The sequence below is a fragment of the Passer montanus genome, unplaced genomic scaffold (genome assembly GCF_014805655.1).
Source record: "Passer montanus isolate IOZ18808 unplaced genomic scaffold, ASM1480565v1 scaffold56, whole genome shotgun sequence".
Taxonomy (NCBI): domain Eukaryota; kingdom Metazoa; phylum Chordata; class Aves; order Passeriformes; family Passeridae; genus Passer; species Passer montanus.
In genome coordinates, this window is record NW_024370595.1 from 2,282,938 (window position 1) to 2,559,470 (window position 276,533).

Below are 276,533 nucleotides of genomic sequence, written 5' to 3' on the forward strand. Positions count from 1 at the left end.
AATACATCTTGAAAGCTCTGAGTATTTATAATCCCTTTCTTAGTACTCATACAGGCATAAGGAAACAAAATTATACACAGGTGCATGTAGAAAAAGGATTGCTTTTTTTTATTTTGACTCTGAAGGAGGCATGACACAGTAAGCAAGGATGTGGGTGTGCCTGAGAGGTCACCTACCTCCAGGGTTTAGACACAGAGCTCTAGGCTACCCAGAAGCATTTCCATCTAATTAAAATGTACATGTGGAATGTCTTCTGGAGGACACCAGTTTAATACATGTGTACATATATATATATATATATACACACAGAGGTAATATATATATGTATATGTAATATATATATATATACAGTGACGCATTAATCCATTAACTTTGTGTTGTTTTAGGATGCAGAAGTTCTAAACTTGAATCTACTTGTGAAGTATTGTTTTTGAATTCTGCATTAAGCTGGTACTGGATGAAATATATAACCAGATCTTGAAGCAGAGCTGGCAATGCAGTGCTCCAGCACAGCTTCCACAGGAAAGTTAAAGAATGCCCGATGCATTTCAAGGCCTCCAGTCCGCTCTCCTCTGGAAAGCAGGCACAAGTGACCCCGTAGCCTCTCAGCCACAGGATATTTAACACAGGTCACTCACATCCTGCATGTTAACATTTGTTACAACAACCAGCATCACTTTAAAGAAGCAGCAAATTTCATTGCATCCCAGGCTGAACCACAGCAGCAGGTTTGCTGTGAGGTGATAACTGACTTGAGTCCTTGTGGACCACTGGATGGAATATTATCAGCCTTCATCACAGCAATGCTCAGTGCTGTGAAAACTGACATGCTGATCTTCATATTCAGAAGTGGGAGATGAAATATGTTTTTAAGATAAGGTACCAAGGAGCTTACAATCATAGAATCACAGAGTAGTTCTGGTTGGAAGCTATCTAGTCCAACCTCCCTGCAATGAACAGGGATGTTCTCAGATAGATCAGATTGCTCAGAGCCCAGCCCAACCCGACCTTGAATGTTACCAGGGATAACTTAAAAATCTTTAGTAGCTTTTGGTAGCAATTAGAGAGGTCTTGTAGATGCTAATTAGAAGTCTAAACTCTGCCTAAGGTGTGTGTTTCTAACAGCTAAATCCCAGTTTTGCAACTTTAACAAAATGAAGATAACAAAAGGCTTTTATGACAAAAGACTTAGAAAACAAGAATGATACAAGGTGAAAATTCTCACATAATTGAAACTACTACAAATTAGGAGGTAAAGACCTGCCTATGCAAGCTGATTGGTACCTTTCAAACATGCATTTTCTCATTAATTGTTTCACTCCAGCGGTGCCATAGTTCATACTCCAGTCTTGTTCATTTCTGCACTTGGGAATGCCAACTGATGATTCAAGAACTCCGGATTGAATACTTCATTTATTTAACCTTTACAGAGCCTAGGTAATTTCAAAAACATAGAGTAATATCTTTGCTTTACTTTTGTGCTCAGGAAGTTAGAGTTACTTCAGCAGATTTTTTCACTTATATGTCAGATAAATTTTCATGTACAAATGTATTCCCTAAGTTGAGTGATTGTAAGACTTTAAATGTCAACTCAGTATTCATGAGGAATCTTTTGTCTGCATTAAGACCCAGCTGCTGTCAGCGATATTGGGTTACAGAGCACAAGAACAGCCAGCCAAAAAAAAAAAAAAATAAGAAGAAATCCAAAGTCATTGCTTGATTTGATTGTTATTCACTTTTAAGTATTTTCATTCAGCTCTGATTGCTGTAGAATTTGTCTGCTTTATGAGTGTCTTTAAAAGGAGACATTGATGTTTTATGCTGTCTTAAGTGCTAACAATCATCACTGCTAATGAACACAGACTCATTAATGTCTAAATCATTCACAGCACAAGGGTGTTTCTTTCCCTCTTGAGTTTGCTTTTCCTGGGACAATTAATTTTTATATTAGCTACTACATCTATTTCCAATGCCATCCATTAATTTTAGTTTATCCTTTGGATTACAACACTAAGTTTTTTGCTGTAAAGGTAGAATTTTTTATTCCGGAAAAGAATTTTTAGACCCACCCCATCACCCATCCACAGAAATACAGATTTTTATTTAAAATTTTTGTTTAATTCTTAAATCTCTAACTTACAGCTCTTTTGACTATTCCCTAAATGAAAGCTGATATTATTTTAGTGTAAATAACTTTCACTGGGAATCATGAAGGAAACAGATATACCTCTTGAGCACAGAACTATTAAAACTGACAATATTACACAATGACATTATCAGATCACATGGGAAAAGTTCTAGAAGAAATTGTATTATCATACCTGTTTTTTATATTTGGATCTTATATTTTAGATCCTGAGGAACAAAGCTTTCTTTAAAAATACTTTTTGGTGACATACTATTGTGACCATTTTAGGAAAAGCGCAGCACTGCCAAAGACTTGGACTGAATCATAGGTCTAAAATTTGTAAATAAGAAACTTCAGTTCCTGAGAAAAATGAATACTCTGAAGCTGCATTACCAACAATTAATTACAAAATTATTAGTTTTCCTGTAGTGTTGGACAGTGCAGCAACCCTTCATCCACATGCCCTCCAGTAACTCTGGTGAAGCACTGGGATACCACCTAAATCAAACCATAAGCGAATCACATGATTTTGTTGAGCTTGTCTATTGGTTATAAAATCACTATCCCTATGCTGTGACCTTGGCAATTATGCAGTTTATAGAACTAAAAGGAACAATCTGTGGAACATTTTGTTTATCAATCTTTTTTCCTCATATTTGGCTCTTTCTGTTCAGGTAGAAATTGCCGCCTTCTATTGAGTACTGTCCTTTTATTTCCATTTGATTTAGATTCATTGAATATTCATAAAAAGGATGTGCTAGCACTGCATTTTTAGTATCTTTCTAACTAAATAAATATTACAATCAGCACCATATTCCAGTAGACAGTAACATAGCAGGAATGTGCTAGGTTCTGAGAGTCTGAATAAACAACGCAAATAAAAATCATGGCATTTGCAAAAGTGGTATCAGGGTATGGATCACACACTGCAGCAATGCTGAACACACAGAGTTCTCTGAGCAACAGAACAAGATGAGAGTGGTTTCAGAGTTTTGCAGATTAGTGATTGGATACTTTGATGCCTAATGAAGTATGAGATTTTCATGTAATTGGGCATTCACTGTTCCCTCTTCATGTGAGCACTAAGCAGCAGCCTGGAGCAGGAGAGGCAGTGTCACAAGAAAGAAGCTTGTGTTCCTGTTTCTGTGCCTTGGGTGGATTGACTTCATAAGAAAATGAGAAAACTGGGAGAAGTTATTTTGGCACCTGAAATATTTTCTTTCCCGGATAGGTACACAGACTCTTTCCCTCACACAGGCCATTACCACCCTCTCAGGCATCTCACATACTGGAGCTTTGGCAAAGGAGTGGGCAGAGAGAGGAATATCTCTATTTCTTTGTGAAATTTGGATAGAACTGGCCCATTGGTTCAGAAGTTGCTATATATGAACAGACACAGGCATTCACACTTTGATTGCTCAATGTTCATTCTTTTCAGGCACCTCGATTGAAAATGTGAAGGGGGGAAGAGAGAACAAAAAAATAATCTGCTTTCTATGTAAAGAGGTCTGACTTGTAACAAGCTGCAATTCCCTTCATTTTGTCTCTGATTTCTCACTTTATGGTTAACAAAATTCTCATTGGGAGGAAAGAAAAGAAAAAAGCAAGTCTATGGAAAGACAATTTTATTACACACAGCACTGAATACATGCAGCTTCTCTCTGAATTCAAAATAAGTGCCTTGCAAGTTCCATTACATATATATGCATATAGATAGATAGATAGATAGATAGATAGATAGATAGATAGATAGATAGATAGATGTTTTATGAATGTATCTCCTTCATACAGCTTTTCCTCCCTCACACACAGGATTTCAGCTGACTGTGTTTCAAGAATCCAAGGCTTACCTCTGGTAGAGAAACCTGGCTCAGACTTCTGAGGATATTTCTAAGTTGGAAGAAAAAGCTATGATAACATGTACAGAGTGGAACCGTGTGAGATAAGAAAGGTAAATTTGACAGTAGAAGTAGAATTTTTGAAACAGGGTCTATGAGTCGTTCAAAGATTCTGAAGGAAAAAATACCCAGGTGGAAAAGAAAGAACCCTGGAGGAAGAAGAAGGAGGTAAAAGAGAACTCGCGAGGAGATGAAATCCTGAGAGCATCAAGGGCCAACATTGGTGCCTTTACCTGACTCAGGATTTTCCTGACCTGACCTCATTATTGATCCCTGGCTATCTCTCCCTGGAGTCTCTGATTGTCAAATAGGAAGGGGTGAAGACTAAGCACACTAACATTTAGCCTAGCTCTTTATTAGATAGCTAACATCTGTACATGCCAAGCAATGAATAATTGTTATGTACTTTATAGCTGTTTGTATTATGCTGTCATAGTCTCTTTGCAAATAGCTAAAGGTGTCCAAAGTGTTACAGTTACATCAACTGGGTACATCAAACCCAGCCATGATGAGTTTCTCTGGATGCCACCAAAATCCAAACAGACTAAAAGCAATTGGTGGCAGTGATCAGACAGGGAGAGAATTTTGAGCTACAACTTCTAAGAGGAAAGGAGTTAAATGATCTGCGCTCTTCACTGCATGGTCCGGTCTATGAAAACTGGCTGTTGAAGGGGAAGGTCTAATTGTAACTGCTCCATATGGTAATTTGTGGCTAATTAATGATCTGGAATGGGGGGCTAGAAGGTGTAAGTGCAAGAAAGGGTTAACAAGAAAGGGTTAACCCATCTGGAAGCAGGAATGCCAGAGACAGATGGACTTCTTGCAAGGGAATAAAGGTTCTCTCAGTGACGAGTTGAGAAACAACCTCAGCATTACCTTATAAACCACCCTGGAATGGGAATATTCAGGGGCGCAAGCTTAGGGTCGACCTTTGGACAGCAGAGCCGGGCTGAGGTGCTACATGGAACCACAATCAGGACTAGTGCTGATGCAAGAGTTCATATGGAATCTGCTTATGACACATCTATGGAGACTCCGTGTAGAACTGCATATACTGGTAGAACTCTGGCCAATGCATTATTCATTAACCGTTTCTCTTTTTTATTTAAGCACACCTGTGTGTTTAATTGAACTCTAGAGGTACCATCAAAGTTCCTCAACATTGTATATGTCCCATTTTCAGACTGCATCCCTGTACCTTTTAACATTTCCTAATCATTCAGGAGCAATATGGTAGCTGATCAGTAAGCTATTTCCCCAAAATGGAGACTGTGACCTGACACTTTGGAAATTTATATGTATTTTCAATAAACAGAAGAACCGTGGTGTATGAAGTCTCTCTCTTTTAATTGGAGACTTTACAGGAAATACAGTATTCACATCAGCCCAAGATTTCTTATTGTATCCTGTGGGCCAGTGGCTGGGGGCATTTATATGGATTGCTGTATCAGTACCTATAATGATTTCTCTATGATGTCAAACAAATAAACAGCTTTGAGAGCAGGGACTGAAACTTCCCATGGCAAATACTTCATTTGTGAATCCACGTTAAAAAGCCATTCAAAAATCTGGATGTTTACCAGTCCTTTTCAAAGAATAGTTTATGTTCACCCAGCTTTAGGAAGAATTCAGGCTCTGTGCCATCCTGGCTTTAGATATCTAAATTTGGAGGAAAAAAAGAATTAAGTAAATTTCTTTCAGTTAATGAGATTTTTCTTTGCCCTTAACAGTGTGTTAAGATCTAATTATTAAAATTATTAGAGAGATGCCACTGCCTGAAGTAAGGTGCAAATGAGACCATATGCTGAAGTCAATAATAGAGATTTTTGCTTAACAGTAATTGTGAGGTAGAGAGATAGATAGTCATATAGATAGAAAGGAATAGGAAAAAGAAAGAGAAAGAATAAGAGTGAGTGGGAATAAAGGTCTATAGTCACACCCTGCTGTATCCTTCCACAAGACTTGATTGTTGCAACTTCAAAGTCTGTTGGTCAAAGCAATGGTCACTGTCTTATAATAGAGATTTTTATTAAACAGTAATTGTGATATAGAGTGATAGATAGACATATAAAGAAATAGGAAAAACAAAGAGAAAGAATAAGAGTAGAAAGGTCTATATTCACACCCTGTTGGATCCTGCCACAAGACTTGATTGTTGCAACTTTAAAGTCTGTTGGTCAAAGCAATGGTCACTGTCTTGATCTATCAGGGGTGGGAGAAATCCACAAAATAGCATCCGCTGGGTTTAAATGGGCTCTGGTTCAGGTGGGAATGCCCAGGTACCTTCCCTGGTGCATGAAGGCAGGATTACTGCAGTTTCACACCGAAGGGTATAATGCCACACCTCATGGGCACACTTCAGTTGTGAATTCCCAGATAACTCCCCAGAGAGGAGTTTTCACACCACAGCTCTTATGTAAGGGAGGACACTGGCATGATAAAAAGCACTATCCTGCCTCATGGGATTTGCCTCCTACCAGCCTTCTCTTTATCTTGTTCAACACCCAGCTGCAGCCTCCTGTGATGAGTGCGCACTGCCCTCTGCACCTGGGTAGTGAAGAGGTTGATTGCTTGAGTCATTAACCAGTCCAGTCTCTCACACAGTGTTTCACACAATTTGTGGGGTTTCTAGAGGCCCTTTTTGCATCATAGTCCATTAGTCAGAGAATCAGGATGTTTCTGTACAATACAGCAGTAGCATGGTCCTCCCATTCCTGGGAAACACTCAAATCACAGACTGTAAATAAAGTAGGTGGAATATATAGAAGGGTGAAAACTCTTTTAACTGTTCTCCCAAAACATGGATCATGTGTGATTAATAACGTCAAGGGGAGAAAGAGGTATGAAGAGTCAAAGGGAATCAGATTTCACTTTTGCAGATGTGGGACAGACTAAGACAGCGTTTCTACCTTTGAATTTCTGGGGTATATGCTGACCATCTTACAAAGAAGAACTCCTGGGAAGAGGATCCACTTTATCTTATAAAGTTTTCACAGGGCACTAAGCTTATAGCTGCAGTGAACAGCCTGGACACCCAAATAATTGATCTACATGATACCATGAAAGTGATGGAAGTTTTTGTACAATTAAGTGGAGACAGGCAGACCTGATTTCTCTCTGCAGATCTCTAGAGGCTGTTTAGCAAATTCAAGCAGTTCTGCTTTGAAGCTACATGCACATAATCTTGATGGGTCAACATTTAAGTTAGAAGGCTATATTGGCAAAACTTTTTTCTTCTTTGCCATCTTGAACCTGATCACAGTATATTCATGTATGTAAAACAGCCAGTCCAGCCTATTTGTCTTGTACATAGAAATTATTTCACACCATTTTCAGCATAGCACATACTGCTTAATGCTGGTGCATAAACTTCTTTATTTGCATTTAACTAAGTTCCAAGTCATCCTGATAAGCATATTAATTGAAACATCCTTTCTCCCTCTTTCAACAGCACTTAAAATACAACCTAGCACAGGATTCTGCAGGGTGCAACCCCACCTAAAAGGAGTAAGTGAAGGATAGAAGAGAGGCTGGGGTTGGAGGTGGTTGTGGTGTGGAGGGGGAAATTAGGCTGACTAATAATGCAAAGGCTGTTCCTGCTTGAATACTGATGAGCCAAGTTATCTATGCTGGCCACCTGCCTAACTATTTCCTGCCAATGTTTGATTGCCTGTGCTGATCTTTGGGGAGCTGTTATTGTGTGAATGCTGCTAAATGATTTTAATCTATATTTTAATTCCTGTAAGCTTTTAATATAACTGTAAAAGATAATATGTGATTTCTGTGTTGTCTGATTGCTAAAACCTTTGTGCAGTAATAAATGAATATTGAAATTCCCTGTGGAAATTCTGGAATTTAGCCAAAGGGCAGATAACTGTGGGTGAAGGCTTAAGTAAACAGCAGCAAAGTCTTGCCACTGCCCTTGCAGGAGATGCACAGAGAACACTTTGGTTACATCAACATAGCCCTGTTTATCTCTCCTCAGCCTGTGTGAGAGGCAGCTGTGGTCTGTGCTCTCAGCCTTCGTGCACTCATTCTGTTTTGATGTAACCTATAACTGCATGGCCAGTCGTGCACACTTGTCTTCCCATGAGCTCAAATTCCCACAGCAGAGCTGTGCTCATGCTCAGGGACCACAAAACCCAGCCACCTCCCCGTGTTTCTTGTGTGCTCCTGAACATAATCCAGGGCATAGCATGTATTTTCCATGGTCTCAAGGCTCTCCTTCACGTTCAACTCAGGTTCAATTCCTTATCCTAGGCAGATCACCAGCACAGGCCTGCCACTGTCCATAATGTTGTCCAGCTTGGTCTGGACCAAATAATATTCTCCAAAACAGTGGTGAAGTACCAGATAGGATGGTCTGACCAGTGCTAAGGGCACAGCTTTTTATGACCAGACTATTTGGTGTATGAATGAGCAATAGCTGGTGGTGGTTGACAATATAGTTTGAAGAACTGGAACTGGAACCATTTCTGTTTCATGCAGGCAGCAAAATGGAAGAAATGGTCTGTGCTGAATCCTGGGAATTTCTTGTTTCTACTGACCAAGTAAAACTTTCACAGTTCATTTTCTGGATGGGGAGGAAGAGGTCTGTGTGTAAGGAACAGTCATGCCAGCAACTGTGGGTAGGTGTATTAGCCTGGGGCAGTCTGTAGATACGAATTCTGCAACACCATCACCAATTCTTGTTGTCTAGCCTTCCCATCCACTTCTGGAATCTCTAAAAATATTCCTCAGCATTGCTAAAGATGAAGGAATAATAAAAATTGAGGGCATATAGAGTGCATATATATATGTGTGCACACTTACACATGTTCTAGCAGGTTTTGGCTACCCTGATTTAGAAATCCTCCTTCCGTCCATGCAATTCCTGGAGCTCACTCACATGCTGGACAGACAATCATGCAGTTGCAGAAGTCCAGAGCAGGGTCATGACTGAGCCACAGGCCATACCTGGGCAGCAGCCAAAACATGGGCCAAGGGTTCAGCACCCCAAATAAACCACAAAATTGTGTAAGTCAGACCAGAATTCATAAACAAAGACAACCCAGTACAAAGCATGTAATTCTAAAAACATTTTGTACTGAGAGCAAATGTAAACATGATTTTGGAAAGGTTGAATCAGCCATGTCTTCCAAAAACACAGGTCAGGAGAGCAGGTTATCCAAAACAAATACAGCAGAATACTTCTCCTGTACCACTACATATTAAGACCCAGGTCTCTTCCTAGTGGTGAAATGTTTCCTTATATCTCTCAGTCACTAAAAAAAGTTAAATATTACAGTCTTAAAAATTTAAATATTATCTGTGCTCCACCTTAGATGCCTTTGCTGGTGTCTACCAGGAATCTGTACGAGATCTGTATGCAGCAGTTGTTCTATTCATACAGCTCTTCCTCACCAAGCATAAGAATTTAGATAATTGATACAGAAAAACTTTTTTCTCAAGTTACTACATAATTCAGAGGGCGGAAAAGAGTAAAATTGTGGTGCTTTTACTGTCTTTTATTTATTAACTTTGTTAATGTTGTTAATGCATGCGACCTCACTGCTCTGCCCTGGTTGCTGCTACAGCAGTGTGTCAGGCAGTCTATTCCCAGCACCTGCTGTGTTTCAGTTACAGAGAGATGTAATCAGCAAAACTGCCTATCCTGTTTATTTCTTTTTTCTTCATACAACCATGTTCAGAGCTCTGAACAACGTGACACCTATCATCTTCATATTTACTTTTGCCTTGAATAATCTTTATTTTTGTTCTAACAGCACTCAGAGATTTTAAGTAAAATTAAATTTTTTAAAACCCCAAAACAAACAAAAAACACTAAAAGACAAACAAACAAACAAAGAGAAATAACAAGAAAACAAAACAAAAAAAACCCAACCAAACAAAAAACAACCCAACAAAAAGCCCAAATCCAAGAAGTATGTAACTATGTTTGGTATAATTATATGTGAACATGTTTACAGGGCGGACTGAAGCATAACAAAGAGGTATGAGAACTAACTTTGAACTGTATGTATAAATTCATTCCACTTTGGCAGCATACAGATCTAACATATAAAATCTATAATACACTAGTCAAAAGAGGCAAACTCAAGAGAGAAGCTGTGGGAGACCGAGAAGGAAAAAAGCAACCACGAAAGCTTAGCTGAGACTAGCTGTGTCACACATCTATTTGCTGTCTTTTACTCAAATACACGTATTTATGCACCGACAGGAACTCCTATCCAGCTGCCTTTGACCAGACAGTTATTGAATTAACTGCAGGTGTAAGATGTGCAGGCTAAACATAGATTTCAGAGGACGTTGCCTCTGCTCTTGCTGCTGTTGCTGCTGTAGCAAAGGTTGGCTGAGGCTGTAGCACATTATCTGCAGGAGGAAGCTTCCATCTGCAAGAATGTGGAGAAATCCTATCTCCTCCTTGGTTCTCTAGTGTTTATGTTTGCAAAGTCTACCACCACAAGAAAGAAGCTGTTACTTTAGTACCCCCAAATCAAGACTGGGCAATCAGATGAAAGTGGTTAAATTACTGGAGCCTGTTTCACTTTCACAGTTGGTACAGTTATATATCACCTCAAATTGAAAACCAGCTTTTCCATTATTTAAGATATGGCTAGTATATAAAAAATTATACACAGCACTTAAAGAGTTCTTTCCACTGCTCAGGGGACTAAACAACCTTGATGTTCATGTTCATTGTAACTCAGTTTGGTTTGTGATTTGGGTTTTCATGATTTGCTTTGTTTTTTCCTCCAATTTAATGTGTAGCTTTGAAAGTCATGCTGATAGAGTTAGCTATACTAATATATGTTGTCCTGCAAATTAAAATCCATCAAATTTGCAATGTATATGTCACCACTTGACACACTGACCATTCACAAGACACCTAAAATCAGAATAGGAAATTTAGCTCAGACCTGATTCACAGGACAATGGAGGCCGGATGGCGCCTCTTGAGATCATCTAGTCAAACACTGCGCATTTGAAGGGTCAGGTAGAGCAAGTTGTAGCTGATTGCATATTGAGGATAGAGATTCCACAACCCCTCTGAGTAACCTGTTCTTGTGTTTCACTAACCTCACAGTAAGAATTTTGCTAGTTTTAAGCAAAAGTTCCTGTTCCATTTTGTGCCCATTGACTCTTGTCTTGTACTTTGGCTGATGATGACAACTCTTCAAACATTTCAACCAGCTTTCAGTCCACTTCCCTATCCATCCATCTAGCCCATACTTCATTAGCTGTCTATGAAAATATTACAGGAAGGTGTCAGAAGGCTTCCAAAGGATGAGAAAGACATCTAGAGCTCTACTTTTCTCCATCAAGCTGGTCTTGTACTGTAATAAAACACAAAATGCTCGAGAAATTATAAAAAATTAATTCTATAAAAAAAATGAAACAAAACAACCTTCTACCTGAATCTATTTCAAAAAGTTAATTTGAACTTCATTAAAAGCTATAGAAATACCCTGGTTAACTTATTCTAACTAGTACAACTCCATATAGAACCAGACTGCGTGAATTCGTTCTATTCTGGGAAAGACTGAGGATAAAAGAATGGAATATGCAACCCCTCATATCATGCCCACTCATTTTGTGTGTAACAATCCTTTTTTCTCCCCTGGCATCTTATTTCTGGCAACTTTAGTCTTGAAAAATATATTTTACTTTATGTATGACAGAGAGAAAAATAAACTCTGGCTTCATATTCCTCTACCCATAATACTAACAGAAGAATAGATTTAAGTATATTTTGTCACTAATCTAGGAACAGTTATACATGTTGGAACATAGTTATTACATCAGTTTTCAAATACAATCACATATGCTGTGAACATTAATGCTTGCAGTTTGAACTTAAATTCAACTCCCTTATATGTTCTATCAAGATAATCTTCCCCAAAATTATAAAGAAAGAAAAGCTGCATCTGTTAAAAAATCCAAAAATGATGCTAAATATATTTTTCCTAAAAGAAAATAATTTTGAGGTTGATGCCTTCTGATTTCCTTGCTTCTAGAAAGGAACATGGAGAAACACTACACCTACAAGCTCCTTCACTGTTAAGTTTGTGTAAGTCAAAGATACAGAGTTCTCTCATTACTATCCCCTGACAGCAAGAAATAGTTCCATGAAATTTTACAGGCCCATCTACTGTTCTGCGGTGCAACAGCTGTTACCAGCTGGAGATGCTTTATGCTCAGTTGAACTATGTTAAAAGGCATTTTCCTAGTCACCTTCAAATGAACCTTTTTTAATCTTTTCATGACATTTTATAACTTCAAGTCCCTCTTTTGAAAGAATTCAAGCTGCAATAACATATAGATTGAAAAGATTCAATGGCCTTTAATTGTATTTTAACAGAAAGAGTGACATAAAGTATTGCAAAAACTCCACAAGTAAGCTACAGAGCTTTTTAAAATCTCTCACCAGATCACTGAGATGCCAAACAGAATAGTACATCTTACCTGTAATTTACTACAGCTGACAGATTTTGGCTCATTTCACCTGAATAAGGGGATCTTCTGCTTTCAAGGATATTAATACAGACTCTTAAGACATACAGATGTACTCTTTCAGAAAGGAGTAACTGGAAAATGAGAAACAGGAACCACACAGCTTTTAAGTGTTTCACCAAACAGATGTACTACAGTAAAAAGGTGACAAGCTTTCCACAGTTTTTTAATTTGCTTCTGGAAAGGAGTTCAGTCCAAAACTGCATCCAAACTTAAAAAGGTGACAAGCTTTCCAGTTTTTTAATTTGCTTTCCAGTTTTTTAATTTGCTTCTGGAAAGGAGTTCAGTCCAAAACTGCATCCAAACTACAGACCCAGATGAATACAGGGGAACAAAAGAAAGGTGAGAATTTCTGTCACAGAGAGAGGCAAGGCTTTCCTTCGTTCATTCAAATCCCTGTTAGGTCAAGGGATGCAACTGGGCTGCTCCAACAGGGAAAGCATGCTGAGGGAACAAGAAGGCAGGCACAAGGCAAGGTTCTCACCAACAAAAAGCATGTCCCACCACACCAACCCCACTCAAGAAAAAGAGCAAAGCAGGCCTGCTGATAGGAAATTTGTGGACAGTGACTAATACATTTTACCTATTGAGTGTATTTCAGATAATAAGGGAGCTGCTAAGACACTAAGAGAAATCAATATAATTCCAATTAACCAATCTTTCAATGCTTCCATTAAACCTTTTATACAACAATTCCCAATTCTTCTTATAGGAACTTTTGCATGAACATGACCACAGAAAACACTGAAGAAAGAGGTCAGCTAAAAAATGACTCTGTGTGGTCTGCCCAATTTAATTTCTATTTGATACTAATGCTGACATAAGAAAAAACTAGGCCTCAATCTTTCTCCCCTCAAAGCTAATGCATGAATTATCTAAAAGTAAAATAAGAAATTAAGTCTTGTGCTATTCAAAAGTGGCTGCTTTCTAAAAATAAATACCAGACAGACTTTAAAAATAGATTTTATTTAGTAATTGGAAAAATATACATTGCACTGGATATTTGGAAACTATTCCTACAATAACTTAAAAAGCATTTTTAAAAGACAAACTGATGGTTAATTGTAAAAGCCTAGTCCTGTCACAATTCACAGTTAAACTGTAATGAGCACAGGAAGTTATTACAGTTCTTAAGTAATTGATTTGCATTTCACATACATAAAGGTCATTATTAATTCATTATCACCTTAATGAAAGGTTTCAGTTCTTTTGTACAAAGGCTATTTACACAAACATTGAATCTACACAATATCCTAATATCAAAGTGCTTCTGTGGCTGTGTGGTGCTTAATGCTAAAACCAATGTAAAAAAAATAAAAATAGTCCAGATGAAATTTATAAATTACTGAATTCTCTAGCATATGGAATACATACAAAACAAGTCCAGAAAAACATAAATGTGATTGCAAATCAATAGCTAAAAAATAGATAAACAGCAGAATGTCCATAAAAGAATAATTATAAATGATTATAAATTATTGTCTCCACTTTGAACAATGGAGGCGAGCATTATTAAAGCTACAACAAATTAGCCATTTTCAAACATATTTTATTTATATAAAATTGTAGATCTCTCCTGAGACCTGTTTGTGGATTAAAAGACTTAAATTATTTGTCTTGTGGTGGTTTTTTTTCCCTCCAACATAGCTTAGCATCCTCCTGTTTCCACAACAGTAAAATTAAAAGCATGCTTAATGCTAAAACCAATGTAAGCAAATCAAAATAGTCCAGATGAAATTTATAAATTACTGAATTCTCTAGCATATGGAATACATACAAAACAAGTCCAGAAAAACATAAATGTGATTGCAAATCAATAGCTAAAAAATAGATAAACAGCAGAATGTCCATAAAAGAATAATTATAAATGATTATAAATTATTGTCTCCACTTTGAACAATGGAGGCGAGCATTATTAAAGCTACAACAAATTAGCCATTTTCAAACATATTTTATTTATATAAAATTGTAGATCTCTCCTGAGACCTGTTTGTGGATTAAAAGGCTTAAATTATTTGTCTTGTGGTGTTTTTTTTTCCCTCCAACATAGCTTAGCATCCTCCTGTTTCCACAACAGTAAAATTAAAAGCCTTCCTCTGATTTCCGCAATTCTGTGTTATTCTTTAGCAAAAGCCAGCTTTCAATAGACATGAAAACACACAAAAAATTTAGGACAATCTCACAAAATCTGAGTCCAATCGTGCCTTTGCTCCAATCTTCAAAACTGCTCTAAACTAAGTACTGATTTTCATTCTTTGCGACTCCTTCCTCCACTGAGTGTGTCACCCACAGCTCAAATACAATTTTAAATTTTTTCCCAAATGTTCTCCTGAGTGCTTTCATCTCTTCTACCCGTGAACAATCTTCTCCTACAACAACATGGGAGACACCCTCTTCAAGGTGAGAAACGACATTTGCACCATAAAAACGGAGCTCCAAAGCTCTAATTGATAGTGTAGTTCCAGGGATTTTGCTTTGGGGCTCATTAACAACAGCGTAACAGTCCACATAAATAGTGCTTCCTCTGAATATACCAAGCTGACAACTGTTACACCAGTAACATTCTTCTAGCTCTGCAATCACGTCCAGAGGCATTGCCTTATTGTCTTTCATTCTTGAGAACACTTCCTTGAGCTGCACAACGTCTGTGTTTGCTGTGTAACTGTCTCCATAACAATCATACTCACGAGCAAAATGTTCTTTTGTGTCAGGAGACATGTGAATCATAAAGGCTGGTTGCCAAGGCACCAGCATTTTGGTTTGAAAACACTGAAGGAGCCATTCTGCCCTCACCACATCATACTTGTTGGAAGCAATGATGTTTTTCACTCTGACATTCTCAGCTCCTACAATGACACAGTAAGTCTCTGGCCCCGGGTTCTGTACCACACTGCCACCACACTGGGCTATTCTGCTTTCCAGCTCAGACTTTGAGTATTTTCCCATTCCTGTCATAACACAAAACTCAACATCTTCAAATACATTTGAAACCTTGCTTACACTAGAAAGATCAGGAGCTTTAAATTGCTCAGCTATTCCAATTACCTTCCTCACCTTTGAAACAGTTTTCCTTTTTTTCTCATGTGGTTCATCGTACTCATCTATATGAAGGTGCTTAGATGCCAGCTTTCCTTGTGCTTTGTTTCTGAGGTCTTCTAACATGTCTGAAGTCATGCACTCATACCATTCTTTGTCTTCCCTTATCTTCTCAATTCGGGGGAATCTCAAAGTACAGTCAGTTTTATACATATCACTGTCAACAATCTCAGCTGCCTTGATCTGAACTATGACAGAGTTGCAAGGTTCAATGTACATTTCAGGTTTTTCAGCTCCACACAAAATGTTACCAGGAGGGTCCTTCCTATGGTAGGGCTTCCAGTGTTTAGCCAGTTTCAAGCCTAGATCATACAACTCTTTCATAGTATAGCCAGAGCCAACACGACAAATAGAGTGGAAAATGGTCGGTTTTTCATTCGGAGGGGGTGTCTCTGCAACAGCACATAGAAAATGAGACATCATTCCACCACGAGACCCCTTCCCCCAGTAACCACCAACAATTAAAAGGTCCAGCTCATCCATCAGTCCACTGACATATTCTGGCTTGATTTTTAACCAGCCTTCCCCACGTTTGTCAGGCTTGTAGGTGGACATGGGATCTTTCACCATAATCCCTTCCTCTCTGTTATCTATGGCTTCATTTAAAGCATCAATGACTTCTTTTCTTGTTCTGGCACTTCTCTTATGGACAACATGTATCCTGCCCTTTACCGGGGTAAATACACTACTTAAGATTTCATATCTTTTGCTTAGTACTTCATGCCCCAACTTCTGATCATTAACCATCAATACATCAAATACACAGAAGCAGGTCTGCAGATCAGAGTCCTCCACCATTCTCTTTATGTCAAATTTGTTTCCTTTTTGCATAAAAGTTTGTGCCTCGGGATTGTAAGCCATCATTTCACCATCAAGAATGCAATTTTGTATATTGCTCTTAAATACATTATGAATAAATGGCGTTAATGAACCCTCAAGGGGTGAAGCACCAAACTGCTGAGTATAGTCAAACCCATTTCGGGAAAAATACTTGTACACATCCCCATCTTTGTGCATCTGCATACGTTCACCATCCAGCTTAGTTTCTATATAGAATGTCTGGTTACTCATTTGTTTCTCAATTTGCTGGACATCAGCAATAGCAGCAAGCATTGGTTTAAAGGCAGAAAATAACATGATAGAAACATCACTAAGCGAGACAGAGGGATCATGCAGTTGCCTGCAAACTTTTTCCAAATCAGTTGTAACATTGTGCAATTCAGCAGCATCAGGATGAAAAATTGAAAATATAGTTTGTTGACTAACACCAAGCTTTAGATCCTTTATAATCATTCGGATAAGCCATTTTTGTTCCAGTGCTGTGCTCTGGGTAATTAACTGAAGAAGACTTTTCTTTAACTGACCCTTGTTTTTAGCAGCATTGTTATTAGCAATCGCATCTAAATGTTCATTGACTTGTTCTATTGTCAGTCTGCCTTGTTTCGGGCTCCTAGGTTTTAGCACAAAGTATGCGATCATTGCAAAATCTCCAGCATCTCCACGTGAGCCCGTAGGCGTCCTGTAATTTAAAAGCTTTGCAGCATCTTTTCCATCTTTTGGTAAACTAAGCAGTTCAATATAGAGCTTTGCAAGCATAGTTTCTTTAATTCCATATGCCATCCTTTCTCTTTCCAGCTGTGGGAGAATAAGCCGCATAGCTGGGTAAAAGGAATCTGTGACATCTTTCTCTTTCTGATGAAGTGCATCGTGGAATTTCCTCCAGGAATCCAGAAAATCCTTGAAATACTTGGTTTTCTCTGGACGGGATTTGGACTTCTGTATTCGCTCCAGAGTAGAACAGAGATCAGCAAAAGGCACATGAGAGGCCACCGTTTTCTTAGGAGGAGACTGTGAAACAGGTGCAGAAGCCATCAGTCTGTTTTTCTGGGAACAAAACAAAATTATATATTCATAACAAAACCCCAACAGGTTATTCTGTCTAAAAAAAAGAAAAAAAAATCTCTAATTAGGATTTACGTTTTTTTCTCATTTTTTCCACCTAAGATCTAACCACTATTTTAAAGGTCTCCAGCTAATTCCTCATTTAAGGGTCAAACTCAGCAGCGAGGCTGCGACACTGAAACACCGGCATCACCTAGACAGAGAGATCTGCACGGCAGGAGAAGGCACCGCGCTCCCCTGCCGCTGCTGCCCAGCCGGGAGCCTTCAGTGCTCGGAGACTCATTTCCCCCTCCACCTTCCCCGAGAAGGCAGCCGGCCCCGACACCACCCGCCTCGGCCTCTGTGCCGCGGCTGCTCCGTGCCGGCGGAGGGAGCGGTGTCAGCGGGGCCGGAGAGGGGCACGGCCCGGCACGGCGCTGCCACGGCCACAGCGCGGGGCGAGCACGGCACCACAGAGCCGGGGGAGGGAAGAACGGCCACCCAGGCTCAGGGGAACCGCGGCTACCTGCGGAGCCGGCCTGACAACCGGCTTCCCACCGCCCCGGAAGAGGAGGGCCAGCCCGGTGAGGCCGCGCTCCTCCCCCGAGCCGGGGCGGGGAACGGTGGCGGAGCCCGGGGCGGGGAAAGGCGGGGAGAGGAGGGGAGAGGAGGGAGAACGGCGGAGCTGTGCCCTGGAAGCGGAACCGCGGCAGCGGTGACTTCCTGCCTCGGGAGGAAGGAGCGGTGGTTGAAGTTGCGCGTCGGGGTCTGCGCTGGCCCGAGGCACCGGCGGCGGCCGCCCGGGAGGATGCGGCGGGTGGGTCTGGCGGGCCTGGCGTCCGCCGCGGCCGCGGCACGGGAGGGCACGGCCCGGCCCCTGAGGCCGCGCCGGGCCGGGGGAGCCGGGGCGGCCGGCGGGGTTGGGGTCCGGTCTGGGGTCTGGCCGGGGCTGAAGGCGGCTCTTCCCTGGGGCGGCGGCAGGCGGGACATTGCCCCGGGCGGTGTGCGGCTCCTGTGCCCGCACAGCGGAATGTGGCTGCCGAGGAGCTGCTCCTGAGACAGCGCCGGTAAAAGTTCCTGCAGGTGCCTCCCGGCGAAGCCCCTTAAGCTGCTTGGCAGCAAGGTCTCGCTCCAGTGTTTGGTTTGTTTCCACTGTCCGATAGAACAATTCCTGCAAATGGGTGCTTGTCGAATGTGGGGCTGATGGCAACTGTAGCGTTCTAAATGGGACAAGTGATTGTTTTGAAAAGACCGAACAGGGTGTTTCTCGTCAGTCAAAAAGGAAGCAATTTAACGAGCTTCGAAATTGCTGTGTTTGAGCAGCCCATGGTGGCTAGAAAGTTAAGGTTCCAAGTTAAGGTATAGCCAATCTTGGTTTGTTGTTGTTTGGGTTTTTTTTTTTAATCTTTGCACAGTATCATCGTAATTCCAGAAATTGAATCACGATGATACTTTGTGCCGTTTGTCAGCTGGGAGGAGAAGCATTACAGGGAAAACATTTTTAGTTATCAATATGTACAATTTGATTAAGAGCTGTGGATGTTGGCTGTTTGAAATAAGGACAAGTGACTCGTTGATTTTAAAGCCAGAGCCATGAAATGTGTGACGCTTAAGTTATTCTTACTGTACTTTTTCATTTGTTAGGAGTCTCTGCTTTGCTGTTGTTTTCCTCTTTTTTCTTTTCTTTCATTTTTAATTAGTGTTTCTGTAGGATTTTAGTACTAAGAAAGTGTATTTTTCTAGTTCTTACTAAGCTTGTAGGTTTTCTTCCAGATCAGTTCCCACTCTGAAACTAACTTCTTATAGTTGAGTATCTAATATTTCTACTTCCAGAGGTCTTCTGAATAAATATAGAATAAATGTAAAGCCTTTGCAAATCTTGTCTGTGTCTGGAGGAGGTAGAGTCTGGGAAAAGGAAGTGGAGACAAATAGATGTCATTAGGTATTTCTTAAGAACGCAGAGAAATACTTGGTTTTGTTTGTTTTGAAATCCAAAGGATTGCAGTGAGTGTTAAGACTTAACTTTTTAAAGCTTTTCAATGAGGAAGAAGCCATTAAACACCTGATTGTACTTTTTAGCACTAACTTTAAAGCTACTTATGCACCAAAGTTAGCTTTACGGAGAGAATGTAATGTTTGTTTTTAAGCAGTATGTATAGATGCTCTGTTATTGTTATATATGTATATTATTGTATTATTGCAGTATTGTCATATACTGTGTGTTGTGTATATAGTCCAGGACATTTCATTGTCATTCTTGAACTTCATTATAAGATGTTTTCAAGTTCATCAAATGTTTCAAACAAGCATTCACCTTGATAGGAGGAGCATGAGATGCACAGTTTCATTAGTGAAGCAATTGTAATTTTAGGGGGTTTGGCTCTTCTCACTTCTTAATCTTCAAGTAACAAGTTAAACAGTAAATTACATGTGTAATTCAAAACAATTTTACTCAAAATTCATAAATGGAATTGTCTTTCAGGCAGAGATGAAGCCTGGGAAATCATCACATCTAAAGGTAAATGTTTTATGATATGATTAGTGTGTGAAAATAATACTGTTTAAGATTAAAAGTATAGACAAAGGCAAAACAAAAGGACCTGTGGCAGATACAAGAGTAACTTCAGCTGCCATTCAAAAAGAATGAAAAATTGTTTCCTAGTACTTTAAATATACACTTGAATTTTTGTGATTTTTTTTTCTGTTGATAATGGTGTTAACCATTTAAAAATAGCATTAGGGCAAAGTAGAATATTGTTAAAATGCCTTGATCATAAAGAGGTTTTTTTCCCCTCAAAATTTTTTATTGTGAGTGATTTGTATTTTCAGTAGCTACCTAATTTTGAGACTTGTAGCTCATCTGATAGAACACAGAGGTCTGCAGTAGTTCCTAGGCTCTGGATTCAGTGGTGGAGATGTACAGATACAGGGGGTGTGTGTGTGTGTGTATATCAACATGTGTGTATATCCCAACTCAAAGCTGAATCTCAGCACTTCCAAGTTTCCTTTCTGTTTTGAGAGACAATACTCCATGGCAGTTTAAGCCAAAGGTACAGCAGCAGTCTGGCCAAGTCTTACTTGCATTAGGTCTTAACCTTGAGTTGGGCTGCATTGCTGTTCCTGTGTGGCCATGGTTTCCTTAGTAAAGCTTTGTATTTCAGTACTGTCTTCTGCTTGCCTTTTAAGCCTACAAGTATCACCAAATAAACAGTTGTAGGAAGTATCATGATTCCCAAATGTTAGCCTTTCTAATGCATGTTATCAGAGGGAAAAAAGGAAAAATTTATTTTAAATGACCTTATACTTATTTACCTAGCCTTTTACTTAGTTTAAAAAATCAGTGATTAAGAAATTCTGTGAATGCTGTAAAAATGGAATGTGACTCCTTGTTACAGGAAAATCATGTTTTCAAAGTTACAGCAATTACATGAAATACAGTGTTGTAATACAATATTTTTTTCCAAAAAACCCCTTTTTTTTTTTAGTGAAACAAGAGTGCCCTCCATGAACTTCAAGGGTTGAATCTTCTTGATATAACTGGGACATCAGACAGTTATGGGGCAAGTCCATGACTGAATATTGTAGTCTAGGAACAGAAGCAGTCTCGTCTAGAGAGAGGATCAGGTTTGTCCAGGCTGAGTGGGTTGATGGCTCTGCTCTGTTTCTCAAGTTGATCCCATCAGACATCAATACACTGTTACATCAGTCTAATACACTGTTCTCCCACTCTCACACCTTTTCCAGATTTTTCTGGCCCCCTATTACTCACAAAATTAGAGATGCAAGAGAAATGCAGCACATGCTCTTCATAATTCATGACAGAGTATTTGCATCATAAGATGTTACATTGTAAACTGCTTGGAAGGTTTAGAACTGCCCATCCAGCACGCCAGGAGTGGGAAATAAAGATCAAGAAGATAATTTTCTCTGTGTGTGTTGTCTTGCAGTATGTTGAACAGTCTCAAATCTCAGCACTTCAAAAGGTGCTGACCTTACTGCTCACTGAATATTACTATATTAGCTTGCCCTTTTTATTTCTGTCCTCAAGTGGAAATTTTGTTCATTTGTTCATCTTCTGCTTTCCATGATAGTGTTTGGAAGGTCTGTTGCTTTGAGCTCGTAGAAAGTATGGGTTGTAGCTTTATTTAAAATGAGATTATACTGATTTGGCTTAGAGTCTCTTCTAGGCTTGTTTGAGAAACCATCCTTTTCTGTTCTAGTGATCTTGTAATTGGTATTGAAAGGTAGGGAGGAACCTAGAAAAAAATTTTATCTTAGTTTCCTAACTAGCAAATCTTGCAACGATGTGAAGGGCCTGGAAATGAATGGAACCAGTGAAGTTTCACACAGCTGAGAAAGAAAACTTTAGTAGTAATGTGATTGTTCAATAACGCAGAGTGGTCACCTTTGTTTAAATATGTAGTGACCATGAAACATTTGTGGCTGTGTAGTTTGCTCTTTCTGTTAACTACTTACTGCATGCTAAGCATTAGTTGTAAGATGTACTAGCTTTGCAATTCCAGTAGTTAAGTATTTGTGTATACCTACATATATATCTATATCTATATATATATCTCAGAATTAATCACACAGCGGCACTATCTCAGTAGTGTAATATTTTGATAATATAATCCTGCTGAAATAAAAATAGAAGTGGTGCACTTCTCATGAAACCAACATAGCTTATAAAATCAGCTGTATGTGTCTCCGAATCTGTAGTATACATGGGGTAGCCATTGCAAAAGTTCATCACTTGAAGTGAAATTTTTATTAATTCTTTGTCTCTCAGTAGTTTTGTTTAACAGTGGGTCTCTTGTGAATATCTTGTTGAGAAAACATTTTTGGAGTTTCTTTCATTTTGTAAGAAAGTCAGCAAAATGTTCAATAATGTAGGTAAGGAGAGTTGTTTTACTGTCTCATTATCTATGTTCTTATAGTCTTGAAATGTAATGCAGGAAATGTTTGTCAACTTTTTTAGGAAGTTATCTTAGAAATTTAAGTAGCTACTTTATATGTCTTCTAATAGTTGTGAGTTTTTTTCAAGGAAAATGGATCACAAGAATTAAATTTTCCTATAGACAGTATTTGTGCATACTTGGATATGGATAATAACATGAACTTATAAATAAGAGAATAGACTACTTTATATTTCACCAGTTTTATGTATTTGGAGTAGATACACTATATAAAAGCTTAATATCACATTGGGTTTGGTTGATATGTGAATTTTAAGATGTGACATATTTATTTTTATTTCTGATTTATTTCTAAAATAGAGCATAAAATAGAGATGGCAGGTTTTCCTGATCAGGGTGCTTATGTCTGTGGAATACAAAGGCTGTAGCTGCAGAGGTCACCTTTTATCACTCAAGCCTAACAAGATCGCTGGTATAAAATGCTTGGATGCATCTCTGCATGTAAACTCCTTTGGAGTTTGAATTCAGATTATTGGTGTGCTATATTTTTTTAGGAGATTATAACTTTGTGTCAAAAGTGTACCTATTATATGCTCTATAGCTTGGTGTTCTCAAACGATTGAGTTTATGTTGTCTCTTCCAGGGGACTCTGTCCTTCCAGGGACAGTGATTATTCAGTTCAGTGTGACTAAATGGTTACCATAGTTTTTGTGTGGGTTTGGCATATGTTTCCATATGAACCAGGAGTGAATACTGCGAGATCTTCTATGGATTCTGGGAGACATTTTGGTTGGAAAAAAGGTTTAGTCCATTGTCATTAACATAATTTTCCTAATTTTATGCTCTACGTGTGTTTTTGTCATGAGTCTGTTCTCATGTTTGGTATTTTCAGCAGTGCTTTTCATTGATCAGAGAATGATGTGGTTAATGGAATGTTTTCAGTGGTCTTGCATGATGGTAAAATTTTCCATTCAGCCGAAGACTTAATGCGGATTACTGATCTGATAGTGGAAAACTACTGTTATAAATCAGAAGCAATCAAAATATAGCAAAAAAAAAAAAAAAAAGCTGTCATAAATGTAACTACAATGTGGTATATTAATATAGAGGAGTCTCCTCTTCTGAGCTGTTCAGGTGCTGCTCTGTGACCAGAATTGATTGAGATGCTGAAAGAGAGCCGCTAACCCATAGCAGTGCTGGGATGTGTGGTGAACCTCCACTGGCTGGAGAGTGACGTGCACACACTTACTGCATGCTACTTAGCAACTTAGAAATAAAGGCTATTTTTGTTTGTGTTCTCTGAATTCTAGAGTTACTTATATGAGCAGCTTTGACAAACTGGTGATACAGTCTGTATGGTTGTTCTCTTGCTTAGTGGAAAGTCTGAGGGAAAGCAGAAGTTACTGTGGTCTCAGTCAACCAGTTAATGGACTACCTGCAGAAATACTGTAAATGGGATTTTGAGGAGTTCTAAAGCCTTTCCTTATGATTGCATTTCTGCTTGTTTTACAGAGTCAGATGGTTTCCAAAAGTTCAAAGGGAGTTTGCCACCAAATTTTATGTTAATGCTCCAATACATTGACTTGCTGTTAATCTTCAGCAAGTACAAATGCTTAAATTGCTGCCTTCTTCTTTTTCTTATATTTATATGTATACATCTGGGTTCTTTTGCAGGATTTACCTGGAGTAAAAGATCACTGACTTCTACAATGGAAAAATCATGGATGCTTTGGACCTTTGTTAAAAGATGGCTACTAGCTTTGGCTTCCTGGTCTTGGAGTCTCTGCCGTATTTGTCTTTTACCCTTGATAGTGACTTTTCACTTGTACGGAGGCATTATACTCCTTATATTAATATTTGTGTCAATAGCAGGTATATTATATAAGTTCCAGGATGTTCTGCTTTACTTTCCTGAGCAGCCCTCTTCATCACGCCTTTATGTTCCTATGCCTACTGGTATACCACATGAAAACATCTTCATCAAAACCAAAGATGGAGTTCTTCTCAATCTTATTCTGCTGAGATACACAGGGGACAATGCAGCGTATTCTCCAACCATCATTTACTTTCATGGGAACGCAGGCAACATTGGCCACAGGTTGCCAAATGCTTTGTTAATGCTGGTAAACCTGAAAGTAAACTTAATTTTGGTCGATTATAGAGGGTATGGCAAAAGCGAAGGAGAAGCAAGCGAAGAAGGCCTGTACTTAGATTCTGAGGCTGTCTTAGACTATGTGATGACTCGTTCTGATCTTGATAAAACAAAAATTTTTCTTTTTGGCCGTTCCTTGGGGGGAGCAGTAGCTATTCACTTAGCTTCTGAAAATTCCCATAGGATTTCTGCCATCGTGGTGGAGAACACCTTTCTTAGCATCCCATACATGGCCAGCACTTTGTTCTCTTTCTTTCCGATGAGGTATCTTCCGCTGTGGTGCTACAAAAATAAATTTCTATCCTACAGAAAAATCTCTCAGTGCAGAATGCCTTCTCTCTTCATCTCTGGGTTGTCTGACCAGTTAATTCCACCAGTTATGATGAAGCAACTTTACGAATTATCCCCAGCTCGGACTAAGAGATTGGCAATATTTCCTGATGGAACTCACAATGACACTTGGCAGTGCCAGGGTTATTTCACTGCACTTGAACAGTTCATCAAAGAAGTAATAAAGAGTCACTCCCCTGAAGAAATGGCGAAAACATCATCTAACGTAACAATAATATAATTGATATTCTTCTTTGAGGTGGAGTGGGGCAAGTACCTGCACTGTACCTTGATTTGTGATAAGTGGTAAAAGAATGTTTGTTTTCAAATGTATGTCATGTCTGTACTTGCCTAAAGAGTGAAATTAAACTTGGAAAGGTCTGATATTTTATTAAGGTATTCCAGATAACTTTTACATTTGCAGCATTGTAAATGAACCATTTTATGTCTTTCTCATACTTTTTTGGTATCTCTGTCCATATATTCCACTTGTTTGATATGTACAACAGATGCTATTAAAGAAACTTGCTACAAAAGTAGTACAGAATGTATTTAGAACAACAGGAGGCTCTTTGGTATTCACTGCTGTATGTGTGAGCTTTTTGGACAGCCATGGTTAGCACAATGATTAGTTGCTTCTCTTAGAGTTTATTTAAAGTGTGCCATGCATGAGATTAGTGTTTTATTTTTTGAAATTTTATATTATGCAAAGTGGGAAGACTTTAATGCGCTAAATAATATAAAATAACATAAATGGTAGGGTATACTTGCAGGTATACTGTCCTGGGTTATTACTGGTTTCTATGGTTATGCAAACTTATATATGTCAAACTGCAGTTGAAGATGAAAAGATACTTTCCTTATTTTCATTTGCTGTTTGTATTATAATAGTGCACAGAAGGTTGTATGTGCCTAACATCATGACTTCAGGATTTTACCCAGGCAATTTCTGTATAGAAAATAGAAGTAACTTTTTCTGAAAGAGATCAGTGCAATCTAAGCTCCTTTCTGCCTTAAGCTCTCCTCACTAATGCACAGGGAAACTTTTTGTTAGTACTAGTCTGCTTGTGCATTTGAGGTGATAATTCTTAAGGCAAAATGGGTTATCATACAAGGTAAAAATATGTTTTTGTGTTCAGACTTTTATGCTGGTGTAGTTAAATGTTTGTACCCTTTATTTATACCTCCTAAAGAAACAAATTCAAATAATTACCAGTAATCACGATTAGAGATAAATATGTACAGTTGCTACAGTAAGGATAATGAAAATGAGCAAACAGTCCTAGATGGTCCTGTCATTGAGGGTAGGAAGGTGCTGCAGACACTAACTGGAGCAACAAGCCAAGGGCACAAGGTTCAGCAAGATCAAAGGCTGGGTCCTGCACTTGAGTCACAACCCCATGCAGCACTACAGGCTGGGGAGAAGAGTGGCTTCAGAGCTGCTCAGCAGAAAAGAGACTTGGAGATGCTGGTCAAAAGCTGCCTGGATGTAAGCCCGCAGTGTGTCCAAGTGGTCAAGAAGGCCAATGGCATCTTGGCCTGTATCAAAAACAGTGTGGCCAGAAGGATCAGGGCAGTGATCCCTGTACTTGGCACTGGTGAGGCCACACCTCAAGTCCTGTGCTCAGTTCTGGGCCCTTCATTACAAGAAAGACATTGAGGGGCTGGAGCAAGTCCAGAGATGGGTAACAGAGCTGGGAAGGGTCTGGAGCACAAGTTCTGTGCGGAGCAGCTGAGGGATATGGTGGTGTGTAGTTGAGAGAAAAGGTGGCTCAGGGGAGACATCATTGCTCTACAACCTTGAAAGGAGGCTGTAGGAGAGTGAGGGTCAGCCTCTTCTGCCATGTTTCAAGTACAAGGATGAGAGGAAATGACCTTGCTTCATAGAAGGTTCAAATTAGATATTTTAAAACAAATTTCGCTGACAAGAGTGGTTAGCCATTGGACTAAGTTGCCTAGGCAGGTAGTGGAATCATTCAAGTCATCTGGATGTGGCACTTGGGGATATGGTTTATGGTTGTGTGAGGTTGATGATTGTACTAGATGACCTTGAAGGTCATCTCGATGATTCTGTGATCAAAGACATGCTGTTAGCTTAGTCTCTAATGGAGTGTGGGAACTGTTTAGATCTCTTCTGCAGGTTTAATTACTCATCTGCTGCAGCTGAGTTTGCCTCTTCAAAATATTTTTTTTTAATAGAACAAATTGGAAAATCTTCCACACAATCTTTAAAGTTGCCCTTTGGATTCAAATTTTTAAGTAAACTTTTCTGCCGTGTTGTCCTGATTCAGAAAAGCATCTCAGCACACACTTAAAATCTGTTTCCTGAGGGACAGTCATATTTTAAGCTTGTGCTTAAGTTCTCTGGTTGAATAAAACTGCTTTCCTGAACTGGTGCCTTAATGGTTATGCCTCCTAATGGAAATATAGTTCTTACATACACGTGAATAAGAGTTGTCAGCAGTTTGTAGACAAGATGATACATCTTTTTGTAAACATGATTTTTTTTTTTTAATAAACATTCACATACCAGAAGTTACTGCTTTCTCTGGTAAGTATCTTTTTTGATACTATTATTAAGGTTTTCGTAGAGTTCATTAAAAAAAACCTATACATCTTTGTGGATCTATAGACTTAAAAACATAGAGCATACTTTTCAATCTGAGTGAAACCAAAACTATCTTTTCAGCCTTACAGTGGTGATTTTTTTTTTTTTTGGTGGGGGGGAGAGAGGTACTTGGTCATGGCATATTGAAGAAGTTTGTCTGGGGGCTGGGAGATGGGTCTGTGTTTGCATAGCAGAAAGGAGTTGATAGACGTCACATTGCCTTTCCCTGGTGTATTCTACAGTGAGACGTAAGCTGCTTGCGTGGATTGTTTCATCTACTTCACGTGGCTTTAGAGTAGAGGTGGAGGGAGAGAAGGAAAATTAGCAAATACTGTTTTTCTGAAATTCAGTTGATGAAGCCAAAAGAGTAGATTAATAGTTGGAGACAGAATGAAGAGAAGGTAATTGTTTAATGTCACATTAAATACCATTGGAGGCTGGGGGGGAGGTGTTCACAAAACATCAATTTCTAAAGTAACATGACATTTAACCACACTTTCCACCAATCAAAACTCTCAACCCCAGAACACCCCTAGTATTATGTGGTACTTCTATGCAAGTGAAGTATTCCTATTAGAGCACACAGTTGCTAAGACAAAGTTAAATGTGTAGTGTTAGATTATGGCAATCTGAAACTTCAAAGTGGGCTGTATCTAAACATTACTTTTTATTATCAAGCCATATATGTATTCACTCTCTTGTCTGCAGGACATAAGTATGAAACTTTAATTTTACAGGTACTTTTGTGTGAGTTGACACAATTGTCATATATGAATCCTTTACACTTTTGTGATTTCTTCCACCTTCCACATATGCATGGTTTTGTTTCTCACTTAAGGGGTTGGCCACATGCACTTGTGAATGAATGTTATTATGCTATTTTTCATTGCATTGGTTATGAAGTCCACTGAAGGAGAATAGGAGGGAAGTAATGTTTTTATGCAAGTATTTCACTGCTCTGCATACAATTCTTTAAGGGAGGGAGGGAGAAAGAAGGGGGAGGAAACTTGTTCTGACAAGTGAAGACTTGTTTTTATTTCATGGACTGTGTGATGGAAATCACAGTTATCTGCTGCTAAAAACTGAACTGCACACAACATAGTAATAATAACTTTAAATTGCCAAATGGTGTGTTATGATACTGTTGCATTTATTTTATTTAATACCATTTTATGTTTTCCCATAACAGTTATCCATTTGTGTATAGATGTTCTCCAAATATTTGTCCTGTAGATATAATTTTTTAGTTTGGGAAGAAGTTGAGTTCTTTTCACAGGTTTATAGGAGAGTCCTAGTTTACATATGTTCATTAAAGGAATCTTCTGTTTTATAAGAAGAAATTTAAGTTTGAAAAAAAAGTAAAAACAAAGTTCCCAGGGAGGGGTCAGGAGTTGAACAGCTGTAGCAGTAGAGTTCCTTGTAAGAAAGCATAAAACCTTGTGTGTGCACACATTGTGATTTTAATTAGTGGAAATACTTGAGGCTTCCTACTAACCCAAGTTTACATTCCCAGAATTTGTTTCTGAACTGTGAAATGCAGAGAGATAAGCTGTGCTTTCTTCTGGAGAAACATTAACTGGATTAGCTGCCCTCATGTCCATTTCTCAGGTAAAATTAGAAATAGAGCACAAATGCATTTGGTAGGCTATGGACAATCTGTCAGCTGAAGGGCAGAAGGATTAACTATTTATACAGAATATGCATATCAGCATCTCTAAGCTAATAATTTGGTCATGTTGGATGTTCACAGTGAAGAATGCAAGGCAGAATTGAGAGTCCAAGGTATGATCTCTTCTGTTAGCAAAAAAGATGCAGACGTACCTCCATTTGTATTTCATCAATTCTTGAAAAATACATTTTTAATTTTTTTTAATGACAGGCAATTTTGCTAAGGGCACTTCTGCCAAATATAAAATCAGTGCCTCTTGCATGTAGTGAGATCAGCCTGATGTATCCCATTAGGTATAATTTGCAATGTCATCCTGCTTGTATAATTTAGAGTAGAACCCCACAGAAGTGTAAATAGAGATAACATATTGAAGTTCTAAATAACACTTATGTTTTGAATTCAGAAACAGTCACTGATTATGAGATGCAAGCTTTTTATTTGATTTTTCTTTAATATATAGTTAAGCCAAAACTGTCCTATGAAATATTCATAAGTTTTGTAGACAAAGCATAAATGTTACTGTATATGTGCTAATTGTGGCAAAGTTTTACATTATCATTCTAGTTGGTTTTTACAATAAAGTTAATTTTACAAAAAACACTTTTCTATTTTTATGTACTGACATATGCAATAAATTGATACATTAAAAGTGCTGGTAATGTCTTATTCTAGTTTGTGCCCTGTCTTCAGTGTGTTTGCATGGTAAAAGATCAACCCCGAGGTATCATTTTCAGTCACTTACTAAAGCCAGAGCACATGGACTAGACATCTGCATTGTTAGATGTGGTGGCCTTTGTGGAAAGCTATTACATCAGGGGAAAAAGCATATTACAAATATGTTTCTAAGCTTTGTCATGTATCTTCACTTTCAGGAAGTGTTAGGAAATAAAACTGGTATGGCTCTCCATCACTTTCTAACACATTTTGCATTTCAAAGTTTCTCTGGGGATCTGAGAGATGGTCTGAATATTATGTCCATTAGAAAGCATTTTGAAGTATTTTTGAAGTGTTTCTGACTAGTTTTACCACCTATGCTGGCAATATTTTCAATGTCAATTTTAAATCCTATAATGCCACTGAGATTTGTAGTTAATTCATACAGTTGGAGCAGGATACTCAGTCTGAAGCAATTTCTACTTTCTTACAGAGAAAGCTTATATCACGTCTGCTCCTATTCGACATGGTTAATATGAAACACCCAGAAAATAAGGGCTTACTGCTGTCTTTTATGAAGCTGCAAAATTTATGTCCTCTTCTGAATTACTGCAAGGCTTGTAGTTCATTTTTAACCCAGTACCTAGGAAACAGGGCTGTGGGTGGGGGGGTGTAGGTGTGGGTACATTTGGACACTCTGTTCAAGATACCTATTAATTTGGAATGAAAAAAAAAATCTAAGTTTTGTAAAGGAAGTAATGACAGTACAGAAACAACTCCAGATTTGGGTACTTCATGCGAATATTGTCCTGAATGAGAAGCAGGTTGCTGTCTTGTGAACTATGTCACTAAAACTTGCTTGCACAGTAGCGTTCTGGAGAACACAAGTCTTGCATTTGCTTTCTCTTACTTGAAAATTGATTAGCAGCTGGGCTACCAAGTGCAACACAAACTGTGTCTTGGAATGTCTTATGATGTTATATTCATTTACTTAGTAGGTGGGTATAGGCCTTCATATCAGGCAAAACACTGTATTTTACTTTTTCTCAGAATTTGTGAGTACTGTTTAAATCATAGTAAACATTCATGAGGGCATGTGAACATCTAAAGTAAAACTGGAGCAGCCCTGCCGAGGAGGACTTGGGGGTGCTGGTGGTTGAGAGTCTGGACATGACCCAGCTATGGGCACTCACAGCCCAGAAAGCCAAACCTGTCCTGGGCTGCATCCAAAGCAGCGTGGGCAGCAGGGGAGGGAGGGGATTCTGCCCCTCTGCTCTGCTCTGCTCTGCTCAGACCCCACCTGCAGTGCTGCATCCAGCTCTTGATTCTTCAGCACAGGAAGGACATAGAGCTGTTGGAGGGAGTCTAGAGGATGGCCACCAATCCGATTAGGGGGATGGAGCACCTCTTCTGTGAGAAAAAGTTTAGAGAATTTGGCTTGTCCAGCCCAGAAAAGAAAAACATGAAAAGGTTTTGGGGTGACCTAATTGCAACTTTGCACTACCTTAGGGAGGCTACAAGATAGATGGGGAGGCTTTTTACAATAAGGTCATGTAGTGACAGGACAAGAGGGAAAGGCTTAAAATTGAAAGAGAGTAGGTATAGATTAAATATTTGGAGGGAGTTCTTTGCTGTGAAGGTGATGAGGCACTGTAACAGGTTGCCCAGTGAAGTTGTAGATGCCCCATCCCTGGAAGTATTCCAGGCCAGGCTGGATGAAGGTCTCAGCAATTTGATCTAGTGGAGGATGTCCCTGGCCATGACAGAGTTGTTGGAACAAGACAATCTTTAAGGTCCCTTCCAACCCAGGCCATTCTACGACTCTACAAAATGAAACCTAGACCAAAGGCTTGCTGTCTGTTAAAAAGATCGAATATGCACTGATAAGATTTTGAGAAAATGCTGAACCATTGGCTTAGCAAAAATTATTTGCTCCAAAGATATTGAACATGCCTGAGCTTTAAATCTCTTGTTGGATGCCATTCAAGGTCTTTATTTTAGATTTTGTACCGAGTTCTGTCTCTGTAAGTAGATAGGAAGATACACTGATTATTTTCTGGATTTGTTTTGAAAACATTGATGTGATTAATTTGTTATGCTTCAACTTGGATGGGGGCAGAATAACTCTTGTATGTCTGGGAAAAACAGCAATTTTTCTTTCTCTGAAAGGCAGTGCAGCTTAAGAACAGACTTGGTTTTACTGTATTAAAGAACATGGTCTCACTCCCAGCTGGAGATGCATATTTAATAATGTGAAGCAATGAGCTGAATAATGCAAATCTGCAAGGTGGCTGACAGAAATGTATATTCACATACCAAGTTCAGAGAGATGTTGCTGCTATTTGACGAGTAACTAAGGAACTGATTGTGCTGCTTGAAGACAGAAAGAAAGGAAGTTCTACAGCTGGTTTGAATTACACTTAACGTCTAGTGTGGGCTAATTATTTACAAAAATTCAAAGGGAAAGGTCAGGCAGAGAACTCTTTCCTGTCTGTCCTCTAGGACTCAGGGACAGCGCAGTAAATACGGCTACGAGAAAATTTTGAAAATACTTGAATCCTTGTCCTGTGCACTCTATTGAAGGTCTCCAGACTTCAGCAGCAGCAGAGTGGCCACTCCCACATGAAGGGCCATAGCTCCATGTTTATCTTGTTACCATACAAAAGCATTTTCAGCCCATCTGTGCAAAATCTGTTAAGTTGCATAGTTTCAAAGAGGTGGAGAAATGCAGTTCTCCATGTTGCTGGATAGCAAAGCCGGTGAGACTGTAAGAGAAGTGGGCTTCAGCTGTGTGAGAGAGCTCCTTTTCCCCTGGGCAGTAAGAAGCAATTGCTGTAACATCATCATGGGGCGGGGGGGAAGGGGAAGGGGAGGAGGCTGGCATTAAGCTGCTGTAGTATATAAATCCTGGGTTGTCTTTTTATATTTTACATGTTTTTAAAATTCTTTGCCAGCTGGTTCTGCTGCAGACTTTGTAAGACACCTATAATAATTGTTTTTTCTTTCTGCGTCAGTTTCTCTTCTCTTTGAAAGCACTGTAAAAACCATGTAAATGTGACAGTGGCTGCAAGTCAGATGTAGGTTTACTTTGTGTAGTATGCATTTGAACCCAGATTGTCTCACTATCTAGAGAAGTAAAATGTTGCAAGGAATGAAATAAGGATGGCATACCTAAAATATGCAGACACATTTGTGTTATCATCGGCAATTTTGAAATGTTGAGGAAAAGAGAAAGTATTACCTTTTTTGCCTCAGAAAAATGTCATAGAATTTTCTGTTTTCCTTTTAACAAGATAATTTATCAAATAAGGCTTAAACTGTTTGTATAACACATCCTTTACTTGCAAGGTATTCAACAGCTTCCTAGAAGTTAAAATAATAAGATGTAAGATATACAGCCACAGGAGTGGAGTATCCAGAAATAGAGTACTTTTGGGATCCATTTGTGAGGCAGAACTTGCCTGGATTTGCTACTCTATAAGTTGTAGTTAATGGCTGAAATAACTAATTAAGTGTTCTTGAAGGCAATATGTACTGTTTCAGAGGGATATCTGTGAATACTCTTAATACAGATCTCTTTGTTAGCAGAAAACTATAATACAGGATTTATTCTGATCTCCCCCAAAATAGTTTTGTCCATCTTCAGAAAGGACTTGAAGTTAAATGGAAAATTTCAGAATGGAACCTTAGCCTTTTTGTGCTCTGCTCTGTTGTGTGTGGCAAGGTGAGATATCGTGGTCTCCTTCTTGTAATAACCGCAGGGACCATTTTGCGGCAGTTTCAGAAGTATGTGAAGCTGGACCCTTGCCACTGGAGGCGTACTTTTAGTGTGGCCTTTGACACACTTGCCTGGACCTCTGGGTTGCAGCATCTGCACAACCTCCTTTTTAAAAACTGAACATTTATTTTGAAGTAAACTTTCATGTTTCTTCAGTAAATTGGGTTTTTATGCAAGCCTTCACAGTCATATCAACTGCTTCTCTTTTGTACATTGAACTTCGTTATGGGTTTTTCCTCTCCCACAAAGAAGATGCTTTTGTGGTTAAAGTACATATCTGGATTTCAGAAAATCAAGAATTCAGTTTCTGGTTAAACCACAAATTTCCTGTATTGCCATCTCTGCCTTGGTTCCCCACCAGATATAATGTTGATCTTTTATAAGTTTTCAGATTAGCAGAACCCATCTTTATCATTTAATCTGATCCTCTGCATAATGGAAAAAAAAAAAAAAAGTTAATTACCTGCATGAAATAACAGAGCTTTTTTCTGGTGTAACATCTTGGAAGTTTTAAACAGCCTTCATTTTGGGTTCAGGAACACTTAATAATGGGTTCAGGAACACATTTTCCTGTCTTGTAGTGAAACATTCTCACCTTTAAGCATCTTCAGTGGTAATGTACTGGGGTTTCATTTTCATTTATTTATTATTTTGAATTTTACCTAAATTTTTGCTCTTTTTCCTGGAAGTAAAGGACTTGGTTAACTAGAATTCTTAGACTAGCCAAGGCATTTCTTAATAGTTTTCCTTGGCTAAATTAAAGAGGTTTTTTAGTCAGTTAATCTGAGTGTTCAACATAGCTCATACTTTGGGTTAAGGAGACACTGGTGTATGCAAAGGTCATGTACTGTGTATGCAAATCAAGACCATATTTTCAGAATACCTTTATTATAAGGGTTTATTCTTATTTATTTGCAGAGTTAGATGGCCAGGACTAGGTTTCTGCAGTTTAATCCAATGATATTTCCTTTTGTAGCAGTAGTTTGGAAAATGCTGCTTTGAACTGGTCTTGAGACAGCCCCTAATGTTTGCTGACTGCGTGTGTTTCTTGAGACCAAAACTGTTGATGTGGTGCAAAAGTTTGCAAAAGGGTTTTCAGGAAAGCTGTCCAGTAGAAGCAAGCTGCAAGCCAAAACCTGAATCATTTCTGAGATTAGTTCTTTAGGTCTATTATATTCATTCTGGATTTTTGACCTTTTTTACAGTTCAGTTTTGTCAGTCATAGCTGTATGCAAATAGGTTTTGTCAATATAAAAGCACAATGCTCTTTCCCTGCAGCATATATATCCAAATAGTATACCTCTATTTCAACAAGAATATTCCACTGAGAGCTTGTGCTCAGCTGAAATTATCACCTTCCCGTGTCTGCTGATGGGAGGCTGATCTGAGCACTCCTTAGTCCTCTTTAGTCACACCTTAGCTTAAAACACAGCAGAAGCAGCATCTGCTAATCTTACCGACTTTGCTTTGCAGCTCTGCCAACAAGAGGAATCATAAGGAGAATATGTTATGACAAGATAGAGTGGCAAGCACTGAGACACTGACTCCAGGTTCTAAGCTCTGCAGCCAGCATGGGGCTGTTGTTTGGTTTGGGGGCTTTTTTGGGCTTGGTGATTTTTAGGGGGGGTTTTGAAGCAATTTTTGTGATTCACTTTGATGCAATTAGCAATCTGCAGTTAACTAAAGCTCCATTTGATTACATGAGAAGTTGTTCAACTAAGTATATTCTTAGGTAATTCATACTGGTTTTCATGATTGACCTCTAATTGTCATTAGCTATTGTTCCACCATTTTTGTCATCACCAAAGTTGTCTGAACTTACACTTTCTTTCAAACCACATAACTGCTTATAAATCTACAGAACAACACAAGGTTGCCAACAGAGAAATCCCTTTGATGCTTAGCTAAAAATGCCTATTGAATTTAACAATTTCCCGTGTGTGGGCTGTTGAGATTTTCCTCATCTCCCCTTTGAAATTGTCATTGATCAGAATTATAAGCAAGATGGAGCCAGATGTCTTACAGAAGTCCTCTATGTCACCACAATTACTTTGTCAGCCCAAATAATGACCCCATTTAAAGAGGCTGTGGAGGCTGGGAACAGCCTATTTTCTCTCGAAGTGGCTGGAGCACTGCTATTTATATATCGGTCTCTTATTTTCTGATACATTAATGACTGCAGAGACCTCACTGGCCAATAGTTCCTTGGTATTCCTGGATAGCTGGTTATAACTTCTGTGTTCTCACTCGGTTTCATTTTCTAAAATAGCACTTCTTTTCCAACTGTCACATTATTTCTTATTTTTGGAACAGTCCTTACTAGGCTGGTCATGTTCTGATATCTAGGGATACTTGAAGGCATGTCTGCTTAGTACCAATAATTGCTTATTCTGTTAAAAAACCTCTGCATTAGTTCATATTAAATTTACTTCAAAATGCAGCCCCATTTACAGCTTAATTTCGTCTTTAAAACGGGAACAGAAATGGTATGGTATTCTATTTTTTCCATCCCACACTGATTTCTATGTAATTTCTCACAGTATATATGTGGCTTCTAGGCACAAGATACAGGATATATATTTTTTCCTTTGCATTTAGGGACAGATTTATATGTGCAGGATGTGTGTGGTTTCTAGAGGTGGCAAAATAAAGAAAAGAACTCCTTGCATCACAACGGAAGATGATAAAGCTTATAATCACACTAAATTTCTTGTAGCCTTAAGAAACAGAAGAGGGAGAGGCTACGGAAGTTGCTACTCTATTGTTGTTCCTTCTTCCTTCTCCTTCCCAACAGATTAACTTGATCTGAGCTTCTCTGGTAGGTGTTGTCATCAGGATTTATTACACAGCATTTGGACTGATCTGTAAAAGTTTTCTCTTTTGCAAAGATAAAGTTTACTTACATGGTAAGAGGAGTTGACCCTTTGAGTTTAGCCATAATTGTGATACTGTTTATAATTTCTTCTGCCCCAGACTATGGGAACTTTTAACAAAGGGGTAAAAGTTGAATTTTTGTGTGAGAAGATTGTAAAAAAATCACATGAACTTATGTGGGGTGTCTAGGTATCCTTGCTGTTGCAGAGAAGAAAGAAATTCCTAATACAGAGTTTTAAGATTAAATGACTTATAAAATCTTAAAAGATTAACTTAAACCAGACACTCAGGATTCATCTGAGTGATGCCAGCATGCATGTTTAAAGTTTTGGGTTGTCTTTAATTTTAAATTCTCTATATAAATATTTGCCCTTTCACCCTGTTCTTATTTTCCCCTCTCTCATTCCTTTCCATCTCCTAGTTTTCACCTCTTATAGTTCCACCCTGCAAAATTTCCTCTCCGTGCTTCTTTGTGTTCCCTTTTGCATTAATTCAGGTTCTGTATTAGAACAGAGAGAGTGTATTTATTAGAAAAGTTTAATAAAAGGTCATCCCTTTTCATGAACTGAACTGCAGAATTAGCATCTTCATACAACTGAGAAACCTGTAATTTGTGACTCATACCTGGGAATGTTTTTCACTACTGTTTTTAGAAAAGGATAAAAAATTTATTTTGAATCATTTGTCTCCTCTGTAGGCATATTGGTACTTTAGATATGAATATAAACATTTTAATATAAATAATATAACATACATACAGAGTACATCTATATGCCTTCACACACACAGAGGTTCATGCCTGTCATACGTGAAGTGTTTTAAGCACCACTGGATGAAATTCTGCCAGGCAACTTTACATGGTTTCTGCCAGGAAACTTTACACAGTTTCTGCACTTCTAGATAAGTCTCAAAATCACCGGTGGTACTGCCTGTGCCTGAATTTAAAAATTATGGGAAATGGCTATAGCAAGCTGCCACATAAATAACTAGTGGAAAGTGAAAGGAGGAAGGTAGCTTGTGAGAAAGTATTCGTTTCCAAAATGCAGCACAGAGAGGTGGAAACAAAGGGAAGACAGAATCTTAGATGTTCATTCTGTACATTAAGTCTAATGGTGCTATCAACAGCTTCATATGACAGGAAATGATCTGGGCGTTTTGTTCACTTATTCTGGATGCCCTTAGTTTCAGAGAGCAACTGGTAACATGGATTGCACTTCGGAAGGGGACAGCTGAACTCTCCCTCTGGCTTTAGTAAGGAAAGAGCAGCGATGAAATCCGTGGACTGTGTGCACGTCATCCAACAGAAGGATACCGCCTCCTCTCCCTCTGCCCCCCCTGGTGCTGTTTCAGGCGCCACGGGACTTTTTCCTGTCACATTCCTGTGGCTTGCAATGCTCCTGTCCTCTTGTCTTGCAGCAGTGTCTCTTTACCATGTTATCATCCTGAAAACAGAACTAGAAGCTCTGCGCAGCGAGCTGATCTACAGCATCCAGGCAAGGTCTCCGCTAGACCAACCACTCGTGTCCCCCAGTGAAAACAAAGCAGGTAGCCCTGTTTCTTCCTTCCTGCAAGTGTCTGCAGCTGGCTCCAGGCAGGTAAGCTGCAGGGGTGGGTTTTGACTTGCAGGGCATGGACCAATGTGGGGCTGCTCTCACTGACTGTTGCTTCTCCTTGTTAGGAGAGCAGGCTTGCTGGTACTGGCACAGCTGAGAGCTTCCAAAAGGAAATCTGGAACGGGAGTAGAAACAGGGGCAGGCGGTCTGTTGTCAACACAGAAGAAAAAGGTAAATACCAGCTGATGAAGTGGGCTGGGATGCTGCTGTTGGATACTGTCTGCAGAAAAGCAGGAGTGTTTGATTTGTATTTTCTTTCTCCTATCAGTTGATCCATGCTGCAGGAGCCCATTCTGGTTTTCAAAATTATTGGTGGATGAATGGTGTTAACCATAGGCATATTCTCTTAAAGGACAGAATATTAAATTACAGAATGTTTTGGTTTTGAAGAGATCTTTAAAGGTCATGTAGTCCAACCACCCTGCCATGAGTAGGGACATGTTTTTAAGGTACCAGATATTTATGCTATCTGCAGGTTAAACTTTGAATGTTGGATCCCAAATCTGCATGATGTTTTACAGTTGAAAAAGGCAACTTCAAATCATTCAGATTTTTAACTGTTCAATTCTCTCTGATCAAAGTAGGGAGGAAAATCTATTAATAAAAATGCCAATTCACTTTTCTGGGAAACATGCTCACCCAAAAAGAGAGAAGTAATGAGAACTTTAGGGAAATAGGAGCTTTTAAGTAGAAAGGCTAGCTTGTACCTGACAAGAGAGGCAGACTACAAGGAATTCAGAAGTTTAGCATAATTTCTACATTAAAACAACCTATCAATAAATCATAAAATTAATACAGGAATGCCTATCCAGTAAGATTATTTTGGTCATCGTTCTCCTTTTTAAAATGTTCTGCAAAGAACACTGAAGACTGTGCTCCATAAAAGACCTCTGATGTGTATTATAGAGTAATGGGATACTTTTTTTTTCCTTTGGGGATAAAATGCCTATATTTCATTATTTTTTCCAAACACAATGAGGTCTTATGAGATAAAATGCAGAATTTTATTATACCAGTTTGCACACATACTCTAATTGCACTGAGTAACTAAAACATTCCTGAGTTGCTAAATCAGTTCACTTTTCTTATGTATACTTTTATATTATTTTAAATGATATCTTAAACTATTTAGAGAAGTTGAAATGGAGCAAATTATAGGTAAAAATTAAATTAAGCTTTGCATAAAATCTGTTTCTCAGTAAGCAACTAACATGAAATGTATTTCACTTGAGCTTCAGTAAGCTAAATGAAATTAAAGTTCTAGAATATAATCACTTGCTTCCAATATCCAAAAAAACCTCATTAATTTAGGACATCACTTAAAATCCAGACGTTTATATGAGATTTATTCTATTTCGTTAGTTGTCTTTGATTCAAGATCTTGGCTAAGAAAGATTTCGCAAACAGGACTGAGGTCATGATTGCTTAAATTCTATTTCTTGTAGCCTGTTTCCTTCCACAAGAACCACAGAGCACCCCTGCTCTCCCCACCCTAGGAACTCCCAAATAAAAATAAGTGATCTGAAATACAAATATCATAAAAAATAAGGATATGTCTTGTTTAAATGAATGTTAGAGCATCAGTACTCTGCAAGTGATCCAGTTTCTTTCACAATAGCTTTCATTTTTAGTGTTATTGCTATTTGAGGTGAGCAGGATTTGGGGCTCCTCAGCTATGCTTCTGAATAGACTTTTGATTCTTCTCACCATGTAGCCACCTCTGATTATACCTGTTTACCGGTAACACATAAAATTTCAATTAAGCTACTTATTTCTGTAAACTTTTTTTTAAGGTACAGCTGGCTTTAAAGTTGTTTAGGATGGATGAAACAAAACACAGAATATGAACTTTCATTTTAAAGGGAAAAGCTACATCAATTGACCTATCACAAAAATGTTTTCTAACATGAACCTCATATTTTTGTATAAAAAAAAGAAAAAAGTCAATTGCAAATCTTGTATTTATATCAAAGGTTATCTGTTAGAATTAGCTTTCTACCTGCTCTAATTTCAAAAAATTTAGTTTTTCAGAGTTCAGTTATATATTATATTCATATTATATTTTCTCAGATCAGATTTCACTGATGACCATGAACCTACTAGTCAATGTTAAATTTAGGTTTAGCAGAGTCAGTTAAATAGAAGACCATGGTGTTGTTCATGGTGCTGAATCCAATCTACTACTTTATAATGTACACAGAATTACAGACCCTTCATTTTGATCTTTTGATATTTATATCTGGGTTCCAGAATCCCATCAGTCTCCAAATTGTCCTGCAGAGGTGTGGTACTCATTCTGTTATAATGACAAATAAATCAGGGTATTGAGTGAGGTGCCTGTTCTTGCTCTACTTCTGTTTGCTTCAGCAAGGTCTCAAAGTAGAGTTTGATCATAGTTAATTGCTGACCCATCATTTTGCTTTTATATGGATGAATTCCTTAGAAAGTTAATATTTGGAAATGTCACTGGTATCTAATTGCTTCTCTTGTGCTTCAACAGAGTGCAGAAATAAAATATAGAACTAATAGCTTGTTTATAAATAAAGTTATTGTTCAGTTCTGGGGTTTCTAGACTTTAACCATCAAATTCCAGGAATGCATGTCCCATCATTCTTTTTTTAGACCCAGTACAGCCTTTCTTAAGCATACTGAATTTTCATTTTAATGCATACAAGTGGCTACAAATCAGCATTTTATTTAACAGGACAATTGAATGGAAGTGGATTTAACACAATGTTGTTTCTTTTTTTATGGAGTCTGTGCAAATGCATAAAACTATTAGTCATCAGTAGTCAAACACTTTGTGTCTTGCAAAAATTTCCAGCTTGGGTAGGATGAAGAGAAGTGTTTCAAGCATCAATTCCAAATAAAGCAGCACAGTCAGCAGTCAGAACCAGAGTTCTTGATGCAGTGAGTAGGAGGTAATGGGTGATTTTGAAACGTATGCTTCTGGCAAATGTCATTTCGGGACATGTTACAACAGATGTACTTTTTCTTTTTATCTTTCTCTTTACAAATTTCAACTGTGGAGGAAAATAGGTGCACAACAAAAGACCTCTCCTGAATTTTATATTCTATTCACAGTTAGTGATTGCGTTGCCTGTGTGTTTCTTCCTAAGCTGCATGTGCACTTGAGCCTAGGAGCAAGTTTTAGGTCCCATTGCCTAAGCCAAAGTATGAACATCAGGTATCATTTTCACAATGTCTCAGTGCCTCATTCTAATAGTTATTGTGGGATTCTGATTCCCATGACCTAGGGAGGTGAGAATCAGACCTTCTCTAAACACAAATGCTGGGATCAGACTGGAGCCCCCATGGACTATATTTACTTTGGTGTACTGCATGTATGAAGGAGCTGAGGAGCTATTTTATGTAATTCCACAAATCAATGAGGCAGGGTAATCTGATATGTGATTTGGCAATTCGTTTTTTTACTAATAATTTTCAGGTTCTACTCCAACAGCAGTCGTGTCCATGAGAAGTAACTATTACCTTCCAAGCCTGGTGTCACAACTCTGCCGTTGCTCTCGATAAAATTGCTGTACTGGAAAATTGGTACATTTGTTGGTTGGAAGTGTTTTGACTGTTTATGTTGATACTTTAGATATCTGTGACAGAGGGATAGCAAGAGGTTTTACAAGTGGTACTTGACTTCAGTGATCTTTGCATTGAGACATAACCTTTTTTTACTATCTTAAACAAATGCCATATATAAAATCCCCTTACCAAATATTCACAATACTTCATATTTTAATGTTTGAAGAGGTCAAATATGAAATGAAAATTAAAATCAAATTTAAAAGGAAAAAGAAGAGCATACTTCTTGAAAATATATATTATCCTTATTTTTTTTCTGCTGACAACTGTCTAACTCAAAAGGAAATAGACCCTTCTATGCAAAAGGACAGAAAATTCCTTGATGCAATTCCTGCAATTTTACGTGAAGAATTTAACTGAATGAAGGAGTGATTAAATCAGTGCTGTGTATTATGCAGAACTCTGTACAGTCGAAAAGACGCCCAATAGGCTCTAAGTTTTAAAACCAGCACTCTGCTATATACTGTACAATAGAAGTCTTAATTCCTAGTAAACAATTCCCTTGTTTTTCTAGATGTAACATATTATTGGCAATTCTGTGAAGGTAGAAATAATGCTACTAATTCTTTAAAGATGTTTGTTAGATCTTAGTCATACATGTAACTATGATCAAGGCATTTTAATGTAGGAACAGACTGAATCCATAATTGATGCCATATAAAGACATCTCTATTAAAACACACCAGATTAACCAATTGTCCTGGTTTCTGCTGTGATAGAGTTCATGAAAACAGTTTATAAAAATGCACAAGCAAAAACTAGAAGAAGATCTGTTGGGATAGAAATCAAGAAGTAGAGGGAAGAAAAACTGCAAATGCTTCAAGAAAATGCTTGTCATTTATAAATTAAATTGTCTGGTGTTTAAATGTGCTTTGGGAAACGTATAGAGAACAGATCTAGACAAAAAAGGAACCTATATAAGGAGGTCTGGGTTTGGTTTTGTTTTTTTTTCAAGGTTAGGGTTTTTCCTAGGTTTTATTTCAGCAAAAATGAGCACAGATGTCTCAGACCTCAGATATCAAAACTTTAAATTTTATATAAGAGCTCACAAATATTAAACTTGAAATTTTGTTTGGATAGATCACTAAGTGATATTGCAAAATATTATTTTGCAATTTAAAAAATAACAAAGTTTGCAATTTAAAAAATAACAAATTATGCAATTTAAAAAATAACAAAGTTTGCATGGGAGGGAAAATTTTATTTTACCAATATAAGTTCTTAAATCATGGAGATTTGCAGAAATCTAGATTGGTGTCCTTCAGCAAATGATAGTAGGTTTTTGGTTTTTTAATTGTGATTACATTGCTCAACTAGTAGAGAACACATCATTGCATGTGCTGGCTGTTGTTTATAAAGGGATCTGGACTGACTAACATCTTCAGAATTGGGTCTTCTGTCCATGGAATAAGACAAACTCCAAAATGAACTTCTGCCAACCCACAACCTGCAGAGCAATTAAAATCAGCTGAGAAAAAGAATGTTCATCAAAGCTATTATATAAAAGTCACAAGAGGATGGGGCATGCTTTGTCATTCTAGAGACACTTTTATACAGATAGATCTCATGGTGACACTCAGTCTAGATATTTTTACACATTTTCACAATGTATAGTATTAATCCTTTATTTTGCTTTCATTACTAATCAAAAATCCTTTAGACTACAAAGATGTTGTTCAGGTTTGACTTACACTGGGCTAAGACATTAAATAGCAACTATTCAATGTGTATTTTGTAATACATGTATTCCACATATTGCACTTAAGATTCGCGTACTTCTTGGAATAGAATTGCTGGTGTTTTTTAACAACATTTACTTTTTACTAAAAATTCCTGTTAATTTACCCAGAAAATGTACTTTGTATATCCATATCTTCTCCTTCTTAGTAGTAGTGTTTACTTGGAATTTTTTTCAATTAATTACTTAATTTTAGGCACGTAACTAGTTCCGCTGAAGTCAAAGTACTTGTATATACTGGAAATAGTTATGTGTCAGCTTTGGCTTCTGAACATATTTTTGAAGCATGTTGTTGTTCAATCCTCAAAGCACTTTTTTAGATATTGTCATTTGTAGATTTAGGCAAAATGGCCACTGTGCTAGCCTCTATTGTCCTACAAAGGACACTATTTTATGTATTTTCTCCAAAAACCAGCTTAATATATTCTGTGGAGTTTTGTTCCTATCTTATATTAAAAGAAGAGACAGACAATTTTTTAGAGATTAAGTGCAGATCTGATGTCTGTAGAATGAAGTAGAGTTGGTATATTTTTTTGAAAAGATGGAGATGATGTCAAACTGTACTGATCTTTCAGATTTTAAGTACTGTGAGCAGTTCTCAGCAATGTTGACTAGAATTTCAGTGCTGCAACCAGCTGAAACAGAAATCCACACTTGCAAACTGAGAATTAAGATAGTTTGAAGAATGCCCACCAAGTTTGCAGAGTGACTTTAACAAGAGTTGCTAAAGTAGGCATAGCTTTTGCTGCTTGTAGATACTGCTCAGTGGCAAGCAGCTGGACAGCAGCTGGTTAGTGGGAGTCATCACAAATCTTCTCGTTTGGTTAGTGAAGAATCTGGTGCCCACATTAGTGAGCTCTTTTAAAAGCAAGAATTAAAATTTTGGTTTAGCTTACTGAAATACTAGGTGACCACCAAATTTAATTCACTAGGAAAGCATTTTGTTCCAAAATGAATTAATAACTTGTGAAATTATTTGCCTGATGTGCTGTGTTGTCTCCCTAAAGTCACATTTTAGTTCTATTTAGAAGTTTATTTTCCAGAAAATAATTTTGCTCCCAAGTGTGATAGAAAATTGTATGAAGTGTAATACCTTTATTAATTTTGTGTTGGCTTGAGGTGTTTTATTTCTTGCCAGAAGGTAGATAACTCAGATGCCTTTAAATTCTTGATTTGAAAAATCTATAAATTGTAGCACATTATTGATGTGTGATGTGATAAGACCCAAGGACACATTTCAGTGTAGGAGACAGGAGTTTGGATGATAGAATTCCTATTACCATGATGGCTTGCAGGTTGTGTGATCATTCTGGAATTGGTGCATTCCCAGATGTGCACTTGAATCCTTGAGTGCTGCCAGTTGGCACTGCTGAGTGCTGGTGAGCATCCAGCCCTCTTCTTCTGTTTTCAAGAAAGACCCCTTAAAAAGGAGACTTAGAAACATAAAAAGACTTCTTTCCACCCAAATCCTCTGGGTACCTGCTGTGCAGAAAGAGGTTTGTACCACTGGACCCTTGGTTGCACTTGGGTACCACTGACAAATGCAGAAACAGGATCCCACGTATCCATGGCATTCCCCATTACAGCCAAATCTGTGTGGCCAAATCTGATCCACAGCCTTCTTGTCTGAAAAGTGGTAAACAAAATGGAGCAATGTATGACAGAATTTTATTCTCTTGACTCTTAATAAATTAATTTGGTCTCTGTCATGTGCAGTAAGTGTTACTACTTGGTTTTCCATCCTTCAAAGTGGCATGAGAACGAGATGTTTTGATTAAAATCTGCTCCAAGCAAATACAGTCTTTTTTTTCCTTTTTTCTTGTTGTCTGACACATACTTATCAGGTTTTTTTACAAGATCTTTGTTTCACTTGGAAATCTATATTTTAACATTCTGAAGTATTTTTTTCTGAACAAATATCTAATTTCTGATTAGTGTCATGAATCTCTACAATTTTGAGCAACACATTTTGACAGATACCAAGCTATTTGTTATGGGTGCATTAATTTGCTAAGGATGCATTAATTTGCTAACTCTCTCTATTTTCCCTCTTAGTATAGGTTGGTCTAGAGTAGGTATCTGAAAAATATTGAAAGAATGTGTATATGGACATTGAGAATTTATTATGAAAGTATATATGACTAATATTTTACAGCAACTATAAATGGAAAGTAATTTCTCTAAACAATACATCAAACATAGTTAGAAAATCTGCTCTCTGTCATAGCAGGTGGGGTTGGGGCTTTTTTCAAGCTTTTGTATAGAAAATGAAAAAGCTTAATTGACCTAATGATTTCTTGCTCATTTGACTTACTGCTACATAGTTAAATAAGGGCCAGATATGAAAACAAGCAAGTGTTTTTTGTGCTGCTACCTGAGGCCTCCCACTTAGCTCCATGATCTCTCAAAGTCATCTAGTGTGTGTTGTGACAGGAATGTTCTTTTTGTACATTTGAGTAAAACCTGTGTTAAAACTAATATGTTCTGGTTTAAAATAAGTGGTGAGACTGAGAGATTTCTTCCATGTCCTTTTTTTTTTTTCCTTAATGTAGGTTCATGATTTTATTCTATTACTGATTTATGTTTCTTTAATTTCAAAATACTTTCACTTTGTAGTGCTGCAGGCCTGCTTGCAACTGATTGCTGACAGCAAAAGTGATATCCAACAGAAAGGTAAGAATATGTGCCATGATTTATAGTTTACTACTCCATGGGATAACTGTTTCAACAAATTTTACCTAACTTCAAAGCAGTAACTGAGTTTTAGCAGCAAATTTAAAAATAAAATAAATACATAATTTTTTTTAAAACCCAACAACTACAAACAAAAACATCAAAAAACAACAAGGAGGTCCCTACATCTGGAAGGTCCCTGTATCTGGATGGCTCTTGCAAATATCATCTTTCCAGTAGGGAAATGCACCTAGGGAGACTGGAAGTACTATCTAGAAGTTAGACTTTGTTATTTTTCAGCAGGTGAAAATGAAGAGCATAACCCTTCTGATTGCCCAAAATTATTTTGTCTTTTAGATGATTCAAGCATTGTCCCTTGGCTCCTGAGCTTTAAACGTGGAACAGCTCTGGAAGAACAAGGAAATAAAATAGTGATCAAAGAAACAGGTTATTTTTTCATATATGGCCAGGTGAGAAAGCTCTATTCACTTCAGCATCTGACTTGTGTAAGGATTTTTAATGCCTCCATACAATAAGTTTAGAGTTTTCACCTCTTCTTTCTATAGGTTTTATATACAGATACAACATTTGCTATGGGACACCTAATCCAGAGGAAGAAGGCTCATGTGTTTGGTGATGATCTCAGCTTGGTGACATTGTTTCGCTGCATCCAAAATATGCCACAGTCTTATCCAAATAATTCTTGCTACACTGCTGGTAAATATCTGCATTTTCTTTTTCTTTGTTTGCAAACAAGCTGTATCAAATACAATCTGTAGTGCTGGGCAATTGTATTGTACCAGTCATAAAGAACAGGGTGGGCATGCATGGATCTGGCTAACTGAAAAATTACAGAATACTTTCAGAAAATACAGTTTTATATGAAGTATCAGCAACTGGAGATTATGCATCTAGCTTGGTGATCGGAACAATTTTTCTCTCTCCATTGACTCTGTAACATGGTTAGACATTTTGGTGCTTTCAGTTAGATGTCTGAGGCAGGCAAGACAAATCTCTACTGCCCTCATTGAAGAACTCAGTTTAAATTAGGAGTTGAATTCCCCATTTAGTCATCCCAAGAAAATATTAAAATGCTATATTCTCCTTTAAAATGTCATATGTGGATTTTAGCCATTTTAGCAAGTATTGACTTGCATACCTTACTGTGATGTTTCTACTTCTTATAAAGGCTACTGGATTTTTAGTCCTTGGTTTGATGAAAAACAGTTAATTCCTATAAGGTGGTCTTTATGACTGCACAAATTAGAAACACCACAAGAAAAAACAATTAAAATACTTAATGCAAGTCCAGCAAGCTCAATGGTCAGTATATGTGTATATTACTGCAGTAACATTTAAGTAATTATTGTCAAGGCCTATAAAACCCCATATATCATCTCTTAACTGTCTGTCTTTCCACCTTAATGGTGGATTTGAGGGTTTTCTCTTTGATTATTATCCAGAAAGATTTCTTTTTTCAGTGCCTTATTAAAAAAATGGGTGACACTGAGGGATGGAGTTGACTGTCAGCAAGTAATGACATTAAACAAATGGGATGTGGCAGGCAGCTGTTTTTTTCACCAATTAAAAAAAATCCAACTAACTAACTAACTAATTAGATATTTTGACCTGGCAATTGAAGCTGTCCAAACATTTCTTTTGAATTTTTGCCCCTTCAGTCTCACATTCTGGCAACATAACCACCTTCCATATCATCTATATTCTGATTTTACCTTTGTATTACAGCTCCCCTTTTCTAACTAAGATCTCTGTCTTGCCACTTCACGATTCCTACTTCCCAAATTCCCACTGTTCTGTTTTAACCTGGAAAAAAAAAAAAGTTCTGACTCTTCTCTCTCACACTGTTGGGCTGTGTCACAGCAGATATTAGATGTGTTCTCAGCTCAGCAGCTGCAGCTTGAAGGCGACATGCTCTTGGTTATCATATCAGCTGATGTGTGTCTGGCAGCAGGCAAACTTTTGTGCTCTGCAGTTGCAGTGGATCAGCTGATGTGTGGTAACTTCATTAGGTTGGTAAAGCTCATGAGACCTCCTCCAGAAGTGTGGGAACAGGGTAGTCTGGGGCCAGTAATACTCAGTGCTGATTTTGACTGTCTCATCACCATAACATGAGGAACCTGGGTACACCGCTGTTAGAAATTTTTGCTGTGTTTGCTGAAGTGAACTGTGCTATGCCGAGTGCAGTGTGGAAATTAAGTCCATCTTCACAGAGGATGTTAAGTGTCAGCTTTGGATAGGCTGTAAACTCTAAGATGATACCTAAAGATAAAAACATTCATCACAAATAACAAGCCGTGCTTACATTTGGAAGATGACACATAATGACTTTTGAGTACCATTTATAAAGTACTTCACTTGAGATATTAACTTAAAAATATTCCAAATCTTTTGCCAGGCATTGCAAAATTAGAAGAAGGGGATGAACTTCAACTTACAATACCACGGAGAAGGGCTAAAATATCCTTGGATGGAGATGGTACTTTTTTTGGTGCAGTAAGACTCCTCTGAAGCCCTTCATTTCTGTTTTTATGCTTAATGCCATTTTCTTCTCTACCTATGCCTTTGTCAGAAAAAATATCAAATTGTAGCTTTTACAATTTATCAGCCTCTCCCGATTCACCACAGGCTTCTAAGAATTTTCTTCACTTTAATATGCAAACCCAAAACAGGAAACATACCAGACATGCTTGTGATATAACCACCATGTGATTACCAGAAAGCCAATTTATTTTAGCAATGGGACACTCTAGATAACAATTATAAAGCAATGAGGTTTTGGCTTTGAAACAGTTTGTTATCCATATGGTAAACCAAAGGACGAGTTGACCAAAAATAACAGCATGACCAGGACCACAGACTATCAAATTGTTATCCATTGAAAAGGAAATCTAAAATTAAAGTGTATCCTAGATTTGCATTATTTAATCAGTAAAGTATTTAATATATAAAGTGTAGAGAAAAGACAGCGAACAGTATATTCCTTACCACAAAATGAAATTGTTAGTTATAGAGTTTTGGCTTTTTTTTCTTTCCCCAGAGATACTGGGGAAGGAAAAATTCTAGAAGTCTGGGATAATGAAAACAAATATACAGTATTGTAGCCACTGTCTTGCTTCTTCCCTGTGAACAAAAAGTGAATAAATTACTACAATCTATTAGCATTTACTAATTAGAATTAATTTTACCGGAAAAAGGACATGTAAAACACTTCAACAGCTCAATCTTCAAAGCATTGCTACTTGTCAAGGAATATGTGTGCACTTCTATGTAAACAAGGCTGGCACAGGAAGAAACACGGTGAGATTAGACACAATACCATGGTTGGAAGCGGATTTCTGGCTCCATTATTTCTGCAGTCATATATAGATATGTGTATATATATACAGTATGTAGACATATCTGTATATATTTGAGAGTATGTATACACACATAGATCTTGGGCATTTAGGAATAGAATTTTATCTTCTTTGGAGCAGTTTATCCAATGGAAATACTACTTCATACATATTTTTTTTATATTTCCCTTGCTTCTTGCCATGATCCATTCTATGGAATACAGTAAAAAGAAAAATCCAATAGACCTGGAACCAGCCTTTCAACTAAGAAAATACACTTGTATCTCCGAGGCTTTTTCTGTGGTTTTGAATATAACGCTTAACCCTGTTTTACAAAAATATTCAGATCTGTAGAAAGAATAAAAAGATGTCCTTTTTCCTTTTCATTTGTCTGGATGCTTTGTTCAGTAGGCAGTATTTATGCCTTTTTTATCCCAAATATTTTATGGTCAAAGGAGCTATTCTACTTTTTCCCTACTCTTAAAGAAGCATTGAAGTGCTATAGGAATAGATAAAAAGTAAAACCCCAAGTAATTAACTGTACTTTATTTGAAAAACATTTTTAGGACCTGAAAATTGTGTTATATAGACTTTCTTAGTAAAGAAAAGATGCTCTGCATATTGCAGTTTCCTTGTCTGTGATCTGATTGATTTCTCATGGTGATAGATAATAAATAAAAGAGATTTGGAGCTCAGAATTATAAAGCATGGTAAACTAATGAAACAATTATTTTTTCTTCTCTGGGCTTTGGGAAGACATTTCAGCAATAAGCATATGTGTATTGGATTTTTACACTGGGATTTTTATGAGGCTTAACTACAGTTGCAAAATATCTGCAAGTCATCCTTTTATAAAAAACTATTTATTTATTTATTTATGTGTTGTGAAATTGAAGTTACAACTGTTTGGGGGTTTTTTTGGGGTTTTTTTGGGGTTTTTTTTGTGTTTGTTTTTTTTTTGTTGTTGTTTTTTTGTTTTGTTTTTTTTTTGTGTGTGTGTCATTATTATTATTAAACTTTGATGTACTGAATTTGCCAAAAAGGTATTTTAAAACCTATACAGGATCCCTCAATTTAACCAAGGTTGTATAATATACATATAGGTAAAAAAACTGTTAGCATGCAGTGAGTTGTTTGTTATTACTGAAGTACATTAATTATGCCCAGAATCTCTCATCAAAAGTTTGCCGATTTTATTATTTTCTGATTATAGGAAAAATGATGTTGTTACTGTTGCTTTCCCAGGGTCTCAGTAGCTAAACGTGCAAATCTAACTTTTATTTTGTAAGCTTCCCCAGTGGTTTTGGTGGGCTTGTGTGTGCCTAACTTAAGCCATTTCCCAGACTGTATTTCTTCCTTCTGCTGCTGACAAATGTGCAAAGTGCAGACGTTTGGAAAGGGTCTGGCGCATGATTTGGCTTGGAGGAAAACTTCTGTTTTCTGAAAGAAAACTTTTCAGAGGTGTTCCCTTCCTTAGAAGGTTGGAACTGAACTTCCATTTCTTCACAAAAAGCATGAAGCACGTTCACGTGGTTCTGTGGACCACGAGAACTCCCACATGTGTGCAGAGTGCAAGTTGACAGACTGTTCAGATATTTCTACTGACAAGTCTGGCAATTTTGTTGCTGTTAGATTAGATTTGTACTGGCTTCATGAGAAATCTTGTCTTTTCAAAATTAACCTGCTTCTGCACAAAGTTGAGTTTTAACAGATCAGCATTTTCTGATCAAAGCATAAAGAAAGAAAAGGAGAATAGTTCATCCCTAATCATTCTGCTAACAAGGTGGTGATGCAGAAGGTAGCAAAGTGCATCCAGACCACCATCGCACATATGCTTCAGTGAGTGGGAGTTAGTGAAGCATTCTGCATTTGGGAGGTATTTAAATAAGTGTGATAGGCAATAATTAGCATCTAGTTGCTTCATAGTATCTAGTTGGTACAATATTCTACATTTTTATCAAGGATATCTAACATTTAGGAGAGGTTTCTGTAAATGCAACAAACTTTGTGCATGTTCTGGTTCTTTTTCACATGGTGTTAAGTAGCACTACAAGGGACTTTTTCTTTCCAGTACATTTTAACAGAAAGTGTGAAGTTGCATCATTCTTTCCTTTTTAATAATGTGCAGTTGACAGATATATAGCTGCTTTGAATGTAATGTATTTGATGTAATGTGCATCTCATCTCTCTTATATGATGTGCAGTCACACACCCTGCCAACATACAGAGTATACTCATTATGTGACTCTCCTATATCTGACTGTGTCTCAAATTGCTCAGCATTTGCCAATTTAAGACTCATTTCAGAGGTCCCATAGTTTTGCCAAGCTTATACTGCTGGAGCTGACAGTTTCTGTATCTCTGGTTTGTCTTAAGTTGAATTATCTTAGGTTGTTTTTAGCCCTCAAAGTTCTACTGTTCTAAAGATGAGGTTAGGAAAAATGCATTCTTTGGAATTTATTTTAAAACTTTTGCTACCTTTTCTTTGGAAAGGCCTAGAGATTTTGCTTTGAAAGAAGAAGTCTGTGTAATGTGGAAGAAATGTGTGTAATGTGAGTTTTGCTTTGTTTTAAAAAGAGTTTTCTTTCTTCCTTCCTCTCTTTCTTCTTTTATATGCTTTTGAACAATATTTTATGCTTTGTTATGTTAAGCATTTTCTATCTCTATGGAACTTTCAAAAAGAAGAGGAAAATGTTCCCAGCAGTTTTGTGTCTGGATTACATCAGTAAGGTCTAAGCTTGTTTTTCAAGGTCAATCCAAACAGCAGTGAGAAGGAAAACAATGCAAATACAGGGAAGAGAGAAGCTAAATATTTGATGTAGAAAGACTCTCATGGAGTTTGCATATTACATAGATCCCAGCAGTGATGGGGAAAACAAATTAGACTTGGAGCTGGATGGCAGGAACAGGAGAGACCCTAGCTGGGATTTAATTGATTAATTTCTGATTCACAAGCTCTCTTCTTCATAGCTCACAACACGTAACTCATGCACCAATGAGCAAAACATAGCTGCTGGGGAGAGCTCTGGTTCCTCCTCCTCTGCTATGGCACAGGTGTCACAACTGTGAGGCACAAAAGCCTCAGCAATCCAGCTGCTGCTGCAGCCACTTCAAAAAATGTTTGGGTAAGCTGACACCTTCCAGCTTGGACATTTGGTCTACATCATCTCCAGGAGTCAGCAGGTTTTGCCAGACAAACAGCAAGCATATTTGATGGCTGCAAGGGACAGCATGCTGCAGGTGACAATGGCTGCAGGTGACAATGGCTGCATAAGGACTTTTAGTCCTTTCTGGCCACTGTGTCAAGCATACGTGTTGCCTTTGCTTTGGCTGAACAGCAGTGACCCCAGCATACATCAGGGAATAACATAGAGCATGAGCCATGTGTTAGCCAAAATTTGAGCAGGAAGTGAGTGAAAAGTCACACCACAGGGAGTGCAGTCAGCCACTGACGCAGGTTGTTCACAGATTTCCAGCACTTTTTTGGATAAATCCCTGAGCAACGTAGTCTGAATTCAGTGTTGATCCTTCTCTGAGCAGGATGAAGTACAGGCCTTCTAAATGATCCCTTTCCCCTGCCTGATTCTCTGATAAGAAAGCAGGAGATGTGAGAGGCAGAGAATGGACTGAAACTGGTGGGTCAGAAAAGGTCCTGCTGGGGAAGGAAGGGTGTTCATTTCCTGAGTGCTAATGAAACACAGGGTCCTCAGTGTGTGCTTCAACAGGATCAGCAAACATTTATGTGCTGAGCAAGGCAGGTTCCAGTTAAGCACAGCAAGCTGCTAGTAGTCATCAGGTACTGCATGACCTCAAACCTAAGAGTGTAAATTGAATCAAACCATGTAGCCAAGTAATAATCTTCATTCACTATCTTGCAAGTCTCCTTTGGCTTTTTTTCCTGCCCCCCTCCCCAGTTCACTCAGTGGATAGAAGGAAGACACTTCATCCTGTGAAAAATAAGATATCGATGTTTTAAGTGTTTTAAACCGAAGGCCAGAAATATATCTCAGAAATGTTGAAAGGAAGTAGCAAATGAGGCAGAACATGCAAGAAGATAAATTAGTGTCCTGTTTAAATCAGAATTGTATTCTCCTTCTGTCAGTGAGAGCTGGCTGAAAAGTCATGTTTACTTTCCACAGATGTAGCTTTTTTTTTTTCTTATTTTAAGGGTAGATTTGTTTCAGTTTTAACTTAAAGCCACTTCTACTAAAACTGGTTTTGGCCAATCTACAGGTCCTATATTTAGTCCTGATAAATGTCAGTTATTTCAATGGCTGTGGGAAGTCCTGTATCACAACATGTACGTGAATTCTCCCAACTGTGCTTAGGGTACTTTGCTTCCCAAAGCCTCTGTGCCTAGGGAGGAGTCTTGAATGAGCTCCTTTGAATCTAGAGACTTCCACTTTCAATTTCCCTGGGTCAGAAGCCAACAGCCCTTTTGGAAGTCTAAGTTCAGTTCCCCCCAGACATAATTTTCAGTTTCATAACAGTTTGTCCAGCCTGAAATATTTTAAGAAGAACATGCTGGGCTCTACAAACTGTGGTTTTGACAAAGTTCTGTTTTGTCAGAAAATTTCCAGCCTTTGCTGTAGAGTTCCTTAAACAAGATTTTTCACAGGTGGTCACTGAATGAATGTTCCCTATTCTCTGTCTGACTGCCTGATGCCCTTGTGGTCTCATTTGCAGAAGTGTTGAAACACACAGCTGCAACTGAAATTAGCAGGAGTGTGCTTTGAATACATGGAGGGCTGTATATTTTTGCTAGAATCCTCCTGTGGAAATACTACAGCAACAAATATTCTGAAAAAGCCCAGGGGAAATAAATTCTGATCTGGAGACAAACACAGTTAGAAGTGTGCAGTCAGCCAAGAGGCATGTTTTGGAAAAAGTGTGAGGAAAAGTTCTTAAATCATTGCTTGGGTACTGGACATGGTGTGCATTGAACGTGATGGGGATCTTAATGGGAAGGGCAATGTGAGAGTATATAAAGTAACTTCTGGTACAGGTAATAGAACTGAAACTACAAAGAAAGCTTTGTCCCATCTTCACTATGAGCATTTGACTTTGGATTGGAAGATTTGGTGGAGGTTGGAGACAGAATATCCAGGGGTCTGTTTCTATTTACTCCTCTAAAAACGGAAGCTCAACTCCCCACCAACCTCATAGAAACTACTTCATGTAGCTGTGGAAGGGCTGGTGACAGCGCTACCTGTGCTTAGAAAGTGTTTGTCTGGACATTAAGGGAACTTGAAAACAGCCACTTCATAATTCCTGGCACCACTGGAGAGCAGACTTAGCATTTTTAAAGAGAGAAGAGTAAGGGGGAAAGTTTTGCCAGAGGTGGCAAACTGCTGTCTCAGGATTTCTTACCTAGCTTGTTTTCAGAACAGGAAAGGCACAAGGATGGCAGGGATTTGAAAAGCTAAATAGGCACTGTTAGTTTTTTTTCTTTCCTTCAAAGACTAGATTTTCCATCTCCCCATCAGCCCAAGAAGGGGATAATAAGAGCAAAAAAAGCGGATGCGGTGAAGTGCACATCTGATGTGATGGTAAGTGGGAGAGGTAACAGAGATGTAGTTGTGTGGAAGGGGTGAGTGAAGATGAGAAAACAGCAAGAAAACTGTCATGCTGCTGCTGCTGCCTACACCTACATTCCCCCCGTGACTCCATTGCTCCATGCAACCCTTCCATCCTGTCAGAGTCTGGCATTTAATTGCAACTGATCATTTTTTTGAGAGTAAGTTCATGATGGTTTGTACTTACATCTCTATCCAAATATCAGTTGCAAATACCAGCCAAATTTACCAGTGCTCAACCTGCAAAATAATACTGATGATGTTCTGTTGGGCTGCTCCACTGGAAGTGAGTCAGGGCTGATGCAAACAAGCAGAGCAGGCTGATGAGAAATGAGGTTGAGTCTGACATTCTTTGTCTGTAAAAGGATGACAGTACACTTCCCTACCTCTTAGGCTGCCAGAAATACATCTTCCACCATCAGCGTATGCAATGAGCAGTGGAAACAGGAGAAGCATGTAGTCTGCTATTTTTTCCATCACTTATTTTATTTCCTTCTTTACTTGTTCTTTCCACAATCCCTTTGTCCAGCTTTATTTATCTCTGCACTCTCTTGCATTTGTCACTACTATACTTCGATCATGCCTAAAACAAAGTGGGGTGGGGCGGGGGGGGGAAGCAGATAACTTTAATGTCTCCATCGTTAGTTTTTGTTGGATAACCTCGCACAGTCGTCATCACCATCATCACCATCACCACTGGGAGAGAGCAGGAGTCCGGCGCAGCCGTGGGTGCGGCCGCTCTGTCCCGCCGGAGGGCAGCAGCGCACGCCCCGAGCCGCAGCTGCCGTCGCTGCCCATCCCTGCTCCTCTCCCTTTTAAACCCGGTGTAGTGTCACTTCTGACACTGCAAATGGGAAATGAGAAAAACAAACAAACAAACAAACAAACAAAAAAAACCCAAAAAACAAAAAACAAAACCGAGAAAAGCAGAAAGGACAAGAGAAAAAGGAACAAAAATCTTCTGGAGCACCAGTGCCAGTGAAGTAAGCTTTTCTGCCAGATTCTATGATTAATTGTGAGTTAGTTCTATGAATAGTCATAGAATATCTTGAGTTCAAAGGGACTTAGAAGGATCATCAAAATCCAGCTCCTGATCCTGCTCAGGACAGCCCTAAGGATCACACCAACACACACAAACATTTTAAGAATTTTGGTCACTATTCTAATTGGATTAGGCCCACCTTAATTCTCTCTTCCATCTATTCACATACCTGAGTCTACACACTCTCAATGTATATGTATGATCAGTCTGGTATGAGACATTATAATTTATTCATCCACAATTTCCCACCATGAATGGATCCTTCTCCAACCTCTGAACAGCCAAACATTTTGTTTTGTTTTTTCTTGCTAACCAGGTTGAAAAACAAGGGTGGAAAGAAGAATATTTTTTCAGTAATTTAGAAGCAAATGCTTTGAGAAATTTCTATAAATCCATGTCCTCACTTTGATTTAATTTCATAGAGGCAAGAAGAAAAAGAAGTCCTTGTATTGCCATAAGTATCTTACCTCTTTGAAGGCATTACTTGAGTGCCTGTAGCTATCTTCGCATTTTCATTAGTTTCTAATACACCTTTCATTTTAGCTGAAAACTTCTTTTCTGTTAAACCGGGAATAATGCAAACCTCATCCCTTTGATCCTGCTCTCTAATTCACAACTTTAGAGCTTATATATTGTTTTAGTCTGCTCAAATACCTGCTTCTTTGGATATGGTAATTGCTTATATACATTCATTTAGTTCTCTTTACAAAGGAGTTGTACTAAAACTGATCCCTTGGGGTGCACAAACTTCTGGTCTGTGCAGAAGAGCCAGGCAGAATGGCAACATTACACACCATTGTGGCTGAACAGTACCTTATTGCTCAATTTTGTTACCCTAATGGTTATGAATATAGGAGATCAGATTGACTTTCTTTAGACACTCAGGAAAAGGTACTTCTGACTTAATGAAGACATCAGCATCTGCCATGAGGAGGCCTCCATGTTTTGAGGTAACTATCTGGTATCTGACCTTAGCCCATGGGGAGAAACAGGCACTTTTGTGTCACTTTGACTTTTACTTATGTAAATGATTCATGGCTGAGGTGAATCATACTGAAAATTGCCTTTTTTTTTCCTCTGTAAGTAAAAGACACCCAAGTTAACACCTTACACAATGTAGCTATCCAAATTTAGAATAAGCAGATAATGGCATATAAAAACAAAGGAAAGAGGATAGTCTTCAGGGCATGATTTGTAACTTGGCATTTAAGGGGATAAACAGATCAAGAGCACCCTGGCTGAAAAGGACTTGGAAGTGGTGGTGGGTGAGAGGCTGGACTTGACCCATCACTAGGGGATAGAACCAATTCACATATGGGGCCCTCATTTCCCCTCAGAAGGGAGTCAGTGCTTATCTCAAGCTGAAACCTCTTTGATATTCACACACTAGTCACCCCTACTGATGAAAGCCCAGAGCATGACACAGTTTCATTCCAAAACCTGGCCCACAAGAGAAGGAAGTGGTGTCCTGACCTGATTTCAGATAATAGCCTGGTGGTTAGTGCACTTGTTGAAGAAGTAGGGCACTGTCCTGAGCCTGGGAGGGGAAAAATGTGTGCCTCAGGTCTCCTCTCTCATCACTTCTGCTCTGCAGAGCAAGCCTAAGACAGTCCCTCTCAGCTGAAGGAAAGATTTAGCTGTGCATGTGAGGGCAGAGGTTGCAGTGGTGAAACTTGGCCTTATCTGAATTCCAAAAGCAGTGATACAGATAAGTGGCAAAATCCTGTCTGACAGTTCCCAAATTCAGGATAATAGTGATGAGAAAGCTGAATGCTTACTGCTGACTGCTGTGAACCTCAGTCTACTGTGCCTACCTGTGTCTGTCCTAGCTCTTTGCTGTGGTGATTCTGAACCTCTCTCAGTTGCAGATAGTGAGAGGTTAGATACTTTTGGTATGAATTGCTTTATCTTTAAACGCTATAATAAAAACCTTTCCTACAATTTATTCATTCAACCAAAGTTTAAAAAAAAAAAATGTTTATTTCAAGGAAATTCACAGATCTCTCAGTCTCTAAATGCTTGTACTGGTACAGCTACCAGTGGCTAAACAGAGGAAATTAAGAGAGTTTACACTATGTAGATGAGAAACAACTCATATCTGATAGCAGAGAAATATTTTTTTCTCATTGGGAGTCATGATTTCTTAAGTAGGCTGCATTTGTGATGGGCTTTGTTTCTTCCAAAACTGATCTCCTTGTCTTTGGACAGTAAAACATCAGAGGAAGAATGTTTCCCAGTAAAATCTCTCTCACATAAATTCCAGAAATCCTTTTCACTGTAACTATTTTCATTATTTTGTTTATATTGGAACATATACATTCTCACTCAGACAGAGAATCACATGATTGTTTAGGCTGGAAAAGACCTCTAAGATCATCTGAGTCTATTAACCCAGCCTGCCAAGTCCACCACTAAACCATGTCCCCAAGTGCCACATCTAAATGTCTTTTAAATACCGCCGGGGTGGTTACCCAACCATTTCCCTGGGCAGCCTGCTCCAATGCTTGACAACTCTTGCAAAGAAGAAATTTTCCCCAATATTTAATTTAAACCTCCCCTGGCACAACTTGAAGCATTTTCAACATCTTCTCTTTATTATTTCTCTTGATACCTGGGAAAAGACCAAATCCTCTTGCCTTGCTACAGCCTCCTGTCAGGTAGTTGTAAAGAGCAATGAGGTCTTCCCTGAGCCTCCTTTTCTTCAGACTAAACACCACGAGCTCCTTAGCTGCTCCTCATCAGACTTTGCTCCAGACCCACCACCAGCATTGTTGCCCTCCTCTGGTCATGGTCCAACAGCTCAATCTCTTTCTTGTCATGAGGGGCCCCAAACTGAACACAGGACTCGAGGTGAAGCCTCATCAGTGCTGCAAAAAAAACCAGTGAGGTTTCTCAAAGTACTCACATGGGACTTTCTGGGACTCCCTTCATCTCATGTATACTAACATGTATGTGTCACTGCCTTTTCATGCCTTGAAGCTGGATGCCTTGAGAAATACACACCAAGAGTGCAATACAGAGTCTGTTTTCCTCCAAATGTTAACTTTCTAGTCTTCTGGCATTTTAGGTTATGCTTTTTTTTTTCATTACCCACGAGCTCCTTAGCTGCTCCTCATCAGACTTTGCTCCAGACCCACCACCAGCATTGTTGCCCTCCTCTGGTCATGGTCCAACAGCTCAATCTCTTTCTTGTCATGAGGGGCCCCAAACTGAACACAGGACTCGAGGTGAAGCCTCATCAGTGCTGCAAAAAAAACCAGTGAGGTTTCTCAAAGTACTCACATGGGACTTTCTGGGACTCCCTTCATCTCATGTATACTAACATGTATGTGTCACTGCCTTTTCATGCCTTGAAGCTGGGTGCCTTGAGAAATACACATCAAGAATGCAATACAGAGTATGTCTTCATCCAACTGTTAACTTTCTAGTCTTCTGGCATTTTAGGTTATGCTTTTTTTTTTCATTACAGTTGAAAATATAACTAAACACTTCACTTTTAACAGCTTCAATCCCAAGAGAATAAGAAGTATCCAGGTTCTAGAAATTGAAGTCATCTCCATTGTTCAAATAGTAGGATTGTTTAATTCATATCAGATGGTTTTCCTTAAATTTCAAAAATAAAAACTCACCTTTCATGTTGTAATAAATGTTGTAATAAAAATGTTGTGATAAAAATAGCTTTCATAATTTTTGTATGGCATTCATTGTTTGATTTCATTGTATTTGTATTCATTTGTTTGATCTCTTACTAGAATGACTAACAGTATGGTTTGGTATCACTTTAACCAATTCCAATCTAGCTTGAATATAGAGCCATACAAATTCTCTCCGTACAGGCATTAATGATAGCCTGGAACCTTCAAAGGATGTTTCATCTAATCCTAGAATAGCATTATAGGACAGTTGGGCTGCCCTCAATGTGACTGTCTTTCACCATTGATCACAGAGTCTGGAGGGCAGGCTTAGATGTGAACAGTTAGTTTTTTGTGGTGAAACCCAGGTGATATGAGCCCATTCTGTGGTGTAGGAGGAAACAGCACTGGATTATGTCTCCTACTGGAAACCATGTGGACAATTAACTGCAGTACAGCCTTCTAAGTATATTAGTTGCATTCCTCATCAGCTATGAGATAAGTCGAGTCTTGGGCAGGAGTTGGTGTATCAGAATTACTGCTTTACCCCAGACCAGGAGAGCACTTTTGAAGCACCTCTCCCACTCACCCCCACCTCCTGCAGTTTGGCTCACGTGTCAGAGCAGTCCCGGAATACACGAACCAGGCTCTTCCCAGCGTTGGAAACCCATATTTCGTGCCCCAGGATGACAGGTAAAGCTCTGCAATTGCTCCTGAGAATCCAGGCCTTGAAGACCTAGTGTAAATGAGAGTTTCAAGAAATAGCATCACATCATCATTGTGCAATGACTTTTAGAAAGGTGAGTACGGATCCACTGTGCTCTGAAACAAATAGAAGGTAGTAGTCACTAGAGGGAGCCCCTAAATCATCATATCCTACACAAAAGCCCACCTCAGCTGTGAGATGTTGAAGCACTTTAATAGTGTCACAGCGTTACTGCCTCAGTAAAGAAAACGAGGAAAAAATAGGACTATGCAAGGCTTCTGCAAAATTCAACATTAATTCTACCTTCTGAAAAAATACGGGCTTTTTAAAGATTTCCCCACAGAAAAACAGCTATTGCAAATTCAGTGCATTGGTTGGGAACAGAATTAGCTTTGCCTAGACCTTTTAAAAATTTCATCTTCAAGTAGCACCTGTGAGAGGGCATTCACCTTTCCCTCCTTCAAAGATCAAACGCCAAAATGGGCACAAAGTTGTCACTCTGAAAATCTTTAGACCACAAGCACAGCCCTCCTTCCTTTAACTTCATAACACCATGGGTGTGGCCAGTGCCAATTCCCAGCAGACAGACTTGAACAAGTGCTACTTAGAGCAGCAACCCGGTCTGGCTCTCTCTGTGCTTGAAGAGGGCTGTGTAAAAGGCAGCAAAGGCATGCTCCTGTTGTGTAACTGCAGGCATGCATTCAATTTTCTGCTGTATTCTAAATTTAGTAAATAACATAGCAGTTACAGTTTGTGGTTCTCTGTTACAAACTCTATAGAATTTGCAAGAAGTCCTGGAAAAAAAACAATAACAAGGATATGAGAGCTGTGGAGATGGCCCCAGCTGCAAAAGAAGCTCTTTCAGTGAGTAGGGCCCTGCAGAGATTGATTGCAACCTGGGCAGAAAAAACCCAGAAGCAGCTCAGAAGGTGTTTCCTTTTAGAAAACATGCAGCAGTAGAGGGCATCAGACAACAAGAAATCCTGTAGACCTTAATGTATCCTTGAAGTGCCAAAGGCCCAGTGAGAGGAATGGGAACTAGAGAGGTACAAATTGGGACTCTATAATGCAGGTGGGGACCAGAAAGCAGACACTGAGAGAAGTCAAACCAGACACATCACTCCTTCTGTGTATCTTGGCTGTAACCACTCCAGCATGGTAATGCTGTGGTGGGAGGGAACAGGGAAGGGATCACCTATGGTGTTCTAACTGGCCTCATAGGTGCTCCACTAGCAATCCAACCTGAGCACTGCAATTTATACCACCAACTTACCACAACCTCTCCTTTCTCTCATAAGATGCAAAAATGCAGGAAACTGTTAGTAAAGCAAGATTGCTTTTGGGCAGTGCCTCCTGCTGTCCCAAAACACTCAGTACAAGAGGACTCACATAAGAAAAAATCAAGAGAGTATGCATTAGCCATCGTGTAACCTTAATTTGTCCCTTTAAGTGATGGCTAGGAAACAGGCAGCACTCAGAAGTGAAGCTGAATGACTCATTTGCTGAAAAAGAAAATTCAAGCCTCTTACCAGCATTTCCTCCCCACCCTAGAACTATTTGTCCTAGCATGTGCAGAGACAACCACCTCACTGCAGCGTGCACTCAGGGTGGCCATAAAGTGAAGAAATTAGCTCAATTTCTACTTCTACAACAAAGAACTGCTGCTCTGTAAGTACAGCGATTTTCTCTTTTCCTTGGTGGAAGTGAGGAAATGTTTATTGGGAACTGTTATTTACAGTACCTTTCACAGGAGTGTCTCAGCCTTGAAGGAGGTCATTCCCATCCCTTGAGAGACTGGTGGTTAGGCAGAAAGCGTTTTAGCTGCGTCTGTGGCGCTCCCCAGCCAGACCCTCACGGCCTGTGTGAATGTCACAGTTGTGCAAACAGCAGGGGGAAGTGCAGCTTGAGACTCCATGAGAAGCCAGAACGTGCAGCTGCTTGGAAGCTCTGGCACAACATGCTTTTCCTGTGGTGAGCTGTGGGACGTGCAGCTAGGGCACATTTCGGGACTGCCTTCAGAAACGCTGCGCATTAGCAGCAGTCCTCGTGCTGGAAAATTTGGAATAATTTTAAGTCACCAGTCTATCAGCTGCCTGCTTTGAACACAACTTGACCAGGTACTGTATTCCTCCCTTACTATGTTGGGAAATACACAGGGAAAATGTTAATGGCTATTTGGAATTTTATTTTTTTTTTTGGTTCTCTAGATAAAAATATCTCAAGGAAGTTTTTAAAATACTTTTCTGTTTAGAACAACATTTTTCTCCTACAAGGCTATGTACAAAGAAAGAGCCACAGGCTATGTGTTTACAAGCTTGTGTTTGCTTTTATTTGTATCAAGTCTACAAAATAGGAATTTTTAAAATAAATTTTCACAGACTGAACAGTACTGAATTGAGTGGTATTAATGGTCTGACTTTTCACTGAGTGTTGCCAAGCTGATGTCACAAATACATACTGTTTTCAAGGAAAGTGCATATGAGTACGTAAAAAACAATATTTCCTCTTATGAGATTTTAGTGTCTTGTAAGTATTTTGTTAGAAAGCTAAAGACTGATTATAAACTTTGAAACAATACAGGAAAACAATTGATAAAAAAAGTGTATATGAGTAGGTAAAAAACAATTAATATTTCCTCTTATGAGATTTTAGTGTCTTGTAAGTATTTTGTTAGAAAGCTAAAGACTGATTATAAACTTTGAATCAATACAGGAAAACAATTGATAAAATACAAAAGATATGCAAGCTATACCTCCCAGGATTATTAAAATAGATGAAGAAAGAGACAAAAACTAAGTTACTTTGGGGGAGGGATTAACAATGGGAAAGGGAGGAGGGAGTTTGCTATAAGCCAAATTCAGTTCAGATAGCAGAGGGGAATATTTGCTTGTGATTTCTCTGTCTGGGCTCACCTTTCACTGAGGAAATGGCTTGACAGGGATAATACCAGTCAGTATAATAAATAATAAATCAATAGCTGTTTTCTGTATATTGCCTGCTATTTTACAGGCAGCTTCTGGGGAGGTTCAACCTCAAGCTCCAGCTGTGCTTTAAATCAGCATCTCTCTACTGTATGACAACCAACTGCACAACTAAATCTGATTATCTCCAACTCCTTTATTACTTCGATTGTTTTGGAGGTTTATAGGATATAAATGCTAAAGATGTCTGAAGTGTTCTCCTGTACTTTTCCTATAACTATTTAGGATGCAGCAAAGGCACAAACTCACATGCAGGAAACTGAGTGTCTCTAGATAGCAATGGTGCCTCAGCTCTCATGCTTGTAAGCAAGTGTTTGGATGCCAGTTTTCTAAGCATAGAAATTTAATTTTTCCCACTGAAACTTGTAGTGTTGATGGATAAAATGCAAGAACTATGAATATTAACTAAACTGCTTAATACATCATTTCTGGAAAACAAAAATAAATATAAAAGAAACATAATTCATAAAGTTGAGGTGCTTGGGACAGTTGAGCCAGGAATGGGATATACTTCAAAGTTTATTTTAAAACTTTAGAACGAAGCTCACTCAGCCCCGACTTCAAAGTCTTCAAATAGTTTATCTCACTGTCCTGACAGTGAAAGAAAAGCCCCAGAGAAACCTCTTCACTCTATGAGAGTGTAGTTAAGTAACAAGAGATCTTGAATTCTTCCAAGAAATTATAATTGTTGGAAAAAGATGAGTAGAATTTCTACAACTAAAAATTCATCTTGCAAGCCTGAAAAGAAATTTACCACATTATGTGAAAAAGCACAATGCTGCTACTGTCTATGGTTATAGAAATGTAAATTATATTGAAGACTGGATTTTAAATCATTATTTTTTCTTTTCTGAACATTAAATATTTTTATATAGATGATTCATGTAAGAAAATGGAATTATTTCACTATTTTGAGATAAACTTCGTTACTCAAAAAGAAAAATCTCTCTAATAAGGGAAGGGCTAGCAGTAAAAATAACATTAATGTCTTTACTCTTCTCCAGTGTACCTTCATTCTGAGGTACACTGGAGCAAATAAAACAGAATGTTAACAGGCTTTGAGAAAATTTTTAATCTATTTTTATTGCAGTTGCCACTAGGAAGATGTAACTATGACAGAGTACTCTTGGTTTTGCAGGATCCGAACACTCCAAATGCAGAAATGATTTGGCAAGTAACGTCTCATTGGTAAGAAAAAAACATGAGTTACTGTTGTATCATACTTAGATCTAAAGTGAGTGAAGCTTAATAATGACGTAATCCTGTGTTATAAAAGAGTAGCATTGTTTATCTCACAGTGTGATTTTTGTTTGTTTTTCTTGTTATTAACTTTTTCACAACCCAAAGATCCCAGTCCAGCCAAAAACCATGTCAGAGGAAGTTGATCCCATTCTCAGCTTCCCAGAACAACCCTTTATAAACATCCAAAGCCATAATCACTTGTATGCCATCTGCTGCATGTAAATTCCCATGTGAGACTGCTCACAGGAAACTTGGAAACAATCAGGAAAGGAGATTTTTTTAAAGTTATGGTACTGACATTTTCCCCTTCATTACATCAGTTTGGGGAAATGATAAACACTTAGCACACTCTCTGTGTCTGCACAGAGTGGTCTGGTCTGCAGCTCACAAAGGAGGGTCTCTGGCCACGTGCAGGGGGAGTGATGAATGGCCAGGTCACTGGCTTCTTTTACTCTTCTGTGTTTCAGGTCACCCCTGGTTACACCCCTGATTTTTGGTCTGCTTCTGCAAGCACCATTCACACAGCCTTCCACCATCACACAGCCAAACTTTGTCCTGTTGCTGGCTGATGATCTTGGCATAGGGGATGTAGGTTGCTATGGGAATGATACTATCAGGTAAGGAAACTGACCCTAAGGGTGAACAGAGCTGGTGTGATATTTCATGTAAACCTGAAACCCTCTGCCCAGCATTATTTCATAGCCTGGAGGGCATTCCAGCTCTGCCTTGTGGCACTGTTTTACTGTGAGAATATGATAATCATTCTTGTGTATCCTTTAATTGTCTAACACTGACAATACACAGGCCTCATTATCTCATCTTAATTCTGTGTTACCATTCTTTCCCAGTCTCACCTCAAAATACAGTTAAATGACTGCAATGAGCAAAGTTACTAGGAAATATTTCTCTTTTCAGCCTCAAAGACATATAATTTGCCTTCTCTTTGAAAGTTGTGCCGTAGTATTGCCTGCTGGCTTGTAACATGTTTGAACAAAATGAAATTTGCTACAATCCTTCCCCTCATCCAGCAAAGTTCTTGGAATCTTACCCTGGAAGGCTTCAGTCAGCGAGTTGCTGACAGGCAGCTGGTGATCACAGGGAGCTGATAGGGCTCTGCAAAGCCAGGCCTCCACAGCATCATCCCCAAGGCATGGATTTTCTTTTTTTACATTCAGACTGTACTAACAGGGAGGCAAGTATCTGTGCTCTCTTAGCCACTGATTCTCTGCAGTGCAAAGATTTTGAAACAGTTTGGGAAGCAGTTTGGGAGCACCTAATGCTCGTTTGAGGAGGAATGTTTATCAGCTGACTGAGATGGCAATTGTGTGGAGGGTGGAACTACTTTTTTTTGTTTGCCAAGTTACCCCGGACTGCACCTCAGGCAAAAAGCTGTAGAGAATAAGAAATGTTGCAGATGTTGTTTCCTGGCCGCTTGTCTTTGAGGGAAGAATCCATAACAGTATGAGTACAAAGCAACAAAACATCCAGGATCTTCCAAAATCCTACTTAAGGTTTTGCCTTCTTGTCATTGAACTGATAATTGCAAAACCAAAATTGTAAAACTGAAGCTCAATCTAATTTAAAATAGAGGCACACCTTGAATTGGAAGAGGGGGATATTGTACTCTGAAATGTAAGATATTGCCTTGTCTGTAACTAGTGTGCTAGGCAAGCTTGTTTCTGTTGGTTGCCAGTTGTTTGCAAAATACCCTCTTCTCACCCACTTACTCACACGTGGCTTCATTCATGTTACTGTGAGAGGTTGCCACTACAGTGTGAAAACATGCAGGATTTCTTTCCTTTTTCTCCTCTTCCCTTCACTTCAAATGTCATGAGAAGTACCTTGTTAGCTTCCTTATCGGTACTGTAAGTCATGTAGCTTCTTGTCTAGTCAAGCACTGTCACCCTGTGGCAACCAAATTACCATTACACTGATGCACTGAGGCTGACACACAGCTCTTGAAGAAGCCAGTGTAGGAAAGGCAGCTCCGGAGGAATCAAAGGTCTTTGCTGTGAGGGAGGTGAGGCAACTGGAACATGGAGAAACTGTGGATACCCCATCCTCAGAAGTGTTCAAAGCCAGGTAAGATGGGGCTCTAAGCAACCTCATCTATGGAAAGTGTTCTTGCCCACAGCAGGGGGGTTTGGAATTTCGTGATTTTTAAGATCCCTTTCTGCCCAAACCATTCTCCAATTCTATGATTTCTGCAAGACTCTTCATAGGACAAGGGGGGGGAAAAAAATTAATCTGTCTCAAAATTAATCCAGATACTAATTTTTAACGAAGAAAGAAAAAGAGAAATATTTCCCTATCACTTGAGAAAATTTAAATAAATTACAAAACTATTTCCTGGCCATCTTCAAACAGAACAAACTTCTGAAAATAAAGATAAGTATATAATTTCTTATTCCCTTGAAAGACTCTCTAGGTGATATCTGGTGGCACTGGTTGCTTTTTCAGGACGCCCAACATTGATCGCCTGGCAGAGGAAGGAGTGAAGCTGACCCAGCACATCGCTGCAGCCCCGCTCTGCACGCCCAGCAGAGCAGCTTTCCTCACTGGCAGATATCCCCTCCGATCAGGTTTGCCTTGTAAAGCCACACACCTTCAAACATTGCTCTGTTGCTGGAGAGAGCAGCATCATACAATGGGCACAGAAAAAATGAGGGTGTGCAAGTAGGGGTGTCACAGACACTCCATCCTCACTGAGACACACGAGGTGTCAGGCAGGCTTTGAGGTGGCTTCTGCATTTGGAGGGTATTTGTGAACTGGTCTGGGGGGAAGCAGAGCAGAGAAGAACCAGCTCTGCAGAGCATCTTGGTCTCCCCCAAAGCACAATTTTGGTTACCTTTTGATGCTCTGTTGTACAGATTGCAGCCAGAATGGAGTTAGAGCAAACTGTCACTTTCAAAAAAGTCATTACACAAAACAGGAAGAATAGTAACAACACACTTACAAAGCACTAGTTAAATTAATTTCCATCATAGGTGACTCCTCCTCAGATGTCAGCAGCAGCTCAGCCCTGCAGGGAGCAGGGCAGACCTGTGCAGATGTGTGTCCATTCCCTCCAGTCAAGGTGCAGAACGAGTCATTCATGGGAAAGCTTCTTTACGTATCTGTCAAAATTAATCTGTCCTAGGAAATAACAGTTTGACAGCAATATTATTTTTTCCCAATTGTGTTTTTGAAGAAAAAACACAATCCTGTCAAACTGCATCCCTGAGATGAAGAGATATGAAAAACAAATAGCTCTACATGTTTCTAACAGCAACCCTCAAATGTTTGTTCTATTGCAAATTATCTTCGGAGCCTTCATTCCTGAGGCATTTTGAAGCTGATATGTCATCCTACTTTTATCATGACAGCTCCCACTGAGACTGGTAGTTTGAAAACACTAGTAGTTTGAAAGGGTTGTACAGACCCTTTCCCACTGTAACAACAGGGCCAGAGATATTCAGTGCTACAATGACAGACTGAACTTTACATAGCGCTGTATGATGGGGTTATGCCAGGATAAAATACTAAATGGTAGGGTGTAAACCTGCAGGTGAAGAGAAGATAACTACTCTGTGGGGCTCAGAGATCAGATGCTGGCCATGCCACTGTGCAAGGAAACCTTGAACTCCCTGGCAGCCCTCAGTGAGCTGGAGTCTGAGACTGACAGGGGGCTGAAGTCTCCTTGTGCTCCTCCTTGCCCTCACATTCACACTAAGAAAGGGCATTTCATACAGCCTGGGTGCCACTGTGACATATAAAATCTCCTGTACAACAGTGTCATTCCAAATGAAATGAAATTAAATAAAAAAGTCTCAACATGAGACACAAAGATGAAAGGATAGGTACTATGGTTGGTCTTATCTCTTTCTTCATCTTGTCTAGGATCTTAGATTAATTTTCTCAAACAAACAACATTACAACAAATGTTAAACAGCACCATTTCAATGCAACCAGGAAACAAAAAAGTATGTTGGATAAAAGTACTCAACCCTTTACACTGACTCAGATTGTTTCTTATTGCATTTTTAGGGATGGATGCTATAAACGATTACCGTGTTATTTTTTGGAATGCTGGCTCAGGAGGGCTTCCTCCGAACGAAACCACTTTTGCCAAAATACTGCAGCACCAAGGCTACAGCACAGGACTGATAGGTATGGGGGCACTCCTCTCCTAAAGATGTTCTTGCATGTGTTTCACCTGCACATCTCACCCATTTGCTTTAGTTAGTAAGTGCTCGTACTTCAGTTGTAATAATTTTCTGATTAGGAATAATATGTAAATAGGAACTCTGACCAAAAAGTACCTCTCTAAAAGAACAAGCATAGGATAAAGTGGGCAATTTTTACCATTGACCCACTTTCAAGCACAGCTCTGGTTGTTAAAATACATAACAGAAAATGTTATTAATTCATTAATATTATTATGCCAGGTATAAAATACTTATTCCAATACTTTTTTAAAAAGTAAAAATATGGGTGTCATTTAAATATGCATGAAGATGTTTTACACAGTTCAGAGCAGATTCAGACTAAAGGGAACAGCTGCTACTTAAAACATTAGAGATGGTTAATAGTGTCACAAGATTGGGCCTTTCAGAAAGAGAAACAAAGCAAATTTTTTCTTCAGTCATTGTACATGCCATTGTAGTTCGCCAAGATCTCAGTACAGCCCAAAACCACTGCCTCCTTTAGCATCAATGTGAATTTCATTTTACTTTATATTTTATAGCACTATGTTTTTAGTACAGTTGTAGCTTTTGGTCATGATCTTGTTCCAAATAATTATTTATCTTAGATGTATCACATAGTTTCACAGGCTGATAAAGCACAAACATTCCTGGCTGTTTTTTTAGCTATTTGCCCTACCTCATCTGAGCATGTAAAATGTCAAAATCCAAAATCTACATCTGGCACATAAAAATATTATCAGCACAAACCAACTGAATTTATTAATAAAACTTCCTCCAGAAATAGATCTGTATTCATTCAACAGAATAAATCTAAATCATACAAAACTAAAAGAAGCATTCCAAGCAATTCAAATTCTACATTACTGAAGTTCCATCTCCTGTTAGTTTTATAGCGATATTATTTTAGTTGTTTAAATCAGCTTGTAAAAGAGACTGTGCATGCTTCCTCTTGGTTTCAGCATGTTATCACTGGCAAAATAATCAGATTTGTCTCCACTCTCCCCAGGGAATTGCCCTGCAGCAGCGGAGTCATGCTGCTTGCCTCCCAGAAGCAAAAGGGGAGTCATTTTCCCTGTGGGCATCTCAGCTAAAATCACACCACAGGTGCCAAAAGCATCACATAGATTAACCAGATTGACAGATCCTGATTAATTACACCATGGGGGATGATGCAAAGAACCAGTGATAGGTGACACACAGAATACCACAAGAATTTTACCTTCAAGTCATGAAGCAAAAAATCTTAAAATCTACCCATGTCACCACAGCTGAATGAACACTAAGTAGTCTCACCTGAATTGTTTGTGATTGTTTTGCCCTGAGCGCAACCAGTTTAATTGCAAAGTTAAATCCTATTAATAACCTGCAGCCTGAGGTGATAATGAGATTTTTTTTGTTGAGAAATGTTTTGATGGCTCTTTCTAGTCAGAAAACCAATGCTGTATAAGTAATGCCTTCAGAGATTAATTTATCTTAATTATACACTTAGTTTAGCTTCTGGTGATTTGATTCTTTTCTAGCATGTCAGAAACCTTTATCGACCTCAGCTGGAGATTTAGGTGTTGGAGTGCATCTGAATTCCAAGAATACTTTAGCTGCCCCTATATTTATGACCAATGCATTTATGTATTGATTACAAACCTGTTTCATTCTACAGCTGGCTCTAAATATGTCAGGAGGTAAACTGAGTAGAGATTTTAGCTGAAAGCAATTCATCCACCCACACTAGAACTTCCATTCTTTATATTTACAGCTGAGAAACAGCAATTTTTCCCCGCTGGAGCAGTTTTTCTGCTCCTATTGTAATGCACTGCAATTCTATTGAAACCCACTCAGTTGGCTGCTATTATAGGTACTGATAACATACTGAACCATTTCTTGAGGATAACATCATACTGGAAGTGCACACTTCCTCTCTCTACAATAAGAATTAGTTTCAAATTAGTTCTTGAGTAAAGTTCTTAATGTCCATCATGCTCTAACATCCAAGATCTGCAAAAAATGCCATTAAACCTCTGATGAGTGGTAGATTTTGTTCACTCAATTCAGATATTCTCAAACCTCAGTGTTTGAACCAAACAAGCCAACTTATTATGTCACCACATAAGTTCCTAACCAGGCTGTTTGAATAAGCTGGAGGGGAAGCAAAAGCATGGTTTGAATGAGCATTTCATGAAAGCAGTTGGTATGTTCACAATGAAGAACAAATTGTGTTGCAAAAGGTCAAGAGATGTTCCTTCTGATAAATGAAGACTTCAGTATTTAAAAGAAGGCTTTAACTTTTAAAAATTTTATTAAATCCAAATAAATGGCAAAAATATTTATAAAACAAAGTCTTTTATTCTCAGTCAGTATATGGAGATATAATGATCATCAATGTTACTTACAAATGTACAGCTTAATGAGAAATCCTGATCTCCTGAGCTCAAGTTTTTCTGGACCAAGTGGTTTGTCTGGCAAACAGTTAAATGAGCTGCTAGTTTAACTACTCTGTCCATATCTCCCCCTATCAATGTGGCACCAACACGGAGTGTTACCATAGTCCTGACATCAAGCACTTCAAAACCTCCCAGGAACAAGTCTACATAGCACTTTGAAGGTAAAGGGACAACAAAAGAAGGTTATTTCCCCCTATGCTTAACAAAGGACAGCTCCCTTCTATTTGATACTTGACAGGTCTCCAGGAAGGCCATACATTTTTGCTCAATTCAGAATTTTTCTCAATTTCTAGTTGCCTTTATATGCTTTTTTTAATGTTTGACCAAAGCTACTGTATATATATATACAGAGCACAAAAAAAAAGGTTTGAAAATTTATAAATTGTAGAGCTTTACTTTAATCAATCCTATTATATAACAACATACTTGGTATATTTCTGTGTAGGATGAAGCAGTTATCATGAGCAGAAAACAACCAACCACTTTTTGAGAAATCTTTTGTTAAGGGAAATTCCATTTTTTAAAAACATTATATTTTTTTATTTTAATAACTTCTGTTTTCAGGGAAGTGGCATCAAGGTGTTAACTGTGAATCCCGCAATGACCACTGCCATCACCCTTTAAAACATGGATTTGACTATTTCTATGGGATGCCTTTCACACTAATAAGTGACTGTCAGCCAACAGAAACGCCAGAGATGGACAGAGCCTTCAGGAGGAAACTCTGTCTTTCCACTCAAATGATTGGCCTCATTACACTCACTGCTGTCCTTGGGAGACTGACTGGCTTGATTCCAGTCCACTGGAGAACACTGACCTGCCTTGCTGGGTTCAGTCTCCTGTTCTTCATATCCTGGTTCTCGAGTTATGGATTTGTACGGTACTGGAACTGCATCATGATGAGAAACCATGGAATTACTGAGCAGCCAATGGTGACAGACAGAACTACGTCCCTTATCTTGAGAGAGTCCATTTCATTTATTGAGAGGTGAAGTGGACTTCTTTTGACCACAAGATTTCTGGTTCTTGTACATTTTGCGACTTGGAAACAGCACTTTCCTCTTTCATGTCTTCATAAGTTTTTATAATTTTTACAGTATTATGTAGGATTATTAGTACTGTTATTTGTATTAATTTTAAATAATATGAATAGGTATATAATGTAATTAAAAAGAAAAAAAAAAAAGCTGCTGCTTAAGGATGCCCCTTATTCCTAGCTTCACTAAAGCTGATAATACTTCCCAACTTCCATGGGTTGTATTGAATATTTCTAGGCTATATTTAAGAAATATGTATACCTATCAATGAGAGCAGTATAGCAGCATTAAGGAATAGCAGGTGATGTGTGGGCCAGGGAAGGAGAAGCAGAGCTGTGATGTAGCCTTATCATATGGACTGATAAGTGGGCATCAGCTGGCAGGGGATGAACCTGCTGCCTTCATTTCAGTAGCACAGTGGTGCTTTGCAATAGCAGAAAGTGGATCTTTAATCTGGATATTTTTTATCTATGATTCAGGGTAGAAAATTATATTTTATATAGACCCAAAATTATTCTATGGGATCCTAATCACTGGGTTATAGTATCTTACAACGTAAGGTGTTTCTGAAGGGACTGTTGAAATATCTATACAAACATAATACCATTTTTCACTACAACTGATCTGCATTGAGAACCCTCCTCCCTAATAACACAGTGTTGATTTTTGTTTTGTAGAAATAAGCACAAGCCATTCCTCCTCTTTCTTTCCTTTTTGCATTCCCACACCCCTCTCCTCACCACAGAAAAGTTTCTTGGGAGGAGCAGACACGGTTTATATGGAGACAATGTAGAGGAGATGGACTGGATGGTGGGTAAGTCAACATAGCATCTAACAATATCTCCAACTATCAAATATCTAGGTCTAAATAAACAGATTTTATTAAAAGAACAAGGAAGATGATTAAAAGCATGTACAAAAAAATCATAAGCATTAATGAACATCTGTCAGTCTTGTGTGAGCACTGATGATTTACAGTGTTACAGTGTTGGTTTTTTAGTTTCTCCTGTCTTGAGAAGATGATTAAAAGCATGTACAAAAAAAATCATAAGCATTAAGGAACATCTGTCAGTCTTGTGTGAGAACTGATGATTTACAGTGTTACAGTGTTGGTTTTTTAGTTTCTCCTGTCTTGGGCCAAATGTTCGCTCTTTTTTTTTGGTCAAGTGTTTACCACTTTTAACCATGTTCCCTTAGCTCCTGTCAAGGAGCTCTCCTGTTTCTCTTACTAAATATGTGATAACTATTTCATTTTCTATGATTAGTAAAGACCAGGTCATTTCAGCCTCTTGTGGCCATTTCTGAGCAGGACACATCAGAAGGTGATAAAGTCAATAAGGAAATTAATTTCAGATGAAAAACAGCAGGTTATTTATTTGTGACAGCTGCACTAAGCAGAGTACTGGATATTTTTCAGCCATGATCATAAATCCAGAAATGTCCATCAGTGTTATCCGGTATGCCCCCCACTATAAGATTCATGTTATTTTTCAGGCTGTTTTTCTGGAGGGGAAGGAGAATTATTTGTCATTCAGTCATGATGGACAAAAAGTATTCACATTTGCAAAAGAGAGAAAAGTGAGATACACATAGAGGAAGAATTTGGTTTCAAACGTCATACACTTACATACTGCAAATACAATTAAGGATGTCAAAAACAGCTCAAGAATTACTTTTAAATTTAAAGGCACTTTGTTATTAATGCATATTATATCCATGCAGTAATGTAATGCAAATCCTAACTGGTCTAGACAATACAAGGGCAATTTTATGTTTTTTCCATATTTTTCGTGATGGCCACCACTGATGCAGGCACTAACTTTTAGATCATAATTTCTTTCCATATTTTTACAGTACTGGTAGTTTTTGCCCTTGACAATACAGGCTTCTTGTCTGTGACTGTGGTTCTTGCATTCCCCGTTAAAATACCAATAATAAAGTGGTTACAACACATCACAAATTTTCTGTGCTTTTACAGACAATGAAATCATAACTACAAATATCAGTCTTAAAATATATTAAACAATGAGCAGCCTTACCTAGGTAAGAAATTACACTGGTAAACATTTACAAGTCAGAGGTTAAAATTTATGTAGTATGAGGAAAAATTTTGCTTTTTAATATACACATATTCTTGCGTTTACAGGCCAGGTTCTAGATGCTATTGACAAGGAAGGCTTGAAAGAAACTACACTAGTTTACTTTGCCTCTGATCATGGTGGATGGCTGGAAAGACAAGAAGGTGAAAGGCAGTTGGGTGGCTGGAATGGAATATACAAAGGTAAGAGCTGTCAGGGACAGTGAAAACCCAGCAACAACTGGTAAAGAACTTAGGACACCCCTAAGGCTTTAAGTGAGATTATGCACTCAAGGAGTAACACTGGTTTTTTATTACCAAGAAACAAATATGTCTCATTTTAATTAGGCATGTAACAATGTATTAAATTCTAACTTGGGCAGGTGTCCTTTGTAAGCATGAATTCTCGGATTGTCAGGGTCTGGTCTACTGAACACACTTTCACTAATGCTCAGTAGGAGCTTAGCAGCAAAAACAAAGGAGTAAAGAAGGCTCACCAAAGTAACATGATAGTGCAATAAAATTTGTGCAAAAATTCTCTTTATTTTAAATCAAACTTATTTTTTTTGATTTTTCTTTTTATTTAATGAAAGGTGGAAAAGCTATGGGAGGCTGGGAAGGAGGAATCCGTGTCCCAGGGATATTTAGATGGCCAGGAGTGTTACCTGCAGGCACAGTTATTGATGAACCTACAAGCCTTATGGATATTTATCCTACAGTAGTTCATTTGGCTGGAGGGGAAGTGCCTCGGGACAGGTACAAATAAAAGCATTTATTCTTCCTTCTTTCCCAAAACAATGAAAAATCTAGCTTGGAAACACATTCTAAGAGTTTGATGTTTTCTTTTTCAGTCCTGTTGCTTTTTTAGACACATCAATGTCTATGAGTCCAGTCACCTCTTCTCTGCCTTTGAGATCCAGCCCCTACATGCCATCTCCTGCAATCCTCTTTCTTGTCCAGAGCTGCCAGTTCCAGGGAGAGGTGTGCAGAGGAAGCACAGTCCTGTCCAGCTCACCCCAGCCCTGTGGTGTGTTTGTCTTGCTAGGGTGATGGACGGCCGGGATCTGCTGCCCTTGCTGCGAGGGGCGGTGGCGCACTCGGAGCACGAGTTCCTGTTCCATTACTGCGGCGCTCACTTACACGCCGTGCGCTGGCACCAGAAGGACAGTGAGTACACAGCTCCTTCCCAGAGAATTATGTACAGGAGGGCACACCGTTCTAACACATTGTTTTTCTGGGATTCCGTCTTCCCAAGTTCTTTGGGTGTAATGTGGCAAAGAACTTATATTGGCATTGCCTGTGTTGTACAGCACCAGGAGAAATTACTGCATTAACTAATAAGTGTAGAGCTGAAGTGCACCCAGAAATGAACTCTAGAAAAACATTCACTCTTCCTTGTGATAACTGGCATTGTTATAACCAGCCTTGTGTTATTCTTTCTTTCCTGCCAGCTGGAGCTGTTTGGAAGGCTCATTTCATGACTCCCATTTTCAGACCTCCTGGAGCCGGGGCTTGTTATGACAGAGGATTTTGCCCATGCTTTGGGGAAGGAGTGGCCCACCATGAGCCTCCATTGCTGTTTGAGCTCTCACAAGACCCTTCTGAAGCCAAACCTCTCTCAGCTGACACAGAGCCCCTCTTTGACACTGTCATAAGGAAGATTGGCAGAGCCATAGAGGAACATCGCAGGACACTGACTCCAGTGCCAGAGCAGCTCTCTGTGTCCAACGTGGTGTGGAAACCGTGGCTGCAGCCGTGCTGTGGGACGTTCCCATTCTGTTGGTGTGATAAGGAAAGTGAAAATAAACTTGTTGACCTATAAAGGATAGAACCTGATACTTTCTCAAAAATGTATTTAGGTTAAGAGTGTTTCCTTTGGGGGTGTTGACCCATGGGTCATTTGTTTCTCTAAATTGAGCCTTTACAAAATAATTATTCCAGTGAATAGTGCAGTATTTAGTAAAGGTAGCTTTAAGCTGAACATTCTCAGGGAGGGATCAAGACATATGATCCGAAGGCCATGTTTTAACTAGCACCTGCTGACAAGTGAATGAATAGTTCAAATGCACAGAAGCAGGCCAAGATTAGAGCTGTACAAGAAATGATTCTGAATGTATATTCAGAAGCTTTCCTTTGGGTTTTTGCACTGAATTTCTAAGTGATTCATGGACTGAGGTCTCCCTTAATTCTGTTATCCTAATCTCCCTTTTGTTATCCTAGCAATGCATTTTGTTATTCTTATCTCTCCTTTTGTTATTCTGGCAATGCATAAGGTGGCCCTATAATAAATTTTTGCAGACTACTGCTTCCAAAAGCATTAGAAAATAGTCTTGCCTGCAGTTCCTCAAAAAAATCTTTCTTAGGAGAGGCATTCTTCTTCCCTTGTAGCTAGTGACTCCAGCAGCAGTGATGATGACAGCTGATTGTCCCAGGCAAGGCATAGAGCTTGGAAACATGACAAGCTGGGTAGTGGCTGTCTGTGCTCTCTGAGAAGGGTAGTACTCCTCTGGTTGGAGTCAGCTTCTTCTCATGGAGAGGAAATAAAGGAAAGACTGTCCTTTTCCAAAGCTCCCTTTGCCTCCAGCTCACTAAACAGCACTGGCAAGGGCCTTTTGACACTGATAGCCACAGCAGTGCCACACTGATAACCAGTTCAGTGAGTTGGGCACAGGACTGCACAAGTTACCCTGCTGCCCAGATCTCAGTCATAAGTGTTTCCTGATGACAAGTAGCATGTTCAGAAAAGATCCTACGAAAGATGGCAAACAGTAATTATGAAAACAAGCAATAATTTGCTATGAAAAAAAGATACTGATAATTAAGGTATTTTTTGCTTCACAAATTACATTTTCATTCCAAAGAGCTAGAAGTACCTTGCTTTTGTTCTTTTTCTTTTTCTTTTTTTTTTTCCTGCAGTTTTTTCTTTCTTTATGTTAAAATAGTTGTTCCTAATTACATGGCCTTGCAGGTAGTGTTTTTCTATGTAGGACTGTAAATACATCTGTTCACATAGACACATTTACACTGGTACATCAGAATAGCTACACATCTGAGAAGATAATTTGCCCATTTGTTTTACTTCACTGTTTTTAATTATTCTTTAACTACTGTGCTAGGACAAATTTATCTTATTCATTTTACTTGGTAAACATTTGGGTTTTTTTTTTTTTTCCTCTCTTGTTTTCCACACAGTCACCAGGAAATCTGCAGGTAAACAAAGCCCTGAAGCTTAAAAGCAAAAATTTATTTTATGCTGTGACTTTATGCATTTCATATGTTATAATTCAACCAGATACTCCATCAGTGCTATTGATGAGAAAGGTGAAAAATTCAAGACCTTCATTAAATCCATATTAAATCACTTTCACATGTTCTGATTGCTGCTACTTCCTCTGTTGTGAGAAACGCCTGGGTTTTTTCCTCATTTGAGTATATTCTGTTTAACTGGTTCTTTCTTGGTGAGATTTAAAGATATTTTCATATTCAAAATTAATTGTTTAGCTGAAATTACTGTAATCAGACTGGAATTTTTCAATTTGCTCAGGCATTTTCCAGGATATCACGTCCATTCTCAAACCATTCAGTCACCAGGAAATCTGCAGGTAAACAAAGCCCTGAAGCTTAAAAGCAAAAATTTATTTTATGCTGTGACTTTATGCATTTCATATGTTATAATTCAACCAGATACTCCATCAGTGCTATTGATGAGAAAGGTGAAAAATTCAAGACCTTCATTAAATCCATACTAAATCGCTTTCACATGTTCTGATTGCTGCTACTTCCTCTGTTGTGAGAAACGCTCTGGGTTTTTTCCTCGTTTGATATATTCTGTTTAACTGGTTCTTTCTTCGTGAGATTTAAAGATATTTCCATATTCAAAATGAATTGTTTAGCTGAAATTACTGTAATCAGACTGGAATTTTTCAATTTGCTCAGGCATTTTCCAGGATATCATGTCCATTCTCAAACAAGTTTAGTAGGTGGGATTTTATGTCCTCTCAATTTTTCAACACCTTTAGGAATGTACAGGTGTAATATCTGTGAATTTTAGCAAACCAGTTTTTCTTTTGCTGAAATACTTCATAGCACTATAGGATATGTATATCCATTAGGACCAGGGGGTACTGGAAAAGACCTGAGCTAGGATTTGTCCTGGACACTGGTGCCAGCACATGAAAGCACAGTGATCATCCCTTGCTGATCTCCAGAGTGCCATGGGATGAACAACCATTCATGGTGGAAAGGACATTGCACTTGGAGTGAAGTCAGGCAATGATAATATTATCACTGCCTTGACAATAACATACTTGGAAACATATTAACTAGCAAATACTAATTGGCTTGCTCACATTTCTTTTTTCCTTTTTTCCTACAAGATTCATTGGCTACTATTTCAGTGCAAATAATTTGGTAAGACCGACTGTTTCTATTGAAAACAACATGGTTTTCATTTCAGTGATTTATGCTGGTCATATCCTAAGATGACGTAGATAGTGTTCAAGACAGGATTTCAAGAGCATCTTACAAAACTTCTAAGATCTAAATTTGGATAGTGAAAATGTTTTCAAACAGTGTAGAAAGCAATATTTGAGCATGAAAATCAAGCTGTTAAAAGCATAATTATCTCCTTTCATTTGAAAATTGGACATAAAATATTTGTCTGTTTTACTGAAAAGAGATCTGTGAAGAACGGGGAAAAAATTATTCTATAAGTACTATTGTAGTATTTGATATATTATGGTTTGCTTGCTTGTTTGTTTTTACATTAGAATAAAAGCAATATTTTTAAGCTGCTTTTGAACTCTCCCAGACACACACTGGTCAAGTGCTTCAGCTTGACTTCAGCACTTAATCATCAAAAAGATCACAGTTTTCAGTATTTCAAGCTAAGCTTCCGTGGACACCATGATAGAATATTCTGATGATTTGTCAGGCTTAATTAATGGTTTTGTCCCTGGACATGCAAGTTGGTATCAGTGATGTCTACACTTGAACACTATCTGAAACAAGACTGCCTGTGTTGTTAAACAGCATTGCAGGGGCAACCCAAAATATCAGTAACCAATGGTAGTACCTGGAAATGTCAAAATCAGGATTATAAATTTAAAAACTCACAGCGTCTGTCAGTACCATGAAACTGAAGGGATGCAATGTTGCCTCATAATTTCCACTATGTGTCATAACATCACATGTGGTTTACAAATATGCATTTTTATCCTATCTAAAGGAAGCAATTAAAGTTATTATTGGAAATTACTAGTAATATATAAAGAATAAGCTCTTGCTTGTCCTGCTTTTCAGAATTTCACTTCAGTTTGCATTGTTTTGTCACTGGGGCTTCACTGTTTTTGCACACTTTAGCATCCTTCATACTTTTTTGATAGTTTTTGTTATAAAGGAATTTACTAACTGTTTTGTCACTGGGGCTTCACTGTTTTGTTTTTGCACACTTTAGCATCCTTCATACTTTTTTGATAGTTTTTGTTATAAAGGAATTTACTAATCTCAGCAGAAGACTGGGATACTTGCAAAATTCCAACATGAGGCAGTTACAGAGTTGACTTTCTACTATCAGGCAGTTCATTTATTTCTTACTAGTCACCGCTACAATTAATGAATTATTTTTAACACAAATTTGCAAGTATTTTTTAAAATAGATGTTCAATCTATATGAAAGAATTGAGAAAGCAAGAAAAAAACTGTTAAAACCAGGAGATGATACATAAGTTGATTTATTTCACCCTTTTTCATTCTTTCTCTGGAGGCCAAACTAAAGATGCTGGTAACAAAGAGTGCTTTAAAAGCATCACATCACCTTACTATGCTGTTGATTATGGCAGACGGCCAGAGACACAAGATGGAGGAGCCTTTATAGCAGGACAGAGCGAATTCACACAGATGTGAGAGTTGGAAATGGCGTGATCAGATCCCAAATCCCTACTTTCTTCATTGAGTCTTTGCAGAATGGATCCTTCCCTTGAGTCTTGGTTTGTAATCCAGGAATTTTCTGCTGCCTCCTGAACTGTAACATTTCTACATAGTTTTTCCAAGTCCCTCAAAAGAAAAAAATTATCTTCATATTTCTGAAGCTTTCCTTTAATATGTTCTCCCTAATGCAGGCAAGCACCCTACTCTCAACAGTGGAGCTTGAACCTCATTCCTCATTTCTTTGCCCCTTTTCACAGCTACCAACTACTTTTTTGGGCAGAAGTTTTTAGTGAAAATATTGCAGTAACTACTGCTATATGCTGATACTATTTAAGACCCTAATGCTCCCCTTGATTTCTGTACACCACACCCACCAACGATGCTGTGAATACCACTGTAATTATCAAGGGCTAGATAGTAAATTCTCTTTTCTCCTTATTGCCATAGCATTTTATATCAATATTTATTTTGGCCTTTGAGCAAGAATATGTCTATACTAAGAATCTCTCTCCTGTTTTCTGCCTTTCTCTGAATAAAACCCTTATTTAATGTATTACAGTATAACACCTTTATACCCTCTTCTTAAACCAGTATAAGCACACACAGCCAGTTAAAAGAGGGGCCCAGTACTCCCATGGGACTGGGAAGATGCATGGCAAGCCCGACTGTGCAACCACATGTGTATGGCACAGGAGGGAGCTCACAAAGAGAGGAGCGATAATAACATCAGAGGGAATTAGCCAGGCTGCCAGGATTGGCGTGAGCACACCAACGTGACAACACAACAATAACTGTGCAACCACATGTGTATTAGTGCTGGCACAGGAGGGAGCTCACAAAGAGAAGAGCGATAATAACATCAGAGGGAATTAGCCAGGCTGCCAGGATTGGCGTGAGCACACCAACGTGACAACACAACAATGGATTTTCTCGGACCCCAAGGGAGCTGCTCGGCTCATTCTGCATTAGGCAGGGCTCTTCCACTTCCATCCACAGGGTGGTTCTCCATACAGTGTATGTAGCCGACTGTCTCACTGCCTGAAATTTAGGAGCTTTCCCTCAGCTGCTGCTCAGGCTCTTCTGTTTGCCTTGGCAGTCACAGCAGCTGGATGTCCACATCTGCTTCAGAACAATTCTTCCTTACCCGACACGTTTGACCAGGGAAAGGCAAGGAAGCCCTCCCCTGCAGCAGGCAGGATGAAGTAAATACCTTTGCCTACTTTTTTAAACAAGGCTGACACTGCCAGTTACTCTGATATGATGATATGAGGCGTGATTTTGGTAACCCCTCCTTGGAAGCAAAGATCAGAAAGCTTGAGGTGAAGAGGGAAGTGACAACAAAGCTCCTGCAGTGAATGAGCATGGAGTAAGTAAAAAATTGGGGGGGTTGTTTGGGTTTCTTCCCCGCCCCCCCCCCTTTCTATTTTTGGTTGGATTGTTTTGTTCTGTTAAAAAAAAAAAACAAACACACAAACAAAAACCTTCCCCCAAAACCCCCACACTTGCCTATCTTTTCGGAGACAGCTTGTTTTTTCCCTTCTTTCAACAGAGCTGAGCCATCTTTGGCAAAAGGGGAATCTGCCATAAATTGCCGCCGAGCCCTGGGACTCGGGTGGGAGTGGCTGGCAAAGCTTGCCGAGGCAGATTCCATTCCACTTCCCATGGGACAGGGCTGGGAAGTTGAGCTGGAACAGAGAACTCTGCCCTGCAGAGCTGTGCTCTCCTTGGGGGGCGGTGTCTCTTAGTGCCATCCTCCTCTGCCAAGCTCTCAGCCTCCACTGACGGTGAAGCTGGTCCAGCAGGTCATAAATAGTAAAAAAAAATGTGTGATCATGGTTGCAGCAGTGTGTGATAGGGAGAATCAGCAGAGTACAATAAATAACAAGCTGTGCTTTCCTTCCTTTCTAGTGTTTCAAACCAAACTCCAGTTTTTGGAGGTGGTTATTATTATTATTATTGCTATTATTACTTCATAGGGACAGACACAAAGCACTTTCTAGTGTTTCAAACCAAACTCCAGTTTTTGGAGGTGGTTATTATTATTATTATTGCTATTATTACTTCATAGGGACAGACACAAAGCATGATTTACCTCCAGTTTTCTTCCCTGTGTTCTTCACTCTTCCTCTAGCAGCCATGTCCCTAGTTGCTGCTCTTTTAATCTCATTCCTCTGCCCTCTTTCTTTCTCTGATTTTCCTTTTGGGCCCTGCTCTTGTCCTGGCTGGAAGGAAAGGTCTCTCTTCCTGGGTGAGTAGTTTGAAGCCAAAAGGCACAATTAGATAATTTAGACCAGGAACTGCTAATCATAATGTGAAAATGCTTGAGGTAATTTACAGCCTAGGGCCAGACCATCCCTTACTGCTGTTGCTCTGAAGGCAGGGTGCTGCCATAATAAATTAAAACATTTGGGTAACTTGCCACGACAGTATTACTTACTGAAAATGCACAAAGCTAAGTGGTAATATAATCATGATACAAGAGAGCAAGGATTGATATTTTCCAGGCCACTAAAAACTGTATCCCCTCTAGTCAGAGCTATTGAGGCTGGTTCCCTGGGAGTGCAGAATGGAAAGGAAAAAAAAAAAAAAAGAGAGCGAGAGAGGCTACTGATGATCTCCTGCTTTTGGCATTCTTGCAAGGGCATCCCTTGTATTTTGGTTGGTAAGCAGCACCTGTTTCTGGCTCACCAGCTGCAAGCACTGAGAAACTGGCTGTGCTCACACCAGCTAGGAGTTTTTGATTTCTTCTCTCTGTCTTTCCCCACTTGATACCTCTCCTCTTCTGAACATCTGTATACCTGGAAGCTATGGAAGAAAAGGGGTCAACAGGGTGGAACAGTAGGTGGCATATGGTATGCTGAATGGGCTTCCTTCAGAGCCATAATGTAATATGAAATTAATACATGTAATTACATTTTGATATACTGTTCACTGAGGTGAAGCTGTTCTGTAGCATGCTTTTGTACAAGGTGGAAAGCAAGCATCTATTTTCAGCCAACAGCTAAGCAGAGAGAGATTTTGTGCATTACCAGTAAATATTTCTATATATGTAGTAATTGTAATTCACTTTTTTAATATTTAAATAAGTGTTAAAGAATTTGGAGTTTTGCTCTGGTTTTGCAGCAGTGTGCAAATTATTTCTTCCACCATCTGAAGTTAGACAAAGAAAACTAGAAGGCAAATTCTTTTGCTCTGTGTAAATACAGTCTTTTAGCTTAATTAACAAGGATTTATTCCTAATTTTTCTGCTGGAGTTGGATCTCTCTTAGCATTTTTAAGAATGAGAAGTTCCTTTCTGTGGTGGATTCCCAGTGAGCAGAGGCGTTGCCAGGCTTTTCGGGATGATGGTGAAAAATGAGATATGTCTGGCTTCAATAAATATTTTGCTAATGAGGAGATGTTTTTAAAGTGGAGGTTTGTATTTTTTATTCTCTGTAAGTTTATCTCTTTTTTTTCTTTCAATTCAGCACATCAAGAATGATTTTTTTTCTAGCAGTTTCAGGCTTGAAGCTTGCTTTCTGTAAAGCAAAGATGAAAAAAAAAAAAAAAAAAGCCCAATCCAGAGTCTAGACAAGGCTGCTGGCTGGAGAAAGTTGTTACCAATCCATGTTGAGTTAGGTCCCCTGCTTCAGCCCCATGATAAACTAAGCAAAACTTTTTTGGAAAACTTTTTTGGCTAAATCTCTTAAAGTTACTGTTGAGGCAGCTGCAGACTTTATGGCATTACAGGCAAGTGGAATAAATTTTATTGGAAGTTGATTCATTTATGGTTGACAAGTTTGGAGAAAGAAATGGTAGAGCAGTCATATGTAGTAACAGCTGCTGAAAAGAATGAGTTTTGGATAAGGTTTGCAGATAATCAAAATTGTTTAAAGCCAGTGTGTCCACACAAAATTTGCTGGCCAGTTTGGGCCTCTGTGGCATTTGGTCTCATTTTGCAGAAATGTTTAGACTGGATTATTAGAGTCCTCTGATCTCTTATGGGGAGGTACCAGATTTAATAACTGATGCTCTGCACTTCTGGTTGTACCTTTAAAATACTTTCCTGGACAGCTTGTTTCAATGCTTTAGAACCCTTTCTCTGAAGAAATTTTTCCTAATATCCTGTCTAAACCTCCACTGGAACAACTTGAAGTCATTTCCCCTTGTGCTGTCACTTGTTATTTGGGAAAAGAGGCTGACTACCTCTTCAATTCAAACTCCTTTCAGGTAGCTGTAGAAAGCAATAAGGTCTGCCTTGTAAAAAGTTAGAAGGATTGATTGAATTTCTCTTTTACCTCTGACATCATGCTGGTCACTGTGCTCAATCTGTTGCTTTCTATAAGTTTAATTTATTTTCAGGACTGCATTGCTACATTGCAAAGCCATTGCTGCCATTCTCTTCACATTGGCAGGTTTATGGTTCCTTCCTGAATGCATTTGTTTGAACTTGGACAAATTAAAACTGTGTTACTTGAATTGACCAACCTGCATTTTTTTTCCCAAGAACCCTGGACTCAAATGAATCAGTTTTCCTGATGCTTCATTTTCTTTAAGTTTTTGTTGTTCTTTCTTTACCATCATTTAGGAAATTAAACTGTATAAAAAATTATGTAATTATTTCCCCCCACCCTTTTTTTTGATAACACCCTGACTGTGGGCACCACAGAACTAAAATTGTCTTTTCCTTTGTACAGGCCCTCACAGAAGCAGTCTAAGGTGTAAGGCTCTTGCACAGGTACAGCTTCTCTGTGACATCTTGAAGGAGCAGATTTCTTGAATCAAAGGATGCTATAATTTATAATGCTGTCATTCTCTAGATGTGCACTGAGCACAGCAGTGTCAACTTAGAACATAATTATAAGGAAAGCATAAGCACCAATTTTTATAATTTGGTAGGATTTCTTCAACATCTGATTGGCTGTGCCAGTGGCTTCTGATCTGTGCTCAAGATCATTGTTAATAAGGCTCTCATTTATTGTGTAAGTCCATGCTGAGTCTTGTAAACAGAAGTTACATAATAGTTGTCTGTGTTTTTCTGATGTTTTGCACTTACCTGATTCATTAAGCAGATGTTGTACAATCCGTCAGTAATACTAGCTGCCAATTATTTTTTTTCTTTACATGTTTTCAAGCAATGAGATCTGTTTCTCGAATGGAAGTCTGACTATGTCTCTATCATAATTTCCAGAAATAGTATTCTAGGGAATTTTGAAAAGGTTTACACATGTATGTATCATATGTATGTTTTATAGTCTTTCTTTCCATATTGCTTTCAAAGTTTACTAGTGTTTAATAACTGAACATACTTGCAGTCTTTCTCCATGAATTGCTGAAAAATAATGAGTTGGAGCTCTAAGCATGGATACTGTATAGTGCACAATACTGCTAAATAACAACTTAGAATATGGACTTGGAACAGTAAGCAGTATGTCACCTGAGGTGGAATTGTCCTTGACCCTATCTTAATCCACAAGCAGGATCACCACAGTGATCAGCAAATACACAGCATTTAATACCATGAGAAAATAAAGTGCTGGGATGGGGCTGAAGACATAGGTAAAAGCAGATTTCATAATTTGCTCCTTTTTTAAATTTAAATATGAGACAGGCAGAGGTGGAGAGCATTCCTCTTGTGCCCATCTTGGAAAGAATGCCTGAGTGACTCAAAGGGGCTGTCAGGGACTGCTTATGTTCAAGATCCTTTTAGAGCCCTTCCCTCTGTAGCTCTGCCTAAATGTATTAGTGCTCAGAAAGGATTCATTGTGCCACTATAATTCCCTGCTACTCTTAAGAGATATAAGACTGGCAACCAGATTTTATGAAATTTTGTGTGTCATATCAGTATTTATGTTCACTACTCTATGTTCACTCACAAAGCTTTTCAAAGGGAGAAGGAGCTAAATGAATGCCAGTGTTTGATTTTAGTACTCAGACATGTGTAAAAAACCAGAAAGAAAACAGCAGTATAAAATACAGAGTGACTAAAAAAAAAGTTTTTGCTGGCAGAGAATTTGCGTGTTTACAGCAGGGAGTAAACAGCAGCGTTCTGTGCTCAGGTGCAGTGAAAAATTGGTTAGGTGAAGAGGAGGAAATGCTGTTTGGCTCAAGCTGCAGAGATAAAAATCATCTCGCTTCTCCATTGGTGTTATTCATTACTTTACTTTTTTTGATAGAAAAAGTGTTTGTTTAAAATTTACTTCTGTGGACAATAAGTAATCATGGCTGTTAACTCTGTGTTAGGTCAGCAACATAGTGTTGAGAATGTGAGGTCTTTGCTTCCAGACAGAGTTTTGCTAGCAGGGAAAAATGTGAAGGTGTGGGATTTTTTGGTTTTTTGGGGTTTTTTTTCGGGGGGTTGGGGGGTAGGGGCAGTGCAGTTTGTTTCAGTTTGCATTTTTAAGTCATGCCAGCAGCAGTATGGGCCCATCTTCAGTAGTGGCCCATCTCCAGAACACATGGTGAGAAAGATGTAAATAAGATATAAAGAAAAGTTTAGTCATAATTTGCATGAAAGCCAGTGAAAGTTAATACTTGTATTATTAATCAATCATTATTAATTAATAAACTATTAATATAATTTAATAACCATATAATTTATTATCATACTTAATTATAATACAATATATTAATATATAATATTTACTATAATATTTAATGTAATATTAATGTGACACAATCAATTAATTATTATTATTAATAAATAATAATTATTGATACTTGTATTATTAATACAAGTAATTGTTAATTTTATTAATATAATTTAATTGCAATATAATTTATTATAATATTTAATTATAATACAATATAGCAATATATAATATTTAATATAATATTTAATAAAATATTAATGTGATGCAATTAATTAATTATTATTAATTAATAATAATTATTGATACTTGTATTATTAATACAAGTAATTGTTAATTACTTGTATTATTGGCAGTTTTCAAAGATCTGCCATTCCCAAAGCATGATGTAATTTTTGATAAACAAAATTTTTTCAAGTCTTTGCACCAGAAGCATCACAAGCTGTTAAGCAGTTGTACAAAATAAGTATTACAGTCAAGTAGATGTGAATAACAGTAGCCCAATGTCACAACATAAAAACAACTGTGCATAATCATAAGTGCAAGGGGGTAAAAAAAATAAAAAACTCTCTCCATCCCTGGTTATCCCTGCCACTAGATTATATGAATCTGATAGTTTTAGCTGCTGTTCATCTTTCTATCTCACCAACTCCTACTGACTTCTCTAGAACACAGGCTTAAATTCAGCAATTGCTGTATTCAAGTAGCACAGAGAACCAAAATGTCAGCAAATAAATAAGGCTACTCCAAGTAATTGCTCAAGACCTTCTGAATTATAAAATGTATTACACCAGAGTTAAGATCTGAAAGAAGGGATGGATAGGAAACACTAGAAATAAACACATTTTCAGCACAGGTATGCCTACCTTTCTAGAAAATGCAATGAAAACAGAAAAACAATGTGACAGAAGAAAAGGAGAACAAGCTAGTCCTTTTATCTCATCTGGAAGGCTGGAAAAGCTGTGTGGGAGAAACAAAACCCTTTGTAGCATATTTTGTTATTATATCATGTCTTCTGAAGCACTGAAATAGAGCAGTGCCAAACTTTATACAAATTTTCTCAGAATTAACCAGATAGGAAATCGAGGAGAGGCAGTAGCCATGCTGTGCTACTATTTAAACAATAAGGACTTTGTACTTTGCCTGGAATTCGTGTAAAACCTGCATAGCTGTTCCCATTTGATGGCTGTTCCAGTTCACTGGCTGTTGCTGGCAGGGATCCCAGTGTGTCCATGCTGGAGAGAGGGGGAAGGGAGAGCAAGAAGAACAGGAGCCAGTTCCTGCCTGCTTTCACCCACACACCTTTTAGAGAATCAGGACTGCTCAGCACATCCAGGAGCAAGAGGGATTTCGGAACCAGAATAACTGAGAAGAGGGTTTGTTTTCCATATTGTTAAAAGGGGCTGGCCTTTTTTGTTAGTCCTGATAATCATTTTATTGTGGCTTACTGGCTTACAGAGGGAATTACTGTCTAATGTATTATTGGATTTCTGTAAAAGATTGCTGATTTTTAGAGGCGGCTGTTAGATTCATAAATCACGTTGGGTTTTCTCATTTAATAGCTAAGGAAACTGGACAAGCCCTAGGGCCCAGTAGTGGGTTCATAACATCCTAGTGCTGTCAGAGAGAGTTCTGCTTTCAGAAGGAATCAAGCCCTAACAGAGAAATGTGAATATGCATATTTAAATTGTGGTGGTTTTCTTAGTAAGTGTGGTCATTCTTGTAGTCCTTCAGTAAGAGAAGTGCTCCTAAAATGGCTTGCAGTAAATCAGATGGTGCCACATCCAATGGTATTTAGATCTTTTTAATACCACCAGTGCTCAGTTCAAGTTTATGGTTTTTCTGATGACCTCTACACAAGTTTCTGTCTAAACACTGATGTGCCTGCTGTGACCAGCTGGCTGTGATGTAAGAACCTGTGGGGAGAAAGCAGAGCTGTTGTAAGAGCTTGGAAAGCTGAACAACGCCCTGGGAAATCAAGGGGTTTCTTAGATATTCAGATCTGTCTGGTTCTTTTGCTCCACTTCAGCAAAGAGGGGCTGATCCTCAGCTACTTGGTGGACTGAAGATTTACCCTGTAATACTTTTGGCTTAATCCTGTACCACAAGCTTCTTAAATGTAATGCTGTCTAACAGTGGCTGGGAAGGCAGAGCTCTGCCTGTTGTTAATGCACCATGAAGATATTGCCATTGTAGGTGATGACCAGAGCCATCAGTCATCCTTTGTTGTCACAGATTAATGGCTTCAGACACTTGCCTCATCATTGCCCCAGCTCACTGGGCCTCGGGGGAGCTGCATTTAGGCTGTGACAGCACCACTGCACTGCCATCTCAGAAATATTTGAGATCTTAGTAGTAAGTCCTTTGCTTTATATTAATACAGCTTGCTTTTCTGATAGTGGGATGCTGGCATCTGCATTCACAGTAATGTCTTGCTTCAACTAGCCACTGCATTGAGTCAGGGAGCCTTTGCTGCCTTCCCATTAATCTCCGACCCATGCACTGGGCAGGGAGGATGAGCCTTCAGTGCTGCCTTTTGGGATCCTGCCAACAGCAAAGGGAAATATCAACACTGTAGAAAAATCCATACCTAACAGTGATCAAGTTTGTTGGGTTTTTTGTTGCTAGTAGTATGTCCTTTCCTTTGTATATTACAGTCTGCTTTTTTGTTAGTGGGGTCCTGGCATCTGCATTCAAAGTAAGGTCTTGCTGAAGCAATGAGTCAGAGAGGCTTTCCTGTCTTCCCATTAATCTCTGACCCATGCACTGGGCAGGGAGGATGAGCTTTCAGTGCTGCCTTTTGGGATCCTGCCAACATCAACACTGTAGAAAAATCCATACCTAACAGTGATCAAGTTTGTTGGGTTTTTTGTTGCTTTGTTGTTTGTTCTTGGAAGTTTTGTTGTTTGTTTGAGGGGTTTATATTTGTTTTGCTGGGGGATTTTTTTTTTTGGTGGTGGGGGGGTATGGGGTTTTTTTGTTTGTTTGAGGGGAGATTTGTTTTTCTGGGGGATTTGTTTATTTTCTTTGGTGGTGGGGAGGTATGGGGTTTTTTTGTGTTTTTTATTTCCTTTATTGTCTCAGCCACCACCAAACAAGAATCTATATGTTGCTTGGAAAAATCATCGATGGATCCCAAGTTCTGACTCTTAATACTGTTTTCCTGACCAGAATAACAATATCTGCATTTTTTTTCCTGTCATATGGCTCATTCTCTGAAATGCATAAGGCAGGATTTACTCTGCTCTGGACAGCTTAGTGTTTCTCAGACACTCCAGGTGAATTCTTGTGTACTAAAAAACAGAAAAAAAGCTCTCAGAAAATGCTGTATTTTTATTTTTGGAGGAAAAAACCCAAGTCTTTCATTAGTCAAGATAGAACTTTTCAGTTCTCTGTGTTTAGAAGTGACTCTGTGTTTACAGACATGTCTTGAGTTGTTATAGAAAGTAAATGTTCCTATTACTTTCAAGCTGTTCCTTGGTACAGCCAACAACATCTTTGTTCTTGTGCTGTTTTGAAATAGCAAAAAATGTGGAAAAGTAGGGATATTGCATGGGTGGGATAGTTCCAATTTTTTTCTCTCTTCTCAGTGATGGAATGAATGACATCTCTAATTTACCTCAGTGTACTCCCCAAAGCTGAGCACGTGCCAGTCCCCACTGGAGCCAGTTTACCATGTACTTCTGCAGGACTATTTGCACAATTCCAGTGCAACATTATCTGCAGGTCACTTAGGTCATTCACAAGGAAAAGAAGTACTTTCCCAAGCCGTTCTTTTTTTCAAAGTGACTCTGTTTAAACAAGCAGAAAAAATCACTTCCACTCATAAAAATTTACTTCACCAGACAAAAATAAATATTTAACAAACAAAAATATTATTTCTAGATTTTTAAAGTCCAGGTTGGCTTCATGGAGTTGGCAAGTAAAAAAACTGGCTTGTTAAATTTACAAATTAAGGTTTGGAGTCCTTTAAGGAAATAATCATAAAGGTATTTATGTTTCTAGTAACTTCTAGTTTCTAGAAGTTTTTAGTAACAATTCAGATAGAAACCCCTTCTTGAATGTACTAGATGGCATCTAAACCAAAGAACAATACAGCCCCTTTCCTAAGAATGATGGTGACAACCCAGAATGGCTTTTATTTGATATATTTTTTGTAGTTTTCCTTAAAGTTCATCTGAGGTTAAGTAAAAAAAGTAAGATAATAGTTTTACCTCATTTGTAAAATGGTGAGAACATTCTTTTCAGTAACACCAACAGTTCTGTGCATGTATGGAGTAATAGGCACCTCTAGCTCTTTTTTAAAGCCATCATCATTTTGCCTTATTTCCAAATTCTCACAAGTCCCCCTGGAGTTAGCAGCAGCTGTAAACAGATCAGACTTTGCAAAACTGCATGCAAAATCAGCAGAACTTTTGGATTCAGATTTATTTCTTTTCCTTTTTCATCAGAATTTGTATGAGTGACAGACTATGTACCTGTTTCATAAAATGGAAAACTATGAAGTTTACCATGGGAAACAAGGGTAAGAAAGACATTCATTGACGCTCTTTACTAGATTTTAGGTGTTATGCTTCAGAAATCAAGCAGATAATCTTACATTTTCCCTGCTACCACCACCCCAATAGTACCTAATACAGGTTTGGCTCTATTGGTATTCCAAAATCTATTAGCCTACTTTTTGTATGACATGGAGTTTTAGGAGTGTATAGTGTATAGTATAGTACACTCACTATACATTGATCATATTGTAGCATTTTCCAATGTACTAATGTAGTATCTACTAATGAACTAGCAGGCAGAAGATGTGATCTAGCACATGTATTTTACTTCGGGTGAGCATCTCTAAGCTTCCTATTCACTGAGGCTCTTTCCTAGATTTTAGGTGTTGTGCTTCAGAAATCAAGCAGCTAATCTTACATTTTCCCTGCTACCACCACCCCAATAGTACCTAATACAGGTTTGGCTCTATTGGTATTCCAAAATCTATTAGCCTACTTTTTGTATGACATGGTATAGTGTATAGTATAGTACACTCACTATACATTGATCATATTGTAGTATCTGCCAATGAACTAATGTAGTATCTACTAATGAACTAGCAGGCAGAAGATGTGTTCTAGCACATGTATTTTACTTCAGGTGAGCATCTCTAAGCTTCCAATTGCAAACACTTTGAGCAGCTAAAATGTGCAAAGATATTCTTAGGGTCTCCTAGAAAGATAATCAAGTTTAAGCCTGTTGCTGCACCTTGATTTTGCAGATGGCCCCATGGTTTAAGGAGCACTTTGCAGACACTGTGTGTAGCAGTGGGTGCAGTAAATGTCACAATCAAGCCATTGCCATAATGACAATCACCTTCATTCCAGGAGCCTTAACAGGAGCATCCTACAGCTCCATACAGGGATGCCTTGGGACACTTGTAATTATCCAACCACTCATTCTACTGGGAACATCTGCAGAGATCAATGCAAATGTCAATAAAGAAATTCAGACACAAAATTCCTGTGTGGAATAATAATAATAATAATAATAATAATAATAATAATAATAATCCCAATAATAATCCCAGAAAATGATACAAATATTATAAAACTCAAGTAAGGACTTCTGTGCATATTTAGGAGCTCCATCTGCTGGCACTCTTTGGTTGCTGTTTGCACCTATACTCAGTCCCCATGAAACTTTAAGAATAGTAGTTTAAAGACTATTGTAAAACTTACAACTGCTTTTTTGTAATGTTACCTCTTAATTTTTGCTTTTAGGAGATACTTAAACATTTGGCTAATCTTGTGCCTGTTTCCAAGAACCTGTGTATCAAATCCTTCCAAACCTAACTTTTTACTGATACTGGCTGATGACCTTGGTATTGGAGATGTGGGTTGCTATGGCAATGATACAATAAGGTATGAAATAAATTATCCCTTCCTAGTGAACTTCATACTGATGATACTTAGCATTAAAATTCATTATTAATTTATTCATTTATCTAGATACACTTCTTTTCAAGCTATGAACAAAATCCAGTAATTCCTACTGGAGTCATAATTATACAGGCATGCTTGAGAAACTTTCTGGGACTCAGAACTTTGCAAATGTGTCTGTGCACTGTAGTTGTCAGGCATGAGTATAATACATAAATTTCCATAATTCCAGGGTTGAAACATGAAGGCATGAGATTAGAATTTAATATCAATTAACAACTCTAGTTGATTTATTATGAAATGACAGGTCAGTCTTTGAGATGTATTTATCACTAGTGCAGTTATCAATCTGTATATAGATTGATTGAGAGAATGATGTGTCCTTGTCCTAGCCTATTATGTTGTTTGTGAACAGACTCTTGTTCCCTTTGCTGCATGGGATTTGGTGTGGAACATACCTGAAATATCTTGTTTCTCCCCCCTCCCCCCCCGCCGCACCGCCCCCATTTTTTTAGTTAATAATAAAAGCACATATACCCATGGAAACCTCATTTCTAAGGAGTCAAGGTATCTCAAAAATACATATAAAACACAGAACCTTTCTAGCTGAGTTCTAGGTAAACAGATTTTTCTAAATTTGATTGTGATACAACAAAATTAGGACGAGCAGTATGCTATGAATTTCTGTGTAATACATTTTCATCAGAGATGGGACTTTTCTCTTTAGGACCCCTAACATTGATGGCCTGGCAAAGGATGGAGTGAGACTTACTCAGCACATTGCTGCAGCAGCTGTCTGTACTCCAAGCAGAGCTGCTTTCCTGACTGGCAGATACCCCATCAGATCAGGTTGGGCCTCTCTCCAATGGTTTGCTGCAGTTAGTCTAGTCAGTGTTGATATTAAAAATCCCCTTAAAAAAAACATGTTAATGAACCGTTAATCTTGGGATTTGGAGTCTCAGTAAAAAGGGCAAAAGTTAGAGAGGGCTAATGATTGATTTCTATGGGAAAATCCCCATATAAAACACATTATGTGTGGCTAAATGACCACACAGAAATGGACAAAAATCCAAACACTACATAGCACCCAGAGGTGGAAAAAGAAAGAAGAAAATTGCGTGATATTGTGTTTCAGTGGCACTATGTTTATATGAAATGTAATATTTTTAGTATCCTGGGAAACGTTTTCCCAGTGAAATGTGTCAGGCTGTAGAATAGTTCTCAGCAATTGTGTCCTAAAACAGATTTACTTCAGCCATGTAAATTTATGACAGAAGAATTCAGCCACTGCAATTATCAGTAATAATCAGTGTAGCTTCTGATGTCATTCTGATTCACTGAAGGAGAAATGTAATAGTGAACTGTACATTTCAGAAGTGTGCTCCCCTGACCCTGTAAGCCTTTTGTTCTAGATCAAACTTATTTGCCTTTTTTTTTTTTTTTTTTTTTTTTGGTTAACATCATATTTTGATAGAACTTTCTTTTGATTTTAAGAAATTGCTTAATATCCAAATGTAGGTGTCTTCCTGCCATTTGTAGACACCCCAGCATAGGTGAGGCATCTGCATTGGACTAACATATGATGACATGGAACTTGGATAATACATCATTTTAGCAGTCAAGCAGAATATCCTAGGGCATAGGAAATGGCTTAGAAAAAGGCACTGGGCTTAGGCAACTGGGTCCCATGCAGTAGAAAGCACAGTCGGAGAAGACTGGAATTCTGAAGTCTGGCTTGCTTTATTCTAAAGACTATTATTCCCCTCTAGGCATGGCATCCAGTACTCAAAGGCAGGTTCTCTTCTGGAATGGTGGTTCGGGGGGACTCCCACCAAATGAAACTACTTTTGCCAGAATACTCTACCAGCAAGGTTATTCTACAGCACTTGTAGGTATGAACCAAAGTTGTTGCCTTTTCATTTTTTGTTATTCTAATTAGGTTACTTCTGTAAATACATTTTTTGGTCAAAATTTCCAGGATAAGTTAAACTAGATTTTCTTGTATGCATAACTTTCAAAATCAGCAGGGTTTTTAGAACACTGTCCACAAGTCCCATGTGAGTACAGCATATCTGGTAAATCCAAAATGAGGTGTATGTATTACATAAATACACACTGCAAATGGAAGTGAGTTCAAAGGAAAGAATCTTGTTTGCCCAGTATGGATTGCTTTAGGATGAATCAGCAGAGATATTTACTGATGTATTAGAGCAGAAAAATGTCATCTGCCAGTTGGCACTGAGACTCCACAATGGTCTTAATTATATTGATTTCAGCACAGTGATCTTAATGATATTGACTTCAGCAAGGTTTTTAAAACTGTCTCTCACAACATCCTCATAGGCAAACTCTGGAATTGTGAACTGGATGAGTGGACAGGGAAGTGGGTTGAGAGCTGGCTGAACAGCTGATCCCAGAGTGTTGTAATCAGTGGCACAGGGAAAAGTTGTCACCAGTGGTGTCCCTAAGCACTGAGCCCAGTATTGTTTAACTTATTAATCAATAATAAAGATAATTATGGGACTGAAGTATCTCTCTTATGAGGAAAGGCTGAGGGAGATGGGCTGTTCAGCCTTGAGAAGACATGGCTGAGAGGGGATCATCAATGTCTGTCACTGTACTTCTGCTCCCTGAGTCTGTCACCAGTTCCTCCCTTGGCTGCATCTTAACAGAGAAATACAGGCAGACACACCCTAATACAGGATTTAAGATATTTGCTTTTTATTTCCAGGGAAGTGGCATATGGGTGTGAACTGCAAAACCCGCCATGACCACTGCCACCATCCTTTAAATCATGGTTTTGATTATTTTTATGGTATGCCTTTTACCCTTGTCAATGAGTGTCAAGGCACAGATGACCCTGAATTGGCCAAGTCTTTGCAAGATACGTATTGGTTTTACACTCAGATGATCATCCTTGCAGTATTTACTCTTGTGATTGGAAAACTTGCCAATTTATTCCCAGTAAAATGGAAAATAATCATCTGTCTGGCTATCTGTGGTCTCCTTCATTTCATCTCCTGGTTCTCCAGCTATGGTTTCACCAAGTACTGGAACTGCATCCTGATGAGAAACCATGATATCACTGAACAACCAATGAACCTACAAAAAACTACTTCTAATGTGCTGAAGGAGGCAATTACATTCATTGAAAGGTAATCAGCAGAGGTGAGGAGCAGGCTGGGGGGGAACAAGCAATACAAAGGGGTCCTGACCAGGCACTGTGCCTTCTGCCAGTAGGAACAGAAAAATTATCTTAGGGTGATGAATGGACTGTCATACAAAGTGTCATATGAAGTTAATGTTTTGCAAACAGGAGCATGATAGTGAGTTTTAGTTTTGTGGGTTTTGTTTATTTTTTTTCTCAAATGTATTCTTCATTTATTATCAATAACCTCAATTGGAATTGAAAAAAATGCTAAGCCTTTAAAAGTATTTGTGTGTTAAATCTGAGCATATCCATATTTCTGTCAGGATTTAGGGGTTGTGTGTTTGTTTTCTAAAGGAAATGTGAGGTGGAATAAATTCCTTCTCTAAAACTTTGAGCATAGCTAATCTCAGGTTCCTAGGATATTACCTGGCTTGATGTTGAAGCAATACAGTTCCACTGTGGGTGATATCTGCCCCTTCCATGAGGACATCTCAGGTCCTCATGACACACATCCATGTTTAAGTTTAGGCAAGTGAGTCCTCCTCTCCTTGCTTTCAGGAATGTGTCAGTCATTTGGCTATGACCTCTTCTTGTTGTTTATTTAATGTTTTGCATGTATAATTTGGAACTGGAAAAAGAAAGGACCCATTACTTTTTTGGTCTTAAAACATCTTTGAGGGGTATGTTTTAATCCACTCTGCTTCCCAAAACCTCAAAGCCAAAATGATATCAAAGTAAAAATTGTTTGGATCTCAACAATATAAATATAAATTGAGAGAGTAACTGCAATACCACTGTTATATTTTGGGTTGAGTGACAGCTTGAAGAGAAATGACTGTTGTTTTCTTTTATTTCAGAAACAAGCATAGACCATTTCTTCTCTTTGTTTCCCTTTTACATGTTCACACCCCTCTCATTACCACAGAGAAGTTTCAGGGAAGAAGCAGGCATGGCCTGTATGGAGATAATGTAGAGGAGATGGACTGGATGGTGGGTAAGTGCTGGTCTTGAAGAAAATTCTTCATTCACTTCGATGTGGAAAAATTAAAAAGGTCATCACTAAACTCCCTTTTGACATATGTAAAACACAGTGCACTCACCTTGGTTACCTAGTTGATTTCAGAGATTACCATACCACAACCGTACAATGCATCTTTTTTATTTTCTTAATATGAAAGCTTAAACTTTCCTTGTAAGGATTTGTTCATTATCTTTTTTTAAATTACATGCTTCTACACTGAAGTGTTAAATGCAGTCAAATAATCAAATGTGTCTGTGATCATGTTGTTAATCAAAATGTGTGCTATTTCTCCAGCTCTGGTCTTAGAAGATGTAAATAGTCACTGCTGAATAATACATTATATGATGATTGTTTTCTGTGCTTATACATTTTGATTTTTAAAAAAGTCAGAACCTCTCCTAGCCAAAAGTTAGAAAGATATGGAGTTTCACTTAATAAATTGTGTGAAGTCAGTGATGACTCACTTAGCCCGTAGTCTAGGCTCTTGATTACCAATCAGGTTAAACTTCTGATTGGTTAATTTAAAGTTAAACCTAACTTTTATTTAGTTTTTTTTTTCTTTTCAATGAGAGAGAGAGAGAGATAGCTACTGTTTCTATGTTGTCAAAAATAAAGGCTCTATTAGCAAATTGCCTCCTGTCGAGGCCACGATGCAATTCCTTTTTCATTTAATTTCCTTTTTTCATTCAATTCCTTTTCATTTCAATTCATTTTTCTCCAGTAATCATGTCTACAAAATCGTAATTTGAGAGGAACCTGATTGCTTTCAATGGACAGGCTGAAAACTCCTGCAAGATCCAGTTGAACCAGAGGACTCAGCCATGCTCCTCTTTCCTCTTTTGGCATCAGCCACCTTCAAACATAGGCTCTGTAAGCAGAGATGGATGGCGGAAGTCAAGATATAAAGAACATGTTGTTGAAACAGGGTAGCAGCTAGTGAGGACAAAACTTTCCAGAGTTGGATAGCTCTCGATTTGGGGTCTAATTCAGAACATACCTAGACTCAATCTAAACATTTTTTGTGTTTGATGAAGTCAATAACTAGTTTCAGCAAGGAGAGACAGGAAAGGAAAAGAGACTGAGCAGAAGTGGTGATCACTGGCTTGTGCTTTTTTCTTGTGCAGTTCAGCTTTTGCGGCTGCTTTTGTAGGTATGGAAGCTGTTCTTGGCAAAGGTATTTGATAAGGAAGATGATGACAACAATTAATTGAAGATAAATCACATTCTATGTAAACATTTGATGAGGTCAGTACAGAAAACATGCCTTATGAAGTTAGGTTTGAATTACAGTCTATGAAGTTTTTATTGCTGACATCAGGAGATTATTTTGGTTGATAGTATGCAGCCTGGTCTCAGATTCCTTGTTCAGTTCCTGGTGATACACAGCAGTTGTCTGTGGTTAGTAATCAGAGCAGCCCTATTATTTAAGCTTTTCAAGATATTTGAGGCTACATAGTGAAGATAATTCTTGAAGCACAATCTACAGAACAAAGGTGACGGAGTATTTTGAGTAGCTTGAATAAAAGTATCACTCATTTATTTTCCAATTTTAAAAATATTTTTATAGACCAGAAACAAATGTTTAAACACTCATTGGCTTTCTCTAGGGCTCTTATAATTTCAAAGAATCATAGAATATGCTGGGTTGGAAGGGGCCATACAGGATCATCAAAGTCCAACCCCTGCCCTTGTGCAGGATACCCCAGGAATGACAGCATGTGCCTGAGAATATTGTCCAAAAGTTCCTTGAACTTTGTCAGGCTGGTGCTGTGGCCATTTTGCTGCAGAGCTTGTTCCAGTGCCCAACCACTCTCTGACTGGAAAAGTTTTTCCTGATATCTTACCTAAACCTCCACAAACACAGCTTTGTGTTGTTTGCTCAGGTCCTCTTACTAGTCCTGAGAGTGAAGAGATCAGTGTCTGTCCCTACGTTACCCCTTCATAAGGATGTTGAGAACTGCAAAGAGGTCTCTCTTCCCTTCAGTCTTCTCCTGGCTGAACAGACCAAGTGACCTCAGCCATTCCTTATAAGGCTTCCCCTCAAGGCCCTTCATCATCCTCAGGGCCCTCCTTTGGATGCTCTCTAAAGGCTTTATATGATTCTTACACTGTGGCACCCAAAACTGTCCCCTGCACTCGAGGTGAGGCTTCCCCTTCTCAGAGCAGAGCAGGACAATCCCCTCCCTGGCTATGCTGTGCCTGATGTTCCCCAGGACACCCTAGGATGGCCCTCCTGGCTGTCAGGACACTGCGGACTCATGTTCAACTTGCCATAGACCAGGGCCCCCAGGTTCCTTTCTACAGTGTTTCTTTCCAGCATCTCTTTCCCCAGTGTACACACATATCAAGGATTGCCTTCTCTCAGCTGCAGAATCCTGCACTTTCCTTGTTAAACTTCACATGGCTGGTGATTGCCCTTCTCTCTCATTTGTCAAAGTCTCTTTGTGTTGAATCTGGTAGTTCATAACAAAACTCATTCAGACAAATGGAAAGACTCAGTCTTCACTGAATGTGGAGTCAAGACCTAGAAAATCTGACTGCATCTGCTGATGTTTTTCTTTGTTTATAGGCAAGCTTGTGGATGTTATTGACAAAGAGGACTTGAAGAATACCACATTCATTTATTTTGCATCGGATCATGGAGGATTCTTAGAGGCTCACAGAGGAAATTCTCAATTGGGTGGATGGAATGGGATATATAAAGGTAAAATTTTAGTAGTTTGTACATGCAGACTTCCTTTTTTAATAAAAAAAAGGGTGATAGAAAAAATATACCCAAACATACTACATTTAATAAACTATATGATGGGATTATAATCTTGGATTGTAGGGCTGAAACAAAGTCAGGGCACCTGCTATTTATAGGGCTGGGGCTGAATAGAGGGGCAGGACCACTTCACTCAATTTGCTGGCAATGCTTTTCCTAATGCACACCAGGATACCCACGCTCTTCTTGGCCCCAAGGGCACACTGCTGGCTCAGGGAGCACTTGCTGTTCACCAGGACACCCAGATCCTTCTATGCAGAGCTGCTTTCCAGCAGGTCAGCCCCAGCCTGTAATGGGGCATGGGGTTATTCTTCCCAAGGTACAGGACCTTGCATTTATCTGTGTTGAATTTCAAAAGGCTCCTCTCTACTGATTATCTATGTCAACACTGGCAGATATCCTGGTGCCTATTTTTCTTACTATAGTTCTCCAGTTTCTCACCCATCCTATATAAGTTTCTTCTAGAGTCCCTATGACTGGCTTGCAACACAGGACAAAAGCTCTATGGAAATGAAGACCTATGGTATCTCTTGTATGTGCTTCCTCCAGATTACTAAGCCTTGAAAAGCCACTGTGACATCTTGGGCAGCTTGGCACTTACTGTATAATGAAGACTGAAAGCTGCCACAAGTCACAAGTTTCCCTGTAGAAGAAGAGTCACGTGCACGTTGACCTCGCTCAGCATCACAATGCACATTGTCTAGTACTAAGTTACTTGATGAGCCACACAAGCAATGTTTGATACAGCTGGGATCCACCCACACACAGTCCTAAATGTAAAATTAGTCTTTCGTTCTTGATATAGAGATTCCATGCTAGTAACAGATGCAAAAAGGCCAAGAGGCTCACTTGAATAACTTACAAACTAATCTAAGGAATTCACTTCCACTAGCTGAACACAAGTGTATTAGTAACAAGAGAGTCCAGAGGGGAAATTGAAATGTGTCTGGGGAGTTCAGGATGAGAGGACAATGATGAAATCATGCCTGCTTAGAGAGAGGATACAATATCAATTTAGATATCAATAATAGAAAGACTTTACTATTTATGTCCACATACAGCAGAACAGGGGATATCCCAGTGAGACAAACTGACAAAATTAAAAAATATAGTTTAATTAATAAATAGCTGTGAAACTCACTCTTGCTATTAAGAACTTTATATTAAAAACAAGCAGATAAATAAGACACACATACAAATAATGAGAAGAGCCACTGCTTAATGACAGTCTACTGTTTTCCAGGATTTAGTATGTTTTCATTAAAGATGCATGAAATACCCTAAAAGTCTTAAAACATTTTTCTGTACATGCACAATAAACATCTGGTATCTTCTATGATTTTATCTTTTTGATACTTCTCCCCCTTCTATAACAGGTGGAAAAGGAATGGGAGGCTGGGAAGGAGGAATCCGTGTCCCAGGTATAGTTAGATGGCCAGGAGTGTTGCCTGCGGGGACAGTTATCGATGAACCTACAAGCCTCATGGACATTTATCCTACAGTAGTTCAACTGGCTGGAGGAGCAGTGCCTCAGGACAGGTATAGAGGTGGCTTCACAAATCATATTGCTTCTCTTTCTTTTTTCAGACAGAAACTGACTGTGTCGTGCATCCTAACAGCCACACATTAAATTCTCTTTGTTTCTAAACCAGGTAATTCTCTAGGTTTTTTTTTCTGCACAGCTTTCCTCATCTTGTCTGCATATGTGAAAAACACAAAGAAACAAACCTGTATGTTTTATCAAGGATCATTTAGATGACTCAGTTCTCCTATCACTGAAAAGCAACTTGGTCGATTTGGGACATTAGGATGACTGAAAAAGACAGACTTCTCTAAAGGACATGTGAAAGTGTGGGTGGCTAAGCCATTTCAGCAGAAATCGTAGAAGTACTGGTAGATTGTAACTAAACACAGTGACAACCCAGATTGTAGCTGAATTGCTAGGCAGTTCAGTAAGTGGCTTCTTTTTTTTTTTTTAATTATTTTTACAAAGCCTGGAGCTCAACAGAGCTGTCAGCTCTTTACATTTCAGGTGGCAAAATTAAAACCTGTGAACCATGCCTTCACTATTGTTATCACTTCTAGGAAAATTACAGTAATGGTGTCTGATGTCCCCAGCAGGATGTGTGAACTAGCTGTACATGCAAAACTAGTAACTGCTAATTACTGGTCTCCACACACTCATCCAATTAAAAATCTCAGGGCTCATTAGCTGAACAGTACCTTGGTTTAGTGATGACACCTGAAACCTTAACGCTGCACAAATGGACTGAGTACTGCTCATGCTTCAGCTGCAGACATAAAATTCTGAAGCTGTCTGGTGACTCTGGTCCTCTCCATCAGGGTCATGGATGGGCACACCTTGCTGCCCCTGCTGCAGGGGACAGAGCAGCACTCCAGGCACGAGTTCCTGTTCCACTACTGCGGTGTGTTCCTGCACGCAGTGCGCTGGCACCAGAAGGACAGTGAGTATAAACAGCCCCCTCCTGCAGGCCAGAAATGATGTAATGTCCTCTAGCTTCCAATAGAAAATAATGTAAAAATGTACATATACACGTTTATACACATATATATGTATGGAATACGTTCATGGTCTCAAACTCTCAGTTCTTCTGCAAGGCCTCGTTGTTTGTTGTCCTGCCTCACGTGAGATGAAGGGGTTTGCTTCCTGGGAAGTAGAGCTTCAAGAATGTCTCGCTATTCTTAGAGCTCTCTCTTTGTTTCTCTGTAATACCATTTTTTGTGAACACAGAATGTTTCTGGGCAGAGAAATCTGTGTCTGACTGCCCCAATTCCTGGATAATATTCCTGTTGGAAGAGTCACTTCCTTAGTGAGAGGCTAAATTCATACTCCAATCAAATGGGACATTTGAAGAATTGCTTTTCAGGTTCTCCTGATGTTTTCCTTGCCTAAATTACATTGCTTGTTCTTCTAAACTATATAAGTTCTACTTAAATAGCTATATCTGCATACAGGATGCAGATGCAAGGTGGATTTTGTAGCATTTCATGTTCCTATGAAGCCATGTGCAGATCTTATGCATGCATTTCTACAATTCTTCCCATTGAACTGTTTATGGCAAGGGGCTTGAAAACAATGCCATGTTCTGCATATAAAACACCAGTTAATCAAATATATGGCTCAGCTTTCAGCCAGGCCAAAAATTTTTATTTTTTTGCTGCAACTGCAGTTTCTTCTGATTGGGCTGACAGACCAGGCTGTTTTAGTTCATTTACAAGTATGTCATACTCACATTACTTATTTATTATTAGTTAACATCTGTCTCTTGATCAGCCTAGATACAAATCCATTGTGTCTCGATGTCACCCAGGCACAATCTATCCTTTAAAGCCTTCACTGAAGCCAGAAGAATGCTTTGTTTCTATGTTAAAGAGTCCTTTCCTTTACCTCTGCAGCATAAGTCTTATTAGTGACAGTCCATTTCTTTCTGATCATTAAACTGATTGTTACAAGATGGGTTTGAGGCATGTTTGGATTGAAGCAGCAGGTTTCCTTTCCCTTGGATATATTAAATTTACACGCTGTCCTAACATGCACATGCACCCTTCAGATTCTCTCAGAGCTACTTCAGTAGCAAATTGTATATCCCTCTTTGCCTCTTGGAGATGAGTGAAACCCCCACTGCTTTTATCAGCACTGATTTTTACTATCTTTTTTTTTCTTTTATCCTTCTGTAACCCAGCTGTCTACTCAGCTCACCACTGCAGGTTAATTAGAATCAGCCTCTCTCTATCCTTCTAAGTGAACTAACAAGGACTTGTCTGTCTCCCACTCTGCAACTCAATTAATTATTTGCAGCTATGAAAAGTGACTGTTAAAATTTAGAAGAATCAGAACAGTTCTCCCCAGACACTCTACACTCACTACCATACAGTGTATATATTATAAAGAATTCAGCTCAATTATTTATGGAAAAGAATGACTACTTAGTTCAGTTTTTCTGATCACTAATTTCTATGTACATCTAGGTAAGTCCATATGTCCATCTCATATAATAAATGGCTATTTTACTGATATCATAACAGCACTCCAACTAGAGCTAGATACTCAGAAAAAATGCATGTCCCAGGGAGTGCTTGTTTAACTCTTTGTAAGAAATATCTATGCTGCCTGACCAACAGACATAAGAAGCAAATTCCATGTTCTGGGCACCTTGATATCACAGAGAATACTTGCACTTCTGTCAAAAAACAAACATTCTTTTGGTAACAAGACAGGGACAAGCTTGAGGGTGCAGTGGACACCCAGCCAGCACCAAAGCAAATACTCAAACAGACGTAAGGAGAATCTCCCCTCATAAGCTCTCAGAAAGTTGAAATATTTCATCTTTATTTCCAAATCCATGATATTCTGAGCTGGAAAGGACCCATGAGGATGATCAAGTCCCACTCTTAAGGAAATTACTCATCCAGGGACTGAACCCACAACCTTGGCAGTATCACCACCATGTTCTAACCCTTTTTCTTTCAGAAGACATTTTTTATCCTTTCTTTCACAATTTCAGAAATGGAGATATCTAAAATTTATCTTCGTTTTCTTACACCTAAACATTTCAGAGCCATTGAGACAGTATCCCTCCATAAAAGTGCAGAAGCAGGATGTGGAAACTGTGTGGTGAAAATAAAGAAACACAGTGCCAGCCAGCAACTGGATATTTTAATTTAAGATGTTACCTTAGATATTACCTTATTTGCTCCTCTTCACCTTTTAAGAAGTTTTAAAATTCTATTTATTCACAAAATATTGTTCTAGGGTAGTGACAAAAAGAGAGACTGATGAATAAATCTGCAGGCTGCAGACATAAAGAAGGCTCTAGACACAAGAAAAGAAAGGAAGAAAAGTTCAGCTGACTCCGTTGAACCAAAAAGAAAATTCCATGTAGGGACAATGCAGTTGTCAGCTCTTTAATGCTTTGAGCACAGAAGTGACTGCAACTGTTGAATGTCCCCTTTCTTCTTGTCTCTTTTTTCAGACATAGTGTCTAATTGCTGTCTTCTTGCTGGGCACATCCTTGCCTCTGAGTTCAGTGTAGTGCTTTCTAAATGTGAGGTAAAGAATAGGAGAAAAAGGAGAATGGAGGAAGAAGTAAAATATCCTGATGTAATGTAATGTAAGTGCTAGTAATGTACTAGGACTACATTCATCTGTATTCCTAGTAATTTACCACTTTTTCACCACAAGTTACAAACCTGTGCTTATCCCAGGTGGTCAGAACAAGGGCTTTATGAAATACAAGCTCTAAAGTTGTGATCTATTTGCCTTCTTCATGTTAACTTAAAAACTAGACTCCAGATTTTAAAAGCCTGCACTTCCCACCCTTTTGGAAGTGTGCTGGAACATGAGCAGAGAAATATGCTGTGGTCAATTTCTGCCTAAATGTACTTCCTCACTCAGATGCACAGTGCCAGAAGAAGAACCACCTATCAATATGTACACCTAGAAACTGGGGACTACATTCTCCATTTTCCCACCTCCAAGAGGCACAAAAATTTTTAAAGGGAACCAAGAAAGTGGCAGACTCCATCTGTATTGAAACCATTGGGCTAACCATCCATATAGTGCAGACAGTACCCAGAGCCAAGGGGTACCCATGAGTCACAAAAACCATTTGAATCCCTGGCAGCTTCCACAGCACCTTTTCCCTGTATGAACCTTTTTCCTGTATGCAACATGATATAAGTTTTCCCTTGGAACAACAAAGCAGATCACTTAAACATGAACCAACCTTTCAGGGACCACCCCCAGCTCCTAATGACATTAAGCTGTTCAAATGTGCTTCTCCTGTGACAGGTGGCACCGTATGGAAAGCTCATTATGCTACTCCAGTATTTCAGCCAGAAGCCTCTGGGGCCTGTTTCAGAAGAGGAATTTGTCCATGTTTCGGGGATGGTGTAACCCATCATGACCCTCCACTGCTGTTCAACCTCTCACAAGATCCATCTGAGGCAAATCCTCTCTCAGCTGACACTGAGCCCTTGTTTGACACTGTGGTGAGGAGAATGAGAAGAGCAGTGGAAGAGCACAGCAAGACTCTGACCCCAGTCCCACAACAGCTGTCTCCTTACAATAATATATGGAAGCCATGGCTGCAGCCATGCTGTGGCACATTCCCGTTCTGTTGGTGTCATGAAGAAAATAGCAAAGCATAGTCTAATACCAAAGTACAGTTAGCTTTAAAGAAATTGATAATTTTTCACATTCACATGACTACAGTCATAAAGAGATTAAAGATTAAATTATACTGGGATAACAAAAAGGGACATTAGTGACTGGTTTTTTTCTACCTTTTCTCTTATCAATGGTAATTAATTAAGGCTGTGGTAAAAAAAATAAATAAAAATTAGGGGTCATCTGTATAATCTATCCCTCAAGTGAATAATTCAGGATTAAATACCAAATAAATGAATCAAAGTTTATTTTCTTACTGACTTACAATTCAAGCAAATTATGACAGATAAAAAAGCAAATTTTCAATAGCAATTGTCTGTATACAAAATATGCTTGTTGAGAGAACAGGACTGAGCCCAAGAGAGTATCCCTATTCAGGCCATATGTTTTTAATGAAAAGTAACCATTTGCACAAAAATGAAAGGATTATGAAAATGAAAAAAATAATGAAATGTAAAATTGCACATTTAATTTTGAAAGATACCAAAATGCATTGGCCTCTCAGAAATAAACACCTATTAAATTAGAGCAATTTTTTGCTTCATTATCTGTACATTGATTTGTCTGTCATGAAAGATTTCGTGGGGAAAACTGAACTGACAAGGATGTTTTAAAAATTAGATAGGTAAAGTTAGCATCTCAAGAGCAGTAGCAAAGTACCTAGCTATTCTGAAATGTTAAACCACAACAATTCTTACTGATATGTGTTTTACATGTAGTTAGGTCATCTCACTTGTAAGAACTCCTGGCTGCCTTAAGAAGATTGCAAAATTTGGGATCTATCTGTGAGACCACTTCATAAGCCTGAATGTCCTACTTGAGTGACAATGCCTCTGATTTCATAGGAATGCCATTATGCCTCCTGAAAAATATTCTTTGTTCAGTGAAAAAACACTATGTTTTCAGTAGGAGGTGTTAAAAAAAATCACCTCACAGTATCATCACAGGTCATCTTCCCCAAGCCAAACAAGTCTCAGTACTCTGTACAGTCATTAGGGAAAAGGAGGGTATTAAAATACCTAATCCTCTCTTGCTGCCCTTAGGTTAAATAAATTCATCTCTCAAGATATAATCCTAACCATGCTCTTGCAGGGATTTTGCATCAAAACAGATTTTCAAATGGACATTCATGTATTTTTTCCTCCCCTAAAAAAGTAGATTGTGGGCCCAGATTCAAACTTCAAAGTCTTCCTGAACACTGTATATTCAAGCCCTATTATACAGGTAACGTCACCCACACTTTAAAAAGTATCACAGGATGGTAAGAGCAGCAGAGCAGGTACTGTAGGTGATGTGTTTCCTTGAAGCTTGATGTCTTGAGGAGCCACACCTCTGCAGCTCTATTCAGGACCAAGGTTGCCTGTGTGTATTTTTTTGCCTTTTAGAAGCAGGAAGAGACAAGAAAGCCCATAGCTGCCACAGCAGATCCCTTTCACCAGCTTTGGGACACAAGAGAGTGCATGCCTGGATTATATGCACCCTGTGCAGTGTTTCAGGAAACCTCCTGACTTACACCTTAGTGTGCTAGGTCAGGGGTGTGGTGAGTCACTGCTGTTTAAACAGCACAGGTTGTGACCATGATGCAGCACCAAATGCAAGTCTAAATAGCTGACCAGGCAGTTCTCCAGGTTATTTTCCATTTCACCTTTTCTCTAAAAGGTCACCAAGAAAGTCATGTGGAAAACATTCCACATAAATCATAGGCCATGTATGAACATGAACTGATTGGATGCCTCAATGACACACTTAATAGAAGTATCCAAAAATACGTTTGTTCTCACTTTTTGATGGTGTTTAAATCTGCACCAACATTGCTACACACTTGTCAGATTTGACACTTCTCTGTGGCTGACAGGAACTGAAACCAGAGCAGCTGCATTTCACTGGATTCATGCAGGGAGAAAAGAGCACAAAAAGACTACACATTTTAAAGTCAGTTTGGCTGATTCAGAGATGGAGGACGAATCCTACTGCTCAGTGGGGAACAAAGCCAAAGCCAGTCAGTTCAGTAACATCTACATTATCAGTTAAGTACAAGGATAAGTTTTTTTCTCAGTTCACTTCACTGGCTTCCCCACTTACCCACTCGAATCATTAGGTTAAGTATCAGGAGAAAGTTTTTCACACAGAAGGTGGTTGAGCACTGGAACAGGTTCCCCATGCAAGTGGTCACAGCACGAAGCCTGTCTGAGTTCAAACAGCACTGGGACAATGCTCTCAGGTCCATGATGTGACTCTTGGCATGTCCTGCATAGGGCCAAGGGGTGGAACCTGTGATCCTGCTGGGTCCTTTCCAACTCAGCATGTTCTGTGACTTACACACAAGAACATGCCCAGTCCCACACTAGGCTATTATGAGAGCACTTACCAAGGGGTGGGATGGTGTTCAAGCACCCACTCAGCATGCAAGCATAAATCCAAACTTTAGGAAGCCAGACTGGGAAGGCCAGCACATCAGCAAGACCCAGAACTCCATCTCTAAACACAGTGTGAAAAAAATCACCCTGTATAAATGTAAACATTAAGCATTGGTCTAACACTCCATTCCTCTGAAAATTAAATTTGCTGAACTGTATGTCCAAGTACATAATCTTGCTATCATGTAGATATCCATGTTGCCTTTCTGACATCTAAACAGATAACTTTATCTTGGCTGGCATCTGTGGAAAACCAGAGGCACTTTCAGGCAGGAGGAGGAGAAATTAGGGCTGGCAGCATAGAGAACCTGCTTTTGTCAACTGTTAGGAGACCTCAGCTTGGCACAGGGAAAAGTGCTTTTCCCACACAGAGAGGAAGAGGGCAGACAATGCCCACAGAGGCTCTGCAGGCAAGAAGGTGAGCAAAGTCATAGGAAATTGCTGAATTGGATGTACATCACTTCAAAAAACAGAGAGGACAGGAGAGAAAACTATTTTCACGCCTAAGTTCCTTTCATTGTCTAAAGCTAAATGTATCTTAAAATGTACAAATTTTGAGGAGACAGTGGTAAACAGGAAAAGGAGGTTAATTATTTTACATGTTTCATGCAGATCCTAGCAATGGATTGGTTGCAAATCTTTTTGTCTGTATACACTTTTAACAAGGACATGTAAGCTCTGCAGAAGCTGTTCTTCTGATCTTCTGGCAGATGTATATTCTCTGTAAAGCAGATGAACCCAACATCACACTCAAGTTGTCCTCATTAATCCTTTCACATAAAATGAACTTATAGGCAAAAACTCTGTCACAAAACCTTCTTGAATAACACTGTAAGAAAGAAACTCTTAATTCTGTTCTGTAGGTTTCCATGAAAAATAATCTATAATGATATTTTTCAAATATATTAATATAAGAATAAAGCCTAAATTGTATGCTCTCTCTTTTCTTTTCTCATGGTTTCTCCCTTTGTAGCAAGGACTACATAAAATGGCCTCTTAGGAAAACCTGAGACAACTGGCCAATCTCCAAGCCATTGTTAGCCATACAAGAATTTTAGACCTACACATGGTTTAATATAGACACCATAGAGAGGGAAGTATTACTCTGTAACAAATGAAGTTTGTTTTACTGAAAGAGCTGTGGTTGTACTGTGTAAATATTTGATATTCATGTTGTATGAAGCTGACTTCCACTCTACTCGTTTGATCATTATTAAATGGCATTTGGAATTGTTGCATTAGGCTGACTCAACAGAGTAATTGTCAAGTCTCACAGGAGTGAGACAACAAGCTTCTAAGAAGCCTCACTTCACCATGTTTAAATATTAGACACATTGCTTTGCTCCCTAATGGGACTCAAGGGAGTGCCAGCACACAGATCACAAGATCTCATCTTCTAAGGATGCAAAATAGTTGTGTAACAAATAAACTGAGAAAAGCAATTTGAGCTCAAAATTTATCCAGCTTGAAATTCCCTCTGAGTACATTTGAGAGGCATTTACAAAAATTACCAAGGAGTAACAAAAAACCTTTTGCTCATTACAGATTTTAGGTTAATATACACATATACAGGCATAGATATAGTGTTGAACTCAATATGACACTGAAAGATTTTTGTAGGATGTTTTGATTGTAGTGTTACATCTAATCAACTCCATTAGAAATACTCAGATTTATTCAAAACATTTTTTCTTATTGAATACTACTACATTACTAAGATTTTTTGAATGCCAGAAAAGAAATGGCAACTCCCCATGTTGAGATAAATGGGGTTTCTAGAGGATCCAAACAATCCTGGCTTGCTCTGCCGTTTCTCTAAAAGCTGTAAGTAAAAGGTTTGGAAACAGAAAGAATTTATGGAGGTTTGAAAAGAAAAGAAAAAGCCTCTAAACTAAACAAAAAAAAGCAGGTACTCATCTATGACATGCAATTAGTTCTGTTCCAAGTACACAATCCTATGAGAAGGCTCTGAAAATCTTATTGCTCTAAAATAAATTATCTGTTTTATATTTATCATTATTCAGAATGATGCACAGTGCCATAAAATTGAACAAACACTTTTCCAAGGCAGTTAAATGTTATGCCATCATGTAAAGTATTAAAATAATCACAAGTAAGAGACTGGCTGTCTTGGAATTTTAGAGTTTTTATACCTCCAGTTTGTTGAAGTTGAAAGGGTTCTGGAAACAGACAGTAAAATTAAAAAGAAAAGTTCTTGCAACTGTATTTTTTCCCCTTATTAATATAACTCTCAGCTTTCTAGCAATTATTATTTAGAAGTTTAAGTCAATTATATATTACTGTATTTTTTTTAGCTACCTTTGCTATAATTATGGTATGCTGTTATTACAAACCAAAAGTTTATACGAGGATGCATAATATAACTTGAGTGTCACAGCTTTTAATTTTTAGCACAAAAGAAACTATTTATGAGCCACCCAGCTTAGGGTGAACAGAATTTTAGCTGAAACATATTGCAACCAATATGCTGACAATGCAGACTACTTCAGTGAGCAGTCTTAACTGACGTGTATTTTTGGGGGCTCTTTAAAAATTTACTACCACAGATTTAATCTCATATATTGGGTTGATAAAAACCAACCAACCAACCAACAAAACCCCAAGCCAACCAAAATTCATACCACAGAAATAAAATCCCAAAATAATAAAATGAAAACTGGGGGAAAACTGGAATGTGAAATTTGAATTAATGAGATATGAATTAAGAAAACAGATCCATTTTATGTTATGTTCAAAGTCATAGGAGTCAAAACAGTTTAGATTAGGAAAACAACAGAATCAGATCCATTAAGGAATAAATAGACATACTGCAGACTTACTGGTGAAAACCGAGCTGTTTATAGGAGCACACAAAAGTATCAAGCACCTGCTACTAACCCAGCCTCCCATTCATGGATAGAAAAATCAAGGTAAAGAAAACCAAACAAAACAAGCATTTTTTCAGGTACCAGCTTTAGAAAAAAACATTGCTGTGAGCTGACTGATATGGAGAGACAAAGAAAACTTTTTTCCCAAGAACAACCCAGATGGAAATGTCCTCACAAAACTCTAGACAGTAAATAAAATTATATTCCAAGAACACAAATCTCCTTTTCCTGTAAGCTAGGAAAGTTCATTAACCTACATGTCTAAAATTTTCAAGAATTTTCCTTGTGGCACACCCACTATCTCCTTCTTATTCATGAAGAGCACTCAATAAAATTGTTGTATGGCAAATAAAAGCTTGAATAACTCCAAGCACATGACAGAAGAATTAGCATGCTTTGTTTTAAACACAAGTTGTCCTCTCTAAATATAAAATTAACCCCACAACAGTAACTCATATTCTGGGCATGTTTAAAGATTAATAGTGCCACCAAAAAGCTTACATTTCTTAACTTTCTTTACCCTAAAAATACTTGAGGCTATATCACTCCAGTTTAACGCGGGAAAAAAATTCCAGGTGAAGCTTGGTAGGTTTTTTTTTTCTCAAGACACATTTCGACTTAGCAAAGCTCAGCACTGTGGTTGATGGCCACATGCAGCCCATAACAGCCCTCAGACCTTTCTGGGACCCAGGATTTCAGAACTGATGGCCATAAAAGCTCAGAATGCTGCCTGAAGCACAGCACTGGATTCACATACAAAATTCTCCCTTTTCACCCCCTGATGGCAGCAGTTGTGTGCTAGAAGCCACTGCAACACTACATTACCAGTAACTAGTTCAATTTTTTGTATGTGAAGACAGGACACAAAAATTAGGGCAGAGCTTTCATCAGCTATACTTTTCCATGAAATACAATAAACCAACTAATGTTTGCTAGTACAAGAGATCCTGAACATTATAATTATGTATGTCTGTAGAAATAATTATTACTCTCAAGTTTTAATTCTGCTTAGCAGGTAATGCTAATGTCTCTAAAGTAATTCAATAAAATTAAAAAAGAAATTAAAGTAATTAGTTATTCACAAGTAATACTCCCTGGCATAATGTAAACAATCTATAGCTCTTCATTGTATGTTAAGCACATTACTTCATATGTCTTTTACATTTCTTTTATTTCCATTACATTATTGTACTACAATTCTTTGCAAAACATTGTATAAGCCATACAGAGTACCATTATACATATTTACAGTTTGAAATGTACTCAATGACACATTTGACTAAATTCATATGCCTCTTTTTAAAACCTTTCAGTTACTGATTTCACATCAGTAATTTTGCTTCCACAATCTAATCAATGTACCAAATAAGACCTAGTAGTTAATATAAAAAGTAAAGCTGCATGAAGCATGAGTTCACATTGCTGGCTACAGATTTACATAGTCTTCAAAAGCTGTTAGGAGTATATTAGCAATAATATTTATAAAACAGAGGACTTTCTCAGAAGTGCATAAGGATGACTAAGAAACAGGGATAACCAAATGCCACGTGAGTAAGGGCACACTGCAGCTGCTGCACTGGGCCACAGCACCAAGAGGCAGAACACGCCTACCTGTGTGAAAGTGTGAGGGTCACCTACCCAGGAACACAGGCTAGCAAGGGTGCCAGGGTTAGGCAGAGGGAAAACTGTTCTCAATTTCTCTGCTGTCCCTAAACACCTAACTGGACCTAGAAGCTTGTATTCAACAGACACACCAGTGGGATTACCCATTTAAGAGTTTAAGGATAAATGAGAACTAGATAAAATCAGAAATATCCTACAAAAGTGAAAGCAAATTCACTAATGTGAATATTAGGAAGTAAATCTAAGACACTTAAAGATTTTTTTTCTTCTTTTAAGGGATCTTTTGACTCTTTCATTCCTTTCCTGATTTGTACATTTATTCCCTGTCCTACCCTCTCATCCTTTTTGATGGGAGGAAAAAGAAATAAAATTTTCTTCTCCCCGCCTATCCTGCTATCCATTTTTCCTGCTGGCATCTACGCATAATGATACATCACTGCTTTTAGACAGAATTCCCAAGATATTTCATTAGGTATCTCTCTGCCAAAATTTGTGATGTATTTAGACCAAAATGTTTCAAGTCCTGCAACATCACTGCAGAATTCTTATTCCAGTATTGAGCGAGGTCACAAACAACTGTCAAATCTATTATTATATTAGCATAAATGTTAAGAATCTTTCTTTAAAAGATTTTTGCTTCGAAGGAAAGTATTTTGCTTGTTTGTTAATCTCAAGAGATAAGTCAAATTTATGTACCCAAATCCACAAAACATTACCCCAGAAGTGTCCTTAATATAATGCAGTCTCATCAGTAGATTTTTTTCTGAAATTTGGAATTCAGAGATTTATTGATTCCCACACACAGCTACTGTTAAAAGATCTTTGAAGGGCCTGTTTACTAAAATGAGTGCCAACTTTGTTTTCAGTTGCACTCAAATTGCCTGAAGTATGGGGCCAAAGAAGGCCTTTATCAGCTGCAGTTTGAAGTACTGTAAACAAATTTATAAAAAGCACCAGAAGATTTACATTATCCTGTCAGTGTTTCTTCTTCTGACCACATAACTCAGAATATGCAACTAAAGCTTACAATATTTTAAAAAGCATCAGTATCCTACGGCAACAATATAAAAAGTTAACATACATTATCAATCTTTCCTAAAGAGTTTTAAACCATGTCTTCTCACACTAGTTATGAGGAGCTGAGCAGCTGCCTGTAACTGGTTAGAGCATCCACTAGTGATCTCAGATGAAGTCTGAAATTCCTCTAATCATAAACATGTTTAAATTAAAAAGTTTTGTTGCAGACTCCTATGAGGTCAGGATTTCGTCACTTCTTCCCCGTATTGAAGTCTACATCATGGTCACCCTTGAAGGTGTTAATTTGGTTTCAAGAATAAGTTCTTTTTATTTAAATACTTTATAGCAACTTCTAAATGTACTTTGGGAATAATCACAGTTTGGAAGAAGTTCAATTTCCAATACAATCTCAACTTCCAACCTGTTTCCTACACATGACTGTTTCCGCAGAGTGCAGATGGGGTGTATCAGGGAAGAGCGATAAATACATGAGAGTTCATACTCAGAAAGGTAGCATTCAGTATTCTTTAGAAGGCACTGTGTAAGAACAATGAAGATGAGACACATGTAACAATAAAGTCGAGGCACATTTAAAAAATCAGTTAAAAACCAAGATTCTGTATCTGTTAAGGTCCCCCAAGAATGTATGAGGATCCATAATCACCTCTAACTGGTGTCACCTAAACTGGTTAAGAGGGCCAAGTATTCAAGAATTGCATTTATTAAAAAAATCTATCATGATGGGCATAACAGTACACCCTGTCTTAGTGTAAAAATGCATCCAATTTCTTTTTGATATGTTCAAAGGCATCTTTCCCCATATAGTCCATGCGCCCTTCCTCCCATTTTCTCCGTTCATCTTCTGGCGTTGGTTTTGCGGGTTTGAAGTGAATAGACAGCTCTGAAACAAAATGTGCAACCTCATTCTGTGGGAAGAAGAAGAAGAGTGGGAAAACAGTAATTTGGTTTTTCTTAGTTCAATACTGTGACATTAAACCATAAATGGTAAACTTCTGCACTGTATGCTCCCAGTTAAAACAATGAAATAAACAATATTCAAATGTTCATTCCTGTTTTGATAATTTGACCTCATTTTCCCATGGTTTTACATGGCATCTTTGAACAAACCAAACATTTATTTTACTGATCTTAACTCAGATGTTGGCATACTCAGAAACAATACAATGAAAATATTACAAATACAGCCTAGTTAGAAGAGAATCTTGTCTCCAACAAGCTTTCATGTGAAAATACATTTCTAGAATTTTTCGCACTGCTTAGTTAGAAGAGAATATCTGCTACAATTAAGAATTTATAATTTATCTGTTCAAATCTTGTCTCCAACAAGCTTTCATGTGAACATACATTTCTAGAATTTTTCATAACTAGTTTTATTTGAACTCCAGTGAGATCAATATAATTTAGCAAATGTGAGACACATTGTTTAATAGATTAAGTCAAAATATAGACACTATTCATTACACGAACAGCTAGTTTGTTCTGAATGACACTCCAAAATTGTAAATGCTGGTTCAAAGTTATGTCATCATAGGTGCACAAATACAAGACACATTATTAGTGATAATTTCTACCACATAAAAGGAAAACTGTGTCCCCAATTGATCAATGCCAGCAAAAAAAAGGAATATCCCAACAATTATAATCTGTAATAAAGATGAAATATAACAAGGACTAATCAAGGCAGCCACTAAAAACCTTCTTTCAGTAATGCTCATAGAGGCTCATAGGAAAACAACCCATCTCACATTGTAAACAAAACTGAAATCAACAAGAATGGCTTTCTAGTGAAGTCTTAAAAAATTCAAGGTAAATATGATTCAGAATAGAATTTAACGGGCAGGAATCAATGTCTTAAACTGCCTAAATGCCCTGGTATATCCATTACCTCTGCCAGTTTGGGGCAGAAAAGGCACAGGACTTGTGGAAGGCAAGGTAAGGTATTTCACAGAACCAACATGCAGTAAGGCGTCAAGATTTCTTTCTTTGTCATTGGCAAGTTTTATCAACAGCTTTGGAAGCCATAAACAAGACAACAGAATCATAATGTTTTTAGAAATTAAGAATTTTAGCTAGGGCCCAAACACCCCTGGCTGCACAATAGCTACAGTTTTGTTTCTCAGTCTTTAAGTATTTCACCACAGTGCTTCACAATCATACCAAAACCCTCATTAGGAGAACGGCTGTGTGGTGTACCTTACAAATCCCTGACACCCTGTCAACCTCATCAACACCAAGTCTGCCACTGTTGTCACACTGCCCACATGTACAAGTGTCCACAAATGCAATGCAAGAACACAAAGGAAAGCCTAGTCACTCAGGCTCCTGCATGATTCCTGTCCATTTGCTTGGAAACATCACTTCAGCAGGTAAAAAAAACCCCACAATGAAACAAAACATAACAGAACTAACAAACATAAAATACCCAGACAGCTTTGCTTGTGTTAGTATAGGAGAACTAAAATTAACACCATGCATTGATTACTCGGGGGTTAGCACAGGAAAATACACATTTAGAAACTCAAAGTTTTGAAAAGAAAACTAGAAAGGGATCAAAACACAGTGTTGAAAACAGTTAAGGAATTACATGACTAAAAAATTAAGGAATTTATTTACACATTGCATTATAATTAGTTGAGCTTTCCCAAAATTATGTTGGCAGCAAAGACGCACATGCAGTTATCAACAGATGTTGAATGCTCAAAGCTACATGTACCATTTCTGAGGTTTCCTGAAATGCAGGTTGAAATACAGCTTGCTCTGAAGGTCTGTCAGGCTCAGAGGGACGGACGTTAGAATCTCTTGGTTCGACTTCATGTACAGGTTGCTAAAATACAGCCACTGAGGTTTTATTATATTTTCTCATCATTTCTTTTTCATGAGAATTCGTACAATACAATACAATCACTTTCAGTCTTGGGGGAGGGTAAAGCAATGGATGGGAGGAAAGCAAGGAAGCACATAATCACCAAGGAGAAAATTCATGTCACCCAGCTTTAGCTATCAAAAATGGCATTGAATCAAAGCTCCTACTACAATCAATCTAGAATTGATTGTACCTCCAGAGGGCAACTCATCTCATCCTAAAATAGGTTCAAAGTGGCTGTCATTTTTCAGTGACTACACATACAGCCTGGCAAGCAAGCTTACCATTCATGATTCCTACCATTCATGAGGCCAAACTTCAAGAAAAATCTCATTTCAGGATTATAGGTTGCTCTCACATTAGCTTTTTATATGTATGAAATAAGAACAGAACAAAGTATTTCAAAACAGAGGTAAAATAGATTGCCCAAAAAATATCGTCCCAAATATTTGCTTTTGACAAATAGCAAAACATAAATGAGCAGAAGACAGATCCCATTCTAAAGTCTTTTCCCTCAAAACAATTCCACAAGTATATTGAAGCTGGGCAACAAAAAGTGGAACAATGGTATTCTTAAGTAAGAAGGTAATCAAGCTATTACTTTCCAATTAATATGGTCTTCTGATAAGCCAATCCTAGTAATCAAAATACTAATAGAAAATAAAATTTTAATGAAACTACTTTAGGTAAACATGATTTTTTTACCCCAAACAGACATCTTGATAATGTGTCCCTATTTAGTTTGAGCCCTTCCAATGAAGTCAGATGCATAAGGCCCACAAGAAAATAGTTCCTTTGCAAATAAATTATTCTTAAGTTATGGAATTGGAAGGTTTGCAATTTTCCTTCAGCTCCTTCACACTCAGAGGGGAAAGGGAAGAAGGGAAGGAAGAGGGTGAATGGGAAAGGAAGATTACAGTTTTACTTTATAGACTAACAGTAGACTAAAGAAATTAAGGAAAGGACATCATGAAAATTGTCTTCATCATTCTAGAATGTAGTTCACAAATTACAATGCAGATGACATTAGAACACTAATTTTATTTTCTCCCAATTGTATCATGGGGTAATACAGTTTATCACACAATACGTAATGACTTACACCTGCAGAGGTATTGTGCTATTATGTCCAACTTAATTCCTGCATAAAATAAGGAGACTCAGTGCAACAGAAACACACAAATACAAGAAAAGGTACAAAAGAAACAGGAAGACTCTAATCTTCATTAGCAGATTTTTTTTCAAGGCTCTCTTTGTTGCTCAAGTCACAGAAAATTGAGAAACAGTTTTCTGGGTCAGCACTTGTGGGAAAAAACTTTCTACAGAGGAATGACAGAGAGGATTCTAATTTTAAATATATGAATTCACAAAAGTATTAATATTCAAAATATTACTTTGGTAGCAGATTTTTTTTTATATTACATTTGATTAAGTACATAACAATTTTGAATAAATAATCTCTTCCTAAAATGGAAAGCAAACTCTTTCAACTTCCAGACATATCATACATGCATAACTAAAGATTAAAGAAAATAAATAGGCTTTAGATTATTTTTAATGCTAGTGAGAAAATTCAATAGCTACAGCTAAATTGAAGATATGATCTTCCAAATCAGAAGCATAATGAAAGAATCTCCTTTTAGTATATAATTTGACTTTGTTTCTGCATATAATGATAAACAAAACACTCACAGCTTTGAAAGCGAGTTCCTCAGATGAGCACACTGTGGGATTTACTTCACTCGTCTGCTCTGGGATCTCAGGCTTTTGTATGGAACTGGCCACATAAGGACTGACCTTCTTCAGGGTAACTTCAACTCCATTGAATGCATGCTAATGAAAATAAGACCATCTCACCACTAAAATACAAATTTTCAGAACGGCAATAACTTATTTACAACAGTTGTGCTTCCTTAGAGGGTTCTCATCATTAAAGGAATAACTTAATAAATGCAAAAAAAGTATATGATCCTAATCATATTAATCTAAATTAAGATTTAGAGCATGCTGCAGTTTAGTTTTTTGCTTTTTTGCACTCATGAGCATACTAGCATCCCAGCCTCATGAGGTAAATCTAACAGGTCTTTCCACCTTCATTTATCATAGCTGAAATATTTCTTTAATATGCAGTGCCTTAAAAATTAAAGCATGTTAAAGTATAAGATCAAAAACTACCCACTCCTTCCTCTGCTTTCCAATTTGTCATGAGGTTAAAAGCCAAATTATTCTCTGGGGCTTTGATGGTAAATATTCAAATGATCTTAAGGGGATTATGCAATTAGTTCAATTAAGTTAATAATTTAATATTACAAAACATTAAGAAAATATTTATATATGCATAAATGAGATCTAATTTGTCATGTCTGGATACAAAATTAAAACGTTCTTCTACACATTTCTTTATACTACTGGTTTCTAAGAAATCACCTATTTATAACAGATTTTTTTATTCTATTCATGGAAAGCACATTTCATTTCAAGAAAAGCATAAAGAGATCAGTAAATGTTTGATGACATAGGAATACTGCACATAACAGCTTAAATACAATTAAAACAGCTTTTGCAAACCTGATTTGTTGTCACCTCATAAAATAAGTTATAATGTAGTTCTGAAAAGGCAAATTTTAGTACAGTTCAAGAGCTAGTTATATGGTCTATATCAATTTAATTAAAAGAAAAACAAGAGTCTGTTTCGTGGGCCAGATTATCCCTTCTCTGGCTAATTTGTATCATATTTTGTATGCACATACATTACCATAAAAACTTTATCAATTAAGAAGATGGCTGCAGGATATCTTGGGAAAGCAGATAGTACTAGAAATCCTTCCTAAACAGCTACTTTGGACACTACACTACCAATCAACAGATACTAAGTTTTCCCACACATATTGGAATTGCATGGCCAGGTTTTGGTTAAAGGGTGATTCCAGGACTAGCTTCTGTGAGAAGCTGCTGGAAGCTTCCCCCAAACCCAATGGAGCCAATGCCAGCTGGCTCCAAAATGGACCTGTCACTGGCCAAGGCCAAGCCCATCAGTGATGGTGGTGGCACATCTGGGATGAGAGATTTAAGAAGGAGCAAAATCCTTCTTCTTAAAAGGAGGAGGAAGGAGTTTCCTTGCAACTGGACAGCTGCAGACAGAGGAGTGAGAATATGTGTGAGCAACAACCCTGCATGCACCAGGGTCACTGAAGAATGAAGGGGAGGAAGTGCTCCTGGTGCCAGAGCAGAGATAACCCTGCATCCCATGGTGCATCAGGATGTCCTTCTGTAGCCCATGGAGGTCCATGGTGGAGCACAGATCCACCTGCACCCCATGATAGACCCCACACCACAGCAGGTGGATGTGTGAAGGAGGCTGTGACCCCATGGAAATCCCATGATGGAGCAGGGTCCTGACAGGACCACTGGATCTATGAAGACAGGTGCCTGCAGTGGAGCAAGTTTGCTGGCAGGACTTGTGACTCCATGGGGGACCCACACTGGGACAGGCAGTGGCTAAGGGACTGCAACCCACAGCTCATGGGAAGGACTCATGTTGGGAAAGTCCATGGAGGACTGTCTCCTGTGGGAGGGACTCCACACCTGGAGCAGGGAAAGAGTGTGAGGAATTCAATCCCTGAAGAGGAAGTAGCAGCAGAGACAATACGTAATGAACTGACCACAGCCCTCATTCCCCATTCCTATGGGCCACTGGTGGGGGGAGTCAGAGGGAACAGGGGGTAAAGTTGAAGCCAGGAAGATGTGAGGGATGTGGGTAGGTGTTCAAATTTGGGGTTGTTTCTCATTATTCTGATTTGATTTGATTAATTTCCTGAAGTTCAACCTGTTTCACCTTTGATGGTACCTGGTGAGTGATCCCTCCCCTGTCCTTAACCAGACCCATGAGCCTTTCCTTACATTTCCTCTCCCTTGTCCATCTTAGGAGAAGAGCAATAGAGTGGCTCTGGTGAGCATTTCTCATTACTCTATTCTGATTTGATTTGTAATAAATTTGATTAATTTCCTGAAGTTCAACCTGTTTCACCTTTGATGGTACCTGGTGAGTGATCCCTCCCCTGTCCTTAACCAGACCCATGAGCCTTTCCTTACATTTCCTCTCCCTTGTCCATCTTAGGAGAAGAGCAATAGAGTGGCTCTGGTGAGCACTTGAAATCCAGCCAGAGTCAGCCCACCACATCATATAATTTCTTCCTCTACCAATTTTCAGAAATTTTGGTTTTGATTCCAACGTATTCCCACTAACTCCTTATCAGTTACCTTGCATTCCTCAGATTCTGATTCTTCCATCTTTTGAAGATTTTCCAACAAAGGCAATATACTGGCACTGTATATATTCCACCAGAGGGCAAGAAATGACAGTTGATGAGAAGATCCAGAGTTGATGCCATCCTGCATAACTCTCTTTGTTTGAAGGTTGTATTTGTAGTTCCAGGGCTTTGTTGTTCCCAAGAAGTGAACAACTTTGGCATCTCTACCAAAACTGTAGAGAGCAAACACACAGGTTTATACACAATTTTTTTTTTCTTTTTTACCTTATATAAACTTCTAGAAGAAACATGCTTACTCATAAGTGAGGTAACTTAACATTTTGCAACAGCAACACATTTGAGATTATATATATTAATATTTTGTTTCTATCTTCTGGTTTAATTCAACTTGTTCAACATAGAGAAAACAAAAAGTTACATTGTCATTTGCTTCCAGCTGCTAATTCTAGTAGAAAAGTTCATGAAGGAAAACTGGCAGTCTCATGCAGTACTATTTCCAGTCCTCCTTCATGCTGTATTCACAAGAAAATACATATTGCTTCAAACATTTAATCACCAAAATTGGGTATTACTGATCTCGTATTAAAAATTACTAATAAATACAATGGCCTAAGTTCATCTTCTAGTAGGAGTGCATTGTGCAACTGGAACAGAAATTCATGACACCCTAAATCTAACTTGCCTTTTATCAGATAAGATTCTCAACTGCATTGTCTGGAATCATATAATTAGTAGCACAAATTTCATTTCATAGAAGGACCTAAGGAATGGCTCAAAAAGTTTAAGCAATGCCAATTGTTTCTCTAAGAAATTACTAGAGAACAATGGAACAAGCTTAAAAGTAAACTTGTCAGAACCTAATGCCAAAGTAATTACATTTTGTCAAAAATCAAAGAAGCTTCTTTGAAAGAACATAAAAGAGAGTGTAGCCAACTCTGGGACTCTCTCTGTGTCCAGACATTCACATTAAATTTAAGTTTCTATTGCATGGTTTCAACATAAGATCATTTGTGATACTGTAATTTATAATTAACAGAATATGCCATTATTAGTCTCTCTTACAAAGGATGTTCTTTAACAAACTACAGAGGTTTACAGAAGTGTTATTACTTACTGATTGAAAGCAGGAACATAGGTGTATACAGAGCTGCTGCTCAAGTTATAGAGGAAAGGCAAGTGTTTGCCAATGTCTCCTGTTGCCCAGTTGCTGAAGAAGCTGTTCAACAGGCCTTGATCACCTCCTAAAGAATGCATAAAACAGTATTACCATAACATGTGTACACTTAAATTTGTATCAAAATTTGGATGGGAGTGAGACTGGGGACTGAGATCGGTGTGTCCATGGGACTCCAACTTGGACTTAAAAACATGGCCATGTGAGCCTGTACAAGTGAATAATATCTGATTCACTCCAATGCAAGCTCAGTCCTAATGTAACATAGGAAGAAAGGATTAGTGTTTGGTCTCCCTCAGAGCAGAAGACTGAAGATCAGATCTATTTCTCTCTCCTAAGACAGACAGCAAAATTAAAACTAACTGAGCAAGGCTCAGACACAATGTCCCTTCACTGCCCTTTTCTGGGAAACACAGTCCAGAGTAAGTCAGCAGGTCTTAAATATAGTCTAAGAGGCAAAGTTCTGCATCTTGAATTCCTACATAAAGCCCAGAGAACTCCTGCCCTCCTCTATTCTGTCTGATAGCATGGAAACTGTCTCGCACTTCATTCCTTCCACCTTGCCCCTCACCATCAAAGCTGCCATGCTCAGCAGCAAACTGGAGCAGCAGGTTGTAAGTCTTCAGGGAAGGCTGGAACACAAACACACCACTATTGAAGCAGTCAGGCCAGCCAGAATCAGGAGCTGCAGAAAACTCTTCTCGATCAAACAACTCATCAACATTGCAAAGTACCTTATGGAGAGTAGGAAAAGAGAAAAAAATGTTAGACTAAATGTGTGTCTAGAGCAAGAATTGTCAAATTAGTACCAATGGAGTAAGTTGATAGTTTGGCCTAGTACATAGCTTGCAGAGTGTAAAAGCAGTGCCATTGTAAAAGGCAGAGGTCAGAACCTCTATTTTTGATCTAATAAGGCAACAATAATTGTGATTCTCCATTATTTCTCTGATAAAATGCAAAGCCTATGAAGTTATTTCATGAATAAAAAAGGTTCCTTTAAATATTATACCATGAAAACACACAATTTCCTTCTTTCTTAACTCATAGCCAATTATTTTTGATAACTACAACAGAACTGAATGAAAATTGGGAAAATACATCATTTTAGTAAGCAACAGGCTGACTAAAGGGTAGTAGCAAAACTGTCGCTTGCTGCCAGTTTGTTGATGTAACTTAAGATCAGAGATTCACTTTTCTATTTTCTTTTAAGCTTCACAAGGAAGTGGGAAAATCGATCAGGTTAAGGCAAAGATAAAGTTTGTGGAAAGACAGCTGTGCAGTCAGTGAAAGTCAGGACCTCCACCTTTCACAGCCACTGTGAAAAACAGAATAAAATTTTTTACAAGTAAAATTACTCAATTGAATTTTTAAAAAGGACAAAAATTTGCCTTCCTCCTTTAACATTAATGTAAAGCAAGAAACCGTAAGCCTTCCTCCTCAAGAAGAATAACTTCATTTGGCTTTTAATTCAAATACAATCCTATTAAATTAAAATGCATCCCAGTCTTACAGGGTGAGCCATGAAAGCACAAGGGAAGGCTGACATGATTGTCCTCACCAAAATTATCTCTATACTTCTAAAAACTTAAAAAAAAATAAATTAATGTCTGGAATTTCTTTTTTCCCTATTTTAAAAACATCTTGCCTTCCTGACAGAATAATTCCAAAGAAAAGTACATAAAAGAGATCTATTTTAAACTTCTGTCAGAAGACTCAGTGCATAGAGTGTGTGATCTCTTTTGAGGACATTCCTGAAGCAACTCTCCAAACTTAATTTATTTTTATACAGCCAGCACAACTGTGAGAATTGCTAAAACGTGCCAGGATGGAGCTCCTGTGACCCTGTGACCGCCAGCAAATCTGGTCACTTCACAGGCCTGAAGGCTGCCTGGCAAGGAAGCATCCCACAATCAGAGACGGACACAAATGTTTCCATGGCTCCCTCTCCACTCACCAAAGTGTCTGCATCCATGAAGACACATTTGCTGTAATGAGTAAGTGTCCAACAATGAAGCTTAGTGAAGGTTACACCCAGTTCTGGCCTCTGCATCAGAGCCAAGTGGACTGAGTCAGCGCTGTCAAGCACATCCACCTCGATCACTTCATCAAATACGCTGCTGAGGACTGACCTACCAGAGAGAGCAGTGGAGAGAAAGAGGGGGATTTAGACAAGTTCGTCAGAGTTCACTTCAGGCATGAGAACTGACACACAGCATGACATTAATTATGACAATAACCAAAGCTAAATTGATTGCTTGGAGTAAGAAGTCAGAAGCGAAGAGTCTTTGGAAACAGTCTACTGAAGAGGCAGCTATCAGGCCATAAAACATTGTCTTCTTCACTATGGGGACCAGCACATCTCAAAAGTGAGAGCTGCTGTTTGAAGGCAAAAACAATCCTTGGTCTAGTCACTTCTCTCAGAAACAAACAACAGAAATTAAAGCAGCTTTTATCCTACACAACTGATTCCAAAGAACAGCACCATACTGTGTTCCCTCTGCATTTTACAGGCTGAGAAATGCACTGCCAGCACACTCATTTGTACCTACTGTGCCCAAGTAAACATTGCTTCAAAACTGCACCTTTTATAAGGTACATATATAGTTCCTCACTACTATGTAGCATCTGAAATGAGACTTTTAGCTAAACACTTTTTTCCTATGCATTCCTGTTTTCTATACAGGAATTCTAAAGATAATGCCAAAGTAGGTAATTTTCCTTCAAGAAGCAAGAAGAAAAAGTCTTTAAAACACAGCTTATTCACTTACACGACACTATTATAATCAAAGTCCTCAATGCCCACAAACACAGGAAAAGAAAATCTGTGCTGTTTGAAGGCTAGATTTCAGGGTCATTAGCTTTTGCCTGACTGATCTTCAAGGAACAGGAACTAACTGGCAAAGAACTAAATGAAGTACAGATTATTAGACGTTTAATTCAGTAAGCAGCATTTTCTTTTTAATGTCATCCTTGATTTAAAATACATATTAGAAATGTTTTTCTTCCCACTGAACGGGCATGAAAAGAATTACATATTTAACATTGACCCATGCATCAAATGGATACATTATTCCCTCAGGAAGGTTACAGTATTTTGACAATGTCCATACTTCAAAAGTCTAAAACAGATTTTTGTGCATCCAGTCATAGCTAAAATGTGAAAATGTATTTCTTGAGACAGATGCATTGCAAATACATTCACACAGCATACAGAAAACAGGAGCTTGCACACTTCCTAAGACACAGCAGAACTAAGAGTTTAAGCTGCTCTGGCATGGCATGCCTTGCAACAAGTCCTTCAAATAACAGGGCTTGAGTTCAGACTTAAGATTTCTGTAAATGCTCTTCTGCAGTGCCTGTAGAATCACAACACAAATTGCAAAGTGATTTTACAGAAAAATCAAAACGAAACTAACTTCTTATCAAAAGAGCTGCACACCAATATTTTAAGAAAATTAATCATGTGAATCTGAGCCCTTAGGTTTATAGAGAGTTCTGATGCCACAGGTAGTTATGTATCTCACTCTAAACCAGAAAAAATCGGAGGAAAAACAACAGTAGTGTAAGACACTAAAACCTTAGTTCCAAATTTTCAGCTTCTCAATTATAAGACAAATTCCAGCCACAAACTCTACTTCTGCAAGTGAATTCTTAGTATGCTTAGGAACCTATAATGGATGTTATTTGAGACTTCTCTTAGAAATCACTAGCCAAGAGGGAAGTTCTAGGCATAATGCTGTGAAATCCACAGAAATCTACTAAAATCTTTCATGCTGTTGCTTATTCTTCCACTATTTAAATCTCCAAATGCACATTAATACTTACCTCATCCCACTGGAAACCTCTGGAGTAATTAGAACTGCCAATTTTCTGGATGTCTTATGATTCCTCAATGACTGTCCAAGAACAAGAGCACCTTGACAGTACACATCATCAGTAGCAAGGGTCACAAAGGCTTGATCTGTTACTGAAAAAGATATTCAGAAGAGTCACTTTACAACTTTAATGTAAGCCCTTTTAGCTTGCTCCCTCCTCTTCCAGATAAACAACAATCTGTGGATTATAACAACCACATTGTGATTATAACAACCATTCCTGTAATGAGACTGCCCCCAAAAGTCACAATTGAATATAAAACCCAGTAAATATGAGTGCAGAATGTATGTTTCTGATTTTTATTATTTTTGTTTGCCTGATTTACACAATAGCAGGTATAAAATTTTTGCACTAGCCTTAAACAAATAATTCCCTAGGTCTTAGTGCCAAAACACAATGCCAATAAAAAAAAGCTGATGTGTACATATTTAGATTTTATATTTAACAAACATAGTATAATACAACCAATAAGCAAAGTGCTCTTGTTTATAGTGCTAAAAGCTAAGGAAAAGAGCAAGATGTTGAGTACTAGCCAGAAATGTTCTTTCCATAACGCCACTGAATCAACCCAACATTATTTTTGCTCTGCCTTCTTTGTACTGGAGTACCTGGTGCTGGCTGAACAAGTGCAGAGAAATTCTATCAAGATCAGTGCACCACCCAGAAGCTGAGAATCCCTACCTCAAGTAACTCCAGGGAATTTAGGAGTGTTCCTCATTGTCAGGAAACACATGAGGAATCAAGTTACAATAAAAAAGAAAGCAACCTACACTCCAGCATAACAGGAGAAACTGTATTTTTAAGAGACACCACTCCTGTGGCAGGATCATAAGGGGTTGCTTCTTCAGCTCTGCCCTGTGACATAACCACCAGTGTCAGAGCTCTTCTGGTGAGAGCCTGTAACCTAGCAAGGCGAACAGCCTCCTTGGAGCAGAAGGATGATACACTCTAGGCTGCAAAATTAACCAGAACAAGATGAGCAGGTCACACAGGTGAAGGGAATTCCTCCGAGCTCCGAAGCACCGAAACTTCAATAAACATTTGTGTTGAAATACTTGTTTAGAACCACCATCATCTTAAGGGACAGGCAATTGCATTAAATAAATTAAAACAACCAAACAATACCAACATAAACAACCTGTCATACAGTTTCCAGGGTCTGTGAGAAACACTAGGAAAGAATCTCATAGAACTAGTTGCAGAGAACTCAACAAATGATCTCATGGCTGCCTCAGCCAGAGGCTGCCAAAATGAGTGAGTTCTAGCCCCTAACCGTCATAGAGGTATGCAGTAAAGTATGGTTGATGCCTTCAATAAGCTAACAGATACTAAGCATTTTTATTTTTCACATCCTCCCAATCCAGAGCAAAACACAGGCCCACTGGTGTGCTGCCTTTTCCCCCACTGTTTGCCCTCTTTCACTCATCTCCAGCCAGCCAGCTTCATCTCAAGCACACATACTTTACATTTGCTGACATTGACACACATCCCTGCACCTCAGGAGAATCCCAGTAAGTGCCAGACTTGGTCAAAAAAACTCAAATCATCCATCCAAACTTTAAATAGTTTGCATAGCCCACAGCTGAGCAAACTCCAGTAACATTTCTAATTACAATTTCCAGACAAAGATTATGAAGAATTGAACTTTCAAATGTCCCATTATAATAACAGCTTGAGCAAGTTACATGTGTTCCAGAAATCAGTGAATAACGAGTTGCTTTAAAACAACAGATATGAAGTAAACTGCTCCTACTGCAATTTCCCAGAGGGTTAAAGGAGGAAATATAAGCATCCCTAAAAACCAATGTAAACCAGAAAACCGCTGAACTCTACATCAGCAAGAAAATTACTCTGAAAAGATGCAAAAGTTCAGGAAAGCAAAGCAGTTTTGTGTTAGGCAACAAGCATCTTCAGCCAAAGAAAGGTAATAAAACAACTACTGAGAGGAATGTGGGAGTTAGGATAATACAAAAAAAAAATAAATTATGAAATGAGTGGGAATTCCAATCTTAAATAATAACCACAAAACTGAACACAGTCTTCACATGGCTTTTGCAAATTCTTTTGGTAAAAAAAACCTAAAAAACCAAATTCTGAAATGAGTGGGAATTAGAATCTTAAAATACTGTTTTAAATAACAACCACAAAACTGAACACAGTCTTCACATGGCTTTTGCAAATTCTTTTGGCTACAGAAGCCGAATCTTTACTTAAGTAATACATAGAAAAATACACAAACTACTTATTAAATGGTTCAGCAAACTGGTATGGAAAATTACCACATCCTCCAAATGCTTTTTTGCCCTGTACCCCTGTGGTCATAACCACAAGGAAGCAAACTGCCAAACAACTGCTGCTTCTAAGAAACTCTTGCTGATCCCTCACAAAGAACAGAAACTAAGTGTCTGTTTTGAGAATCAGATGTTCAGGGATACATGTTATGGCCTTTTTAATACAGTAAACCAACACAGAGATAATTTAATAGATAATCAAACTATTGAATGAAAATATTTAACATTAAATTTTTTCTGATGCTAAGAGAGATGCAAATCCTAATGATTTTAAAATCATACAGTGGCATCACTAATTCATTAAGGATCCATTGGACATTTAAAATAAAAATATTTTATCATTACCTTTCCTTTCATCTCATCCTTGCTTTCAAAAAAGAAGTATTATTTGACTTGCCTTGATTAGAAAATTCTTTGGAATAAAGCCTATTAAGTAAACATTTTATTTTTATAACTGAAAGTAAGGATCACGTTTTCATATACATTTTTGGAAGTAAATGGTTTACCTAAAAGTTTCCATTTACCTGAAATCAAAGAAAACACATAAATCTACTGAACACAAGAGTTTTACTCACTGACTTTAAAAGAACAAATCTTGTTTAATTTTGAAAGCTAGAGGTGTAGACATTAAAATTCATTGCAAGTATTGTTTGATTTTTGTTTTGGTTTTTTGGGGTTTTTTTTGGTTTGGTTTTTGTTGGTTTATTGTTTGTTTGTTTTGAGGTTTTTTGTTTTGTTTTTTTGAAGTGTCAAGGAGACCGTTAAGCATAACTTTAATTCTTTGTCTGAATAACAGTAAGATTTTTTTCATGGACAACATGTACTGTTAAGGGTATTAAGCCTACTGTTAAGGTGTTTTCAAGTTGTGTATCCTTATGGCTAATACAATACCACTGGTTATAAGTAAACTACGAGAAAAGAATGTGTATTTTTAGAATCCCATTAAAACCCTATCATATTAATTTATAAATCTGCTAATTTCTCTTGTCTGAATTACCACAAAGCACATGATGATGCAATTAAGAAATCATTATCATCAGTAGTGGCTCCTCAGTTTTATTACCTAATAATACTTTCTTAGAACAAAACAAGGATCTTTAAGGAATTAACTTGCTGAGTTATTCTAGAACCTGCTCTGCAGCTACTCAGAAGAGACAGCAAAAGTAATGTGAACCACTACACTCAGGGTGATCTTATGTGGAACTTGTAACAGCTTTTTGAGCCAAGATCACCAACTTTTTATGCTACTTACTCATAGAAGTAGTACCTCTGACACTGCCAGAGGCAAAATTCTTTGACAGGTGTGGAAACTAATTCTAGGGCACGTAAAAGCTTTATTTAGAATATGATCAGAGCAAGCAGACAGGGTGGTGCTCACTTTCATGTTCAAAGAGAAAAAGAGGATTAAAAAACACCAGGTACCCAGTTTGAGACTCAGGAGTGACTGATAATAGCAAACTCTGAGTTACCCAAGTGCAGTTTCCAACTTCAAGACAAGTTTAAGTAGGGTAGGGAGGGTTTTTTTCCCCCATAATCCATTAGTACAACTGCTTTCCTAAATTCCTCCCTGGTACCATCTGTTGCTCTCTTGTCACCTCCCCCCTTCTACTCCAGAGACAATCTGCAGGATGAGCAGGCTGCAGCCACGACCTGTCCCCACTGAGCCACAGCACCTCTCTGAAATCCCAGGTGACAACAACACAGCTCCAAATCACAGCACGCTTCCTGACACCAATTCTGTTACTCCCTCTCCCGCACAAGGATTCTGTGGATATTCCCCCAGAAGCACCCTGTGAGGGCGTGTTAGACTGCTAAAAAGAGAACACAAGCTGTAGGCTTCTCACTTCTCTGGTCTAGCACAACCATATCCTGAAACACAAAGCTCTGCTCCTCCTGAAACCCACAACCTTATCAGCAATCAAGAAATATTTTGTTATAAGTAGATAAAATTAACAGTAGTGTCAGACAATAGAGTCAGAGTCCTATAAAAATTATTATGCAAGTTTCCAAAAAAGAGGCACTTCTTGCCCTAGTAAGCAAATGAGAGCTGGCAGTTTCAATTATCATGCTTTCTTAGATCCAACAGTAGAAACATGGATGTTACTAATGAAGATAAACAAGAAACATTTACAAGAAACAAGAAACCTTTTTATAACTGAATTTAAATTGACATTCAATGGCATAGAATATTTCTCTTAGCCTAATGAAGTTCTGCCTCATCCAAAACCAGATTCTCTCTTTTATTGAAACAGTACTGAATTTTAGTAGGCAGGATGACTGCTCTTATGTTGGAAAACCACTTGATTCCAGTTCTTTGAAGCTTTTATTATGTGTCTTTCAGTTAAAAACTGTGGCATTCTGCTTCAAGACTGCACTGCTGTTATTCAATGGATGGTAAATGATCCTCATGAAAACTCAAATGCAACAATATCATAAAATGCAAACCAGCATAACACATAACACCCAAAACTAGTCCCAAAACAGTAATACACCAGTTTGAAAATTAGCAATAATTGGTAACAGTTATTAGAAATAATTGCTTAAGCAATCCAGAGGCAGGAAACTTTATGGTACATATGAAGTTCGGTGTTTCCAGTCTTTCAAACAAACGAAAAAAAATCAAATTAAAAAAAAAAAAAACCAAAAAACTGGAACAGAAAAAAAAAAAAAAGAAAAAAAATCAAATTAAAAAAAAAAAACACCCAAAAAACTGGAACAGAAAAAAAAAAAACTCAACCAAATGAAACCACAAAGCTCTAATCCTTTCATTCACAGATTCACTTTCATGCATCTTTCCAGTGCTGGAGTGCCACATACATGAATTCAAACTTGGCATCATGCAAGTCCAGATGAGTGACACCCTTCAAATGGCTCAATAAACCAAGATTTGTGGGAGCTGCTGCTCTCAAAAACGAGAAAAAAGGAAAAAAGTTGAGTATGTTCAAGAACCAGAAGAGCACCTGCACCTATCCCGTGTGATTACCCTGAAACCACTACCTCCTGGCTTTAAGGATAACTAAGACCAATACCACTGCTGTGTAGAAGGGGCATGAGAAAGCTTTCTCTGAATCTGCCTCTGACTGAGACAACCAGCCCAGCCTGTCACCCTGGGGATCCACCAGGAAAGCAGGCACAGACCTAAGCAGGCCAAGCTGTACATACCAGCGCAATACATAAATGAGTTCGCCTATTTCACCCCGTCACCCAGACAGTTAAAACCCTCCTCTGGAGCTGCTCATTACAGCACGGCACTCCGCTGATAAGAAAGCAGCAGAGACCCTCTCCCGCACCGGGATGTGAGAAGGGCAAAAGCCCCGGGGGCTCCGGGCAGCGCTGCCGATCGTTCCCGAGAGGCGCTCACGGCAAGCCGGGCGGGTGCTGCGGGACGGGGGTACTCACCCGACATGCTGGGCTGGGCTGGGCTGGGCAGGGCTCGGTCCGCGGCGCCCACCGCTCCTGCCGCCTCACCTGCGGCCGGGGGGGCCGCTAAACCGCACAATGGGATTAGCCTCCTTCCTGCTGGAGGCAGCGGCAGGTGAATCACATTCGCAGGGACTCCTGCGCAGCAGCAGAGGAAAGGCATTAGCGGCGGGGACCATGGCGGGGGGGCTGGCACGGCCCACCCCGCCCCCGCTGCGGGCGCTGCTTTGCTGCGTGAGGGGCGCGCTCCGCTCCCGGGGAGGCACTGGAGACCGACACCGGCACAGCCCAGAGCTCGGCCCGGCCCCGCAGGCTGACACCAGCACAGCCCAGAGCCCGGCCCGGCACCACAGTCCGGAGCCCGGCCCGACACGGGCACGGCCCGGAGCCCCTCAGCTGCCCCGCTCCGGGCACGGCTCCTCCAGCGGGCGCGGCGCTCCCGCTCCATGGCCGCCTCGGGCTGAGCCCATTTCTCGGGATGGGAGAGACCCTCGTTCCCTTCCTCCGGTTCCCTCCCGTCCCGCACCCTGCCCGATGCTCTGGGTGCCCTCCGGGTCTCAGGAACCGCCGCAAAGCCTCCCCATCACCCCCACGCCTGTGTAGAAACCGAGAGGAAGGGACCCAGGTTGGGGAGAGTCCGCCGCGCAGCGCCCAGAGGAAAACACCAACCTCTGTGATGGTGAAGGTGGCAGAGCATGGAAAAGGGTCTCAGAGCATGAGTAGGGTGATTCCAGCGTGGCCTGTGGTCACACAGATACACGGGATTCACTGTGAATGAAGGGGGTTTACCCCTAGCTCGCTGAGGCCACCCTATCCCCTACAGATACTCACGGTCCGATAACTTGTCTCCCAGAGAAGCAAGGGGATGTTTTCAGTGTCAGGAAGCTCATGCTGTTCAGAGGGCTGTAATTCAGCCATACAATGTCTCTGCAAGGTAATTTTAGGCTGATGTGGTTCAGCCAAGGCATTTTTGTTTCAAAATGTGCTGTGAACATCAATATCTATGTAGCAGAGGTAAACAACTTTCGGGTAGTGTGCCACTGAAAAAACTGCCTAGTGGTACCACTCAACTATTTAAAACTTTATTTCCAACAATTTGCAAGAGATCTCTGTTGCCACTCCAAGCTGCAGCATTTGTTCTCTCACACCCTGGAAGAATCCTTAAGGTCCACCACAGAAGAGGGTGTCATTGTTCTGTAGTAATTGTGAAGTGTTTGAAGGAAGGAAGGATGGACATAAACACATAGGAAATTGAGTTTTATTTATCCCACAGAAACAAAATTCTCAGGGATCTGTGTTCACCATTGACTTATGTAGACAAATCAACTAGACAACATCAGTACCATGACTACTGTTGTAGATAATTTTACTGGCAGATTTCTTTCACTTGGGGGACTTGAAGACTAAGGAACGTTTCTCCTTGGTAATAAAAGTGATGTCTATATTTAAATGACAATCTCTTTTACTTGTATGCCAGCAACTTTTTTTACAGTATAGAATAAATTTTAAGTATCAGAGCCAGTAACACCAGCTAGAGTTCAATGTTCTAACAGCCAGTTAATCTTCCTTCCTTCCTTCCTTCCTTCCTTCCTTCCTTCCTTCCTTCCTTCCTTTTAAATACACTAGAGCTTCCCTATAGAACCCCTCAATTACCTGAAACGATAATACTAGATATTGTTAATACAATAATTATAAATTTGTTTTTACCATCATCGTTCTAGTTAAAAGGGAAATTGACACCTAAAAGTGCATCTGCACACTGGTATATTGATGTATTGGTATATGTTGACAAATTAGACCAAAGAGCTTCAGAGGGTCAAACACTTGGGTAGTCAGGGTTTATCCATTCAGATTCATAGGTTTTGCTCAAATTCTCCATAATAAATCTGATTTTGGGCTATAAATACCAACACAAGTAATAAATTATTTTGAAAATATTACGAATAATTTAAAATAAATTGTCATAGTATAGCTAAATCAAAAATATTGCACATAGATCCTTCTCTAGACACTTACTAAAAAAAAGAGAGAGAAAAAGAATAGCTAGTTAAGCTGTTTTGATTATTTTGTTGGGGTTTTTTTTCCTGTATTTGTTCTTTGGTTTGAAGCATTTCCTTCTTTTCCCTAGTGGGCCATATTTGAACTTTTATACAGAAGGTATCAACCCTCATATGTCCCAGAAAGCAGCAAACAAAACAAACAAAACCTGGGTCATCTTAGATAAAACACAGTAGGTGTTTATTGAAAATTTAAAATTTTGAAGAGAAAGAAGCAAAATATATATTTTCATGGTTGAACAAACAACTGAAGTTGTAACACCAAAACACTTGTCATTTCATTAATCAAATCTTTATGTCTGTCTGACAAAATATACATCAATCTGTTTTAACTGTTAACATGGAAAATTAATATTTTAAAAGAAATATTAAATGTCCTTGAAAACCATATTAAAAATTTCTCATTTACAAGTTGAAAGTGATAGCCACAAAGGTGTTCATTTGTTTGTGTGTTGTTGAGATGTTTCTATGTTTAAACTGATGTACATTATCATTTCTTTCAGGATCAAAAAAAAGAAATGCTAGTCTAAGCAAGCAACTCATATATATAAATTTAAAATATTATTCAGATAAATAATATTTTATTATATGAAAAATTACTTTTTAAATATATGTCTTCCTCTCAATGATGTAATAAACACAAAATCATATTCATCTCCATGTAAGTGGAATTGCAGTAACAAAAACCATGCTTTGTGTATAAAATGAAGATAAAACCATACCAATTTCCTTATGCTTTAAAAAGTTAGTTAAAATGCCTCTATTGCAGAATTATGTCAGTAAATTGCTAGTTTTGCCAACTTTCATCTGTATTTCGTTCACTTGCTGTTTTTTGATCCAGTTAGCTAAATGAAGGACGAGATAGGAAAGGTGTCAATTTTCATTACAGGTTTGTCTACATGAGGACATTGTTAGCACTGCAAGGTCCATCAGGAATGAGGGAAAGAAGTGAAACTGTCTAGCTAGAAAAACTATGTCAGTCATACCTCCACATAGTATGAAGTTGAAAAGTCTTTGTGACTTAGATTTTAGAGATTAAAGCATGACAAACTCATTCTAAATGAATCAGAAAAATCTTTGTACCCATTTTCCCTTTTCAGAAGTTATGAATAATATGTTTTTTTTAGAAAACCCGTCTTTCTAGATTAATGTCTTTAAAGGTTCCTAAAGTCAGGCCTAAGTTTTCAAGAACAGAAATGAGACTCACGTAAAATTCTGGTTCCTGAGAAGAGCTAAATACCAGTTTAGTAATCAATCAATAAAATAAATAAATAAATAAAATTAGAATGTGTTCCTCTCTGTTTAAACAGTGGTTTGTCAATATACATAATCTTTTCAGTGTATTATAAAATCAAGAATGAATTTTCTAGATATAGTTCCTTTCACTTTGCTGAAATTCAGACACAAGCACAAAGTAAAGGGATTCAAATTTTTAATCCTTTAGACAACTACAAATTTTCTTTAAACACAGTAAACATTACAGGAATATACTGGAGAAACCAACAGGTGTGAAAGGAAATGGCATATGCTTTATTCCTATTCTATCAGAAGGACTGATTTTTTGGCTAATTTTGAAAACAGAAAAAAAATTATTTGGTGACTCAAATCTCCATAAACAAGAATCCTTCAACTTTTAGCTTATATCAAACATGATTTCTTTGTTGTTTATGATAACTTCTGAGTCAAAATCTGTATCCTTTATGAATGCAGGTCAGAGAGTGCAATACAATCCCTGGATGTCTTAAGAATATTTTTGACGACATAAAGTTCGAGGTGCAAAAGTGACATCAGGTTAGAGAGAGCAGGATTGCAATGTCTCAGGAAAACATTCGTTAGAGGAAGATTTTCTTCTGTCAGAATGGCAGTGTAGAATGTCACTAACCAAAGGAGCCTGTGATCGGACAGCAACTCTTCTTTCAGTGTTTTACACTGCAGCCCCACCTAAAAAATGAAAATTGAACATTCAGTGCTTCCACTGTGGGTGTTCTTTGCCAGCTTTCTGAGGGTGATCTGGGCCACCCTGGCTGGTTTCCACACACAGAACCAAAACTGCCAGGCACCTCTGTGCTGGAAGAGACAATTGTTGGTCAAGTTCCCATCAACTTCAGCACTAAATCAGTGGAAAACTGTTTGGGCCTTACCACGTGGTTTGAAACAAAGCTTCTTATTCTTGTAAGCGGTGTAGGCTGCTATTGATCCAACAACCAGTATCACAAAAGCAGAAATTACAGGAGATGTAACTCCAGCTATTAAACCCGAATCTGTGGAAAAAGAAAGAGAAGGGTTTTGGGTTTTTTTCAGAGGCACTTAAATGGTTTGTCTTAAGTATATTGTCTACTAAAGCATGCCTTTACCAAATTAGGAAAATAGTTTGGTGAAACTACAGAATTAAGAAGATGAATAAAAATTATGTAATAGTACAGATTATGTGAAAATTATGCCTTAAAGCCTAATTTATTATATCTGCTACTTGGTAAGGTTATCATTGTTTTAGTATTTCATAAAGATCAGAAATCAATTGCAGAATAATGTAAATAATTACTATACCTGTGTTCCCTTCATGATTGAAATTATGCTGCTCTTCTCCTGGAATAGAGGGTGAAGCTTCATGAAAGATATGCTTATCAACCTGTTTTGAGAACTAAATCTTTACTCAGCAAAGTATGATGTACAAAGGGCAAAAGGGGTGGCCCAACAAGACTGCAAGAGAGGAGCTCCCCTTCTACTTCCCACTGATGGCTGTGCTGGCCAGAGGAATAACTGCTCATCCTCTTGAAACTTCCTTTTTGGGGAAGAATGTTATTATCTAATAGAGGGACCATTTGTAACAGGCTACATCAAGCTGATTTCACAGGGAGGCCAGTATAGTCTATCTCTTCTCTACTGCCAGATAATCAGATCATTTATCAGTAGTTTACACCAAGATCTTAGTCTTGGTCCATGTATTTCAGCATGCCCCTTGGTTTTGGACTTTCCTTGCTGAATTCAAAGGGGTAAAACCTGCAGGCTCCTGGCATATGCTAGAGTGCTAAAAAATGTTTTGGAATATGTTTCAAATTCTAGCTTCAGGCTCAAAACCTCAGGCTTTTTGTGAAGGATAACTAACCTAAATAAAAATAGCAGAGTCTGGTCCTATACCTTCAGAGACAAACAGATTATCACTAAACCAAAACCAACCAGAGTTGGTCTATACCTTCAATTTAGAGGTATTAGGAATGCATTGCAAGGGAAACCGGCAAATGTTACCTGGTGGTAAAGGCTTTCCATCAAGGAGATCTGAGTCATCAAAACCTCCTGCAAGATAAAGATTCCAGTTGCAAAATTATATACAATGATAACCCCTTCAGCTCCCTTGTCCACTCCTTTTGTAGTGCTCTGGGAGAGGTGAGGGACCTTTGAAATCCCAGCCACAATGTGGTGGATGGGTCACATGTCTTACACTGAACAGTTACCTACCAAAATTCACCTGAAAGCTGAAGCACTGACACTGTTGGTGTCTATGTATTCTGTGTCTGTTTTGGGCACTTGTGGGCTATGTGGGCTTGGGCTCTCAGTAACACAAATCCTTATATAATATGGACATCTTGGGTCCCAGTGATCCCTGAAGCAGAGAGTCAGTGGGTCCTTCCCAGGAAAGACTCCAGAAGGACCTGTCACAGCTCACCACTAGAGCCATACCAAAAGTAAGTGCAGGTACAGGGTGAAAGCCAGAATAGATATGCCACATTTACTTTATCTAAGCAAGTGTCTGGAACCAAACTCAAAAGCAATACAGGTTGCCCAGCCCCATCTGCTGTATGCCCCGGGGCCATCTCAGATGCACATCTCAAATTGATTTGAGCACAGGTTTATCCCTGCCCTGTGGCTAGATGTCAAATTTGAGCCTTTGCATAGTTCAGTGTATACACACCCAAAATGAAAACACAAACAAGATTAGATGTTAGTCTCGTGACACTTAAGATGCAGTGTCCCAAATTTTGAGCAAACGGAAAAACTTTATGGCTTCAACACTAACTAACATTCAGGAAAAAGCTTTCTCACCTCTGGGTCAGAAACAGTGACTGCAAAAGGAAGATGTGGGAAAAGGATGATAAATGCTGTTACTAGAGAAATAAGAGACTAAAGCATTCAAAATGTCTGCTCTGAACAGCTGATAGCACTACATTTTCTTATGAGCAAATAGTCTTACCAGAATTACCGTAACTTCCTGGGCGTGGTGGAAGAGGTGGGTATAAAGGTTTTCTCGAGATGTCACCTATTGATAATTAATATTGTTAGATGATTGAACAGGCAAAACTGGGAAATGTAAATAAAAACATTTTATACCTATTTCTAATTTGTCCTCCCATGAATTAATAAAAAGACCTTGTCAGTTGTTAAGATTTAAGCACTATATCAACAAATAGCTAGCTGTAAAAATTGACTTGGAAGTGAACAGGAAATATTTTTAAAAGAAGATAAGAATTTGCAAGAAACATCGAGGGAAAATATTTTATGTATATCTGGCAAGTGCTAACATTGATTAAAGCTGACAGCTAGGAGGCACAATGCGTCAGTCACTGTGGGTGTCAGTGCTGCAGTTATTCAGAGCCAACAGAGAAGCTTGTGCTCTAGGCTGGGCAGGAGGCAACAGGTTATCTCATTGCCATCAGCAGATTTTAATAAGGCCTGCAGATTAGTTTCATCTAACAGATGATGAATTTATCTTAGGCAAAATGAATTTCCTTCTCTTGAACAGTGCAAAATGATCTCAGACTTCAGCTTTGCTGTTGTTTAGAACTTTGTGCTAAAGTTTAGCATTTAGCCTTAATTTTTTGCCAAAGGATTAGAAAGAGAAGCATTGGATAGAGCAGGAGATCTAATGACTAAAAGCAGTTTCCAAGCTGCATACACAATACTGAAGAGCTCACTCAGGTCAAAGCCTGCCATATTCAACATCTAAGGTTGCTGCTCTGTGTGAATAGAGTTGTTTTCTCTTGCCACCCTTTACTCAACCAATTCAATCAGGTATTCAACTGTTCTTAAAAATGACAGACAGTGTATTTTTCTCAGCATAAATCAAAATTAGGTCACAGAAATAAATAGCAATTTCCCTCCCCCTCTTTAAATCTTTCACCTTCCAAACATGCCAGATGTTCTTTTGCTATGTTTTCTTCTTCCCTAGCTGCTAAATACAATGCTTCTGTTTCTGAGCACCATTTAGGTTCTGATCCAGAAAATCATTTTGGTATATCCTTAACCTCAAGTGAGTTTAGCCTATAGGCAATAGATTTTAGGTATAGCCATAAAGCTTTGCTGAATCTGATTTTGCCCAATTAGCTATATTCAGCAGAGAAAGGACTTGCTCCGTTCTAGATCTGTGTAATGAACTAAGACTCACCGTGGCACAAAAGCAGAAAACCAACAATCCCACATTTAATTTCTATCATGATGCTGCACTTAGTCCTCTCTAAGCATAAGAAGACATATTGTATGGCATAGCTGGTGAAAAAATAATGTATTCAAAAATACTGATAACGAGATACATAACTTTAACCTTATTATACCATGTATGAAGGTCAATTAAAAACCTGAACTAAAAATGGAACAAAGAAATAAAAACCAATGGAAATACAATTTTCCATCCTTGGAATGAAAATATTTGGTTTAGTTAAGATACTTAAGCTATTAATTCATACTTTAGTCAATATATCTAACCTATCCTCTCATAACAGTACTCAATAAAAGCTTGCAGATAACAGTACTCAATAAAAGCTTGCAGGAATGGAAGAATTATTACAGGGAGGAATAAATGAAATTATAAACATGGGAATTATTAACAAAATTAGATCCAGCTTTGTAAAATGTGAACTAATACATCATTCACATAAATGCATGAAGTGCCACAGAGGAAGTCAGAAATGGGAAAAAAAATCCCAATATAAAAGGACAGTCACTGTCTAAGACTGAAAGGTGAGCAAACCAGAGCACTGCAGCTGGTTCAGAGGTTCTGTGCAATTGGCTGAGAAGTAACTTTTCTTTTGTGTGGCTGTTATTAAAGTGGAATTTTAGGCTTTGCAATAATAATTGCATTTTGGGTATCTGCAGTATTCAAGAACCTTTCTAGAGTACTTCACATCTCTAAACACATTAACTAAAATTTGGTGTACAAATTCCCAGCCTCAAGGATTTCATATATCTCCACAGCTCACTATAGTTCTGTGAATACTTCCGAGGTCAGGTCTGGGTGTTTTGGGAATATCTGGAAGTTAACAGCTGGTTACAACAGCTTGACTGCTTCAAGCTTAAGCTGTATTCACCAGTGCTCATCTCTGAAACATTCCTTCCTGAATTTCTAATTTGCCATCAGCAGAGCTACTAGAAGCTCAAACCTCCCCATCCAGTGTTACCTCTGATTCCTAATCTTAGACAGGGCCATTTTTGGTCACTGAAGAAACTACAGCCATCGCCTTCTTCAGGCTCCTGTCAGAGGACTCCACCCTGAGCCACCCCAAGTGAATGGGTGATGTTTGCCCTCCCCAGCCACGCCTGGGGTGCTCTGCCATGGCACAGCAAGCCCCAGCTCACTTCAGTTCATGCAAGGCAGGGCAGCTGGAGGCTCTCAAAGGTAGCTGTGAGCAGGTGCTGTCCCCACTCTGCAGGACAGCCTCAGGCAGAAGGGCTGCATGTACATGATTTGTAACAACTCTCATCACCATAGCACCTCCTGCAGTACTGAAATGTCTTTTTACAAATTAGGCAGAGTTCAGGAAAGGACTATGAAAGAAAAAAATCCTCTTGTATTCAAGGAAACAAGGCAGTACTCACCCCCACCAAGAGCATCTCCTAAATGTAGATCATTGTCTAAAAATGAATAGGAGGAAGATGTAGAAAAGTGAGTTACATGCAATTCTTGAGGGAAATGAAATGTTATTTTCATTAGAACATGTACAACTGCATGTTTGACAAGCACCTTTTTCAAGTAAGTGCCACAAATTCAAATAAGTTATCTCACTTTTCTTGAAAACTCTCATAGACTCTAACATTTTCCCACACACTAATTGACAAATAGCAGAGTATTTTCTACTCAAAATACAAAGGTTATTTCTTGTTTTAAGTGATGTCAAAATAAATTTTACAGATGAAGCAAGATCAATACCTCTTTAATATACCTGCAAGTACAAAAATAAAATTAGCTATGTTATAATATGTAACTGTACTCACTTTTAAAATATACTCAATTTCTAACATTTATGTCTGTGGTTAAAATTTGTATATGTATGTTTGGCTCAAGTATAATTTATTGAACTAAAAAAAATGAATATCCATTTCAAGAGCAAATACTAGGGAGCAATAAACCTGCTTGGGGAGTTATTGAATCAAATATCTATGTAAGGGTCACAATGACCCTTTCCTTCAGGCAATCATATGCACCTGTCTGAGGCTGGGAGACAGTCTGTTTTTATTTGCTTGAGCTGTGAAGGTTTTTAGATAGAATTAAATGTCTGTATGTAAACGTTACTCAGTAAATCACCAGGCTGTGACCATTGCCCAGCGCCGTACACGGCTCTCGCTGTACCTGGGGTGGAATCTTTCCATGCAATAAACAACTTGTCCACGAGCTGCAGATGGGTAAGGAGGAACTCTGTTTCTAACATGCAGGTGTGGCTATGAGTGAGTGGGTGATATTTTAAGGTGTGTGTGGAATGATGGTGAGTTCTGAAAGAAATACATTAGATGGATGCTTTAGGTGCAAGAATCCCTTTCTTGATGCTTATATGCGTGGAGTGGTACAGTGAATCAGAAGAAAAGGGATAGCAAAACCTATCTAAATTTTGACAACAGTGCTTGCTGCCACAGACAACTAGATAGATTTTCAATTAAACAATTTTTTTTAATTGTAGATGTGACAGAATTCCTGAAACACAGGAAAATCACCATGGAGAAATCTGTTTTCTTCTGTTCTTTATACCTAGGAGGATTGGGAAGTTGCTTTTGCACAGTATCTAGTCTCATTTGGGTAACAACTCAGAAATACTTTGATGTCACCAGGAAATCTGGCAGGAAAATAAACAAATTCATAATACATGACTTGGTTTGTTCTTGTCAGGTATAGGTCCTTCCTGTGTCTGCCCAGTAGAGTTGCATTTCAAAAATACCTTTACCTGTCAAATGTTAAAACTGTAAGAAGCAATAAATTGAAAACTGGATTCAGTGTATTATTGACATGAAGAATTCAGGTAAAATGCAAGTTCTGCTCTGGAGGGCTCATGTAGAGATTTGCTGCAGAAATGCTCAGGTTGATATCAATGAAATAAAAATGGAAATGCATGTGTGTGTCAGGATCAGAAAAAAACCAGCAAAATGTTAAAAGAACAGACTAAAGGTCACTGTTCCCAGCAGTAAAACTGAGGAATGTGTTGTTTCTGTCAAAACCAGCAGGCCTGTCATCTGATGAGAGCACAGATGACTTGTCAGCAAAGGAAAAGCAGAAAGGCATTCTAACACCAAAGGTTGCAGCATATCACTACTTTTCTGATGGTCCACTCAGAAAATAAGTCTGTGCACACAGCCTGTGAACTCCAAACAAGTGAAAAAAAATATAATGGGCAGTAACCTGACCAAGGCTTCAGAGACACTGAAGTGAGAAATACTATGAAGCAAGGGACCTCTCTATAATACCTAAATACTCCTAATACTCCTAAAGGATATAAAAGATCTGTGGATTCTGCTTGTCATTTCTGATCAAGTAGAAGCACAGAGACAGGATAAGAGCTCAGTAGCTGGCAAGCTTTGTCTCATGCTGCACTCGATGCTCACTAGACCACCTAAGCACACACATCCTGGTGCTCATGAGCATATGGGTGTGAGGCTATGGCTGAATTAAACAGCATTTAGGAACAATGCATTCAGTGGGTAAGTATCAAGTTACATTGATATTCTGTAAATAAAAATTACCTTCCATTAAATTTTGTGATGAATTTTGCTACACTAGGGAAGTGCCTACAGAAGAGCTTCAAATCAGACAGAGGTACATGGGATGCCCAGAGGACACTGCCTGTAACTGGCCTCAGCTAAACAAAAATCTCAGTGAGCCTCAGTTCTGAAGGAGACATAGAGGAAATCCTGAAGTTAAGATGAAGCATTAAGCACCTGATAGAACATACTTTTGTACCATCTTCCTGCACTTTCCAAATCCAATAATTGATTTGTAACTCTGTGATCTTGGGTTTTCTAATAAGTTTTAATTGCTTTTCTAAACTTTCTGCAGTCTCTGTAGCGCTGAAGGAGACTCTGAAATAGTCTGGAATACATGGAGTTCTTCAGGCCCAAAAATTAGTGAAGTGGATTTGGTTAGGGTAGATGTTTATCTGATGTTCATATCTCTAACAGATTTAGGAGTCCCTAAAAATAAAAATTCCTTTCACCTGACTGAGGCAGCTTGAGTGCAGATATTGGCACTCTAAGCTACCTTTAAACATGACCAAGGATAAAGTATTTTAGGGCACAATTAAATAATTTGAAATGTTTACATTAGGATGGGAACAAATCCACATTTAGTGCAATAGTTTAAAATAGACAGACACTTCTAATCTAGGCCAGACAATTTTTTTTTTTTTTGCCAAATGAAGTGGAAAGGAAGAATGCAGTCATTAAAGTATACAATAGCTATACAAAATACTGCCCATGTTTGCTCAAAGAGGGAGCCAAAGAATTGTGTGGGAAATGTAACTACTTTCATGCACCTAAAATCTTATTTCAAAGTTTGTCCAGAAAAAGACCTGAAATTGTTGGTTTTTTTTTTAATCTAGCATTTTCCAAGGATTTTGTTTGATAGACAGAAAATAATTCAGTGCAGTTTAGGTGAAAAAAAAATCTACATTGTCATAAACTGTTCAATCACAAATGCAATTTTTTTCTTGTTTGGAATTTGGATTTTTTCAACATTAACAAGTGTTCATTGTAATTCATTGTTTGGCATTCTCATGACTACAGCTCTCCACTGTTCAGAGCCTCTTTTCCTTTCTGACACAGGTGGTTGTAGCAATCAATACTAGATAATATGAATCAAATACATGGTGAGAAGAAAGAATAGCCACAACTTCATTCTGATTCTTTTCCAACTCTGTTATCAAGCGTCATTAATAAATATACAAAAAGTAAACATAATAGGGAAAAAAGGTTGAGGAACAGTTAGCCAATTTTAGCAACAACTACCCATTGTTATACTCCCCAGGGAGTTCAGAATTATCTAGAAAAGTGTGAAGAAGGGCTTCAGAAAATAAAATACTATCACTGGCCAGCCATGCTTGGAAGCCTCACTGGAAGCAGTAAAGACACGTAATTTGTAATTGTCAAAAGAGCAATTATTTTACTTTAAGAAGACAGCCGTTAATCACACATTATCTCAGCTAAAGCACAGCAGCAAATATAATAAAGAATCTCATGTGAAAGTTTCCTACATGTACAAAATCAGCTTTATGACCCATTATTTATTACTCACTGAACACAGGTCTTGTTGGTCTTCTGATCACTGTAGGTTTCCTGGTAATTATGTCATCTGTTGAACACAATGACATACCAATAAACATTAACAGCTTCAACTTAACAAAAGCAGGTGTGTGCAAATGTAGAGAGCTGATTTCAATAAATCTTTATGTATCACAGCAGAGGCCAAAAATGAAGGAATATGTTTTCAAATCTTCTTTTTTGTTTGTTTTAAAGAAGATTTTAATTTCATGATAGAAACATTGAAATCTAGCATTCTTCAGTTCTGTGTATCTTTAACAGAAGTAGTAGCCACCTCATATTCCATTCCTCAAGGAAAAAGACTTAAAATTTACTATTAGATGCAAATGCCATAGTAAAATAAGGATAGAAAATTTACATACCAGGGTGATCAAGGGCATCAGCTAAATCAAAATCATCTTGACCTAGAAGGAATGTGACAGAAGACAGTAAGTCAGCAGGAAGGTTTCCATGGTCTCCAGACCTGATGGCTCAGTACAGAAGCAGAACAGCAGTAAGAGGCCCATCCAAACAGCAGCAAGCACAGAACAAGCTGTCAGCTGTCATCCCTGCACAGCACAGTCTGAATGACTGTGAGAGATGGGCTCATTTAATCCAAGGAAGTTATTTGTTCAGCTAGGCCAAAGAGAAGCTGCTCTCTCGTGTTATCATATTCAACTGCTGTACAAACTGCCCTTTGAAGAGCACAGGTTGCCAGCTAAATGGCACAGGACTATTGCGGGCACAGGACTATTGCCAGGAGACAGCAGAGTACTTGTGAACCAAAATCATTAGGTGAGAATTTTTAATATCTTCATTATTATTTTACTGGCTCAGCTTTAGCAAGCACCTTTACTGTCAAACCTGCCTTGTGATCACTTGCAATACAAATAAATTTTGTTTTTTTAATTCTTGCTGTAACATGGGCCATAAGTATAATATATTAAGATGTTTTTATCTAATTTAGTTTCCTCTGTAAATGAAAAAAGCTGAAAAGGGGAAAAAAATTCTTCCTGTACTCTGTTAGGTGACAATATCTTTGTCACAGCAGAGTAATTAGCATCTGTACTTTTGAAGTGAGCAGGCAAAGAAAACTGAAAAATAGTTTAAATGTATAAACTGAAATAGATGATGTTGAGCTGAAAACACACAATTATTCATAAGAGTTTTACTTTTAACTCTACAATCTGCCACTTTCCTTGTAATATACAGGCTTCGTGAAACACATGTTTGACAAATATGTATCCACTGGATGGTTTTCATCCAGGGTGGTGCATCATCCTTGTGTTTGCATTCCAAGCATAAGATCAGCCTACACAAACCCACAAAAAGTCATGACATGCTATGACTTCCCTAAACAGAAATGCATTACTGTGCCCTATAGACAAAGCCTCAAGCTGCACTTGATCTGCATACATTTATTATCCCTTCTAAAAGGCTTAATACCCAACTGTTCATTAAGGAGTTTTTCTTGGCAAGTCTTGAACACTTCACAGCAAGAAAGGCATCACTGTTCAAGTGAAGAAGCTGAGGAACAGAGAGAGGCTGCCAGAGGTTTGTCAGCACAGCAGTGCTCAGGGTTCAGCTCAGCTCCTTCATCTTGACATGTCCTGTACATCTTCATGGCATTCTTCTCATTAATCACTGTTCCTGAATAATAGTTCTTGCCTGTGTCAAAGAGCTTCCAGAAGATTAATTATCAGTGGTGAAACACTGTGTGATCCTCAAATAAAATTCAGGACAGGAATATAAAGTAGAAATGTTTTGATTCCCACGAGGATTTTAATGTAAGTCTGTGAACTTAATTATAGATGGGGTCTGATGGAAGAGATAAAACAAGGCTGGGATGCAAAGAAGGAATGGCTTCTCAAGCAAATCTGTCCCAATAAAATATTAAGAAGAATATGTTTGGTAAGTAAAAACATGTAACACCATAAGACTTTCCCAGTAACATTAGCAGAGTGGTAAATTATCTCTTTATTATTTGATTTGTTCTTGAAGTGTCTGGCCACCTCTCCCTCCTCTGCCCTGGCCCCTCAGCCAGCATTGCCAAGTTCAGTAACTTTTGGATTGGGTCTTCAGGTGGATAATATTAATGGAATCATAGAACCACAGAATGGTTTGTGTTGGAAAGGACCTTGAAGACCATGTATTTCCCACTCTCACTGCCATGGGCAGGGACACCTTCCACCAGACCAGATTGTTCGGTGACATATTCAACCCTGAACACTTCCAAAGATGGGATATCCACAACGTCTCTGGATAACATTCCAGTGCCTCACCACAGTCACAGTAAAAAAACAAATCTTCCTAATATCTAATTTAAAACTACTCTCTTTCAAATTAAAGCCATTATTAAAGCCATAATCTAAGACTCTGACAGGTTTTTAAATATGAATCCATTAAGTACATAAATCTATAAAACAAACAAATTGCTTTATCAGAAGATATTTTCTGTTTGAGCCCAGAGTGCACCACCAGCTCTCACTGGCCCTGAGCTTCTGCCCATGGGCTGTCACTCCAGCCATGGAACCCTTTGATCTTGATGCAGACACACTACTATGCACAGGCAGACATCCTGGCATTGCCTTGACTTATATGGTCAAATTATATTTTTCTGAAGCATTTCTTCAGTGCCAGCAGTACGAGCAACATAAGCTTGACAGTTCTTTGATTTTGACCTCTGGCAAAATCCTCATTTTTGATCAGCATCCTGAGTATTGGAGGAGGCTGTCTGACCCGAACCCCATTGCCTCAGGATACCACGATCAGTGGCTGAAACCTCTTCTTGTTGGAGTGAGTCATCAGGAATAATTTTGTAACTATAATCAGAATAAGAGTCAGGAGAAAAAATTTTGTAATACCGAAGAGCTGCTGGCCAAACCAGCTTCTTTTTTACAGGTCATGACAAGCAGGAACTAACTATAGAAAGCAACTACCAAGTTCCTAATGCTGTAAAGAGAATGTGACAAATTCATTTTGTGAAGGGAGACTGTGGAAAACTTTCAGGTAGAATATTTCTTTGAAGTTAGGGAAAAACAAAAATAGAAGGTGGAATCTAATCAGGTCATGAAATTCAAGCACAATGATCTAGATTTCAATTGCATGAGAACTGAAGCAAAAAAATAGACTGAAACATTTACTGACACCTGCCCTTCTTCTGGACAATGCCAACATTTCCCTCTCCTATTGTTATGTCTATTCTGTTATTGAAAAGGTGTGAAAAGGCAAAAGGTGCTGTTTTGACACTGCAAGGGAAAAAGAGAATAAAGCTATAGAAATTTTAGAAAGAGGGAAAAAAAGACTGAAAACCTCCTTCAGAAATTATTCAGATTGATTTTTAAAAAAATTATTTCTGGTGATTAACAAAGCAATAAAAAGAAAAGGACATCAACACAGAATGACTGCCTGAGAGTAAGACAGGAGTCCACAGTGAGATCTCTTTGACTATGTAAACATAAACCTTGACAGATGGGCAGTTTGTATAAGGACATCTGTGCATCATGGTAAATTATATTCAATAAACCTAAAGACTGCTTGGATTTCAATGCCAGCTTCCTCTGATAATAACATCAGATGACCACAAGATTCTGTGAAGCAGAATTTTAAATGCTAATTACCATTCCTGAGACTGTACCTAGACATTTTTTAAGAACATAATTTAAGGAAGATAGTTCGTTAAATAGCTGAACAGCTCAGACTTTATACACACCATGGTCAGTCAAAAACAAAACCACATTAGAGTCTCAGAAAATATTTAGCTTAATAGGAGCTGCAGTCACTTTAGAGAACTCTGAAGATAAATGACAAAAGAAATAAATTAGTGAAGCTCTCCACAGAAAAAACAGACTGAAATAAATTAATTTTACACTTCTTTTTTTTTATCAGCTTCCATAAAAGAAAGAGTTGGATATATACTGATGATAACAAGAATGAAAAAAATTTTAGTAGGGCAGAAAGAATTCCACTGTTTTTTAAAATTGGTTGGGTTTTGTGTTTGTTGCTGTTGGCTTTGTTGTTTGTTTTAATCTGGATAAAGTTGTGAAGAGATTTAGCTGTGCAGGTGGTATTATCTCAGAGTTATCTCTGCTATTGCTGCTTTTAGGCTAGTGTGCTATTTCTTGGCATTACTTCTAACCTTTCTTCTGGGAGTACCCCTGTTTTGACAAAGAAATAAAATTACTGTAATAATGTTTTCTGTGGGTGGTCCTCAATGACTTATAACAGAAAATTTGAGAAAATGCTCGCAAACTCATGTCCTTGGGCACATCTGCATTTAGTGTTCACTAATTTTGAATATTAGTTTTCTGAAAATGTGACCCAAATATCCAGTCACTAAAATGCAGACAGTAGCATCTTTTGTCCATGGTTTAATTTTTTATCTAAATGTTGAATGGGTCCACGACCCTTTAACCATGTATCTGTGTGATCACAAGGGTCTGAGGTCCTACAGCTTTTGAGTTGAATTTATGAGAAACAAGGCTGGATTCTGCAGGTGACTGTTACCAGTTTGTCATGACAACAGCAGTCAAGTTTTCTGACAAAAGGCTACCACAACATCACTCTGCAATTTTTTCAATCTCCAGTTGAACACAGATTGTGGCCCTTAAAATGATGCAGATTTAGAAAGGTAGAAATTAATATTTCTAAGTGAGAATCAGGTTATGTGACAAATGAAATTAACTTGTCAGGCTTTCAATATGCATAGCCTAGTATTAAAAAGGAAACTAAAATCCATGAGAAAATGTGTTTGAATGTGTTTGTACAAGTTTTTGGACACACACCTAAAATGCATATATGTGCATTGTGTTAGATAAATAATTTTGTCATTAAGATTATTAAATTAATTGGTTTTGGGCGCATTGTTAGTTGTCATATGATAGGGATGAGTTTATGTGTGTGACAAATAAATTAGAAGCAGCTAGCTTCTAATTTTGAGCAAGATAGGGAGATTAAGTTGATTTTACAGTATTTAAAGACTTGAACAAGTATGATTTCTCCAGTGTAATTAAATAGGAATTGTTCTGTGAATACAATGTGCTTAAAACATTATGAAGCTGGGAGAGACTGAGAAAGAAGCCTGTGACTTAAAAATAAGAGCAAAAATTTTATAAAAGGGAACAATATGTTACCAAAATCACTCATGAGAGTCATTTTATGGGGGGGGGGGGTTTTAGCTGAAATTCTAAGTAATTCTTTGCACAGACCATTTCTGATTATAATACAATCAAGAAACCTATTTACTCCATAATGAGAAAATAGTATGTATTTTCCCATGCATGGGACATACCCAGGTACTGGTCCAACTTTGTTCAGGAAGCAGTGTTTGTTTAAAGGAAATTACTCATTTCTGGGAGAACACAAAGGTTTACACCCCAGAGTGGACACTCTGGACAAAATCTCCATGAGTAGGTACTATTTCTTTCATGTAGTAGCCCCATGATCCATATTTCCTGATGATGTTACTGTAGCTTGTTTTTCTTTGAGGACCATTAGTTCCATAAACAACGATTGCCATTACAACCCCTTGATGCTGAGGTGGAAAATGAGTATGCTTTAAAATCTATAATTAAGATCCAAAGTCCAGCATATTGACCACAACATGTGGACCTGATTATTGGCTTCATATTTTTTGCTAGGCCACTTCTGGTTTTAGTTTAAATGCAAGGGAAATGAAAAGGACTCTTTTGCTTATTCATACAAGAGCACATTTAAATAATTACTAGCAACTAAGATGCACTAATAAAGTAGGAGTGGCAGTACTGCTTTAGCTCTGTGAAACACAATGTCACCAAACACAAACAAAAATCTTTTAGTTCTATTATATTTGCCTTTCTGTTCAAAGGCAACTGGTTTTCTTTTTGTTCTGATATGCCCTGCATACATAAAATAAGAGAGATACAATTTTCTGTATTTTGCTAGAGAGTGAGTGCAGAAGAAGATGGTGTGTGCTGTAAAATTGCAGGCAGAGCAAAAGAATTGGGGTCTCCCATGAAGGAACAACATATGTGTTCCTGTGCATCTTACTCAGATTTTCAGCTTTGTGTCATGAGGCAGAAGAGCTTAACCCACGGTGTGGGCTCTTTGTCCAAAGCTTCTCTCTGTCACTACAGGTTCTTGAAGATGCCAGTCCTTTTCGGCCATTTGGTCTGAGAGTCTCAGGCTTAGTGATGGTCACATTACATGAGAACTGTACTCAAACAAGAGACCTGTATGAGTGTTCCTACTGAAATCCTTAGTGTGGCAGAGACAAGAGCAGTGTTGGGCTCTCGGAGTGACCACTCACTACCTAGGTACCAGCTGGCTAATCCCCACTTTCTCCGGTGAGTACTTTGGAGACAACAGAGGGAACTGAATATAATATACGTGGTCAGGGAGATGCCAGGCTTTGCTGTTTCTCTTGCTCACAGAGTGTTTTAATGTTTCTATTCCCACTTTCACACCAGGTACTCTGGTAAAATGCACGCAAAAGATCTCTTGACCTTCAATATGGATAGCCCCTGGTTCCTTCACTACTGGTGTAATTAGACCAGGGATGTAAGGAAGGACTTCCACTTATCTGCTAATCTTAGTGCCTACATACTTTATGCCTTTGCATACACTTTTTTTTTTTTTTGTAGCATTGTTGCCATTTGAATGAATCATTGCTGTGATTTAACTTTTACATGAATTCTTCACAAATTAAAAATCTATAGATAACAGGCAAGGCTTACTCAGGGAAGTGGAATTGTTGTATTTTCATAACCCATCCAAGCCCATACTTTCAGCTGGGATGGTGTGTTTGCCTTCAGAAAATATTGTACTACAGGTCAGATCTAAGTATTTTTAATATTTTCCCATAACATTTGTACATGTCAACCTGTGGAAAGGAAGGAAGACTCTAATCAAAACAAATTGAATCTCTCGCCTCCTACTGTGAGACAAAATGCCACAGAAAGGTCTATTTTTATTGATTTCTAATCTTGAAAGAATTCTGACATTTACTTGTTATTTATTACCCTCAATGGGATGGAAAAGTTTTGACAATTGATGGTGCAAATAAGTTAATAATACATATTCAGGTAGGTTGGTCAGTGCTGCCAGGCTTGCAATATGGCAGCAACATTTGGAAAGTGAACCTGAGAAGCTGAGTAACTGCACCAGTTGTTTTCTCTTCCCAAGCTCTGATGTTGCAACAGTCCTGCCATTGTCAGTATTTCAACCAGTTCAGGTATGTGGATTTTCCAACTGCAATTACACCCTTAGCTGATAGCACTGATGTGCCTAAAGATAGTCGCAGTTCAGGTCTTGGGTGTGAAATAGTTTTGGCAGCCAGCAGAAGAGAATTTGTTTCCTGCCGAATCTGTAAGCACTTCAGCACGTCCACAGGGACCTCACACAGAACAACAGTGAGAACTGCAGATACATGGAGCAGTGTAAGAAAAAACAGGACTGTGTTTGTCATCTCTCCTGTCTTTTAATTCCAGTGAAAACTACATTATTCACATGACTAAGTCACACAGGGTCTCAAATTCAAACTGGTCTACAATTTTCTCCCCATAAAGGGCACAGCTGATTAACTGAGACTAAACTGATTTTGGGTAAAAAGCTTTGTAAGCCTTAGCTGAGCAGAGGTGCATGGTTTACTGACTTCTGGTTTACAATTTTCTCCCCATAAAGACTACAGCTGATTAACTGAGACTATAACTGATTTTGGGTAAAAAGCTTTGTAAGCCTTAGCTGAGCAGAGGTGCATGGTTTACTGACTAGCAACAAATGCTGTTCCCTTTACCTGTGTGCCCTTCAGTACCTGATGGAGTAAATGTGAACCATCTCAGACATATCAGTCTTTGCACTGTCTTTGTTACTGGCTAAATGTGATCCATCAGTCAACATTAATATAGATTATACCTATAGATTTATAGGTATTATACCTATAGATTTATATATAGAGATTATACCTCCACTGGAAACCTGAGGAGCATTCTGAGCAATCAGATCCGAGAGTCTCAGTTGCCTTCCATGTCCATATAGGGGAGGCCCCTCGCGTTGCACAGCTTCCCCACTGCAGGTGTGCACACAGGTTTGTGGCCCAGGTGGGACCTATGTTTCATGATCTCAGTTGGGATCTCTCTCTTACTGGGGGGAATCCTGAGGTGTGTCTGAGCACACCTTAAATGGGCAGTGAAGCCACAGCCAAACCTTTTCAGGTTTGGCTGAATTATCAGAGATAGCCAAGCTGCAGGAACTCATTAAATTACCATGGAATTCAGTGGAAGAAGTTTCTGTGAAGTTTATTTCATTTGGATTGGGCTAAAACACTCCCAGAAAATTAGTTGTTGAAGCTCAAATACATAGGAGTCGTCATGTATAAGTCTGGAAATTCCAAAAGCTAGAGCGTAGGTAAAAATTAAATACTACAGTGAGCATATATATTTCTGAACTGTATCATATTTCACTTTCCTTGTGCAATATGGTTCTTGGTTCTGTTATGCTTCTGTCAACATGTGTTCATCAAGATAGTCTAGCTAACTCAAGATAATTGGACATAAAGGAAATGCTGGATGGGAAGAGGAATTATGTCATCTGGTCTGGCTGTGGTGGTCCAGTATTTTATAGATGCTATCACAGAGGATTACAACTTAGAAAATAATTAAGTGGCCTATAAAAGGGTGAATCCCTTAGACATCCCTTTCATAAGTCCTTAGACCAGCTTTTCACCAGCACAGCCAAGCCTTTCTCATATCATGTCTTGACTGGGACTGAGGGCATTCTTGTAAATATCCCTGAAACATGGTGAATACTTTGATGATAAAATTCAGTGGCTGTTGCCACAGACTTAAAATTATTAAGTTTGTCTGTCAAACTGGATTAAATAGTTTCCAGAGTCATAAGACTGTGCCCAGAGCCCACAGCAACTTTCAGCAATGACTTCTCCCCCCAAGCAGAGCCTGATCTTGCTCTAAATTAATGTGTGTATAAATGAAGAATGATTAGGCTGACTACCCTTGTAATTAAAATAGTAGAGTATTTGCAAATTGGCTTGCTCATGCTCAGATTGTCTGAACAGAACTATTCAACATATGACAGTTACAGAACAAGAAAGTCTGCATGCCAAGAGGTGAGAGACTGCATGAATCACCACTGCTCACAGCACAGCACAGTCCTGCTGCTCAGCTCTTTCTGTGCCATGCTAGTTGCTGAAGACCTCTAAATAATTCCTCATTTGTTAAAATCAAACTATTAAACTAAATTAAGACAAGATGTTTTGCACTGCCCATCACTGCAAGATCTCCTAGGGACTTCATTTAAATCGGGGGGGGTGGGAGGATCAGCAGCAGCTGCTATTTTGGAACTAATGATTAATGATTGATTTCTTCCTACAGCCAATACTGTACTAAAATTTTCTGCAGAATTGTTAATATACAAAAAAGAAAAGGTTACAAGTATACCACATGGCAGATGCATACAAAGGTAATTCTATTTGGTTTGACCTCAAGAAAAGTTTTAAAGAATATTTTGCTGAAAGAAGTTTTGTTTGAATATAGTAAAATGACTCAGAATGAAAAGGCTACATTTTCCCTATTGCTATTAATTCATCAAAAATATATATTAAAAATTATTCAATTCTTCATTAGCCCTGCATGAAAAGGTATGCTTGTGTGTGGAATACATTTACTACATTTACTAAGGTAAACTATTAGTTTATAATTATTAAAGCATATGCACCAATATAAAAGCACAAACACCTTTAAACTGAATCAGAATTAGTTTTTTACAATAAAAGTCATAGGTTTCAAAATACCAATAACTAAGAAAATCTTTAAAACATGAAGTCATTATTTGACTAAGGGTCTCTCTGGAAACTCTAAGCTCCCCTGCAAGCTCTCATTTTACAGCTTCCATTTAAAAAAGTTTATACTCAAGCCTCCGCTTGTGAATCATTTTAGGGAAGCAACACAAGTAAGAAAATAAGAAATTATAATAAACTTCAACAAGCACAGCTATTATGAACAATCATCCAGGAGATATGTATCTCTTTAGAAACTCGTAAAGTACATATAAACACTTTTGAATGCTTCTCATGAAAGAGTAGCTCCAAAAACCAAAAATGCCAGCAAGCATTTCCAAACAAACAAGCATCCCTTTTCAGGGTTGGGAGCTTTAGATTTTTTACTCAAAATTTGAGTATTTTTGGGGTGTTTATTTTTTGTTTTGTTTTGTTTTTTCCTTTTTTTTTAGATTTTTTGGTTTGAATATTTTTGGGTTTTTTTGTTGTTTTGTTTTGTTTTGTTTTTTCTTTTTTAATAATCTAGCCTTTGATATAAGCCAAGGTAAAGGTCGCTTACCTCTTACATGCACTAGAAGGAAGCCAAGGCACAAAATAAAAATACTTCTGAATTTCTCCATGCTCTTCTATGCAGTGCCTTGATTGCACCAGTTGGTTTTTCCAAGCAGTGATGACAGATGTTGCAACTGCAGTGCCAAGGTTTGAGGGATCCAGCAGCTCTAAAAGGTCCAAAAACGTTTCTCACCACTACGCCCAAGCTCTGCAAGAGAGTGAGAAACCTTCTTGCTTACAAGGCAAGTAACAAAAACAAGCAACCCTGCTACAGCCAAGCTGTGAGCAGCACATTAGGTGCCACCAAGAAACTTATTTATCGTCCAGGCAGGAAGCACAGAGAGCTGGGGAAGCAGTGGCAGCACCCAATGAGGAGGGTGCCTGAACACTCTGGATCCACCTCCTTCCCAGAGGGGAAAGCCAACCTGTTTGACACCCTTGCCTTCCAAGTAGGGCGTGGTGCTGTGGGAGCTCAAGTAGCTTGTAAGAGGAGACTGTCTTTCTCTGAAGCATGCTTGAAAGAATCACTCAGACATACTCTGTCCTCAAAGCAGCACTTTCCTGCTTGTTTTTTGGCTCAGCAATAACAGCTGATAAAAGCAATCCTGTCAGACTTAACTCTCACTCAGGCCACGAAATAAAGGAAGTGGATGGAGGTTAGGAATCCACTTTGCAGCAACTTGGAATTGGCTACAGAGGGATGACAAAAAAAACTAGTTTCATAAATTTAAAATGTGATGTTGGACTACTGAACTGAAGCATGCTCCACTCCCCAGTAGATGCTTAACTTCAGAGGTAAACATTGCACATCACGACTGTTTCTATTGATCTAGTTTTTTGGTTTTGGGGATTTTTTTTAAATATAAATATCCATGCATAGCGTTCATGGGGAGAGATGTCAGATAGTGCTGACTGTGATGGTACAAATCTTTGGAAGATGAAAAAAAATCATGCATCTATCTGTACATGGACTTGAATTTAAATTACTGATGTGATTTAAATCCAGTTTTGTCATAGCATCATAGCTATCTCAAGTATTTCTCTGGCAAACACATGTGCCTTGTCCTTTGAACTGGACTGCAGCCATCACCCTGGTGCCCAGCACCAGCAGGGTGACTGGTGTGCATCCTCCCTTGTGCTGGGGGATGAGCTGCAGGGGGTTTTGTCAGAGCTGTTTTGTCTGGGGCAGCAAATAGCTCATGACTCTGCTACCGTGAGTGGCCAGTCTGAGCACTTGTGTTGTTTCAGGGTGATTCAGTCTGGTGTGGGGCACAGGCTGCCCCCAACTGCATTTCTGTTAATGCAGAACATACAGCTGAATTCATGCTTTCATGGTAACTACAAAAACCAGATGCAACAACAAGATGGACTGATAGAACGTGGTGGTACTGGGTCCTTAAGAAGCTTGGTCTTCAAGCAGGTCAACTTCCTCCCTCTCCCCGGCCCAAATTTGAAACAGCAGAACGGTTTGTAAAGATCTGGCTTAAAGCTACTAATAGAAGCTCTAAAGTTCAATTTGAGTATCATCATTCTCCATGTCAGGGCAAATTGCTCAGTCTCAGAACAGCTAAGAAGATTTAGGCTGAGGAGGTGACTTTTTCAGTCAGTTGAAACAAGAACTATACCATGAAATGAGCAATCCCATAAATCCAATGGCTGTTTGTTCTTTCTTTCCAGAATGCCAAAAGCAGGCCTGCATGTGCTGATCTTCACACTAGTGATGAATTTGCCTGAAGGGAACAGGAATGTTGGCAAAGTTAGGTACTAGTCCCAGGCAGGTCCAAACAGCTTACACATGTTCAATAGCTTTACTTCAAAATAGTTGTTCCTGCAAGTGAAGTCTTCCCAAAATGCATTGTCTCACCTGCCTGCTGATACAACTTCATTGTGATATTGAACATTCTCAGATGAAGTTTGAAGATGATGCACATCTTGTTCAGTCCTTCTGAAGCCAGCTATTTCCCTGTCTAGCTCAATAAAATTATGAAAGTGGGCAGCACTGGAAGGAGGGGATCTTGTGTAGGAGTCACTTGAATGCTTATCCCCCTCCTGTTCTTGGGAGCATTACAGGAACTTCCTAATCTCGGTGCTGTCAAAAACATACAACAGCTTTCCCAAGATATCAAGTAAAAAATACTGTATATTACAAATATCTGACCATAAATAGCAGTTTTAGCACTTGAAATATCATTGACCCATCTTTTTCTGCATAAACGAAAACAAAGTTCTCTCTACTATTTACCTGACAAGGTGGATGAGTTGCCTACATTTTTTTTACTTTTTACTTGTTTTTTAAGAAAACTCCAATATTTCAGAAACTCGGATGGATGTAGAAAAGGAGACAGCATGTCTGTCTATTCTCTACATACTTTTACCCCATCAGGCCTCTTTTGGATGAGACAAACTAAAAGGGAGCAAGAGTTCAGTCACAACTCATCACAGTGGCAGCCTCATCTTCGTGTGGGCAGAGGTCAGACATTGCTCTCTTTGGCGTGGGCAACCTGCTGTACGTGTCTACTGGAGATGAAACAACTGAATTATACACTAGAACTACTTGGGAATGCCACTAATATCCTACACTACTCATTTTTTTCCATAAAAACAGAAGTACTTTAATTAAAATATTGAAGCATCCAGTAATATAAACCATTAATTTAAATGTTAGCCAAACACACAAGTGAATTGGTGATACAATTTCTTGACAACAGAAGAATAAAATTACTACGTACTAGCTAAAGCTTCAATGAGTTTTCACAAGCAGATGGAGGAATATGTATTTTAGTCTTGTGGTTATTAAAGTACTCCAAATACAGAGATTTGGGAAAACTGTGGGTTTTCTCCATTTAAATCCTCTTCCCATTACTAATAATCTCTTCACTTCCTTTTAAACATGTTTTTGTAACTGTGTAACAGAAAAGAGCAAAAAGGAAGTAACATTTTTCAACTTGTCTCTCAAGTGAAAAACACACATACAACATGTGGTTGAGATTGTGGCCTAAAGTGGAAAAAAAAAAGCCAACACAGAAAAGCAGCATTGAAAGTGTAATTCAGCCCAAGATATACTGAAAACTGAGTGCAGTAAAATGTTTTTCTTAGCATTCAAAATTTGGCACAGATACTGAAATATGCACAAAAAAGGGTTACAGCAAAAAGCTGTCAAATGTTATGCTTAAGATTTGCTTGCTTTCATTTGCACAATCCAATTAATTCATTTGGATAACTTTGAGTAAGTATTTAAAATGAATATTGCATTTCAAAACCATCAAAACATTTTTCAAGCAGTCTTTTCCACCAATAGGATGAATAAACTGCCACTGCAGCCACCTTGTAGAAGATAAAGTGATGTATTATTTATTGTTCTACAAGATCCTGCTTTGATTATTTTTCCTCCTATTACTGATGGCAACTGCTCCTCATCCTCACAGGAGGTAGACTAGAATAAGAATTGCAAGTGAAGAGGGTGTGCCACAGGAACAGGGCAGTGCTCTTTGCTGCCACCCATTTTAACTCAGTTTATTGGTAAAGGGACCTCACAGGGATCAAGTTGCAGTTTGGACTCAGAAAGGACAGTACTTTTTTCATTCCACAGTCTGATTGAAACCTGTATAGAAACTGCATTAATTCCCACATCTGAAGGTCAATGGCAGCTCATAAGGCCACGATGGGCTGCAGCTATCTGGGGGATGCGACTGCAAAATTACTTCAGTAGAGTGGTGAATAATGGTTAACTGATAATGTTCCCTGTCCCAGAGTGTAGGACAAATAATGAATTGGAATATTCAGCTCTGTACCATAATGGCAGATGAGCAAAAAAGAAAAGAGATCAAATTTTCTGTGGGTACTGAGGCAAATAGCAATGCAACAATTAATACCCCAATAACTGCAAGTGTACTGCTATGTCTTATCCACAGGTAAGTAACAGAAACCCATAAACTGGCACATTCTCACAAGAGAACAGACTGAAATTTCAAGTTTTCTGGGGGCAGCAGCCAGTCTTTCTTCTTTCTTCCACAACTCCAGACTGTGGAACCACAACTGAACAAATCAGTAAGGTGGAAAAATCAGTGAATTTGTTATTATTCAGGCACTTGGCAACCCCTGCTTTGCCTTTTCATTCTCTTATGGTCCTCTCACATCAGAAGGCGAAACAACACATGGCCCTGCAAAAGTGTCTACTGCTCCAGGATCTGATAACTGGATGACAAAAACTGAACGCTTTTTAGTTTGTCCATAATAAGATGTCTAAGTGCATCTTTTCAGTAGATCCTGGGTTACCAAATCTTTTTCTTCAAAAGCCATGCCTGTCCTTCACACAGACAGATGTGTTCTCTACACTTCCACACAGGTAAGCAGCTCAAAGCTTTGCTGCTTCTGGCTAACTTAATTCCAAAATTATTGAAATGTATGTAGGAAATAAACCTGAGCTGCTGAGGGTACACAAACTATTTAAAGGATCCTTCCCTAGGTGAGTAAGCACCAAGTTTTTTTATTTTCCGAACTACTGAGAAGAAGAACATACAAACCTTTTTTTAAAATTTATTTTTAGAAAAATCACAATAGAACTACTGAGAAGAACACACAAACCTTTTTTTAAAATTTATTTTTAGAAAAATCACAATGTTGATAGGTCTTAGTAATTTTTAGGCTCACAAAAGCTGAAAAAGGATTCAAGAGTCTTGGTTAGCTAAAAGCTAGTTTAAGCTCCTCCTGCCATTTTATCCCTAACAAACACCGAGTTATTTTTATTTACTCTACACTTGGCATAGATATATCTGTTTATTCATGTAGGCAAGCAGTACATTTCTTTTCTTTGTATTTACATAAAACAAATGCTTATGTAGGAATCACTTTTGCACTCTCAAACACACTTAAAGGCTTTAGCACTTTTATACTAAAAGCAGACATAGGGAGAAAAGAGACTTACAAATTAATTCCATAAGAAAACACTAACATTTGAGTAAAGCTTTGTTGCAAGCTAAGAAACATGTACAAGAAATTCTTAAATGAATTATCCTTGGCATACATTCACATTTGAATGTACAGATATATTTACAGGTTTAATATCCAAATTCATTAATTTCTAAGTTCTAAGATGTTCCATAAAATGTCATCTTCCTGTAGAACTTTGTCAGGTGGCTGAAGCCCATTAATAAGACACATATGGTAAAACTGCATTAAAATTTAAAGCAACTAGAATGAAAGCCAACAAAACTGGTCAGACCATTCCTGCCTGACAGAACAAGTTATTATTCCATATTTACTCCTTTAGTTGTTCTGAGCTGTAGTTTTCCATGTTTCCACAGATTCTTAAAACCTTCCTTTCAAGAGCCACAGCACTAATCACAAGTACTTTCAGAGGAGGATGCAACCACAGGTGATCATCCTGGGGGAATCCTTCACAAGTCCAAAAGCACTTTGCACATATTTGCTATTTCTACTGTTTAGTAAATGCCTATGGAGAGAGGCTGGCTTGTTCTGGTCACTCTTGCTGTTTGTAGTTTGGAACTGTGGCACTGTTTCTGTCCCTTACACACATATGATAAGCCTTCTGAACACTATTTTTACTTAAGCTTTTGGCTATGGAAGTCTGAAAATGTTAATCCCCATTCGCAAGTTCTTCATCCACAACTTTTTAGATGATGCCAAACAGCAATACAAAGTCCAATTATGTTTCTGATTTGCAAAACAGGCTTTTCCACAACTGACCAGCTCAATACTTGCTAAGCAGAAAGAGCCAGAAAGGACGAAGGCTCGGTGTGCATTAACTTTGGGTTTTCTCAATCTGTACCAGACAGACAAAAAGTAAAAAAAATCTAAAAACAAAGCAGAATTTTTGTCTCCTGAATGCTCAAGCACAAGCAGCTCTTCCCTGGCAGCTGGCCCAGGCAGCTACACAGATTGGATCAGCAGCACCCAGACCCACCATCCATACACAGTGAGCCGCTTGCTTTCAGGTGCCCACAACATACACCAAGATGGTTGGTTGGTCCACTCACTGAGTTTGGGTTATTTTAAAAAATATTTGTATTGCCTGTGAGCAATAACATAACAGAAACCATAACTGCATATTGGTTTTGGAGAGGTAAGGAAAAGTTAAACACACTGAATGCACTTGAGACACACCTATTTGTCAGAGGAGTCAAGGAAAGAATGTAAAGGCACAACATACTTCTACACTCCTATCATTAAGGCCAGTATTGGTGTGCACCAATGCTTCACAGGGCTAACCATACAGAAGTACTCAGGTCTAAGTCACAGTCCCAGAGGTGTTTCAAACAAGAGCTGTTTTCTCATGAAACTTTGAGCTCTGTTGTTACGCTTTTTTTGTTTCCTTTTCTTTTTTTTTTTTTTTTGGCAGAATGCAGGCTGTTTATCCAGTTTCAAAGATCTGTTCTTCACCACTCTTCCTTTAATTTAGTTCTCCAGAAGTGTGCGCTGAACTGAAAAGTGAAAAACAATTCAAGATTAGTGCACTAAGTTAGCATACAATGGAAGTTACACATTACTATGTAACAGTTTATGCAGTCAACAACTTTCAGCAGATGTTTGACACTGTGTGATAAATTTAGGGAAGGAGGCTTGATTCTGTGAAGCTACAAGGCTGCATAGCAAGGAATATCACACGCCAGATTTCTCACTCAAATAACCACATCCTACTACAGACAGGGAAGCTAGCTACACTTGCAGTGTAACCCAGCACTCAGTTCAGGCTGGCAAGTCATGCAGATGCAAACAGGCTGCTTGTACAGAAAGTTAAGCTACTGAAAATAAGCTCCTAGGTTCAGGAAGTCAAAGATAGGTTTACACAAAATTTTAAAAACACAGACCTATTCTGCTATGCCCTTTGACTTGGCCCAGTGAGAGACTGCTTCTAACTGGAAGCCATGTAGGTACATCTATTAGCAGAAACAGAGCTAACATCTGCTGGCTCCCAGAACTCGGATGAGGAGCAGCATCATGATGACCATGGCTGCTCAGTTTCTTAGCTCAACACATGATCATGATTGTCTGCAAAATGTAACAGAAGTATGAAATCTGGGACACAATATGACATCAATACTAATTAGATTAGATCAATAAGTAACCATATTTGACAACATCCCAAGTGTGACTTTACTGGTTACAATAAAGTTGCATCATCTGATGCGTTTCACTTTTGAGTTCTGGTGAACCTTGGCCAGAATTTCAGCAAAACCCAACTACAGGCCATATTTTAACAGCCTTTGGTAGAGGGCTTTAAATACTACTACTTGCTTCCCTAATGCACAGCTGAATTGAGGATACCTGAGTCTCTTCAGTCCTTACAGCCAGTCACAGGAAAATATTTTGTACTTGCGAGTTTTATATATTTAACAGCTTAAAGTATTTATAAAGAACATAATGAACCAGATGAAAGTTTATAACAAACTGATGAAATAACCTGAGAGAAATAAGGTCATAATTATTTTTTAATTATTAAAAAACCTCAGAAATAGTTTTGCAGGTTTAAGATTAAACTCACAGAAGAATGTACTGCATATATATACTGCTCTGAGATTTTAATACTCAATACTTCAAAACCAATGAATTTCAGCATGAGGCTATAGTGCTTCTTCCTCTGAAGACCAGTCACAACGACTAGAAGGCCAAGTTTTCACCTACACCACTTCCTCCAGCTCTATCCATGGATTCCTGGAGCTTATCAGCTGCTCCATCAGCCAAATTCCTTACATAACCATATGTGGAAGGGTGAGGTTCTCAGTGTCTGTTGCTTTAAAAGAGATCCTTCCACAGCTCTCATCTTCGTAAAAAGATTAATTATGTGATGGTTCTTTCATACAAGAATCATTCTCCATCCACACAGAGAATGCTTTAATTAAAACATACAACATGCTAGTGAGTTCAGTCCTCTTTGCCTCCAGTGTAGTTTCATCTCTGTCCAAATATAATGAATTTTTTAGTATATATTCTTAGTGTTCTGTATCAGTTTTTAATTAGAAAACATTTCAGATTCTAATAAAAAAACCCTATACACTAATAAAATTTTAACTGCAGTTATTCATCACACTGGCGGAGCAGGCTTGTGTTTTCACAACTGCCTCTAATGATACTTTTACAGAGAAAATTAAATTCTTCACTTTCTCTAAGCTCCTATGTTTAAATGCATTCTCAAAGCAATAAACCAATCTGTTCAATAAAAAACTCTAGAAAAGTGGCCATATTGTCAGAACTGAATGCTTGATTCAGTTCTAAATTTGTCATCATAGTAAATAATAGAATCACAGAATCATTTATGTTGGAAAAGACCTTTTAGATAGTCATTTTAACTCTTTACCCCAGGACTGCCAAGTCCACAACTAAGCCATGTCCCTGTGTGCCACGTCTATGCATCTTTTAAATACCTCCACAGATGACAACTCCTGGGCTTTCCTGAGGAGTTTCTGAGCAGCCTGTTCCAATGCTTGACAAACCTCCTCATGAAGAATTTTTTCCAAATATCCAACCTAAACCTCCTCTGGCAAAGTTTGAGGCCATTTCCTTTTGTCCTTCCTATCCCTTGTTACCTAGAAAAAGTGACTGACCCACACCTGGCTACAACCTCCTTTCAGCTGGCTGTAGAGACTGAAAAGATGACCCCCGAGCCTTCTTTTCTCCAGGCTAAACATCTCCAACCCCCCAGTCACTCCTCCTAACACATGTGCTCCAGAGCCTTCCCCACATCCACTGCCCTTCTCTGGACATGCTGCAGCACCTCAGTGTCTTTCCTGAAGTGAGGGGCTCAGAACTGGACACAGGACTTGAGACATGGTCTCACCAGAGACAAGTACAAAGGGGACAATCACAGCCCTGGTCCTGATGGCCACGCTACTGCTGATACAGGCCAGGATGACACTGGACTTCTTGGCTATCTAGGCACACCGTTAGCTCATATTCTAACAATTTTTTTTTAAACAAAACAGCACAATTAATTTTCTCCAGTATGTTAGATGTCAATAAAGTGCATTTAATAGGATCCCCATTGATCCTATTAAATTCTTGTCTTACCAGGTGGCTCAGATTGTGCTCCCCTGTGGCTATCCATATTCACATTCTCTTCATCTGCTGGGAAAAAACACAGATATTTAGCATTCAAATTCTCTTATATTTGAGGTTCTTGATAAATAGAGATAATTTGGGAGAAGAAGCAGCAGTGAAAAAAATGGGCTGATAGTAGTTGAGTTGCCCTGTTTTACCCGCACATTAATTTTAACATACATGGTAGATGTGTTTTTCAGTTTCCAAACTTCTCAAATTACAAAACAGCAGTGCATGGCTGAATGACTGCTCTATCCCTTCACTAAACAGTCAGCAAGACTGAAACAGACAAAACCAAAGCTTCTGCCCATCCTATCACCCACAGTACTCCCAAAACTCTCTTATCCAAATTATATCTTACTTAGGTGGAGAGGAAGCAAGCAGTAGATCACATTATCATTGGGGATGAATAGTGGGGTAAGCTGTCATAAAACTAATAAGTAGGCAGGCATGTTGTGAAGACACAAAGCCAAGATTCACAAAATTAGAAGCTACAAAGTATTTTTCAGCATGAAAAATCTCTACTCCCAACCTTCACTTGATTCTCCTTAAAAAGTATTTTTTGCAGTCTCTCCTGCTTAATTTTAGCCACAAGTGCTTTTAATTTAAGAAATGTAAAGCTTTAAGTCCTCCTAGTTTTTGGGCAAGGAATTGGTCAGTCTTATATGACTAGTAGGAAAGATTACTCCCTGTGAAGATAAATTCACTGGGCTATTACAACTACCTTATGCGTAAGATCAATTCATAGTCCACATATAAATACAAAAATGCCTCTCTTTAGACAGTAGGAAACAAAACTAATTTGGAGCTCTTACCACTTTGCTTGAAACAGAGCTTCTTCTTCTGGTAAGCAATGAAACTACTTACTGATGCAACTACAGTAGCACCCACAGCACTTATAATTCCAGCTAGTACTCCTGGAGAAGCTGAAAAAATCAGAGATGTTTATAAACATTTTTCAGAACTGATAGCCACGTCAAAGTACTGTCTCAAAGTAAACACTGTGAACATTCCAAAAAACATTAAACTGTAATTATATGAAATTGTAATATTCAACTGTGCACAATGAAAGTTAATCCTCTCATTTTATAACCATTGATTTCTTAGCAATGCCCATTGTTAAAAACTTCAGCATGCCTGTTTTAACTTCCACTAATCAAAAAAGCAACCATTTCATTGCCATATCTACTTTGTATGCACACAGTCCCCGCACCAGCACCTCTGATAACACCTGGGAATTATTTGTAACACAGAAATGTTAAAGGACTATGGAAGCAGAGCTTAAAAGTAAGAATTCCAGATTGCACAAAAGCTTTCTAATTGTAACCCACTCCCAGCAGTGACCATTCTAGCAGAAAATTAGCAATCAGATACCCCGAGAAAACAAGCTTCATACATCTATACACCACCATACACACACATTGATGCATTTACCCTCGCCTTCTTCGCCACTTTTTGGAGTTGGACCCTTCCGTTCTGAAAAATAAATGGAGAGTTTACATTTGATATGTCTAAAGAACACTCACTCAAACATTCTATCAATTAATTATGCAAAAATACAAGCCATCTATTATATGATTACGGTGCTAAACTGACACTGAAACTTTCTGTTTTCAAAGCATGGCTCAGAGCGGTGCCAACTCCAGCCTTGAGTGCTCAGCACTTCTACAGAATTAGCTAATAACAATTGTGAAATCTGGTTTAATAAGCCTGTGCACAACCACAGAACACATATAATTTCAGAGTAACATTCAGCTGTATTTCCACAGAACCAACTATCTTTTCTTAAGATCCCAGCCTCATCTACCTTTGCAATTCTCTTCACAAGCAAGCCAGAAGTTCTATAAATACTAACTCTATTTGTCACTGTGCAACTCATACCATTGAGGCAGGAACCTGTGCAGATGAAGCTACCACACAAGTTTCCACAGATGTTTCTTGGCCCTTCCAATTTTCAAGTACTGTCCTAAAGGACCCTTGGAAGGAGGAAGCTACCCAAAAAAGTGGCGTCAGTAGTCTCCACCTAGGAAACTCTCCAGATAAGCCAGTAAACAATTAGGCACATCCCAAACCCCACCAAGATAACTAAATTGATTCTGATCTGGAAATAGTAAATTGCAGGAACATACTAATCAGACATAGCAGATTACCAAAAAAAGTTTGGCAAGCTATGAAATGATTTTATACTGCTCAGAGTATAGAATTATATGGTGGTGAAGGGACCTGAGGGACCTTAGAAATCACAGAGCTTCAAATCCTCTGCCATGGTCAGGGAAACCTTTCACTAAACCAGGTTGCTCAGAGCTCCATCCATCCTGGTTTGAACACTTCCAGGGATGGAGCATCCACAACTTCTCATTTCTTCACCATGACCACAGTAAAGAAGTGAAGACTAAGGACCACTTGGAAGTGTAAATATCAGTTACTTTTGAACTCAAAAATATGCTCTTAAGTTTCAGACACCAGAACGAAATGCATTACAATGTAGAGCATGTCTAACCAGCTTGTGAGCAAGCCTTAATCAAAATCTCAGCCATAGAAACAATAGGAAGTACAACCTGCTATCTTACCATTGCTGCCACTGCCATCGCTTCCTCCTTTTGGCAAACTGCCATCCCATAGATCTGAATCATCAAATTTGTCTATAAAATAATGCAAATAACATTACCATATTTCAAGTTCAGTGAATAAGACACATTAAGGCATATAACAACACTGACATTTTCTCAAGACCATTCAACTGAGTTTGTGGTGGTTTTAGGCTCAGTACCAGTCAGAACCAAAGGTTTTAACTTTTTAAAAGCCTTCACAATGTCAAGTCCCTTCAGCTCACCACTGCACAGTTTGACAGCAGCACTTCTTTCTCTGGACTTCCTAAACAACTGAGGGAAGTCAGTGTCCAAAAGCAGGTAGAACTGCACAAATCAGGTTAAGCAAGCAAGGAGCCCCATAAGCTGCTTAACTCTAATAGCCCAAATCTCACTGTCCTGTGAAAACAAAGAAACCATGTGGACAGAAAGGGACCATTTACTTTCAAGGCTGCAACTGTGAATGATTTTTCAGAGTTGGGTCTCTTAAGTCTCAAACAGTCCAAATGTAATTCCCTCCTTTGATTTACTGCAAGACATTGAAGTAGTCCCTCTCCATTTCCAATGATCCCCACCTCATGGAGCCTTCCTGTCTCCCTCATGGCACCTTCTCCTCCTTCCCTCTGCTGCCAAATGAATATTTAGTTTACACAATGCAAACCAGTTCTTCAGACAGAAAAACTAGAAGTACTGCATCAGAGGATGTTTTAGTTGAGTGCCAGAAACACTGTACTGAGGCATGCAAGAATCAAATTCAAGTATCTACTGCAAATCAGGTGAAGGAACAAGAACTGAGGCTTGCATTGCAGGGCTCTTTACCAGCATGTTTGTGCATAATGGCATCACCACACCTGCCATCCTTCTGAATGTGTTTTGTTCTGGGTTAGGCAAAGACAGAGAGGACCTCTAAAGCAGAATAGGAAGGAAAGGACATGTATACCTATCTTTCAAACACAAATTATTGTATTTCTTAATGGGGCCTTTAAATTAAAAAAAAAAAAGAAGCAACCCTTAACTTGAAGCTTTTCTTTTAATTTAGATCCTTTAAGAATAAAGATCATAGGCGGTTGCTACTTACTTTTGAGCATGACTAGAAGGAATTAAGTTTGCAAAGAGGAAAGAACTCAATCCAACACATGGGTGCTTCACCACAGGCAGACAAGAATAGCATTGCCCCAAGCACACATACACACGGTCCTATCCTGCCTCTTCCCCATATCATCCTGTTTTTAAGTGAAAGTGACTCAACAGGTTTGTTATGGAATTTCAAGACTGGTGCAAAGCTTATTTGCAAGACAACTTATTCTCAATCTTCAGTGTTTGATGTATGCCACACCTGACATACAGAGCAGGCAATTAACAAGGATCAGTTATTGGAAGTGTAACTGAGACAGTAAAACCAGGAGTTTGTGCCAGAAGCCTTACCAGAGTCTTTAGGTTGATCTTGCTTGGGCTTATCTAATCACAGAAGAGAGATTTAGGAAAAAAAAAACAAACAAAAAACAGAGAAGAAAATGTTAAGATAACAAAACCAGACTATAATACAGTAATGTTCAAAGGGACTAGGAGAGATTAACAAATACTCTTTTACTGTTCAGAAATTCCGATTAGATCAGTCTTACCAGTGTCTCTAGGACTGGCAGAAGGATGTGGCTTGGGATCACCTGTAGACAAGTAAGAGTTAGAATAAATCGAGCAAAATTACTAGTGTGAAGAAACCAAAAGCAGAGCATGGAGTGACCTTGAAAGATGATCTGACCTAAAATATTATAGCAAAACTTCCCCATTTTCCTTGCATTAGCTAATGCTGTATTTCTTTAATTATTTTAGCTAAATACTGTGTCTTAATGCCAATAAGGGTTTTCCTGCTACATTAACCAGCATGTCAGATCCTTGCCGGGATGGAACATACACAGAAAAACTCATTAAGTCTTATGTAGCATTTTAATTTGCACATCTGATTTCGAAGGCTGAGGTTCTTTAAATTTTTATACCGGGTACAGATTACTTGGCTTGTTCTTTTTTCTTACGTGTTTTCTTTTTTAAAATGACCAGGTTGTAATCAAATATAAAACCTGGTACCTCACTTGAAAAACAGACAAAGTACAGAGAATAGAACTAGACTAGGTCCCCACAATGACATTTCATTTGGCTTGCCAAAAAATAGGAAAATAAGAGATCTTAGAAAATATCTCCGTACAGTTTTGTCACAACCTTCACAATACAGTAAGTACTTTCCTTCAAATTGTTTGTAACAAATTAATGTTTCCTTGTGCTACCAAAAATACTTCCTGAAATGGGAGAGATTACTTTGGAATTAACCTTTACTTCTGTAAGTAATAGTTTATGGAGTTAGTGCCATCTAGTGAAAAAACAGCAATGAAACAAGCAGAAGCTGGCTAAGAAATTACTGAAATTCCTACAGTTTTGTTGATCCAGAACCTTAAGATTAACAAACACAACTAGGCTGCAGTTATTTTTATTGACAGTCTGCTACCTTAATCAACTCAGTGCCTTATTATACTTCGATCATAAAGGATGGATAGACATTGCAACAGGTACATCTGAGCAGTATCCAGGAAAACATGACACTTACCAAAATCAAAAGCATCGGACAAGTCGAAATCATCTACAAAGAAAAAAGTTTTAAATGTAATGCAAAAACTGTACTCTTAGACTACTTTTTAAACAAAATGGACCTCACAACGTTTTCTCCACAAATGAAAGATGTGCTCACTCATCAGTGACTCACAGAAAAGCCCTACAAAGTTACCAGGCATTACCTGCCAAGTGGTTGCTGCTTTTGGAGATGATGGGACCTGTCAAGGGCCAGCTCAAGCTCCAACCATGTAGACTGAAAGCCATTTTCACAGGGTTTTTAACCTCGTGAAATCACAAAACATATGTCTGAGAGTAGATTCCAAAATGAAGAAATCCTTTTGCTTAGGAAAGGCAACTAGTTAGGAAACTCCATACTTTTATGAAAGTATCACAACATTGTGTGCCACTAAATTTAAAAATTCAGGATCTCAAATTGGTATGTATACTACACTTGATTTTACAGAAAAAGGCATTACAAACCAATCAGATCTCACCTGATGATGGTGTCTTCTGAGTTACTAGAGGCTTCTTTGTAGGTCCTGTCAGGTATAGTTAGAGAAAAAATAATTAAATACTATTTAACACACTTGTTCAGAAGCTACATATAAAGGACAAAGGACAAATCTAAGTACATGTCTATACATCAAAATGCGTAAGAGTAAGTCTATACAGCAAGACAGATTTCCTCAAAGAGAAATCTTTAAGTCTTCAAAAGACAAATTTGAGTTCTGTGTGGTCAACACCTTGACAAACACATGGCTGAATTGTTCCACTGAGGTTTAAACAAACCATATGTGACAAAGTCGTCATGCTTGGTTCATGCAGTAAAACTAAGAAATCAACAGGTGAAAGAAATTTTTTTACCATCCAGAAGTGCATCTTCTAAGGAGAAGTCTTGGCCTGCAGAAAATAAAAGGAACAGTAAGGACACTGTTTTTTCTTACTCAAACCCAACATGATTTAATAAAGTCATAAACATGTCTGTGATAGATCTTGAGGTATGCTTTCTGCTTCCTGACTCAATCTAGAAGAATATTTTGAGTCAGGGTTGAAGACAGACATTCTTCTCTATTTCTGCAGGTCACTATCCATACTCTTTTCAGAAAAAAAAAAAAGGAACCACACTGAAAACTGGCTCTATAGAAATGACCTGAAGGGTTGGAACATACATTCCTGCAGCTAATAATGCACTTTATTCTTGCCACTGCTATTGCATGTTTCCTTAGTGCCATCCACAGCATATTCTTTCCCACCCTTCCTTCCACTGAACCACAAAATGAGCTGGGGGACAGCTCCAATGCATGAGAACATACAAGATTCAAGTGCAAAGAAAAGCTTTGGAGAACAAAGGCCATTATGAAAGCTGTGTAATGGACTTAATGCCTTGGCATTTAAAATTAATTTTCATGGGTTTATAAGACTTACCTATCCCCCCAACTAGGGTTAGCAGCATGGAGGTGGTTAAGATTTTAGCACACATGATCTTGAGCAGTTTTCAACTTCCTAAAACACAGCTAAATGCAGCTGGCACCACCATGGGATCTCTGCTACAGGGAGATTAGATTATATTTTCAGTCCTTAGGAAAAGAACACTGTCTCTTGCTTCTTGCTGTATTAAATCAGTTGCTAGAGCTACTGGCTGCTTACCCAGCCAACTGCAAACACACCAACTCAAGACATATATGACACAAACTGATTTCACAGCACAAACGTAGTGGTGTGATTTCAACAGCAGAGGCTTGTAAGATAAGTGGATAGCTAAAACAACTGCTTGGAGTGTTTCTAATTTTTCACCATCCCTACTTTCACTGAAGTATGGAATAAGAAAAAGGCCTGAAAGTAGATATCAGCTATTCAGGAAAAAGACATTGAAATATACTGCTTCAGCTGGAAGATTTTTTTCTACCTACTGAGGATCAAGCCAGCCAGAGCAAAGGTTATTTCCAAACAGAAAATACCTTAGTTCAGAAGATACCTGCATAAAGCACTATGACTCTGGCTTTTCCTCTAAGAATGTAACCACCAAAGAGGCATCAGAAGCAGCCTCTGCAAAGTCTGAAGATAGGAATAAAAACAAACATCAACATCAAACTAGAAGCAGAATGTACCTTTCACTTACATGACAGACCAAGTTAAGAAGTCTTGAGTCTAACACCAGGAATGATGGATGCTTATATACCTGGTGACATCTTTTGATGTAACTAAGGTCAAAATTGAAATTCCTTTTCCTTCTTAGATACCTGCATTAATAATGCCTTTTTTATTTATTTTTTTTAATAGGGAAGCAACAGGAATGGAATTTAAAAAATGTGCACTCTGGCCAACTGAACTACTGCTACAGCAGAAACTGAAATCTGAAGTCTAAGAAATGATTCCCGTACTGTAACATCTGAACTAAAATCACCTTGCTCACAGCCAAGTAAGGAGACAGTCCTACCTGATCACTGACAAGCCCCTTCATGGAAACACAGGTGGTTGACGGCTTTATTGTGGGGCATGAGCAAAGCACATTTAAAATCCCCTGGATAAAATAAGTAGATATAGATCCTGGCTAGAAAGCAAGAAGATATTTTACATAGCATTCCTTATTTCAGGTGGAGACCACAAGCTCTATTAGATCACAAGAATGCAAAATATATGCAGGTCATTTATCTGAAGTCTACATCAACCTGCAATACAATTTTACAAACCTCTGCAAACTTAGCAGCTGCTAAGATTCAAATGCCAGTTACTTCTGAAGTTACTCCTTTGGTTAGACTACACCAAGAAACCTCCGTATCGACAGGCAAAAAAAGGTCAAAGCACTCGTAAGAAATTTTAACAGGCATTTGAATAGCTGTTCCTCAAACCTGAATTCTAGTTTGCTTGTGTTCTCACGTACATACACCTCTCAGACTACAGTCCTCTGGGAGGTATGCCTAAGACAGGACCTGATCAGAATCTGGTAGTCTAGTTCCAAGAGGGCAGAGAGGGGAATTTGTTGAAAACATACACTCCTCAAAACACTCTACCAGAGCAGCACCCAGAAGAGGGATCATCATGAACTGGTAACACCATCTGTCCCAAAGTCACAATGAACATTACCCTGGTTTGTGTGTATTTCACAAACATGTTACAAATGTTTGTGTATATTTCATGCCTGTTTCTTTCCAGGCAGATGGAAAAGCAAGCATATACACTCAGCTTTACCCTTTAGTGCAGCTGACATTTTACCTAGAGCAGAAAAGAGGCTACATGAAGAGTTTCCTACTGCCAACATAAAACTCAGTCCAGGAACTCAGAATGGCTTCAGCTGCAGTGGTTTCCTCAAGAGGAGGAAAACTTTGTAAAAGGGTGTGCTTTCAGTGACATTGCTATTTTAATGGATTTTGCACATAGGCTTTGCAGAGAAATAATTTAGAATGAGATTGCTTACTGCCAAGCTCACATAAAAATGCTTTGACAGAGGAATAAATAAAACTGAAAGTCAATAAAAGAATAATATAATCATGCTTTATTGACTGGAATTATTATTCTGAAATCAAAATTCGCTTTCCAAGCATGCAGCAAAATATTAGGCTTCTCATACACATTACTTTACTAAGATAAGGTACCAAAACATGGTAATACTTCGCTTGTGGAACTCATTACAATAATCTGCCCTCGAAGGTGCTGGAAGTCAGCTTTCCCAGCAAAAAAGGTATTTCTCCACTGTTCACAACAAATCTTCCTATGTATTTAAAGCAGTTGATTTTATAAATGTACTCACTCCATTTTTGGAAAGGGTGGGTTCAACTAAAGTAGAACTTCAGCGACTTACTCTAAAAGGAGAAAAGCCGAGTATGATTTAGCCGGTTCCAGGAAAAAAGTAATTAGAAAACAAGAGATAAAGCTACAGAACTAGAACAAGGCACTATCAGGGTTCAAGAAGGGGAAGTCAGCAAGAATATGCTGCACTCCCTGCAGACTTAAGGAACACCCAGAGCAACTAAGCTTACGAGCATTTAATTAGTCTAAACAAGGATATTTACAAATAAAGCAGATATTGTATTGCCTAGGAAGAACAATACAGCAGGTATTTCTAGCTCCTAGGGGCATTAGCAGACTCAAGAATCCTTCAGAAATGTCTACACTATTTTCCTTTCATGTCTGTATCTCCAATACCTGGATCTCAAGAGACACATCTGTAGCAATGAACCTGAACCACTTAGACTACAGTGTGCACCAGCCATCCAGCTTGTAACTGTTCTTATCAGAATTTTCTCAGGGCTCTCTGGAATTCATCAAGGTTACTAAGATATAAACTGTGCTAAAATAAGAAAGAAGCTAAGAAATCAAATTCCAAGACCACAAGAAGGAGATACCAGAGAGATGCGAGCCACCTGGACTGAAACCAATCACATATTCTGAGAAGTGCATGCAAAATGCATGGACAAGGCACCAATAAGGAATGCATGATCAGCATGGGCAGTAGAGTTAGAATGTATAAATGAGTGCATAATATAAACATTAAACAGCTTCTGCTTAATCATATTGGTTAGCTGTCCAGGAGTCCTGAATTTCCCACACAGATCTTCACCAGGCCATCTCTAGTAACCAACGCCGATTGTGTTAGCTGGGGGGAAAAGAGTCGGTAAAAGAAAAAGAGCAAACACAGGCTTTGAACAGCTGAAGAACTAGAGGGTAATCAAGAGATCCAAGTAAGCAAATAAGAGTGCAAAGACCTGTCACTGCTCTCAGATACTTCCTGCTACAGTATTAGATTGGTCATATTCACATTGCACTGCAGAAGGCAGAGAAGTACCACCTCCACATACTCAAAATTAGTAAAACCCAGCTGACCACAGTCCTGGGCAACCTACAGTGGCTGATCCTTCTGAAGCAGAGGGTGGGACTGAAAGGGCACCAGCTTCAGCAGCCTATGGCTCTGTGACATGGGCCAATCCTAGCCACTGGACTAGACTCCTTGTGCTGCGAAGTCATAGAACTAAAAATAAAGTAAGTTGCTCTGTCTGCAATTCTTTTTATAAATGAGAACTGAAATACATTGCTCTGTCTCCTGAAGTGTGTAAGCAGAAACCTAAGCTACACTAACAAGAGCTTCTAGGAGAACATTTGAGTGATGGAAGCATAACACTTCCACCAAGAAATGACAAGTTTTGGGGGCACCAGGATGGGAAGTAGAAGGAGAGGAAAAGGGTTTTGCAAAATGTAACAAAGGTACTGAATCTACATGGCAAGCAATGAAAAGTCATTGGATGTATTTATTTGATTTTTTTGTTCAATTTTTCTTACCTGTAATTTTAGGAGGGCCTGATCACAATTGAAGACTGCAAGTATCATATATTATGCTTATGGATATTTCACCTAAGTACTTGCCCTTACCAAACATAAATGCATTACTAAAAATAGTGAGCATTTCAATTATTACCAAGTTACCTTTTGTGTAAGTTCAGGGACTAAAGCAACATACAAGTGGCAGACAAACATGGGCTTGTCTGCATCCGTGCGCAGCAGTTCACGGCACCTTTCTCACAGCAAGCCTAAACCACACTGAGGTCACTCTGTGCATTAAACATGAAATTACTTGATGTCATCAAGGCCAGCCCCAGAGCTACTGCTGCCACTGCCTTCTCTTGTCAACAGAGCAAAGCCAGCCCTGTCCTTCACCCCCTGGCACAGGCAAGGAGTACCCCTGCCCCTCTTCCCAGGTCTCAGTGTAATCACTGTTCCTCTAGGGAGGCTCACAAGGGCCAAGAACCTCTCTGATCTCCACCACTGCCTCTGTGGTCATGGGGTTGGATCAGGAGCTCTGAAGCAGTCTTCGGAAAACCTGTTCTCAAACCTCACCAAGATCAAGAAGGCACTGTGCACCTACTTTGCATTCAGACACTTTTGAAGTTCTGTCTTAGCATAAGAAATGTTAGTAGTTCATTTTTTATAAACCTAAGATACCAAAATTCTTTCATTACACGTTGCTCACAGTCTACAGTTTCAAAGTTTAAGCTGTTCAACAGACAGGATTTTAAGTCTTCACAAAATTGACAAACCTTGCAGCTACTGCTCACATACCCTACGTTTCCATAAACCAGGTGAATTCTGACCACACATTTACTCTTGTTATGTAAGATTCCCTCCCTAACTATTATATCAATTAGTTTTTGTAGCATAAAAGTATATTAGTTTATTTCCATAACCCAGGTGAATTCTGACCACAAGGCTCACATTTACTCTTGTTAAGTAAGATTCCTTCCCTAACTATTATATCAATTAGTTTTTGTAGCATAAAAGTATATTAGTTTTGTTAATGTATATTAGTTCACATTTTACATTACAATGCAACGTGGTAGTGGAATTTTACTAGACACTTTGGTATTGATCATGCTAAAGTAAAAGAAACCAAAGGACAGCTTGGCCCTGTAAATACTGGCTTTATTTCTTAGAAGCTTAGAGATAATAAAACATATGCCTGGGCAACCAACATCATGTCAGCATCCTAAACCCTCTAACACCCTCCCAGTACTGGCTGCCACCACAGATAATTAAATAAAGTGAATCTGATTCCAAGAATGTCTGGATTAGTTGAAAAGCAGTAAGAAATACAGGTGCTTTCCAAAGTTTTACCATTATTACTATTCAGTACCGTGGGTGTCAGTGACTAGTCAAATTGTGTTATATTCAACATCTGAAAGCTACAAGAACCCTGTGTAAAACCACATTCAGGATGGCCCAATTTGGCTAGGATATCTCAGGCACACAAATATTTACTCTTGTAATTCTGCCTTTTGCATTCTAGCCCTTCTCCTCAGTCTTCAAGGATCCGTTTCGTATTCTGTTGCAAATTTTCATAACATCCTCCAAAGGTCAAAGCCAGTGTGTCAGCACCTCTCCTTCTTCCAGTGCTGAAGACTTGTTACTCCTCAAGGTTTTCACAGACTGACATCCATGAAGCCTCTTGGCCTGAAGTATGTACCTCAAAACAGTGGCCACATCACACACAGTCAAACCTCTACATGTACTTCTACAGCTCAGTACCCTGCCCAGTCTAGTGTAGAGAACGGGAGAGGTGTTTGCAGGGCAATTGTGTGATGTCTGGTGCATGACTTCAAGGGCTGTGTGCTTTTTCTGCTCATCCCAAATCAGTAAAACGCTTTATACAGCAATAAAGTGTGTAAGATGATAGATTAAAGGTTTCACTCCACAACAAACAGTCAGGAAACATCAGCATTTTGTTTGGTCTGCATCCTCACACTCTGCATCTCTGGTGGCCTCTTGGATTGGGGCAGGAAGGAATGGAAGAAAGAGTAATCCCAGCATGGTGGGGGCTCAGAAGAAAAGAAAAAGTCTAGCAGCAATGTTCAGGGACTAAAAGATTAGGGCAATCTGCATTAGATGAAATATGGTAAAGTTTTAGCACAAGAAATGAGGAAGTACTAAGAACCCAAAATTTGTGATCTGGCAGACATTGGGTAATAATCAGCATAGGCATTGGTCCCAAAACCTCAACTGTTGGACTGGTAAATAACCCTCACTCTGGAAAAAAAGTTAAATTATAATCTATGTTGAACAAACTAATGGAACTTGGATCTTCATTTATAAATTCCTTCTTTAAAACAAAATGCATTTGAAATAAACACTTGCAATGCTTACAAAGCCAGGTGAACACTGTTATTTTTATAGCAGCACACTGAAACGAAGATTAATAGTAAGAAGAACTCCTACGTCTGCTGATACTTGCAAGATGACAATTTCACAGCTTGTTTCTTTTACCTTCCTCAACACAACTCTTAACAATTCAATACAGTTTGTAGGCTAACAGTAAAGTCCAAACAAAATCTGTAATCTAACCAGAAGCATTAACTGAACAGTAAAATAGACTTTTTTTCCAGGCTCTTTATTTCCATTGTGGCTTGTTCAGTTATGGCTAAAAGGACTCTTTTCAATCTGTGTACTTGAAATGAGCTACGACCTCTTGTGCTAAAAGGAAGAGGAAGACTTTGGGTTTTATGATGAGGGTTTCCTGTGGGGAAGGTGTGGGTTGAAAAAAACAGACTCAGTACAGTGTTTGCAATGAATCATAGGGGTAGGCACAAATATATGGCAAGCCAGAAACATTATATAAGTTTTGTTTCTCATTTAAAATAAGATTGAGAGGTTTGCCTTTTAACTTCCTATCCTTTAGTACTTGACCAAAAAGGCAAGTTTTCCCTTTTGTACCAATGCTATGTTCTTAGTAGTTACAGTGTGTTCATGAGCCCAGAAAAACAGCTGGAATGCGTTCACAGTGGAACTGTAAGCAATTCCAGTTCAATTCCATCTTGTGAAAGTACTACTGCTATATTTAGACAAAACCTTTAACAAGAATTCTCTGGGTCCACTCTAAGAATTATTTTCATCATCTTCACTTTGATTCTGCATCACCTCCTAAAACCAAATTAATGTTCCAGTGTTAATCACTGCAGGCTACCATTACACATGCCCAACTTCAGTATGCACTATAAATTTACTTATTTATTAGAAATTTAATAATTTCGTAGAACACCATAGGAAAGCAATGGGAATGGATGCAGAACAGGTAAGAATTGCAAGTTGAAGAAGCTGTGCCAGGATACAGGACTGGCAATGGAGCCAGTGACAAAAGGACAGAAGTAAAAGCGACAGGGGAGAGGAAGGAGAGAGGGAGATATCTGGATGCACAGGAGTTGTCAGCTCACTACAGCCCCAAGCCCTAGAATCACAAGTCTCACCTGAAGTTTGAGGAAAAAAGGTCCACATTTCTGCTTTGTATGTGAAGACCTTTACAGAAGGCCAAATTGGAAAAAAGGAAAGCCAAAAATTTTTGTGAGAACAGTGAAGAAGAATACTGCAAATCACACTGCAAACTTGCTGGCTAAGACAAGCAGGGACAGCTCTGAGGTGAAGAAGAGCTGTTTCAATAGCCATTTGGAAAGGGAGAAAGCAGAGAAGAGATGGTGAAGTAACTACTGAATTCGGGATCCAACTGCAAGAGGCCTGGCATCCAGGATGGAATGAGAACCAAAGAGTAGGCAGGAAAGCATTTCTGGTGTCGAAAATTAAAACTTAGGTATGGGTAGCTGGAGGTGAGGGAAGAATCAGTACATTGAAAGACACCGATATAAAATGTAGAAAAAGTCTTATCTAGAAGCTTTCTGCACAGGCCTCCCCAAGGCCCTCCCCCAAAGTATATCCCAAAATTTCTTGTTTCTAAATTTAACAAGGACATGTGTGACTCTAGAGCTGTCTGGTTTGTCCAACAAGAGCATCAGCTCTAATAAACACTGCATACTATCCAACACAACAGCCTCACTTTTTATTCATATCTCACTCCTACTACTGCTAGTAGTTCTACCACTAGTTCCTTTTCTCTTCACATAGTTTACTCTTCTCCTCCAAATCACAAGGAACAAAAAAATTGGTGGTAAAATATAAGTCTAAACACTCTAACTGCACTTTTTCCAGAAACAGAAGATTTACAGTGTAATATTTTTGTGTCAGTTATAAAAACAGTAATCCTAATAATACTGCTTTAATTTGCTTTCCTGAAAATATCAGGGCTTCAATTTTTTCACTTTATGTTATCCTTAGAATGTTAGATTTCTTCACAAACAGAAAACACACCAGCAACATTTTTCTGTGGTTAAGCAAAAAAGCATGCAAAGATAGTGTGGTAATTAAAATCAGAGTTTTACCAATTAAATTGATGGGTGTTTAATCCAAAAAAACTTCTATTTAATGGAAAGATTAACTTGTATACTGAGTTTAACTTTTAACCAATGAAAGAATGACTACTATCCTAAAAAAGTTTGATTTTACCATGATTAAAACTCTTGGGCTCAGCATGAAATGAGTATTGTGGATACTTTACGCACATCAAGAAATGGATACCACTTCCTCTGAAAAATTTGGGAGCAAGAAGAGATCCCATGGAAGTGTTACAGGAGCAAGCTATGAGGAAAGCAGAGCATAAATTAACATCTGCATTTAACTAACCATTGCTCCAGTCAAGAGGCCTTCCTTTCCTTTTAACAAGTACTGTTAAGGATGCCAATTTTACATGTTTATAGCATGTGGACACTTCAGAAGTGACTAAAATGTGCATGGAGTCATAATGCATTTGTTATGCAGTCAATGATGCTGTGTGATCAGACCTGACTTAAAATGTAAATTTCTTTCAAAATAATGTTTTTCCCAAAACACATCTGAATTATGACTGCATTTAACATGCCAACTATAGATTTTAAAGGCACTGCTCTACATTTAAAAAACACATTCAGTATTTAGAAACACTATTGTAAACAGGCCTTACATCACAAAGGTGTAAGTTCTTGGACTTTCACAGGAATTTGCCTTATGACTTTTTGGAATTCTTTGTAGAAAAAAATCTTCTGGATCTTATTATTCCGGGCTTCACAGACACATCAAATGCAGAGACTAAACCAGTTTAAAAGGAATTTGTGATGACTATCACTGCATTTATTTTCAACAGGTGAAAATTGTACCTTTGGAAAGAGCAACCAATTTTCTGCAGCAAGCTGGAAAATCTTTCCCAGACTAGAATTTACAAACATATAGAGAAATTATCATTTTTTAAATGAAAAGTAAACTAAAACTACCTTGTATGATACCAAGCAACCTTCCAAACACTAGCTTTGGGTCCACCTTCACAGCTTGACCATCCGCCTCCAAAGCGGAGAGAGCAAGAGAGCCAGGAGCTGCCCTAGCCCTGTTTTCCCCAGGCCAATTCTCATGGTCCCTCCGCCCCTGAAAGAGAAATCCCCCAGCTGAGAGAGTGGCCAGCCACACCCTTCCTGTGGAAACTTCTTTCCCCTCTCCTAAGTATCAGTCCTGGTTTCTCAGGAACAGATGGGACAAAATTCCATGAGAGAAAGAAGCAATAGGAAAGATCCTGAACTCCAACACCACCAAACCTTCTACTGGTCTCAGGAGCACAGAGTATTCCTGCTGGAGCACACATAAAGAGTCAGCCAGCAGGGACAGGAGACACAGGAAGATATGGTCTGAGAGACTGACAGAGGGAGACTGGAGAGGGAATACGTGGCTGTAGATGTGCTCTGGGCAGTAGAGGTTCCATGCCAACAGGAGACCTGCTGGAGGTACTATGGCAAAGACACCCCTGAGGGAGGGTGGCCACTCACATCAGGGCCACCCACAAGAGAACAGCGACAGCCCTGAGGGACCATAAGTGACCCTCCTAGGGGGTGGGACACTGAAAAGTAAAGAGGAGCAGAGGAAGATCAGCATGAAGGAGAAGCAAAAAGACACCATTAAACTCATTACAACCTTCTTGCTCTGCAGGTTACCACAGCAAAGGAGCAGAACCAACCTGCAGTGAAAACCAGGAAAGGCAGGGTTGTTTGGGCTTAAAATTAAAGCAGGGAAGAGGGAAGGCCTTTAGGGTTTGATGGATCAACTTTTTTCTCTCAATTCTCAAACCTATGATTAGAAGTTTGCATTAACTGACAGCTAATTTAAGTATAAGTCCCATGAGCTGAGACTGTTTTGCTCATAATGTTCTCTTAAAACATTTTCAGTAGACTCCAAAGAGCAGGTTCCTGTGCCAGAGCATGCAAAAGCAGTCTGCAGAAGGCTAGAAGAAAGTGGAATGATCCTGTCAAAACAATCTTAACCAATGACTACGACTATCATTGCATTTTCTAACACAGCTAACACCTGATGAAATACAAAGTCATTTCAGTGGGAAGTTCAAGACAGCAAGAGTTAAAGCAGGCAAGAGTCTCAAGCACAGGCGAGCCAATCATATGAACCAGAGTAACATCAGGAAAATATTGAAATGGGTCTTGGCTAGATGGCAGTAGGCTGAGTCACACTTAGGTCTTGCCAAGTTAAATCACTGTAACTAACAGCTACAGCTTAAGGACAGCTTATGGATTGTTCCAGTGACATAATTTTGATATAACAGTGCAGTGGCCATTTTAGATAACGCTGCATAAAAAATTATTAGCCATTTCACATTAGAGAAAATAGAAAGATGGAGAAAGAAGTACTGCATTTTTAAAGTTCATGCTGCCATGTATGCATTCTAGCACTGCTACTGACATTTTTCTAATGAAAACTGTGGGGTGGCTTGTTAGCTTATTATTGGTTTTGTTTAGGTTTTTAAAATCAGATTTAAAAGGCAAATAACTCCAGAGCAGACTCACAAAGCAGAGCTCAGTCTCCAGGAGTCCCAACAGTCCCAGCTGAAAGCTCCATCTACTGGATTACAGACAGGATCATCTCACCATTTTCCATCCAGCTAGCAATCTCTCTCAGCACTGAACTGCCTCAGCAGGAGCTCAAGTGTTTCTTTCCCTTCCTCAGGGCCCTTTAATTACAGAGGGCTTAGAAAGAAGGGATCTCCACCCTCACTTCACCCCAGGCTACTGATCTTACAACATGGGTACCTCATTTTCCAGCCTGTATTTTGCTCACCTCCTTTTGGCAGCTGTATTTCAATCAACAAGCTCTCCCCAATTCTTGCAATAGATATTTAAACCATATAGCCCAATCCAAACTCCAGGTCCACAGTAAGCAGACAGCTTTTCATGCTTTGATCTTTCTACAGTAGATAAGGGAGACTTTTGAGCCTTGTGTCTGAATGCAGCAGTTTCTTGCTGCCCACCAAGCACAGAACCACAGAGAATCATTAAGCTTGGTTTAGACTTCTAAGATAATCAAGTTCATGTGTGGAGTATCATGCAAGGCTTTTTTTTTTTATTTGATTCTTCATCTGATGTGGTCTTCATACACATTGTACAGAATTCATGCTGCCTAATGCTTTTTTTTTTTTGCATTGTATTTTGAAAACCACATGCCCCAAATTAGACATAGGGATAACCTGAAGATTTTGCAGGTATAAGATGGCTGAGTTGGTCTCACACCTCACAGCCAGCCACAGCAGGAAGCTTCTTGCCCTTTCTTCCCTGTCCCCAACTCATTTCCACTCTCTCATGCTAGGCCCTGCCACTCCCTTGTGCTGGCAGGAACACCCATGAAACACTCCACTCAATGCAGATTAGTCATCTGCTGATTTATCAAGCTGAATCATCTCAGTGATTCAGTGCCTTGATGGGCACCAAAAAAAAAAAAAAAAAAAAGGAAGAGAAACAGAGATCCCGCTCCTCAGCAGGGACAAGTTGTCAGACTGCCTATAGAAACTGGTGATATAAAAACATAAAAACTCACATTTAACCTTCCTATGGATACAGCCCCAACAGTATCTAAATTCCAGCTTTGCCAGACTGGCAGAGCTCATACTTGGCACATGAGACTACACTTAAATAGCAGTTTTGAGGTTAGAACTGTGAGTTCTATAAGCAAGCTCAAATAACACAGTTCAACCCTTGCTTAATAATACATTCAAATCCTTGCTGATATGCTGAATATTGATTTAACACTAACAACTTTCCTGTGCCTAAAATGAATGATTCCATATAAGAAGTTATCAGTCCAGAGCAGATTCTTCTGCTTGAATCATGAAAGCAGGCAGTCCCCCAGTGAGAACAGTCAACTCCACACAGTTGCATAACAGCTGAACTGCTGATAAAGCAAGACCCTTAACTTTCTAGGGCAGGTCTGTAAATTTGGACTACCAACAGCCCACCAATAGTGAAATTAAGTTTTTCAGAAGCATGGTTTTTCTCAGGTTTTGCTTTTGTCATTTAAGATGGCATGAGCACAAATTTGAAATTCCCCTGGAGGGCCGCACCCTCTCCAGGCTGACATTCTCTGCAGTTCTCAAATTCTTACACATTTTGTTTAAGGAAAAAGTGTCCAAACTAATTATAACTTATCTACTCAGTTTGCACTATTGACATTAACCAGTACTCATATAAATTACCTAGCTTTCTAAAAGCAATCTTTTAGATTGCTTTTAGTAGTAGTATAAATTTTCCTCAGAATTCAAAACAAAACCCTTAGAGGCAGTTGTTGTGTATGTTCCCTACAGTAAAGCACAATCCTGACATCTCTTTTCCTCTCTACACTTCTTGGCAAAAAGTACGGGAAGACTGTTTCTCAGTGGCCCCAAATACTTCCACGTGTTAAGAGCCTCACAGCAAAGATCTTGCTGTCCACAACCATGACGACTGCCTGCAGAAGTAGAGGAGGAAATTTTCCACACAAGTAGTAAGATGATAAACATAAGCAGCATCTGTCACTTTTAAAGGTGGTTTCTAGAAAACGGTACTATTTTTTCCAAGAGCTCAGCTTTTCCAACCTGCAAATCAAGACCACAATAGGGCTATAGCAGAACTGAATTCAAGCAGCCTTGCTGACAAACTGCTTATCTGGCATCACGTGTGCACTATCTACAGCTTCCAATCAATATTAAGAGCATGCATTTCTCCTTCTCTTTCACAGTGAAGAGGTGGAAATTTAAGATTTGAGGCACTGCTTTTATGAAGTACCTGAAAAAAACCCCAAAACCCTAGGCATAGCAACAGGTATGCTTATTGACATAGTAAAAGAAGAAAGAAATGTCTCAAAAACAAGTCATATGAATGGGAAGTGACAGTTTGGACTGCATATTCCAGTTCAGCAGTCCTCCACCTGGAAAAAACTCCTTCGTACTGGGGACTTTAACTACTTTCTCCACGCCCAAATGTTTCTTTTTACCAAATACCAACGCGCTATTACACACAGACTTTTTTGATTAACGTTTAGAAAAACTGTCCCTGATACATAGTGAAGCAAGGAGAAGCTTCTCAGAAAACATACCAGTGTGTTTCATTGTACGGTTTTGCCATAATTATTTTTTAAAGGCTGTCGTGTGACGGCAGACTTTCGGGTGAGTAAAGTCTATCGGATGCCCTGGGACTGCCGTGACTCCGCTTTCTTTCCTAAAATGGAAGCTGCGCTCCAGCCGAGCTCCCCAGGACTCGAAACCCCCTTCGAGGGCCACCCTGCACCCAAAGGGCCCTACGGGGCGAAGACCACGTATTCACCGCAAATGATAAATCAGGCAGTTTCCAGTGCGGAAGGCGGGCAGAAAGCTCAGGAATAGTTTTCCAGCGAGTAAAATGAGAAGAAAGAATGAAAAAAAAAAAAAAAAAAAAAAAAAAGCCTGGAGGGAAGAACGCTGTTTCCCCGGTGCATGAGACACGGCCAGCCAGGGACCCGCCCGGCTCCCTCCCGGGACTGCTTCGCCGAGCCGCACTGCCCCGGCTCCATGCGAGCGGCAGCGCTCGGCCCCCGCCCCAGGGCCTCAGGGCAGGGGAGCGCTGCCTCCCCGGGCCGCGGCTGGGCCGCTGCTCAACCTCCACCCCTCCTCACCTCTGACCAGGACGGCGAGGAGCACCGGCAAGACAAGGAGCCTCCAGAGCCGCATGGCTGCCCGCTCCGCAAACCCACAGACACACACAGACCACGCACAGCCGACAGCCGCTCCCAGCCCGCCGCAGCTGTTCCCGCGGCAGCACGGGCGGCACCGCCCCGGGGCCGGGCCGCAGCCCCGGGGCCGGGACACCGCCCCAACGCGCTGGGGCCGCCGCGCCCCAGGGCTCTCCTTCCAGCTGGGAGGCGGGATTGCTCCCGGGGGCGGGATAGCTCCCGGAGCCGGGAGTTGGGTTTGCACTGCTGGCCGAGATAAAGAAAGAGCAGGGCTTTATCTTGCTGCTCAGCCCTGACCGCTCCCCTGCAGCCTGCCTGCGAACCGAAGGGAGCTCCGAAAGGAGGCTACGGGGCTTAAACTCCGGTCCCAGGTTTTAATAGCAGAGATGAATGCTCAGGTGCTCAAGTACCGCTGCCCTCTCTTAATCCGGGCACTCCCTTTCATTGCTTTTCCTCAGGAAAAGTCACCCAACACAAAACACATCAGGACGCCTAATAATGCTGCCCATGGCAGGCTTGCTTTTTCTTTAGTCAGAAGAAAACAGTTTTGAATTTTGTATTTGACACTTGTGCTGAGCTGTGTTGAGGGGCGTGTATGAAAAATACACTGCCCCCAAATCTTGGTTCTTCAGTTGCTGGGTATGCTCTGGTTATTGACTGGATAATAAATAGAGACACACAGAGTGTGATTTAGAAGGTAGCTGGCTTGGATTCAGTAGTCATAGACCTATACTTTCCTCAGAGAGGTCCATACCTGTTATTTAGCATTTGTAGGACCTTGCCATCTGGAAAGGTGGAATGTCAAATCATTGTCACCAGTTCATAAATTGATGGGTGTTTATTTTTTTTTTCTTTTTTGACAGTGCCTAATCAGGTTATTTTTAGATTTCCTCTAAGGCAGAAAAGAGTTTAATAAAAGCACTTAAAATTATGCTGTGTTTTAATTTAAGGGCAAGCTTTTTCATTAAAATGTCGGAGTTTTGCAGGAGTAGTATTAAAGTCAACATTATGTAGTGGTTAGCAGCTCCCATTTTTGCCAGACTCCAAGCCTAGAAGGTAAGATTGAATATGTACACATGCATTGTCTAATCAGTGTGGATCTTGCCATTAATGCTATGTGCACATACACAGGAAATTATTAATGTTGCTCAAAGGATGTGCTTTAACAAAGTGTTTATGGTTGTTATTAAGAATTGCCTAAGAAGTCGGTCCCTTGCCAAAAAGAACATGAACTGGTACTCCTTAGACTACTGCACACTTCTTTAATCACATCATACCAAAACATACCTGCTGCCTAAGAACTGAGAGCTAACAGAGAAAACCTAGTTATCTCCTGGATGTTGCCATGTCAGAACAGAGCCCTGTAGCTTCCTGTTGCCAAAATTACTCTTCATCAAATCTACCTTCAGATGAAGTAAAAGCAACTTCCTGTTCAAACAGACTTGAAGTAACTGTACATTATGCTACAGCTTGTGGTTTCCACTTGGTTCAGTCCTTGAGGCAGGGGCACAACTAGCTGGCACTAGCCACTTTATGGCTAATAAATGTACCAAAATTATAAATATCTGGTAATTTTTTCAATCTTACTAATCTTATAATCTGAAAAATTCACTGATATTTTGTGAAAATTAGGTTCCTGATTTGCTGTTACCATCTCTTCTATAAAAAATCAAAATCATTTAATAATAAGGTTGGTTTTCCTATTGTGTGAGTAACAGTCGTAATCTGAGACCCACTTCTTCCAACAGCACCTATTTTTGTCTTGCCCAGCCTGCAATGGTTGTCCTAGCAGGTCTTTTACTCTCTCTGTACTGCTCATAGCCTCTACCAGGAAGTCTCTGCAGACAGTGTGGGCATTTTTCTGATGTGAAGATGCTGTAGTAGGAGAAAAGGTTGCCTTATGGCTTATTTCTAAATAACAGGAACTTTAAAAGACTTGCATGTCTGTGGTTTGACCTGAAAAAAAAAAAAAGTGACTTATAGAGCATGACAGTGAAGGCTGGAAGTTGTAAACCCAGGTGAAACTGTTCTGGCTTGAATAAAATCTGTAGTGTGCACAGCTGAAGAGCTGTCTCTGAGCTATGAAGGTAAATGTTCTTTCTTCTCAGATTCCCCCCATTCCTCTTCTGAAATAAGATTCTTGTAGCTCTTTTACTGTCTCACCCTAATTTTTTCCCCCTTTTACTTATGAGTTTTCAACCTTGCCAGAAACATCATAGCTCTACAGGCGTCCAAAGAAGCAAAGGAAAGACAAATATTTGCTAAAATATTTGCTAAATATTTATTTGCTAAAAATCAGATCTTCATGATGCAGTTAAAACCTTATTGCTCTGTCCCCCAGGGACACCCTTTGCAATCAGAGGGCCACTGTCCATGGATGGTGAAGCAGACGGACAAAGACAGCACTAAGCAAAACATAAAGGAGATGGGCAGGATTGGCAAACTATGCTTTGATTCACCCTTGTGTTCTGTTATGTGCTATAAAATTGGTATGAGCACGAAAATAACCCTAGAAATTATGTTGCCTTTTTTGCTTTTACAATTCACCAGAATCTGGCAGTACTCTGTAATGACTATATTTCAGGTACAATGCTTCTGAAGCTAAGAATCCACACTTAAGGAATGGATTTGGGTGTATTGTTGCTGTGGCTCCATCTAACAGCATGTATTAGAAGAGTTCCATAAGTATCTCATGTTTTTTACTTGTTTGGAGATCAAACTAAAGGGCAGGGTTTCATCTCTGCTTTCTGTCATGGCATCTGCTGACGTATGTGCTCTGATCTTTAGGTTTCTTCTCACTGTGAGGATATAAGTGTTCACATTTGTTTGTATTTTTAACTTAAAATCAAACATGTAACACCTTATTTTCTTCCAGTGTTTACATCTTGAGCTGTGACGAGGGGCCAGCAAAGTTTCCTGTAACATTTTATCAGTAAGTGAAGTTTTAGACCTACGAAAAATTGGGTATGGTATAGACAGTCAATACAATAATGATTTTTTTTTAAAGGATTAAATATAAAGAACTTGTTAAGCCCTATTTGATCTTTGGTCAGAAATTATAAAAACTGCATCAGTTCTGTTTGGGTTTTGTTTGGTTAGGTTTTGGTTGTTTTTTGGTTGGTGGGTTTGTGTTTTGGGGGTTTTTTGTTTGTTTTTTTTTTGGGGGGGGGGTTGGTTTTGTTTTGTTTTGGGTTTTTTTGTTTTTTTTTTTTTGGGGGGGGGGTTGGTTTTGTTTTGTTTTGGGTTTTTTTGTTTTTTTTTTTTTGGGGGGGGGGTTGGTTTTGTTTTGTTTTGGGTTTTTTTGTTTTTTTTTTTTTGGGGGGGGGGTTGGTTTTGTTTTGTTTTGGGTTTTTTTGTTTTTTTTTTTTAAGTTACAGTAGTATTCCCAATTCTAAAGATATATTCAGAATAAGCAAGAGTCCAAAGAGGCTCCAGAATCTCTGCTGGGTCCCCCTTGGATGTTATTTTCTGGTGCTTTCTGTCTTGCAGGACAGGAGAGACATTAAGATACAGAACAACTATGTTGGAAGAGATCTTCAAGATCATCGAGTCCAACCCATGCCCCAACACCAGAACTAAACCATGGCACCAAGTGCCACATCCAGTCTTTCTTTTAAACATATCCAGGGATGGTGATTCCAGAACTTTATGATTCTTTCAGTGAAAAACTTTTTCCGTATATCCAACCTATGTTTCCCTTGGTGCAGCTTGAGACTGTGTCCTCTGGTTCCGTCAGTTGCTGCCTGGAGAACGAGATCAATCCCCATCTGACTACAACCACCTTTCAGGAAGTTGTAGCCTAAGTGTTTTTTCCCAAGGAAGCAAACTATATTCCTCTAAAACAAGCTGGTTAATAACAAATAGTGCTTCAGAAAGGAGTTTCTGCAGGTGATTCTGAACAACTTCCGCAAATTACCTGAACTTTGCCACCCTGAGCTTTTCCTGCAGCAAATGTCCTCTTTCTGTTTGTACCTCTTGTTCCCTCCAGTAGCAGCAATAATTGCAGTGTGCTTACACGGCTTTCAGCAGTGCCTTTTCTGCTTTGGTACCAAGGCCTGTGTCAACTAAGAGCCCATGTCCTTTAAAGCTCAGCCCATTTCTCTCACTATAAATACCAGCTGGGTATTATTTCCTTTTCAGATTTTCCCCACGTATTTTTGTACCTGGTTTGGTTTTTATCTTTCAGTAATTATCCAAATACCTTTCTATGTTCAAAGTCTATTACACCTTTTTTTCATAACAGTTCATTAGAGGAGACGTGATTTTTAGATCATTTTTCTGCATACTGATCTGCATTGGAAGAGACATTAGGCAAAAAGTTGTTTATAAAGTAACTGTTATTTTAGGACATGGATGCCATCAAATATTAGGTCCGTAAGAGAAAACACAATTTATTGATTAATGAAATAATTTATATCTCTTAAAATAATTTTCTTATTAATATTGTATTTTATCTAAAACAGAGAGATATTGTTTTTCATGCACCCCTTTCAAAAACAACCCTTAACATGTTTTTTCTTTAACTCCTGTTTTTATAGATTACAGTATCTTCACTGAATTCTAGAAAGCTGAGCTTTTTGATGTCTAGAGAGACATTTATGGCAGTTTTTCTTCATAAAGTGTGAGCTAGAAATATCTAGTCTAGTATAAATGTTGTAAGTAGTCTGGTTATAGCAGTAGATCGTATAGACCTCTACACAGGCCTTTTCACTCCTTATAGTGAAAAGATTGTTTTGGGGTTTTTTTTAAGATAAAGCCTTTTAAAGCAGGCTATGGGATAATTTTTTCCAAGGAAAGTAAAGCACATCTTTTGCTTATAGGAGCTCTTGATTCTTCTAATAATTTTCAAATTTATGATAATTGTGTAAACTTGTCTTTGTATTTAACTGCTGACATTCAGGTTTCATGGTTTAGTACATATCTTTTCAAACCTGTTTCTTTTATCTCTTCATTTCACCATGAAAATTTTGAGTATTTTAAGTCATTTTTATTTAATATAAATGTTTGACTTACTGAAAAAAAATCTGGAATATCTTTCCTCTCTTTTTGGCAAAGTGACATTTTTAGTAATGAAATGTTTGTTCCTTTTGAAAAACATCTGATGTCCAATTTTTTCTTTCTTTTTGTTTCAAGAAGAAAAGAATTAAATTTTAACATTATAACTTTATGCTGGTTTTGTACGTTATTTCTCCTGATACTAAGTTCTATTTGTCTCTGCTCTTCAGAGAGAAAGGAAAGAGAAAACTGACTGAAGCTGTTCGTAAACAGGTACATTCAGTTTATGCTGTTTGATTGAGCTGCATCCTTCCAAGTCTAAGTGAATCTGATTTTGGCACTCCTGACGTATATTAGAGGTCTTTTATTCTATAAAACAGGAGCATGTGAGTATATATTTTAGTTGTTCAAGTACTGCTTCCATTTGCCAAATTATCTAAACATTTCCTGTTTAAGGTTTTTGTTCCCATTTACATTTTCTCCTCAAAGGAAAAATAGCACATTGTCATAAGCTGTTATATTCACAAGAAGTAAAACAGAGTTGGAATACCTTCAGTAACAGAGCAATGTTTGTGGTATTCCCAGTACTGACATTGTCTAGACAGTAAAAAAAGTTCCCTTATTCTTGAAAATCTTCCTTTCAAACTCAAGTCTGCATGTCTCATTGTTTCAGAATCAAGTTGCCTAAAACATCTTTCCTGTAAGAATGGAGGGAAGCAGTCATACATGTCACTGCCTGTGTTCTACTCCTTCTTGGTCAGGGATGCAGCTCTGTGTATCCAGGGCTTGTTAGGGCTTTCTTTCCTGCAGGGTCTCTGATCCACGCAGCTGAAGCCTCCTGCAGGGTGGGCCAAAAGGCCACCTGCACCAGGGACATGAGCTGGACCAGTGGCCTTTGAGGGGATTTTAGTTTGATACCAACTGCATGAACTTTAAGATGACCAGGATTTAGGAATTTCCAATGAGATAATCACAGGTTGTGTGCTGTGCTGATGGCTCGGGTTAAAAAAAAAAACTATTTAGAACAGGGAAGAAAACAAAGGTTTAATGAATGCTTAATTATTCTTCTATGGTTTGTTGTCTTCTGTATCTCCACCTCTGTTATGTAGGATGAGTTATGTGACTGCTCAGTTTCGTAAACACGGTGAGGGTGTAGCTGGATTCTTGAAAGAGGCCAGCAGATCTGACAAACATGGCAAGAATTTAGCAGCCATCTGTGAAGGCATTTTGTTCATAATGGCTTTTGTATATGCACACAAGATGCATCGCATCAGGGCAAAATCTTTTGAGCTCCACTGATAAAACAAAACCATCTCTGTATTCCTTGCTTAGATCTCCTTCATTAAGATGCTATGGCAAATGCTGTTGGCAACTTCAGCCATCTACAGCCTGACAGGAATAAACTATTTTAGTCCTGTGTTGCAGCTGCTTCAGTATGTTATGAAGTGAACTGTTGTTGCCCTTAGCCTTAAAGGGGCTATGGGAAAGAGGGGGAGGAACTCTTTATCAGGGAGCGTGGTGAGAGGACAAGGGGTAGTCTAGGAGAACATGATGTAGCAGAAGGTGTCCCTGACCATGGCAAGTGGTTAAAACTGAATGATCTTTAAGATTCCTTCTCATCTAAACCATTTTATGGTTAAAGCTTTTAAATTTATGCTTTAAGCCCTAGCACAGTTTGAAAGAACATGGTCTTTGTCAGAGCATAGCCTGGCTATGGACTTAGGGACCAGAAGAAAATCAAGTCATCAAGAAAGATGCTCAGTTTGGTGCCTGTTCATGAAGACAGGAAGACACTCTTCTAGAAAAGACATAGTTATAAACATGAATGCAAAATCATGGCTATGAGAAACTTGCAGTGCTTTAAATATGGGAATATCCAGAATATCTGTTGTGATGCACAAGAGAACCAAACACGTTGCTAGTCATGGATGATCTGAGGAACAAATGAATCCAAAAAGTCAAATGTCTCCCTAATGGGGTGGGTGTTTGAAAAGATGTCTAGGACACCATAGTTCTTATTTCCCTTTGAAACCTTTAAAATTCTCCTTTAAAAATAATTTTCAGAATTGCACTGTATTTCCTGCCTTAGGATCTTTCTTGTGGATTATGTCTTCATCTGTTTAAAGCAGATGACACTCTCCTCAGCCCAGAGAGCTTTTTTTCAGCTCATGACACAGAAATACATGGCTGTTCTTGTGCACTTCGTTGGTGAAAAGAAGTTGATTTCCTGAGTTTGGCTTCCAGAGGAGGGCTGTTAGTATCATTTCCCTTGCAGTGTGTACCACAGTGGTAGAAAAAACAGTGTAATGATAGGGAAGTCTAGATATTTGTCTGGGTGGAGAAAGCAGAGAGTTGAGGAGTTGCTGATATTGATATTGTGGTCCAGTTGAGTAGAAAACAAAAGCAGTTAAAATTATTACATGATTCAACTTGCAAGGAGTGATAATTTGTTTCACAAATTAATCAGTTGATTGGACTTTCTTTTTCTTTCTTTATTTTTTTCTTTTTTTGAAACTAGTGATTTAAATTTAGTTGAAAGTTGAGAGTAAAATTCTCTACTAATTATTTGCTTCCTTTTCACTTCTGCCTATCTCCCTTTACATGCAAAATAAAAGCATGTAACAGAAGCATATAACATATAACAGAAAGGCACTTGGTAAGACTAAATAATTCAAGTTCTTGTTTATTTTTTTCCCTTAAAGGATATCTTACGAATAAAAATATATGTATTTATATATGGTTTTGTTTCTAATGCTGGGATCTGGGGAGGAAGATCTACACTTTAATTCTTATCAAGAACATTCACAACTGTGTTTTTATAATATTTTCCTCTTATTATCTAAAGAAAAAAAGAAAGTGCAGCTCTAAAGTAAAATTATAATGTTCTTGATTGTCTAAATTTTACTGTATTGCCAAATTAAAAAAAAAAAGGTAAACACAAGGCAAAAAGGCAAACTGGTATGTATGTGAAATACAAACCACACAGCTGGAACACCCCCTTTTCCTGCCTGTGGAATTTACGAAAAGCCATTAAGTCAAACAATACAGCATTTTCCATTTGAACTCATAAAATTTGAGTTCATGAAACAAGTTAGCATAACTCTTCCTGCCTTGGGAACACTAACTGTGAATAACTTCTCCACAGAATGTAAGAAATGTGGAAAGCAAGCGTCACTTGAGAAAAATAGCTCATGCATTTGTCATTCCCACATCCATTTTTGTGACTCATTTATTTTTATGCTGCTGTTTTCCTAAGTGCCTGGAGTGCTATCAGAAAGCTTAAACAAATGACAGCAAATGCTCTTGCCTTTTTTTTTCCAGAAGTGGAGGGGGGAATTGGAGTGACGTCTTATTTGTCCTTATAGAGCCGGATTTTCACTTATGGGGCTTGTTATTGCCAGGTTTAAAAATCTCAGTTATTATTCTTTGCTATTCTTATCATTGCTTTGACTTCTTTTCCCCAGATGCTGTTTCATTTCGTTGCCTTGTCTCCTTCTTCTGCATCTGGGTAATAGGAAAAGTCAATTAGACTTGCTCTTGCTGTCAGCAGAAAGCACTAGACAGGAGCCAGCAAAGGAATTCACCACAGCTTTAATGTTAAGCACCCCCAGCTATGTCTGGTGCTATGAAGTCAGAGAGGAGAGCATGTTGAGAGAGAGATTAACTGCAGACCCTTCCCCTGCAGCCTTCTAATGTAAAATCTGCTTGCCAAGATTTAAAAGAAGCTAAAACTACATAGTGCTATCAGATGTCAAGTAGGGATCAAAAACACAAATATGTATTGATGAGTTCTTGCATTGCTACTGACTGTGTTGCATCTCATTTGTTGCCAAACCCTAATGACTGGGATGGTTTGTTATGCTTCAGCCTGCACTGTGTTAAGTGCAGTGACAGACTTCAGTACTTCAAAGCCAGATAAGAAAGTGGAACACATCAGTTGGTCATATCTTATATCTCAGAAGGGCAGTAAAGTTTATAGATCTGCAAAGGGGATTTCTAGCTGAATTATATATTTTATTACAGGTGGTTCCCAGTTCTAGTTAGCATTTGCTGATATATGTGCTAGGGAGAATCTTTTTTAAGGTAAAAAATACTACAGTAGTCTGTAAATTACTTTCTTCCTGCTTATTGAACTAATAAGCAGGAAGAACTAATTGTGTGTTCACATCAGTGCCTTCTGTGCCAAATATATATATTTTTCCCTTCCCTCCATATGCATCCTGTTAGTGTGGGTTCCTATAGGAGACTACGATGTAATGGCACACTGGGGACAGGTGTGGCCTGTGGTTTAGATGAACATTGCAGAAAGGCAGAGAAAGGTGCCCTTAGCCTCTTTCTGTGAATATTCTGAGGCAATCTGATGATGGGGAATGAAATGTCTTTTTATAATTAAAGTAGCCCAGTCCTACAGACTTCCACTGCTATATCAGAGTATAGAATATACAAAATTATTTTTAGTTTGTATAAAGGTTCAAAGAGAACTTTCCATATTTTGAGTAAAGGCAGTGATTGTTTAGTGGTGCAAATTGGGAGATTACAAACTGAGATTTCTATTCCTGGCTTGTGATCTTGAAACACTAGAATCTCTACTTCTAATTTCTTTCCATAGCTCTACATATGGACTGTCACCCTTAAAACTTCCAAAATTTTGCTCAGATTTTTTTAACAAGATAAAATGCGCCTGCTTGGATACAGCTAATACAGATTCATTGGATGACTTGAACAAACCACAGGTAGCATAAACATAATTTATGTCTTCCTGGATACAGAACCAGGAAGGATATATTTCAGGCTGCACAGCTGAAATTAGCACAGCTGAAAAACTGACCAAAGCTTTGCTGCAACATTTTTGCGGAGGCTGTGTGAGCAGGAGCATGCAGCACACTGAGCCTCAGCTGTGTTACATTCTGGTGCTGGGGGGCTTGGCACCACGAAACTGATACCACCAGAAAAAGCAGATGTTTACAGTCTCTGACAGAGCAGTAACAACCCACTGATTTCCAGAGGCTTAACTTTATACAGAGGTCTCCTCCCTGCTTTGCCAGCCATTTTCTACATTAGCTTCCCAGCCGAGTTTCTGAAGACAGCATTGAAAAGGAGGCAGAAGAATCTCATGTTTACTGTCTTATGCACAGCTGAAAATATTTTGAAACACCTTCAGGTTTCACAGCATTCTTCTCTGCTGCATTAACTCTACTCGCTGGACTTAGTCTTCACATCTTAAGACTGGCTAATGAGAAGGAAAATCAAGATTTGCTTATCTGTTTGTCTTAGAGCAGTGAATTTTCTGCTTCAGAAGTAATGCTGAGCAGGAGAGGATGCATTAAACAGGTGAAGCAATGGACAAACATGCATCTGACCCGACAAGTTCTGTTCTCACCCAGAACTTTTGCAGTGAACTTTTTAAACTCAACACAATGGGATTTAAGAAAAACAGCAGCTCAGCACATCAGTTTTGGCAACAGTTGAATGTCAAGTTTATGCTGTTCTTGCACATGCCTGTTAGCCTTTATTTGCAAATAATAATTTATATAGCTAATTTTTTATACTACTCTTTAAGTTTTCTGTGAGTTTTCAAGTTTGTTTAATTGCATATTTAATAATTATATGTTATATATATACAAATACATTAATTACTAATGATGTAAATTAGTGTAATTTACAGTGTAATATATACCGTCTTCTCCTCTGTGCTCAGTATGTTTTAGTGAAGCATTTGTACAGTGATATAAAGGATTTTAAAGCATAAAAGATGAGGTTGATACACACAACTAATTTGCTATATAAACAAAATATAATATTGTTTAACTAGATTAAGTTTACATTGCATAAGTTTTTACATCCTTTTTCAAGTGTTCTGATTTATCATATGGGAAGGTAAAAACCAACACTTGATCACTTGATCAAATTCTCAGGCATCTGGCTTGCAGACCCTTCATTATTTCAACAACATTAATTTTGTTTTAGAGCTCAGAAACATTCCTTGGTAGAGAATGGAAGAGTGGAAGAAAATAATTAACTATACATCCTCAGAAGTATGCTTCTTCAGAAGCTTAAGTTGGACTTTTTTTTTCTTTTTTGCTGAGAGGAGGATGCATTTTTATGTTGCCATGAGTGCTTTACTGATTGTAGTTTGGAGCTTGTTTTCAAGAGGAAAATATCATTCATTTATGCTGCCATCCTCAAACACTGTTTGGGGAATGTCTGAGAAATCCTCACTCTTGCTGGAAAAGTCAAGAGGAGTAGCCAAGAACTGATACCTGATCTCCTCCAAACTGTGCAGGAAAGATTGCTGTTCTTTTTTCACAGAAAGGTGCTTTCTCCAAACAAAAACCCACCATAACTTATTTCCCAACCACAATCACTGATTGGTATTGGTGATCCAACAAAGCAACATTGATGCTAGATTTAGTTACTTGCTTTGTTAGATGCAATTGCCTACACCTTATCTTAAAATAGAAGCAACCAATGACCTGTGCAGTTATTTCCATTTCTTTACAAAATCTGGGCAAAGAGGAACTGGGAGTTCCAGCAGGCACAATGAATGAGCAATAGGAGCTATAGGAAGCACAACTCCGTAGTTCATGTTAAGGGATTTCCTGCCTGAGATTTTTCAGCTAATTTCAGCTGCAGAAGTATGTGGTAAAGCAAAGTGGTCTATTGGGTAGGGTACATGCACTCTGCCAGAGAGAACTTACAGGCAAACTGCAAACTTTATACAAAGCACATTCTCCACCCTCAGATAGAGGAAACAGTCAGCAAAGCGCACAGAACAAAGATTCTTATGACTCATGAAACAGATGAATGGGGTTTTACTGGCATGCCTAGTTTGAGTTGAATATGAAAGATAAAAAATGCCTCAGACTATCCCTAGCAAATTAAGCAAATGCTTTATTCAGCTCTGATTATGCTTGCTGCTCATATTTGGAAGATGATTTCTGTTGGAATTTGTCATATCTGTTGTTTTTCTTCATAAAATCTTCTTTTGTAGCCAGTAAACCATGGGTCAAAAAGAAGGCATGCACACATACAAAAGCTGTGGGTTGTATTTTAATAGGGATCCCTACTGCTTATCATTGCTGGTTTATGTAATTGTCTGGAAAAGGTCAGCATAGTTTGTGCTGTGAGCAACTGAAGCTGAAAATTTCTGTGCTTCTTTTTTTTTCCCTGCACTGGACTTGTAATATTTTGACTAAGTGCAGTATGAAAAAGGAACCGCAGGGAAAAAAAATTACTGAATTCTAGCCTCGGGCTATTGCACCTTTCTTCTTAAATTGTCGTGAATCTTACTAACAAAGCTGGTCCCAAATAACAGTTGGTCACAAAATATTTAGTTTAAAGACCCAACATTTTTAGATCTTTAGCTTGAAGGCAAGTCCCACAGTGCTTGGATGGATTATTTCTGTATGTCTCTTATAAATTCTGTGCTAGAGTGGCTATAATTTTGATTTTGTTTTCTCTGGTACATACTCAAACAGTCATATTCAGTGTGATGCTTTTTTTTATACTGGTTATACTTCACTAATTATTTCTATAGGCTTTGCATATAATTTAAAATATTTTCTTTGCTTTTAACGTTGTGCTGTTCAAAGCAGCCGACTGGTTGCTTAAATACATCTCAGATGAGGATAGTGCTGAGGGAGTGTTCCTGCTCTTGGCTGAGTGAAGTTAAGCCTCTGCTGTCTAGGGGAAAATCAGGAAGAAGAACTCAACATCAGCTTTTATTTGGATTTCAGAGCTCTGGAAAAAGGCTCTGAGAGATTTCAGCATAGTGCTTGGTCCTTAAGGTTCTGGGGAAGGAATCAGAACCTTGTGTTGTATTGAAAAGAAAAGATGACATGTCACCTGCAAAGCCAAGACAGCCTTTTGTTCTTGTTTAGAAATGGGGAACCTGAAGAGATCACTGGGAGTGGTGCTATGTTAAGGAGCTGCAATCTGAGAAAACTTAGAGCAAAGGCAAGAGGATGAAAATGAAAATAGTCCAGGGAAGACACTGGCAGAGAACATTTGGGTTCTTCAGCATTTTTTCCCTTACTATTAAATATGTAACAGATGGAGTGCAAAAGAATTTATTCCAGTGTCTCTGAAAAAAAGCAGTATTAATTTCTTCAAATTACAAGGCTGTATGTTGTTATTCCTACTGTCTGCCTTTGGGAAAGCAGGCAGATAGAGAGATATGCACAACAGAAAGATAGCTAAATTGTCTTGGAAACATGCACTTTCTTTTCAAACAGATGAAAAAATTCCATCAACAATTGCACAAGCTGAGTTTCTACCAGGGGAACCTGGGAGTGATTCCCACCCCTTGTCTTCAGATGTACCTCTCTGCACAATTTCTGTATTGAATAAGGTGAAGACCTGGATATTCATCTCTCCTGAAAAGTTAAGCATTGGATATAGTTGCAGGATTTTTCAGGAGATCCCATAATCAGGGTGACTGGGAATCACAATATGTTATGGTCCTGCTGTGGAGTATGTCTGTCCTTTTAGGTAAATATAGTACAGATGTTTATTATTAGTACAGGCATGTTTATTACAGAAGGAGTTCATCTACCCAATTAAAGAGAAAATAGTATCTAGGAGACTTGCTTTGTAATTGCAAAAGCAGTCATAAGGAGTGCCTTTTGACACACCTGATGTCACTTTCATAAAATATTTAAAGAAACATGTGAGTAATGAGCTGTAACCAAAATAAATTTTACTTCTACAAGCAGTACTCTGTGAGTGAAGAAACCTGACAGATTTACTCAGAGCAGCAAAAGCTGCAAGACAGCTGTCTCATCAGAATTAAAATAGAAGTGAAGTCTTTGTTTCAGTAGGGTCTATGTACTTGTTTGTCTTTTGTTTCATCTTTGTAGTCTTGTTTTGCCCCAAATTTGACACAATAAAGTAAGTTAATTATTCATACTTGAATTTTGTCTAATGATGAGTATGGTTTCTGGGAACAGAACACCTGTGTGTGCATTAATTTCATTTGGAGAATAAATAAACCTAAAATAGGGCAGGCAATCATACTTTACCTCATCTTACATTTTTCTTACCAGTATCAGGCATTTGCATATATGAGGCTACAGAGGTGCAAAGGCCAGATAAAATTCTGTAACAACCCCTGCTGCACTTGTGAAGGGGAATATCCTTCAGCAGATGTTTGTCAGGAGTGCTGTAGTTAACAGAACTGCAGGGATACTCACTCACCTCACACAGGTTTTGCTTCTCCTACCAAAGTGAGAAAACACAGAAAGCTAAAATCTCAGTGTGGGCAGGAGAGTGCAATCTAGTTTGACCTAGCAGGACACTTTTCTTGGGAAAGGGTAAGAAAAAAGAGGGCCATTGACCTAGAGTGCAGTTATAGGAAGAAGGTGGGCTCCTGTAGCCCCACAATGCTAGGGACAATCATGCACTGGAATGCAAAGGAGTTCTGCAGGGATGATAGCCAGTGCTGTTGGTGATGTCTTTCTGTTGCCTCCTGAGCTTGTCTGAATAAGTTTGTGTCCCAGAGGAGAAGCCGGAAGAGATGTAGGCATAGAATTTAATTCTCTGTGCATGAGGGAACAAGGCAAGAATCTGCATAAGAAACAGGGAGGATCTGAAATTAGTCATGACACAAAAAGGCTTATGTGATATAACCAGCTCCTCTGTGATTGCTTAGAGAGCAGTTCAGCTGTCCTAAAACTGCCTGCTGGGGACCAAATGCTGACTTTTGTCAAAAGATCAAATGCTAAATAACAAAAATTAATGTCATATATGTTACCCTCTGGAAGTGACTGAGACTATGGCAAGACAAAATATCAGAAAAGGGCAGTCTTGTCAAACTGGAAATAATGTAAGGGTGTGAGTGGCAACTGTTAGTCATCGTATTTTCTGTGCTCCTACACTGGCAGATCCCAGCTGCCTGCTTAGGCCAGATGCAGCTGTGCAGGGCAGTGTACAGCCCCCAGCTGCATCTGTGGAGAGGTCTAAACTTTCTGGCTGAACAAAGATTGAGCTTTCTTCCCTTCCTCCAGACAGCTTCACTCAGCAATGGAGCAACTGTGGAGTATACGTTCTGCTGACGAAGTCGAGGATCTGACTTTCTGTGGAGGAGTTCCACATGCTCTGGGTTTGGTAAAATACTTCAGAGCAAAGCCTCAAACCTCAGTCAAGACTGACTGTTTTCTGAGTCCTACCTCGTACTAAATATCTGCTGAATGGCACTATACCAAGCACTACAGTTTATTTTATCATCCCCTCAGAAGGAGATTTGCTCCATTGTGAAAGAGTGAGACTTTAAATTTCTATCAGTTAAGTCTTTGAGAGCCTTTTAATCAGCAGAAACCTGGAGTAGTACACTGGTTGACTGGATTCTGACTTATCAACAGTGAGAAAACACTGCTAATCTTTTCATAGTTTGTGGTTTATTTATTCACAGAGGCTAAAAAACCAGATAACAGGAATTCATGGGCCATCCATTTAAGACTGTTAAGACTCAACCAACTCCAAATAAATAAGCCTAGCCCAGAAAGTTTGCCAAGGTGCAGGTACTATTTCTTTCTCTTCTGCAGTATTTATGTATGTCGAAACTCTAACTGCTACAGCACCTGTGGTTTGTGAAGAATCTTTACTATTGAAATCTCTAGCCCTGCTGCCATAGATGTTGTCTGAAGAGAGCTGAAGATCAGCACAGCTGCAGTCTGGAGGCTTCATATTTTCTTTATTCCAGACATCATCCAGATAACAAAACAAATTTATTACCACCTGATAACATGGCAAAATCATAGGTAGTTTGGCTTTGTTATTTGGGTTTTTTTCCATTTTAGGTATTGGGTTTAGAAGAAAATCAAAATGTTTGTGTCTAGGTATGGACTTGCAAAGAGAGGAAGGGGATTTGTTGCCCAGTGGACTTTTTATTGCATGTTCCTTTCTTCTCTCAAACTGGAGTTATGCTAGTTTTGTGTTTCTGGGAGGAGCATGCAGCACACTGAGCAGAATACAAAAATGCTGCTCTTAGATAATAGGATATTAAGTAACAGCCTAGGTTCTTGGAAGCATTTGCAAGCCAAAAACTTGGTGCTTGGGGCAGGGTTAGGCAGTAGCAACCCATTTCCACTGCAGTTGAACTGGTCAGGTCCTTTCAGCTCATGGAAAATCATAACATTTAAACCTTATTTCTGGGTTTCCAGCTCTTCTATGCATGCATGGCTCTCTGGTGTGTTGATACTGTTGAGGCTAGTGAAACACAGTACTAAAAACATATTTTAAATCTACAATGACAGACAGGGTTTTAGCAGATTTTTAGTACAAACAGCACTGAGTCCAAGCTTTTCTAGTCCTCTTTTCAACGTAATGTTTTGTAAATGTGATTCATAGAAATGGAGTACTAAACATGGGCCTATTTAAATTCTGACTTTATCTGGTCCTAGCCTCTGGAATCCTGGTAAGATAGGTCCTAGCCTTTGTACAGATAGGGCAAATCCAAATCAAACATCCTAGGACCTGTTATTCTTTTCACCTCATGTAAATGTAATTAAGGAAAAAGCTAAAAAAATAGTTACACTGAATTATAAAAAAGTTCTGCCAAGTAAGCATGCCCATCTGCCTTCTGTTTGCATGCTATGACTCACAGATGTCCGGAAATCATCCCTCTTCCTGCCTGCTTTGAAAAAGAAGTTTTTTCAATTAGAGTGTAGCTACCTTCTGTTAATTTTGATTCCTGTGCAGAAAATTCATTCTAGAGAAAATAAAATGGGTGTAATTTGCTAAATAGTTAAGGAAGGAAGCAAAGTCAAAAAGTATACTTACTTTCTTATCTTTTATCTTTTTCTCTGTGTTGCCTCTGTGATGCTTTCAAAATCATTCTGGAGTAGTAAGACATGGTATATCTGCTGTTCTTCATTGTCTGTGTGATCTCCACCAGGATACAGGTGAGGGGGCTGCTGAAAGCTCACTGAGCCACTTTCCATCATTTACCAGCAGTCCTGACACACTAGGGAGATCCCAGTTGACTGGACCTTAGCAAGTGTGACCCCCATCTACAAGAAGAGTCAGAAGGAGGATTCAGGAAGTTACAGACCTATCAGCCAGACCTCAATGCTGGGAAAGGTCATGGAGCAGATCATTTTGGGTGCCATTGTGAGCACACACAAGACAACCAGGGATCAGGCCCAGCCAGAATGGGTTTAGGAAAGGCATGTCCTATTTCACCAACCTGATCTCCTTCTATGACAGAGTGACTCACTTAGTGGATGAAGGAAACTCTGCAGATCTTGTGTGCCTGGAATTTAATAAGACTTTTCATATCATTTCCCGCATGATTCTCCTGAAGAAACTAGTAGTCCATGGCTTGGACATGTGCACTGTTCACTTCATAAAAACTGGCTGGATGGCTGGGCCCAGAGAGTGGTGGTGACTGGAGTTCCATCCAGCTGGCAGATGGTCACCAGAGGTGTTCCGTGGGGCTCAGTGTTGGGGCAAGTCCTGTTCCATATCTTCATCAGTGATCTGAATGAGGGGATCGAGTGTGCCCTGAGCCAGTTTGCAGATGGCACCAAGTTGGGCTGGAGTGTTGAATCTGCAGGAGTGTATGAAGGCTCCAAAGAGGGATCTGGATTGATGGGTGGTGTGAGGTTCAACAAGGCAAAGTGCTGGGTCCTTCACCTGGGTCACAACAAGCACAGGCAGTGCTACAGGCTGGGGACAGAGTGGCTGGAAAGCTGCCCAGCAGAAAAGGAGCTGCGTGTTTATGTTGACATCTGGCTGGACATGAGCCAGCAGTGTGCCTAGATGACCAAGAAGGCCAGTGACATCCTTCCTGGCTTGTATCAGCAATTAGAATGTGTTCCCAAAACACAAGAGAAAGCATTTTGTAAATATTTACTACAAGTGCATTGTTAGCACTTGATTAATATGACAGAACAAGAGACAAACGTTGTTCTGTTTAATGTTGTGGTCCTTGTTCATTTACGCTACTTTGTTTTCTGAAGGCAAAAGGACACACAAAAAGAGCTTAAGCAGTTTAGAGAACAAGGTTATCCTTGCAGCTAGAATAACTGCTGTTTTTCAGTAAAATGATAATGCATGAACATTCCCACTAGATGAGTGGAAAATAAGAAGATGTCATTGTGCAAAACTTTCCATACAGGTAGATTGAATATGTCAAGAAAAACAACCTACCATTTGATAGATGGTGGTTTTCAAAGAGATCATTGCATTCACCTTGCTGGATTTGTATTGGAAGAGCCAGATGAAGTTGATGCTATTCCATATGCAGAATATGAAAATTTTATTGGAAGGCTCAGAGAAGTAGCATTTCCAGCCACAGACTTGCTACTGAGGTAGCAGCTAAGTCAGTTTTGTATACTCTCCATGTTGAAGCTCAGCAATGTGGAGTGTAATACATGAAGGAAATGTTAGTCTTGATGTACCAGATACACATTCATTTGCAAACAATCCATAAGCTAAGGACTGTTTTGTTTAGCCATAGATGTAAGGTTTTTGTGGCCAACTTCAATAAGCATTAAAGCTAACATAGCAAGGACATAAGTAATTATTAGTGCAAGCAGCTGTGTGAAACAGTTCGGGTAGCTTTTCAGATAAAGCGAACTGCTAGTGAGAATGCTGATAGATACTGACATTTGTTCTCAGCTTGTGACCTTTCCTTCTGTGATGTTATTTAGTCAAACTTGAGAATTTCAAATAACATCCTTCATTTTGAATGAGAGAAGGGGTAAAATGCATCTATTAAAGATGATCAGCAAGTGCAAAATAATCTTCACAGCTGCATGAACACTGCTTCCCTCTCCCTGCAAGCCATTCATTCCTGAGGTTTGTGGTTCTAATGCTTTTAAAAAATACCTACTTTATTCCTTTAACTCTGTCTAGTCTCTGTTCTAGATCAGCCTCTCTTGGCATCAGTTCTGGCAGAGTGATGATTCATTAGTTTGCCCTTGACACTCAGTTGTTTTACAAATAGGAGTAGTTTTGTAATAGCCTAGGATTTCCATAAAAAGAGGGTGAAAGCAATTTCAATTGATGTATTCTATTCTCTCACAGTATCTGTAGAAACTTGCGTTTTGGTACAATACCATGGATTCTGAACTCCAAGTCTTTGGTAGCTGGATTTATTGTTCTCTCTCCTGCAGGATTTCTTTGCTGTGCAGTCAGTATACTGAACATATTGTAACAGTTTTTAATGAAGGAAAACTTTTTAAAAAATTGTCTATTAATAAGATTTCTTTCCATTGTTTTCCAAAACTATGTTACAGTCTCAAGTGTGCTTCATAGAGGGGGTTTGCATTCAAAACAATTCTCCATGCTTTTATCTTAAAAAAAAAAAAAGATTTGAGTCTTCCTGGTAAAACACATGAAATCTGACTAATAAAAGGCAATTAGACTACTCTCCTTAGTCCTGCAGTACTCAGAGCAGAAAGTAAATGCTGGAAAGAGCTGCTCTAAAACTAGTGATACATGTTGGACTATTGTTTACAGTTTCACTATAGATCTGGATTGCACTGGCTTCAGCAACTTAAGAGACACCATGAAAGATATCTTTTGAAAAAAATGGCAAAGTGTGATTGCTTGTTCCAATACAAGTAATACTCTATGATTTATCTTTTCCATAGAATGAAAGTGCAATTGATTCTACTGATCTCTTACTGTGTTTCAGGTTTACAGTGCTCAGGCTCTGTAGGTGATGTACTCTAGGCATGTTCACACATGGCTGCTTAGGAATGGTGCCAGCATCCCAAAAGTCCTCTGAAATACCACGACTCTCACACATCCACAGACTGGCATGGTCACACTGGGAGATGGGGCTGCATATAAAGGCTTATTTCTCAGAACTCCCTACCTCCTTGGTGGAGATGTGACATATCACAGGTACATTCTTTTGAAAGAATTATGAGATGGGCACCTTCACACTTTTCACCTTTGTCCCTGACTTAACACAATTATTGAAATGTCATCTTCAAGTTATCATTCTGACACAGGCATTTAAACGAAATTCCAATTCTACTTTTTATCATACCTAAGTCATTCATACAGAGTAGATAAGAGCAAGGACCATCTGTTTTTGTGTTTGTATGTGAGGGTATTGCACTCACACACTCACTACTACAGGAGAAACATTTGGGAAATGACTGGCACATAGCAACAGAAAACAACAAGTCTTTTTTGCTATTTATAAGATGAACCCTTCTACAATCATAATGAAGAGTCTGACGTTGCAAAATTGCAAACACAGAATCATTGAAATCAGAAGGCATCTCTTGAAATCATCTAGTCAACACCCCATCTGAAGCAAGGTCAGCCAGAGCAAGCTGCTCAGGACAAATCTCCTACTGATCATCAAATTACACTGGATTATTAAAAAACTCCAGTAGTTTATTAAAATAATGTACTTTGTCTTACCAGTTTCTGTACTGAACATTCATGGTTCCTGTTTGTAACTATTTCTCTGAAACCATGACAGTGAAGCGTTGTAACTGAGAAAACAAAAAGGTCTGTTCTTAATCACATGATTCCAATAGCTGAAATTTTAGGACAAATAAAATGTACAGAGTTTTTTTAATTATGCAAACAGCACATCACCACTGTTCTAGACTCCACACAAAGCTGTATAGAATCTAGAACTAACATCCAGCCCTTGAGCAGAGCAGTGGATATGAATTAAGTTCCTGTATTGTGAAAATAATGTATTTTATAATCAAGAACTTCCTCAGGCTTTGCTCATCTCAGGGATGAAAACCAGCAACTGTTTTAAGAAGAAGCCACAGCTGATCTCAGCTACCATCATGACTTTTTAAAGAAAGGGCTACTCCACTTTTTCTTGGCAATGATTGATTACTTCAAAAACAGCAAAGGAGAGGGAAGTGTTGATGAATTACTTTGAAATCAGCAAATAGTCATAAGCATTCTTTGCTTTCCTCTTCTGGAAGCTTCAAATTCTTTCTTATGTCATTTGCATTTCCATCATATGACTTTCAGTGATTCATCCCCCTCTCCTGTTTGTCATAACTCTTCTTTCACCCTCCTTATTTACATCTAGCCCACCCTGAGGTTGTTTGTTTGTTTTTAAAATAACGTGTTCTTACTCATTTAAGTATTCCATAAAGGTCCTGGAGACAGGAGACTTTTTTCCTACTCATGTGAGTAATGTCACAGGCATGATGTATCTAGGATTTTCAAAGGATCCAAACAGGTTGGTTTCTTAAAATTAATGAACAGTTGACCCAGAAGATTCTTTGGGTGGTTGGTGGTTGGTTTTTTTCAAAGATCCTCTGATGGGCTTGGTTTGGCTGCAGGGGTCAGTAGGGGTAATTGATATTTTTTCTCCTCTAACTTTTCTACAAGCATACTATGTCATTTCTGAGAAAGCTGATACTGTTTTAAAATTTCCCATGGGTACTATGAATTCCATCATCTCACATCATATTGCCAACTACCAGTAGGCATCAATCAAGGTTCCTATTCAACAAGATGCCATTGACCTTGAAAATGGCTTTTTATGTCTTACTGAAGTAAACCTGATCTGACTTTACAAGATGATCTAGAGGAGGTTTTTTACCAAGAATGGGTCTACTTCTCGTAGGTTATTTTTTCTTCCTATTTATTTGCAAATACACGGCATCTTATCTTGGGCTTTGTTTAGAGAAATATATCTTCTTCTAAAAGCTGCTTCTTTTAAAATCTGATTTTTGGTGTTTTTTCATCTGACTTCATATTTTTTCAAATAGAACCCCTGAAGATTAACCCTGCTCCAATGCATAACTCCACAATACTGAGAGAGTTGTGAGAGATCTGCTAATATTCTTTTTTTCTCTGTAGCTCTGTTACAGGACCACTGCACTGCTGAATGTTCTCTTTGCAGTGGTACTGGCAGCCCTCCCACCCATAACTCAACTGTAGAGCTACATAACCTCTAGAGGCTTCTAGGCTGAGCAAAAGCCCAAGGGGCAGGGGTGCAGAGTCCAGACAAAAATAAGAATAATGGCCACCAAGTAATTACTATTACATGGTGATCAGAATTGCTGAGGTTAATTTGGATTTGGTTTTGGAGTGTTTAGTTTTGTATTAAAAATATTTGTTGAAATGTTTACATTCTTTTTTTTTCCCCTTGAAAATAACTATATAAAAGCCAATTGATAAAATCTGAACTTTGCAAGGAGAAGTTGATCAGCTACTAGAAAGTGGATATTGACCAAAAGACACAGCCGTGTCAGAGTTGAATGAACAAAGGAAAATTAGAAATTATAATCAATAAACATTTACTAAAAAAAAAGAAATTGTCAATTTTAATAGATTTTAAAATAAAGTTCGTGATCTGCCAAGTGAAATTAAAAGACAATCTCCCAGTGTTTCTGAAGGAGTTATGATGTTTCAAATCACAAGAGTGGGCATCCTGGGTTTGGCTGGGACAAAATTAATTTAAGTTACAGTGCTGTATTTTGGATTTTTGTTGCTCAGTAGTGCTTAGTCTAAGTCAAGAACTTTTCAGGCTCCCATCCTCCCTGCCAGTGTGCAGGTACAGAAGCAGCAAAGAGCAAGCATGGCAAGGACAACTGATCCAAAGTGGCCAAAGGGATATTCCATACCATAGAATATCAGTATATAAACTGGGGGAGTTGGGCAAGAGGGGCTGATCACTTCTTGGTGATGGGCTGGACATCAGTCAGTGAGTGCTGACAATTGTATTGTGCATCACTTGTCTTTCTTCAGTTTTATTCCTCCCTCTCTCCTTTTCTCTCCATTACAACTACTATGATGATTATTATTAATTATATTTAACTGAAATTATTAAACTGTTCTTATTTAAACTGATGGGTTTCATCTTTATCCAATTCTCCTCCTCAGCCCACTGGGGGTGGGGACAGAGCAAGTGACTGTGGTTACACCATGACAGCAGTGCAGTAGAAAATATAGACTGGGCTTCCTGGCTTTAAGGAAAAAAAAACACACCTATGTGTTGACTGATACCTTCACTCAGATCCTTTTCCATTGTTTATTGCCAGGAAGCTGGAATGTATGACCTAATTCCTAGAGTAGGTCCTTCCATTTTCCTGTTAAGAATAGCTTGTCCAATAGATGTAAATCTTGAGGAAAGTTCTTGAAGCCTCTCAGAAAGGAGAAAGAAAGCTAAGCAAAGTTCCTTTTCTTCATCTCCCTGTTTTAGGGGTGCTTCCATCTTTTTTCCACTGGGCAGTGCTCCTGCACTGCTTCTCTTTTCAATACCACTTGAGTCTTCCAAACTTTCATCTTGTTTCCATCTGACTGGAAGGAACATGATGGATGCAGCAGCCTGAGAGAAAGATTAGTGAGCTGCTCGTGTCCTTTTCTCTCATCAGACAGCTTGCAGTTGGATATAGTTGGTGCATTGAACCCATCTTGTCCTTTACAAACCTGAAAACTGTGACAGATCTTGGTTATAAACCAGAAAAATTCAGCTGCAATTTTCAGCTGTTCAGGAGCTGACCCACCAGCACTTCAGATCTCTGCTGTAGCAATGAGAGGACAGTTTGCTATGGCACAACACCGTGTGCAAGCAAAGTAACCCTCACATGAGAACCACCTGCATCCAAACCACTCACTGATCTCCCTTTTAAAAGAATACACAGCTGCTGGGCCCCGGGGAGGAAGGAAGGGGTCTCTGGTCACTGTAGAGGCTGGCATTTGTGGAGCCACATGATGTGTCTGAGCTAGAGGTGAAGATGCAGATGGTGACTTTTGACATAGTGGTGGGACATGGCAAGCCACTGACAGGAGGGGTGGCTTCAGTTTCCCTTCCAGCACACCATTTCTCAGAGAGCTGGCAGTGGAGGGGCAGAGTAGGAGACTACTTCTCACTCCTTCTCTCACTCATCTCCCCAAGGGACATCTTGAAGAGCCCCTACCTTTGTGGTCACACTATGTGCTTATGGCTACCTCTGAAATCTAACTTGAAGAGATCACCACTAGCATATTTTTAATAATAGTATATTAATGTATATTAATATATATGAATATATATTAATAAAAGGTGCTGCATAAAGCAGTACAGACATGAATTTTATTAGTAAGCTGTGGATATGTAAAACGTGCATGTGACCTGTTCAGTGACCCCAGAGCAAGCTGAGGTTATCAGGAAGATACAGCTGGCAATGTTAGATCTCTAATCAGGAAACATTCTCAAGAATGTTGAAGATAACAAAGACAATCTGTAGGGGAAAAAAGCAACCAGCCATGGTACAGAGGTCACATAACCCAACCACTTACAGAGGAGTTTGTAACAAACTGAACAGGCAGAGACTGAGTATTTAAGATCCTAATGAAAACCACCAGCTCTGTACACACTTTTGCTTCAGCACTGGGTATGCAGAAATGTTCACTTGTTACCTTGAGTTACTTATGTATAAATGTTAGAAGATCATGAGGGGGAACAAAAACCCCACGTTTACATGCTTCCCAAGGCTCTGTTGTACTTCAGCTACAATTGCCTGTCTTATGTATAAAATGAAAAATCCCTCTATTTCCAGCCAGGTAATTTTTCTAGAGATAAAGAGGTAAATGGGCCTCAAAATTAGGTGATGACTTCATTGTCTTTGCATTTGTCACCACTCGTGATTGTAGGGCCTACATGATAAAGACTGACAGCTCATATGATGAGTGAGGATGCATTGAAAAATAATCATGATTCATTTTCTTTTCTCTTGCAGAAAGTTATTTCACACAACAGCCACGAGGGGAAAGTCACAGGAAGGGAACAGCTGTTAACAAGCCTTTAACAAATCACTTTAGTGGCTTTTTAGGTGAGACTTAAAAAGAGTGATGGAGGGAGGAAACTATTAGACTTTCGTACAGCAAAATCTTATTATGAGAGAACTCCAGGACATGATAATTTGTTCTTTCTTTTATAAATAGAAAAAATATGACTTTACTAGCATGCATCACAAGGCCAGTGCTCAATAAGACATGCAGTCTCATCTCAGATGCAGAGCAGAACCTGTACTAAAGGACTAGCTGCTGAGCTAGCTGGGATGTCATGTTAACACTAATCCCAGCTCCTTGGAGAGGAAGTAAAGAGCAAAAGGACACACAGTCAGAGTACTATGAAATCACTGTAATGAATGCATATTCCCAAGGAAATAATTGCTGGATTTTTTTTATTTTTTTTACTATTCAGTGGTAGCAGACATGTAGCAAGACTGAGCTTAACAGAGGTGAATGTCTGTGTTGGTTGAGGAAACATAAGATCTGCTCCACTAACATTTGTTTTGGATGAGCTCAACTTATAATTATACAAATTCTTCTGTATTCAGCCTTTGAATCTGGCATTTTCATCTAACGGGCTTTATAAGCAAAACTTGGCTCTAGGTAGCAGTTGATATTCAACAACTTCACAGATTTTTTGATAACTAGACTGTAAGGAAACCACAGAAGCAACTGATGTTGCTAACAATAAGGACTGATAAAAATATCTCTTTGGAGACCTGAAGTTAAAAGGAGTAGATTATAAAGAAATGAAGAATAGCAAATATCTTCTGCTCATAGCATTTCCCTTTCTCCTTTTTTCCCCTACCCCATTTTTTCAAGCAGTAGTAGCATTAGCTTCTGGTTATCATGCTGCTGAATCGTCCTCTTCATTAATTCCTGGCTCATCTTCTTCCAAATCATGCCAAAATTTAACCCAGTGTGAAATTTTATGATGAGGTTGCAAAGTAGAAACTTAGCACGGGAAGCTGATGTCAACATCCAAAGGAGTGTATACAGTCCTGTTCACCTTTTAAGGGAGATTTTTGGGTGGTAGCTGCTCTGATCCAGCTCTATGCATTTAAGATTAAATTAAAAACAAACAAACAAACAAAAACAAAGAAAAAACCCCCAAACACCAGCCAAAACCAGCAGAAAAACCCCTTCCTCCATAATTCAGCCTCTGCTTTCCAAAATGTAACTGGCTTCATGTCAAAGACTCACAGTTCTTTCTTCCAAAATTAATTTTTTGAGTGGTATAAACTCCACCTGCTTCCAACTGGAATACTGTTGAATTTTGAAGAATTATTTTAGTTACAGCAGAAAGAAGGAAGTATAACTAGGCCAGTGCAAACAATATAACTTAATACTCTAAGTGTCATATGAGCAGTGCTTTCCTTCTCCATTCCTTCTTTGTCATTGTTAAGAATACACTATGATGCCTCTCTCCCTGGCCTCACAGTTTATTTTCCATATGAATAAAATCTCCTTTTCCTGAGTATGCCTTTGGGCTACCAATAATTTGTACAAACTGACAAGTTTTTTTAATAATGATTTAAAATAAAATTTCCAGAAATACAACCCTGCCAGCTCTCCACACTTCCTGTATCCTCATTCTTTTCTTCATACTTTTCAGCTAATGATATCTCAAGACAGTGTTTACATGGAGAAGTTAAAGCATGGTAAATCTGCAGATGTTTTATGAAATCAGACACAGATCCAGCAACTGAAGTAGCAGAGCTGTTCTGGCCTTTCAGCCAATGCCAGGAAATCAAAGAAAGTATGGGCCAAACAAAAAGGGAAAGAAAAAATGTTTTCTACCAGAAATAGAGCATTTGTCATATGCTGAAAACCTGAACAAAACAAAAACTCAAAAAACCCCCACTGGCTATTAATTCCTTCTCTAACTTTACATATGAAGGAGTCTAAAGAAGACCAAAGGAAGCTGAACCAACTTTTGAAACTTGCATTGCAAAACTCTCATCAGTATGCAGGAGGCTACTCCTTCCATAGTAACACTCTCATTGCCACTTTTTAAATGTTGGTGTAGTTTTTACCTCATATAAAATGATTCAAGTTCCTTTAATCATTTAAGAAGAATCATTTAAGAAAAGAGAGCATGCCTCCTGCAGGTGCAGTGTGCAGCCTTCTGCATTACTCTACCTCTGATTCTTCAGTTTATCCAGTGAAATTTTAAATAAACTTTGGCAAACAAGCTTTAGAGAACCTCATAGGAGGATATCTCACAGGCCATGAGGTACTCCTGGGATACGAGTGCTGTGAGGAGGACTTTTGGACTTGAGCTCTCTCTATATCAAGTGACTTGATACAGAAGACATGAAGAAGGGGTTTCACTTTATACTCATCCTTCTTTGAAAAACAACTAAGGCCTTTCTAGCTAAAGCAAAACAATATCTGCAGATTCCACACAGACTTAGGAAGTTGCCTGCATCTCCCTGTAGACAAAGCTCATTTTATGTTTGTACTTTGAACACTGGCATCTGTGGCACCACAAAGTGCCTTATTCTCTCTGAAGCTTGTTGGGACTTGTTGGGAGAGCTGCACAGGCAGCACTGAGCATTATGTGATGTTCTCCATGTGAGTATTTCATTCCCTACTGTTCAATAGAGCCATTTGTAAGAATGTCAAAGCAGGATACTTCTTTGTATACTATTAGCAAAAGCAGTAAGGAAATAATGTGCTTCTGACTCCCTTGTCAATGAAAATGTGATGAAGGTGTTCAGGTTCTCTAATGTCACAATTACCAGCACAGAGCTGTATATAACACATCTCCTGTTGCAGTGACACCCATGGTTTAGGTTCTTTTATCGTTTGTGAACTGTAATTCCCATTGGTCCTTGCTACAAGACAGAAAAGGGACCCTTAGTTACTCACTGTGGGAAAGCACATGATAAAGGTTGGCAGCTGGCTAAATAAATTTTCAATGTGTTTATCAAATTTTCCTACAGAAGTAGTCCAAGTCTTCATAATCTTATATTAATAGTGATAGAGCAGCACAAGGCCGTGCTCAGCTTTTCCAGTGCAGATCTTTCCAACAGGGGAAAATGCACACTTTTGGACTTGCAGGATAAGGACAGCTGAGAAGTTCATTTTAATCAGGATGATCTTTGTAGAAGACTCCAGGTTTAGTTTTTGGAGATTGTGTGAACAGAAGTTTTCAGTAACATTATTTTTAATGGTACTTTGGCAAAATTACAAAATTTCTGTCTCAAAAGTTAAGATATACCATGGGGAGGTACACATTTTTCAGCTGCTAAATGCTGTCTTGCACCACTTGGGAATCTGTAGTGTGATGTAAGTCTTAAAAAGATTGGGGTTTTTCCCACTGGTCCTGGTGATAGGGAACAGAGTGATAACTCTGTTCCCAGGGGGGAAGGAATCATTTCCTGAGCAGCTATTTCCTTTGTCAGCATGCTGTTCTGTGGGAAGCCTCTTGCCTTGTTCACTGGTCATTATTTCATCCCAGCTTGTGTGATGTATCTGTTTTCCATTACTCTGTGTTCCATGATATAGGTGCTCCAAGAAACGGAATGAATTCACCATCACATTGTTTCCATAGGAGAGGGGGATTCTACCCTTCACATTTGAGCAAGAAGCAACTAAGATACAGAGAAACCCAGGGAAAATCTTCCCACTGTTTTGGAAAGTCCAGCCTCAATCCTCTGCAGCCTGATTTTTTGAGAGCACCTTATATTAGAACATGGGTTTAAACTGCAGTTTGCAAGAAGTAGGGTGCTAATACTCACTTACAAATTTTGATGATAACATAATTAGTGACATACACAATTTCAGATTCTGTGAGAATATTTCTTTAAAAAAGCACTGTAAAAGTGTGCTGATACTTCAGTGACTCAGTTGGCTCCACTAGAGCATAAAACAGGTATTATATGAAGAACAAATTGCACCCTTTCTACCACATATTTATAGAAATTTGTTCTTATGCTAGCACAGATAATACAAGATTCCAAACTAGCAATCAGACCGCCATCATGAGGCTCCATGACTCGTATGTGCCACTCTATCACTCTGATGATAGCTATTTATCTTCTATCGCAGCTCTCCTAGACACAGTCTAAATTATTTGCCTCTCAAGTGACAGCAGTCAGTCAGGCTTTCTGAAAGTGATAAAGAGGAAAAATATGCTGATCAAGTGCAATGCACAGGCTGCTTTTAAACACATCACTGCACGAGTCTTTGTTTTCAGTGGCTTGATGCTGAGAGCCTATTGACTGACCCAAACAGCTGAGGGCAAACCTTTATATCTGGGAGGGATTATAGAATGACAGTATTATCCATGTTGGGTTGTTTTTTTCTTTTCGTTTATTTGACTTCAAGGGCCTTGCTTTTGTAACTATGTGTACCTCAAACCCTGTTGTCTTTTGTTGTATTCCTTCCCCATTTTGGCAAAAGCCTTTGATGATTCCAAGTGGTTCTAAGTGTCAGGAGCTGCAAGTGGAAAAGTTTTTAAAAGATATTCAGTAATTTCTTGAGAAATTAGAAAGAATTGTCCTTTTTGTATACAAACAAATATGAAAAATCCACTCCAGAATAGCCCACAATAGCTAACAGTCCCCTGGACAATGAAAAGTTCTGGTCAGAGGACCAGGAGCCATGAACCTTGCCATCATGAACCCAATCTCAGACATGTGTGTCAGCTCTCTGGACTCCTAGAGATTCTGCAGGCCTTGAGGCAGCAATTCTTTTTTTCTTGTTTTGGTGAAATTTTTGACAGTGGCTTAAAAATTCAAACTGTCTTACACCGTTCATAATGGGATTCTCCTTCTAGCATCTTTATTTTCAAGATTATAGCAAATAATTGTTGCTGATACAAGTTCACATTTTTACCAAGAGTACAGCCAGCAGGACTAAGGAAGGGATCCTCCCTCTATTCTCAGCATTGATGAAGCCACACCTGAATCACAGCATTCAGTTCTGAATGCTGTAGAAAAGGACATTGAGGTGACAGAGTGTGTCCAGCGAAGGGCAACAAGGCTCATGACAGAACGAGAGGATATGTCTGTTCTACTGTGCCTGCAGTGAGAGCAGCAGAGGAAATGGCCCTGGGCTGAGACAGGCACTGCAATGGGCTGCCCAGGCACATGGTGGAATTACATCCCTGGAGGTGTTTAAGAGGTGCCTGGGTCTGGTGCTGGGGATGGTTTACTGGTTTAGGGGCTGCAGTGGTAGTGCTGGGTTGATGGTTGGACTTGATGATCCTAAAGGTCTCTGCCAGCGCTGATGATTCTGTGACTGTATATTGTTGCTTTCTCTTCTGTTGCGTTTCTTTCTAGTACACAGCATGGCTTTGGGTGAAAGTTATTTGTAAACCAGGATTTGTTTATATTTTTCCCAGAAATGGTAGCTCTGTTTCCTTCCTTTTCTCATCAATTGTTTTGTCCTATTTTGAATAAAAAGCAGCCACTGGGCATAACCATTCAATTTTGTTTTCGCAGAACATGCTAATAAGTAAGCCTAGAAATGTATGTGCTGTGTCTGGCTACAAACCTTTAATCATGAGCAATCTGCATTTTTATAAGCTATTAAAGGATTTTGCAGACTACACTTTTATGAGCAAGGGTTTTGAGGACAGCACTTCATCCTGCAGCCCACCTGTCCCCCAAAAGCCAGCATATTTAGGGTATGTACTCAGGCACCAGGAGGTACAGCCAACTGGACATGAGGATGCATCTGCAGTCCCACACATATTCCTCTAGGTTATGCTCAAAATTCAGGCTGAACACAAAAATACACTTCCCCTTTTACTGTTTTAGGCTGGAAGTATGCTGCTCTGGCATGCCACTTGCAAGCTAAGGCACTCAGAGGATGGTAGAAAAATGAAGAAGAGGGGATTTTTAGAAATCTAGCACCTTCACCATTGATCAAAAAATCCTTTCTGGAGCTGATGAAGTGTCAGAAACAAGAAATCAAGCATCCCTCTCTGTTAATATTATCATTCCACACAAAAGAAGACACATGAAAGTGTCTTCAAGGGCATGAAATTTCTGTTAGTGAGTTGCTTTCTTCCAGCTTGTGAGATGCAAAAAACCAGTCATACACGTTGTAGTTATGCCAGTGGCAAGATACTATATAGAAGAGATTACCTGTAAATAAGCAAAGATAAAAAAACCATAAAAGAATAATGAGTGATTATGTGATTATGATCTTAGAAGCAGAACTTTCCAACCCCATTTGGTGTGCAAAGCACTGTGAATATTACTTTTTCCCCCTTGGCTTTATCTCTTATTGCTTCTGAAGATGGAAATTGAATTTTCACCCTCACTTTACAATGACTTTGGAGTAATTGGTTAGCAAAATACATAAAGCTGGGGTGGAGAAAGATTTACTGCAGCAGTTTTAGTTGTATCCATACAGAGTGCCATCTAGGGGAGCTCAGTGAAATCTCATCCAAGATTGATAACCTCATCTCTCCTTAAAAATCCAACTGGAAAATTCTTCACCTGTAGAATAATGCTCCAGGATCTTGCTACAGATACTAAGCACACCACTTGAAGTACATAGGGTGACATTAAAATTATAGGAAAATAAACTGGCAAGAGATTATACAGGATACAAACTAACTAGGTCCATAAAAGCAACAATCCCTTGTTCAGCTTGTGAGAAAAATTATGAGCTTTAAAATCCTAACATGTAAATGCAGTGATTAAATCAATTAAGAAAATTATTTTTCTTTTTTTATCTGATAGGACAGAAAAGAAATCTTTAACTCTTACAAACATATAAGGAAATTAGCAAATTTTTGTTTAATTTTGTTGGCCTGGTTTGATCTCCTGTTCTAACTTTATATATTTTTAATCAATATATATTTGCAGTAATATGATCAAGTCCATAATTGCACTTCTGCCTAACATTTCCTTTACTTAGGATTGCTTGAGTCAGCCTAGAGAAGTCTGTTTTTCCTCCTATCTTTCTGGAAATTGTGATAGGCAAGCAAATAAATTCTGAAGGTCTCAAGGCAGCAAATTATGCTGAGCTACTTTGATGATGCTTGAATTTCTACCATTATTTAATTTCCCAAGATAAAATTGCTAAAGAAAATGTGCTTTATTTTTATTCTTTTAGAAAGACTCCTAAAATTCTTGTAAGAAACACTCAGAATGGCCTGTGCATTTCAGAACAGCTCTTCAGTCTTCAGGCATGGGGGCATATGCAGACTAGGTTCCTTTCTCCTGCAGGAAGCATCATCTGTTCCTTACACCATCCCCATCTTCTCAGATGTACATGTTCCTTTGTCATCTCTTTTTGGCCTAACATGGTCAAAAAACTGTATCTTACACATAGCAGTCTCACAAGGCATTGCTTAAAAAGTCTATTTGAGTGCAATAGCCTTGCTGTACCTCCTCTATTTGAGTCTAATAGTCTTGCTGTATCTCCTCTACCATATACATTTCCTAAATTCTTTGGGTTAGGAGCAGCCTTCAAACTCTATTCAGCTCCTAAGTTACAGTTCAGTCTATGGCTTGGCTCCTCAGTGCTGTTAAAGATATGTATCTGGAAGACTTCATTCTGCTTGTGTCTCTTATGCATCATGATATCACATTCTGTTCCTGGGAAAAGCTGCCATAGGCTGGTTCTGTGTTAAATTAGACAATGATAGAAGCTGTTCTCATTTTCACTTGAGCTGCACAGAGTTTTTTCTCTACAGTATTAACAATTTATACATATTTGATATTTACAAGTACCAATGGAAATAAAAACTGAGTTTGCAAACATATCAAAGTCATTCTGTAATTTTTTTCATCCCTCTCATGAATTCCTAGCACCTATTTTAGCAGCAATCTCCACTCATATAACTTCAACATGAAGATAACAGTAAATTTCTTTATTTTTTGTGAGCATGATTTACAGAAGGGGCGATGAAAACCAATTATAATTATGGCTAACACACTAAAAAACTACTTGAGCTGTGATACTTGGAAGCAAATTAATGGTAGAAATTGTATAAATGGTTAATAAGTATGTAATCTGTTCCTGCTCTGTCTAACATTTTTCAAATTACTAACCTGGAAAACTCCGAGAGTTAATGGTACCAGTGGGCAAAATTCCTCCCACTTTCATCCCCTTCCAAGTCAGTGTCAGTATCCATTGATGTCTGTAGGTCTTAGACTGTGGGACATAACACATGCTTCAGTTTTGTGCATACCTAAGTGCACATTTTACTTAAGTAGGTATACATATTTCTGAAGCCAGGGAATGGTAAAGGATCTTACTTTTATTTCACACTGAGTAACAGTGGGTGAAGTTGTGCTGTGATTTATTTTTTTCCTTAGTAGCCAACCCTCTAATGCAAGCTCTCCTTCCTCCCATTTCCTGCATTCATGAGAGAGAGGTGCTGTTATTCAGCACGTGGCTTTGTCTGCTCTACTTAATGATAAAATGACAAATGTAGAAGAATAGAAAAAACCCCAAAATTGCAATGATAACATAGCCATTTTCCCCCTTTTTAAAGAACAATCTATGAATAAATCATCCATAATAGCATATGATTATATTTTACAGTATCTACATTATAAGAAGCACAATAAGCTTCAGAAAGGTAAAATGAGTTTTGCAGTGCTTTTTATTTTGTTGTTCAAGGTATACTACACTGTATGGAATGGAATTGATACCTAATAAATGTACAAAATTAAGAAGGGAAGCTTAATTCTTCTTACTGGATATATCTGACAACATTATTTAATTTTGTTTGCCAACAGGTTTTTGCTTTGTGTTTTGTTTTTCTTAGAAGCATTCAAGCTTGACATGCCTATGTACAATTGCAGGACAATTCTCATTCTCCTGGCATTAAATTGCAGTAAATCAGAGTTTTAAATGGAATAATCTGTCATGGGAGAATACTGCATGTGGTTAAGTCCTGGTCTCCTTGAAGTGTTCTATGTTAAAATGCCAAGATGGGAAATTGTATTAGCCAAACACCTCTCTGTCTGCCAGTAGCTGCTTTGAGTGGAAATAAGTGATATAAAGAACCTGAATTGGGGCAAATCGCTTCCTGAGTGAGGGACTGGTACACAGACATCCCTGTCCCTTTCTAATTAGCTCCAGCAGTCACTGTGCCCATGATTCAATTAGCACTTTGTAATTGTAATTTCATTCTAACCCTATTTTTGATTTTATATAATGCCTCAAGCAGGCTAAAGTTCTTTTTCCTTCTGTCAGAAGGGAGTTACTAGCAGGGAGCTGGAACGGCCCTGACAGACCTCCCCTGGCAGGCACTGTGCCTGCTATGTGAAAATGTACATTTCACCCTTCAGCTAGATCTAATTTAGAAATCTTTGAGCTCTTAATGATTTCCTATAGTTTGGCCTAATTGAATCTAATGCTTTTGCATTAAAACTAGAATGCCCAGCTGGGCTGAAGCTGAAAGTACATGACCCTGAAACACAGTCCCAGAAACACAGAAACCCTCCTGTATTTTGGCACTTGCCATCCACTGCAGCAAAGCCACAGCCATCTTCCATTTAGACCCAGTGCACAGATTGCAAAAATAGTTTGGTTAAGACCAGAGTCTTCTGCAGAACTGGATTAGCACCAACACGTGCAGCTGCTCTGTGCAGTGATGCTGCTGCAGCCAAGAAGACTCTACTGCAGGAGCTGCTCTGACCAAAGTGTCCCCCTGGGAGGGAAAGGGACTCTGCTTCTGCTGGGAAATGTGCCACCCAGGTCAGCATCACAGTGGGAGCTGGACTTTGGAGCTCCACCTGCTCTGTCTGACTTGAGATGCTGTTTGTGATTGACCAGCACCTCAAAAGTTCTGCCTCCAGCAGGTGCTGGGAGCAGGGGAGACATGGTGGCAGACAGAACTTGCCTGGGCTCCCCTCTCTGTGCCTTCCACCAGAGTTTGCTGTTGCTGTTTCTCTAAATCTATTAAACCCACTACTGAAATATCTAGTTTCTCTATGAAATTCTCTTGTTGAAGGCTTCTACAGTAGAGGCCCACATACCATGCAGGGTTGATCCATTATCAGTGTTTTTGGGGGTTTTTCCTGTCAAATTCTGCTGTTCATTTTAATGTTCAGCAGGAACAAGAAATATTTGCACCATGTCTAATCCTAAACCTCTTCTAAGAACACCACACCACAAGTGCATAGTACTGAATTTCTTATTGATTTATTAATAAACATAAAATAGTAACAAATAACTTTCAAGCACAAATGCAGAATATGAACTCATAATCTTATCCTCAAGCTAAGAATGATTCAAATGATGGTATGAATAATATCTATTAATTGTCTTGCTACTCAAATTGTATCTGTGCAAAACCAGACAGACTTGTTTTTTTATTTTAAAGACTAAGTTTAAGTAAAAGCTCTGCTGGTGTGTCCAGGGGGTTGGAAGAACTTAGCCAGTTGCTGTTATATGTTCAAACTAAATCAGACTGTTAGGCTCTAATATTTGCATTTCACAATTTCTGGCCTACTAAATTATACTTCCAAAGTAAATACCATTGCAGTACAGCTAATTATTTACAAAAGATGAGCTAAGGAAAGCAACTGCATCATTTCTGTTTTCAATGAGGTGAAAAATACAATCATCTTACTTAATCCTATGCTCCATTAGCAGGAAATTTTCCATTGAAGTCAGCACAGAGCTTGGTTTCACAGGAAAATATTGTATTCTGTAGCAACAGCCTACCTTGCTATCAGTAAAGTCAGTGGAATACGTGCTTCTGAAGGTGATGGTAGTAAAGTGGGATCTTCAGTGGTGTTTCCTAATGCTACAGTGCTACAGTGGCAGGAAAAGAAACATTGATTTCGCAGAATAAGAGAGGTTTATCTCAAAGAACAGATTTGCTTCTGGTTAAGAACTACATGGGAGTGGGTCTGAAATTTAAGAAACTTCAAAGTAACCTGCACTGCAGCATGGAAAGAATGTTAGGCCTTATGAATTTTAATAATCCCCACAAGGACAAATCAACTCATTCATTCAATTACTTCAGTGTTCCAGTCAATCTCAAATTGCATGCAATATAGCACCTTAAATTGATGATTTTGACGTTTACTTCTGTTTTTAACAAAACCCCCTTTGTTTCTCCCAGAAATGCCACAGAAACAAATTAAATATTTTCTTCTAAATGAAAGATGTTTCACTTGACCAGACAGAAGTATTTTTTTTCAACTTTTAATTTGGCAGGAAGCAGGCGAATCCTGTTTTATCCATATTTATTTGGTTTTGACAGTGGTTTGTTTGCATTTTCTTTCTTTGACCTCTTTCATAGGTGACGTTCTGAAATGTATTGTAAGTCCAATTTGACAGTCAGAGACACCGTTTAGCTCCCAAATCACTTATTCACTCCTCATGGGATAGTATGTAGGAATGTCCTCTCCCTGTTTTCACATGCAAAAACCTTTGGACCTCTCCATAGAGATGTTCACAGTGTGCAGTTAAAGAGGGATGGTGCATAGATCTGGCCAATTTGCCTGCATATTTCAAACAGAACAATATTGTCTCTGGATTTTAGCCAGGGAAATAATTTAACTTCTCAGAGCAGACAATTTTTGTCTTTGGCAAAGTTGATACTCCCTAAAGAAATAAAAAGATCAACCTATGAGCTATTGACTTAGAAAAAATAAATTATTTTAACAAAGTGTGTTGCAGTAATGTTACTTGTAATGAGTTTAATCACAAAATTTTTCCAGTTCTGAGTTTATGCAAAAAATACTCATCTGGGCAGATTTATAACACCAAACGATACTTCCATATTTATGGAATACATATTTCCATAAATAATTGGCAGAACAATCTACCAATTGTTCATAGTTTGTTGCAGATATCCCCATCTTATATTCCAATTTATATCTTTATAAATGTTATTACTTTGATAGATTTTTTTTAAAGATTTTATAAAATTGATCACTACAAAAGAAATGCTCACAATTTGTTCTCCAGTTTGAGGTGTCACTTGTTTATAAAGCTTCAACCTTCATAAATTTTGAATTCATGGTAACTCTGAATACCAAGATTAAAATAATAGCAATAACAGTCACTTTCAGGATTCAGCATAGTTTATACACAGTTTTATTTTCCCCATGACTGCTTATTAAAGGGGTGGACAAGCACCCCTTTGCCACCTGACCCTGCAGTACAGCACTTGGGTGACAGTCATGCTAGGCTGTTCACACTAAACACACCTTGGACCTGTGTTGTTAAACTTAAAAAATGTTTCAGGTCACGGTTGTAGCCTGACCAGGGAATTTGCAGGCATGGCTCAGGAGTCAGCACTGGCCATTGACAGGTCCAAATACACTGTATGCAAGTAAACATGCTGCTGTGGGTGTCTGCGAGCTCAAAAGGTGCAGGTTTTGGGGGTCAGTTGGCCCCTGCCAGAGAACAATCCTCTGCATATTTAACTTACTAGTGTAGCTGAAGCTTTAGAGGGAGCAGTACAGCTAAACTAATTTTCATGTGAATCAACAGTCGATGAACGGATGAACACTTTTCACAAAGATGAACCTGATCTGTACAACTCAGCTGACTTCACACTTGTATTAATTTCCTCTTTCTTAAGTAATGGTTGCAGCATTTACTGATTTTAGATCCTTAGCAGAATAAAAGCAGGTAAAAAGATCAGTGCATCTTGTACAATTTTTTCTTTGAGATCCATAAAACTGTATCTTTGCACTGCTGCTGATTCTCATTTTTCAGATGCTCTGTATTGCAGCACTACCCCAAAAGACACAGCCGCCACATAAACAATGCACAGACCAGGCAGTGATACAGTACAGTGAGGAAAAGCAGATGTTGAGGCATGGAGCTGGGGCAGGGAAAAGGAGGGAAGCAGGAAATGCATGAAAAGCATGGCATACAACATAGCAGAAATCAGCTACTTTGAAGTATTAGCTATGACAGGAATCACATGAGTTCTGCATCATCTGCCAATTTTAACATATGTCCTATAGGACTAAAGCTGGAGGACTGAATCAGCATCATACTGCAGTCAACCACACTCTTTCCCAAAAAACTTCTCTCCACATTCCACTTGAGAGGAAGGCCCAGAGACCTGACAGGATAAAAACTTCACAGCATCTTGAGGAACTTTTAGGCCAGAGCAAAAGGATCAGCCTGACCATGGTGCCTCACGAAGCAGCTGCTGTTGACAGTAGAAGTCATGGGGTTGGCCAGTGGAACAACTGAGAAGTAAATCTCAGCATATTTTATTCACCATCCTTCTTTCCAGACTTCTGACTGTTTTCTTTCCTCCTAAGCAGAGGCTGCTTTAGCCCATGGGTTCTCAGTAATACCCAGCTGAAAGTCAGGCGCCTGGAACAGGCATGCTGTTCTTCCAAATGTATATGGCAGTCTAGTGTAGGCATCAGGAACATGATTCATCATACCAAGGCTGGACATATATATCTGAATTAGCTGTCCAGAATACATTTATCATATAATGAAAAGGCTGTTTCTACAAAGTGACACACCTCATGCTGAAGCTGCTTTCTGAAATGAATGGTACACTAGAAAGTGCTGTTTCCCTCCACTGATAGCAAAGGGAGTTCAGATGTGCTTCAGACATGGTCACAAGACTGCAGAAACATAAAGTTAATGAGGTGAAGTTCAGTCATTGTTGCTATATATAAGAAATTAAATAATCCAGAAAATAGACTGTCACAGTCCAAGATGCCTTGTAGGCGAATTAATACAATCAAAAATTCATTTAAAAAAAAATCTATTTCCCACAGCATGCTTCAGTTTCTATTTAATATAGGAAACACTGTTGAATGAAATATTATTATTTGTAGTATTTCTCTGGAATGTCCACTTGACAAATCAGGATGTACCGCAACCAGAACATGAGATGTTATGTAGACTTAGGCAGAGGATTACTTAAAGTTTGTCTGTTGCTAGAAGTAGATGTCAGCTTGCTCATTTCTAGGAATCAGCTAAGCCTCCTTGCCAAGAAGAAAGCTTATAGTACCTGTAGTCTTTTGCTTCCTCACAGCTTTTTGGGAGCAGCCTTTCCTAGCTCCAGCCTGAGGCAAGGAGCAGTCATGAGCAGTGGTGTTCTGGGAGACTCACACCCTCATGTTTTTTCTTCACCACGTTAAAAGTGTAAGCATGGCCATATGTGTCATTTCTGAGTTTCCCAGAGTGGAACAAATTTACAGTGACGTGTAAGGAAGGCCTTTAGAACAAAGCTTCATTTCTGCACTTATCCACAGGTACAAACCACAAGATTTAACAAGGATGTAGAAATACCCATCTGGATCATCCCAGTGGTCCCTGGAACCATTATTCTGACTTCAGCAGTGGCAGCATGATATATTCTGTGGATGTCACATTAATGGGGGGTTTCCTTGCACCATTTATCTGTTTGGTCCGTGGGTGCCCCAGGAAATCTGAGATCCTCGTGCCTACCCAGCGTGCCAGTGTCCCATTACAGGGACTCCACTGATCAGTGTGCTGTATTGGAGGGCAGTTCAGCTGACTTGCTCAGGGACATGCACTGACAATCTCTCACAGCTGAATTCTTTATAAAAATTTAGGAATAGGGGCCTCCTCCTGGATCTCCCCACTTTTATCAAGTATGACTGCTAGCACCCTTGAAGGACACACACTAAATAGTTTATGGAATAATATACTCTTAAATCCCAGAACCACAGAATATTCTGAGTTGGAAGTGATCCAGGCAGATCATCGAGGCCAGCTCTTACACACACAGGGCTCAAACCCACAGCCTTGGTGTTATTAGCACCATGTTTTATGGTCAGGAAAATATTCAGCACATACCCAGTGAGGGATGGTTGTACCTTGGAGGCAGGCACATCTGGGAGGTGTGTGTTAGTATTACAATTAGGTTATAATGAACCAACTTCACCCAAGGAGAGTGATTTTGCCACAGTTCAGCAGCAGTACATCTGCTCCCATCTCTCCTGGCTGGCAGGTGCTGTGCACTTCATTGGCTGTGTGATATCATTGAGATCCCCTTCAAGGATTGCAACAGAGCCTGGCTGAGATGTCTCCACTATGCTCTACCCTCCATTTCATCCCTCTCAACAACCTCAGCTTAAGGTTGCTGGTTGAATATGTGGGGAGTCACTGTGGAATAGGTTTCATGCATGCCAAACCACATTCCATCCAGGAAGCAGCAATTGCATTTCACCCCATAACTTCAGTACTGTTACAACTTTCATTAGGATTCAAATACAACTTCCCAGTTTTCTCTAATTTCAGCCCAGTCATCTTCCTACAGTGAGTTTACCATTTCCCACAGTCTATTCCCTCTCATACATCCTCAGAATCCAGTAATTTCATTCATAAGTTGAAATTTGCAATAGCGTGACCTCCTTAACTTTTCTACCAAGTCACGCAGGGATTTTATTTGAGTTCTTTCCTTTTTGAATTGAGGCAGTTTACCATGGTTTATAATACAATATTTGTAACAATATCAATACAATAATAACACTACTGTATGAGTCCTGGCATACTGATATGGTATTTAAAGCAACACAATTGTCTGGATATATTTCCCTTTACCTGACCTCCAGCCATTCATTGCAACCTTGAATACAGAGCATCTGACTCAGCTTCTCTCTTTCTACACCAGTAAAAAGTGCCTGTCTGCTGATGGCCTTTTCTCTCTATTTCCTTAGACACCTGTCAGCACCTACAGCCCTCTTTCTAAGGTAGCATCCATTGGCTTATAATTAGACTTTGAGGAGTAAAATGTTTTTAGTCTGACAGGTATCAGGAAGCATTCAACAAACAGCACTCTTATTGCATTTTCAAGGATTCATGTTGCTTTGCATTTCTTCCTGGCCCTGTTATATCTTCTGTTGGGTTTAACTCTCTGTGCTGAAGCAAAATAACACCTTGTCAGTAATGGGGTTAAGCTATTAAAAATATTACACACAATTGTCTTGGTTTTTATAGGCTGCAGGTTTAATAATGTTCTACATCATGTCCCTCAGGTCTTGGATACTAAAAGATCTTGCTTACTGTGAGGATCTCAGATTTCACTGCAGAAAGGGGAAATACCTACCCCTCCCTATTGCAAAGAAAACCTTGACAACATTATTGCAGCAACAATAAAAAAAGAATTAAAATCTGGAATAAATTTAATATAAAAGGTTGGTTCATGGTTTTTATGATTATACATGACTTTTGGCATGTATAGGGCAGAGGGAAGTAATTTGTTATTTCTGAATGTTTGCAGGGGTAACAGTGATGGTGGAAATCTCATAGTTGGGAATGCTTTAGAGCAGTAACAATAGCATTCTCTCTTGAGTTTGTGTAAATATGAATAGTACTACGGTGTCATTTATTCTCTCTGCAGATTCAGACCTTGATCTTGAAAGCTACCCCTGGAAAGTGCTGCAGTGATATGCAGTAGTGGTACGCACAGTTAAGAAGCCCTGACTGTGCAAGATGTCATCTTGCAGCTAAGAAAACTGAGTGCAAAAATTCAGAGACATTTAATTTATCTACTTTACAGAAACTGCAGTAAGTTCAAATCCTGTGCTACTAAAAAAGGAAGTTGCATAATGCAAAATTCCTCTTCACTAATTGTCCTTTACTCCAAAAGTCAAAGGATGCATCTCCTCCCACATTCCACCCTGGCGACACACAAACACCAGCATGAAAGTAAAGAGAAGGATTTTAGTGAAAAAAAGCTGAAAGGTTGATACCTTCCTTTCGATTCCATTAGGTGGAGCTCTCAGACAAGAAGAAATGAATGAAATAAACAACCCAGCAGAGGCACCCTTAGGAATTATTAGTACTGTACTATGCGGGTATTTTTCCCTGCTGAGAGCTCTCTTTTCTTGACAGAATTATTTTTTATCCAACTAGAACTCTTACTACATACTTTCAAAACTACTATTACTCAGCAACCTGCCTCTACAAGTAGGTTTTCATTAGCTTAAGACATTACTGAGATCAAGCTGCAAACTTTCATCTGTAGCTGCAGGTTACATCATTGGTCTCAACATAAATAACCAGACTGACAAAGAAATAGCTATGGAACAGGGAAGAAGAGCAGATACAGAATTTAAGAGCAATTTATAAAAATCAGAACATTCTAGCAAGTTATTGACCGTTAATGATAGAAGTTCACTGACACAAATGGTGCAGGATTCAGCTGAAAATGTTGCCATGCAAATGCAAGGGCATAAATCAAACTAAAATGGCAAAGTGTTTGCTACACGATTTTCTGCTGCTTTCCCATTCTAGTTTCTACTTTTGTTTTTATCTCATACTTAACATATACATTCTTGAAAAGTTTTGAATAAGCTCTCCCAATTCCTAAACAAGAGGAAGGATGAAAATAATGCTGTTTAAAGCATTATTTGCTGTATGAGCAAAGGACAGAATGCTGGATGCATATTTTCAAGACTATTGGCTCTTACACTACTTGTTATGTGCAGTAAGTTAGAAACATCAATACTTTTGCCAAATAAATTCCTGCTTTGACAAAATTGGAAAAACATAAACAATATTATAAAGATTATCTGAATTAACAGAAATTAGCAGAGATTGTCCAGAGATACACGGAAGGAAAGAGTCCAAACTGTTTCCTATTAGATTCTACACCTTAGTTAAGAGAAATGATTAACTTAATTTAATCAATTTAACTGTAATCAAATCTTGCTAGTTTTATCTTTTATGAAGGCAAACAGGACAAATTTGTAACCGACAATTTCAGTAAAGCTTAGCCTATTTCCTAAATTTATCCTTGATACAAAAATATGATCCTTTAATGATTTCTGAGGTATGATGATGGAAGTTGGTGTGTATTTTGTGTTTGAATATCATGTCTGGTTCCAGATTTTGCAGCAAAATATTCTGTGGACACTTGAACAGCCTGCAAGTCTGTTCCATTTTCAGACTTTTTAAAACTTGTACTCTATTGTACCAAAACCACCTTTTAGCACATTGTGCTAAAATAAAAAATATACAATGCCCATGAGACATAAGAACTTGCAACTTCGTTTCTGTGTTGAAGTCAGTTGGCCTCAATATTTGGCAGGCTTTACTTTTACACATTACTCTAGATTTTTTTCACTAACGTAAAAAGAAATCTTCTTTTGGTATTACAATCTGCTGCAATGTAGGAAGGGTGTCTTTCCCCAACACTGAAGCTTTCTCCCTCACTTCCATATTCTGCTCTGCACAATTCCTCAGAGGAATGTTTTTCAACAAGGAGTATCTTTTAAGCTTTTAATTTTTCTTATGGGCACCTGCCACTGACATTAGAAAGGGGTCACAGATCAGATCTGACCTTTCCTTCTTGGCACAGACAACACAGAGCAGGTTTGTTCTGGTCATACTGGGCAAAGAACACTGCTTCTGGTGCCTTGTAGCTTCCACAATTTGTTTCAAATGCAGAAGGCACAAAAAGCCAAAGCATCAGGAGCACATCTCATTTTGCCCTTGCCTGCCTTCAGGACGGCTTTAATGACTACAACATGGGTAGGCAGTTTTCAAGCTCCTGTCTCTGAATCTATTCCCCTTTCTGATGACAATACGTATCTCTGCTTTGATATGCTCCATTTTTGGTCATATATGGCTACTCATAGCCTCTACCATACTTATCCTGAGACCCTTACCTCTAATGAAGGGAATTATTATTATCCCTATTTTATGTCTTCAGGCTACTTGATTTCTTTAGCATTTTCTGTGGAGCCCAGGGCAGAGTAGGAAACTGAATCCAATTCTGATGCACTCCACCTCTGCCCATTGAACTACAGTGCAAGATAAGGTGATGTTATGCAAAGAGGCGAGTGTAGGTCGGATTTAAACTTTAAGTGTGGGAATGTAGCTTATGGCAGTCTTACCCCACTTGCCTAGACTCCAGAGAGAAGGAAGCAGGAGAAGGGCCACGATGGTGCAGAACTGAAGCATTTTGGTGCCCCACAGTGAGCCTCTGATAAAGTCCTGAAGGCAGAGAGCACAGCTGGTAAGATTCATCTGGCTAGGAATGGCAGAACCAACACATCCATTTTCCCAGTGTAAACCAAAATACTCTTTCCAAATGTGAAAATTTTCTACCAAGAGCTTGTTTTTAGGAGATGAATATTTTTCCTCGGAAATTTTTCCGGCAGAAAATTCTCAACAATCCACTATATGCCCTCTTAATTCCCCTCCTGCTTTCCAGTGTCCATGTCCTTGAAGGGGTGAGAATGTTTGCTTTTCCATGATTCAGTATTTCCCTAAAGTACAGCACGGTTAAAAGACAGACATGCAAACTTAACTGCCAGGATTTCCATAAAGTTCAATTAAAAGCGCCAAGCTATTGTGACTAGCTTTGTCAAAATCTGGGTGATAAGTTCTGCTGTGCAGAAAATCGTGCTTCTTTCACAAAACACTGATGAGGAATGGCAGGTTGTTGCTTCTCAAGAGGCTGCAGGCACACAAACCTTCTGGATGGATCAGCTTGCATCTGACCAATGTACCCAAAGCTGAGCTGCCCCTTTGAAAAGGACTCTGAGAAGACAGTCAGTGCACATGCTCTGGGATCAGAAGGGAGACAGTGTGATCTTGATAGGAAAATAACATTTACACAGCCAAAATCCTCATCTGTTACTGATCATGCTGCACTGTTATCTTTCTTTTCTTCACCCGATAATCAGGCATGATGCTTTGAAGTGAATATAAATCCACTTTTCTTGATTTCTTTGCCTATCTTTTTGGAAAAGTGCTCAGTGCTTGTATGGTGAATCCCAATATAGTTTCTTTCTGAATATCTGTTTCAGAAAACACACCCCTACTGCAGCACAGTGCAGCCTATAGCAATGAAGAGGAAAAATAATAAAATCCTTAAAGACAAATCTGGCATTCTGAGTGCTATACTTGGGTCAAACTTGAATCTGAAAGGCTTCTTCGGACCATCCAAAAAATATTTTCTCTCATTATCACAATAGGTTATTGGAATGTTAGAAATTTCTGCTAGTGTGAATAAGTTGAATTAGCTGAACTCATTATACTTCTTAAACCAAGTTTTTATTTGCTCTGAATAATTCAGTCTCCTATTTAGTAGCAGTCTCTTCCTCCTCCTAAACTTCATTAAAGCCTTATCCTGTCAGTGGCTGGGCATCTGCTAGTATGCACAGGTGTTTTGAGAGGCTCCTGAGATGCTGTGATAAACAAAGCTTCCCATCCGAGTTACATGTTTCACTCAGGACTGATCTGCTCAAAACCTGGTAATCCTGCACATTTGTTTAAACAAGTGGTTTTGTCATGACCAGCCCTGGCCTACTTTTCCCAATGCCTTATTTGCTGCACACACGTTTCGGCTTTCCGACTATACTCCGAACACAGGCTGCCTTTTGCTATCTCTTAGAAAATTGCTCAAAGCAAAGTGGGCCCTGATGAGGGGACACCAACCCCACTCTGCTACACAGAGAAGAAACTACAAAGTGCTGCTGATGCCAGCACCCATCAAGCCAGAGTTATTAACCTGCTCCTCAAGCAGGCTTGGGATTCATTTCTCTTAGCTGGCCAGTTTGACTTATGGCATGGAAACAGAGGAGGAAGCTGAACATAAACATGAGATTGCTGCAAAAGAAAAATCTATAGAAGAAAATACAAATGCCGTTAAAGGACAACAGCATTTAAAAGTGACCATGTTTAACCTCTCTTGACTACTATCAAGAGACAGATAGAAGAAAAAAACAGTTCACTCCATGCAGAATACATTGTTCCTCATCTTTCAAACAGACGTGGGATAGAGCCTTTTGTTAGGCATATTGATCTCTTTCACACTGCACATGGGCTATCATTTTTTTTCAGGACATCTTTCTGCTCTTTAAATGACAGCTTGATTGTTGGAGCCAATCTCCATCACAGCAAAACTGTGTGTCTAGTGGTTGGGTGAATGAACCTATTAGTCCCAAAGTAGAGTTCTGTGGTCACTGGCTAGAGAAAATGATTTAAAGTTGAAAGGATTCTGTTTTGATGTTCAATATCCAAATCTTTAACTCATTGAGGATTCTTTAAAGGTGAATGCAATTAATTTGTATACTTCTCTCTCCCTGCACTAACTGAAAAAAAAGACTAGATTAGCATATTTAAAGAGTCAAACAACAAAAAAAATTTATAGACTTCTCCAACATTGTACCAGGTGGGGAGGAGAAGGCATTAAAATTTCATCAGATTTCTCTTTTGAAATCTGATGGAAACACAGCTGAGCCATATTAGCTATCTATTAGGATGAACATGTGCCTCACATAAGCTTTCTTCTGCCTTCTAATCCAAAAGACATGTATCAAAAGTGCTGGTAAACAATTAGGTCAGAGATAACTCCTTTGAACCTCCTTTTTCTTAACTTGCTTGCTGAGTTTATTCCAGGTTTTCAAATTCCTGCTGATAAAATTGAAGAACAAAAGTGCATCTGAGGTTCGTGCAAGCGGCAATTTTAGGAGTACCTTCATTCTCTAAACAGCTTGATTTTTCTCGTCAGGGAAGTGTATCTGTCACATCACATGTTCCTCTCCCTAAGACCCAGTAACAGTTGGCTGATATCTGAAAAAGGATGATATTCAAGAACGTGCAGTATTTCACAGTTACATTCACAACAATAGAGCAATGCAATCACATCCACTTTCTACTCCTCCTGGACAGAGGAATTAAGTAAATCACCCAAAACAGGTTAGTGAAGCAGTGCCACAAACAGGAGTACAACTGAGCTTTCCCAAGTCTCAACCCTACTGTAAAACCACAGGGACATAAAACGCTCTCGTGGTATCTCAGAAATCCCAAGTCACTCTAGCAGACAATGATATCAAGAATAAATCCAGCTGGCATCAAACACAGCCTCAGCTAGGTACAGGATGAAATTCAACCTGGGAAATACAGAGAATATGGTCCCTATGGCCAGGCCATGCCAGCCCCTGCAACATCACACAAACTGCCTTCCCTCTTTTTCTGGGATGAGGTGTCAGGTTTGGATCAGGAGCAGCACAAGGACAGGCCCAGCAGTGTGTGAGGCAACAGCACAAAGACTGTCCCAAATGTAATTGCCTGTGCCAGATGCCCTGAGAGACGCTCAGAGGGCCTCTAAGTAAACCCAAAGGGATGTAATTGTCTGTGCCATAAGCCAGATGCCCTGAGAGAGGCTCAGAGGGCCTCTAAGTAAACCCAAAGGCAAACAGATCTGTCCATCCTCTGCTGTTATCTCCCTTGAAAACATAGGAGGGCTGGTATCTGTAGCTTCAAGAGAGTCTGGCAAAGTAGACCTACCTGATTTTCTGCCCCAGTTTGAAGCATTGATTTGGTAAAGATTCAATTCTTACAGCCTTGAGTAATTTTAGTTACTTTTTCTTGCCTTTCTTTTCCCAAACACTCTAACCTGGTAAGTGGAACTCCAGTACCTCAGGAGGGTATTACTGATGTGATGCAGCCTGACAATATGTAACTCCTGTCTCCATCCTGCATTTCTACTCTCAAGTATTCTATAAAGAACATTTTTTTTCAAACTTGCATTTTGCCTAAAACTCAGTTAATCTGTTCTTTGCTGTGGCCAATAAGAGCTTTTTCTTCTCCCCTTAAATGACCATTATTTTTTACCTCTCCTTGCTGTGAATTTCTCCAAAATATAAGCTCTTACACCCCCTTACATTAAACTGCATCTTCTGAATACTGCATATGGATTATGAAATCCTATATTTTTTCTCATTGCTTTGGTTCATCCAAATAGCTGCCCAAAGAGAGGTCCATTAATTAGCATATCTGATAACTCAGATCTTGTTTTCTGGCTCACTCTTGAGAGGGAGATATGTTCTGTTTATTTGATTGCTCTTCATGCTGCGTGTTCATGTCTACCCAGGCTTTTATGTTGCGTCCATCATCATGAAATGTGAGATGGTTGATAATTCTCTTCTAATTCACAGAACAGACACTGTCTCGGCAGCAGTGCATTTTGGCCCAAAAAGCGGCACTTGAAGCCTGACATGTAATCTATGGATTTGTCCAATCTAATTACTGCCACTTCCATCAGTGTTTTTATGATATAGACATGCATCCACTCAGAAAAAATCACTAAAGCTACAGAGGTAGCTGCCAGGCAGTCAGTCATTCCATCACTTTTGGCTTGGAAATTATTTGAAAGATGCCATAGAGTTGGAGGGCTCTGATAAGCACCATCAGTCCCTTAAAAAATGTGTTTTCCTTTGTTTCTGCTCACATTCAAGTATTATTTTAGTAGATTACACTCAATTTTTCACTAATTAACTGTACTTTCTTGTAATTAGGTAAAATGCTGGTTTTGTTGAAGTCAGTGAGTAATAAAACTTCTACAGCAAAAAAAATTATTGAATATATCAATTTTTAAGATAATAGACTGAGGGCTGGGGTAAATTAACATGCATTGAGCACAGTGCAGCAATCCCAGACAAACTGCTGCACTCAAGCTTGTTTGTTCACAATTGCCTTTAGTGTTTCTAACATGTGTGACTCTCTTCAGTGCAGAAACATTCCAGTGACAGTGCAGTCACTGGGCATCTTAGACATGTCTCTGACACTCATTCTCCAAGGAATTGTTCTGGAAATCTGAAAATCATTCTAATAAACCAGAAAAGAACAGTTGGCCATGTGCAGTCACTGGGCATCTTAAGACATGTCTCTGACACTCATTCTCCATGGAATTGTTCTGGAAATCTGAAAATCATTCTAATAAACCAGAAAATGTCTTCTTATATTTTCTTGGATTTATAACTCCAATGAAGCCATTAGAAACTGGGCATGCAATGAGAGATCATATTTAGAAATGATCAGTCTGTGTTTGGCTATCTGCACCAGAACTGCCTCTAGCTAACACCAGTGCAAATCACAAGCCTTTCACTGACACCCCTGAAATTATATGCAAAAGCAACTGTCCTTAAAAATTAAATGTATTAGGCTGGTTAGGTGTTTTTATTGATAAAGGAATTAAGAAATGCGATTTATTTCAACCTCAACTCATGAGTGTCCTGCCCAGTCTGCTGCTGTCCTTACTGAAAGAGGGAAACACATTGGTTTTGCATTGCTGCCAATTTTGGGGTTACGGTGAGAGAATATTAACAGTTACAACTTCTCTGAGCAGCAATCTGTGTCTGTACAAGCCTTATCCACCAGCACACACCACTGGCTGCTTCCTTGTCAAACACAGCAGCTGAGTCCCAGGGATCCGATGGCTTTGGATCCCCTCCCAAGCCAGGGATGCACCATGAGTCCTCAGGATTTGCTCCCATTAGTGCAATCCAGGATGACATAGACTGTCCAAGCCTGGGGAATTTAAAACTGACCCCGTCTTTCCAATAGATTTTAGCAGGTTTGAACAAACATCTTGGATTGGAGAGCTGACAGGGAGCAAGGATAACTTCATTTTGGCTAAGATTGCTGGTAAAATTAACAAGAAACAGCCCGGTCTCCTTGCACCATCTACGTCGCACAAGCATCCCTTACAAATCCCAAGCATGGGATTTAATTTGGGCATTTAAAGCTGCCTGCATTATGTTGTGACTCTGGGTCTTTTAACCCATCTTTTCTGCATGTTCTTCCTTGCAAATGTATATTTGATGCAGCACATTTTCAAAGGGAATAAAAAAAAAAGAAAACTAAAAGCTACATGTATTAGTATTCCTGTTTAATTTAATATCAGCTTACTAGGTGGAAATTAAAATGATTTTTCTGTCACTGTTATCTCTCTTCACTTGGCAAAGATTGATTTCCTTCTTCCCTGCTGCTTACTAATAAGACATCTGAAAACTAAGTTGGTTTTTATGTTTACTTCCTTGTTTAAATCAGCTTTCTTAACTAAGGACAGCTTTGGCAATATATCTGCTGCTTAACTTGTGATTTCTGTGTTGGCTCAGGCTCCACTAGTGACAGAACATCAAACTCAGAGAGACTATATATTTTTAATTACTCAGGAATGCCCTCGTGCATAAGTACATGCAAATTAAACAAACTGATTTCAAAACCGGTTCAGAACAGATTGCACATTACACAACCACATTTTGGTTTCAGAAATGATGGTGCATTATTTTGCTTCTCCTGCTGACAAGTACGGAGGCTATCAGCCATGCCTTGCCTTTCCCACTGCTGTGCCTGGCACTGCCAGGTTTGGTACCACTTTATCGAGCTGGCAAACCAAGGAAGGCTGATGGCAATTCACAAACCATTGAGTGTGAGAATCTGCTGAACAACTACTCTACATGGAATGACACCTTCCTACAAAGGAAATATAATGTCCAGCAAGTGGATTAGAAAACATTTGTCTCGAAGAATAGGACATGAGCACCCAGCCATCTGCCTCCAGAATCTAGTACTTCTTTGAACTGGAAATGATAAGCTAATGAGCACAGTTGCTGTTTGGAGTCCAAGCTGCGTTGTATGAACTTGGTACTTGCACGCCGGTGGCAAGACAGCTCTAAACAAGATGCAAGCATCATCAAAAGGTTCAGTGAAAATTGTGCAGGCCAAGGTGGTCATACCAAAGGAAAAAGGTAGGGAAAATGGCCATCTGCATACTGCAGATTTGGAACTAAAGCATTAGAGACAGAGGCGGCATGGTGGGTATCCCTAAAGAGCTAACCAGCCCTTCTGAACAAAAAAGCTGAGCTTTTTCAAAAAGCTGTGTAATGTGTCCTGCAACACATTCTCTTCAGATATTATCTCATGCCCTTTAGACATTTCACTGCATTGGAGGCCTCCTTATTTAAGGGCCTAATATTTTTCTTTCCTAATATTTCCTAATATTTTCTTTCCACTCCATCTTAAATCCCCATGCTTGGCATTAATAACAGTTTTTCCTCTAGTATATTTGTGCCTGGAATACCTACATAGAAGTATCTTACCTTCTTCCTCTTGAATTTGATTATCCTTCATTTATCTGCTTTTCAGGTATTGAAGTTTAAGTCTTTCTTTCTCCCTCTTGACAAAGTTGCTCTTGTCCTACTTCATTTATCTGTTTTTCAGGTATTGAAGTTTAAGTCTTTCTCCCTCTTGACAAAGTTGCTCTTGTCCTTCTTGGGGGATGATGTCTCAAGGTTTCTTTCAGCCCTTTCTTCCTTACACAGTTCAACGATGTTCTTCTGTGTTTCTGTATTTTTGATACAACTGCACTCAGAACTGAAATTCAGCAAGAACCTTCTGTGAAGATGCACCTGGTCTGTCCCCACTAGAGATCAGAGGTGGCAATTCCTTGCATTGTACCAGAAGCAGCTCAATCACATGAGCAGCCTGTGTCCCACCAAGGGTGCCCTCACCAGCCACCTGCTTGGGTGACCTGAGGGAAGGCTCCTTGCATTGTACCAGAAGCAGCTCACACCACACGAGCAGCCTGTGTCCCACCAAGGGTGCCCTCACCAGCCACCTGCTTGGGTGACCTGAGGGAAGGGTGCCTGCATCTCTGGTTGCCTCGCAGTGCAGGACTGGTCTTGGGGCACCTGGCTCCTCGCCTGGAAGCCTGGTCCTGATCAGCTGTGCTGGCCAGGCAGGCAGGTGTCTGGACACACTTCAGGTGCTGAGTGCCAAGGTTGGTGTGCACGTGATGTGCCGCTACATGGGCACTTCTGGCGTTGCAGAATTCGGGGGTGAGTTGAAAGCTAAACCAGACCTGCTGCTGGGGGTGAATATGCAAGCGATGCTCTTTCATACAATTTCCATCTTCCTGCCCTATTTTCGTGCTATCTGTCCTGGTGCACCTTTGGTGCATATGCCAAAGGCCACAGAACCGCTGAGGGAAGCTTGGCAGGCTGTGACCCATGCCGACCTGCCTGAATGAAAAAGAAAAAACTTTAATTTTTTTGGAGGTGGGAAGGAGTGACCTTTCTGCTTAGAAAACGGAGACAAGCCTCAGCCGTCCTCCCCGCCGCCGGCCCCCGCTCCAGGTCGGTCTCTGATGGGGGGGGGATATGGGGGATAAAGATGCCAAATGCAGGCGGAGGGGATGGACAGGGAAAGGAAATCCCGTTCCCTCGCACCCCGCTACAGACAGGACCACAGCACAGACCCGGCCGGCGGGGCTCCCCCGCGACGCGGCGGGAGGCGGGGGGACCGCAGGAGGCGGCGGAGGAGGGGAAGGAGGAGGAAGGAGGAGGGGGCGAGCGGCTGGGAGGGGAGGGAACACCTCGGCTGGGCGGAACACGCCGGCCGGCGCGGTCCCAGGCTGCCGCGGCCGGGCTGCCCGCGGCTGCCACTGGCCCCGCACGCTCCCTCTGCGGCCGGGGGCGGCGGCGCCCGCCGCGTCCCGCCCGCAACTTTCCCTCCCCCGTGGATGGCTTTCGTCGGAGACCTGCAGGGCAACCGGGCGCTTGACACCTGTCCCCCATGGGCCGCCCCCGCGCCTAAGTTTGCCGGCGGCCGGCCGCGCTCCGCCGCCGCCGCAGGGCGGGCTTGAAGCCGCGGCGGGGCCGCGGTGCCCAGGGGCCGCGGGATCCGTCCGCGCTCGCTGCCCCCGTGTAGTTCTCGAGTCGTCTGTCCTCGGCGGCGGTCCGCGGGTGACATGCAGTCCCTCATCTCTCCGGTGACCAAGGCTATCCTGGTGGCTTTGTTCATCTTCGCCATCCTGCTGATCCTCTACGTGATTCTGTGGTACATCTGCCGCGATGTGGATTGCGACCATGGGATCTGAGCGGCGCCGCGGGGCCAGGGCTTAGGAGCCGGGATTCACCCCGCGGGGCCGGGAGCGGCAGCGGGAGCCCCTCCGGGCGGCAGCCGCCGCCACCGCGGCCGAGCAGGGGAAGAGAAGGGGAAGGAAAGAAAAGAAGAAAAAAAGAAAAAAAAAAAAAAAAGCGAGCGAAGGACCGAGCCGAAAGAGCCCGGAGGACAACTGCGATCAAGAAACCAACCTGAGCTTGACCTTCAGAGACCAGGGTGACCCGGTGAGTCTCCGCTCTCCGCGGCGCGGGGGATGCGCGGGTGCGGCGGGGCTGCCTCCCTCCCTCCCGCTCCGCTCCCCTCCCGCTCTGCTCCCCTCCCCTCGCACACACACACACAAACACACACACACTCGCACACGCACGCACATGGATGTGGCACAAGCGCCGCGTACACACACACCCGTGGATGTGCGTGCCTGAGCGCCTGCTGCACGCAGGCATGCGTGTCCCTTGGGGAGAAGCAGGACCCGTCCTGCTGGCCGGGATAAATTGTGCCTGTCCCCGTGTCCCCCCGCTTTACATTTTTCGAGGGGACAAGGCGCAAAAGGCAGCGCGCCCGCGGGAGCGGCCGGGCGCGGGTGCGGTGCCGGAGGGCGGCCGCCGCGCTGCCTTTGCGGCCCCACATTGGTATGCAGGCGGTGGCTGCGCCGCCAGGCAGACCTAAAAGGTGAGCCCTGGGGATGGGGGAAAGTCAATGCCTCATCAGTCCAGGGGCAAATCGGGAAGTTACAGAAAATGAAGGGAAGATGTCAGGTATCCGGCTGGTGCCAGCAGGCAGACTTCGGGGAGGGGATGTGAAGCGGGATGAGTTTCTCCTTTCTAGGGCCAGGTTGATGGAAGGAAGTGGGGGAGATGACAGAAAAATGTGCATGGGAAGTTCTGGATGGTAGTGCTCCGTGTCTGTCTCACTGACACTGCATTTCGTACGTGCTACTCTCTGTAAAAGGGTTAACACTCAGCGGTTTACCACATGCTCAAGCTGGGCAATTTCAGAAAATGTTGATCAAAAGTACACAATTGACGAACATGTACATGCTGACTTGTTGGGACACAAGAGGGGATGTATCCTGCCCAGCCGTTTTCCCACCTGAGAGAAATTGGCGATTTCTGCTCTTACTGTTTGGTTGTACTGAATACCCTGTGCTGAAGCGGAGAGACAGCAACACATTGTGTTTGAAGTGGAAAAGACCTGCTGAAAGAAAAATGGTCCCAAACACTTGGGCTGTGACTGTTTCTGTCCTTGACAGGCAAGCTGTCAGGAATAGGAGCAAACTCCAGCTGCGTGCATTATCCCTGGCGGGATGTATTCGGGTGCCGCAGGGTGTGGGTGCCTGTACACAGTGGGGAAGAGGAAAAACATCAAATTCGCATTTCAAGCAGGGGAACAGGGAGCCAGCCAACTGTAAAGTGTAATTGTGTGATTCGGGGTGATTTGACATTGAGTGCTGGTGACCGAAAGCTCACCTCTGCAACAGGGGTCTGCATGCGGAGGGAACTGTTTGGAAGGTGAGTCTCTTGCCATTTTGGTTTGTGCTTCTGTTCAGACTGTATTTTGAAGGGCTTTTGACCTGACTAGTTGATCAAACATGACATTACCGTTAACACACGCTACTGATGTGATTATAACAGCAGTGACATCAATGTTTCTTTGCCCTGCAACTACAGTAGCAATGCATTTGTTTACTTCCCCATGCACGCTCTGAAATGTCTGTTACTCAACAGCTCTGAACAGCAAGGGAAGAGGGAGGAGGAGGGGGAAACTTACAGACATTTAAAAATGGCTATAGCTCTGTTTCCCTTATCCACGTAATGATGTGGAAATAAAACAACCTCTAAGTCTTCTTCATATTTTTTATTTTTTTCCCCTCCAGTCAGTACACTTTTTTTTTTTTTACCAAAGTAGCAAAAAGCTCTTCACACTTTGACATGTCAGGTTGTGTCACATGTTCCCTTCCGAATTAACAGCAGAGCACACCTTCTGCCCCTCTCCCAGCTGGCAGGAGCTAGCGGGTGAGACAGTTATAGAGGCTTTGCCATTTAGTGTTAATTATTTCACAGTAAACCAAACTGTTATTTATAGAACTGGATGAAATGTGGCAAATTAATGTAGTTTTCAGAAATCTTTAAATATCAAGAGATATGTGTGCGGGTGATTAAATATCTGAAGTGTTGATATGACCAAACATATTTTGTGCAACCCATCATAACTGACATTAATCAACTTAATAATTGTAGAAACCATGAAACAGTCCCTTCACTTACTGTCTGATCGTTAGTGCTCCCAGCTGGCTCATCATTCTTTTAAGCCTATTATTTTTAGGAGACATGATGTAGAATTTCTTTTAAAATACCTGTTTTTATTCTAAATAAGGTGACTGTATATGTATTTATATATAAATATACACATAAGATTTGCATACAATCTAATGGGTATTTTCCAGCCTGACAGAACTGAAAAATAAGCAGAGCAATGATTAGCAGTATTGAATTTGATTTGTAGTTGTAGTCACAGATGTGTTGGCTTTAGTTCAAAACTCTGTGTGTTCATTATCGTGTATTAGCAAATGTAAAACCCTAAAGATCTGAAACACACCTTTTCCTATTGCTGCAATGCCTCATAGAAGGGAATGATATCCTGGCCTTGCCCGGCTTTGCGTGGAATTTTGCAGTTGGTTTTGACAGAATCAGAAATATATTGGCGGATTAGCATGTGAATTTGTAACAGCATGATGTTATACTAATGTTGAGATATTAAAACAGTAAAAAGGGTAGAAATGATTACCGTGGAATACCTAGAGACCTTATTTTTGTAATTATTTACTTGTTTGCTGAGAAGTTTGGTGGTCTTTGTATTTCTCTTTAGTGTTTGTGCTCATGCCTCAACTCAACAATTTTCCCCATCTTGCTCTCTCTTAATGTACGGGAGTGTTTCAAAGGTGAGCTCTGAAATAACACCTGTGACTGAAATGCAGTGCATCAGGTAGATATAGATCACCTGTAAGTGTTTTTTGCAATAAGAGAGGTTGTAACATCATGAGCTTTTGTTTAAAGCATGTGCTTTTGTTTAAAGCAAAGACAACTTGTTATTGTGATTTTTTTTTACTTAAGCAAAGAGAAATTTTTTACCCTATTACAAAAATTAGTAATTTCATGGTCTGAAACTATGTTTTTAGTCTAAAAGCTATTTAATAGGCTGTTCAAAAACTGTGTTAAATGATATTTCAAATCTTTCCCCTTTTTTTTTGTGTGGAAAGAAACTGTGAAGTTACCCCTGCTTCGTCAGCAGAAGTGTAATGAATTTTATGGATTAATTCCTACTGCAAGGTAGCATGCTATATCATGGTTCTAGGGATCTTGTCACATCAAACTTAAACATGCAGTATGTTTCTGGATAAGTCATTCCTTACTCAGTTCCTAGTCAGGCAAATTCCTTGCAGATTTATTAAATATTTTCTGTACAGGGCATGTAAGAAGAGTAACCGGGCAATAAAAATCACAGATTTGCTTATTTTCTTCCTTATAAAATGGATTAATACGAATCAGTGTCTTCCTGGTTTGCCCTCTGTGCATCTTACACCACTTCCCTGAAACAGGCTTAAAATGAGCATTGAAGATGATTCCAGCATAGGAGGGTCTCCACAGAGATGAAAGGTTAGCCGAGGTCCAAGAATGGACAGTGCTGCATCCTGGAGATGTCCTTGTGTCATCCAGATGCTCAGCTGTATTTTTTCCCCTTCAGGTGAGTGTAAAGCAGAGAGCTTTCAGGCTGCTGTAAGGCAGTACACGTAGATCTGCCCTTTGCAGCTCCAGCCGCATTTGTTGGAGGGCCCATTCTAGGACTGGTTTTCTACTGTCTGTTCTATGCAAGGTGATGATTTTGTAGTTGTTCCTCGCAGTCTTAAAATCTATGAGCCTTAGATTATTTGGAATGTGACAAGAACTTGGCCCAATTTGTGTGTTTATAAGCAGCGCAGAGGTGAAATGGTTTGAATTAATTGTACAATTGATGCCACAATTCTACACTTGAAACTGGAAGGGCCCTTTAAATGACAAATTTGGGGGCAGTATGAGGGAATACAGTGTCACTGTAACAAGTGTATTAAACCTGCAGCTTGAGCAGGCCATATCTTGCTTCTTGCTTGGCTAGAGTGACAGTCTTGCATTGGTAATGTTCATATAAACTCTGTGTGTAAGGAGTTATTGAAAAGGTGGTGTAAGGGAGTCATGAAAAGCAGGCTTTTTTGCTCCTCACCTAAAGATCCATCTCTGCTCCGGGTACGATGAGCCTGACTGCTCCTTCCCTGCTGCATGGCACATCAGGGCTACAATTGGACACTCAAACATACAGGAAAGTTCCACTGCTGTTTCTCAATGGATGACTTTTCCCCCAGTTTTTCTTTGATGCATGAGTGTTTTCTCCTTTTCCTTCTAAGCATTAATCCTCTGAACTGTGACTTAGTGCGTAATGCGGTTTGTAGACAAACTGCACGGATTGATTTTCCTGAAGTGGGCTGACCAAATGACAAGTGTATTGGAAACCAGCACACACTTGCTTATTTGTTGTTCTACATTAAGCTACTTTTTCTGATGAAATATCCTAATATCTATTAAAATATCTTAAAAAAAATTACTGGTTACTTTTAATATGCATTGCTGGTATGGTACATGTAGTTGCATAGCAGCATCTGCTCTTCTTAGAGGCATTCTGATAACTTTTAAAATTTTACCCGAGTGAGAAAATGTCAGCTTTAGCTTGGAGAGGCTCATAACACTGTCTGCTGTTGAGAATTGCATTCTTATTTTGAATGTTTTGATATATTACTTTGGAATACTAAAGATATTTACTGATGTTTTCACAAGTCATTAAATCATACGTAAAGGACACCAATAAGGTGACATTCAGACATTCTGTATTTCACTGTAGAGTGTAGTTTGAACGTGGATTACAGTTGTGAAAAAGATGTGGAAAAAATTGCTTGTGACTGATGAAGAAAGACAAAGGTTTGTGAAAAGAAAGAAGAGTGTTAGAGCAAGACAATAGAAGAGAGACTCCAGTGTGTTCAAATTTTAAGAAGTGGCACTAATGTGAAGGAATATGAGAAACTTAGAGCATTAAAATTACCACTTTGCTGCACAGAAACTGTATGTACATATAAATATACATGCATACATATGCCTGTATATATGTATATACATTTACACAATCTATGTCATCATATCAGAAATTTGCAACTCTAGAGCAAGTTGAGAATCTTTACATGATTTTTTTTCCTTTTTCCTTGAAACTTGACTCTCTTAATGCCCAGTTGGAATTTACATGAAAAACAGATAGTTTTGCAGATGCTTTCTTGAGGACTCAATGATCACATATGAGTGATGTTGAATATTGGGCTTATAAATGAATCGTTTTATAAAGAAAATGCTACTGCTCCATTCACTTTGGAAAAAACAATCTGGTTATGTGGGCTGGAAGAAATACATTAATAACAAATAGATTTTATGTCTTGTGTTTTCCATTGACCTCAAAGAGACAAAGTCGCTACTTAACAGGGAAAAATCCTATTAGGTAATTAACCTATTATGACCAAGAAATACATATGAGAAAAGAACATCTCAGAGAAAAGATAGCAGAACTGTAATATTTTGGCTCAAACCAGTAATAGCCAACATATTCTTGCAAAAGTACAAGTGTACAACTCTTTGATGTAATAAATCTTCTGTATTTATGTTTTTAAGTGCAAAAGATGTAAGAATCCTCCTGAAGTCATGAGTGTTAAAACTTATTCACGTGAAACCTGCTGCAGGATTATGATGCTTTTTGGGTATTATGATATTTTATGTAACACCTGAGTAAGAAAATGTTTTGGTTTGCATGAAATACAGCAATGTATTACCAAGGGCTATGGGGAAAAAAAGTGCGTTTTGTATGAATACCCTCTTCTGTATTAATTGCCTATTGGAGTAAAGCTGAACTCCTGGAGAAAATTTTATTTTCTATTGATATCCATTTCAGTGGTGAGTTTTGACTGTTGTGAACCCTATTAAATGGATACCCACCAAAGTCATCGTGATACCTACAGCAAAAATTAAACAAGGTCTTCATTAAGTTGTGCTCTTCATGGACACTGTATGTGAATAGGTAACCTGCACTGTGTGTTTCTTATATAGCTCTTATGATTAATGCACTCCTGAACATACTATCATCACCTCCCTTGTGAGATATGTGTATATAAATGGGCTTAAAAATGAGTTTGCCGCTAATCTCCATTCTAATGACTTGTTTTTATTTTCCACTGCAACACCATTCTGGCACACTTAGGAGGTACAATAGCTGAGTGGGAGTTTAATGAGGTCTTGGTATCAGTGAAGATAAAAGGGAGACACTGAGCACACAGAAGGACATCAGTATGTGTTTCTAGTGACTGATACTGCATAATTCAACTTGACTGCAGTGACCTTGAAACATTGAAGTTTAAGATCCTTAGGAGGGGGCATGGCAAGCTCTCTACCCTGCTTGTCAGGAGAGCTGACCTTGCCCTCTCAGGGATCTGCTAGGTAGAGTACTGTGGGATAAAGCCCTGGGAGGAAGAGGAGCCCAAGAAAACTGGTTGATTCTCAAGGATTTCCTCTTCCAAGACCAAGAACAATGTATCACAAAAACAAAGTCAGGCAAAAATGCCAGCTGGCGTATGTGGATTAACAAGGAGCCCCTGGCCAAACTCAGACACAAAAAGGAAGCCTACAGAGGATGGAAGCAAGGATAGATAGTTTGAGAGGAGTACAGTGAGATTGCCCAAGCAGCTGGGGATAGGGTTAGGTAAGGTAAAGCCCCGATAGAATTAAATCTGGATGGGAACATCAAGGTCAACAAAAAACCCCTTCAGTAGGTATGTGGGTTATAAAAGGAAGACTAAGGAAAATGTGGCTTCTCTCCAGAAGGTGGTTTCCCAGGATATGGGAAAACTGGGGAACATGGCAAATTTTTTGTTAGGTACATGAGTTGGCAATGTGCTCATGTCCTTGCTTCCTTTTTGTGTTTGAATTTGTTCACAAGCTCCTTCCACTAGACCCATCCAGCCTCACCTTGAATACCTCAAGGAATGGGGTATCCACAATTTCTCTGGACAACCAGTTGCTTTCTCTGGACAAGTAGTCTTTTCACCATCTGTACAGGAAAGAATTTATTCCTAAAATCTAATCTAAACCTTTCTAAATCTAAACCTCTTTCAGTTTGAAGCCTTTTCCTATCACTGCATGCTCTTGTAAAAAGTCCCTCTCCAGCTTTCTTGTAGCCCCCTTTAGGTACTGGAAAACTGCTATAAACTCTCCCCAGAACCTTCTCCAGGCTGAAAAGCCCATCTCTCAGTCTGTTATAGCAGAGGTGATATGCTCCCCGTTCCCTGGTCATTCCTGTGTCCTCTCCTCTGGACCTGCTCCAACAGGTCCATGTCTTTTCTGCACTGAAGCCTCCAGAGCTGGAGTTGAGTAGTCTTTGTCCTTGGAGGTTTTTAAGACCTCTTGAGCACCACGGTCTGACCTCAAAGCTGGCCCTACTTTCTGAGACCTTCTGAGCTACCTTCCAACTTGAACTATCCTAGGATTGTATGATCCTATCAAGCATGTATTCTTGAGAGTCTTCTATGGGAATGAGCACTGGCTCATTATGTTATGCACTTTTTCCTTAACTCTTAATATGTGCTAGACAGGTAAACCAAAAGGATAGAGGCACATAACTGGGACTGGAACTGAGTGGGAATCTGTTCCCAGTAATCCTAATCATCCTTGCATTTTACATCTACAGTTCCTATCCTATGCAATACTCCTGGATATGGTGAGGTGTTGAGCTGAAGTGGAACCTGCCAGTGCACCACTAGGGCAGAATGATCACTGTGCTCATATGTGGAGGATGAAGCCTTCACAGATCACAGTGGCCTGAAGGATGAAGACAAAAATTGCAATATACTTATAGCCTGCTTAATTCTTACACCTCTGTGGGGACTCCAGCACGTTTCTAGGAACTAGAAATGAATTCAGTTACATCGCTCTGACTACAATATAATCATTCTGGGCATACTCTTGTGTAGTGTAACTTCTTCTGTAATCTGGTCCAGTTTTTTTCTTTATGTTTGTCTTCAGCTGTACAAAGCCTGTCACATTAACTGTCGTGGCCGTACAGGTAGTTGGTACTGTAGGATTTTCAGGTACTGCCTGGCTTAAATGTGAACTGTGGCTTTGAAGAAAAAAGCAATCTCATGGGAATGGCGTGCTTCAACCAAACCTGTCATCTCATACCTAGGCTACTCACAGCTTATATTTAGGTGGAAAGCAGATTACTAACTAGAGAAAAAGGCACTTAATGCAAAAGGCATACCTTTCCTTCCCAGGTAGAAAAAGGCTTTTCCTCAGTGCTCCAAGCTGTGCTGCAGTACCTGCCTGTCTGACTGGATGGTGGGCAGACTCAGGGAAGCTGCACAAGGTGATGGTGGGCCCCCTTTATTCTGACTTTTCATCATACACCTAAGTGTACTCCAAATTTGCAAGACTGAGCTATCAAGAGTAATTATTTTCAGTGCAAATCCAAGATAAATGAGAGCTGCAGTGCATCTGTTGTCAGGGGTTTAAACAGTGATTCTCTCATGTTAGTATACAGGCTTACTGCCACCCCCCACTTATTAAACACATGAAAAGCCACATTTCTGTACCTCAGTTTTGTTTTGTTTTTTTTTTGCTTGGAGATGTATCAAAAAATGATGAAAACATTTTGAGCATAGGAAAAAAACTTACATATTTGAATGCATAAACTGCTATTTTTGAGAATTTTGAAGTGACGTTAATTTTTTCTCTCATGTGGGCTTACAAGCCTGGAGAGATTTTAAATTACAAGTGGAAGAGAAAACTTGCTTTTTACTTGAGTTCATGAAAGCTCTCTTAGTTCTAAAACTAAATTATGTATGAAGCTGTAAGGTTCTGTATTGTCTATTAAATTCACATGACAATTCCCTTTTTAAAATTTTACACAGTATTCAGGTGAATAGATAGTATATGTAATCTATTTATTTCAGACTTCTATGGACCTGCTGCTGACTTTAGGAATTAAGTGTTTTGACTGTTCCTGCCCCAGGAACAAGACATTGACACCAAATTAATTTAGTTTGAGACTGCATGTTGAAAGTGCTGTGAATTCCAAGGATAAACATGTAATGGTATTATGAAATAGTATTATCTATACTATTACTATTACTATTACTACTATACTATCTATTATATTATCCATTTCCCACAATTAGCTAAGGATTCTTCTCTTTTTTGGCAACACAAACAAGGTCAGCTGGAAGGAGGGTAGAGCACAACAGACAAAGCTGGGACTGGCTTGGAAGACACTGCAGCCACTATTGTGAGTCACTCTCTTTTAATCACGAAGGCAAAATCCTATGGGCATGTGGGATGATACATAAAGGAAAGCAGAATTTTGCTTGCTGTGGAGGAGCTGTTCATTTGTTACAAACATTCAGCTGACTTCAGTGGAGTGGTGCCAATTTCTGTTAGCACAGGCGTTGGTTCTGAGGATACATATAGGCATTAATAAACAGTTGGAGTCCTTCTTCAGAAGTAGCAGCCAAGTAAGGGATGCAGCTAGGATGACATCCAGCCACCTTTGTCACTCTTCAGCCTCTGTAGCCACGTGTTAATAAACAGTTGGAGTCCTTCTTCAGGCTGCAGAAAGTAGCAGCCAAGGAAGGGATGCAGTTAGGATGACATCCAGCCACCTTTGTCACTCTTCAGCCTCTGTAGCCACGTACCTTTTTTAAGCTTATTTGGCTATGATTGATATAATACACAGAGCTTAAAACTAGTAACATCTATTAATGTGTAATATGTGTTCTATACAAAATGCTGCTAAATTAACAAAATAACAGGCAAACTGTTATTTTATGAAATAGAAATTAATGATACATGGTTGAAAAGTATAGCTATGTAATGTGTGCCTTTGGTTAAGCAGATTTCTTGAAACAAAGTGAAAGAATCATCACTCCTGAGAACCTCAGTATGAATCAAAATGGAGTTACTCTTGGATAAGCTTATGGATATTCTGCTACTATTTTATGAATGTCAGCTAGGCAATCTAGACTTCTTATACACACTGTGGTCCTCTGGATGACTGGAGAAATGAAATGGCTCTTGTGATAACTGTAAAAACAACTTAAAGCCTCTTGAAATTCAGCAAGGAGGGGGTTCACTGAAAGGCAGCATCCTGAATGGGATGTACCAGTGGTAGCTGTGCTGTGTGGGTGGGAAAAGTTTTGCAGGATACCTTGCTAGTAGCTGGAAGAAAAGATTAATATACAGTATAGCATGAACTGATGGTTGGAAGATGGATGGATGGATGGATGGATGGATGGATGGATGGATGGATGGATGTCAGGCAAATCCTCTGGGGAGTGGCTTTCCCAGGTGCATTCCTCATGTGAAGATGCACTTTGAAGACAGAAGAGTCTACCCTGACAGAGGCTCTCCAGTGTCTGGCAAGGTGTGGACCTGCAGGACATGCTGTATTGTGGCAGTCACTCTTTGGTGAAGTCTGGGAAACAAGCTCAGATGCACAATACAATGTTTAGAGTGATGTGCCTTATCAAACAACATGATGTTGTGACCCAGCATGGGCATGTTAGCTATCTGTTTATTGGATATTTAATTAAATAACATTGTGGTCTGTGTAGTAAAATGCATTTCTTAATTTGCCATTTTTTAGATAGCTGTTGTTTGAATTGAGCTTGTGAATAACCTTTCTTTTATAGTCCTGTGATTTCTGCACTAGAACTGTGACTTCATTTCTTTTTGACCTACATTTGTATGAGTAGAGCAGTTGCTTAAACTGTGAAATCCATTTATTTTTCTCTTACCATTTCAGTTAGCAGGTAGTTGCAGAGCTCTTTTGTTGTAAGAGTGTAATAACTGGCTGGATGGTGTCTACTGCTTGATTTCAGTTCCAACACAATTTCCTCATGCTTTTTTATCCTAACATGCAGCCCTATCACCTATCAGTCTCATCCTCCTCCCACCAGAGCTGTTCTGCTAGAAACCTGTGCTGGATTTCCTTTCTCCTGTGTAGGCAGCAGGTTTTGTGACCTGATAGGGGACAGACTGAAAAATGCAAAATTATCATCACCTCTGAGCATCACAAGAGAGGAGAATAAGCACTTTCAAAGCAGAAAGTGACTACATTTTTCATTCCCTTGCTGTAATAGTAGCAGATGGTACTTGTGGACCAGAATAATTTGTCCTTTGAATAATGGTCCTTGCTAAGGAAAGCTTAATTTTGTTTTTTCCAATGTGTAAAAAGTAAATTTGTAAAAAATTTAAACCCACATGTAAATCCTTCTACTTACCTGCATTTTGTTGGTTTCTTTTTTACCAGTTATAATAGTTCTGGTTTTCAAAGCATTCTGTGTAATATCTGTTACATTAAGGTTTGCACCAAGAGGATTTATTATCAGGAATTAAAAAAGATGTTATACAAACACACATGTGCACACATTTATTACCAGTGATGCTTGAATTGCAAGTGGTCACTTCATTTGCCTATTACCACCAAACTCATGTTGATTTCCTTGTTTTGCTTAACTTTAGGTCACAATTTATTACAGTTTGTTACGCCAGGTCGGTACCCCAGAAATGAAGGGCGAAACCACATTGTTTGCAAAAGCAGCTCCTGGAACTCCTGACAGTGTGAAGTTTCTCTGGCCTTTCATTGCACTTATGCCAACAGGAGTGAGAATGGAAATAAACCCCTTTGCAAATTAAAGATGCTTCTGAATTAACTTTCTGGATGGGCTTTATCTCTGGTCGAGATGGTGGCCCACCCATGCTTGTCTCGTTTTCTACTCAGCACCTTGGATAAAGTATTCTGTCTTTTGAAAGAATCCTCAGCTTTCATATGTGGAATGCCCTTATTTTGGTGCTGTAGCACCATAGAAACTCTGGTGTTATAACAGAGATTTGGAAAGTCACTTGATTTTCCCCTGACTTGAACTTTCTCAGCTCTTAGTTTTTTGAATGTGTGTATATCTATCTATCTATCTATCTATCTATCTATCTATCTATCTATCTATCTATCTATCTTTATATAAATTTTATTATTTGATATAAAATGCAAATGATAAAATCTTAATCTATAGTTTTTATATTAAAAAGCAATCTAAAGGCATATGTGTACAGAAACCTATATCAGGAAATTAAGAATTCTTAAGGAGAGGAGAAAGGAAGAATTGCTTGAAATCTAAAACACACTATAATATGGCTTTATTACTTAGTCAAGGACAAAATTAATAAATAAAAGTAAAGACTAAACAATATTTCTTCATTTAAGAAAAGTTTTCTGTCTCAGGGAGTTAATCAAAGCATAAAAGTATTTCTGTAAAAATCTCACAAAAAAAAAAATCCACTTTTGCACAGTTAGCACTATTGCAAGTTTTTTTCTGTTTATATTTGAGGGTGGTTTATGCCTTTTTAACTGTGCAAGACCTACTGGAAAAAGCCTAGTCAGTCGTAGAGAAAATTATTGATTTTTCTGTACATTTAAGTGCACTGGTGTGGAAAGGATGGTCTTACACTCCTAAAATATTTTTCAAATGTAAACAGCAGTCGACTTTGACCAGCCTGCATTTGAGTTTGCTCAAGACGCAGCACCCTGGAGGCAGAAAACTGTAGCAGTAGGAATAATACAATATCCCTGTAAAAATAGAACAAAAACTGTAATAACAGAAATAATATCCAGCCTCTATACTGTAAATACAAAAGCTACGTACCCCATCATGTCCAAACCCTTTACAGAAAGGATGGGTGTTAGTCCCCCTGCTATAAAGGAGAGGAAACTGAGGCTGAGGAGGCTGGGGGCACTTCCTTGAATTTTCTACTTGGACCATGGAAGAGCTAGGCTTATAAACTGACTCTCTGTAATCCCAGTCCAGTGAGCTGCCCTTGAAACTGCTCTGAAACAAGATAATGATGTTGGTGATTACTGTGTTTTGATCTGAGAATGTAGTGGTAATGGATTGCATATCGTACACTATCATTTCATGTAATTTTCCAAGCATTTATAAATAATTCAAACTTCAGGTTGGATGTGGCATATCAAAGTTTGCCATATCCCCTTGTCTTTTTGCATCAAAGGAACATTGGAGACAGTGCTGACATGTTATAGCCATTAAATAAAAAGTGAGATTTTGTAATGAATGACATTTGAGTACCAGCGTTTGGCTTATAATGGTAAAGTAAGAGCTTTGCTAATAAATCTGGTTAGAGCACTGCCATCCCAAGGAGTTTATTGACACTGTAAACCTTTGTCATTTTAAAGGAAGACTAAAGGCTGTTTTTGACAAGATGAAAGAGGGTTGTTTGGTAGAGAGGGCAGGGTTCTTTACTGTGAACATTCCTCTTAAATAATATGTCATTATTTTTAACAACATATTATATATGTCAGCTTACACTGAAGTGGGAGCTGCCACTTGCAGCAAAAAGGAAGCATCATTCTAGACTCCAACTGGAAAACCAAAGCAACTCCAAACTGCAGATTTGGTTATATTACAGTGTAAAACTAGAAATGTTTGAAGATGCCTTTGACCTTCAAGCTCTTTTGTTAAATATGGGAACAAAAAATGACGTTGCTAAATCTTTAAAGTTGCATGAACAATCACATTTTGAAGTGGATTGCTAAATGTTTAAAGTTGCATGAATGAACACATTTTGAAATGGATGTGGTACAGAAAAAGTCTAGAAACACTTAGGAAGGATTCAGAAGGTAGAACTGCCTAATCAATTAAGAAAGAAAGAACCCAGCATAAGCAATGATTGTCCATGGTACATTGGCTAAAACCAACATGGTTTCTTATTAGTGGCACAGAAATGGAAACAAAACCCATTCCATGCGATGGCACTTAAAATACTGTTGGCTGTTTTAAACTTGGATAGATGTGCTACAGGCAGGAATGCAAACTTCCCTGGAAAGCATGTGAAAGAGATAATGCAAAAAAAACCAACATGGAGAATCCTGTTAGTGGGTGAAAATGCAATGCCTCCTGTGACTGGAGATTTGGAAGTAATGAAATTTCAGTCAATCGATTATAAGGCTTGCTGGGAGAGAAATGCTATTTTCAGTGAAAGCAAAAGAGATGTTCTCTTTAAACTGTCTGGATGTTATTAATACAATATAATTGCTTTCTTAGGTATTGTAATAATTTTTGCAGCAAAGAAATGTAGAGAAAAGACCTGCAGGGATCATTAGTTTAATCTGTTGAAATGTACAGTGCTCCACTGCCCTCTTTTGCCATGCACCTGGAAGAGCAGCAGCTGCAGTAACAGGTGCCACCACAGCAATGGGTGCCTTTTTCTTCCAGGGCATGTGCCTTTTGAAGGGGCTCACAGACCAGTGACAGCACACAAGTGATCCTTTGGGAATCTTCTCTTTCATGTTGCAAAAGGAAAAATACTTTGAATATGACCTCTTCATTTACATGCCTAAGGATCAAATATTCATTCTTCACTCCTGTAGATTTTCCAGTAAAGTCTTAATTGATACTTAGAGTTTGATCTCAAGCAAATTTCTTCAGAAGGTACTGTTATGCAAAACATCTAACAGAGATGCTGAAGAAATGGAGTTAAAAACTTACCCCTTACCCGGGTCTTATCCTCCACCTGCATTCTGCTGAGAAGCAAATCAATCTGCTTAATATCTCTTTTGTAAAAGTATTTTATAAAGAAGGAAACCACCATAATAGTTTACTATGTCTTGCTTAGCATGTTTTAAAAATTCTGTGCTAGCCCTTCAAAATCTTCCTGTTAGTTCAGAGGGTGCACTTGAATAATTATGTTTATAGCTGTCTTTCTGTTTTTCACAGTTGACAGTACCCTCTAGCAGCTTGAAAATTATTTTGGTTTTCCTACCATTTTCACACTGAAATCTGTGTAGAAAAGGAATAGCCTTGGGCTGTTGGTGCCTTACTGTCATGCCAAGATATATATTCTTTTTTGATTTTGCACAAGCATCACTGACAGTGAAAATAGAGACCTTGGACCAGTTTTTATCTCTCAGGCTTCCTGCAAAGTTTGTAAAGAATAATAATGAACAATTAATCCATCCTAAACTAGAGTTATCTCCTGGCTAAACTTGTCTGCATTTTTACAGCAAGCACTTTCATTTTTGTATTTTGTGGGGAAATGAGTCTCTTATGCATTCATTATTTGTACAAAAATATAGGTGGAAATACAAAGAAGTATATGACACAGAAAATCTTTATGCTTGTATGTTGCATGTACATTCTCTAACACCATTTTTTTGGAAATTATTAGACTCTCAATTGCAAAATCTGGCTTATAGCATCTAACCAAGGTTTGCTTTTAATGTGAAGACTTTAATTCACGTGTGAATGTGAATTCTGAGGACTTTATTTCTGTACTTGTCTATGACAACTCATTTGTTGCTGTTGAAAATAACCACTCAAATATTTTTAATTGATATTTCCACCCGTGAAAAAGTGATGCAGTGTGGTACCCACTGCAGTATTCAAGTCTGGGAGCAGAGGATATGCATGGAAGAAATGGAGAAGACTGTTGGGAGGCAAAAGAACATTGCACAGAGAGAGATGTTTCAAGGAGGCAGCAAATCTAGAATTCAGAGTGCACCCTAAGAGCATGCAGGAGTGCTAGGATGTAGGGAAGTGGACACTACTGAGCCCCTTTCTCTCCCTGATTAGATCTACATTTGGCCCCAGTGAATTTTGAGATTATGTGGCTTTAGCAACATACCTACCTTCCTCCAGCAGTCTCTAAGGAGACTGAAGAAGGAGCTCTGGCTGCAGCCCAGCTGAGTCCTGGACATGAGCAGGCAGGGCTTGTAACACAGCTGCCTGACAGATCTGTGAAAGTTATCTTGCACTTGGCAGCTTTGTGATACCAAACATGTTCACATAACAAACCTCACAGAATTCACAACAAATCTATGGTATGCTTTCTCTGGCCTTGCCCTGCCTTGCTTTGCCTTCCATTTCATGGCTTGGCTTAGCTTGGCTGGGCTGGGTTTGGCTTTCTTTCTCTTGCCTTCCCCATCTCTGTTTATCTACAGGTGGCAATTCCTTACTGATAAAGTCTCTCTCAAGGTCTTTGAAATGCTTGAGTTCAGTTGCAAAGGTTCCTGCATTGCTTATTTTAGGAAAAACCTTCTTTTAAACCAAATGCCCAGAAAGCTAAATTACACTTTCAGGGTACTCATCTGACCCACTGTCAAGCAATATTTCTTCTAAGTCTTAATTTTATTTTTTTTACTGAAGATAAAATGTGTCAAGAACGAGCACCATGACACAGCAACAGCATTGCAAACCTGTAATAGAAGGACTTAACTACCAGTGCATGGGATTAATGAAAAGCATCTACATTAGTGTTTTGATTTGGATCAAGAGAATGTATTTTAAATGGTTATGCTGGTTATTGCCATTTTACAGACCTTGGATCACATCACACCCAGTGAGTGTGAGAGGCCTTCTCTTTGAGCAGCACACAGTGCAGTCTAGAAGCTCTCCTGATGTGCTCCAGCTGTTGTTTACTAGTGATACTGGTCACACACAGCTGCCTGAAAAATATGTATGTTTTTTGGAAGCTACAGAACTTTCCAGAAGCTCCAGCTTTAAGTGCTTCAGCATCTATCTACCTCTGAGCTTACTCCACAATGTTGGTTAGGATTGAATCCACAAAAGTGATTTTTCCCATGTTTTGTAGGATTTTCAGCTGTATGAAGCAATCATTGGTGGAGTCCAGAAACTGCATCTGTAAACTCAGTCTCATGGCATTTGGGCAGCTTGTGTACCAGCAACTGAAGCTCTCCATCGTGGGTATTTCATATTTGATGACTCTTTATCTAGCAACATCCTGTACTTGATAATATTTTTTAGTTCTAGAAATCTGTAGCAGTAGCTGTAAAATCTAATTTAATTATGGCTAGTATCAGGAAAATACTAAACTGTTCAAATGCTGTGGTTTTATAATTTGAGAATTTTTGTCATTTTAGATATAGATACTTCTACAGTTCTGTTCTTTATGAGCCCATAGCTGTGATCTATTAAGCAGTTATATACTTGGTCCTCTGGGTTGCTGTTATTCTGCCAAGTGATTATTATTATATTATAAATGCACAATATTTTGTGACTACAGCTGTGAAAAGATGCAAAGGACAGTAGGTGGTTATATCCCGTTGAACTTCAAAGGAAGCTGATTCCAAAAAATGTCAGGATTTTTTAGGTATCCCAATAAAATGAACAGTAAAAGGATAGCAATATACACCAAATTATTGAGCATTCAAATGGGATGTTTACAGGGGCTGTCAAAAAGAAGTGGGATAATCGTGTACCAACAGAACTGCATACAAGTTATATCAATTAATAAAAATAAAATATGTAAAAAGACTTACTCTGATCTTTAGGTCAGAATAATGGTCTGATCCTCTATTAAGAATTTTGGATATTTGTAACCAGTTGAGAAACAGCTGAAGAAAAACACCTGTGTAGGTAGCTGAAGAGATAATAAATCTGTAAAGAGACAATAAATATGTAGGGGAGAAGGGATGTGATTCTTTAATATATTGAAGCAAGGAATCCCACCATTGCCATTCAGTAAGTTGCCTGTTTAGCTATGGTTAATTACTGATACAAATGGTAGAAAAGGATGTCTTTGAATATCTGAAGTATGAGCAAATGAGCTAATGTGAGCACACATGAATTTAAAAGTATAAAATCAAAGCGGATAATGCCACCTTTCTGAGGGGAAAATATAAAATTACTAGACATTGTAAAATGTCTAGAGGGTAATAAAACATTCTACATTGTGTCTCTCAAAGCACTGTGTTGAAAAAGAGAAGACTGATTTTGGTACAGTAAACACTTGTACTAACATTGAGAAACAGCTTACTGGAGGACTGCGTTAAAGGTGGCAGGTGTTAGGAGTTAGACAGGAACATTTGCAGTGAGACAGATGAAAAACAGAATTGTAAGGCATAGTTTATTTCATGTCTCATGAGTTGTCTGCCTTGACTACAGATTCCTTTGGCCAGAAGCATCCTTGGTCTTGTGTTTCACTGATAGTAGACTTCCCTTGGGTTGCAGGGTGGTAATAATAATTGATTGAAAAATCAAGCATGTGCTCTGCAAATTTAATTTTCCCCATCTGCAAAACAGGTTTTGCTGTGCAGGATTTAGTTCAGGTTCACTTCCTGTAATGTACAGGGGTTTAGTCCACTGGACCTATTTTGTGGGTTTCATAAATAATTATTTTTAGGATGGCCACTCTTCCTTGGCTCTTCTGTCTCAAGTGGCAGCAAGAGAAGTCTCCATCATCTAATTTAATTACCTTGGATCACCATCTCTATAAAGGTCTGTCATTCTCCATCAGATGATCACCATTAATTAAAACTTATTTTTCTCTACTTTCCCTTCTCCCTAGAGGAACACCAATGAATGCCAACTTTTATTCTTAGATCCATAAAGATCCACTGCCTCTGGTGAGGTCTTAATGTCTACCCTTTGATGTGAGAATTTGATCCTAAGATGTGTCCAATTACAGAAGTATCCAAAGAAAGATTCACTTCATAAAGGAGCTTTTCTGGGAGTTACTGATGAACTGCTGTGATTTTTTTTCATCCAGTCACTACTTCATTACTTCTGAAGGCCAGTGGTTTTGCTGAATGTGTGACATTCATTAGAAAGCAACGTGCTAATCAGAGTACTCCTGTTTCATGTCAGATGTTCCTTTTTTATTACTGTGCTACCTGACATTTTGCTTGACATTTTAGAAGCTGGATAGAAATTTTTGACTTTCAGTCTTTATCATGCTGAATGCATGTGAGTGTTCTGTCTTTTCCATCCAAAAAAAAAAAATCAAAAAAAAAATCAGGCAGCATATTGCTGTCCCTGTGATGAGGGAGATCCTGGGGCTCTGTAGAGGTTTACTGGAGTCACTGGATCTCTGTGAAAACTTTGGTTCCATCTTTTCAATTTTCTTAGGATCATCTTTGAGATTTTGAAGGTTGTGATAATCCAAATATAGCTTCAGAGCAGTATGAGAAACCTCAGTATGTATGGATCCCATCAAAGATCCAATAAACAAGAAATCCAAACAAATAAAAAATGAGACAGCAATATAAAAATATAATTAAAATGGCTTGAATGACTAACCTCTATGTTGGTGAAAACACATGGATAATTTAACAGAAAAATTGCTGTAAATACTGTGACAGTGATGACAACTGTCATGTTTGTGTTTGATTAGATTCTATTCTTAGAATCATCAACTTTGACTTTCTAATTTCATCTGATTCCATTAGCCTCCCCATAATTTTAGGAAAAATGTGTGTCTAATAATCAGGATTGGAGAAAAAAGCCATCCTGAAAGGTTCACAGACTCAGTAACAGATTAGAAAAACAATTCCTGAAATGTTAATTTTACAGAATGCTCTTTTAGTCTGAAGGTACTATTTTGAGCCAGACATCTATTAAAATCAGGTTCACCCAAGCCTCACATTCAGGTGGTGCTTTGGGGTGGACTCTCCTGCCCAGCTGGGGCTGGTGATGGGAAGCAGGATCTGGGGAGAGCCTCCAGAGGGAGATGCTGCCCAGCAAACATGCCACCAGGGCGTAAAGAGGAGCCTGCTCCATGGCTCTGCCTTGGCTTCCCTGGGCTCCTGGGGCTTGGGTGCAAGCCAAGCACTGCTTGAACTCTCAGCCCTGAGCGCTTGGCTCTGGAAGCCCTGGTTTACCAGCGCAGGTCGCCGGAGAATTTTATCTCCCATGCTTGTTCTTGCTACTCCAAGTGATGCTTGCAAGGAAGTTGACAATTTAATGAGATGCTTGGCATTAAAAAAGTCTCTGTGCTGTATCCAAATGCTTACTTTTATGAAAACCCGTGTTTAGTTGGCACTTTGAAGTCGGTGAATATCTGGATCAAACTGTATGGGCAATGCTAGGGCTTCCCAGAGGAAGGGCACCTCTGGAGCACCTGGGCAGATCAAGAGCAGGAGATGCTCCAGCACCAGTGGAGGCCCACTGAGGAGCACCTTACATTTTTGCGGGCTGTGTGGTTTGGAATTTTTGCAATTTGTCCTATACCTGTTACTTTTCAGTGCTTGCTCAGGCACAGGCTGTGTGCTGAACTTTGTCTGGAAGTCAGCAATATCACTGTACTACTCAGAAGTTTGGCAACACACTGACAATCCCACCATTAGCTTTTCGGTGTGAGCATGTCCCTGCTCACTACATGGGCTCAGATAAGCTTGTTAAGTGATGGAGGCTGACATTTGCTCCTGGAGAGAGAGGCCTTTATTTGGAAAAGTTATCAGACATTAGAATGATTCATCTGCTACTTGAGGCTAACTGTGTAGCTTTCCTTCAAGTCCAATTAAACAGTTGCTGTTGGCATGAAAAACAGGGAAGGCAGGCAGAGTAAGATAAAGGACAACTTATAATTAAAATCAGGCTTGATCTTATACCATACTTCATTATACCACTGAAGAAAATGGCTGGTTTTACTTCCAAATATTTAGACACTCCAAGCAATATTCATCCATAGCAACGCAGCTTTAGACTAAGCAAGAGCTAGTATTACGGTAGGAAGATTAGCTAAGTAGTTTTAAATGCTCTTAAATGGCAACATAATCTCTGAAAAAGATATCGTGTGGGCCTTAAAAAATTGACATTGGCATAGTCATGAAGTGGCAGCTGACCTGCAAGTGTGGTGTTGCTTAGCAATACTTCACCATCAGGCAAATTGAGAAAGTGGGCTAGAATGATTTACACCAGGGAAGAGATAAATGCTAATTTTCTCTAGAAGATTCAGGTTACTGTGGTTATTAGGAAGGATATTAGATCATAAACACCTCTCCACCTCTTCTTCCTTTATTTTTTTAAGGTGTTAAAAAGTACTTCTCCTGTGAAGACAGGATGAGAATGTTGGAGTTGTTCAGCCTGGAGAAGAGAAAACTCTGGGGAAACCTTATAGCACCTTCCAATACCTAAAGAAGGCCTACAAAAGATCTGAGAAAGGATTTTCTACAAGGGCTTGTAGTGATAGAACAAGGAAGGATGGCTTTAGACTGAAAGAGGGCAGGTTTAGATGAGATATCCAGAATAAATTCTTTGCTATAAGGGTAGTAAGGCACTGAAACAGGTTGCCCAGTGAAGTTGTGACTGTCTCATCCCTGGAAGTGTCCAAGGCCACATTGGATGGTGGCCCTGAACAACCTGGTATATTGGAAGGTGTTCTTGGCCATGGCAGGAGTGTTGGAACTAGATGATCTTTAAGGTCCTTCCAACTCAAACCATTTTAATATTCTGTGATTGTATGATTTTGAGAAATATCATCAAATAAAAAAATCTGTGAGAATGCAAGTGCATTTGCTTCCAGAACAGTAATTTCAGAAATGGTTGATACAAACAATACAGTTGGAGGGAAAGAATAATTAATAACACAAAGGAAATTTTATTTTAATGCTTCTGTAAACATTTGCATAGCCACTTAGACTTCTGGATCAGTTGACAGAGTCCTGACCCTGCCAGAGTCCCTGCAAGTGGGATGCTGAACCTGCCTGAACTCCAGATGCTGCCAGAGGCTGTGCCAGCCCAGCTGAGCTCACTGCAGGACCCAGATATGAGTTAGCTGGTGGTCTGTGTTGAGACAGATGAGGCAGAAAAAGAAAGTATTTTGAATTTGGAAACTTGGTGGCAAAGTTTTAGAGTTCAATAAAGATAAGAAGCTTCTTTCTTCTCTCCTCATGTTTTCATGTGCCATCCACTTTTTATGCATCCATAGCAGTAGGTAAGGAAAGGGGAAGCATTTTGCTTCACCTTGGTTGCCTAGTCCAGACAGATCTGTTACTTTGTGTGAGAGTAAAGTGAATGCTTTGTCTGTCAGACTTTCTTGTTATGCTGTAGTAGACACAGGATGCAGTGATGCCTTCTAGTGTACTGTGTGGCTGACAGGACAGCTTTGCACAATACGTGACACAGATGCTGGGCTCTCTCTTGTTTTACCTATAAATTTTTCCTGTGTCTTAAAAACCACAAGAAAGATAGCTGAGGTTCCATCTACAACACCCCCCCCCGCCCCCCCGGCACCCCCCTCAAAACTGCTGGTTTTACTGCTGGTGGTAGACAGGCAGTTTAATTTCACTTCCAGACCATAGGAGCTATAGGTGTGCCAAATCTCTTTGTATAAAACACATAGATTCTCGTTATACCCTCCCACTATGATTTGCACAAAGCCTAAACCCAGACTGAGCTCTCACTTCCAAAGGTTTCTGTATGAAAATAATGTTGCACTAATTGAGCTTGTGGCACCCCAGAGATACATCCACACAACTGAGAGGTGCAGCATGTTTGCACCATGTGACACGGGAGCTGCTCAGTACAAAGATCTCAAAAACTGAGGCATGGTATAGGTTAGAGTAGATGGTATATTCTGAACTGTAATACATATATTGTGTGATGGATTTCCATTAAAAGTATTACCACATTATTATGTGGTATCTGCCCATAGAAAATAAACACAATAGCTTTTCATTTACTGGCTCCTTTAGTACATGGTCAAAGAGAGAAAAGGATTTCATACTGCTGTTGCTTAAGCTGGAACTCTGACGTTTCTATAGCAGATGAAAAATGATTTTCTAGGCATATTTCTGAGTTCATCTAAACTGAGAGGTAGCTGTTATCTTTCTGTAATACCAGAATGTTTGTTTGAGAAATAGTTATTCCTCTCCTTAAAGTGACATAAAGTACATGAGAGCAGGATGCAGAGGGTCAAATACAGACTCTTCTGTGCAATAAATAACTCCCAAGTCATAACTCATCTCTTTATATAAGTATCCAGAAAGTTTTCAGCACATTTTTGTCTTGACCTTTTAGCACAAACAATAGTACTTGTGCTTGCTAGGCAACTGATTGTTGCCCATCACTTGAGAGGTTAAAATGAAAAAGCAGTGACTTTTTAGCACTGTTTCAGAGGACTGCAGAAAGAAAAGGTATTTAATCGAATGCATAGCTTCAGGGAATTATTAACTGCTATTATGAAAATAACAGAAAATATTTCAGAATCCCTAACCATGACAAATGTTTTTTTGCCAGTGTACCATTTTAATGATAATTTCAAGAAGAGACAATCAGAACTGCAATCCAGAGAGCAGTTTCAGGCAAGAAGTAGTGGGAGAATGTCACAGTTCCTTTCAGATAAGAAAAATAAGCAACATACACATGTGAAAAATAAATCAAAATGCACCATTAGAACTCCTCTCCTAAGTAAGGGAGTGAAGAAAATCCTCCCCAAAATGTATCTAAAACTTGCTGTGGATGTGTATTTTCCTACTGTCATCACTGCATCTTCCTGTGACTATGACAATACAAACCAGAACCAGACACTATTAATGATTTAGTAACACTGAGGGATGACTGTGCGTGTTTTATAAATATTTACATTTTGTCTTTATTAATACAGATTTTGCTAAGCTGACAAAGGACTGATTTCAGTAGAGAACGCAGACTTCTGTTTGATCCCCAAGTAATAGAGAGAAAATTAACCTCCTTACACATAAGTAATAATAAAACACTGTAATCCAAAGTTAATACAAACTCTAGTCATATTCCCATCTTCATACAGACTTTGCTTTTGCAGGGTACTGTGAAACTTCACTTTCTTGGATGAACTGTGCAAAACTGCATCAGTGTATCTGCCTAACAAATGCTCCCTGAAGAACGCGAAGATCCTGAACGAGTTTGCAAGGGCGCCCTGCTAGCTTGCACGCATCATCCGTGCCCTCAGTGCCCAGTTCATGGCCATAACCTCCTGCTCCCTCCTGCTCTCAGCTCGAGCACTGGGCAGGCTGGGTGAGGCTGCAGAAGCGGGCGTCTGGCTCTGGGGGTCTGTGCCACAGTGTCCCTTCGTCAAGACATCAGCCGTCACACATGAGCTTTCCCTTCTCCAGCCTGGAAGAGGCACCTGTGGAGCAAGACTGAACTTGAACTGAAGTGAGAAGATGGACAACAAAGTGTGATGTTCCTGAGTTTGCCAAAAATATTTTACTTACCAAACGACACAGCTTTCATGGGCTGAGAAACCTTTAGCAGAGAGGAACTGTGCAGCAGGAAATCTGGGCTCATTTCGCTGTACATATCAGGCTGTGGCCAATACCAAAGTAGCTGTGCTGACATGTGAAAAGTCATCTGATGAAAGGCCACTGCCAAACAGGCCCAACTCGGAGGAGGAATAGCCTTAATACATTCTTTTTCTTGGTTTTGGTTCCAGAAGATGTCTGTGTCTCATGACTGTAATAATACTCAATCATCATGCTATAATGAAGGGCTTTTCATGTAATCATCTGTAGAACTGATTACTTTGGTCTATACTCTTGTCATGCTGAGCTTCCTGGCAAAATTCCCACTGACATCAGTAAGAGAAGGATTGGAACTTTCCTCAGCAGTTTACTGCTTTTGTTTGACAATACCATGCTTTTCAGACACTTCAGAGTGGAGATTAAGCATTTAGACTCTTAATGCCTGAAATATTAAAAAGGCATTGTAGAGATAACACACTTATTCTCAGATGTCTAAGTTTGTTCTGGTCATTATTGCTTCTAGGAGTACAGCACCAAAGCAAGGCATGAACAGGTATAGAAAAGCTTTTATCCAAGATGCTGAAAATGATAGACTCTCAAGGTGTCAAAAATAGGAAGGAAGATAGGAGATTTGATATTTTGGATGATACAGAAACATTTGCTTGCTTTTTCTTGCTGTTAAAAAATAACCAATCAAGCAACCCAAACCACTAAAACTTCAAAAGATAATGCATCCACAGATTTATTCATTATTTTTTAAAAGTATACTTCATCCTTTTCAGCAAAGTTAATGGCAAGTTTTGCCTTTAACTCTGAAAGAACTTGGATGCCCAGAAGATTAGTAGGATCTGAAAAAGGATTGAACATTTATAGGGATTGCCAGAACACATATGATATGAACTCTATAAGCTCGTTTGTAGAGGTTAAGAGCTTGTTTTTCAAAATATTGAATGTATGTAATTCATTTTGACTTGAGTGGGAGTTCAGGGCATGCAGCAGTGCCAGAGAAGAGACCTTAATTTCCTGTCACAAGGGCCAAGTGTCTCTATATTTGGATATTCTTACTTTTCATAATTTGCACCGCAGTAGCAATTAAGGGATAACATTACAGGCAACGATCCCATTGTACTAGAAATAACAGTTGTTCATTACTCCAGAGGCCTTCAGCTCTAAAGCCAAGGCAATTATCGGAGACAGTTTATTGAAAAGAAAAGTGAAGAGCAAATCCCTGCAGAGCCCATCTTTAGGCACCACGTGCAGGTGCCTGGGTGTGGAGGCTGCTCTGTGGAAATCCTTTGCTTGTCCAACACACGGGCAGGCCACTTGAAGCAGTGGCAGAGGTGCCCAGAGTTGTACAAGGAGGCACTGTAGCATTCCCTCTGGGGACCGTGTAGGTCAGGGCTGGGGGGCCCAGCCTGTGCAGGGCAGGGACAGGATGAACTGGGCTGTGGAACTGCAGCTCTTGCTGTGGGGTTAAACACCTCATCACCAAGCATTATTTTCCCCTACTTCCAGCAAAGCTTTTGATGCAGTTGCCTGTCAGAGGGAGAACAGCAGGTTATTGTGGTCTGCAGCTTGGCTTTTCAATGAACTAGGCATTTGTGAGTGTGGTCACGACAGCTGGTCCCCTCCCAGTGCTGCTGACACATCTACTGTGAGGGTGTCACAGGAGACATCCTGCCTGGTTACCCAGTTTCCAGACATGGAGGAGCAGACTAAGGGGTACAAAGACAGGTCAGGGAGTGCAGGAGAACTTCTCTACCTTCCAATAAGCACCACCTTCATGGGTGGGTAACAAACCACCTGTGCTGTGGTTTGCCATAAGATGTGTATGTTTCCATAGCATTTTACCATGTTTCTTAGGGATTGTGCTTCACAAATACTTTCAAAAGCTCGTCTCAACTAAGGAGTTGCAGGAATATTCTAAATTTGGTGAATGGTATATGGAATTTTATGGCTATGTCTGCACTAGCTCAGCAGAAGCAGACTGGAGGAAAAGGGATCTGGTGCTCCAAGGATTGTGCTTCACAAATACTTTCAAAAGGTCCAATCTCAACTAAGGAGTTGCAGGAATATTCTACATTTGGTGAATGGTATATGGAATTTTATGGCTATGTCTGCACTAGCTCAGCAGAAGCAGACTGGAGGAAAAGGGATCTGGTGCTCCAGGGGTTTTTACCTTGGACCAAGTCCATGGCATAGCCTGAACACCTGCACACCCAGGAGTGTCTCGTGAAGGGCCTCTTCTTCCACAGCCCAGATGCCTCTGGGATGCAAGCCAAGCAGGCTGCTGGGACAGGCAGGATCTGCCTCCAGAAGATCTGAACTAACAAACTCCTGCAGGTGTACCACCCACTACCTGCACTCCCACAGGCATCAATTTTGTGGTCAGAAATAGACATAAAAGTTGAGGTTATGCACAGCACTTTAGCTGGCCAATCTCTCCTGTGAACTGATGCACTGAGCTGTTTTTCCAGAAGCATGACATTCTGAAGCTCTCCTCTGAAATGCACATCTCTCTTTGTCCATCATTTTATCAGGGCTATGCTGCTTCTAATCCTAGCTCTCCTCTGAAATGCACATCTCTCTTTGTCCATCATTTTATCTGCTTCTTTGCCTTGCCTGGGTTTTAAGAGGATTCGATTTTGCACATTAGTCCTAAGATGTGAAGGCTTCCATATAGGCATTGAAAGAAAAATAAATTGAAAAAAAATAAATTCACATACACTAGTAAAATTGCTTTATCGTGATCATATTTATTGTTTTATCATCATATAAAGAAAAAAAATGAAAGGAAGGAAAGAAACAAGAAGGAAAGACAGACTTCATGATCAGGATATTGTCAAAGAGAAGTGGAGCTGTAAGGTGTCAAAACTTAGCCAGTATGCAGACATTTCCACAGTGCTTAGAATCTCCTCCACAACATTCTTGTTTAACATCAAAATATTCTGTTTTGTGAGTTGAAAGAGTTAAATTTTCCTATTCCTTTTATGTTGACTTCGTAATTGTATTGGAATAATGAATTAAAAGCTAGGTTTCTACTAAATGCTGCAGATATTGATATACGTAGGGCAGTGCTTTGACAGTATCTATATGGAATACCTAAAAATCATAATTTCAGAATTTTTCTCTGAGAAGAATTTAATTTTTATAATTCTGATTCAGCATGAAAACAAATGTTGAAATATTAATGTATCCTCAAATGTGGAAATTCTTACTGGTTGTAATTATAATTATCCTAAATAGTTTTGTTTCTTAAGCCAAATAGAGCAATAGCAGCTAGAATATGCTGGCCTGCATGTTGTAATCTATTGAAATCTGCATCTTATGCTTTTTATTTGAGCAATTTTCCTTAATTTTTATTTTCTTACTGTCCATGCAACTTATGCCAGGCACATTTATTCTTAAATAGCTGTTAGTCATTTAAATATTTTGCTCTATTGTTTCTAATATCAGACATTTCAGCAATGGGATCTAGCAAAGCATAAAATGTCTTTGACTTCTTATGACAGCATTTGTTTGATCTGTTCCCTTCTTGCTTAGGTTATGAAATTAGAAAAGAATAGGCTATTGATAACCAAAGAAAAATATGTATAGAAAGTTTAAGATTTTTGCAATAAACCACTCATGTAGAGCTCAATTTTTTTTTTTTTTTTGTATATTAGACTTCTTTTCTTAGGTATTGCCTCTTTTTTTATCACTACGTCTAGAGGTACTCATATCCCCAGGTGAGACCTGAGAGGATTTAAGGGGAAGAACACACCATCTGGAACATTTTTTCACTTTATACGTTTACAGCATGATTTAGCTGTACCCATCAGCTCTGCAGCTTGGCTTGGGCTGTGCAAGTTGACTGGTGTTTTTCTAGCTGCTGTCCCATAGGATTTATGGTTCTGCAGTCCAAATCCACCTTCCAGATCCCTGCAATCCCACTGACATTCATGACATCGTATGAAGTTAGTTGAAGATATCATTTGCAGTTATGTGGAATCATTTGATGCCTTTATTTCCTTTTTTTTTTTTTAACCTAGGGTCACTTTCTGGAACAAAATCATGGTTTAATTACAGGGACCTTATGGTCAGTAAAAAAATCTGAGACTCAAAGGCAGTGTTGTAGTGGCTAGTGATAAAGCAGAAGAGTCACAGTTTGGATAACAGATTTTCTACAGCATGCACATTTCAGTTATCACTACCTTTTTTCCACTCTTGGGAAACCAACCCCAAAAGCAGACTGGCCACTCTTAAGGCTGAAAAAGCCCCCAAGAATTAAGAAGACAGGATTGGCTCCTGGCTTGAGCACACAGACTACTGGAGGCCTACTACAACGCCTTTTTGTTAGGATTGATGGAGGGAAATATTTTGTGTTGGAAGGTCATTCTGGCTGCTGCTTTATTTTCTATTTGTCATCTGTTTTTACAGACCTGAAAAAGTGCTGGGTATTTCCAGCCAGCCCTCCCTCGCTATGCTCCTTTCCACAGTGTTCTTGAATATTCTGTGCAGCTCTGCCCTTTCATTTTGTAGCTGGGTGTCACGTCCAAAGAGAATCAAAGCCTACTGAGATGCAATCCATGGACTTGCTGGGCTTTGATTCTTGCCCTTCATGCATTATCAGAGAAAATTCTCAGCCTAAGGAATTTATATAACTGTTGAAAAGATACTAACAGCTGCAAATTAGCTTCTCCTGGCCATAGAAACATAGAACCATTGAACATTTCCAAGGATTACAACTAGTACTAGGCCTGGAGATAGCTGGCAATATGGACCATAAGACTCTCTCTCCTTCCTCGACCTAGACTGTATCCACTAGGATTTTGTCATTCTGTGACAGAGAAAGTGACAGGTGAAGTTGAAACTTTATTTTAAACCTTTAACTTCTCATGTCACTTGACTATACCCTTGAAGGAAGGTGATTTATGACACTGGCTTTGCCTCCTTGCTCTACTAGGAGATGAAGTGAGGCCTGACAGGGATATCCATCTTCATTGCTGATATTTTGATTAGAATTGGTGGGTGCTAAAGATGCAAGAGACAGTGACTGTGCCTTTCAAAATATTAGGAGGTGAAGAAATATGCTTGAGGAGCTGGCAGATTATCAGAGGGGGAAAAAATTAAAAAAAAAAAAATCTCTGTTAGAAAACCAGTGTTTGTTTGCTGACTACTAATTAGTCCATAGGGGTTTTGTCATGTAATTGTTACTGATCTTAACAGATATATTTCTTTCTAGGCACACAACAGGTCTTATTTCTTAGTTTGAATATTTTCATTTGGTTTATTCCATAGGCAAATAAAAAAGGACACTGAAAAACAGGCAAAGCTAAGATTTTGCAAATCCACTAAGTATCACAAAGTGCAGGAGGATTTCTTCTGCTTCCAAGACTGATGAAGCTGGGTGGCAATTGGGAGTGCTTGGTATTTGTATTCTGGTAGTGACCCTCCTTCCTTAGCAGCCAGATCCTCAGAAGAGTCACAGCATTGAGACATGAGAGCGTGGGTTTGGGTTGCTCTGTAGAAAGGTCAGAGGCAGCAGCCTCCAGCTGCAAGTGCAGGTACAAGGCAACAAAGAAATATAAACAGAAGCTTTGCAGAGAATGGACTGAAGCAAGAAAACAATATAATAAATAAATGTAACACACTTTTTTCTCATTTCCAAACTCTGTCTAGGAGGGCTGGTAAATAAAACTAGTCAATCTGTGGAATGATTCCCGGACAAGAAAATGAGTTAATGTGCAGCAGAGTGTAGAGCTGCTATGCACCATCTCTACCTGCTCGTTTGTTTGCCCCAGACGCAAATATTTCCTATCATCACCAATGATAATTTCTGGACAGAGACACTGGACAGAGGTGACAAAATCACACTTCAAATGCACATGGATTTTAGTCACCAATAATTTATCTTAGATTTTTACTGGTGGCTAGAAGTTATCAAGAAATGTGTCTCCTGGGTAGTGAAACCTACTTTCCTCTCGTAAATGCAGAATAAACCCGAGAGAGAACAAACTTCAGTAGTATGCCACTGATGCATAGTAAATGCAATTGAAGGTAATATGATTTCTATTTGCAGGCACAATGCTAATACTGAAAGAAGAGCAAAGTTCCCCTTTGTGCAGAGGGCCTGAATGCACCAAAAGTCATCTCCTGAGCACTCAAAATTATGTATTTCTTGTCCCTCTCTAAAAGTGTGAATGAATTTCAGTCAAAGGACAAACAAACCACATTCAGTTGGTTTTATTTTCTACTGTAATCACTGCAGTTTGTATAAACTGGTTGGTCTGAGAGCAAAAAAACCTTCAAACAGCAACCAAGCTTAAGTATGTGTACTAAGTGGGCCCATCATCCAGTGCAATGGTCAGAAAAATGGCTTGAAATTATTAAGGGAAAATCTCGGAAACTATCAGTCTAGTACATAGTAAAAAGCCCAAATATAGTAGATTGCAGTAGATTGGTCTGTGTAAGCAAGAAAATAGCAAGGAACACATCAGATTCTTGCTATACGGAAAACTACTTTTTTTCTGGGAAAAAACCTGAAGCATCTACACATTCATTCAGCAGGTGTGTTTATTTTCACCTATGATATAGTTAGCAGCTTGTGTACAATGTCAATGTCATCAAGTGTTTGCTTTTAGAAAATTATATCGATTGGAGTTTTTTGTCTTTTTAGAAAACCCATTGCAATACATACTGTGAGCATAGGGAATGACACAGCAAAAACAAGAGAGAAGTAATCAGCATGGTTTCCCCCCCAGCAGGAATAAATCATTATAACTATAAATCACACAAGTTATTACAGGGCTCAAACAGCCCTGAAAATTCCAAGTAGCAGAAGCAGATAATTAAAGAGGAAAAGTTGAGACCAAGCCTTCTATTTAAACTGTTTCAAGAACTCATTGCAAATACTTTCTTGTCTTTCTTTTCTCACTTTCTTTTTTTCTTTTAAATGGCAAACAAACGTAATTGGAAAAACAAAGTGCACCAAAAATATTACTTACAAATTGTCCTTAGCAGCATAATGGCCTAATTGGTGAAGGGGTGATGCAGTCCCAGAGTAAGGAGAATGGCACAGATGGAGAGCAGTTGTGTGTGCTGATGAGAGGGCAGATGCTCTCATAGGCATTTTGCAGCATTAGATATCCTGGCTCATGTCCATCGGCAGCACCGATCTCATCACTCCCAGCATGTGAAGAGATTTCACCCTCTAATGCCAGGGCTGCATGGCTGTAATGAGGTGCACCAGTGCTGGAGACAGCATGAGAGCCCAGGAGCAGAATTTTAGGAAAACATCCAGAGCAGTTGTCATCTGTATTATCATATGACTTTGCAGTTCAAAATAGGGTAGACAGCAGCCTGGCATGACTAGCTGATTCTGTGCAGGCCTTAACAAGAACATCCCTTGTTGGTGGTTCACTTATTACTCATCCTTTAGTCTCTGCCTAGTTTACACTTGCAGTTTTACTCTATAAATATATGAAATACTCTTCATATCAACACCTCTTTCCGTGTTGAAGTCTCAGTTACAGTATACACTCCATTGTACAGTTTGAACAGGATAAAAGTTGACAGATTGTGTTGAATTGTGAATTCCCTCTGAAGAGACATAGAAGACCTTTTACAGTAAACAGGAAATGAGTAAGACAAAAAGGCTGTTTATGAAATAAATTGTTTAAAGATAGACTGAGAGTTTTGTTTCCTGCCTTCTACAAAAGTAAAGGGCTATGCAATGAAATCAGAAGGTGGTAAATTATAAAATATTAAAATATTTTGTGATATGATGTATATAATCATATAAATAAAATGCAGCAGACCTAGAAGAGACAATAAAATTAAAAAATATTTTTGAGTATCACCTACATATCAAATATATATAAAGAGAATTGGCAACAGGACAAAAAAAAAGGATATAAAATCTTCAGAATCTTAGCATAACAACCATTACTAAATAGCAGTATAATAGGTAGAAAAGGAAAGTAGAGATTACCACGTAGGAGGTTGTTTGCTGAGAAGATTTTAAACTTCCTCTAAGATATCTGATCCTGGCTGCTGTAACAGATATGTACAAATCTGTGCTGATTTTCCATCTCATCCATGTGGCTCTTCAGTGCCTGATCCTGTCCCTGAACTACAGATCATGCATTTCTTTATATGCATTTCTGAAGCTGAGTAAATTTTTTTTTTCATAATATCATGATTTAAACTAACTTTTTTGATTAGCAGCAGGAACAGTTAGTAATTAAATAGAGAAGAAAATTCAACCTGAAGGTAGAAAAGAGGCCATTTCTTTGAGTCTGATTATGGGCAAATTTGTGCATTTTTCTGTAAACAAACTGTGTTTTCATGAAGCAGTAAAGTTCTCTTTCACTTCATACTCTCCATATTAATTCAACAACAAGAAAGACAGAACTAGATCCTTGATTGCTATTAATGACATATTGTAAACAGTCATATTGTCAACATTGTCAACATGACATATTGTCAACAGTTGCAAGACAATGCAAAACAAGGGCGTAATTGATATCATGACTAAGAAAAAACAAGGGAAGCCAGATATGAAATCTTGGCTTCTCCGTGAGAAAAAGACAAAAACAACCCAGCAAACCAACTAAAACACAGTGAATTGGCTGTCAATAGTCTCATAATTAAGAAGCAAAACCCCAATAGAAGGCAGGCTGGCCAGAAGTGAAATGGGTGCACGTCCCAACATGCAAGTTGCAGGAAACCCCCTTGTTTTGCAATTAGAAACCCAGCTAGTGAAACTATGAGCATAAAGCCACTCGTCCTGTACATAATGTATTGTTTTTGTTGCTTATTCTTCTTTAATCTGAAACAGTAGTAAAGGCTTCTGAATTTATACTTTCGATCAATAAAAACTTGTTTCCTAGGGTTTGCAACTTGACTATATGGTTGTCAGGAGAATTTGGACTCCATCACTAGTTTTTTGTAGCTAGTCAGTGTTATAACCAATATGACACCTTTATTTAAAGAAGTAGCAATGCTGTAATGTGATTTATATACAAAATGTGATATACATAATGTGATTTATATACAAAAACTCAACTTCTTTGAGTAAAGAAGTTACAGCATAAACCAATACCTTTAAACACTTCTCTATTCACTCCTGGGTGCAAGAAATGCCCTTTGCCATTCACAGGCTTAATACAATTTGAAAATGTTATTTTGCTCTCTGTACACATAAATGTGCATATATGTTTACAATGTATATACTTTCTTTTTTTCATTACTAAGGCAGTCTAAACTCACTTTAGTAATCTAGACTTCAGATAAATCTGCTTTGAAGTGAAGTCAGGGGGTAGGAAAACATCTTCTAGCTGGGATTATGGAATAAAATGTTCTGTACTGTTAAAGCAGGTTATCCTATACTTATCAATTAACAGTTAGAGTGACAGCTCTGACTGGGTGATGGTATTTTTGCAAGTTTCTAGAAAACAAATAGCCTAGTTATAAGGAGTAGGTTTAAAGATTGCAAGTCATCTCTTTAATTGTTGGTTGGTTTGGATTAAGGCCTTTTACTTGATGAAAAAATACTTGTTGTAAAACTGTTTTAAAAGCTTCTTATGCATGTAAAATACCTATGTCACTTTATAATATAATGCTGGTACTTAAACACATGCTCTTAGACATACAAACACACACAAAAAATCCCCAAACTCAGACACTAAGAATTTAACATCTATACAAGCAGCAATAGCTGAGTCTTTTAGGTTAGCCTTGTTGTCATTAAATACTGAATGTATTTATATACATTGATATTTATATACAAATGGCTGATATTACTGAAACAGCAGCAGCAGTTTAGAAAGTAATATGAAGCCAAGACTAATCCAGAATCTGAAATGCATCATTTCTAACCACTGCACCTCATGGGAATCTGAATTTCATCTATCAGGCTCGAGCAATTTCAGCACTCAGGGAAGCCAGAGGACTAAGAATTACCCACTTTGTTACATATTTGAGAACATCTAGCAAGAGATTTTAAAAAATGGCCAATGTTTCATTCTGTACTGTCTCAGCAGACTGGGATGTGATAATGATGTTGAATTAAACTGCTGTCTTAATAGACTTTAGAATTAAATTATCATAAGTAATGGATTACATATAATCAAAATAGTTTATGGCCTCTAAAAAATATGAAGACTAATATCATATATAAAATTGGAATCAGATGTAGAATCATAGAATATTTCAAGTTGGAAGAGCCTGAAAGGATTATTGATTACAGGTCCCTGCTTCTTGCAAGACTGCCCAAAAATAAACCATGTCACTAAGAGCATTGTCCAGATGCTTCCTGAAATCTGGCAGGCTTGGTGCCATGACTGCTTCCCTGGGGAGCATGTTCCAGTGATCAATCAAAACTGAAAGTGTGTTCTTAACAGCTGTCAGGATGAGCCTTTGACTTTTTCCATCCTTTAAATTATTTTTATAAGCAGAATGAATTTTCTGTGATAATTTCTAGGACATACATTCTAGGGGTCAAACTACAATTCTGGAACATTTTGCACTGCCTCACAGACAAATATTGGAGAAAGTGCAAGGTGTGAACCCTGCTGAATCTTCTCTGCAGTTGTTCTTAAGGCAATTTGGCATTGATCACGCTATGATTTGCTTTTACACTGAGAAAAATTAGATGCAGAATGAAAAATAAAGCTCATTGTTTACTGAGACTTGGATCATCTCAAGGACAAGGAATAAGAAATGTCTCCTCAACCATCAGATGTCTCCTCTTACCATGTCTATGCCATATGTGAATTTTTCCTCAAGAATAGCAGGACTTACTTATTTGTTTAACTTTTCCCTTCAAATTTAAAATGTTGAGTCTGTTAATTTCTTGGCCATGCAAGCTTTTCACACAGTTCCTTTGTGTTTGGTAAATTAATGTAATGCTATAGAATAGCATAAGTCCAAACCAGTAGTGCACAAGCCAAACATAAACAAGTTATATAACACTGCAATCATTCATTTATTAAAGTAAGTGGAAATTTCAAGGCGTACGTAATCTTTTTGGACAACTGACAGGCAGGTGTGATCAAGAGAACAGAGAATGAGTGATTGTAGGCAGATTGAGAGACAGGTTTGTCTGGGTGATTAGAAAGTAAAGTGAGATGGAATTGAGAAAAATGGGAGAGGGCACTGGCTGTCCCAGGACGAGGAGAAGTAACAGTGCAGAGATTGTTGAAAGAGTTAAAGGAACAAGCTGCAGCAGTAATAGGTGTCTAGGGAGATTAAGGAGGCAGGACCCATTGACAAAGAGTAGTGCGAAGTATTTGTGCCAGAGGGAAGGGATAAAAAGAAGGGTAAAAGGGGCTTAAAGACCTGCCAGACCCTTTCCTACTCTCAGTAATCCCCCAGTGTATTGGATACAGAAGGGAGAAATATAACATTGGGCCCTGCACATGTCCCAGCTAAGGTCATGGTTGCATCCCTCCTGTTTGTGATCCACCTCTCAGCACACCTCTGCCTGGGGTCAGGGAGGGGCAGCTGCCCCTTACCCCAGAGCTGCCACAAGATTTTAGTGCACCAGGCTTTTCAGCTCCACTTGCTTTCAAACATTCTCACTTTACAGACCAGAAGGGTGCCCATCTTTGTCCTTCCCACTGCATGACATGATCTAGGTTAGCAGTGAGCTGGACCATTTTTTAGCAAAGTTAAACCAAAGTGAATCAACCTCTAGGCTTTCTCACAGTTCCTATCTTCTGTCACCTGCATGTGTTCCTCTGAATCATGTTTTGGCCTGATCTTCCCTCCAGCTTGTTTTACACATCTCTTTACCCACCACTGCATTTGCTCTCTCACATGCCACAGTCCTGGAGAAAGGCAGCTGGAAACACCCCAGTCAGTCTTTAGAAACATCAACAAAAATAAGAGATGCTCCTTCTGTGCTTGGGGGAGCACTGAGGTCAGAACCTGCCCCCAAGGAGCCAAGTGCAAAAGCAATGTGGGTCTTAAAGACAACATGTGAATCCAATCTAAGAAGTCAATTGTCAATTGTTTAAGTAAATTGTTGAAACAGGAATACATGTGGAAAAGTATCTTCATACTGATGTGAGGCACACACAGACTGGGGAACAAAGCCAGGTCATTTCAAGCTGTATGAAAAGCTCAAAACAGGTAAGAATTGCCCTCTTCTGGCAGCAGCAGGTGCCTCCACTGACTGTCTGAAACATCAGTCACGGTCCCAACTTCACATACATGTGCATGGGGCACAATCCTTGCCACTTTGGTCAATTCTGTCCAGCTCTGAAGATCTTGACATTCAAACTCCATCTCTCAGCTTCCTTGACCTGGTCACCCATCTGTCATCAGTGTGAGGACACCCTGCTTGTGGCATGGAGTCACCTGCCTATCTATAGCTGATATGAACAAAACCAAGACTCTCATGTCCTCAAAGGATTCAATCCCACTGCTTCCTGAAGCTGACTGGCAAGCTGGAACAGCAGTGAGTGTAATATTCAGAAAATGCCCACAAACAGCACAGGTGTGAGACAAGTGCACTCTGCTTTCAAACCTTCAATACCAACAGCAGCAGTGTTGTCATAGTCCTGTTTGGGTAAGGGGATGGGCAGGATTACATGTACCTGAAAGCTGGTCTGCTACTTTTTCCCCACAAACCTTGCCTTGAGCAATATTATGTGGCACTCAAGTATTCTTGCAAGCAGATGCAATAAAAATACAGGTGCAGATCAACTCACGATGCCCAGTTTTTAAGGAGTGATTCTGCTTTATTATTTCCTTCATATTAGAATGGTGCTAGCCACACTTCTGATGAAAGATGTGTTTGTCTTACAGTATTGCTAAGGAAGAGATCAAAGACACGTGGTGGACCTGGGTGTTATGGAAAACTCTTGCTTTGGACCATAATAATCTTTCTGTCCATTTGCTGAATCCTAACAAAATACTCTTAGCTATGGGTTGAGCAGTGTTGCATAGGCAATGACACAGGTGCTTGCAGACATCCCTATACAAACACTGAAACAATCACATGGCAGTTATTGACATGAAAATTTTTAACACAAATGAACTAACTGTCAACAAAGCCATTTCTATAGTGGGCATAATTAATCTTTTTTATTTAATAGCATTATTTTCTTGGTGATGGAATATTGCCAGAACACCCTGCTTGTTTAAATGTCTGAAATTCCTCTGCTCCTCTCCTGTCCTGATTAACAGAAACACTATGCCATTATAATGCAACAGCTTTTCCCTTACCCCATCTGAGGCACTAAGGAATGTATTAGCCAGAGCTGGATGTTCAGTGGAACCTTGACACCCTGTTCTTCTTTTGCTGGGATTTTCTGATAAAAATCAATTCCTTTGTTTTACTCTCTGTGGGGTTTTGTTTCTATTCTTCTGTTTCACATATATGCTGGTTCTTATCCCCTGAGTGCTTATCATCCCTTGTGCACAGGATTTTGTCAAAGTGCTTTTGAAACTTCATGTAGGTTAATCAATCAGTTAATCTACTTACATACATTTTCCAATAAATCCAGGAATTACATAAGAACTGATTTCCACTGCTGAAATAATGCTGGTTACATCTAGAATTTCCATGATTTATTCTTCTTTTAGCCAAGTTAAGTTGCCATGTACAGTGTGAAGCCTGTTAATATCCCTGCTCAATTCTCAATATATGCAGTATTTTTAAGTGTTTTATGATAGAAGTTTTTAATAAAAGCTTGTGTATTTTTGTTAGCAGCTCACCTGCTTTATATGTATATCTCCATGCAAGTTTTGTGGGTAAACACGTTTGGAGATTTTAAAAAAATATTTTTATTTTTGTAATTACTTTTTTTTCTGCATACCTTTTAACTCTTTGGCCTCTAAGTCTTGACTGAGAGGCAGGAGGGATGCTTAGAACTTACCTGATATGGAGAAAGCATAAGAGGGAAGGGGAATGCAAACCAGACCAAGCTACTCATACTTCAGGCTTTTCAGAGCAGATAGATCCTGAGAGTGTGACATACACTGAATACTTACATGCACAAATACAACATTTGCTGCAGATATGATTGATTAAAAAAAAAAACAACTCAGTAGGAACAATAAGCACACTATGCTCCTTGCATAATAGCTGAGTGGTTTGAGGTTTGAGAATTTTGTGGAAGAGGGGAAGTTGTCCCTATTCCAAGACTGCACTGCACTTATTAGTCCATATTTCGTCCTGTTCTTCTCTAGTCTAAAAAACATAGATTTTTCAGGGAATGTGGATTTGAATACTGTTGCCTCATTCCCATGAACTTCAGTGCTAGGCTGAAAAACCCTCAGATTTCTTTATTGTGTTCTTGGGTGTCACATCCTTATAGCCATACTGACAAAGGCAATTCTTTTCCCAATGAGACCATTTTCTTGAAAACTGAAATATCTGAAAAAGGCTGAGAGGGACCAAAAGCCATCCCCATTCAGTGATAATTCTTTGACGGGGAAATGCTGTAGCATGGTTCTGTTACGTGTAAGTTTGATCTTAGAACAATCTACTGTGTATCTTCCCTAGTGTCACTGGAGAACAGCAGGCATGTCCCATCAGATGACTGCTCACAGCAGAGGAGCCTGCTCTCAGTCCCTGGGACTGTGTAGTTTGCAGACATCTCTCCCTTTGGGAAAGTTTCTTTCTAAGCAACTGACCCTCCCCCAGCTACTACGAAGGCTGCCTAAGAGCTTACAGCTCCGTACAGGCCTGCTATGCTCAAGTGCCCAATATTATGCAAGATGATGTCTAGTTTGAGGGAACCTAAAATTACTCTTCTTATATAGAGGAAGGAAAAAAAAAGGCATAGGTCAAAAAAACCCAAACCAAAACAAAACCAAAAAGGCAGCCTGTCAAAATTGTCTGTAGGTGCAAAAACCCCTACCATGAATTCCAGATGTAATCCCAACTGACTGTTTCCCAGCACTGCCTATTACTGTGAGCAACTCCCTACTGAACCTGAAAGCTCCTCAGGCATTTAACTATATTCACCCACACATGTTAAGGAGATCCTGTTCTGGGAAGATAGGCACTTATCTCTTGCCTCAAGTCCCAGTACAATCCAGCTTAGGAAGACAGGCATTTAAATCCCTTTTAGAAGCCTGAAAAATTAGCAGCAGTCAGAATTATGTCTGACTTTTTCCGACATGGGCCATCAGTTTCCACGTAGGTGCATAAGGCTGAGAGCATGACTTGAGCTAAGCACAGGAGTGCCAGTGTGCATTTTACCATTAGTGAGGGACTGATGTGTCACTGACATTCTACAAGACTGCCCCAACTATTGCACCACACACCACACTTGGGTGGGAAGCATCAATCTCTGCTACTGTGCGTGGATACGAGGAGTTGTTGGCTCCAGTTCTCATCTCAAGAGAAGAAAAGAACAAGGGGAGCAAACTTACATGTGGAAAAGATGTTCCCATACAGAAGACAAGAAAAACAAAGCATAACCTTTTAACTCTCCACCCTGTGCCAGAGAGCATCTGGACTGCTAGGCCAATCTTGGGTTTGCTTTTGTCTTCTCTGAGGTGGCCCTGTGCCTCATGGGGCTGCAACACTTACCATCCACACTACCTGATGGTTGCTGGTTATGCCATTCTGCTGGGAAATTGGAGCTCAGGGCTTAATTAGAGTCTAAAAACATCACCCACTTCCTTTCTTACAAGTTTTTGCATCTTTATGCAAAATGTGGGTGGAAGCACTGTGATCTCACTAACGTCAGTCCTGCAGTAGGGATAGAGAGGCTGGATCCTGTGTCGATGGAGTGTTAGGAGTGTTTCAGATGAGTTTCCAAGAGGAGATCAGTGCTCTAGCTGTAGGCTGGCTTTGCCCACTGGCACTGTGAGTTCAGTTGC

The 276,533-nt window shown here is 39.0% G+C and overlaps 8 protein-coding genes and 1 long non-coding RNA gene across 37 annotated transcripts; 5 read left to right on the plus strand and 4 right to left on the minus strand.

Annotated features, from left to right (window-relative positions):
* Nucleotides 1–14,233: 14,233 nt before the first annotated feature.
* LIG4 (DNA ligase 4) lies at nt 14,234–18,172 on the minus strand. 2 transcript variants are annotated; one of them, XM_039725661.1, is made up of 2 exons: nt 18,044–18,172; nt 14,234–17,520 (listed from the first exon to the last, which is right to left on the minus strand). In XM_039725661.1, the coding sequence occupies exon 2, from the start codon at nt 17,506–17,508 to the stop codon at nt 14,770–14,772; it is 2,739 nt and encodes a 912-aa protein (XP_039581595.1). In that variant the 5' UTR covers nt 17,509–17,520; nt 18,044–18,172; the 3' UTR covers nt 14,234–14,769. The 2 variants fall into 2 exon arrangements, with proteins under 2 accessions (XP_039581595.1, XP_039581596.1); XM_039725662.1 differs by lacking the exon at nt 18,044–18,172 and adding an exon at nt 17,732–18,037.
* A 21-nt stretch (nt 18,173–18,193) lies between these two features.
* ABHD13 (abhydrolase domain containing 13) lies at nt 18,194–29,790 on the plus strand. 4 transcript variants are annotated; one of them, XM_039725665.1, is made up of 4 exons: nt 18,233–18,334; nt 20,000–20,035; nt 21,003–21,141; nt 24,108–29,790. In XM_039725665.1, exon 4 carries the CDS (start codon nt 24,143–24,145, stop codon nt 25,154–25,156), a length of 1,014 nt encoding a protein of 337 aa, XP_039581599.1. In that variant the 5' UTR covers nt 18,233–18,334; nt 20,000–20,035; nt 21,003–21,141; nt 24,108–24,142; the 3' UTR covers nt 25,157–29,790. The 4 variants fall into 4 exon arrangements, with proteins under 4 accessions (XP_039581600.1, XP_039581597.1, XP_039581598.1 ...); XM_039725666.1 differs by lacking the exon at nt 21,003–21,141 and having other exon boundaries at nt 18,194–18,334; XM_039725664.1 differs by lacking the exon at nt 21,003–21,141 and having other exon boundaries at nt 18,229–18,334; nt 20,004–20,035.
* A 2,277-nt stretch (nt 29,791–32,067) lies between these two features.
* On the plus strand, nt 32,068–50,109 carry TNFSF13B (TNF superfamily member 13b). Of its 4 annotated transcripts, none has more exons than XM_039725667.1 (8): nt 32,068–32,664; nt 35,098–35,174; nt 37,681–38,093; nt 38,177–38,282; nt 46,063–46,119; nt 46,477–46,589; nt 46,686–46,836; nt 48,536–50,109. In XM_039725667.1, exons 3-8 carry the CDS (start codon nt 37,767–37,769, stop codon nt 48,646–48,648), a joined length of 867 nt encoding a protein of 288 aa, XP_039581601.1. In that variant the 5' UTR covers nt 32,068–32,664; nt 35,098–35,174; nt 37,681–37,766; the 3' UTR covers nt 48,649–50,109. The 4 variants fall into 4 exon arrangements, with proteins under 4 accessions (XP_039581601.1, XP_039581602.1, XP_039581603.1 ...); XM_039725668.1 differs by having other exon boundaries at nt 32,068–32,613; XM_039725669.1 differs by lacking the exon at nt 35,098–35,174.
* Nucleotides 50,110–62,001: 11,892 nt separating this feature from the next.
* LOC120510178 (arylsulfatase D-like) lies at nt 62,002–76,248 on the plus strand. 6 transcript variants are annotated; one of them, XM_039725701.1, is made up of 12 exons: nt 62,002–62,099; nt 62,170–62,548; nt 64,503–64,600; nt 65,122–65,271; nt 67,115–67,236; nt 68,682–68,804; nt 71,845–72,268; nt 72,995–73,131; nt 74,464–74,598; nt 74,988–75,150; nt 75,440–75,561; nt 75,846–76,248. In XM_039725701.1, exons 3-12 carry the CDS (start codon nt 64,575–64,577, stop codon nt 76,214–76,216), a joined length of 1,773 nt encoding a protein of 590 aa, XP_039581635.1. In that variant the 5' UTR covers nt 62,002–62,099; nt 62,170–62,548; nt 64,503–64,574; the 3' UTR covers nt 76,217–76,248. The 6 variants fall into 6 exon arrangements, with proteins under 6 accessions (XP_039581635.1, XP_039581633.1, XP_039581638.1 ...); XM_039725699.1 differs by having other exon boundaries at nt 64,551–64,600; XM_039725704.1 differs by having other exon boundaries at nt 64,551–64,600; nt 75,889–76,197.
* Nucleotides 76,249–81,192: 4,944 nt separating this feature from the next.
* On the plus strand, nt 81,193–107,031 carry LOC120510192 (arylsulfatase D-like). Of its 10 annotated transcripts, none has more exons than XM_039725742.1 (12): nt 81,193–81,688; nt 84,999–85,039; nt 91,343–91,416; nt 92,657–92,797; nt 93,543–93,664; nt 94,585–94,707; nt 95,547–95,970; nt 96,824–96,960; nt 99,557–99,691; nt 101,131–101,293; nt 102,098–102,219; nt 105,567–105,925. In XM_039725742.1, the coding sequence occupies exons 3-12, from the start codon at nt 91,364–91,366 to the stop codon at nt 105,923–105,925; spliced, it is 1,779 nt and encodes a 592-aa protein (XP_039581676.1). In that variant the 5' UTR covers nt 81,193–81,688; nt 84,999–85,039; nt 91,343–91,363. The 10 variants fall into 10 exon arrangements, with proteins under 10 accessions (XP_039581676.1, XP_039581677.1, XP_039581682.1 ...); XM_039725741.1 differs by lacking the exons at nt 81,193–81,688; nt 84,999–85,039 and adding exons at nt 87,595–88,267; nt 89,088–89,246; XM_039725740.1 differs by lacking the exons at nt 81,193–81,688; nt 84,999–85,039 and adding exons at nt 87,595–88,267; nt 89,127–89,246.
* A 5,481-nt stretch (nt 107,032–112,512) lies between these two features.
* On the minus strand, nt 112,513–132,188 carry GYG2 (glycogenin 2). 5 transcript variants are annotated; one of them, XM_039725692.1, is made up of 9 exons: nt 131,785–132,188; nt 126,044–126,185; nt 124,173–124,347; nt 122,790–122,952; nt 122,159–122,285; nt 121,034–121,256; nt 118,466–118,606; nt 116,624–116,734; nt 112,513–114,815 (listed from the first exon to the last, which is right to left on the minus strand). In XM_039725692.1, exons 1-9 carry the CDS (start codon nt 131,966–131,968, stop codon nt 114,654–114,656), a joined length of 1,428 nt encoding a protein of 475 aa, XP_039581626.1. In that variant the 5' UTR covers nt 131,969–132,188; the 3' UTR covers nt 112,513–114,653. The 5 variants fall into 5 exon arrangements, with proteins under 5 accessions (XP_039581626.1, XP_039581630.1, XP_039581627.1 ...); XM_039725696.1 differs by lacking the exon at nt 131,785–132,188 and adding an exon at nt 131,548–131,621; XM_039725695.1 differs by having other exon boundaries at nt 114,709–114,815; nt 116,624–116,748.
* Nucleotides 132,189–135,294: 3,106 nt separating this feature from the next.
* XG (Xg glycoprotein (Xg blood group)) lies at nt 135,295–154,756 on the minus strand. The gene is made up of 9 exons (XM_039725730.1): nt 154,679–154,756; nt 144,734–144,775; nt 144,346–144,402; nt 140,670–140,705; nt 138,052–138,117; nt 137,109–137,156; nt 136,410–136,448; nt 136,004–136,123; nt 135,295–135,803 (listed from the first exon to the last, which is right to left on the minus strand). Exons 1-9 carry the CDS (start codon nt 154,737–154,739, stop codon nt 135,787–135,789), a joined length of 486 nt encoding a protein of 161 aa, XP_039581664.1. The 5' UTR covers nt 154,740–154,756; the 3' UTR covers nt 135,295–135,786.
* Nucleotides 154,757–159,254: 4,498 nt separating this feature from the next.
* CD99 (CD99 molecule (Xg blood group)) lies at nt 159,255–184,411 on the minus strand. Of its 4 annotated transcripts, none has more exons than XM_039725709.1 (11): nt 184,209–184,410; nt 169,779–169,814; nt 169,409–169,453; nt 168,910–168,942; nt 167,936–167,977; nt 167,739–167,771; nt 166,296–166,367; nt 165,160–165,201; nt 164,541–164,651; nt 163,696–163,752; nt 159,255–161,111 (listed from the first exon to the last, which is right to left on the minus strand). In XM_039725709.1, exons 1-11 carry the CDS (start codon nt 184,261–184,263, stop codon nt 161,086–161,088), a joined length of 552 nt encoding a protein of 183 aa, XP_039581643.1. In that variant the 5' UTR covers nt 184,264–184,410; the 3' UTR covers nt 159,255–161,085. The 4 variants fall into 4 exon arrangements, with proteins under 4 accessions (XP_039581643.1, XP_039581644.1, XP_039581646.1 ...); XM_039725710.1 differs by having other exon boundaries at nt 159,265–161,111; nt 163,696–163,749; nt 184,209–184,411; XM_039725712.1 differs by having other exon boundaries at nt 159,265–161,111; nt 163,696–163,749; nt 164,593–164,651.
* A 51,934-nt stretch (nt 184,412–236,345) lies between these two features.
* Nucleotides 236,346–261,181, plus strand: LOC120510165. Its single transcript, XR_005629430.1, has 3 exons — nt 236,346–236,794; nt 253,340–253,448; nt 260,270–261,181. It is a non-coding gene; the product is annotated as an uncharacterized LOC120510165 (long non-coding RNA).
* The last annotated feature ends 15,352 nt before the right edge of the window (nt 261,182–276,533 follow it).

Coding starts and splice junctions, on each gene's coding strand:
- CD99 (XM_039725709.1), bottom strand. CDS start 184,263: ATGCGGCTCTGGAGGCTCCTTGTCTTGCCGGTGCTCCTCGCCGTCCTG. Junction 168,943..169,408: donor TCAGAAGACACCATCATCAG/GTGAGATCTGAT, acceptor TTTTCTTTGTAG/ATGATTTCGACTTGTCCGAT. Junction 165,202..166,295: donor CGATGGCAGTGGCAGCAATG/GTAAGATAGCAG, acceptor TTTATTTTTCAG/AACGGAAGGGTCCAACTCCA.
- XG (XM_039725730.1), bottom strand. CDS start 154,739: ATGGAGAAATTCAGAAGTATTTTTATTTTGTGCCTTGGCTTCCTTCTA. Junction 144,776..154,678: donor CCTTCTAGTGCATGTAAGAG/GTAAGCGACCTT, acceptor CATTCCTTCTAG/GTCAAGATGATTTTGATTTA. Junction 140,706..144,345: donor ACCAACAAGACCTGTGTTCA/GTGAGTAATAAA, acceptor ATTCATTTTTAG/ACAATGATCTACATTTAGGA.
- LOC120510192 (XM_039725742.1), top strand. CDS start 91,364: ATGTACCTGTTTCATAAAATGGAAAACTATGAAGTTTACCATGGGAAA. Junction 96,961..99,556: donor GGAGATGGACTGGATGGTGG/GTAAGTGCTGGT, acceptor CTTTGTTTATAG/GCAAGCTTGTGGATGTTATT. Junction 102,220..105,566: donor GCGCTGGCACCAGAAGGACA/GTGAGTATAAAC, acceptor CTCCTGTGACAG/GTGGCACCGTATGGAAAGCT.
- TNFSF13B (XM_039725667.1), top strand. CDS start 37,767: ATGAAATCCGTGGACTGTGTGCACGTCATCCAACAGAAGGATACCGCC. Junction 38,094..38,176: donor CTGCAGCTGGCTCCAGGCAG/GTAAGCTGCAGG, acceptor TCTCCTTGTTAG/GAGAGCAGGCTTGCTGGTAC. Junction 46,590..46,685: donor ATTTTTTCATATATGGCCAG/GTGAGAAAGCTC, acceptor TTCTTTCTATAG/GTTTTATATACAGATACAAC.
- GYG2 (XM_039725692.1), bottom strand. CDS start 131,968: ATGCCTTTCCTCTGCTGCTGCGCAGGAGTCCCTGCGAATGTGATTCAC. Junction 126,186..131,784: donor AGCCCAGCCCAGCATGTCGG/GTGAGTACCCCC, acceptor TATCTTTTTCAG/TAACAGATCAAGCCTTTGTG. Junction 116,735..118,465: donor AGGAACTCGCTTTCAAAGCT/GTGAGTGTTTTG, acceptor GCTGTATTTTAG/CAACCTGTACATGAAGTCGA.
- LIG4 (XM_039725661.1), bottom strand. CDS start 17,508: ATGGCTTCTGCACCTGTTTCACAGTCTCCTCCTAAGAAAACGGTGGCC.
- ABHD13 (XM_039725666.1), top strand. CDS start 24,143: ATGGAAAAATCATGGATGCTTTGGACCTTTGTTAAAAGATGGCTACTA.
- LOC120510178 (XM_039725701.1), top strand. CDS start 64,575: ATGATTTGGCAAGTAACGTCTCATTG. Junction 68,805..71,844: donor CTACAGCACAGGACTGATAG/GTATGGGGGCAC, acceptor TTCTGTTTTCAG/GGAAGTGGCATCAAGGTGTT. Junction 75,151..75,439: donor GGGGAAGTGCCTCGGGACAG/GTACAAATAAAA, acceptor TTGTCTTGCTAG/GGTGATGGACGGCCGGGATC.